This window comes from Seriola aureovittata, chromosome 23 (genome assembly GCF_021018895.1).
Source record: "Seriola aureovittata isolate HTS-2021-v1 ecotype China chromosome 23, ASM2101889v1, whole genome shotgun sequence".
Lineage (NCBI taxonomy): Eukaryota > Metazoa > Chordata > Actinopteri > Carangiformes > Carangidae > Seriola > Seriola aureovittata.
The window spans coordinates 17890035-18153163 of record NC_079386.1 but is presented as its reverse complement, the minus strand read 5'-3'; the positions used below and the strand labels follow the sequence as shown (position 1 = coordinate 18153163).

General features: G+C 39.8%; 25 protein-coding genes and 7 long non-coding RNA genes across 42 annotated transcripts in view; 14 read left to right on the top strand and 18 right to left on the bottom strand.

Moving 5' to 3' along the window:
- Positions 1 to 2090: 2090 nt before the first annotated feature.
- On the top strand, positions 2091 to 5363 carry LOC130164917 (butyrophilin-like protein 10). Its single transcript, XM_056369914.1, has 6 exons — positions 2091 to 2181; positions 2767 to 3099; positions 3653 to 3931; positions 4018 to 4125; positions 4635 to 4894; positions 5355 to 5363. The coding sequence occupies exons 1-6, from the start codon at positions 2091 to 2093 to the stop codon at positions 5361 to 5363; spliced, it is 1080 nt and encodes a 359-aa protein (XP_056225889.1).
- Positions 5364 to 6456: 1093 nt separating this feature from the next.
- LOC130164744 (Fc receptor-like protein 5) lies at positions 6457 to 9091 on the bottom strand. Its single transcript, XM_056369674.1, has 4 exons — positions 8955 to 9091; positions 8352 to 8621; positions 7173 to 7802; positions 6457 to 6846 (listed from the first exon to the last, which is right to left on the bottom strand). Exons 1-3 carry the CDS (start codon positions 9070 to 9072, stop codon positions 7477 to 7479), a joined length of 714 nt encoding a protein of 237 aa, XP_056225649.1. The 5' UTR covers positions 9073 to 9091; the 3' UTR covers positions 6457 to 6846; positions 7173 to 7476.
- Positions 9092 to 9526: 435 nt separating this feature from the next.
- On the bottom strand, positions 9527 to 16210 carry LOC130164675 (Fc receptor-like A). Of its 2 annotated transcripts, XM_056369559.1 has the most exons (5): positions 15363 to 16210; positions 13066 to 13311; positions 12168 to 12413; positions 11825 to 12067; positions 9527 to 11683 (listed from the first exon to the last, which is right to left on the bottom strand). In XM_056369559.1, the coding sequence occupies exons 2-5, from the start codon at positions 13109 to 13111 to the stop codon at positions 11550 to 11552; spliced, it is 669 nt and encodes a 222-aa protein (XP_056225534.1). In that variant the 5' UTR covers positions 13112 to 13311; positions 15363 to 16210; the 3' UTR covers positions 9527 to 11549. The 2 variants fall into 2 exon arrangements, with proteins under 2 accessions (XP_056225534.1, XP_056225533.1); XM_056369558.1 differs by lacking the exon at positions 15363 to 16210 and having other exon boundaries at positions 13066 to 14040.
- A 332-nt stretch (positions 16211 to 16542) lies between these two features.
- LOC130164916 (uncharacterized) lies at positions 16543 to 33906 on the bottom strand. Its single transcript, XM_056369913.1, has 9 exons — positions 33822 to 33906; positions 32719 to 32961; positions 32384 to 32629; positions 31744 to 31871; positions 28488 to 28572; positions 27077 to 27517; positions 19114 to 19254; positions 17671 to 18030; positions 16543 to 17451 (listed from the first exon to the last, which is right to left on the bottom strand). The coding sequence occupies exons 1-9, from the start codon at positions 33904 to 33906 to the stop codon at positions 17225 to 17227; spliced, it is 1956 nt and encodes a 651-aa protein (XP_056225888.1). The 3' UTR covers positions 16543 to 17224.
- Positions 19951 to 26267, top strand: LOC130164674 (protein turtle-like). Its single transcript, XM_056369557.1, has 6 exons — positions 19951 to 20750; positions 21346 to 21381; positions 22427 to 22690; positions 22770 to 23012; positions 23101 to 23295; positions 23475 to 26267. Exons 1-6 carry the CDS (start codon positions 20720 to 20722, stop codon positions 23597 to 23599), a joined length of 894 nt encoding a protein of 297 aa, XP_056225532.1. The 5' UTR covers positions 19951 to 20719; the 3' UTR covers positions 23600 to 26267.
- Positions 33907 to 39158: 5252 nt separating the features above from the next.
- Positions 39159 to 41250, bottom strand: LOC130164915 (uncharacterized). The gene is made up of 4 exons (XM_056369912.1): positions 40949 to 41250; positions 40338 to 40598; positions 39898 to 40143; positions 39159 to 39343 (listed from the first exon to the last, which is right to left on the bottom strand). Exons 2-4 carry the CDS (start codon positions 40558 to 40560, stop codon positions 39159 to 39161), a joined length of 654 nt encoding a protein of 217 aa, XP_056225887.1. The 5' UTR covers positions 40561 to 40598; positions 40949 to 41250.
- A 1576-nt stretch (positions 41251 to 42826) lies between these two features.
- LOC130164572 (butyrophilin subfamily 3 member A2-like) lies at positions 42827 to 47514 on the top strand. Of its 3 annotated transcripts, none has more exons than XM_056369380.1 (6): positions 42827 to 42868; positions 43769 to 43884; positions 44843 to 45178; positions 46508 to 46789; positions 46865 to 46996; positions 47224 to 47514. In XM_056369380.1, the coding sequence occupies exons 2-6, from the start codon at positions 43800 to 43802 to the stop codon at positions 47478 to 47480; spliced, it is 1092 nt and encodes a 363-aa protein (XP_056225355.1). In that variant the 5' UTR covers positions 42827 to 42868; positions 43769 to 43799; the 3' UTR covers positions 47481 to 47514. The 3 variants fall into 3 exon arrangements, with proteins under 3 accessions (XP_056225355.1, XP_056225354.1, XP_056225356.1); XM_056369379.1 differs by lacking the exon at positions 42827 to 42868 and adding an exon at positions 42893 to 43069; XM_056369381.1 differs by lacking the exon at positions 42827 to 42868 and adding an exon at positions 43531 to 43675.
- A 5202-nt stretch (positions 47515 to 52716) lies between these two features.
- Positions 52717 to 54005, bottom strand: LOC130164914 (high affinity immunoglobulin gamma Fc receptor I-like). Its single transcript, XM_056369911.1, has 4 exons — positions 53975 to 54005; positions 53683 to 53742; positions 53114 to 53356; positions 52717 to 53024 (listed from the first exon to the last, which is right to left on the bottom strand). Exons 1-4 carry the CDS (start codon positions 54003 to 54005, stop codon positions 52756 to 52758), a joined length of 603 nt encoding a protein of 200 aa, XP_056225886.1. The 3' UTR covers positions 52717 to 52755.
- Positions 54006 to 62669: 8664 nt separating this feature from the next.
- Positions 62670 to 64436, bottom strand: LOC130164022 (uncharacterized). 2 transcript variants are annotated; one of them, XR_008826543.1, is made up of 5 exons: positions 64398 to 64436; positions 64127 to 64204; positions 63824 to 63898; positions 63670 to 63744; positions 62697 to 62753 (listed from the first exon to the last, which is right to left on the bottom strand). It is a non-coding gene; the product is annotated as an uncharacterized LOC130164022 (long non-coding RNA). The 2 variants fall into 2 exon arrangements; XR_008826542.1 differs by lacking the exon at positions 63670 to 63744 and having other exon boundaries at positions 62670 to 62753.
- Positions 64437 to 70687: 6251 nt separating this feature from the next.
- On the top strand, positions 70688 to 73972 carry LOC130164913 (butyrophilin subfamily 2 member A1-like). Its single transcript, XM_056369910.1, has 5 exons — positions 70688 to 70769; positions 71536 to 71877; positions 73197 to 73484; positions 73605 to 73675; positions 73964 to 73972. The coding sequence occupies exons 1-5, from the start codon at positions 70688 to 70690 to the stop codon at positions 73970 to 73972; spliced, it is 792 nt and encodes a 263-aa protein (XP_056225885.1).
- A 23256-nt stretch (positions 73973 to 97228) lies between these two features.
- LOC130164912 (butyrophilin subfamily 3 member A2-like) lies at positions 97229 to 102030 on the bottom strand. Its single transcript, XM_056369908.1, has 6 exons — positions 101946 to 102030; positions 98945 to 99283; positions 98492 to 98779; positions 98286 to 98399; positions 97584 to 98038; positions 97229 to 97300 (listed from the first exon to the last, which is right to left on the bottom strand). Exons 1-6 carry the CDS (start codon positions 102028 to 102030, stop codon positions 97229 to 97231), a joined length of 1353 nt encoding a protein of 450 aa, XP_056225883.1.
- Positions 102031 to 108087: 6057 nt separating this feature from the next.
- LOC130164690 (uncharacterized) lies at positions 108088 to 109070 on the top strand. Its single transcript, XR_008826647.1, has 3 exons — positions 108088 to 108137; positions 108663 to 108739; positions 108985 to 109070. It is a non-coding gene; the product is annotated as an uncharacterized LOC130164690 (long non-coding RNA).
- A 5720-nt stretch (positions 109071 to 114790) lies between these two features.
- LOC130164689 (uncharacterized) lies at positions 114791 to 116259 on the bottom strand. Its single transcript, XR_008826646.1, has 2 exons — positions 115926 to 116259; positions 114791 to 115839 (listed from the first exon to the last, which is right to left on the bottom strand). It is a non-coding gene; the product is annotated as an uncharacterized LOC130164689 (long non-coding RNA).
- A 34725-nt stretch (positions 116260 to 150984) lies between these two features.
- LOC130164911 (lymphocyte antigen 75-like) lies at positions 150985 to 162405 on the top strand. Its single transcript, XM_056369907.1, has 21 exons — positions 150985 to 151131; positions 151237 to 151331; positions 151512 to 151562; positions 151688 to 151729; positions 151836 to 151942; positions 152098 to 152235; positions 152331 to 152439; positions 152584 to 152643; positions 155955 to 156127; positions 156240 to 156309; positions 156416 to 156451; positions 156938 to 157047; positions 157141 to 157275; positions 157371 to 157482; positions 157758 to 157820; positions 160483 to 160584; positions 160691 to 160726; positions 161227 to 161336; positions 161428 to 161562; positions 161658 to 161766; positions 162056 to 162405. The coding sequence occupies exons 2-21, from the start codon at positions 151271 to 151273 to the stop codon at positions 162121 to 162123; spliced, it is 1827 nt and encodes a 608-aa protein (XP_056225882.1). The 5' UTR covers positions 150985 to 151131; positions 151237 to 151270; the 3' UTR covers positions 162124 to 162405.
- A 1835-nt stretch (positions 162406 to 164240) lies between these two features.
- LOC130164688 (butyrophilin subfamily 1 member A1-like) lies at positions 164241 to 166849 on the bottom strand. Its single transcript, XM_056369578.1, has 5 exons — positions 166622 to 166849; positions 165990 to 166093; positions 165228 to 165581; positions 164835 to 165116; positions 164241 to 164743 (listed from the first exon to the last, which is right to left on the bottom strand). Exons 2-5 carry the CDS (start codon positions 166057 to 166059, stop codon positions 164544 to 164546), a joined length of 906 nt encoding a protein of 301 aa, XP_056225553.1. The 5' UTR covers positions 166060 to 166093; positions 166622 to 166849; the 3' UTR covers positions 164241 to 164543.
- Positions 166850 to 169799: 2950 nt separating this feature from the next.
- On the top strand, positions 169800 to 174573 carry LOC130164006 (butyrophilin subfamily 3 member A2-like). The gene is made up of 5 exons (XM_056368363.1): positions 169800 to 169999; positions 172262 to 172630; positions 173375 to 173588; positions 173762 to 173797; positions 174462 to 174573. The coding sequence occupies exons 1-5, from the start codon at positions 169954 to 169956 to the stop codon at positions 174463 to 174465; spliced, it is 669 nt and encodes a 222-aa protein (XP_056224338.1). The 5' UTR covers positions 169800 to 169953; the 3' UTR covers positions 174466 to 174573.
- Positions 174462 to 181598, top strand: LOC130164005 (Fc receptor-like protein 5). 2 transcript variants are annotated; one of them, XM_056368362.1, is made up of 6 exons: positions 174462 to 174584; positions 175829 to 178274; positions 178707 to 178976; positions 179126 to 179371; positions 180149 to 180277; positions 181007 to 181598. In XM_056368362.1, the coding sequence occupies exons 2-6, from the start codon at positions 178244 to 178246 to the stop codon at positions 181063 to 181065; spliced, it is 735 nt and encodes a 244-aa protein (XP_056224337.1). In that variant the 5' UTR covers positions 174462 to 174584; positions 175829 to 178243; the 3' UTR covers positions 181066 to 181598. The 2 variants fall into 2 exon arrangements, with proteins under 2 accessions (XP_056224337.1, XP_056224336.1); XM_056368361.1 differs by having other exon boundaries at positions 181004 to 181598.
- Positions 181599 to 186413: 4815 nt separating this feature from the next.
- On the bottom strand, positions 186414 to 189608 carry LOC130164910 (uncharacterized). Its single transcript, XM_056369906.1, has 5 exons — positions 189189 to 189608; positions 188327 to 188371; positions 187100 to 187435; positions 186914 to 186967; positions 186414 to 186553 (listed from the first exon to the last, which is right to left on the bottom strand). The coding sequence occupies exons 1-5, from the start codon at positions 189232 to 189234 to the stop codon at positions 186414 to 186416; spliced, it is 621 nt and encodes a 206-aa protein (XP_056225881.1). The 5' UTR covers positions 189235 to 189608.
- A 980-nt stretch (positions 189609 to 190588) lies between these two features.
- Positions 190589 to 194889, top strand: LOC130164093 (uncharacterized). The gene is made up of 6 exons (XM_056368528.1): positions 190589 to 190607; positions 191064 to 191143; positions 192566 to 192829; positions 192918 to 193169; positions 194073 to 194237; positions 194460 to 194889. The coding sequence occupies exons 2-6, from the start codon at positions 191113 to 191115 to the stop codon at positions 194507 to 194509; spliced, it is 762 nt and encodes a 253-aa protein (XP_056224503.1). The 5' UTR covers positions 190589 to 190607; positions 191064 to 191112; the 3' UTR covers positions 194510 to 194889.
- On the bottom strand, positions 192851 to 197143 carry LOC130164095 (uncharacterized). Its single transcript, XR_008826551.1, has 3 exons — positions 196561 to 197143; positions 194420 to 194522; positions 192851 to 192984 (listed from the first exon to the last, which is right to left on the bottom strand). It is a non-coding gene; the product is annotated as an uncharacterized LOC130164095 (long non-coding RNA).
- A 1181-nt stretch (positions 197144 to 198324) lies between these two features.
- LOC130164532 (uncharacterized) lies at positions 198325 to 199952 on the bottom strand. Its single transcript, XM_056369327.1, has 3 exons — positions 199779 to 199952; positions 199320 to 199688; positions 198325 to 198901 (listed from the first exon to the last, which is right to left on the bottom strand). Exons 1-3 carry the CDS (start codon positions 199825 to 199827, stop codon positions 198705 to 198707), a joined length of 615 nt encoding a protein of 204 aa, XP_056225302.1. The 5' UTR covers positions 199828 to 199952; the 3' UTR covers positions 198325 to 198704.
- Positions 199953 to 203339: 3387 nt separating this feature from the next.
- LOC130164531 (uncharacterized) lies at positions 203340 to 207193 on the bottom strand. Its single transcript, XM_056369326.1, has 6 exons — positions 207127 to 207193; positions 205891 to 205931; positions 205447 to 205797; positions 205264 to 205326; positions 204574 to 204753; positions 203340 to 204451 (listed from the first exon to the last, which is right to left on the bottom strand). Exons 1-5 carry the CDS (start codon positions 207159 to 207161, stop codon positions 204590 to 204592), a joined length of 654 nt encoding a protein of 217 aa, XP_056225301.1. The 5' UTR covers positions 207162 to 207193; the 3' UTR covers positions 203340 to 204451; positions 204574 to 204589.
- A 2490-nt stretch (positions 207194 to 209683) lies between these two features.
- On the top strand, positions 209684 to 212655 carry LOC130164530 (uncharacterized). The gene is made up of 7 exons (XM_056369324.1): positions 209684 to 209843; positions 210588 to 210689; positions 210923 to 210972; positions 211261 to 211611; positions 211696 to 211758; positions 211891 to 212016; positions 212110 to 212655. The coding sequence occupies exons 2-7, from the start codon at positions 210682 to 210684 to the stop codon at positions 212193 to 212195; spliced, it is 684 nt and encodes a 227-aa protein (XP_056225299.1). The 5' UTR covers positions 209684 to 209843; positions 210588 to 210681; the 3' UTR covers positions 212196 to 212655.
- Positions 212656 to 212759: 104 nt separating this feature from the next.
- Positions 212760 to 218137, bottom strand: LOC130164529 (low affinity immunoglobulin gamma Fc region receptor III-A-like). 3 transcript variants are annotated; one of them, XM_056369322.1, is made up of 6 exons: positions 218066 to 218137; positions 216714 to 216830; positions 215951 to 216217; positions 215162 to 215422; positions 214304 to 214441; positions 212760 to 213165 (listed from the first exon to the last, which is right to left on the bottom strand). In XM_056369322.1, exons 2-6 carry the CDS (start codon positions 216742 to 216744, stop codon positions 213131 to 213133), a joined length of 732 nt encoding a protein of 243 aa, XP_056225297.1. In that variant the 5' UTR covers positions 216745 to 216830; positions 218066 to 218137; the 3' UTR covers positions 212760 to 213130. The 3 variants fall into 3 exon arrangements, with proteins under 3 accessions (XP_056225297.1, XP_056225298.1, XP_056225296.1); XM_056369323.1 differs by having other exon boundaries at positions 215951 to 216214; positions 218072 to 218105; XM_056369321.1 differs by having other exon boundaries at positions 218072 to 218103.
- Positions 218138 to 221509: 3372 nt separating this feature from the next.
- Positions 221510 to 225942, bottom strand: LOC130164534 (uncharacterized). Its single transcript, XR_008826623.1, has 3 exons — positions 225861 to 225942; positions 225484 to 225533; positions 221510 to 223221 (listed from the first exon to the last, which is right to left on the bottom strand). It is a non-coding gene; the product is annotated as an uncharacterized LOC130164534 (long non-coding RNA).
- On the top strand, positions 223216 to 225360 carry LOC130164528 (uncharacterized). Of its 2 annotated transcripts, none has more exons than XM_056369320.1 (4): positions 223216 to 223628; positions 224060 to 224115; positions 224206 to 224571; positions 224899 to 225360. In XM_056369320.1, exons 1-4 carry the CDS (start codon positions 223603 to 223605, stop codon positions 225273 to 225275), a joined length of 825 nt encoding a protein of 274 aa, XP_056225295.1. In that variant the 5' UTR covers positions 223216 to 223602; the 3' UTR covers positions 225276 to 225360. The 2 variants fall into 2 exon arrangements, with proteins under 2 accessions (XP_056225295.1, XP_056225294.1); XM_056369319.1 differs by having other exon boundaries at positions 224896 to 225360.
- Positions 225943 to 226070: 128 nt separating the features above from the next.
- LOC130164533 (uncharacterized) lies at positions 226071 to 228156 on the top strand. The gene is made up of 2 exons (XR_008826622.1): positions 226071 to 226270; positions 227461 to 228156. It is a non-coding gene; the product is annotated as an uncharacterized LOC130164533 (long non-coding RNA).
- Positions 228157 to 233240: 5084 nt separating this feature from the next.
- On the top strand, positions 233241 to 236589 carry LOC130164683 (butyrophilin-like protein 10). Its single transcript, XM_056369571.1, has 4 exons — positions 233241 to 233431; positions 235791 to 236132; positions 236261 to 236344; positions 236461 to 236589. The coding sequence occupies exons 1-4, from the start codon at positions 233338 to 233340 to the stop codon at positions 236580 to 236582; spliced, it is 642 nt and encodes a 213-aa protein (XP_056225546.1). The 5' UTR covers positions 233241 to 233337; the 3' UTR covers positions 236583 to 236589.
- Positions 236590 to 239674: 3085 nt separating this feature from the next.
- Positions 239675 to 245499, bottom strand: LOC130164155 (transmembrane protein 184C-like). The gene is made up of 12 exons (XM_056368671.1): positions 245175 to 245499; positions 244087 to 244242; positions 243829 to 243959; positions 243061 to 243097; positions 242550 to 242755; positions 242376 to 242450; positions 241492 to 241585; positions 241246 to 241358; positions 241056 to 241155; positions 240623 to 240700; positions 240438 to 240531; positions 239675 to 240331 (listed from the first exon to the last, which is right to left on the bottom strand). The coding sequence occupies exons 2-12, from the start codon at positions 244201 to 244203 to the stop codon at positions 240057 to 240059; spliced, it is 1320 nt and encodes a 439-aa protein (XP_056224646.1). The 5' UTR covers positions 244204 to 244242; positions 245175 to 245499; the 3' UTR covers positions 239675 to 240056.
- A 145-nt stretch (positions 245500 to 245644) lies between these two features.
- LOC130164154 (endothelin receptor type B-like) lies at positions 245645 to 254775 on the bottom strand. 2 transcript variants are annotated; one of them, XM_056368670.1, is made up of 8 exons: positions 253894 to 254775; positions 252371 to 253245; positions 251895 to 252022; positions 251186 to 251384; positions 248992 to 249144; positions 248708 to 248841; positions 248488 to 248596; positions 245645 to 247157 (listed from the first exon to the last, which is right to left on the bottom strand). In XM_056368670.1, exons 2-8 carry the CDS (start codon positions 252998 to 253000, stop codon positions 247110 to 247112), a joined length of 1401 nt encoding a protein of 466 aa, XP_056224645.1. In that variant the 5' UTR covers positions 253001 to 253245; positions 253894 to 254775; the 3' UTR covers positions 245645 to 247109. The 2 variants fall into 2 exon arrangements, with proteins under 2 accessions (XP_056224645.1, XP_056224644.1); XM_056368669.1 differs by having other exon boundaries at positions 245645 to 247201; positions 253894 to 254771.
- A 2840-nt stretch (positions 254776 to 257615) lies between these two features.
- Positions 257616 to 263129, top strand: part of ttc29 (tetratricopeptide repeat domain 29) — a 6811-nt gene continuing 1297 nt past the window's right edge. The window contains exons 1-12 of one of the 2 annotated variants that reach the window (XM_056368667.1): positions 257616 to 258047; positions 258444 to 258500; positions 258842 to 258945; positions 259133 to 259183; positions 259901 to 259960; positions 260177 to 260340; positions 260656 to 260832; positions 260953 to 261165; positions 261535 to 261620; positions 261823 to 261914; positions 262154 to 262277; positions 262557 to 262646. In XM_056368667.1, coding sequence (XP_056224642.1) covers positions 258486 to 258500; positions 258842 to 258945; positions 259133 to 259183; positions 259901 to 259960; positions 260177 to 260340; positions 260656 to 260832; positions 260953 to 261165; positions 261535 to 261620; positions 261823 to 261914; positions 262154 to 262277; positions 262557 to 262646 — 1176 coding nt within the window. In that variant the 5' untranslated portion in view covers positions 257616 to 258047; positions 258444 to 258485. Of the gene's footprint in view, positions 258048 to 258124; positions 258201 to 258443; positions 258501 to 258841; positions 258946 to 259132; positions 259184 to 259900; positions 259961 to 260176; positions 260341 to 260655; positions 260833 to 260952; positions 261166 to 261534; positions 261621 to 261822; positions 261915 to 262153; positions 262278 to 262556; positions 262647 to 263129 lie in introns of those variants that run through there. The other variant, XM_056368666.1, reaches the window with a different exon arrangement.
- Positions 262777 to 263129, bottom strand: part of LOC130164157 (uncharacterized) — a 3235-nt gene continuing 2882 nt past the window's right edge. Inside the window, exon 2 of the long non-coding RNA XR_008826573.1 lies at positions 262777 to 263129. This exon is cut by the window's right edge and continues 268 nt beyond it. This is a non-coding gene — a long non-coding RNA (uncharacterized LOC130164157).

The window sequence follows — 263129 nt, the reverse complement described above, 5'->3', positions numbered from 1 at the left end:
TTTCTTACCGAGCAGAGTTACACAATCATCAGAATAATATGTTTATGAAAGAACAATTGGTCGTCTAACTGCGACTTACCAGCTCTCTGAGAATAACTGAAGTGAAGATGTGCAGCCAGCGGCAACAACACGTTCATCGCTGGAGAGACAAGATATTGGCTCGATGAGTGGATCAGTAGACTGTGCATCAACCACATCAATGCATTTAGTATCATTAACTAAATATTTTTGAGAGACAGACTCAGTACTCACTCAGTCTGAAGCCGAGAGCTGTGACCTCCATGTTGTCTTGCTGCTGACTGACTGAGCATCACACTAAAATAAGACATAATGAGTAAGAACCTCCTCTTCCTGTGTGTCGTCTGGTGACTAAAGCAACTGCAGGTTTGAGGTTTCTGAGAGAGGCTCTGAATTTAGATCATACGAACAGTAAAACATTATATCTACAGTCTCACCAGGTGGCGCCACAGGAGCTTATTTTAGCAAATAAGCTGAAAAACAAGAATGCCAAAGAGGAAACTGTGAAACCAACATCAGGACACCAGGATGCTTTTAGCTCTGTAGTGAACTAACATACAAATAAATAATATTAATAGTAACTTATTGTTACTGTCATAACCAGCAATGTTAGATATTCTTGTTTGAAAAGAGTGCCGCAGGGATGATGTATTGTTGTAGGCTAACCCACATGTTGGTATCACTTGGTTGATGTTTTTCATGTTGTAGAATAAAACATGAAAACGTCTTGAGCTTGTGTTAAACACAGACCTTCTAACCAAAAACACATTAAAAACAACCAGAGACTTCGGGACGTGGGAATTATCATCATCTTTATGGAAAAAGCTTCACTCACTCCTGATCAAGTCCCGCCTCTGATGTCAAACAGCCTCATATCACACCATATACTCATGTTTATTTTAACCAAGTAACCACTCTGACAAAGACATCTATTGTTACTTATCACATTTACTACTGACACAACCTCCTCGTTCCATCCACCCGCCAACCTCTTTACAGCAGATCCAAAGTCCAGTTACTACGGGCAAAACAGGCCGTAAATAAACACACTAACAGAAAATGAAAGGACAAAGACACAAGGACAGACACACCTTTTCTCTGTGTTAGTATACTGCATCAACACACACGTTTTATACATTATTCTATTCAGTCACTTTCATGTGATTAGAAGTTGCCTGGAATGACTTGACGATGCTAATACACATGCATTGTTCATGCAGTCTAAAAATCGAAAAGCAAAAATCCAGTAGGGATTCAAGAAACTATAAAGTAATTAAAGCTGGGGTGAAAGTACATGGTTTTATTGCACAGTTCTTTATTCTGGACTCTGATCCTGCAGCTTACTTTCCTTTGAGGTGAGACGACTCTTTGACACGCAACAGGTATGAAGGATTTTTACATGAAACACTTGTTTTAACAGATCATTTTTGTGACATTCTTATTGTTATTATGTATAGTTCGTTTCTAGATTTAAAGTCAAACTACCATTCTTTCTTTTTTCATACATAGCTTTTGTTGTGCCAATCAGATGTTAGCAACACATTATGAACACAGAACGAATGAGTGTATAATGAATACAATTCCCAATTAAACTGAGCAATAAAACAATTAGATAAAAAGTACGTTAGGGTCAGTGTTCAATGTATTTTTATATTGAAAACGCAGAGAAAAATGAAAATGAAAAATCTATGCAATATTTAATCTTGTTTTTCCACATCTTTGTCCATTTGAAAATCTACTTGGTCTTAGAATACATCCTGTTTTAACTGCAGTGTAAAATTCTGTTTTATTTGTGTTACTAATACAAAATGAAATCATGTTGTTTAAGAGTTTTACAAAAAATGAAAAAAAACGGCTTTAAAGCGGCTATACTGGCTTTATGGTTATATTACCGCTTTGAAGTGGACAGAGATTTATTTTAAAAATAGAAGAGGAAAACCGTGGTTTTAATAAATACCTGCATGCACGTGGACACAGCCTGAACCAAAACCACCGTAAAGTGGTTTAAGAGATATTTTAGATTGAATTGCTCTCACATGTTTCAGAGTTGAGAGTTTGTTCTGTTTTCCAGGATGATTGACGCAGAGGACAGACTCTTCTTGAGAGCTCAGCTCACTGACTTCAGTCTGTTCTTCCTCCTTCTCCTAACACACTCTTGCGGAGGTAAATGGTAAAAGCTGTTGTTATTGTGTGGAGGTAAAAGATCGAATCAGAGTTTATATATGATGCCGTTACAAAATCTGAGTGTAACTGTCGTGTTAGGGCAGATTATTGCACAGTCTGACTTTTTAATTAATTTAACAACCCATGTTTCTGCCAGTTTTGGCTTGAGTTTTTTCAAAGTAGTGTTGCAATTGGTTACATTGGCTAATCCATTCATCATTGATTGAGTAGTGGTGCTAGCTTGTTGCTAGGTATGCAGATATTGGTCCATAATTTTATCACATAAAGCGATCTCACTAGGAGACATGTTTGGCGTCTTTCTAGTGACACTGACTTCAGAGAAAAGTAAAGGTCAGGATGTTCAATGTGCCCTTATCTTACAATTGCTGCCTTCGGCCACAGGGTGTCACTGTTCAGCAAAGAGTTGCGTAGTTGTGAACTGTGGTCTCAGTTTATCATAGTGATATTAATCAGTCAAGGCTGACTTGTGTAGAAGTGTAAAAGTGTACTTACATTGAACCCACAACTTTAGACACAGGTATGTGTGGGAGATAAAAATAACAAAAGTCCTCTTTTTCCTCGTAGGTCAGTCTGGTCCACCTCAGCCAATCGTGGCAATGATTGGTGACGAGATCATTTTACCATGTCACCTGGAACCTACTGCAGACGCTGTTGACCAGACTGTGGAGTGGACAAGACCTGACCTAAACCCTAGATTTGTCCATCTGAGGCGAGACAGAGTGGATCTTCTAGATGAGCAGCATCCATCGTACAGGGGGAGAACATCACTGGCCACCAACAAACTGAAGTGTGGAGACCTTTCACTGAAACTCTCCACAGTAAAACTCTCTGATGCAGGAACGTACAAATGCCTCATTCCCAAATCTGGTAGGGAATCGGTGGTCGAGCTTGTTGTAGGTGAGTTGGTATTTAGGAAAACATTCATCCAGAAAAAGGTTTTAATGCGTAAGAGACACTACGAGAGTCTGGACTACCTGGGATGTGAAAGAAAGGGCATAGGGTTACTTTGCTCCACCCTAACCACAATGTGCACCTGGGTAAGAAACTCAAATAGTGATTCAACAGTGAAATATAGTAAAGTAAGAGGACTTTGGAACATCTGATTACATTACCTGTGTTTGATGGTACCAATAAAATAATGAGGGCTGACCATAGATAGAGGTTGTCATGCTGTTTTATGGCCTTAGATACTGAGCTGGCAGACCTGCTGTATTTATAGTATTTATATTTCCCTACAATCAAAACAGAGTGACTCAGATCTGCACCAGAAGGGTACAAAGGTGGGTATTTCCACCAACCACATGGGCATTTGTGCCAAATCCAAAGAGGATCTTGGGGTGATCAGACGAACACTTGTTTTGACTATTTGAATGATCAAGTTTACAGTGATTTTCATTCATGTGGTAACTTTACATCCAAACTGTTTTTTGATATTTCTTCTCTCTATTAGGTTCTGTCTCCTCGCCCGACATTGACGTTTCCAGAGTCAGCAATGGAGTGGTGTTAGACTGTAAATCTAAAGGCTGGTATCCAGAGCCAGAGGTGTTGTGGCTGGACGGTGAGGGAAAGCTGCTCTCTGCTGGACCTACAGAGACAGTCAGAGGTCCTGATGACCTCTATACTGTCAGCAGCAGAGTGACTGTGGAGAAGAGACACAGCAACAGCTTCACCTGTAGAGTCCAACAGAAGATCATCAACCAGACCAGAGAGACACAGATTCATGTTTCAGGTACAAAAATGGTTCACAACGATGATGCTCCCACTGTCAGTTTCAGACACATGCAAATGTCAATTTTGCTCTTTGTTTTATTCCAGATGATTTCTTCATGACTCAATCTAGTTCTTCAGTTCGCATCACCATCAGCCTGGTTGCTTGCTTCATGTGTTTTCTGACAGTTGCCCTGCTTGTGTGGAAAAACAACAGTAAGTCGCAAATTCATTGTTTCAAGTTACTAACCCTGTTACTTTGATGGTTATTGTGATGAGATATTGTGAACCTTATGCTCACTATTAATAATAACAAATATGTGGAGTTGATTGCCCCTGTCAGGTTGGGGGTTAATTGCTGCCCCGAATTCGAGTATCTCTGGGTGTTGTTCAGTAATGACAATAAGATGGAGCGGGGGATTGACGGGCAGATTGGTGCAGCATCAGCAGCAAATCTGACATTGTAGATTGCAGGTACAAGTGACTGAGATGAGTTTCTTGTGGAGAATGCTTGGAGTAAAGCTGGTGCTCCTTTACGTTGAAATTAGCTAGTTGAGTGGCTGGATGGACAATATATTTCTTTTTGCAGTACCTTAATTGTAACATGATGTGATTTAATGAAATAGTTTGTTTTATTATCTCTTCCCACCAAAAGCCAACACCACATGAGCACAACAGATGTGAGCTTCATCTAAACTCACTTTTATTCTCCTGTGTTCACACAGAAACCAAGATGCAGGAAGAAAGTAAGATGAGCAACAACATAGAACGTCAGCTTCTGATGGAGGAACAAAGAGCCAGAGAGCATCTCATGACAGAACATGAGAAAATGAAGTATTTGGACACGGCAAAGGCAAGAGCTGATGAGGAGCTTCAGAGGAATGAGGAAGAACTGCAACATGTGAAAGGGGTGATTTCAACACTGACAGGACAGAAGACAGATCTGAAGAAGCAGAGAGAGAAAGTCACCTCACTACTGCCGGAGGTGAGGAAATGGATAGAGAAGGAAGAGAAGAAACAGAAATCAGAATTAGTCAAAGACAAAAAAACGAAAAAGCGTCAAAATAAAATAGCGGACCTGCACAGGACAAAAAAGGAATATGAAGAACTGTTAGTGAACACAGACAAACTACTGGAGGCAACAGATGAAATGATTATGAAAATGACAGAAAAGAAGGGAAAACTAGAGATGGACAAAGTACAAATAAATAAACACCTGAAAGAGACAGAGAAAAAGAGAGATGAGGTTCAGAAGAAACTTCAGTCAGAGACAGAAGAGAAAACAAATGATCCACAAATCAATGATCTTTAGTCAAAAATCACAAAATGTGGTTTATTCAGTTCAGATCCCCAGTTTCATCAGTTGATCAATCTCTCTTAAATATTCCCAACTAGCTCTGTGACCTTTGTTTGACCTCAGTGTATAATCACCTAACACCCTCCAGGTCATGTGACTTTAGAAACTCAAACATATGAGGAAAGGAGAATAAGCTGAGTGGGTCGATCCACTAATCCAGTTCTTCAGAGTCTCTTCAGCAACACAAGTGTTCATGTACATTTTTTCAGATTGCTGCCTGTTCTGTGATGTGGTATATGATCTGCTGTAAATTCATGTTTCTTTAAAATGAGTTTAAAATAAATTTTACTCAGATCTTATTCTTTGCCCTGATTTATTGATTCGTCCAGTTTGTGTCAGATCAGAGTAAACGGCGCCACCTGGTGGTGAGATCAGCTCAAAGCTCAACAAGGGAGAAAGCTGCTGATCCGCAGCAAAATCAACAGATCATCAGTTTCCTCCCAACAGAAGTTGAATCAAGTCAAATCATAAACAAAATGGTGCAAATGAGACTTTATGCATCATTTTCAACAAGTCCAAAATTAATGCAAATATAATGCCACATACAAATATATGGCATTATATTCTGGAAAGAGAGAGAGAGAGCGGCTGCTGGCAGAGAGGAGGAAAATGGAGGATTGGGAGGAGGAAAAGACAAAACTTGACCAAGAGTTAAAGAAGTTAGAGGAAGAGCAGAGACTTTTTTGTGTACTGTAATACTGTCACTGTTTAACTTTGAATTTGTGATGAATTTGTGCTGTTTTATCCACCACTCTTTTTCCGGTCATTGTGATTGGTAACTCTAAATCCATAATGCTCCAATACAGCAGAACAAAATGATGCCGGTGGATCCTCTTACTGTACTTTGTCTTTATCTTGATCAGCGAACCAAACAAATCTGATTTCTGTACTTGAACTGCTTCATCCTTGTGTATATCCATGTTTTATAAAAAAAAATTCTGGCATTATGTTATTTTTTTTATTTATATATTTGTATTTCTTAGACATTACTTCATAGCTGTTGCCTACTTAAAATGCATGTCTTTTTTGTGTGTGATGGTCTGATATTTGTCTTTATTTCATGTGTTCAGTGTCACAAAGATTCAGAATCAATGTCCAGAATCAGACCTAAATAAACTAACAAATAAAAGTGTATTTTCAGCAGCCAATTTATTTGATCTCATTATGCACTTTGTCCTGATAAGTTGGGGTTCAGATGTACAAGTTATTTAAGACATCAAAGATTCAGCAGCTTCTCAAAACCAAACTACGTGACTTCAGATACCTGTGAGTGAGAACACACCCACTGCTTCTATTCACAGAGCTGCAGAGACATTGTGGTTATTCTGCTCAGGCTTTATCAGGGTTAAACACTCACATTATAGAAAAGTGGGGTGGTTTAAAAACACTACAAATGTCACTGAGACTTCTGACAAATGTTATTTTATTCGACTGAATTAAAAACACAGAAAGAAAAAAGACAAAAAGAAAACAAAGATGAAGTCAGTTGCACTTGACTGTAAAGATGACATGTTGCATGGTTTACTCATTAATTTGTCTGGTCAGGTTATCACAGCTTCTCTTCTGTCCAGATTCGTCAGCTGTAGAAATGCAAATAAATAAAAAACTTGATGAATAATAATCAATAATACAAATTTGAAAAAGCTTAAAAATTGCATGCATAATTTTCTTAACAGTTTTCTCTTTTTTGCAAAAATACAATTTCATTGATAAAGTAAAGGCTCTCTATGTTGAATTATATTTATTATATATTATAAAACAACAACTAAAAAGGTATTTCTTTCTTTGACCTCACAAATACCATGATTTTAATTATCGTGAAGTTATCTTAAAGAATAAATGAAAGGGTGACTGGAAATTAGACAAATGGTTGGTGATAGTATAGATATAAGTTTTCTTTTTACACCTGTCTCCCACAGTGACGTTTTCTCAGCAGCAGCAGCAGCAGGGCCGTCCATAAAGCGGTGCCGACCATCCTTATGAGGAGGTAGAGCACAACAGGAAGTTGATCGGAGCAAATGTGGATAGTCTCTCTGTGATACTCTGGAATGACAACGCTAATGTCAGAACACACAACTATTTAGTGAATAAAACATACAAATTATTATATTTTTGTTATACCTTACTATTTAAATTGTTCATGTTTTACGGCTGTGGCCAACAGTAGTGGACAAAAGCAGAGTACTGTTGACCACAGCTAATTAGATAAGCTAGCTAGCCACCATTAGCAGCTCAGCAAGCATGTAAATCTTGATATAAATAATGGTAAAGAGTTGTAATACAATCTCGCCTCTGACAGTCAGCCAGCTCTCTGCTGATTCTCCAGCTCCAGAGACGCTGCACTTGTAGAGTCCTTCATCAGACCTGGAGAAACTGGAGATGGTCATGTTGTCATCTGAGACGCGCTTGATGAGGCAGCCATTTTTATAGAAGGAAGACGAGAGGTTGGTTGAATCTGACTTGTGTCTGCAGCGTAGAGTCACAGCATCTCCCTCCATCACAGGAAGGACAGGACTCTCCAGTATCACAGACCCAGCTGAAAAACATATAGTATTATAATTATTGTGAATGACGTGACTCTTATAGATTCGTGACCATATACAACTGAAAATTGGTGGTGACCCACTGCAGAGAAAGTCTGAGGTCACTTGAATGCAAGTTCATGGAAAGTATTGCCAGACTTTACAAACTGAACAATCCCCATATTGGTGGCTTGTCTGCTTTCATGTTATTGGGCGAGTCATTAAAAGTAAGTTCATTGGCCTTTAACATTGGACTTTGGTTGGAGTGAGACGTCCATGTTCGTTTGTTGTTCAGTCAATCTATTATTATAGAGAAGCTCCAAGAGAGATTTAATTAAAAACACAAAAGCAGGAAAACAGTCGCCCACTGAGGAGCCTGCATTTTCTCCCCAATCACTTACACTGGAGGCGCATTACTGGATGTTTTAATGGCAGGTATGAACAGATGAAGCAAACTAAAGTTACCCTTCTGGAGGTCTTACTAGCTCATAATACACTCTTTAAACTATAGTAATAATTAATACAAATGTGCGTGTGAAAGAAAACAGTTTGGGTAAACCTACCTGTAACAGTGATGTTGACAGTGTTGCTTTTCTTCCCGTCTCCTGTCTCACACCAGTACTCTCCACTGTCTTCTTTGTAAACATTTCTGATGATGCAGAGGGATCCGCCCGAACTTCGCCATTTAGTAGTACCACATGTGGCGTTTTTACTTTGGGTCTTACTCATCACTCTCCCCCCGACTTCCCCATCAAACCCCTCACAGTGAAAAGAGATGGGCTGGTATTCAAAGTGCTGAAGGCTGTTCGGAACGACGCGAGGGAAAGATGCATCTGACGCCAACAAGAGGGACGGAAAAAGACGTCAAAAAGAGTTCATCAAATCAAGACAGAATAAGGCTTGAGAAAAGCAGATGGATGGAAAACTTCCTAAACACAGAATTCAAACTGCTTACACTGATATACAAGCAACATATTTAAGCAAAGGAAGCCAAAGCGCTTCAGTGCATATGTCAAAATACCTTTCCTGTCTTCCTGGTATCCTCTCTAGACCTTCAATAACAGGTATTTTGTGTCTAAACAGCATTTAATTCTGGCTCATGTCTTTAATCGAGGTAGTGAATCATGCAAAAGGAGTGAAGGTTAAAGGTCAATCTGGTTATTTACCAGCTTTTGAAGCACAATAATTGTCCTGAACTTGCGTCAGCAGCAGCAACCACATACTTATCGCTGTGTAGAGACAAAGGAAGAGAGTTATATATTTGACATGTATATAAATGCACATCTGCTAGTTAAAAACAAAAACATTTCAGCAGCAGCTAATTACATTCATGCCAAACAAACTGATTATATCATAATATTAATGGATTATATCTGTTGATGTAACACTAACAGTACAATTTTAATCTTAAGTATTTAACAAGTCACTGACCAGCGTAAATGTAAAGGAGTTAAAAGTATAATAAACTAGTACAAGTGTAAAGTAGCATGAATGTTTTGTCAGAAACACATCATCAGATCTTTTCCAGGCTTACATTTTGTAAATGCAAATGTAATGTAACTAATATCTCCTGGAAACTTCGACAGCGACTCGTCACAGTTAATTTACAGGTTAATAATGTTCTGTACTACTGCGGCTGTAGATGCTCCAACCCTCCCAGGACACCATCATGTGAAACAGACTGACTCAATACTCACACAGTTTGATGTGGAGAGCAGTGACCTCCATGACGTCTTGCTGCTGACTGTCTGAGACTAAAATAAAGCTCACATTTAGCGTAGATGAGAAACTTCACTTCCTGTGTGGCGTACTTCTGCAGTGTAGAGGCGTCAGTGCTACTCCTGAGATGGTGACATGTATAGGAACACTGTGCTGATTTCTGATCGGACAGCTCTGGTAAGTCGGTCAAAATCTCCTTCCTCACACTTTTTTATTTCAGTTACATCCTTCCAATTAATCTTGTTTTATCAGGTACTTGGTCAGAGTCAATACATATACAGTACAGCACTCAAAGTGAGCCAGAGTTACCGTAGAAGCCTAACTTAAGAAAAAGGGTAGCCCTACTCTGCCCTCTGCTATAAATCAGCCACTCTCACGCCTTCTTAAAATGAGGTCAAACAACGTGTAAGAAACCATGCCATGAGTGACTGTGGAGAAGAGACACAGCAACAGCTTCACTTGTAGAGTCCAAAAACATCAACCAGACCACAGAGACACAGTTTGAGATTTTAGGCGTTTTTATTTTTTATCTTATTTTCAGTTCACTTTTTTCCTTTAAAGGCTTTAAAACTATGGCATTATGTTCTAGGATTTATCATCCACGCTGAATAGCCAATGGTTTTAAGTTCTGCTGCTCGTATCAGTTTTATTCATTCTTGCAGTCGTCTTTATTGTGACATGAAAAAACCCACAGCCTCTTTTCATAGAGATGTAGAGATATGTGGTTGTTGTGCACAGGGTTACAGAAACATTACCATGGTCAGAGTAACTAGAGGCACTGGGGTTTAAAAGAAAAAACAATGCAGATCATAGAGAGCTTACGTGGTTTAAAAACACCTGAAATAGCTTGTTACTTGTCTTCACCCCTGAGAAAAACTTTTCTCACGATAAGACAGTGGTCACGGCACAACAGCTCTACTTATCAAAGTATTTCACAACTTTAAGTAACTTAGTCAAGAGACCAGAAACACCTGAAGAGTTTTCTTTTTTATGTTTGTTAAAAGAAGAAAAGTAGAAATCTTGACTATTAAACTGTTTCCACAGACAATTGCAGACAGCTGTAACTTTCATTTCACTGAACAATAGAAAACATTCTAGTTTTCTCATTGTCTTTGTACCTGTATTGTTCTCAAACTTTTCACAATCAACATATTACTTATTATATTTATTCATGCCTTTGTATTTTAATGTTTGTTAACATTTCAAACATTTTAACCCTCTTTATATTCCCCTTATGTCCTAATAACCTATAGACATTGTTCCTGTGCTTCACACGATACAGAAAAACATAGCAAAAAGAAAAAAAACATGCGCAATTGATAACAGGAAGATATATCAAACAAGTACAACTTATAGTATCTACAACATGAAAATATTTACATGGACCAGTTTTATCTGTAAGGTGCAACATGCATGTGGTTCATTTACTTGTTTGAAAAGAAATTATTATCATGTTTGGTTTTGTTTACATTGTTGTAATGTAAATAAAGAAATATTGATAATGAGATGTTAGCAAGTCTATCTTGCTAACTTACCTACAGCATAATCAATGCATCGCTTAACTGTGGCTATTTCATCCCTGACCACTAAATACAGAAACTTAGAAATTTGATGAATTATTGTCAAATTATTGTTCAATTACACTGAAGAATGAATGGAGGTGAATGGAAGTGAGGCAAATGCTTATGTATTAACTGCAGGGCTACCAGTAAGAATCACCAGTTGATTAGCCTTAAATTAGCTCAAAAAAGAACCCTGCTGCATCGTGCATACTAATATAACAGGGCTCAATCCTCATACTCCTCTTTTTCCATGTACGTGCTTTTATTTGGCCAAATTAAATGATAAAATCTCCTGTCACATTGTTGCTGATGAGACCAAAACCTTCCCACTGAGCGTTTTTCATTCCCTTATGCTTAGTCTTGGTTTGTTTGTCCCTAAATGATCAACAAACCTAGGAGAACATTTGGCACACACTTCCAAATGTTTTCTTGGTTTAACAATCTATTTACTTCATTTTATTTTATCTATGTACTTATTTTTTACCTCAGTTTGAGTTTCAGACAGTGACGCATCATCAGAGCAATCCATAAAATGGTGACCACAGTCCTTATGAAGAGGTAGAGGAGAACAGGAAGTTGATCATAACAAAGGGACATAACCCCTATTGGACACGCTGAAATGATAATAGAAAACATTTATTGTAATGTAACTGCCCAAAGCTTTGTAAATTTAAATATTACAACATAACACAAAACTACATTTTAATAGCACATTTGGAGATTGTGGGGTTTTTTTAATTTGCACTTCCTCTCACCTCTGACAGCCAGCCTCTTCTGTAGTGATTCTCCAGCTCCAGAGATGTTGCACTTGTAGAGTCCTTCATCAGACTTCAAAGCAGTGTGGATAGTTACGTTCCCAGTGGAGCTTCTCCCAATAAAGAGGCCATCTTTATAGAAATCAGCTGTCACATTGGAAGTTATCTTGTTCATGCAGTGCAGAGTTACAGCTTCTCCCTCCATCACGGGAAGGACAGGGCTCACCAGGACTACAGCAGCAACTGATAAGCATGTAATTAATAAACAGCACAGGCAATATTAAAGAGTAAGCAGGGGGCATGGTGTCAATTATAATCTGTATAAACCTTTATTTTGTCTCACCTCTGACAGTCAGCCTTCTCCCTGTCGACTCTCCAGTTCCAGAGATGCTGCACTTGTAGAGTCCTTCACCAGACTTGGAAACACTGTGGATGGTCATCTCTCCTTTATAGCCAGTCCCAATAAGGAAGCCATCTTTGTAGAAATCAGCTATGTGCTTTGTGGAAGTTTTCGTCTTTCTACAGCGAAGAATCACAGATTCTTCCTCCATCACTGGACAGACAGGGCTCTCCAGGATCACGTCACCAGCTGATCAACATATCAACAACATATTTTCATGATTCAATCAAAAACACCACAGATGTACTGTTAAAATAATCAGCGGTGATCACTGGCATACATTTAAAACTGATCAGCCCATCGAAGAAGTCCCCTCCCCCTCTCATCATGTGCAGACTATCAATAGAAGCTACAATTTACGTGTTCCGCGAACGCTCCACATGGAGGCGATGTTAGATACAGCAAGAGGAAAAAGACTCTCTGTTCTCTGTCTAATTGGGGAAGTAAAGACTCTGGTCTTTAAGTTCAAACTACCACCAATTTCAAACCCTCTGATACTGAAACATGAAACGGCACATGTAGCAGTTCCCACTGCGCTAAGACCAGGCTCCACTTGGGTAAACCGTTATTTCCGGCTTTTAGTGTGAACGCCTGACACGTCTGAATGCACCTTTTCTTGCTTTAGACATGTACAACACACTGTCTTCTATCATTGTACACAACAATCACTTGAGCTTCTATTTGCAGAAAGGAGGCGCAGGTGAGTCATTTCAAATCTCCAGAGTAGCTCCGATAACTGGTTACTGCAAGTGATGACATATGTAATGTATAACACTGCTGGCCAGACATTAACACTTTGTTATTTGAAACTGCACCATGTGACAGAATTGAAGCTCCTCACCTGTGACAGTCAGCTGCCTCTCTGCAGACTCTCCAGCTCCGGACATGTTGCACTTGTATCATCCTTCATGAGACTTGGAAATACTGTGGATGCTCATGTCTCCTGTATCACTGCTCCTGATTAGGACGTCGTCCTTGTAGAAGTCAGCTGAGAGGTCGAATGAAGGCATCTTGTTTCTGCAGCGCAGAGTCACGTCGTCTCCCTCCATCACAGAACGGTCGGGACTCTCCAGGATCACAGAACCAGCTGAACAACACAAAACTAATATCAAACAAAGAGTTCCAACAACATTAGCAGGTACAAGTGGGGTTTTTTTTAAAGCAAACTGACCCCTTTTCCACTGCCACTTGTTTGCCTTTCTGTTCAGACTGACGACACACAATGTAATATCATCCCATGCACTTACAGAGCACACACACAGAAGCAGTGGAGAAACAGTGAGCTGCTAGCCACCGGGCAAACTGGGAAAACAGATCTGTCACGTCTTATCAGGTTTGTGCTCCTGTAAAAATGTCGGAGCCTTCGATCAGTGATTGCACATTTTTCAAACTAATTTCAGGGCTGCAGCTTCACTCTTTTATCTTGGAGCAGTGTAGCCGCTGTGTTGCTGGTGAAACAACACCATGCTGGGCCAGTGTCTACAGTGTCTGTGCTCTCAGTCCTACTGAAGGGCGAAAACGAGCGGGTGCGCCTGGGTGTTGTCTTTACGCCATGTCAATCAGAGCCGAGTGAATCCCGATTAAAACCTTTTCCTTTCCGACAAAAGCCTGATGTTTTTTTGCCCAGTGAATAAGGAGCAGTTTCGCCATATACTGTATCTACCAGAAAACAATGGCGATCATTAATGCAGAGTAACTATCACATGCAAAGCAAAGCCAAATACTCCACGATCGCCTACTTTTAACCCATTATCCCTGTGTTAGCTTCGCAGTTGTTTTAACAAAATATAAATGGCAGTTAAACACGATAATGCAGTTCATTATTGCACCTCTCTAACTTCTACTTACCAGATTTCTGAGTAGAATAACTGCCCTGAACTTGTGCAAGCAGCCACAGCACGTTCATCACTGGAGAGAAAGAGATAAAGCTGTGTATCACATTTTGTTTACTTTTAGATTTTCCTGCTAATTACTGATAATATATGTTTTCTAAACTCCATGTTTCAGACTCACAGAGAGAATCAGGTCTCTGCTACAGGACAAACACTCAACCATGATCAACAGCAAATATATTCCTCTCTTCTCCACGGTCAGTTCTTCATGTAGCTTCCAACGCTTTCACAACTATTTCTAACTCACTTTCTAATCAAGAGAGACCAGGAAATATTTTTGATTCATTTGCATCCAGTTCTCCAGGAATGTACTCATTCCCTCTGCGGCTGGAATTAAACCAAACCCCAGTAATTCAACATGTTATTGAGGAAGTTGTCAAGTTTAAATTACCATCACAGACATGAGGTGACTGGTGTTATTCTGTAGGTGATGCCTGTGTCTATGAATCAATCAGAGGCTCTGAAAACACCGGAGAAGGTTCAGTATAAACTTTTACTAATGCCGATTAATATTAAAGTCAGTAAAAACAATGTTTTCAGGTCAACCGGACAGTAATGTCAGTGATGTCACATCTCCTGTTGAAATTGATAGAAAAATTACATTCTGTCATCATCTCAACAGGTCAATGTGATGGTGCAGAGGAGACGTCTGACTATATTAATGTGAATCCAGATTCAGCCAAAGGTACAAACATTTACATCAGTTATTCACCTTGTTTTATCTTTTTCTCTTCACATCACTATCAGACACTATGTATAATGGAGGATATTGTTAACAGAAGCTTTGATGCAGCTATCTTGAGTTCATATTTTCTGTTTAACATGTAATATTATATAAATATACAGTATATATTTGTAGAAATTTGAAGAACAGCTATTCTACGGGAATGCAAATGAAACAAAGACATAAAATTAAAGTTGATGGATGTTTGCAATTGTTTTATTTTGAATAATTACCGGTTTGTCCACTGCAATGAAATCACAAGCTATATTTACATATAGAGCGTTATGAGTAAAAAGCACAGTACTTCACTCTGTAATTCTTAACGGCAGAAGTGAAGTTCAGAAGTTCTTTAAGTTTATTCTGTTAAATCTGAATACTTAGTAAATGTTTTAACTTTAAAACCCATCGCCAGCATGTAACCTTGCTAATATCTTGCTCTGGAGGAAACTACTTGTCTGCCTGCACACACTTATTCATTCTATTGTTAAAACAGATATCATAGTTTCCACCGTCAGTACTCACACAGTCTGATGCAGAGAGCTGTAACCTCCATGTTGTCTTCCTGCTGACGGTGTGAACTTCAGAGAGAAAGTACAGCTAAAGTGAGAGGTAGGCGAGACCCTCCCCCCAACGCTAACCCTTTCTGTGCTGCTTCTTCCTGGACGGGAGGCAGTAGTGAGCTACACTGTGTCCTGTAGAGGGACCCTCATGTCTTCCAGCTCAGACCCTTCATCTCTGTGAATGTCATGGTGTTGATTCAAATTACGACAGCTGAGGAACTGAGGCTATTCATTCAGTTGAGTTCATGTACTGTAGCTGGCCAGATGTTAACATGTTCCAAAGAAATAAAGTCATTTCTTTAACTCGTATTTCCTGCCTAGCTGACTCATTAACCATGAACTAAAGAAGATTATTTACTGTTAGAAGCTACTTCATGTGTCCAGAGACCAGCATCAACCGTTTGATTGATCGGGAGCAGAAGACAAGTGTTTTAGAGTCTGTCTAACTATGCAAATAAGGGAACTGTAAAACATCAGCTCATCTTTGGTGAGCTGTGTTACCTGTGACTGGAAGCAGCCAGCAGGTGGCAGCAGAGGAGCTTCAACAGCTGATCACATAATGAACTCCCTGCAGGTCGTCAGGTGAAGCCTTCCTAACATGAGTCCACTGTAAATGATTCAGTCTGAGTGAACTTTGACCTGTGGGAGCAGCATAGAAGGAGAACAGGGCGATGATAGAGGGTAAATGCATTTGTCCTTATTTTAGTATTTGATAAGGAGCTGTAAACAGTTAATGTCCCCACCCTGCCCACACGAAGCGAGAAGCAACTTCACATGAGCAAATATGGTCTCACTGCAGAGCATCAACTCTTTATCTCTGTAACACACACAACAAACACTGAATACTGACACGTAAAGGTTCCTCGTCCCCACAGAGACACTCAAAGCTAATGCTAAGCTAAGATTTGAGATGGTTCACTGTCACATCAACAACCAGGAAGCACCTGCACCAAATCTCACCTGAGTCTGGACTCTAGTTATTGATTACCATCAGCTGTTTCATCTGCATGTACATGAGAAGGATGGCTGTGCTATAGGTAACTTTGAGCAGGAGCGTGGGTCACATGACCGACCTGTTGCCTTGGTTACATCTGATCCAGAAGCAGAAGTTTTTAAAAGAAACCGACCATGAATCCAGCAAATTAATAAAAACTGTTTATTTTATTCTTTGACAAAAACGTCCCAATGGAAAAAGCCACAGTAACATGTACATCTGTATTGTTTACCGTGTACAATGATGATAACGTTTATTATAAACAAAAATCATCATTTTACATCTGTGTGTATCTCATTGTGCAGATGTTTAATGAGATGAGTTCATCTAAACTCAGTGCTGTGTTCCTGTTTGTACTTTCAGTCCTCAGCTTCATTTTACTGGTCACTATCTTTTTCCTGCAGCTGCATCAGAGCTGCGTTGTAGCTCTGCTCACTCACTGCAATAATTCCTGCTGCTTCACATTGAAAGTTTCCACCTGTGAAGCGGCAGGAGGCTTTTATTTTGAGCTGCTACAGGAAGTGCAATGTGTTCACCGAGCGTTTGAAAGACTGCAGGGATGATTCGCACAAACAGGAGCAGCCACAGTGAGCTGCACATGATTATTTGAATTGCTCTCTGTCTGGCTCATCACCTGGGACCAGTTTGCCGTGGGAAACCCTACCAGGAGCTGAATGCTCCAGACAACACAGCTCCCAGGATCCTCTGAGCTCACAAACCCCTCCACCACGATAAGGTGGCAACTCATGGAGGGGGATGAAGAATATATAAATATATATATAGGTTAATACATATATATATATTTATATACGTATATAAATAGAGTCATCTTACGTTTCACACCAGCCGTCACCTGCTAGTTCAGCAGGTGGAGCTTGGTGGGCATTTTTCTTCATGTGTCTTTTATGTTTCATGACAATCCAAGAAAAAAAACCAACAAAACCAACAGCCACAAAACTTGAAAAACCGGCAACCAGTCCAAAACGTTCCCTGCTGTTTCCACCCGTTTCTCCTCCATCCTTGTTTCCTCCACCCTCGTCGTGTCCAGCTGTGTGACCTGCAGAGAGAAGCAGGTGAGAGGTATCAGCTGTCAGGTAGGTGAGTGAAGAACAGGACAGAATCCATTTCCTCCTTAAACTCCTGTCAGACATTATCTCCTGCACTTTGATCACATGACTCACATCAGCTGATTTCTACAAAGTCTCATCAACAACATCTGATGTGAGATGGTTCACTGTCACAGCAACAACCAGGAAGTAGCTGCACCAAGACTCACCTGACTGATGAACATCCAGGTAGATGGTGCTGATGCGCTCAGTCTTTAAATTTGCTCTCTTCCTGCGGTTTGTTCTTCTCTGGAAGACTCGACACTCGTATGTTCCTGTGTCATTAATGGTCACATTCTTCAGTTTTATGGACACGTCACCGTCCTTCATCAGTCGGTCCTTCAGGACCACCCGGTTCTGAAAAGATGGATGCTGGTGTTCAGGAACAGAACGCCCGTCCCGGAACATGAAGACATATTCTGTCTCCAGTTCAGGTCTGGACCACTCTACAACTATGATGTTTGTGCTGCTGGGAGCTCGGCATGGCAGAGTGACAGTGTCTCCAGGTTCAGCTGTTTTGTTTACTTGGACTGAAACAGAGAAAAACACAGAGCAGAGGTTAGAGGATCCAATCACTCAAGTGTATGTCATGTGAGAGCCAATAAAACCAACTGACATTGATATATGACTTCAGCTCACAAGTCAAACATTCATTAATACTACTACTACAAATACTAGCCTAAGAAATCACAAATTCATTTTCTATTGATACAGTAACTTCAAACGTGTTTGTAGCCCTTTTTTACATCTCATTCTTCACTATATTACCACTAGAGTCCATTAGTGTTGCAGCTCATTTATTTACAGAAATGGTTTAAATATTAACTCCAGTCTGTCATATAATAGTCATCTGACTGGTAACAATATACTGAGAAAATATGGAAATTATGGCTCTGGCCGAATCACTGTAACCTCTTCTTTTACTTAACAAATGAGTTGCATCTCCAAGTTTATGAACTTTATTAATTCATAAAGTCAGTCTAACATTCGGTCATGTGGTTACTTACAGTTGAATAATGTAAACAAACTAAGACAAGCTCTTACAGTCAATGTGGACAGACTCTCACATTTTTTTTGCTGTATTTCAATATTCCTGTATGTAAAATTTACACCAGAAACCACCAAACAAGCTGTGACGCACTTTAAAATTCGATAGTGTAGAGCTCTTAAGAAGCCGAAAACATTTACTATGTTGCTAAAACTTTTCTCAATGTAAAAAAAATGGCCGACGCAGCGGTCACGCAGTTTAAAATTCGATAGTGTAGAGCTCTTAAGATGCCAAAAACTTTTCTCAATATATAAAAAAAATGGCCGGCGCAGTTGTGACGCAGTTTAAAATTCGATAGTGTGGACATATTAAAAAGCCGAAAACATTTTCTCTGTAGCTTTTAATTTAAGCCTGCTGCATAAAATCGTCTCTCTGTTGTCACCACACTGGTTTACTTTTTTAATCTGAAACAATTTCCAAAAAAGGAACCATTCAGATCGATCATAAGCGAAATGTACTCCGGCGTTTTCAGAGGCCTTAGAAATGTTTGAAGGTCTGTGACGACACAGAAACAATTAACCGTCTCTCAGGTTGAATGTAAAATGTGAACAGGTGCACAGCTCACCGTCAGAGGAAGACACGAGGACCCAGAGGGCCAGAAAAGTCCCGCTGAGTGACACCGGTGTTAAAGCAGACATCTCAATCCTATGTTGTGGAAATCGACGCTGCTGGGAAGTCACTGCCGAGCAGGGCGGCTCCGCAGGGGCTTTATACGGAGGGTGGGGTTAACACGTGCCTGGCTCGGTTGGGGCGGATCTTGATTAAACTTTATGATAACGCCACTGTGAGATCCAAGAAAAGTCCTCCTCTAACCACGAGTTAAAAGCAATTCTCCCGTAAAACACTTTACAGATATTTATCTGTATTAAAACGTGTATTTCTTGTGCGGTAATATATCGACAGAGTGTGTAGTATTGTGCCCAGTGTGGAAATCAAGTGTGCAAGACTCGTCCACCTGGTGGCAGTATAGCCACATAGATTATTCTCAACAGAATCCTTTCTATGATTATTTTCTGGATTGTTTTCCTTCTAATACCCTACCTTTATTTCAGGTTATTTATTTTATTTCTACTTTCATTCTGGTTTTATTCACTTCCAACCATCTCCTCTCTTTTATCATATTATTATTTTATCTTTACTATTTTAGCTTCATTTTTATTTGATTTTCCATGTTCTATCTTTATTCTGTATATTATTTTTGTATGAAAAGTGCTCATAAAAATACATGTCTGATTGATTGATTGATTGATTGATTGATTGATTGATTGAATAAGCTTTATTTATTCATATATAGCACCATTTGAAACAAAGTTATAAAGTGCTTTACAAGACAAGATAAAATTGAAGATGAACAATAAAAATGAATGATGAAAAAACAGATTTAAAAATAGTTTGAGGGTTTTACATTTACAACATAGGGGTGGGGGGGGGGGTGTGGCAATGAGGTACAGTAAAAATGAGATAAAGCAGTCTAAAATGATCCAAAATCATGTAATTTGAAGAATGTTTATTTATTTTACATGCAGACACCTCAGCTTTATATAAATCTGTTTTACTTTTCTCATGTTCAGTTCATGGCCTGGTTGTTTGTCTGCTCTAGATCTGCTGTAACAAACTATCCTGAGGCCAGTTGCTGCCCCGCTGACTAAAAGGTCACAGATACACAAAGTGCGTGTTGCTTCTTGACCACACTCTAGTGGTTAAAGCGCAGAGAAGCTATCAGAAGCGGGCAGGTACAAAAAAACACCTCCATCTCACTTCCTTTGAACTGAACTGCTCTCGTCCACAGGAAGACGCAGCTCTTTTTCTACCAGTGTCTAACTGCATTTATAAAATCACCATTTTAGTATAATTATCAATCAATTCATTAAATAAATTCTGTCAGAATAATTTAACACAAAAGTAAACACCCAGAATCTCACAAACAAAACGCAACACACATCCATCAGGGTGAGTTTGACTGTCAGTGAACTCGTGATGCTCGTATAGTCTTATCTACGCTCTGGTTGCTTTTCATCAAAGTTTCATCTTTTCAATTCCTCTGCTTTCATTTCATGCACCTCAACAATATGCAATACCAACAGCTGCAGTCTCAGAGGAAGGAGGAGGGTGTTACTTGACAACCCTATGAACCGATCACATCGCAGCGCTAACATCACCGAGGTGACAGGATGGAGGGAACATCTCTGCTGTGGCTGCTCTGTGAGTCCACCCTTTGTTGGCGATAACTTTAGACATTTCAGATTACACCACAAGTTGTTGACCACCTGTTGACCAATTAAATGTGGTTTTTACATTACCATTTGTTGTTGTCTTAACCGCATAGAATTTTTTTTTTCTACATATTTCACAACAGTCCTTAAAAAGTCTAAATTGTGTCACACAAAAAAGTGGATAAACAAAACAAATAATCATTTGACTAAATCAACACTGACTAAACATGAATGTTGTGTATTAAATGTTTCTTTATAGGAACCATTATTATAGTACATGTTAGAAAAACACTTCCTGTAGCTGGGATTACTTTCTATGTGTGATGTTGCCATTTTTCAGGGATAACTCTATACTCAAGATGTGATGGAGGCATGGGAAATGGTAGATACAGTAAATAGAGTTTATCTCAAAAGACCAAAAGGTCTGTCGTTTTTCTCAATCAAAGACAGTTTGGTGTAGAACATAAAAGAAAGAACCATTTCCTCCTTCCTGTCCTCACTCTCCTTCAGTAAACCAGACCTACACCACTGTGTTTTTCTTGAATGTGAAACCTAAAACCAACCCAAATGTCATTTCTCTGCAGCTCTGACCTCATTGCTATGCCACACAACAGAAGAAGGTGAGTAAACTTCTTCTGTCGCAAGTATTGTGAACGTTCCTAAATTTCGCAATAGCTAATTCAAAGTTCAGCTCACAAGGGTTAAAATGAACTTGAGGGGTTGAAACTTGGTTTGTACGCTCACATGCGCACCCTGAATGACAGGCACACAGAACTGATAAATCAAATTGTTTGGTGAACCCTGATGCCTTTTCCACAAGATCACCTTGCTGCCCCCCCCCCCCCCCACCACCATATTTTCATTATGTGCCAAAACAGTTGCATATTTAAAAACTCCCCAAAAGAATCTAACTGTCCTGTCTGCTGACCAGAGGGTGCAGCCGATTTGTCATCAGGAATAACTGACACATCACACTGACACTTGAAATTTAGCTCAGGTTTCTCCAATTTCTCTTGATCATCCATCACACACCTGTCCATATAAAGGTCTCACATCTGACAAGTCAGATCAGAGCAAACACTAAGCCACGACAAAGAAGGAACTACCTGCAGAACTCAGAGACAAGATTTTGTCAAGGGATCTGCTCCATTAAAGGTTCCCAAGAGAACAGTGGTCTCCATCATATTTATATGGACTCAGCATTCAGGGAGAAAGACCTTGGTCAGAGAGATGACCGAGAACCTGATGGTCACTCTGGCTGAGTTCCAGATATCCTGTGTGGGGATGGAGAAATTTACAGAAGGACAACTGTCACGGCAGCTCCACTGATCTGGGCTTTATGGCAGAGTGCCCAGACAGAATATTCACTGTGTAGTAAAGGACTATCAGATTGTGAGAAACTATATTCTCTGGTCTGATGTAACTGAGGTTGAACTGTTTGGCCTCAATTCTAAGCAACATGTCATATGTCAGTTTGTCCTCTTAAATAAATTTGCAAAGAATGTCTAAAATTCAGTTTTTGTTGTCATTATGGGTTGTTGAATGTAGATTGATGAGGGGGGAAATTAATTTAAATGATTTTAGCAAAAAGCAGCAACATAACAAAAAGTGAAAAAAGTGAAGGTGTCTGAATACTTTCTGAACGCACTGTATATCCTCCCCCAGCCTCTCTGACTGCGAGTCCCAGCAGCTCTCAGATGTTTGAAGGAGACTCCGTCTCTCTGGGCTGTGAGGAGGACGACGGCTCAGCTGGATGGAGGCCGACGAGGAATACGACCAAGCAGCAGAAGACCAGATGTGGAGATGGGTGGGGAATATCAGAAGGTTCTTCCTGTAACATCAGCTACATCTTCACATGGGAGAGTGGAACTTACTGGTGTGAGTCCGGAGAGGGAGAAACCAGTAACAGCATCAACATCACTGTCACTGGTAAGATCAGACTGTGGAGTCAGTGTTGATGAAGCTGTGTGTAAATGGATGAAATGCTGTAGTTTGTCTGTGTGTTGAGGTGGAGCAGTGATCCTGCAGAGTCCTGTCCTCCCTGTGATGGAGGGACATGATGTCACTCTGCACTGTAAAACAAAGACCCCTCCCTCCAACCTCCCAGCTGCTTTCTATAAAGATGGCTCCCTCATCACAGAGACTACAGGTCACATGACCATCCACCATGTTGACAAGTCTGATGAAGGCCTCTACAGCTGTGACATCAGAGGTCATGGAGAGTCTCCACCCAGCTGGATCACTGTCACAGGTCAGGAGGTCAAAGGTCAAGAGCTTCACTTTGGTTTCACCACTTATTATTCCCAAATTCACCTGACCAGGTGAAATTCTCTCTACAGGAAAACCTACAACTTCATCCGCTCCCACCTCTACATTGGCTCCTCCCACCTCAGCCCCGCCCTCCGCCTCAGCCCCGCCCTCCGCCTCAGTCCCCCTCCAGGTTGTATTCAGACTGCTCTACCACCTGGTGGTGTTCTGTCCATACTTCATCTCCACTGTCATTATGGTGTCTTTATATCGACAGAGACCCACAGGTATCAGTCAATCAGTCAATCAATCAATCAATCAATCAATCAATCAATCAATCAATCAATACAATACCTCTGTTAGTATCATTTACAGTTCTGTAATGTTGATGTTCTTTACAATAGTTTAATTATCATGTGTTGCCTCTTTTAAACTGTATTTAAATCTTATGGTTAACTCCTGACAGGAAATGACCGACCTGTCTCTATCTCCGTGGCAACAGCACCACCCACCCAGGCTGAGCAGAGATTGGCTGAGGACAGCAATGATAGCGATGACGTCGTGGCAGTCACCACAGAGCATCACTTCTGAGCTGAACAATCTCTGGCAGATTTACTTTTATTTGGGAGGAACAAATATTAAATATATTAGAAAACATTGTCCGTGATCCATTTCCATTTATCTGTGGAGCTGTTTCCTGTATCAGCCAGCAGGTGGCAGCACGTCATAACCAGACTATTACAGGAGCTTCAGCTGGTTCAACAGATGACAGTCCATCCAAACTAAACTAAATGAAAAGCCAGAGAAAACTATAACAGGGCATCTGCAAGTCCACCAACTTAAATTTAAGACTTTTAAAGCTGTTTTTTTGTTTTTCACTTTCACTTTAAGACCAGCAGGTAAATCTGAAGGAAATGAAAAGACAAAGTGCTTGGATCTTATAGGATGTTAGTCCAGGTGGTTCACTAACACGAGGAATAAAGTCGAGTTATTGATTCTGAATAATATGTTATTAAAGGTGACAAATGACCTAATTAGAAAATAAATAATCGCTGCTCAGGAAACATGGAGGCTGTCGCTTGTTTTTTTTAATAAAACACTTCCTGCTTTTAATGGTCAGTTTTGAAATACCAGTCCAAACCAGAGTAAACCATCCAGGGAAATCCCCAACTTCTGCGGAAGTGACACACAACACTAGAAACATCATGTGACCTTCTTAAACCAATCACCAACCAGTCATATCATAGAGTCACAGCATGAAGCAGTAGTTTTGTGATGTAACTCCTGAATGGGTTGCATCATTCATTCATCAGTACAATCCAGTCAGAGATAACATGTATGATCTCTGTGTAACACCGCTCTCTAACAATGTCTTGGATTAATTTCCAGTGACCACATTGGAGTCACAGGTTAAAAATGTTCTTTCTTTGTGCAGCAAACTGAATATTTTTCCATCCAGAACAATCTGGAAACATACTTCAGAACAACATTATTTCTAAAATAACAGGATTTACATTCTTTGGATCAGGTGATCCGATGAAATCAGGTGTTAAGTCACAGAGCTGGAGTCCACAGTCACAGTAAGGCACAGCACAGCAGATATGAATCATATTTCCAGTATGTGGATTGCAAGTCCAGTCTGATAAAAAAAAAAAAACAATAACCACCTCCTTATTCAGACTGAACTGATGGGGGAAGTGTAACAGAGAGCAGCTTCAAACCACAAATCCTCCACCCCATAAATGTTCTATATTTTCTTTTGTCCCTTATTACAGGGACAGACCAAGGCTCAATTTATTTTCATTTCTCACATACACAGTTACAGTCCAGGAAGCTCTGAATGGTGACTGAATGGTTACATCTGTTCTATCAGCAGGATGTTGGTGCAAAGTTGATAAAAAACTGACACGCTGCCTGATCTTGTGAACTGTTTTACATCAGATATAGAATGGCATCTGAACTATTATTAAGTCAGCTATGCCAAACAACTTCTGACGTCTGTGGTTCATGTGGGACTGGTTCAGTAGGATTCCAGGTGACATCAGACGAGGGTGTTACCATAATTCCTCCCAGGGAGTGTCGTCAGGGTAAAGCACTTATTCACATCTATGGAAAACGCACCGACCATGTATCCAGCAGATGAAACAAAAACACATTTTATTTTAATTTGTGGCATCATAAATGTTTGAAACTAATCAGAGCTCAGAGACGATCGCCTCCCAGCAGAAAAAGCTACGATAACATGCACGCAACACCAAGAGATTTAACAATGGTTTTCAATGTTTGCATTTCAACATTTTTCTGTTCACTTACATTTGTTTATTATCTCATTCTAGTTTTTCCTTTTTTCTAAGTCACTTCCTCCTTACTACCTCAGTGTTGTAACTGTAACAAAGCAGGCATACAGGCATTAATAAAGCTTTTCTGATTCTTATTTTATATCTGTGTGTATTTCATTCTGGAGATGTTTATTTTGTGAGTTTACATGAGTTCAGAAGTCAAAGCAACAAAGAAGAGTTTCTAACAGAGTATTCTATTTCACATAATTATTTATAAATGAATCAGCAAGTGAGTACATTCATTCATTTGAATGTAACATACACGACATTTCATCAGCTGATAGAACATGAAGCACAGTGATAGATTTAACCAGGAAATGAAACAGCAAAGTAAAGTAGGTGTTGTACATAGTGAGGATGTTTACTGTGAGGAACATTTAGCTGACAATACTCCAGTTAAAGCCTCCAGTTATTTGACAGAGCCTCATCAGTCACAATCACGTATGAGCAGAGTTTGTTTTCACGTTCATCTGCTGAAGGGAAAGTTTTTCTCAAATCCCAGTTTGACACCCGGAAACACCAGCAGGAGTTTTCACATATAAGGAATTACATTTTTTTTTTTTTTTTTTACAAGGAAACATATCAGAGACATGCTCTTATTGGCAGCAAACCATTATACACTCTAGTAGAGAGTGAGTCAGATTTGCGACAGAGTTGAAGTGAAGTAAAAACACCTCTAACTCAAAAGGAGTTATGGCCAGTCACTGCCTTAAAACACCCCATTTCCACTCGCAGAAGACCCAATAACAATGATCGACTGGCAAAGGAAAGGTATATGAAAACCTTCGGGGCATATTTGTCAGCTTCAGATCCGATCAACATAGAACAGATAATGAAAGCTGTAAACACACCTGTCACCAACACACTGCTGTTAAACCAGAAACAACATGGCTACACTGCGCCCTTCAGAAGAAAGAGTGAGCTGCAGCTCTGAAATAAATTTTAAAAACACACAAGCACGGATTCAAGCGACTCAACGACACACAAACAATCTGTTTTACCAGTTTACACGGCGGCTGACAGCTCACTCTTTCTCCACTGCATGCGGTGACATTGTGATTTGTATGTCATCACAAAATGTGGTGACAAAAAGTGTAAAAAAACCCACTTATACCAAAAAGTTTTGGTATTAAAAGTGTATTAGTTACTACACATTTTTGAATTGCTCTTTGTCTGGCTCATCACCTGGGACCAGTTTGCCGTGGGAGACCCTACCAGGAGCTGAATGCTCCAGACAACACAGCTCCCAGGATCCTCTGAGCTCACAAACCCCTCCACCACGATAAGGTGGCAACTCACGGAGGGGGGGAGGCAGGACAAAAACAGACCATGAACTCTGTGTAACAACCAATAAAAGTGTATGTGAAATGTTTCCTTATCAATGTTTCATTTCAGTTTCACACTGTTTCTTCAGCAGGAGGTTGGTATGAACCTCTACGTTTTCTACAGATCGTAAAACCAACAAGCACAACAACAAGCACAACAACAAGCACAACAACAAGCACAACAACAGACACAACAACAGGCACAACAACAGACATAATAAAAAAAGTTTTCTTTCCTCCACCCTCGTCGTGTCCAGCTGTGTGACCTGCAGAGAGAAGCAGGTGAGAGATATCAGCTGTCAGGTAGGTGAGTGAAGAACAGGACAGAATCCATTTCCTCCTTAAACTCCTGTCAGACATTATCTCCTGCACTTTGATCACATGACTCACATCAGCTGATTTCTACAAAGTCTCATCAACAACATCTGAGGTGAGATGGTTCACTGTCACAGCAACAACCAGGAAGTAGCTGCACCAAGACTCACCTGACTGATGAACATCCAGGTAGATGGTGCTGATGCGCTCAGTATTTAAATTTGCTCTCTTCCTGCGGTTTGTTCTTCTCTGGAAGACTCGACACTCGTATGTTCCTGTGTCATTAACGGTCACATTCTTCAGTTTTATGGACACGTCACCGTCCTTCATCAGTCGGTCCTTCAGGACCACCCGGTTCTGAAAAGATGGATGCTGGTGTTCAGGAACAGAACGCCCGTCCCGGAACATGAAGACATATTCTGTCCCCAGTTCAGGTCTGGACCACTCTACAACTATGATTTCTGTTCTGCTGGGAGCTCGGCATGGCAGAGTGACAGTGTCTCCAGGTTCAGCTGTTTTGTTTACTTGGACTGAAACAAAGAAAAACACAGAGCAGAGGTTAGAGGATCCAAGTGCAACTTCCACCGTGGTCAATCAGAGTGAGAGTCCATCAGCCAGTAACCTGGCTGACGCCACCATGAGCTGTATTTTTATCAAAGTGTGAATGAATCAAAACATAGTTTAAACACGTTGTTCTGTCATGGCCGATAGGGTGGAGAAAGTTGCAACAAGCTCAGCTGCCAAATTACAACAGATCGTACGACAGTGTGTTTCAAGGTCAATTTAGTTCAATAATCGCTCATTTTAACGCATAAGAGAAACAAACAAGATGTTTTGGTTATTATTTTGTCAGCTTCTGATAATACATCTGTCTTTTCTGTATGTCAGTAGCAATAACATAAATAAAAACATTTTTTAAATGGTATGGGTAATAAGATATGTACAGCTCACACCACTTAACAATCTCTGTGTGTCTTACAACATTTATTAAAACGTGTGTGTTTGTCTCGTTGTACCAACAGAATATGCCAAGAGTGAGAGTGAGGACATCACAGAAAAGAAAAGAAAAATAATCCAAATAGTTGTCATTAATCGTCAGGCCATATGTCCTAAGTATGAAATTTAATATTTCTTTATTAAGATAAGTTACAAAACATGTTTGCAACTTCATATTACAAAGGACAATATTAATAAAAGTAAGAAAAAAATAAACAACTTAAGTCTATACTGTTCTCTGTCCCACCATTGTGTCTCTGTTCAAAGGCAGATTATATCAAAACTGTTCCACATCTTCACAAAATAACATCTGGTGTTGATTTCTGTTTTTTATAATGACGTTTATCTGCTCCGGCTCTCCCACTATAACTAACCTCAGAATGAATGTCTGAAAATAAGGATTTATATCAATGTCGTCATTCCTGTAACACTTTATTAGGTTTTCAGGCCAGAAAACCGTCCAAATAAAGGCTAATATAACAGGTGAAGAGAAACACAGCTCACCTGCATGAACACAGACCAGCAAACGGACTAAAGGTAGAATCCAGCGAAGAATCATGTCTGTCGCTGATGTCGGGCCAGAGATGGACTGACGAACAGGACCGATCCTGTTCAGCCTTAACACATTCCACACATTCTCATATCCTTCCCGTGGGCGGGGACCAGTTCATTCATCAGAGAGCGACGACTCGACTTGCTGGAGTACGTGACTGTACACTACACCCCCCCCCCCCCCCTTTTTTTTTTTTTTTTCTAATGAACATTTATAAAAATCAGAGCTTGGAATAAAGATAATAATCACCACTGAACATACAAGGCACCACATACAGATCATCATACGTCCCCTTATCAAGAGTAATGCTGCCCTATATGTCAGCTATAAGAGGACTTATTATTCTCACATATGTGTATAGTTAATAAAAAGGAGATTCAGTGCTGTGCACAAATTTCTTGCATCAGTTGTTCGAGTGAAACCTGATCCATGTCACAGTTGCTCCTGTGTTGCCACCTGCTGCCTGTGATGTTACATTATAATTTATTAGCTGAACATGTATGTTGTATTATCGTGCTGCCTGTTGTAGAAAGTAATAGAAGGTGGAAATAGTCAAGTAAAGTGCAGGTGCTCAGTTACTTTCTGATGGTAGAGCTGTTGTCTGTCATTTCCTTCAGTAAAGGCCACTGCATCTCTAAAATCAGATGTTTATCAAAAGGATGCATTATCTATCAAAATTTCATGCAGCATACCAAGGAGGTCAAAGGTCGCCATAATCATTGGAATCTATCCATAAATCTGTACATCAGATTTTCCTTTGTAATTACTGTCAAGATTTCTTGCTCTGGACAAAACTGTGGAACTGACGAACCAGCTGACCCTCACTGCTAATGAGATAACGTGGTTCTAATTGGATGAAATTCAGTCTTTGTTTGGTCCAAATGACGGAGGAGGAGATTTACATGAGTGTGTTTTATCATTTCACCTGATTTATTCACAGTCACACAAAGATCAGCTGTTTGCCTCAACATTTGTGTCGCCAGTTTGGTATATATGTTTTTATTGCAGCTCTTGTGATTAAAGTGATAAAGTTCATCTTTAACATTATCCATCAGTGTTTCTTAAGGTAGTCGTGTAAAGGAAAGACACCTTCAATAAAAGTGTGTGTAAGTTCTCAGCACTCCTTGAATTTCCCTCCTGTTTGCACAGAGACCAAGACAAACCATGCAGGCGGAGTCTCTGTGTGAAGACGAAGGGCTTTACCTTGTGGAGCACCTGAATCTAGTCGTCATGGGAACCCTGAATCGACACGGTTACTCTACATTGTGACTTGAGACTAAAATAAACCCGCTTTTGTTGACAGAGGTAGAGATGCTGTGGCTGTTCTCCACTGACTTTGTCGTGGTTAAATTGAGACACAGAGTCAGAGGGTTTTATATTTATCTAGACACTCGACCAGAAGCTGCTCACATGGTTTAACAGAAATTCAAATGTCTGTACTTGACTTCTGAGAGCTGCTCATTCTTGCTAAAGTGCTAAATAATTTATTATCATTCAGACAGCAAAACGTGCAGCTCTATGCCATTCAAGTACAAAATTGAACACAAAAACAAATATATAAACATTTCAAAATGAAAACAAGCATCATAAAACAGAATAATACAATAATAAAAAACACATTGAGCCCAGACAGAGATCTGTAATCCACACCATGTCCCGGTTAGGACGACGTCATTCACAGATGTGACAAAAGAGGAGCACGGAGAAAGGAAATCCCTGGTGAAGAACCATGAGTCATATGCTTGATTTAAAGTCAAGGGTTTGAACACAGTCATTGCATTTGCAGTTGCAGTAATTCATATAGTCCCAAACATGTCGTATGATTTATACCACTTTGTACGGTGGCCCTGAGAGCTCAATGCACTGCAACTTAAGAAAACACAATCTTTCCCTCTCAATGGTTGTGAAAGTTTGAGTCAAACTGGCCTGAACATCTCCTGATGCAGTAAGATGCAAGCAAATAAAGTATTTACTGAAAAACTGACTGAGACTCCATATATCAATCAATATATAATTTGCCAGTGAGATTGTCTTTCAAACTGCATTAGCTTTTTGTTGCTGCTACAGAACGCCTTCAACCTCTTTGTGTGTGAGAAGCTGAAACTCCCTCTAGCATCTGTCACATCTAAAATAAAAGACTGAACAAGCCTTTTGAAAAGAGCTTCACTTCACTTCCAGCACCTCTGTGGTTTTCTGCTTGTGACAAAGTCATGTCTGATAACGGCAGAATACGTGAACACCCACCTCTCAATATTTCATTTGAAACACCTGAAAAAGCTGCTCCATGTGCTGAAGTCCCTCCATGGCTTCATGCTACACCTGAATATACATAATACACAGTATATTGTAAATTATGATAAATCCCATTAGTTACATGACATTTCAAGATGGCCGCCATTTCCAGCATAGGGAACACATGTTTCACCACATAAATTTACCCAATGAATCACACTATTTTCAACTGATTGCAACTATTTGACATTTCAGTGGTTAATGCTTGAAACACTTTATACCTCAAAGTTAGGTCTTCAATATGAAACTTTACATGAATGTGTGACGTATCAGAGGTAGCTGCTATAAGCTAACTAGCTTGCTAGTAGTTGGACTGTCATCTCAAGCTTCCAGGAAACTTGTTTTACTTTTCGTTTTTTCTCAGAATCAGCCACGTTAAATGAAATGGACCAATCACATAAAATAGGCATGACGTAATAATGTCACATTCACACAGCAAATAGTTGATCATGTTTAGAACTTCCCTCAGACGAACCGTTCTTCATGTTGTCTGCAACATTATCACCAAAAGAAACCTCCTAATATCTTAATATGAACCAAGAAACTATTTTACAATGTTCCCATTTAAAAGAGAAATTTATGCAAAATGAATTAAATTTTTTAGTAAAAAAACTATTTTTAAATGCAGAAATGCAGAAAACACAAAGTAATGACTTTATTTTGAGTTAGCTCACTTTCTACATTGATATCTTGTATGATTTGACACCTATATCACTCAGGGAGAAAATAAAAGACATTTCATTGCCAGTAATGTTGGCCCTGGTGGAAATGGCAGCCATTTTGAATTTCTGAGTGGCTGAGAGAGCAATACCCAAGGAGGATTTGTGCCAAGCTTAGTACTTGTATTCAGATTTCCCTGAAACGTACAGTTATCTGCTGCTCATTCAAGCTGGGTTTGTGTAGGAATGATCCCACCTTCCCAAAGTGAAAGAGTGCTACCACCAACAGCTGCAGAACCAATGACACAGTGATGAACACAGTCCTGAAGGGGAGGAAGATATAAACAGAGTGATCTGTGGATGGACTGGTCTCTCCGTGAAGTGCTGCAAACATAACAGAAAGAATCACTGTAACATAATGAAAGCATTCACAGTATGTGTCTGAAGATTAGCTCCATGTGTTACCATGGGGTTATTTACATACTGCGCTGCTTACAGGGACATTTTGTTTGTCCTGTCTACACATTTTAAGCTTTTCATGTGTCATTTAGTGTTGTTTAGGTGGAGTTAGTCAGTGGAGAAACAACAAAAAAAGAAAAAAAGTTTCATGATAACACCTGAAATGATGTAAAGAAATTAATGTGTTATTGATACACTGTTTATGATACCACGCTGGTCTGCTGTACTGTAACCTTCAGCTTTCCAAACTTCTAAACCAGATCCCGAACCTTAACCAGTGATTTTACATAATTTGCAATGTAATGGATGTGAACCCTGATCCCTAACACCTCCTGGACCGGAGGAACACGGCAACTGAACATAAGTCAAGAAGCAATTATATCACTTCTGAAATGTATTCTGCCAAATGATTCAGTAACACAGTCACTGCGTCTCACCTGTGACCATCAGTCGGCTCTGTGGAGACTCTCCAGCTCCAGAGATGTTACACTTGTAGAGGCCGTCATCAGACATGGAAACATTTTCAATAGCGATGTTTCCTGTAGAGCTGCTCCCAATGAGGAGGCCATCTTTATAGAAACCAGCCGTGAGGTCGGAGACGTTCTTCCTGGTTCTACAGCGCAGAGACACAGATTCTCCCTCCCTCACAGGGAGGACTGGACTCTCCAGGATCACAGAGCCGCCTGAACAACATGACAACATGTTAACAGGCAGAATGAGCAGCTCACAGGAACATTACTGTGCTTTCAGAGCTGAAGTACAATCAACGTACCGGTGACTGTGATGTTGACTGTGTTGCTTCTCTCTCCTCCTGCAGCTTCACACCAGTATTCTCCACTGTCTGACACCAAGGCATAGTTATTGGTGCAGGTCACTGTGGACTTCAAACATGAAGTCCTATTCTTGATGTTCCTGACTCTCCATCCGGCTGAGACATTAGACCCCTGACAGCTGAAAGACACCGACTCGTGGTCAAAGAGCTGCAGTCTGGACGGGACGATACGAACATCTGCACCTGAGACAAAGAAACAGAGTACGACAAGTCACAGCTGAAAATCATTACGCACATTCAAAAGAAAAGCAAAACCAAGGCAAAACAATTACAATCACTGCTACAAGTATTTTCAGCTCGAGGACTGTGGATTTATCGGACATATAACATGAAATGAATTCAGTGACTGTTTGTGAAGTTAAGGAGAAATAAAGGTCATTGCTTTGGGTCAATGGTAGAAAGATTATATTACTCTGAATTTTTTCTCCCAAACGTTATAGCTTCTTTATTCTTTATTCAACTTTATTCTCATGTTTTTATTGTGTGTTTCAACCAAACCATAGTTCAAATGTCACGCTAATCATTTGACATAAGACGTAAAACATATACCCTAAACTGGTGAAGCTACGTGAGTGAACAGTGTCACATTGCTGTAAGTCCAACAACACTGGTCAACAACCAATTCAAATAATAATATATATAGAATATACATGCAGTATGAGTTGGTTTAATATTGAAAACACCACATATACTCTGCTCACTCCCAGGCTTTGCGCTCGCTCACACTGTTTGAGAAACACTAAATTCAAAACTATGATATTGGAAACATAAAAATTAGTACCATATGAACAAATTGGTGGAGGTATATTAATTTGTAATGGACGTTTCTGAAGTCTAATGAAAGTGCAAAACGTGGCACAGTTCACTCATGAGCAGGGTAGTTGCTTTTGCTTGTATGTAAACGTTCCCAGCAGTTATTCGGGTGTTTAGCAAAAGGAAACATGGGGTTCTGCCAGTTTAGGTGGATTTTCGTGTCGGGAATTGATTAATTGTACAAAACAGCAAAAATAAAATGCAAATATCATGAAATATTTCACACTTACCACAACCTGTCTGACTGCGTGCAGCCAGCAGCAGCAGCAGCAGCAGCAGCAGCGCATTCAACACTGAAAGGATAAAGGACGACATCCGTGTATCAGCCAATCAAACTTTTATAGGTGAATTCATGTGAAGTCACTAGTTTTTCTGAACATTATGATCCATTATGCAGCAGCGTAAACGTAATGTATGTTAAAGACATTTGGCAGATGGAGTTAAAATATTCTGGGATGTTGATGGAAGTTGTAGAGCGTCTCAGTTCATGCAATACAAGTTCAACTCTGATGTTAATTAGTATGAATGTAACACAATGATTCAGTTTTTTGAGTTTGATAATTCAGCGAGGGGTTTCTTAAAGATACGTGTAACATTATTTTGCAATCACTCAAAAGTGTTTCTGCATGTAGAAATGCATGAATAAAGGAATTGATTATTTCTGCATTTATTTATTTATCCATTTGTCATGTGTGCTCTTATTTTGTAAAATCAATAATGACGTAAACAGCATCTTAAAACATGCTAGAGACAGTGATGTTGATGGTGTTGCTTCTTGTACCTGCTGCTGTTCTGATGTATCACTTTTAACCATTTCCAAATGTAAAGTATCCTTTAAAGTGTTGCATACACTTTTCTGATGTACGGTATAAGAATATGAAATTGAGTCAGTACTCACACAGGTGGTTACAGAGAGCCGTAACCTCCATGACGCCTTGCTGCTGACTGTCTGAGCATCGATGTGAAGCGCGGCTGTGAAAGCCATCTCTTCCTGTGCGGTTTATCTCTGCAGTTCAGGCGACATTAACTCACTACTACTGACAGCTCATCACGTAGAGAGACCACCCCCCCATCTGCTATTTATATTGGTCAAAAACGTGTTTGTCACATCAGCACAAAACTGACTGACACATGCTGAGAACTGACTGTTCCAGTTAAAGCCACCAAATAAACCCTCTGAGGCCCACAGCAGCGTACAACCTCCCAGATATCACGTCGTCTTTAAGGCGTCATAACTCCGCAACACTTTGAGCGAGAGACATGCCGTGCTGCTCTCTCTCTCTGTATGTTCGTCCATCAATCATCATCCACCATCTTTGCTAGTGATGTGTCACTGTCTGATTCAGAGGCTTGGCTGAAACTAAATGGGACTTTTATTGTATTATCCTGAGCTCAAACTGAGGAGAAGTTGTTCTGAGTTTATTGTAGTGAAAGAAAACTGAAGGATGTGACCAGTGAGATAATTATTGCAGCAGAAGCTTCAGAGCTGATTTTTGAAGTTCTGGTCAAAGGAATGAGCAGAACTCATGAAGAGATGAAGATCGAAACTTCAAATCACCTCCAGAACAATTCAAACAAATATGTGCAACTTCCTGTGTTGAGGTTTTCCTTCGTTATTATGGTTTGCAGTGTTTTAATATGCCTCCACACCAGCGCCATTCAGAGTAGGAGGCTTATTGTTTTCGGGTCGTCCGTCCATCTCATTACAGTGACGCCTTGATGGAACTTCTTCAAATTTAGTAAAAACGTTCATCTAGACTTGCTTATAAACACTCTTTTCTTGTATTTTCTTTACTTCTTTAACACCGGCGTCACTCGGCGGGACTTTTCTGTCCCTCTGTGTCCTCGTGTCTTCCTCTGACGGTGAGCTGTTCACATTTTACATTCAACCTGAGAGACGGTTAATTGTTTCTGTACTGTCACAGAAGTTAATACATTTTGCGAACCTCCGAAAAGTACATTTCTAAACAGTCGTTGTTTGATTGAACTGACAATTATTATACAGTAGATCTGAATGGATCCTTTCTCACCTGGGAAATAAACAAAAAGTTTGAGGATGAAACAGACTGATACAGCGTCTCTCAGTGACGTCACTGCTGAGATACATTTTTGAACCTTGGACTATTTGCTCTGTGTGTGACAGAAACCCCATGAACGAACAACGAACTGACTCATATCCAGCAGATACTGGTAGATTAACGAAAGCTGCAGTGCCCGAAACTCTCTGTCACTGCTCACGAGGATGGAATATATGACATCGATTTTTGTTTTATATGACACCTATTAGAAACTGGAACAATATCAAATACTGGCATATATACAGATACATTTATGTATGTGTGCTCATATTGTAGACATGTTACATAAATATATATATTTATCCCACACAGTATATGTTGATATTATAAACAGTAAAGTCTGAGACTCTTTCCCAGAATGTGAGGATAGACATGTTTAAAATTAATTAGACAATTATGACAATTATAAACAAGCTATAACAGATTTTTCATACACTGATGCAGGTAAGTTAAAGCTTCCTCCTCATTAATCTAATGAGTTACTAACATTTATAACTGGTAAAAAGGAGCCTTAATGTAAAGTGTAAAACCCATCATCATTTATTAATGAATTACAATAAGGCTCCTTTTACCATGCATGAAAACTTGTTATAACTTTTTTACTTATGATTTATAAAGTGTTTTAAATGTTTTAATAAGTGTTTCTTATGGCACAGGTGAAGTTTGTCCTGCTGGTGGTGCTAGATGACAAGTCATAGTGTCACTAGAATCCACAGCTGGTTTGCACAAGAGAATCAATATGCTCATTAAACATCTGCACAATGAGATACACACAGATGTAAAATGACATGATGTTTTTTGTTTATAATAAACGTTATCATCATTGTACACGGTAAACAATACAGATGTACATGTTACTGTGGCTTTTTCCATTGGGACGTTTTTGTCAAAGAATAAAATAAACAGTTTTTATTAATTTGCTGGATTCATGGTCGGTTTCTTTTAAAAACTTCTGCTTCTGGATCAGATGTAACCAAGGCAACAGGTCGGTCATGTGACCCACGCTCCTGCTCAAAGTTACCTATAGCACAGCCATCCTTCTCATGTACATGCAGATGAAACAGCTGATGGTAATCAATAACTAGAGTCCAGACTCAGGTGAGATTTGGTGCAGGTGCTTCCTGGTTGTTGATGTGACAGTGAACCATCTCAAATCTTAGCTTAGCATTAGCTTTGAGTGTCTCTGTGGGGACGAGGAACCTTTACGTGTCAGTATTCAGTGTTTGTTGTGTGTGTTACAGAGATAAAGAGCTGATGCTCTGCAGTGAGACCATATTTGCTCATGTGAAGTTGCTTCTCGCTTCGTGTGGGCAGGGTGGGGACATTAACTGTTTACAGCTCCTTATCAAATACTAAAATAAGGACAAAATGCATTTACCCTCTATCATCGCCCTGTTCTCCTTCTATGCTGCTCCCACAGGTCAAAGTTCACTCAGACTGAATCATTTACAGTGGACTCATGTTAGGAAGGCTTCACCTGACGACCTGCAGGGAGTTCATTATGTGATCAGCTGTTGAAGCTCCTCTGCTGCCACCTGCTGGCTGCTTCCAGTCACAGGTAACACACCCTCTCAAATCTTAGCTTAGCATTAGCTTTGAGTGTCACCCTGTGGGGACGAGGAACCTTTACAAGTCCCACGATGACTGGAAGTGAGTCGTTCAGTTGGTTGTAAAGTTAATCAGAGGCTTGTTTATCAGCTGTGTGTGTGTGTGTGTGTGTGTGTGTGTGTGTGTGTGTGACAAACTCATATCCAGCAGATACTGGTAGATTAACGAAAGCTGCAGTGCCCGAAACTCTCTGTCACTGCTCACGAGGATGGAATATATGACATCGATTTTTGTTTTATATGACACCTATTAGAAACTGGAACAATATCAAATACTGGCATATATACAGATACATTTATGTATGTGTGCTCATATTGTAGACATATGTTACATAAATATATATATTTATCCCACACAGTATATGTTGATATTATAAACAGTAAAGTCTGAGACTCTTTCCCAGAATGTGAGGATAGACATGTTTAAAATTAATTAGACAATTATGACAATTATAAACAAGCTATAACAGATTTTTCATACGCTGATGCAGGTAAGTTAAAGCTTCCTCCTCATTAATCTAATGAGTTACTAACATTTATAACTGGTAAAAAGGAGCCTTAATGTAAAGTGTAAAACCCATCATCATTTATTAATGAATTACAATAAGGCTCCTTTTACCATGCATGAAAACTTTTAACTTTTTTATTTATGATTTATAAAGTGTTTTAAATGTTTTAATAAGTGTTTCTTATGGCACAGGTGAAGTTTGTCCTGCTGGTGGTGCTAGATGACAAGTCATAGTGTCACTTGAATCCACAGCTGGTTTGCACAAGAGAATCAATATGCTCATTAAAATGCGTTTAAATATGAGGAAATAAAACAGTATCAATAGAAATATTTGGGTTGCGCTGAAAATGAAATGAGAAAAAAGAGGCTCTTAGATGATTATTTTGACTTTATGTGCAATAAAAAAACTTTTTTTATTTAAAATGAATGAGTAACAATATGGACGCAGATTGTGAGTATGGAAAACAGACCCAAAGCAGCTCATTTAAGAAAGAGAAGATCGGAAATAAACCTGAAACCTTGTCAGTACAGAGAGTGAGAGTTAGCATTAGCACAACTGCTAACACTGCATAAGCCACTGCCAGTTACAAGCTAACACACAGCATAAACAAATAACAGATGCTAACTATGCTAACCTTTCTGATCCGTCGGCTAGTCCCTGGTTCTTGTCTCAACAAGTCTGAATCTTGATACTCTGCTCTTTCACCTGTCCACCTGGAGGAAGCAGGTGGTGGGCGGGGCACAAGGCCTGATCCAGGTTCATCAATCAGGAAGTAAGAAGAGGCGAGCGTCAGGCCCAGTTTCTATGTGTGAAACAATGTTCAACTAAATATGAATCACAGCAGAGGATTTTTACACAGTTCAAAACATGACTGGAGAAACTTTAACTCAAACATGTATCATACAACAGTATTGATCATATGAACGATCAGGTGGAGAAAACATGATCATCACAGTCCAACACACGAAGAACGACACAGCTTGAACAGAACATGTTTTTCAGACTTATTGCCACAGACTAAAGAAAGTAAAAAAAGGAAACGTTTGTTCTGTTTCTCTATAAAACTGTAAGAGCATGTTGTCACGAGCCCCTTGACGTCGTCCTGTCTGTTGTTTCCCATGTGATTAAATGTGTGAGAGACTTAAATTATAAACTGCGTCTGTAGCATCTAAATAAAACCCTGAAGAAGACTTAGCGTCAGAGCTCATGCACGTCTTTTGAAATAGGTCTCACGTCTCTCGGCTCCCTCGGTGGTTTTTCAGCAGCGTGACGACAACCAGCACAAAAACCTCAAGCCTTGAATGACGCTGTGCTGCGCTCAAACACACACATTTAGATGAAATTTCAAAAATCCTTCAAGTCTTTCATGAGTTTTAGTCGTGATATTTTATCTCGTCTCGTGACTGGAGTTTTTTCTGTGAACCTCCGAGTTTCCCACAGTGCAGTAGCGCCACCAGCAGCAGCAGCAGAGCCACCATCACCACGGTGACCACCGTCCGTACGAGGAGAAGGATATGGAGGAAGTGTTCTGAGAAGATCCAGGCGTCTCTGTGGAGCGCTGCAAAGACGACAGAAACAATCTGCTGTGACAGGACGACTGTCGAGTTGTGATGTTATTTCGTCTTTTGAAAATGACCAAACACAAAACAGAAGCCGCGACAGAGAATGTTAAAGCAACGCACCGCATGAAAATCTAAGACCTTTATTCAATCTTATTAGAATTTACTAGAATCACCGCCTCGCAGCCAAGTTGCAGGAAATATGGTCACAGTCTCCCCTTCCTGTGAAGTTGACCTTTGACCTTTTGGATATAAAATGTCATCAGTTCATTTTATCCTTTTATAGACTTTTGACATTTACTGAGATGTCGTGTTCACGAGAACGGGACGGACGGAGAGACAACGTGAAAACATAACGCCGCCGCCGGCTTATTTTATTCCATAATAAAATAAATGTTTCAAACGTCTTTCCTGTGTCATAAACATTTCACAAACTCAGTGAATAATTCGGCTGCAACTGAGTTACAGTCAGGTAACTTTACTTGTTATGAATTGACTTTATGCCAAATTACCAAACTCAGGGCTTTTATTTTGAAAAATGCTTGTGTCTCACCTCTGACAGTCAGCCAGCTTCCTGCTGACTCTCCAGCTCCAGGGATGCTGCACCTGTAGAGTCCTTCGTGAGACCTGTAGACGTAGTCGATGCTCATGTTTCCGGTGGCGCTGGTCCCGATGAAGAGGCCGTCTTTGGAGAAGACGGCCGGGACGTCGGCGGACGACGATTTGTTTCTACAGCTCAGAGTCACAGCATCGCCCTCGGTCACAGGAAGAGCGGGAATCTCCAGGATCACAGAGCCACCTGAACATGTGCGTCATGACGTTCTTGTTTAATATACATAAAAGTTTTAAAGAGACGAAGATGATTCAGTGGCTTGTAGAGAAATGATTGTGACAGGATGTTGTTAAAGAGTAAGTGGTTGACTTTACCTGCAAATGTGACCCGACATAACTGTTCATTAATCTATAGAAAGTATTAGAAAAGAAGCTGAATACCTTCAAAATCGTTCTGCATCACCGTCAGCCAGCTCTGTGGTGACTCTCCAGCTCCATCCATGCTGCACCTGTAGAGTCCTTCATCAGAGCCGGAGACGCTGTGGATGCTCATGGTTCCTTCAGATCCATTCTGAATGTGGCGGCCATCTTTAGAGAACTCAGCTGGGAGGTTGGCGGCATTCATCTTGAGTCTGCAGCGCAGAGTCACGTTGTCTCCCTCCATCACAGGAAGAGCAGGACTCTCCAGGATCACAGAGCCAGCTGAAACATATATTTTTTATTTACTTATTTACTTATGTTTTCATATGTATATATATATTTATATATATATGATAGAAGATGCTAAAAGATGCTAATTCACATCCATGTAGTCCCAAGGCAGGTAACATAAAAAAAATACACTACTAGAAATATAAAGTATGCAAATCAAAGATTATTCCAGTTTCTAATAGATTTTATATATAATTTTTACATATATGTACACATATGTTTTACTTCATATGTATATATATATTTCACATATATGATTTTTTTTTTTAATTTGTTTTAATAGAATTCTGACTTAAATCTTTGAATTCTGGCTTTTTGTGAGTCATTTTGTATAAACACACTCGTGACGGAGATGTTGACACTGCTGCTCCTCTCTCCTCCTCCGGCCTCGCACCAGTATTCTCCACTGTCTCGCTCAAAGACATTGTTGATGGTGCAGTTCACCGCCGGCGGCACCGTGCCGTTGGTGCACGTTTGGATGATTTCCACCTTGTTCCTCAGCCATCGCCATGGAGACGAGCCACCGGACTGCTCGCAGGTGAAGGAGACGGACTCGTACTCAAAGAACTGCAGTCTGGACGGAAAGATGTTTGGAAAAGCTGCATCTGAGATTAACGGAGAACATCAGATCACAAATATTAGAAAAAAACAAGAGGCATTCATCGAAGAATTTGGTGTCTAAGACTTTAGGACCAAATGTTTTCATCTGGAAGGAGCATGAAACAAACATGGAACTGATTGTGTGAATATCTGTCAGATTGAGGAGATTTAAATTAAATTAAACATTTGTTGGTAGAATGCTTTATTTTATTAGTTTGCAATTTCTTATTAATTTCCCAATATTTCCCAGTATGTTCTCTGTAAAGCACTCTGCAGTATATTATATATTACAGACACATCAGTATTTTCCAATAACAAACTTTCCATTTACACCCAAGTCAATATTAATGGGTTTTTTGGAAACTATATTTTCCATATATATTTTGAACTACTTGCCCTGAATAAAAGACTCTAGGTCTCGCTGTTAGAACCAACTTATGTCGTTCATTAGACGCAGTTCTGCTCTGTTCTTTAAGTTCACATGGATCAAACAGCTGATCTTGTTTGAGGGAGATGCACAGAAGACGGACGGTGAAAAGTAATCTATTACTCAAGACAAGTTAAACAACATGCATATTATATTTAAGTCTGCAGGTAAATCATTAAGTGTCTGCGACTCACCTGCTCTCAGAGCATGACTGCGGTTTCCATACGCAGCCTGCAGCACCAGCACATTCAACACTGGACACATCAGACACTCTGCAGATCATTCAATATGCAAATGTAAGTTCAATAGAAAACTATATCATACATTTATTGTCACGTAATGACAGATATAAAGATATTGAGATGTTGTTAGATGTTAGAAAATTCTGAAATATAGAAAGAGCAACCTGAAGCAGCGGCGGACTCAGAACTCACTCAGGGTGAAGCAGAGAGCTGTGGCCTCCATGTCGTCTTGCTGCTGTCTGACTGTCTGAGCATCACACAGCAGCAGATGAATATAATGTAGGTTAGACCCTCTTCCTGTACGAGTTATTTTGGTGTTGATGCATCAACAGCGCTGTGTATGAGGTTTAAACTCAGTTGGAGGGTTCATTACCGTGACTTTTACACTGTCTTTTGGATTTTTATGGTCAATAAACCTTGTTTACGTGAAAATAAACCTTGTTTTTAAGAAGAAGAACAAAGTTTCATTTATTTTGACTGTCGTTCCAATAAGAGGAACCTGTGACGGTGGATTATCACATACGTCAAAGAATAAGGATTTTATTTATGAAACCATTTCAATAGTGTGACCCATTGTGGTGGCCGGCTGAAATCTGGCCACAGGTGCTATACATTTCAACAAAACACACAATTTTATAAAGAAGTTGCAAAAGGTGTAGTGAGGACGCATCCGTGTTGGTTTCAGACCATCACGTGAAAGAAAAACCAGATTTCTGATATAAAGACATTTGAAAAGAACCGTTAATCTTAACATGACTGATAGGTTTTTAACACATGGCTTTTTCACAGCAGATATTTCAACATGTCACTTTTGCTGTTGCTGTGTGAATCCCAGGGCTGAGCAGTCTGAAAGAAGTGACCACCCACTCATTCATCCCATCCAATCAGGAGGCAGCAATGGGGAGGGGCCTGGGTAATGGGGAGGAGTCAGAGGATAGTGAGACTGATGCTAACGGCTGATGCTTGTCATCCAGACCTCAGAGAAAGAAAAGGTGAGTGTAGAGGCAAGAAACGATTTTTATATTTGATATCTGAACTTTTAAAATGTTTTTTGAATGGCTAACAGACTCTGACTATTTTCAGAAGTTAATTGGAATTAATCAATTCATGGGAAAGGACTTTAATGGTGGTTTAAAGTTCACCGATGAACACAACAGCGCTTCTTGTTTGATCGAGATACAACAGTCAGAGAGGTGTGTAGGAGGGTGATGAGTAATCTATGCAAAACAAATGCAAATATTTTTAGGATGTAGGCAAATGAATGAACTGTTTCCTACTTGTCTGACACCAGGCTGAGCAGCAGAGTCAACAAAGAGCCGTGGATCTGACATTAAAGTGTCTCAGCTTCAGTTTGAAGCCGTTGGGAAACACAATTCTAATTTTTATCTTTTACATGACAAGTTTCTCTGAGGGCAGATAAGAATCTATCAGCTGTGGATATCAGATGAGTCAGGGATCCTGCAGCGAGGCTCGTCCTGCCGCCGCTCACACAGAGCAGGAGATGATGATCTATGTTTTATTATGTGTGAACAAGGAAAACTGCTGAGAACTACTATAATCAGATAAACATTATGCAGGTTTGAAGAAGCTGATTCAATTCAAGACTCGCTTATCTTTCCATCAGAGCGATTCACACACACACAAAAGACATCCTGCTGCATCCTGCTGATGAACAGGACAAACCTGCTGCAAAGCTAAGCTAACCCAACACCATTGTTTTTACTGTTCCCTAAAGCAAATGCAAATGTTTGAACCAGTCCATGAAAGGCTCAGAGTAAGAGAAGCTGTGAGAGAAAGGGGTATTTGGCTTTATGTTGTTATATTTCTTGTCTTTTTTTCTTGCTCAGTGATGATTTTATGTTATGAGATTTTACTGATGTTTCGTTTTTCAGTTTCCAGACTTGAAGATGTTTCACCTGAAGCATGGAGTTTAAACCGAGGCTCGTTGCCTTCATTGCTTTGGTTCTTCAGACTGTTCCCATCGTCCTGATCCTTCACTTCTCTGCAGGTACATTTATAAAGTTATAGCTCGATCACAGTTTACATCAAAATACTATTACTAATACTCTCAATAATACTTTAAACGCAGTCTATAAAGTGCTTGGAGAATTGAAGAAAAACTACATATTTAATATATTTTGTTTTCAGTCATCTATTTTCAGCTTTTCATCAACTGTTAATTTCCCTCAGATCAGAGGGTCAGTGAAGTAACAGGGACTTTCCATGACTGTTGCTACACAACAGTCAGTGAGATAATAACCCTGGTAACCAAGACGACCCTTGTTTAAACAGACGGATCATTTGGCTGCAGTAAATATAAGCGGATAAAAGCCTCCAGGGATGATATAGATATAATTTATCTAACCTGTATGGTTCCACGTAATGTGATGCATTAGAGAAGACAAAAGCAAGCTGGCAGGAAAGCAGAAGTTTTGTTTTCAGTTCTCACGGGAAAACAGATAATTCAGAGATAGAACAGAGATAATTCTTGGCAGTTACAACACTCAACACTTCCCTTGATGATAACGAACCATCGGAGCCAAGGTGTATTTACTTCTCTGTCATGTGGTATGTCAGGTTCCCAACCTTTTCCAACTCAACCCTTTTAAAAATCTCAAAATGCTGGTGGCCCACAACCAACCCCATAACAATATGGAAGCCAAATAATCCTTTCACTTTTTATTTTTATTTAAATAATAATGATCGAACCTTCAGGATTGAATCAGACCGAGATAGGAAACAAGTATATGTGTGGTCTGGCCGGTAGCAACATTTTTCAACATTTTTAATATTCTAAAGAGAATTTATTTTCAAAACATCCAAAACCATTATTTATATTTTGATTTTTTATTATATTCTTTTACATTTTTTATTTGGTATGCAACTGAGAAAATTCAATTTTCTCTACTCATGCAAATACAATTTTATGCATCATGTTCATTTTTGTCATGTATTTCACCTTGTAGGACATTCAGATCTGATTTGCTCACACCAACCAATAGTAGCCTTGACTGGTGATGATGTCATCCTACCTTGCTGCCTTGAACCTGCCATCAGTGCGGGGACTGTGGAGTGGATTAAACCTGGTTTGCACCCAAAGTACATCCATGTCCACCAAGATGGACGACTGGAGTATCAGACTCAAAATCCTTCTTATAATTTCCGAACACGACTGTTTGTGGATGAACTGGAACAAGGAAACGTCTCCATGAAAATCTTCAGTGTGAAACTGTCTGATGAAGGAAAATACAGATGTTACATTCCTGCAGTGCACAAAGACGCTTTTGTCCAACTTGTTGTTGGTGAGTCAGTCTGTCAGTAATCTGAGGATGTTAGTGACCTAACTTTTTAAATGCAACACCATTTTCAAACTAGACTCACCTTCTAGTGGTTGTCTGGCTTCGCAACTCAGACTAGTTTCAGATTAATTTCTTTTTTATCTAGAGTCATAAAATATAAAGCATGTAGCATCTACCATCTACCTCCATGTACTTAAGATACAAATCTCACAGATCAATATCTCTACACCTGGAGAATTAAAAGCCAAACTACCTGCATGACTAGATACCACAAGAGAAAAGAGCAAACAAACTGTTTATCATTTCTGTGAAGTGACCGTTAATGACTCCCTCTCTGCCATAGTTTTGTTTCTTCTTCAGAAGTTTGCATTCCCTTTGCTGAGTTCATATTTCCAGCTCTTCCTGTAACAGACGTTATGCATGAGTGATAGAAACGTTGTGGTAATAGCCGCCCAGGGCTGTGGGCTGTATGACAGTAATAAATGAATCATTGGTGCCAGATGCAGAGACTGTGAACACAAGCATGTAGCGTATCCACACTGCTGTAAAACACAATGAAGAAAAAGAGGAAGAGAGTAGACACGACAGTAGAAGCTAATTCAAAGTTCCTGCTGAAATAACATGTTATTAACATACTGTATCATAGTGTCAACATGCTGGGAAACATAATGCTAAGATGCTGTAATCTTTATTGTTAATTCATAAAATAAAGACTGCTGCTGATTACAGTTTCATCTTTTAAAAATAAAGTGAAAACAAATATACTGATCTGATAGCCTGAACAGAGCTACTGTATATTGAAGAAGAAATGGCCGCCCACTTTACTGCAGTGATTTTTTTCACTTTGACAGACAACTCTACCAGATATAATGGAGGTGCCACAACTCTGTCACTTTCTCACTCTGGTGGTCAATTTGCAGAGTTTGAGGTCACTCTGACCTTTGACCTTTGATCACCAAAGACTAATTCGTCCTTGAGTCCAAGTGAAAGTTTGTACCAAATTTGAAGAGATTCCCTTGAAGAGTTCTGGAGATATTGCATTCACAAGGCGAAATCAACGTATTGTCAGGTCACCATGACAATGAACTTTGACCCCCAAAATTGAATCAGTTCATCCTTGAGTTGTTGTGAATGTTTGGGCCAAACTTGAAGAAGTTCTGTCAAGGTGTTTCTGAGATATCGTGTCCATGAGACAACCCAAAAACCATATGGCTCTGAGTGTCGCAGAGGAATAAAAATGCATCTACAACACATCTGCACAGGTTTACTGGTAATTATTTGTGAGGATTTAATCTGAACCAACTGTACATTTCTCCCGTTTCCCACCAACAGGTTCTGTCTCCTCACCCGTCGTCAAGGCAACCAACTCCACCTTCAGTGGAGTGGTGTTGCAGTGTGAGTCTAAAGGCTGGTATCCAGAGCCTGAGCTGTTGTGGCTGGACGGTGAGGGGAAGCTGCTCTCTGCTGGACCTACAGAGACAGTCAGAGGTCCTGATGACCTCTATACTGTCAGCAGCAGAGTGACTGTGGAGAAGAGACACAGCAACAACTTCACCTGTAGAGTCCAACAGAAGATCATCAACCAGACCAGAGAGACACAGATTCATGTTCCAGGTAAACGTGGTTTCTACATTTAGAAAATGCTTTTATGTAAAAATTTATATTTTGTTTTGTCTCTTATCATTTCAGATGATTTCTTTATGACGCAGTCCACCTCCAGTTCACCTGCTTCTATCATTGGTTCGGTTGCTGGCATCATCATCATCATTTCTATTATCGCAGTTGCCATCGTTTTTCGGAAAAGGAGAAAAAATAAAATCAGTATGCATAATTACACTTTTCTGATATACAGCCATTTAACCCATCTGTTTTGTGATGTTAACATGATGTTAACCCTCTGAGGTTTTCAAGATGTTTTTATTGATATCTTTGTATCAATACAGTACAGAAATGTGATTTAAATTTAAAATTTGGAGACTCTTGAATCTCCATAATCTTGCAAGATCACATGTGACTCACAGATATTTTACTGTTTCTGTTGCACACAGAAACCAGTGGAAACCGAGGATCCAATGATGAAACAGGACAAAATAAGCAGCAGTCTGGTTCTGACGGTGCTGAAGTCCAGCCTCTGGCTGAAGCAGGAGTGACGGAGAAACTCAGGACAGAAAACACTGAATCTGAACATGGGGGAGGTGGAAGTGAAAATTACAGCCGTGCAGGGGACACTGTTTCCTGTCGAGGAGGAAAGAAAGGTAGAGCAGCTAATGGCAGAGGGAAAGGTAACCTCCAGAGGTGTTGTTAGGATCTTGGGACATTTGGGGCCTGGGCCAGGTGGTGCTGGGGGGGTGGGGGGTGGGGGGTGGGGGGGTGGGGGTAGGGTGGTGGGCGAGGCGGTCACAGGAATATTTCCTCCTTTTGGTTTTATTGTTATTGTTTTGAATGTGATGTAACCACTGTTCCCTGGTGGCACGTTTATGTAGATCAGTCGACCATGATCACATGATCAGATGTTTGACTAGCTTTATGAAGTTTTGCTGATACCATGGATGTAGCAGGTCGTAGTTAGCGTAGCATTAAGCAGCAGGTAAATGAAGACATGTAAGTTTCTGTTTTTCATTGATTTAATTTATCGACTCGTGTCGCGTAAATGAAGCCACATTGGAAACATCCATACAGAGGAGAAGCTAAGCTAACAGGCTAGGCTTTGAAAACATAGCAACGCTAGCTTTCATTTCCAAGTGTAACAGACAGACTGTGTCATGTTTCTGAATAAAGCATCACAGATAAAGAAAGTGTCAGAGAGTGAATGATGAATGAAAGGATTTAATTCACTGGGCAGCTCAGAGGCGACCGGCAGCTACAGCCATCGTTAAATGTTGAATGTATTCTGTTTGTGTGTTTTTTAATGAACGATTAATGTTTGGAAATCAATCAATACACCTCACATTTCATTTGTTTTCATTAGATCTTCAGTTGTCAATAGATTTGAACTAGATTGTGTGAAGCGTGGATATTTTATTTCATCACTTGGAGAATAAAAGTGGCGGGGCATTGTTCTGGTGAGACTGAAGAAGGAATGCACCCTGACTGAAATTTAATTGTTTTAATGTTTTTGTATATAAAGTTATTTGCATTTAATAAATGGTAAAAATGGATGACTTTTGTATTTTTCTTTTGATTCTATAAATTAAATTTTTCCTGTGTGCAATGCTGGATTTGTGCTCTGCTCTTTTTTATACAACATCCCTGTGTCAAACGTCCACCATGTTCAATAGTCAATAACGCCCCCTGCTGGTGGAGAGCTTCTTATCTGTGTTCATTACATGTGTTTGAGGAGATTTCTAGTTTATCTAGTAAAACTATAATGAACTGACATGTCTCCGTAATAAACACTGATGCTGTGAGTCTAAACAGTTGGACGTTACTTGTTTAACCAGTTATTTCTAAATGGACAAAAACAGATCAAAGATACCATCATCTGCACAGTTTTCAAAATGTAAATGTTTACATGAAAATGTGCCAAAGCAAACATACTTTTATTTTGACATAAACAGGACGTCAACAGACCAAGTAAAAACATTTGAAGTGACAGTTTTTTTTTTTGTGTCTTTACATTGTTTTCACTACATTCATCCAAAAAACTCAAATTCAGCAAATCTCTGTTTCTTTCGCTGTTTGTTTTTGAAACGACTGCAACAGAAAAGTCAACAAGTCAAATTCAAACAGATATTTTACCTGCCTGGATGTGTCATCTATGGAAGAACTGAGAGGTAAGATTTGTCTGTTTTGTGAGGTTTTAGTTTGTATGTTGTTCTGACGTTTTTCCTCTCAGGGCTTCTGTAGATATTGGATGATGCTGTAAAACATAAGTGTACGACTGACTGTTGAGCAGTGGATTCAATATTCAGTCAAACTCCTGTTAAAATTACGGACATAAAATACCATTGTAAATACTAAAATGTAAAAACAAATGTAGTAAAGAAAAGTTCAACAGTTTTCCATCTTCTTCATTCAGGCGTCTCTGTTCTCAGTGATCTGTAAGACACAGAAAATACTGCCTCACCGAAATGTTTTTACAGAATAACTACATTGAGGCTAAAAATAACACGCTTCCGTCTTAATATCATTTTAAGTTCAAGTTTTGGTCCACATTTTAACTTCTCTTCCTTCCCTGTTCTCTTTCGTTCTTGATGTTGAGATGATTAATCAGATTTCGACCAACTGATTTGGTTGTCGTACCTATTGGATGGAAGAATACATGGCCTCCTCATCTGTTGGAGGTGGATCTGTAGGAGCAGCAGGAACTTCAGTCACAGCTTCTGTTTTGGAAACAAACACAATTGTTTAATGTCTGTTGATAGAAATGTTCATGATGGAAACCAAAAATATGAAAATGATCACAGGCAGCTCAGATGCAAGGTAAATCAGACTCTCGGATCTGACCAAGTTTAGGCAAAACAACAACAGAGAGAGAGAGAGAGAGAGAGAGAGAGAGGAGAGAGAGAGAGAGAGAGAGAGAGAGAGAGAGGTTTGTGAATGCCTTCACCTCGTCTCTAAAAGGTTTGTGGAGGTAGAATAAGATATTCTACTGTTGGAAAGAATAAATACACGTCATTTTAGGTATTTGTTCTGTCAACATTGTGCAAAGCATTGTTAACATGCTCATGTAATCCAGTAATGTTCGGTATAGACACAACCTTGAGAAATTTAACGCATTAAGATAACAGTTACCATCTTGAAGAGCCGGTGGACTCTCATCGACAGTGAAAGTGGAGGGAAAAGGCATGAGTTCAACTTCATCTGAAAAAGAGACACAAAGAACGGTCACATCGATATTCACCTCAAAATGCAGCACGATATTAATACAAGTTGGTTTTCATCGAACGTGAGAATGAAGCAGGTCGAGGGGCCTCTTACCTTTTTCTGTCTGTGGTTTTGTGCTGTGGTCTGTCTCCAGACAGACGCTCGAACCATCAGCAGCGTCTGCAGAGTCTAAAATAAAACAGCAGCTGATGAGACTCTTCTTACACCGTGGTTCTCAGACCTGGAGTGTGACCTGCGTCTGCCGCTGGTCAACTTGCAAATAAAAGCCTTGAGTAGCAAAGTGAATTATGGGTCCTCTCCTTGTCCTCTTACCTTTTTTACACATCTTTTTCTTCTCTTTATGGACGGCAGCGTATATGTCCTTGTTTGGGTCACTCAGCTGGACCTCCAGTAAAACTGAAAGGACAAAGAAAATGTTTCTTATCATCCGTATTTCAGCAGAAGGACTGTATAGAATAATTTTAACTTGATTTAAGGGCGATAAGAAGGAACACATACAGTACGTACACAGATCAAATATTTAGGCGAAGTTTTGGGACTTTTTCTTCAAAATACATGGTAAATCTGACCATTTCAATTATAATTACTTTTATAATAAAGGTGAAATATATCAAGTTTAACTTCAAAGTGGCAGTAAGTGAAGTTTTCTCTGTCATGTGATACATAATGATCAACATTTATACCAGCGCTGATGGTTTCATGTTACTGAGCACGTGACATTTTACACTCTGCAAGTAGAAACACAAGTAAATGAATTAAGTAAATAATGAATATATGTTTCTAATTTGATATGATAAACATAAAAATGAAGTTAGCTTTAACAGTGATGGCAACCGTGACTGAATAGACAAACAAACTCAGTCTTAACTAGATTTAAAGTCAAAATAAAATTACCACAATTTAAATTCTTCTCGGAATGATACAAACTCATTTCAGTACATTTTAATCTTCACTTAATCCACTGTTATTACCCCGTTTTGCTGGTATTAGGAATAATTTTAGTACCTAGTTGTTTCTTCCTGTAAAGCAGTGCAATCACCAGCAGCTGCAGAACCAACACGACCGTGACAAGGATCCACAGCAGGACGTAGTGATGCTGACGAAGAAGACCAGATGCTGGAAAGACAAGAGGAAGAGTCAATGAGTAGTTGATAAATGTTATTCCAGTCTAATGTTGTTTGTTTCAACTCTTCATTGAAACTATATGTTGTTCGTACACCTATTCTTACTTCTGTTATTTGTAGATTCAGTATGTTTGACACTAGTTCGTACTGGACCTTCAACAATTAATACATTCATTGATTTTTCGTTTAAATCCGCAAATATTTTGCTATATTAAGTCTTTCTTAAAGTCAAAATGCCAACCATTGTTTTCTTCCACGGATTTGCTGCTTTTCTTTCATTTATATAAACACCTGCGGCTTCCTGCGGAAAATCGGATCGACGACGAAACCCAATGTTGGCGACTTGATATTGTCACGTTTAACAAACATTGGGTTTTCAGTATTTCACATCATGGCGGAGCTGCCATGAGACACTTGGGAGACATTGGATTCTAGTTACTTTACAACACATTTAAAACCAATCAAACCTGGGCAAAATGAGAAAATGCTGGTAATACTTTTGGGTGAACTGGCCCTTTAAGAAACAACTGTTAATGAAAAAGGGGCTTTGGCTTCCACTAGTAGTAGAAACAAGTGCATCGCAATCTCAAAAGGCCTCACGGGGCAAAATGAACCAAACGAAATGAGGAAATGCAGCAAAATTCAAAGAAACTCTTCCAGTGATTTTTGCTATAAACACAACCTTGAAAACTTGGACTGTCTTCAACAGAGAAAGTGGGGGGGAAAGTTTGAGGCATGAGTTCATCTTCATCTGAAAAAGACACACAAAGAACTTAAAACCAACAAAATGTCGACCTCAGCTTTCGTCACTATTCTACTTCATATTGACTTCGGCATTGGACGTAGCGCTGACGTCGAATTTTGGTCACCTGATGTTGCAACCTACATTCAACAAATATCAACGTCTAACAACGCTGCATGGCTGCAGGAGTTTAATCATGTTAGATTTTCTCCTTGTGTTTTGTCTGTTGTTATGATCAGTGACTATAAACTTACCTGTGCTGTCTGTGTCTGGTGTGTTTGACTCCTCACCTTGTTTTACTGAGTCATTATTCCCTGGGTTCCTCTCTAGAATTTAAAATAAAGTTCTTTAAGTTCACTGATTTAATGCATCACGTGAGTTTGTACTGACTGACTCACTTACCTGTACAGAGTATCATGTGGAGGAGGTCACAATAGTTAACACAACCATCTATACATGCAGCTGCAAAGAGCTGCTGTGGCGGCACAATTAAAAACATATCAAATATCATGTGGTACTTTCCCTTCTTACACTGTAGTTAGTTACTATGTGTAGAAATTAAGTTGGAACATCATCTCCTGTACAGAAAATGTCTGAGTGCCAGTTCACATATGGAACTTGTTAAAAATATAATAAAAATAGAATTACAGTTAAAAGCCTCGACCAACTAGTCGAGTTACAGTTCAATAGGAGGTGAATTCTTGAGTTTTGGCCAACAGCGTGTTTTTTGCAGTCACAGTGACCTTGACCTTTGACCTTTCCAATCAGTTAATTTCTGAATCCAAATGAACATTTGTGCTTAATTTGAACAAAGTCCTTAAAGGTGTTCCTGAGATATCGTGTCCACGAGGATGGGGGGGTGCACACAACCGGAGGCATGAAAATCATTAACACGAGTCTTTACATTTACCTGTGACCATCAGTCGGCTCTGTGGAGACTCTCCAGCTCCAGAGATGTTACACTTGTAGAGGCCGTCATCAGACCTGGAAACACTTTCAATAGTGATGTTTCCTGTAGAGCTGCTCCCAATGAGGAGGCCATCTTTATAGAAATCAGCCGTGAGGTCGGAGACGTTCTTCCTGGTTCTACAGCGCAGAGACACAGATTCTCCCTCCATCACAGGGAGGACTGGACTCTCCAGGATCACAGAGCCGCCTGAACAACATGACAACATGTTAACAGGCAGAATGAGCAGCTCACAGGAACATTACTGTGCTTTCAGAGCTGAAGTACAATCAACGTACCAGTGACTGTGATGTTGACTGTGTTGCTTCTCTCTCCTCCTGCAGCTTCACACCAGTATTCTCCACTGTCTGACACCCAGGCATAGTTATTGGTGCAGGTCACTGTGGACTTCAAACATGAAGTCCTATTCTTGATGTTCCTGACTCTCCATCCGGCTGAGACATTAAACCCCTGACAGCTGAAAGAGACCGACTCGTGGTCAAAGAGCTGCAGTCTGGACGGGACGATACGAAAATCTGCACCTGAGACAAAAAAAACAAAACAAAAACTCAGTTCCCAAACGAAATAGACAACGACAAACCAATCAGATGATCTACTGCTACTAGAAAATCCTGTTGTCCATCTGCATTATCTTTTAATATTAGTAATATGAAAAGAAATACTTCAAAATTCAAGGCTGCAAAGCCAAGGTACAAAGAAAGACAGGTTGACCTTCGACAGTAAAATTCCTGTTATTCCGGTGTTCAGCAATAAAACTATGATCCGGGTTTTGCAGGATTAGCTCGACCTGCCTGTACTGTTTGGCAGTTTTAGGATTAGGTGTTGGGGTTAAATCTCTTGTGCTTACCAGACGTCTGAGGATAACTTCGCTGCACATGTGCGACCAGCAGCATCGACGCAGTCGACACTGGAGAGGAAAGAGTTTATATTTAATCACTAAACATTTATTATCATTGTAGAGACGTCTTTTCTCATTTTATGACCCACATTAATTTAATTGAATGTCTTCAACCTGACACAATTTGGTATATATTCTTGGTATATAAACATTTGCATGTTCAACTTTTTAAAAATGAATAAATTGTATGTTCACATCATTTTTCTTTTTATTGCCAAATTAAGACAAATGTACAACTCACACAGTCTGATGCAGAGAGCTCTGACCTCCATGTCACCTTCCTCCAGACTGAGCACTCGACTGAGTTCAGGCTAAATATACTGAGCTTACAACTTCCTCTTCCTGTGCACATCATCGCTGGTGTCGAAGTTTTCTCGTGTTTTACAAAAACCTCTGTGAGGCAGATGTGCAGTGGAACAATAAGTAAAATTTACTCAGACTGCGCTGTAGTTCTCTGAGCAGCATTTTGGCACCTAAGTATAAAATGTAACGGAGGGCGCAGATTGATCAAAATGGCGTCTTTACACTCATTTCCAGATTCAGACTTTGGTGTCTCCCAGTGGTAAAACCAACTCTGCTCCTAGTCGCAATAAATGCAACACAAACTGCAACAATCTTCTGTCTCGTGTTCCTGCAAACAATGAATTATGTGATCAGATTAAGTTTCAAAGTTGTTATAATCACATTAAAACTCTGCACACAGCGGCTTTGAACACAAGATACAAACAGTAGGTTGTTGTTCCAAGGCGCAGTATTCTGGTGTAGTAATAATGATAACACATTTTATTTTCTAAACTCTATTCCATTGTCAGCTTTGTTACTTGATTTGTCCCTTTCCTTATGTCACTGTGAAAACCCTCGAATACAACAGAAGAAGAAGATCTGTTGATGGTTTCTCTTGTGAAGTCTTCACCTTAGACCAACATTAAAACATCATCTGGAGTGGTAAAAAAAAGAGTCTCTTCCCATTTATCTGAGACAGACAGTGTGAACATGAAGTCGTCCTACTCTGCCCCCTGCTGGAGACCAGCAGACCAGTCATCTAACTCTATTAAAAACAATACAGGAGCTGATGCTCCTGTTTCATTGCAGCTGTAGTATTTTATAATGGTGGTTATGAGCTGCCTGGCAACAGGATCAAAGTGCAGCCTTTTATTTCTGTGTCACACATTAACAAAAACACTGACGTTAAGTTTGGAGTCAGTCGACAGACTTCAATCTAATAGGGTGAGCGGTGGGACTGCAGTAGATAACACTGATCACTGTACTTGTTTGATTTAAGGACTTTGAGCGTTTGCAGCTTGCTGAGTGAGAAATCACTCAAGAGGTAGGAAATGCTTTTAATAAAAAAAGTAATTTGATGTTTAATTTAGAGGAAATTGTAAATTTCTTTGGAATAAAAGCAGGTTTCCTAATGCGTTTAATCTCCTTTCGAATAAGACCGTTGACATATTGCATGTAAGCTGGAAGTTGTATCCTAATTCAATAGTTTTAAGGCAGTGCAGTACAGATCTTATTTATTTACTTATGTATAACATTTTATTATCATCAATAAGTTTAAATCTTTTTTATCTTAATGTGAATTTCTTCTGTGATTACTTTGATTTTCAGACGCTTCACCAGATGGACGGACTGTCCCATAAATCTCGACTTGCTGCATTCAGCACTTTGATTTTCCATCATTCTGTTGTCTTTCTTCTTCTGAGACGCTTTGATGGAGGTAATGTGTCCACAAATGATACAATATCAAAGACCTTTTTTTAAACATAGACTTTAAACCTAACACTACAGACTGCATCTCCTCAGATATGGAAATGTTGCAGACAAAATGACAGAGCTATTGTACTGGACAGCATTAGATTGTATAAGTTTACCCATTGATGTGATCACTCTGGATATAAACTGATGCCTACAAATGCCATTAAATCATAGATGACTGCATCACTACAAATACTTTAAACAATACTGTTAGCTGAGCTTTCATTTTGTTTCCAATGCAACGCACATCGTGTGAAAGCACGAGTAAGACTACAAGTTGGCCATATTAAAGTCTGAGCTGCTGTGAATGAAGGTGCAGTACAGTGACAGTGGGGAGCGCCAAAGACTCACAGTGCAGATCAGCTCACTGGTGAGAATGAAAGTGAAAGTGTGAACTTGTGTTTATTGGGCTGATCCGGTTTGTTTAACAAGCCGTTGTAACATCAGTTAGGGTATCTTACAGATATAGATAACAGCTGATTATATTGTGTGTGTTGAGGAGGGGGGGGGGGGGTTGTTTACACAAGCCGATAATTAACTTCTTCCTGTGTTCAGGCCGAACTTGTTGAAATAATAATGGGAACTGATGGCTCTCTTTTCAACTGTGGTTGTAGACCAGTGTTGAATATTTACATTCAATATTTTCCAATTTAATTTGGTGCAGACATTCATGGTCCTCAGAGGATGAATCTTAATGATTTTTATTCCCTGACATTACATTTGGTGCCACAAACAGATCGAAAATTGTTACTGATCCAATGATATAGCTTGAAAACTATTGGATGGATTGCCACTACATTTTGTGCAGACATTTGTAGTCTCCAGAGGATGAATCCTAGTAACTTTAGTCATCACTTGCCTTCATTTCTAGCACCACAAATTTTTATTTCTCCTGTGAAATATCCTAAAGACTATTGGATTGGTTGCCACTAAATTTTGTACAGATATTCTTGGTCTCCCGAGGATGAATCTTACTAACCTTGGTGATCCCTTTGTTTAACCACTAGTATCAAAAAGTTTTCTTTATCCTGAGATATATGTCAACATTGGTATGAAACACTGAGAAACGTTTAGAGACATTCGTCATCCCCAGAAGATGTGTGCTAGGACAAAGAATAACTAATCCTGAGACTTTTACTTTTACCTTTGCACAAATGCTTACACAGATGTTCTGTCCTCAGGTGAGTCACAGGTGGTCACTCAATCTCAGCCGATTGTGGCGATGCTCGGTGATGACATCATTCTGCCATGCCGCGTGACACCTGATGAAGGTCTCATTACTAAGGTGCTGGAATGGACGAGACAAGACCTTAACCCCAAATTTGTCCACATGAGACGGTTCGGTGAAGACAGCCTGGACGATCAGAACCCGTCCTACAAGGGAAGAACGTCAGTGTCCATCGACAACGTGAAGCAAGGAGACATGTCGCTCAAACTCTCCAAGGTGAAACTGACCGATGAGGGAATATACAGCTGCTTCCTTCCAGAACTGAAAGCAGAATCTTCACTTCAGCTTAATGTTGGTAAGTGGACAACTCTGAGTCATCTAGATGAAAGTTTTGTGTCAGTTCTGCAAATATATAATAAACCTGTTTTACCTGTATGTTCTGTGACTTTTCTCAGGTGCGGTCATCACCATGACTACAGTCAGCAGTGGAGTGCTAGAATGTAAATCTAAAGGCTGGTATCCAGAGCCTGAGCTGTTGTGGCTGGACGGTGAGGGGAAGCTGCTCTCTGCTGGACCTACAGAGACAGTCAGAGGTCCTGATGACCTCTATACTGTCAGCAGCAGAGTGACTGTGGAGAAGAGACACAGCAACAACTTCACCTGTAGAGTCCAACAGAAGATCATCAACCAGACCAGAGAGACACAGATTCATGTTTCAGGTTAATATGAGTTATTTAGTTACAGCATCACTGGTTTAGCTCCAAATTGCTGCTGTCTTAATTAAAATAAATCTTTTTTTTGTCATTTTAGATGATTTCTTCCCGTCCAGGTCATCGGCTCCAGTCATCATCGGTGTGTTTGCTCTCGTCATCATTCTTGCAGTTGTCTTTGGTGTGTGGAAATGGCGACAAAACAAACAAAGTAAGTCTGTAACCTGTTACCACAGCCACTGGATAATGATTAAAAAGTAACCTCATCATTTGTTTTTGTCCCAATACAATTCATTGAGCATTGATTATTTGCACAAAGTAAGCCTTTGTAAAAAGTAAGGCTTCATTATTTACTGTATATACTTGACTTCCCTTTATGATCACATGACTGAAGTCAAACAAAATCAGAAAACAGCTTCTTCAACTTGACAACACATGATGCAGATACAACACAATGGAAGTGTTTCCTGGGGACACACTTGTTCAATGTTCAATGACTTTTAAAGTTAAACAGCGATTCCCAGCCGGGTTCATCACTCTTTAGTGTCCCCTGGAAACACTTTCATTGTGTTGTCAAACTGATGAAGAGATGGTCTGATTTTGTTTGTGTTTTGTCTGTTTGAATGTGTTTTCTAAAGTTGCAGTGCGTTGGGCTGAGACAACACCACACCTTTTATATTTTGTTTTAACATCTCAGTCAAAGATGGAGTCAGTCAGATTCAATAATCTGCCAATAGTCAATAGGCATTTTATCAATTCATCAGTCTGTATATTGAAGTTATCTCTTTATATATTTGCAGTTTTTACAGAACATTTTTTATTTAATATCTGCCTCTGGTTTTAGTTGCTATTGTTTTACAGCTTCTCTAGATGGAGCCAGAGAGATTTGTTTTTATAGCTAACACAGGGAGTTTACAGCCGCCCTGTTTCTCTCCTCTTTAACAGGGAAGTTTCCATCATATAATTTTTACAGAACATTTTATATCTGTATATATTGTGTGAAAATCTAAATATTATGGTTTGTTTTATGATGTAATATCTTCCTGCAGCCGTACCAGTTGTTTTCAGACATTTTAAATACATCTTATTGTTTTTTGAAGCTAACGTCTTATAGCTGTTACAGTTTTATGGTAGTATACTGTATATTTTGTGTAAATACTATTGACTTTTTCTGTACACAGAGAACAAGATGAACCAAGAGGATGAAGAAACACAGGAAGTTACAAAGAAGGGAGATGGTAGAAATGACAGTTCAGAAAAAAATCCTCTGATTAATAATAAAACAGACAGAGATGAAGAAACAGAAGACAAAGAAGAAAAGAATATGAAATCTCCATGTCGGCAAGTGGAGGAAACACACAAAGAGCAGTCGCAGCCAAATGTGGACAGAGGAAATGGAGAGGAGAAACCAAAGTCTACAAATACTGACACAGTCTCAACAGAAGAAAAAGCAAAGACTGATGACGATGAGGAAAAGGGTAAAGGAGGGAAATCTACAAATACTGAAACAGCAAATCAGGGTCCAACAGAGGGAGAAAGCCATAAAGATGAGAATCAGAAAAGAGACAAAGAACCTGAGGAAAAGACCGAGTCAAAATCTACAGCACAACAAACAGAAAAACAAGAGCTGCAAACTGAAGAGAATCTGGAGAAGATTCAGAGTCATCAGGGTCCAGAGGATGACGGATCAGCAGGAGGAACCAAAAAGACTGGTGATGATGAGGGAGAAGGTAAAGAAGGGAAACCTACAAATACTGAAACAGCAGGTGAGGGCATAAAAGAAGGAGAAAACCATAAAGATGAGACTCAGGCAAGAGACAAAAAACCTGAGGAAGAGACCAACGAGTCAAAACCTACAGCACAACAAACAGAAACACAAAAGCTGCAAACTGAAGAGAATCTGGAGAAGATTCAGAGTCATCAGGGTCCAGAGGATGGAGGATCAGCAGGAGGAACCAAAAAGACCGGTGATGATGAGGGAGAAGGTAAAGAAGGGAAACCTACAAATACTGAAACAGCAAATCAGGGTCCAACAGAGGGAGAAAGCCATAAAGATGAGACTCAGAAAAGAGACAAAGAACCTGAGGAAGAGACCGAGTCAAAATCTACAACACAACAAACAGAAACACAACAAAAGCTGGAGAAGAATGAGAGTCTAGGAGAAACAGGAGATCAGGGTCGAGAGGATGGAGGACCAGCAAGAGAAAACGCAAAGAGGGTTGGCGGTGAGGAAGAAGGTAAGGACAAAAAACCTAAGGAAGAGACCAACAAGTCAAAATCTACAACACAACAAACAGAAACACAACAAAAGCTGGAGAAGAATGAGAGTCTAAAAGAAACAGGAGATCAGGGTCGAGAGCATGGAGGACCAGCAGTAGGAGCCAAAAAGACTGATGACGATGAGGAAAAAGGTAAAGGAGGGAAATCTTCAAACACTGAAACAGCAGGTGAGGGCCTAAAAGAAGGAGAAAACCATAAAGATGAGACTCAGGCAAGAGACAAAAAACCTGAGGAAGAGACCAACGAGTCAAAACCTACAGCACAACAAACAGAAACACAAAAGCTGCAAACTGAAGAGAATCTGGAGAAGATTCAGAGTCATCAGGGTCCAGAGGATGACGGATCAGCAGGAGGAACCAAAAAGACTGGTGATGATGAGGGAGAAGGTAAAGAAGGGAAACCTACAAATACTGAAACAGCAGATCAGAGTCAAACGGAGGGAGAAAGCCATAAAGATGGAGGAGACGCAAAACCTGTGGAAGACACCAACACAAAAAACCCTCCATCACAAAGTACAAAAAAACTGGGGAAGAGTGAAAGTCTGTCAGAAGAAAGAGGAGATCAGGCTCCAGAGGGTGGAGGAAGATCAACAGGAGACGAAAAGAGTGATACAAAGAGGAAAGAAGAAAATAAACTACAAAGTGGAGACGGACACATGACAGGAGGAGCGAGAGAGAATGATCCGAAGGGGGAAGATAAAAAGGAAGAAAGAGATGATACAAATAATAAAACAAATTCTCCAGATGTGCCGGAAGGAGGAAGCGGCGTAGACCAGGATGAACCCGAAGATGATGTGAAGAACGGAGGTGATGACACTAATTCTTTAAGTGGCTCAAATCAGGATGAAGGATCTTCAGTTTAGTGTTGATAGTGGAGAGAAAAAAAAACATGACCAGCAATTTAAAACAGATAATAAATAATTTGGACAAGGACATGACAAACATTAGAAACAGAAAAAGGCAGCAGAGAGAAAATACAGGTAAAAATGAAAAACAATTAAAAAGGTGGAAATGATGATGATGATGGTCGATTTCTTTTTTGTATTTTCAATTGATAAGAATTCTTCGTTCATGCGTCTCGTAGTGAATCGAATGTCTTTTTATTTGCTGTTTATACTGTAAATATCTGTGAACAAACAGAATATTATTGAATTATTGCAATGAAGTGTACATCCTCTGTTTAGGTTGAGTTGCCAAGGAAACACAGTCATGTTCCATCTTTACAAACCAGATGTCAACAGTTGATGAAACTGAAAATTATGACTGAAAACTGAGGTTAAGTTGTTCTGCAACTGAAGTGTGAAGGTTTTTATTTCATTTATTTTAATTGTGGAGGTTATAAAATGTGACTTCACAGCACATGAAGACATTTGTGTGTTTTATTGTATTTTTTTAGCTTTTCAGCATCATTTAAAAATTTCACCACTGGTTTTTCTTCATTACCAGTTTGTAATATTTTGCATTGCTGTGGCCTTCCCCCCTTCAGTGGATGCTAATCTGTACTGTTCATTTATGAAATAAAGCCAAAGATTCCTGCAGTCTTGTCTTCATATATATAAACCAGCAAAATTTCCAGAATCCTATAAATGTTCACACTAATGTCGACCACATTATTAGACAGCAGATACAACAAGGTGGTTTAACTGTTCCACTAATAAGAGGCTGATGCTGTGAGTTAAATCTGAGTAAAACTGAACTGACTGATCAGATCATCAAGTGAAATCCAAGGATATATGGAGAGAAGATAAAAGTTACAAGTAATAAACTCACACAATGACACTGCCTTTCAATAGATTTCCAATTTAATCTACAACATACCACAGTTTAAAGTGCATGTGACTGCGGCTGTTTTATCTTAGTGTAAATTCAGTTTATAAATGTGTTTCGTTACAGAAAATGTGAATACTTTGATGTGGATGTACAGCAGGACCATACTGGATTACATGTTTTTCCTATAGTGGTGACAGTTTGTTATTTGCAATAAATGTAATTCTAAATTCAGTTCTTACATATTATGCTTGAAAAACACTTGTATAAATACAATTTCATAGAAAATGTACAAATTCAACTGTATTATTTGTCACTTGTTCTTCAACACATCAGTCTCTCCTTCCTTGTCAGGTGTCTCTACTCTTTTTGTGACCTCTAAAAGAAAATATATTAGATTAGATTAATTTTATTAATCCCACAACTGGGAAATTAATTTACCACAGCAGAAAAATAAACATCTATAGAATAAACATCTATGGAAATATACATAAAAATACACCAAATATACACTTATAAATACAATATACACAATATGTACATGAAAAAGTGCAAGTTTGCACATGGTGAGGAAGAGCAGGAGTTGTGGAGTCTGACAGCTGCTGGAATGAAGGAACCTCTCCTTCTTACAGCGAGGATGTAAAAGTCTGCTGCTGAAGAAGCTGCTCAGAGACCCTACAGTGTCATGCAGAGGGAGAGTTATTGTTCATGATGGATGTCAGCTTAGCTAACATCCTCCTGTCACCTACTTCCTCAATGGAGTGTAGGGGGCAGCCCAGGACAGAGCTCGCTTTCCGGATCAGTTTGTTGAGCCTCTGCCTATCCCTGTCAGTGCTGCCCCCTCTCCAGCAGACCGCAGGAAGTAGACGGCTGAGGCCACCACATATAAAGATAATATCACAGGTGCACAGGTTATAACATTACCTAAATACAAAACAAGCATAAGCACAAGACAAAGGTCCTGTAATGGCACCATTCACTCATGAAGGCCCTGTGAAATGTTTGAAAGCTCAGGGAAAGGCTACATAAGTGAACCCTTATTTTAGAACATTTTTTTCATGAGTGAACTGATTATTTTCAGGTTTTATACTGTTAATAAAACAGAATAAATGGATGAAAATTTCCAGATTTTTTTCATTTGTAAGACATTGATTGTGTCAGTTCGTAACATTTAGTAGTGACGGGTACTTTGATTTCCTTAAAAAAAAAAACAAATTAGTCAAATGAAGAAGCAGTTGACCACCTGTCTCACCTGGACACATGAATAGAAATCTTCCTCCTCTGGGTCTTTGGCTGCTGTGTGGTTCAGGGACACTGTGGCTCTGGATAATCCTGATTCTGCTTCGGAAACAAGTTAAATTGTTGCGCTCATTCATCTTAAAATGCAAGAAAACTCATAATCTGAAAGGGAAACGTCGAGAACATTTCATGAACAAAGTCATTATTGCCAAGATAACTTTGATTTTTATCACCTTTCATCCAAAGTCAAACTTTTCATTTTTAGTCACAGCACTGGTTCACGTCAAAGAATCCTAAACTCTTTAGCTTCCTCCTTTTTGCTCTGAGGTGAAATGACATGTTGAGCCTCTCTGTGATACTAGCAGGGTGTAAGACTGTCGCTGACTTTAGTCCTGTTGCTCTAACCTTTGTTCACATGCTCAACTGCTACATGTCATGTCAGCATCTGTTTCTCTGTACCGATAAATTATTGTAAATTACCTTAAATGTGACAAATCATTAATTACAGTGTGAAACGACAGCTCCTCTGGACACCAGGAAGACAGATGTAACCATAGTAACAAGCATTTCATATGGTAATATGCGACATATATGACGGGACATGGAGTTTCAAAATACACCAGATGTTTTGGCTTCAAAAAAGGTGAAAAGCGAAAGTTCAGTATTTTAATGGGAAAAGTCCAAGAAATCATCAATAGTATAAAAACATTAAATCACAACCATTAACTTATAAACACCTCTGCTTCTTGTGTGTGGTGATGTGGTGCTGGTTATTATATAATATTTGGAAATGAAAAGACGTGGAAAGAAGAAAAAAGGTAAATCTTGAAAAACATGACCTGACGTTCAGTTAATGTTCCATAAATCTTCATTTATCAGTCATAAGTCCATAATGTTTGAATCATCCATGCCTTTTTTTTTTTAAATTAATTTAAATGCACTTGATAAATAGTGATATAAGTGAAAGTAGAAGTCACTTGCTTCTGGTCTGATGTAATGGAAACATCATACGAACCAGGTTGAAGAGCTGAAGAAGTCTGACGTATGGTGACAGTGGAATAAACAGGTTGATGTGAGAACTCTTCCTCATCTGAACAGGACAGACATAAAGACAGATGAAGTTATTAATATTCATGCTGACAGACTAAAGGGTTAAACTGGCCTCTCACCATTTCCAGTCTGTGGTTCTCTGCTGTGGTTCGTCTCGGTGCAGAGACTCAGATTATCACCAGCGTCTGCAGCGTCTAAAACAACACAACAGTGAGAGGGAGCAGAAATAATGTCAACCACTTCAACTGCCACTGTCACGTCTTCTTCTTATTTCAGTGTCATCAGTGGTCGACCTTCATGTAGAACATGTGACTGTGTCTGTTAAAATAAGCCTCATGAGAATATACACGTGCAGAAAGTCTTGTTGTGTTTCTCACATCATGTTAATGAAAAGAAAAAATACAACAGTCAAAACTAAAAACCTTTGTCCCTTCTGGGTTTTGTGACGACGACTGCATACGTCAGACCATCTGGATCATCTGCATCGTCCTTTCCACAGACTGAAACACAAAAGAAAACGTTTGAATTTATTAAACACACAAGCAGAAGGCTGGTAGGTAGACAGGTCTAGTTATACATACACATTATATCTTTGAAAATTCACTCTTAATTCTTTAGTCCCCACAGTAAAAAAGTAATGATATGTTCTTTTTTACAACGTTGATTTGAGGCACATTAGTTTAAAAACTTCACCTGTGTGTGATCCTGTTGTTGGCGACTTTGAGGAAACTGATGGAAAGAAAAGCAAAAATACTGACACCAAGAGAAAAGCAGTTTAAATTGTGCTATTTTAATCATTCACACAAGTTTTACTGAAGAGAACAAAATTGTTAAATGTTCATCTTTAATTTTAAAATTGAACATATGGGCATGAAAAACAGATCTTGGAAAAAAACATGAAAATAATAGAAGAATAGAATATAATTAAAGCCCAACATTTAAGTAACTTGTGGCTCTTTCAAGGGAAAATTCAGCTTCTCTGGCAGTCGTTCACATACAGTATATTGCAGGGAAAAGTACCTGTGTGTTTCCTAACATGAAGAAATCCCAGCAGCACCAGGACCAGCAGCACCAGCGCTACGATCCTAACAACGATCCACAGCGAGGTGAGGAGTGTAGTGGAGTCATCAGAGACAGGCTCTTTATGAGGTGGTGGAGAGGTGATGGTAACTTTAAGAATAACACCTGGTAAAGAGCTTTCTATATCTTAACATAATCAAGATGCCAAACATATATCCGTATTGAAACTTTGCCCAAACATCTGGAAACTTTCACTTTTAGCCCAGATCCCATACAGAAATGTAATATGTGATGTTTCCATATATGTCACCTATAAGGGGATATATTTTCATCACACATACACATCCTCTGGATATATCATGTATATGAAATCTTGTGGATTGGTAATGACTTTTATTGTCAGCAGAAGCAGGTAAATAAGCACAGTTCAGTTCAAAAGGGGAATGGCAGTCTTTGAGGGGCTTGGGGAAAATCTGAGGGCCCGGAATGAAGCTGTTGATGAGGCAGCCGTACCAGGCAGAGGACCGAAGAACCAGCAGGTAAGTTCACACAAGAAACACTCACGATGGTCGAAATGAAGACACTGTCCCAGCGATGATCACTGGGGGAACGAGGAAAAATCACACGCTGCAGCAGTGGAGGCGAAGGACTCAGAGCAACCCCGAGAACAGGCAGACGAAGACCAGGAAGTGGCAAGGCAGATTCGTGGTCAAAAACAGAAGGGCTGAAGTATTTACCAGGGCAGAGACAAGGCGGGTAGGTCGGGAGCAGGCAGGGTCGGAACCGGGAGATCAGACGAAGGGTAATCGCTGGAAAGTTTTGCATGGAAACAAAGAACAATCTGGCAGTGAGTGTGGAGGAGAGTGGAGCTTTTAAGAATGGAGTGACTGACGAGGTGAGTGTGGCAGGCAGATGGGGTGAGCAAGGGAGTAGTGACTGAAGAACTACTGAAGGCAGGTATGTAAGGAGGACAAACCATGACAATTAAGGTCAAGAGACTGACTAGGCCACTCCACGATCTTAATGTGCCTCTTCTTGAGCCACTCCTTTGTTGCCTTGGCCGTATGTTTTGGGTCATTGTAATGCTGGAAGACCCACCCACGACCCATATTCAGTGTTCTGGCCCGAGGCCAGGAGGTTCTCATCCAAGAGTCCACGGTACATGGCCCCGTTCATCGGCCCTTCAATGTGGTGAAGTCTTCCTGTACCCTTAGCAAACATGGCGAGTCGAGTTGATGCCAAAGAGCTCAATTTTGGTCACATCTAACCACATCACATTCTCCAAGCCTTCTCTGAATCATTCAGGTGTTCATTTGCAAACTTCAGACAGGCCTGTACATGTGTCTTCTTGAGCAGGGGGACCTTGCGGGCACTGCAGGACCTCAATCCATTACGGCAAAGTGTACAAATGGTTTTCTTTGTGACTGTGGTCCCAGCTCCCTTGAGATCATTAACAAGCTCCTCCCATGTAATTCTGGGCTGATCCCTCACCTTTCTCAGAATCATCTTTACCCCACGAGGTGAGATCTTGCATGGAGCTCCAGAGTGAGGGCGATTTGACTTGTATTTTTTCCATTTACGAATTATTGCGCCAACAGTGGTCTCTTTCTCATCATGCTTCTTGCTGATGCTCTTGTAGCCCATTCCAGCCTTGTGCAGGTCTAAAATCCTGTCCCTGACGTCCTTTGACAGCTCTTTGGTCTTGCTCATGGTGGTGGAGAGGTTTGAATGGAAGAGATTGATTCTGTGACATGTGTCTTTTATACACATAACAAGTTGAGATTAGGAGAACTTTCCTAAAGGGACAGGACTAATTTGACTGACTCATGGGCACATAACCGATATGTGGGGGTCAGAATTCTTGCTGGCTGGTAGGGGATCAAATACTTATTTCACTCAATCAAATACAAATTAATTTATTACCTTTATTTAATGCTTTTTCTTCTGGATTTTTTGTTGATATTCTGTCTCTCTCTGTTATAATAATCCTACCATAAATATTATGTACTCTTCACATCTTTGTAAGGGGGTAAACTTACAAAATCAGCAAGGGATCAAATAATTATTTCCTCCACTGTATATATATATATATATGCCAATATATGAAATTGTTCTAGGATTCATAATATTAATGATTTTTGTAAAGGTGTTTATATGTTTTTTTAGTCTCACCTCTCACGGTCAGCCAGCTTCCTGGTGATTCTCCAACACCCTCGATCATGCACTTGTAGAGTCCTTCATTAGACTTGGAAACATTATTAATTCTCATCTCCTTTGCAGTATGGTTGCCAATTAATTTGCCGTCTTGGTAGAAAATAGCTTTCAGGTTGGTGGGAGTCGTCTTGTTTCTGCAGCGCAGAGTCACATCTTCTCCTTCCACTACAGGAAGAGCGGGACTCTCCAGAATCACAGAGCCACCTGAAGAACATATTGAAAAGGTCAAAAGTCAAACACAGGTTTTATGTAGAAACCTGGAGTTACTCACAACAGAAAATTTGAGAGAATTCAGACGAGAGAAGAATAAAGGCTACACACAATAATATTCTAGTTGGCAACATCTACGGATGCTGCAAAACTATACACTGACGAAAACTTGTGGATTCAGAATATAAACATTCTCAATGAATTGAGTTGAATTTCATTCTGGACAAATTGTAGGAGAAACCCCTGATTATTACAAGTTCTAAATGTGGCTTCATATAAAATAATTACATACCAGTTATGCTGATGTTGACACTGTTGCTTCTCTCTCCTTTAGACTCACACCAGTATTCTCCACTGTCTGTTAAATAGGCTCCGTCCAAGGTGTAGAACGAACTTGATGATGTTTCTGTCATATTACACAGATTAAGTACCTTGGTGTTCCGGCTGCTTCTCAGTTGAGTGGAACCATGAGTTCCCTCACAATGAAAACAGACAGACTCATATACAAAGTACTGCAGACGGTCTGGAGTGATACGAAGGGAAACTGCATCTGAAAGTTTCCCAAATAAAACATCCAAAACGAGGAAATAAATCAAAATGAATCAACATACATCAACCTTGTGACAGGTAGACAAGGCTTTTTGCAAGATACATTCTGGTATTCACTAGAAATATTAACATTAACTTGGTTAACTTCAAGTCAAATTTGTCATCAGGTTCATTTGTGAAAAATCTAAATCCCAGGTTTAAGTTTAAGTCAGGTTTAAGTCAACCTTCTATCATGAGTCTTTAGAGCGAGAGAATGATGCATAAAACAATCTAAATGTTAAAAAGGAGCATTTCTATAATTTTCTCTCTTACTCACCAGTTTCTTGAGTACAGGTCCCCAGCAGAATAAATTCAAGCATCACTGGACAAACAAAGAAGCAACAGATGATTTGATGAGCAGGAATATAGAAAACTGAGGGCGTAAAGAAAAGAAACGAGACAGTTGTACTCACACAGTCTGAAGCAGAGAGATGTGACCTCCATGTTGTCTTGCTGCTGACTGAGCGTCGGACCGAAATACAACTGAAGTATAACGTAGGTGAGAACTTCCTCTTCCTGTACAGTTTATTTCTGGTGTTGGTGCAAAAGCTAGAGCCAGAGTCTCAGTGGCTAAGACAGAGGTTCACAGTTTTTCAATTCTGTCTCACAGCACATCCACGTATGTTCACTGAGGATGTTTTTGCTCAACGATATCACCAACAATGACGTTGTGGCTGGAGATACTTAATGTAGCAGGAACCACCACAGAGGTGGTTTTGAGCACTTTGCAGATTTTCTCACCAGGATAGCATCATAACCTGCAAGATAGAGTCATGAAACTTTACAAGTGTGTAGTTGAGATCAAAATAAAGGCTGATTTTGAAGACGGATGTGTTGCGATCCATGACCCATGACTACTGAGTACTCATGTAATAATGCAGTACTACTGAGTTCTCATGGTTTAGGAGTGCCAACATGCTGACAGACGTCATGGCTGGTGAGATGCCAACACAAGATGGTTTCCAGTTTTCCTTCTGATCATTCATCCTTTCACAATGCAATTCCAGTGTAACATAGAGGGACAAACTCTGTGGTGGGGGTGCCTTTGTTTTCTACCTTTGCCAGAGACAAAACAGCCAGTAAACTGGTGCCAGTGTTCTCCAACAACCTGTTTACCCACCAGACAATACCAGCTCCTAAAACCTATCATTGTCTGATATAAAGAGACTGGAGTATCTGGCAGACTGATGTGTGGTTCAACTCAGTGGTTCCCAACCTTTTCCAAATCAGGGCACACTTGACAAAATCAAAAATGTTGGTGGCCCACCTCTGACCCTGTAACAACAGGAAGCCAAATAAAGCTTTCTAAGAGCACATTTTGATTCCTTTGTCCTTTTCCTCAAGTGTAAAATGTGGTCTGATGACAAGGTGGTCCATCCAGAAACAACATAAAAGTTCCTATCATTGTATTTTAGAGTGATAGGCCATAATATTGAAAACAAGAATGACAGGAGTTTTTATACATTTATAAAGATAATTTTGTTTTAAAACATTAATTATATTTATTATATATTTTTTATGTATATCTTTACACCAAAATTGCACTGTTTGGACATGATCTGGCATCTCACATGCAATACATTCATGGCCCCGGCCCACAGGTTGGGAACCACTGGTCTAAACTAACAGCCCTGTGTCCTTACATACTGCAACCATATTTGACAGTTGTGCACCTCATGACTTACATCCAGTGCCAAAAATCTGCAATTTACATTTGTCTTTTAACCATAATCTTTTCCTAACCTGAACCATGCTGCATCTACCATGTGCAGATTCATTTTATCATTATAGAAAACTATTTAAAAACCTCTTGTTCTGCCCCCTAAAGTAAGATAGCAGATAAAAACAACAGTGTTGTGTACTCCACTTTAGCTAAGTTGATAAGACAACAAAAAATGGTATTGTTCTAATAGTTTTGATTACAGATGTATTATTTTATAACTGCTCAGTTACCTGGCAACAGGCTCAAAGGTCACTTCATAAATGCACTCAAATTGAAACTGAATTATAGATATCACGTTTAAAGCTGAACTGATTAATTGATACGTTACCAGCTTCTTACTTTGATTAGAAAGAACTTTTACGTTGTTTGTAAATTAGAAATTGTAGTTGCTCCACACAAAAACAAACAAACAAACAAAATAAACAATAAATACATTTTAAAAAACCCAGTTTATGAGAAAACACTGCTTGGGTTAACTTGAGAGTTTGGAAGGTCTACATGAGATGAGATGTGCAATAAATCCAGAGCATGCTTTCTGCAGTTGGTAAACTGAAGCAAGTTAAGGTTATCAGATAATAAATGATTTACAGACTTTACACCTGCAGTCAGTTGAAATGAGCAACGCATCAAGCCACAGGTACGTGGTCTTCTGAATAATTATAAAAATAAAACTAAGGGTTAAAGTTATCCAGTCATTTCAAAGTTAATCAGCTTTTTCTATGTATGTATATAGTTTATTGAACAGGTCAGTTTGAAACCGAATTGTCAGAGTCTTTATCCTCTCAAATGAATTATTACAGACGTGGACAGACTATCATAGAAAGGGTTCTAGCGTAGGTTAAACCATGAAAGAAGCCAAACAGCATCAAGGCACTTTTTAAATTCACTAAGGAACAATATTTTCTCCACAATAAAGTTTTATAATTTTAACTTTAAACGAACTCCCTATTGGTCTGTATGTGCTGGCAAAAGTGAAAGTATTACAAATCTTAATTGCACATTGTGCAGTAGATATCTACACGTCTCTGTCTGTGCTGGCAAAAGTCAGAGAAAGGACGTGTTTCATTGTTTTTGTGATAACGTGTTCTAGGTTTTTCTTGGTTTATTTTTGACTGGACTTTTTTTTTTTAATTTAAACACCAGTTCATCAGTTTATTTTCTATACAGTGATGGTTTTCACATGTTCATGGTTTCTATCCATTTTCAGAACTGCATAATGTTTCACCAGATGGCTGGACTGTCCATTCAGTCTCCGTTCACAACCACCAGTGTCCTGGTCTTCCATCTCGTCCTCATACCCTTTAGTAAAGGTAACTTCACACAAATACAGTGAGATTAAAATCCTAATTTGGATAAAATAAAATTACCAAATCATGCAGATAAGAGTTGAACTGAAAGATAATTCAACCAATTTGCTAGAAAACTCTGTCTTTACACTAAACAAGTAAACTGTAAAAGCAAATTCTGTCACCTCTGTAAAAAGTGTAATTTTGACAAGATTACATTTACTGTCGACATAAAGAGGAAATGTTGTTGATCCCAATATTTGAGTGGAAGAACCAACAATAGGTAGAGAAACTAACCTTTTACCACATTTAAAACTTCAAAAAGTTCAGATTTTATCCTCGTAACAGAATCATACTGAGTCTGTGTCACAACTGAATGGTCTTCATATGATTGTCTTTATTTATGCATTCCCTTTTTTGTTACCTTGCAATACTTTTGCATTATCTTGCAATACTTTGCACAACTTCTCAATGTTTTGCTTCCCCACTGATGCACATGGAGAACGACTGAGCTGATTTATGTGCTGGCTGTGCATTGTATTGAAGCCTTTGTGGTGCATTAACATCTGTCATAACTAGTGTCCTGGGATCACAGAATTATAAATTGTATATAAAAAGGAGGGAAAGCAAAAGACGGATACCCTATAGTTATTATGAGGTAACACAAAAGTATTGTGAAATAATGAAAGTGTAGCTTAGAATAAAATGTCCTACCTTAACTGTTTGGGGCTCTGTCTAGCTTGGTCTTAGGCCTACAGCCGAAATTAATTAACCCGTCTTTTTTTTTCAGGTCAGTCTCAGTTAATTGGTTCATCTCAGCCAATAGTGGCAAAAATTGGCAGTGACATCATTTTGCCATGTCATCTGGAACCTGCCCAGGATGTTGCTGCCAAGACGTTGGATTGGACGAGGTCTGACCTGGACCCCAGATTTGTCTATGTGTGGCGTGCTCATCAGGAGCTCTTACACGAAAAAAATCCATCCTACTCAGGACGGACGTCACTTTTCACTGATGAACTGAAGCACGGAAACATTTCACTGAAACTCTCCAGAGTGAAACCTGCTGATCAGGGGAGATACAAATGCTTCATTCCAAAAGAGAAAGGAGAATCTTTCGTTGAGCTTGTTGTTGGTAAGTAGTTAAACACTGTGTGAGCAGATTGATGTATCCAGTGAAGGGTTTTGGTGGGATCAGCACAGCTACGGGTAGGCGATCAGACGATCTTATATTGTGGATGATCTTACTTTGTCATTTTATCTACTTCTCAGATAAATCATACAGATCGCAACATTAAAAGCTGATATATTTTGATATTTAGATTTAACAGTTCAATCGCTGCTAACCAGCCTATTGTTAACTGTTGAAAACTATCAGCATGCCAGCTAACAGACGCTGGCAGTGTCAGTCCTTATTGTGCTCTGCAGCCTCGGCAAGAGACTTCCTGTACATTAGCTGGGGGCTAGCTGCTTTGCAGCAACGTATATTTCAAATCAAAGCACTTACAGTACATATAACACCTCCTAAATAAATACCAGCGTGGTTCGAACGGACACTCCACATGAACTAAGAAAAAAGTGAGATTGGTTGTGACATACATAGACAACACAGTGGGTGGAGAATTTGGCCTAGTTGACAAACGTCTTAAAAAGGCATCAAAGTAGCGGAGATACACAAATAACTTCCGGTCAGGATTTTCACAGTAAAATCAGAGCAGAAAGAAAGGGCAGATCGAGGATTCTAAAATATCATTCATATGATCTTTTTGCCAGATCGCCCACCCCTAAGCACAGCCATTGATACTAGGTTGTACATTTGTGGCAAGAAATATTTCTGTTCTTCAATCAGCCCAAAACGACAGATGTCACTCCTCTACTCATTGAACTAAACTGTCTACTCATGGCCGCCTAAATCGAATTCAAGTCACTAATGTTGCCTTCAGAGTAACTTCTGCATATAGTATCATATGCCTCTCCTCGGACACTGTGCACTGAGCATTGCCATCGCTGCACACAAGACGATCTCAGTCCAGACTGTTCTGCTCTGTGGTTCCCTGATAGTGGAACATGCTGTCAGAGCAGGAGTGTCCCTCTTCATCTTCAAGAGTCTCTTGAAGACTCATCTCTTCCTATAGCACCTCCTGTCCTAACACCTATAGCCCGTACTATGAACTTTTGTTGAACTTCTTAACTTCATCTCCTTCACTTATAAATGTACTTAGTTCTTACACCAAGGTCTCCTACTGCACTGGAGCTTTAGTGATGTCCCTCATCAAGATTTAAACCTGAACAGAGTATTTTAAAGGCAATGCTAATGCAGGGCAAATACACTTAAACATATCTAATGATTATCTTACTAGTTATACATTTTCATTTGTGCATATTTCTTAATTATTCATTTGATCATTGATTTACTGACCATTGCTTTGAAATTGTCCTTTTGCTCAGCTTCAGATGCTGCCGCCTCACCAGTCGTGAGTTTAGCAGGGACTGACAGAGACAAGGGGGGAGTGGTGTTAGACTGTAAATCTAAAGGCTGGCATCCAGAGCCTGAGCTGTTGTGGCTGGACGGTGAGGGAAAGCTGCTCTCTGCTGGACCTACAGAGACGGTCAGAGGTCCTGATGACCTCTATACTGTCAGCAGCAGAGTGACTGTGGAGAAGAGACACAGCAACAGCTTCACCTGTAGAGTCCAACAGAAGATCATCAACCAGAGCAGAGAGACACACTTCTATATTCCAGGTAAAACATTATATGATTTGGGGGGGAAAGTATAATTTATATGGATAAACTGTTTAAGTTTCAAATAGCTGGAATGTAGTTTTGTATAAACATAATTTTTTCTGTGTTGTATAATTTCAGATGATTTCTTTAAGGGCCACTCCAGTTCTTCTGTCATAATTGCCGTGGCTGTTACTCTGGCTGTTTTCATCGTGATTACTCTTTCACTTTTCTTTTTTATATGGAAGAGACAAAACATCATCAGTAAGTCATAAATGAATTGCAGTGCTTTGTCAATGTCAAGTTGTCTTCACTGGTTTTAATGTGAATGGTTTAAATGGAAGCAGTGAGTTAGTGATGGGAACAGAGGATTTCACAGTGAGACATGCAACTGTGTGAATTACATTTCATTTGATCAGACTGTCAGGTGTTTCACTTTTATAACTCCTTCAAAGCAAGGTCAACTTCTCTTATTCTGTACCTCTGTTTTACTTTTACAGAGACACTGAGAAGACAGAGGGATGAAACTGATGGAAGAGAAAGAGTGACAGAAAAGCTCATGACAAATGAGAAAGTGAGAATGGAAGATTTGAACAAGAGAAAAGTGGAAAAGAGGGGAAAAAATGTAAGAAAAGAAACAAATTATTTTCAGTCAAGGGAGAAAAAAAGAGAAAATAAAAGTCTGATGTGAGAAAGAAGCATTTAAAATCTTTACATCTAGAAACAACAAAAGAGATGAAGAAAACGAGCAGCTGTACCATAGAGAAAGTAAGAATTAAAGGTAATTTGGTCAAAGACTAAATGTCTGAGAAACTTTATGTTGGGAAAAAAAAGAAATATTGAAAAAATTGACATTCTGAAAACTTTGGTGAGCTGAGGAAAGATAGAGGGAGGAAACAATCCTGTGTTTGAAGTGGGGGGTTTGATTTACTGGAACCAGTATGAACCACTGCAGATGTTGTATTTTTCAAACCTAAACTCCCAAATTCAACTTCTGAATATTTATGTTAAAGGTTCTAGATCTCACACCAAAACAAAAGCCTTTGACTTAGTAATCTCCACGACCAGTCTGCCTGTGCTCTGGTCTTATGTCTGTCTTATTGTCTTTGTTCATCTCTCCCATGATTCACAATTAATGACAGAGAGCTGAGAAGACAGTGAAGCGCATGAAAGAGGAGCTGGAGACCAAGAAGAAAGAGGTTTGTCTTGACTTTAATAATATAATGCACTTATTTGAGTTTTGAAGTCAGGTTCCTTATATCATCCGAACAGCAGTTTGTTCAGGTCAGTTACAAAATTCAGATGCTGAAGTTTTAAATATGAAGAAATGAACATGTCTGTCACCTGGTCTTAATCTTCTCTCTCCTCTCAGGTTGAAGACAAACAAACTGAGCTGCAGTCGCTCCGTGAAGAGAACCAGAGGACGGAGAAGGAGCTGGAGGACCTGAAGGAAAAGCTGGAGAACAAGAACAAACAGGTTTATTTCTTCATGTTGATCTTTAAGTATTTATTCAGATGTCTCATCAAACTGGATCAAGTTTATTTTATTAAACTGACATCCACTCAGTAACATGTCACATAAAATCCACTTGACTGTAAATTAAGTTACTGGGTTTTTATTAAAGTCATCATGTCTGTTTGTCTCTCCTTCCTCCCTCACAGCTGGAGAAAATCAGAGCCACACCAGCCTGGGGTTTAAAGCAACTTCTTGTAAGTGTTCACGTTCTAAACACAATAACACACTCTGAGGTTCCTCATATAAAAAACAGAGTCACCTGAGGAAACACAGAAGTCCATTATATTCATTAGTCACCTCATCACCTTTCATCATCTCAGACTGAATGACAGCAACACTGAGACAGACAGACTGTGTCTCTGCTGCTTGTTGGTTCATTTTCTTCATTAACTTCATGAACAGAAAATCTGAACGTGTTCAGTCTCCACTGAGGAGAAACATCGTTACCAACCACAAGTCTCAGAAAACTTCAGCAATAATCTGACGCTTGACTTGTTTCTATGAGTTATTGTAGGTGGGCAAAAGAAAACTGCAGAAGAAGAAAGAGGAAGCTGAGCAGGAAGTAGAAACACTGAACACAGAGCTGGAGACCAAGGAGACCGAGTTCCAGACCCAGAACAACGAGGTTCACATTTCTGTTTTTTACATGAAAGATTTCTTTCCTGCAGCTCAAGTTTTTTGTTCAGCTTTCCTTTAAAACTCCCTTTAGTTGTGTAACACTGAATGAAGTGGTATTTATCATATCTTAGACTCACTCCTGATTCTCTGTGTCAAGACACTGCACTCTGAATTTTCTAGATCTCTTGCATGTTGTTCGGTTTAATTAACAGAAATATCAATCCTCCGAGAATCAGAACGAAGAAGCATCAGACATTATGAGACTAATAGCCCCTTTTTCCTATCACTCAAATGCCTCAATAATGAAAATATGTTCACCTGTTCTTTCCTCATTCTCTTTCCTCTCAGATGGAAACCAAACGAGATGAACTCCTCAAGCTCCAGCAAGAGAAGGCGAGACTAGAAGAAGAGCTGGCAAACGAGCTGGAGACCAAGAACAAAGAGGTTCATCTTTTAAAAATCAGATCTATTTTTTTTTATCTACAATCTACATAAATCTAAAACTAACAGAAGACAGCTGAATGTTTCCAGTGAGTCATGTGTCCCATTCAAACCCAAAGCTGGTCTGACACCGAGTCTGTCTCCATGTCTCTGTTCAATCCCAGCTGGAGAGAAAACAAGCTGAGACCAACAGACAGATGAAGCAGGAGACACAGGGAGGGACGACTGATGACAGAGAAGTGGAGACACTGAAGAACCAGGTTCATCTGATCATTATTAACTGTGTCTCTACTCTCTCTCTCTCTCTCTCTCTCTCTCTCTCTCTGCATCTTCTCCACATGACACTGATTTCTTTCTCCTCAGTTCGTCCTTAAACGTCTCACAGCTGATCTTTATTCTCCCCACATTTACTGATTCATTGAATGTTGAGATTAGCACATGAAAAATGTTGAATATCAAACAAGTGGGGAGACAAAGTTAAAAAAGGTAATGTGTTTAACTGTGGACAGGATGTGTGATGACTGAATTGAAACGTAACTATTGAAATGAATGTAGATGCTGCATCTTACAGTCAGTGAAGAAGTCAGGAATCACTGAGTCTCTGTCAGACTGTCACTGTCTGCTGAAAGATCAATCATTATCTGTGTGTGTGTGTGTGTGTGTGTGTGTGTGTGTCCTGTTTCACTCTGTTTGAACGTCAGGGGCAGAATTACACCAGTCCTCCCAGTCCAAGCTCGTCCACTGGACACAACAGTGGGTTATAGCTCATGTCCTCCCAGGTAATATTGTTGTGATAAACACTGTGAGAACTACATGAGCATGTACTTCACATCTGGTTTTCTATCTAGACATTAACAGCAACAGTGTCTGCAGCTGCTCTGCATTCAGATTTTAAACCTTTGTCATGTTTGGTTTCTGTAGGTTGAAGATTCTGACAAAAAAAATAAAGACCTGAACTTTTCCAACAGGTTTACGGAGGAGGATCCATGAGAGGCTCTGGATCTGCCAACAGTGCACGGTATTCAGGGAGCGGATCCTATCGATGGCCAAACTAATGGAAATGACCATGAAGACAGTTATTGTTCATGATGCCAAAGATTCATCCTAATCCAGCAAACCTGGTTATAAATATTATACTGTACATATGGGAGAACACACAACAAAAGAAAAATAATGATTTGTCAACATCCTGATCCTCTTCAGTGATTTTACTGATTGATTGGCTGGTTTGTGTGTTCCTGTTTTCTATTGAGCCATTCATAATATCTATATACATGTATACTGTATATGTCCAAAATATTGTGAAAATGCAGCTCTGTATTGTCTTGTTTGTGTTTTATTTGTGACACAATATTTTTTGTTGAGACATGAAGTCAGATTAAGAATGTGGGCTCATGCTGTTGTGTGTATTTTTTAACCAGACTACATATTAAACACAATTAATGAACAGAAATGGCTCCATTGGTCACGTTGCCTTGGAGATGAATTCCCACTTCATACATTTTCAGTGTGGGAGAGAGATTTTTAAATAACTTCCCTTCAATCCTAAAACTACCTTTCCTAGTAATGATTAAGAAAATAATATGAGTATGTCATTTGTTTATTGATGTTTTTGTATTTGTGTGTCCGAGAGATGAAAAGCCAGACGATGTCTATTTCATTAGCACTATAAATTGTTACGAGTACATAAAGACATATTAGTAATTTTTTTACAATTTGTTGTGTTTAAAGATTTTTACTGAATACACTATTTTAGTTTTCTTCTACAATAAAGAAATAAAAGCTTTGGCTCTGCCTTCAACCTGCGTCCAAAACATAATTAAAGACACAATGATGTTCTGTTCCCAGGAAAAACCTCAGATTAAAAGTATCAGACAGAAAACTGTAATATAAATGCATTTCATACCATGCAGTCCTAATGTGGTATTTATAGTCCACTTAATATAAGGTGATTCTGCTATTTGTACATGGGTTATGTTCAGTGTAGGACAGGAAATGGATCTCATTCATTAAATTACTACAGAGCAGTTCATAGTTATGACTTTAGTTAAGACTAACAGACAGGCTTTGTGTTAGGTTTGAGTTTCTGAGCAAACAAGCTGTTTCGGTTTTGCAGTAGCACACTTTAACTTGTGCTAATGTTAAGATACTAAATGTATGTCCTTAAATTTCTTTCTACATGTAAGAATCAAAAGCTGGTATGGAACAAAAATGTAGAGGCTCATATTACATCATGGAGACAGAAAAATAAGTGTGTCTTCAGAATGAACAACTACTGACCATTGATCTGATCCTGATCATTCAGCAGGATGAATAAAAACACCACTGGGCAGAAAACCCAAGGAAACTGTATCAGATTATTTTAAATCCAGAAATCTATGAAACTTTAGTAGAAGAAGACAATAACGTTGCTACTCAGTACTCACTCAGTCTGAAGCCAAGAGCTGTGACCTCCATGTTGTCTTGCTGCCGACTGAGCATCACCCTGAAATCCAGCTTCAGTGTAGACTACATGAGCACTTCCTCTTCCTGTGCAGTTCTTCCTGCTTCACTCACAACACACAGTATTCTGGCTGACGAGCATTCGGTCACTGCTCCTGCCCTTTGTCTCTGAAATCTGAAGAAAATCTTGACTTTTCAACCAGGTTTGCACTAAAATTTAAAGATATATAAATATATTAATACAAAGTAACATGGAACCACACCCATGTGGGCTCACCTCCAGTTGCCCGTCTACTGGCAGGTCAAAGTGTTGGCCTTGGCAGGCTGGATCTTGGCTGTGAAAGCCAGCTATAAGGACGCCAAATATCATTATCAAGAGTTGGTGCAATAGGTGGAGGAATACTGATTGGACATGGATCATCTCATCTCTCTGCACAAGTTCAGGAGCCTGAACGTAACTCCTGGAGAGAGGCTGGGCTCTCAGAGGTTTTCCAGAATTAGAGGAAGTAGGCAGGAGTGTCGGTACCGGACATTTGTCTCTCCAGATCATTTCTTTAAATCTGCAGTGTCTCTCAGTTTGTGAACTGTTCAGACTACAGAGACACATTGCCGTCTCTCATGATGGTTTTGATTGCGGCTGTAGTATTTTATACGGGTGATCAACTGGCAACAAGCTCAAAGTTCAGTTAGTTATAGTGTAACTTTGTCTGTTAAAGCAGAAACAATCACTGCACTGTGTTTTAAATATAACTAATGCTTTGAAAGGTAGTTTCACAGTTTGGGATTTTAATTAGTAAGTTCTGTTATTAAATAAATATTTATTGATTAAATAATTATTATGACGAAATTTTGGACGTTGAATCATGGACGGTGTTCTGACATAGGCTGAAATATAAAACCTGAGAGTTTGAAAACACTTTTAATACAAAGGAGTCTCTTTAGTTGTTTGCAATAAAAGTGAATGTACAACTCTATCTTAACTGCACAACCCACAACAGATAGAACGACATATGCTCTTATAAGACATGAACCACACGCTTTCAAAACAACAGACAAAAAATATGCACCTCAGGAGGATCTGAAGCAACAACACAGATTACATAATGTTTGATAGAAAAACTTAAAGGCCAATATGTTGTGACTAATTCATAATCATCTTAGACAAGGCAAAGGTTATTTAAATGACACATTTAATTCACCATAAGACAAAAATATCTAAAACAGAGATATTAACCTCTCATTCAGAGTTCAATATTTTGTTTGTGTCCTTTTTCTTCAATTTACCCATAAAAGAAGTGTCGCTGGATTACTGAAGAAAAAAAAACATGATAATTCTAAACCAAGATCAGAACCATCTATTCTATTGGTTAATTGGTGGAATTATGGATGTTTATTTGCACTGCTTATGACAGAATGATATCCTCAGACAGTGCAAGTCACACATGTCTATGTAGTTTACTCTCAATCTCTGAGCGATCTTGACCCTCTGCTCTACGAGTCTCCACCTGCATGTCAGTTTACTTCTGATGTTTTTTAATTCTGTCTTTTATAATGCCTCCAGCCTCCTCTTGTGTCTTCACTAGCAGCTTCCTCATATCCATGATGAGTCTTTCATGTCTGTTCTGTTGGTTCACCAGATCATGCTTGACCCTTGTTATGATATCTTTCAGCTTTAAGTAACCGTCTGCTTTGTTCTCAGTCTTAGATCCCGCCTTCGCTGTCACTTCGTCATCCACTGAATTCAGCTTCTTCTCTAGCTCGTCGCTCAGTCTTTTGTCCTCTTCCAGCTGCCGTTGTACTTCTTCTACCCAGTGACTTATTTCTTTTTTACTCAGTTTTACCATTTCCTCTCTTGCCCTGAGAGGCTCTCCTTGTTCTTCTTCAACTTCATTGTGCTTCTTGGTGTCTTTGGGCAAAAAGAGTGAAACTTTAAAAACAAAAAATGACACAATCCTAAAATGAGGTGACAAAATATTTTGTAAATTAAAAACCATACATATATGACAAATAATATTACTACAGCCCACACAGCACAGACCCCGAGGGTTATTCATAGTCTGTATTACCTGCAGTAGATTCAGATCTGCAAAGTGCCAGTTAAGGGAGGCAGCAGGGAGCACCGGTACACTGTTGCTGTGAGCCGGGCCAGCAGAAAAAAACATGTTTTACACACTTTGAAAAGATGCCCACTGAAGCCATCCAATTTCTGTTTAAATGTATGCTTCATATAGAATATTTTCAGCAATTTATCTTCTGATGAAAACAGCACTTTCCTTTTGTAATATGCCACTTTTTGATAGGTTGATGGTAGGTGTGCTTGGTCATAGGAATACGGTAGTTCAGTAGTTGAAAAAAAATTTAGTGCCAATGGAGAGTGCCATTTTCATGGAAAGATAAGCCGCTAAAAATATTCTACATGAAGCATATATTTAAATGGATATTGGACTTTTTTTATTGGGCATTTGTGTTTAAAACACTTTTTTTCTGCTCGCCCCGCCCACAACAACACATAGCTCTGCTAGTGTGCAAGTGCTCCTCTCTTAACTGGCAGTGCGTTGATCTGAGTCTGCTGCCGGTATATACACCGACTATGACTGACTACCTCATACCCCACATCATCACATATCACAAACCCCACATCAAATAACCCAAACTGCTCCTTTAAGTTTTTTTTTTTTAACATTTCTTGTTTGAGTGTAAATTAAATTACTATAAAAGGAAATGAAAATAAACTACAAAAGTGGTGCACAATTACTACATCCACTGCTGGATAAATACAAAAAAAGTCACATAAGCTAGTAAAATAATCTGTGATAAAGTCACTCTTACAGTTATGTCTCCATTTCCAGATAACAAAGACAGCTGCAGTAATGATCATGAAACCAACAACCAAACCAATTATGATGTGAGCAGAAGAAGAGCAGACACTGAAGAAATCATCTGAAATCATAAAACACAGATCAACACTGAATTAAACGAATGGTACAAGCTAGAACAGTGAATATATACATTTATAAATCATCTTTACCCGCAATTTGTATCTGTATCTCTCTGGTCTGGTTGATGATCTTCTGTTGGACTCTACAGGTGAAGTTGTTGCTGTGTCTCTTCTCCACAGTCACTCTGCTGCTGACAGTATAGAGGTCATCAGGACCTCTGACTGTCTCTGTAGGTCCAGCAGAGAGCAGCTTTCCCTCACCGTCCAGCCACAACAGCTCAGGCTCTGGATACCAGCCTTTAGATTTACAGTCTAACACCACTCCCCCTTTGTCTCGGTCATTCCCTGCTAAACTGATGACAGGTGAGGAGACTGAACCTAGTGATGGACAGAAAAGAAATTTCACTGTAACTAAAATCAAAATGGTATGCCAACTGGGTGTAAGAATACTCGATTTGTGTTACCACCAAAGGCTTTAGTTGAACACGAGATGTTTCTGTTGGATTTCTTATACATATAAATGGCATCTCAAAAATATAGCTACAGTCAGAGACCTTGTGTCTAACCAAGACTTAAAGAAATTCATACATGCTTTTATATCCTTCAGAGTTGATTATTGCTATCACTGGCTCACCTAATAAGACCATTAGATAGTTGCAGCTTATCCAGCTGTAATCAGCCCCCACTGTACCTAGCTTTAAAAAGAAGCTAAAAACTGTCTTCATCTCTATTTTAATCTTGCACTTTTATGAGATATCTATTTTTGTTTTTGTTTCTGTTTTTATAGTTTTCTTTTTGTTATTTTTACTTCTATTTTTATGATTCCTTTATGTCTGTTAAGCACATTGAATGACCTCTGTGTATGATAATGTGCTATGCAAATAAATTTGCCTCGCCTATATGTTGTTTTTCAATTCATGAGCAGCTCCATTGTCTTGCAGTGAAAGGCGAAAACTTAGAGACAGATTTTACAAAACCTGGACAAATAAAAATAAAACCTGATGCATGGCTGCATCCAACTATACTGATCTATACTGACCAAGTGCTCACTTCTCTGCATGCGTTGTCTTAAGTGACAGTGTGTTGAGTTCTTTTATACAGTACCACTCTGTAGAAGCCTTCCTTGGATGAGTAAAGGTAAAAAAAAATATGCAAAACCAACAGAGTTTCACTCACCAACAAAAAGGTCAATAGTTGATGCGCTCTTGCCAGGCATGAAGCATTTGTATGTTCCGTTATCTGAGAGTTTTACTGGAGAAAGTTTCAGTGAAAGGTCTCCATACCGCAGTTTGTCAGTGAACAATGATGTTCTTCCTTTATAGGATGGATGTTGGTTAGTCACAAGTTCCTCATTGTCATGCCTCACATGGACAAATTTGGGCTTCAGGTCAGGTCTTGACCACTCAAATGTCTCCTTCATAGCATCCATGGCAGGTTCCAGGTGACACGGCAAAATGATGTCATCACCAAGTTTCGCCACTATAGGTCCTGTTGGACCAACAACCTGAGACTGACCTGAAATAAAAATAAATCTTAGTTCATATGAACTAATAACACATATGAAAGTCTATTGACAGGGAACAAATAGGCCTACAATCTCCACAAGCAGAGTAGGGTATGGCAAACTTTTTTAATGTTAATTTTAGTTTGGTGACCAGCAGCAGAAACACACACTCAGTGTGGTATCTTCCAATGTGAATACATGGAAAGATTTATACAGATTTGATAGAGCTGAAACCAAATCCAAATCACTGCAAATATATTTCATCATCAAAAAACCAACATGAAAGGTGTTCCTTATTTTGGAGACCAAAGGTAAAGCTTCCATTATCATGATAAGTAAAGTTCTGTGCAGGTGAAAGCACAAAACAGCTGTTGTCACACTACCTCACCCATTTTAATGAAAGTGGGTTTGTATGGAGCCAGGAAAATACAAAATGAGTGAAACAAATAAAAGCACAATATGAGAGTGCATTTTCATGACTGCTATCTGTGACAAAATCAGTCCTGTGTGTCTATTGTCGAATGATGATCCCAAATTTGTATTTGTGGGAAAGATAGTGAATATCTGCTTGAAGTTCCCTTTTTTGATATAGAATTCACACAAGTGACGTGACTTGAATTTGACCTCGGTAAGTTAAGCCATCGACCCAAGATAAAAAAAATTAAAAATCCATTAATGAAAGATAATAGATACAATACAATACCAAATTATCTATTTTGACTTTAAATTACATTTAAAACGATGGAAGAAAAAAAAGTTTGATAGTTGACTCAAACCATTGGATTGTTTGGATGGGAAATCTCACATAGATAACTGAGTCTCTGTCTGCAGGAAATTTAATTTAATGAGATATCAATCTTTTAAGAAATTCAGTTAGGATTTAATATGTAAAAACTTGTATTTTGTGGTTAGCTGAAAGCTATTACTATGTTTCTAACAAGAAATACAGCAATTAGATAAGGACTGTATATTACACTTCAAAAGTCAAAAAATAGAAAATAAAAAAATGGATAGCATGTATGTATTGGTTACAATGTAGTGTTGCTAAAGTGTTCGTAAAGTTTATTACCTGCACAAGAACATATTAGGAGGAGAGAAACAATGTGATGGAAAGCTGAAGCACCGAGTCGAGGTTTAGGCCAAAACATCATAAAGATCTGAAAAGAAATATGTTATTTCCCTACAACAAAATAACACATGAATAACAAGAATAATACTTAAAGCAAGAAAATGTTTCATCAACCAGAGCCATAAAGTTGCTGTATTTCCTCATTTATACTGTGCAGAGGTTTGAGGTCAAACATAAAATAAGCCCAAGTCATTTGTTTCCTAAAAAAACTGAATCACACAGAAATGTGAAACTAACTACTGTGTTTCAGTAGTATATATTTTCCTCAACATACAGTATATCCTAAGTTTATAAATGGTAAAGGGCATACTATAAAAAGAACTTTAGCCACTTCCTTTTTTTTTTTTTTTTGAACATACAGAACACACGATGTGGAATTAAATTAAACTTAAGTGTTCCGATATCCAGCTTCAAAAATTACACTTTTACAAACTCTGTATTAGAATTGAATGTACAAGCAGTTACAGAAAATGCAAATATTTCAAAACTTCCATACCGGTTTCCTGCAACAAAGCTCCAGCAAAAAGTTGAGATAAGCTGCATGGTCAAAGTCCTCACATAAAATCATACATTGTACTGGTGACCTGTAACAGGAAGAGGTGTGTCTCACTTCGTCTTCCTGTCCATCTGCAGTAACCTAAAGTTTGCAATTCAAATCTCTGCCATTTTAGCTCGACAGTTTGAATTTCAAATATCACTATCACACTCACTTGGTCTGAAGGAGGAAGAGATGTATTGAAAAACATTAGCATTGTAACTTTATTTTAGGAGATGCATGTAACAAATGGTTTAATATATATTCTATTTTAACCATTTTCTCTCAACAATTTGAATTCAAGACATTTAGCGAAAACATTGCTTGACAGCTGTTATCAGGAGCACATCCAGCCCTCATTCTCAGAAAGCATATTAAAGATCCTACCTAATAACTAAAGCCTAATAACTTTAAACATTAATACACTAGACGTCAGAAAACGCATCACTGGTAAATAGAATTCAACATCAGCGTCTAAGAATAGAAGAACAATCAAATAAATAAACAATACAATAAATATATTAAGCAATAACAAGCATATAAATGATCAGATTGCTACACAGGTTAACAACTAAATACTATCGTTATCTGTTTGGAGAAAATACAATTGTGGGGTGAATGGTGGAGCTGATGGTAAAAAAAATTTCAATTTGTGAAATTACTGTAATTATAGAGACCTCAACTTTGTATTTATTCACTTTCAATTCACAGAGAGAAATTAAATGTTTTAAATGTTCATTTTTCAAAACTTCCTAATAGGAAATGATAAAATAACCAATAAACACTGCTGGGAACACGTCAATCATTAATCAATTCAGAAAAAACTGATGGCCACCCATCACCTCGAGTGGCTTTATTACAAACATTTGATGATTTAACATTAGACACTAACTCAACATCCATTGACGAAAGGAACAGAATTAACTAAAAACATTAAATCACACTTTACAAGCAACAAAATCTGTGTAGCAAGCAAGAACAGTAGATGTAGAGTGTTCACTAACATTAATTCATAATTAGTTCATGTTTACAGCAGCTTTTAAAGCAAAGTTGTGGTGTTTCATTAGGTAAGTTAATTATCTATTATTCTAAATTTAAAGATGAAAGAATAATTGTCAAACAAAAAGGCAATTAAAGCAATTAAACGTATAACATAAAAAAAAGTATTCATGCATTTTTTAATCCTCAGACTTTGAAAATAAAAAGAAGTGGGTATAGTGACAAGCCTCCAGCCAAGAGCAAGTTTGTTAAATCCTGATATGAAACTTGGTGCTTCCTATTGACGTGATTTTCTCTGTTTGTTTTTTCCCTTTTTGAATTGAAATCTAAAAAATTTGCGTTTTCTCTTTTTTCTCTCCGCCTCCTCCATCTGAGTTTGAACATCTTTCATGTCACTGCCTACCTCTGTCTTTCTTTTTTCCACTCTCAAGGTTGCATCGTTAAAATTCTTTGAGCATGTCTGAGTTTGATTATTCAGATTCTCAAGTTCTGCCTTTATTTTTGTCAGTTTACACTTAATCTCAAATAGATTGTTATCTGAGATTATCATCCCTTTCCTAATCTGTGATATTTCACTTTCCATTGACTTTATACCTCCATCTAACTCCTTCACTTGACCTTTGAGTTGGCTTGTCATTTTGTCCACTTCTTTCCTCACTTCTTCCAGGATTTGAAGCATCTTCTCATTATGTTCCTGTTCTTTCTCTTTTTGCTCCAACTCTTCTTTAAGCTCTTCCACTTTCTTCTTTCTGAAGTGTCTTCTGCCTTATGTAGGAACAATGGTGTTAATCAAATATTTTACATTTTGAACAGTGAACACTACCTTGTGATTAATGTTTTATTGTCGTGGAAACATCCACAAAACGTACTTGTCTTACACTGCTGTTGTCCCTCTGGCACATTCTCCTCCTTAACGTTTTCCTCGCCTTATGTAAATATAACACACATCACATCAAAAAGACAGAACAGAAATGCCACATTAATAGAACAGGGGGAAAAAAAGAAACTGACTGAAAATAATAACAGAAGATGAAACAGACATCAAAAAGAAAATGGTGCTAATCAAGATTCACTCTACATACATCGTATCACCATAATGTTTTATGTTTTGAACAGTGAACACCAACACTATGGAGTCATGGGAGTGCAATAAAAAGAATAAATCTGTAAAAGAATAACAAAATAAATGTGGAAATATAAACAGGAATGAATAAAAGAGTTGATAAATTAAAAATGTGGAAATATAAAGATAAATGAATATAACTAAAAAAATGCTTTTACCCATTGCAAATGTATTTTTTTCAAACTTATTCAGCAGTTCAACACAGCTAGTTAGCATGGGTGCCGTGCTTAAACCCCTTTCACACTGGACCCGAGGGGCACAATGGTGTGACGTAACATGTAGTGGACTTAATCTATTGTAGCCTGCTGATCTGCAGGCAGACCCCTCTCCTCCAACAGCAATAGGTTGAAAGCAAAAGCAATACAGTAAAAGCATTTTTTATTATCTTATTTATTTCCTTTATATTTCCATATTTTATTTTTATTCATTACTATTCTTATACAGGGGCTGCACGGTGGTGCAGTGGTTAGCACTGTCGCCTCACTGCAGGTGTGTTCTGTGTGGAGTTTCTTTTTGTTTGTGGCTAATTGGATACTGTACATTGACCATAGGTGTGGCTGTGAGTGTGAATGGTTGTCTGTCTCTCTGTGTTTGGCCTGCGATGGACTGGCGACCTGTCCAGGGCGTAACCCCGCCTCTCCCCCGGAAAGATGCTGGGATAGGCTCCAGCCCCCCTGCCACCCTACTAGAGGATAAGCGGAAGAAGATGGATGGACACTTCTCATACAGATGTATTATTTTTTATAGCACTCCTATGACTCCATATAACTGAAGTTGATGTTTTATGGTTGTAGGAACAACCAGAAGATTTACCTTTCTTTAACAGTTGCATTTCCAGGTTCTGTTGATCTAGGAGGTTCTCCTTTTCCCTGTTTGGTTCTGTCAATTGGCCATATAACAAATTCAGATAACAATATGGCACTCATAGAACACAGTTTAAAAACTTTGTAAAAACTATCCTTTTTTTGGACAAATTCATGTCCTCCATGAAATTGGATAGACTAATGTCTTAGTTATCTGAATGTTTATAAAGCACAGGCAACAGTGCACAGACATTTTGTCTTAGCTCAAAGTAAAGTTCAACACAGACTAGACACTAGATATTTTTATAAAATGTTTTCATCCCAAAATATAATTACTTTTGCATTTTAACAATGACCTGTGGCACAATTTGTATATTTTTTAAATCAAATACCAGCCATTAACCAACCTTACACTCTTACCATTGGAACTGTGATATAAGCCCATGATGAAGCAAGAAGTATAAACCAAATCAACTGAAATTATAAAACAGAGAAATATCACGGTAAAATCAGTAAGAAAAATGCCAATACTGTATTTACAAAGCTTGTTTCAAACAACATGATAAAACAAGATCAATGGTGAGCCCTCAGTGCACTGGTACAACCCAGAGGAAAAAATGACAGTTTTCATAAAACAACACTAATCTTCTTCTCTGCATATAATTTTTGAGGGAGGACCAGCTTTAAACAAACAGAAAATAATTGTTTTCTACAATGAAGAAATTCATTAAGTAATTAGATGTATAGTTTTTAAAGCTCACATACCTGTTGTGCAAGTCAAAACTCCAGTTCAGCCTCGGGGAAATGCAGCTGCATGACCAAAGTCCTCCGATAAAAAAAGTACTCCAATCGTGAACAACGGTAATCAGTTAAGGTGTGTTCACCTTGTTTTACATGCTGCAGCCTGGATCAATGTACATGTGCATTCGATTTAAACCTCATGAACAACACTCTATGCATGCTTATGTTTAAAATATAGTCACAATTAGAGTATCAGCACCGACAGTGTTTTCAGATGGGCAGGACTGCGTCTCTCTATGTATGCATCTATATATTTCTTTGCAATCTTCAAATCCTAGTGCTATAATTCTTTATTGTATAATTTAAAAATGGATGACCGACTGCAGAGGGCAGAATTGGGCTTCTTTCATAAAACTGTGTTGTGAAGTCACACTTTGTTGTTATTGAGATTCCTATGAGACAGAGGTTAATTCAAGTTTCTTTTCCTCACTACAACCTCTGTTGTAAATACACAGTATATGTACTATATGTTCACCTTCTCTTCAGAGACCAGGAAGTGTTTTAACAAAACGCACTCCTGAGTTGTGTGAAACCTTGCACATTCATTACAATGTGAAAACAAAAGGGGTTTTTAGTTTGACACAAAATTGACTTTGAATATACAAAACTTGATGGAATGGCATCATCATGGCTTTACTTGTTAAATGAATAGAGATAATAAAAGGCAGAGCAGGTGCTAGATCAACTCAAACTGAAAGTGAAAGTGTTTAAGACACACAAGAATTAGGGGGATAATTGATCTTCCTTATGTTTAATACATGAATGATTACATAATAGACACCATCACACACACACTCAGTTCCTCTCTCAATTAACACTTCCTTACACAGCAAATTTTAGTGAACTTAGTTTAGCTTTTCCAAATGATTCAGCTCCTTGAAATTAGTCCAGTTGGGTCAGAACACGTCACTTTACAAGCTTTGCCGTAAAGTTGTTAACAGAAAATCTGCACATCTTCTGCTTACAACCATTTAGCACACACGGCAAAATCAGCTAGATTATTTCTTCAACCAGAGCAGCTCTACTTCACATATTTTTAGAACCAAAACTCTCACATGCTGTTGCTTCTATAAGAGGCCAAACAGGAAGAAGGTCACACTTGCATTTATTTCTGTTTCAGTCTGATGGTGACAGCAGCAAGACAACATGGAGGTTACAGCTCTCTGCATCACACTATGTGAGTAGCCATTTTGTTTGTCACTTTCTTTAGAAAGCTTTCGGCAAAAACCTTTTTTTCTTTTTTACAAAAGGTCAGACATTACAACACTTTGTTGGGAGATGGGAGATGTAAACCTACGATTTTCCTTTTACCTAGGAGGCATATACAGATTACATGATTGTTCTTGATGGTTCATGATATTCTAGCATGAACACAGACGTGTATAGGTCAGTATTTCTGAAACAACTCTTTTTTCTCTCTCTCTAGTGATTAATGCATTTCTTGTAGCAAAAGTTCACAACAGTAATGGTCAGAAATATGGTAAGTTGCAGTTACTGTTTTTAATACTTTATATTAGAGGGGGTTATATTAGATTTGGTTTATTTGATGTGGCGTTGTGTGAGACAGTCATGCATAGTCAGTGTATTACCTGCAGTAGATTCAGATCAGCGCACTGCCAGTTAAGGGAGGCAGCAGGGAGCACTGGTACACTAGCAGAATGATGTGTTGCTGTGGGCAGGCCAGAAGAAAAACGTGTTTTAGACACTTTTAAAAGATGCCCGTTTAGCACGTTGTCTACTGCACACTCACAACGCATGACTGCCTTATACAACCTCACATCAAATAACCTAAACTATTCCTTTAAGATTTAAGACTTAACAGAAATATCCCCACTGACTAACAATAGTGTTTTTGGTGTTGCCTCAATCATTGAGGTTTCCCTCATTTGCAATGATGTCGAGATATACACACATACAGTGATAGACTTCAAAAGAGGACAATACTCAGTGAAATCATTTGCCCACTGAGGTGAGCTGGCTTGAGATCACTTTCTTGAATTGTCCACGGGTGACGAGGAGTGTGTCGATCTTGAGAGTATGTTGTAGATGATTCCATGTGTGTTTGGTGCACAAAAACTTACAATTGCACTGCACGTGTAAAATCCATGGCAGTTATACAAAACATCTAGTGTCACTAAATATTTGAGAGATCAAAATTAATATAAGTAATAATCCAGAGCATTAACCAGGAAGTACGTCCATATTGGCCATTATTAATTTTACCATTTGTGCCTCTATATAGGAAGTAGTCTAACCTTTATTTGGCAACATGGATTGTACCAGTGTGGTAATCAGGGTGGTGGATGGTCATGTAGAATGTTATTGACTCTAACCACATCTTTTCTTAACCTTAAGGGTTTTAGTTGTATAACCCTATACACCATGGTTTAACCATAAGGAAACTTTTTTAAAAGATAAGAAATGTAAAATAACACGTGCCTAAAATATGTTGTAGGAGCGATGATGTTGAGGTTGTAAAAATCACATGGAAATTCTTTAACTTAAACATTTTTGTCTCTGGCTCAGATGCAAGTTTTCCCCACATTTTTCCAAACAGACTTCAGTTCTTTTTATACGAGTCAATCTCTGTAAATTGTGTGGAGTTTGGTGGGCCACATGAATGGAGAGTGATGAGGAAACGGAAGGAATTTACTCCGACAAATGCCTCTTCCTGGAAGACATCAACAAGATGCCGCACCATTAAAAGTGCCTATCCAGCAGACAGTGGAGCGTACTGGTGTGAAGACGAAGAGGGGGAGAGAAGTAATGCAGTTAACATCACAGTTACTGGTATGTTTGGCAAAGTATACATCAAGATTTATATTACTTATTTTTCTTAACCCTTAGATGCATAAGTGGGTCAAAAATGACCCGGTGAGGTTGCTTTCTTGAAATATCTTCGTAATGAAAAATTGTTATTATTTCATATTCCAGGTATTCCTCAAAAAACATGTTTTTGATATAATGCCATTTACATTTTTAACTTACCTTTTATACATTTTAAGAAATTTTAGTTTTTGTATTACTACCCCAAGCTTCCATAAGTGGGTCAAAAATGACCCGCATGCATTTTCTATGGAATCCAATGGGAACCTTTGATTCTTATCAACTGTGGCTGTCAGGAATAAATTAACTTTGGATCACACAGACTATATCAGAAGTGTCACCCCTCAGGAAGATTATTTTACAAAGCAAGAGCTGATACGTGTAAGTATTATCTTCATATAATATTGTGTGTGTGTCTTTCATGACTGTTGTTATTATTATTTATCAACAAATTAGCCTACATTATAACTAGCTAAGACTAATGATATAATACAAGAGGTGATGAAGTGCACAAACTTGGAAGGACGGAGAGTAGCAACAGCTAGAGGAAAAGAATGGAAAAATGTCCTCAAAGATGAATTCATGGCCTTCATTGGATTGACCCTGCTTGCAGGAAGTGAGAAGAACTGGGATGTATCAGTCCGTGAGCTGTTTGGGAGTCCTCTACATAATCCCATGTACAAGGCCACTATGGCTGTTAGAATATTTGAAGACATTAGCCGTACCTGGCGCTTCGACGATAAGAGGACCAGAGCCTTCCGACTGGAAACAGACCATATGGCAGCCTTCCGCTATGTATGGGACCTGTTCCTGGTCAACTGCAGACAGCAATTCATCCCCAGTGATTGTGTCACTGTGGACGAACAGCTTGTGCCATTCAGGGGTAGGTGCAAGTTTCTACAGTACATGCCAAGCAAGCCTGCCAAGTACGGCCTAAAGATCTTCTGGGTTTGTGATGCACGCATCCCCTATGCAATGGATGGTATAGTTTACACGGGGAGACAACCAGGAGAAGAGGTTCAGAAGAATCTGGGGGAAAACATTGTCCAGCAGTTGTGTAGTAGATTTAGAAACACAGGTCGAAACATCACCATGGATAACTTTTTCACCAGTGTGCCTCTTGCACAGCATATCTTGGAGAAGGATCTCACTATTGTGGGGACTCTACGTAAGAACAAGCCAGACATCGCTCCTCTGATGAAGCCTTCCAAGTCCAGGGAGGTTCACAGCACAGAGTTTGGATTCAACGACAGCCTTACCATGGTCAGCTATGTCAGAAAGAAAGGAAAAGCTGTTGTGCTCCTGAGCACGATGCACCACGACAAAGTAGTGGATGAAAATAGCAGAAAGAAAAAAACAGAAGTGATCACATTTTACAACAAGACGAAAGGAGGTGTAGACACCACTGACCAGATGGTTGGCACCTACACCTGCAAGCGCCAAACACAGAGGTGGTCCATGGTGTTGTGGTACAACCTAATTGACATCGCCACCCTGAATGCCTCTTACCTTTTTCAAAAATGTTAAAAAGTGAAAAATAAAGATATTTCAAACATGAAATCATTCTTGTGTGGTCCTAAATATAATACTAAATATTATACAAGGGATTATTCTTAACCAAAATGACAAAAATGGCATAAAAACACATTGATTCTAATACGGGTCATTTTTGACCCACTTATGGAAGAGTGTAGGGTCCAGTCACTCATGCATCTAAGGGTTAAAGTGAAAATAAACATGATTCATCATTTGCTCTTCATCTCGAAGAAACAGTAAGGTTAAATCACTGAAATAAAGTGAATGCTGTAGTTTTTGCAGTTTTTAGTTTTGGGGACTGTTTAACAAAAGCAATTTGGGGAAAAAAATACTGCAAATTGCAAAAAGACTACATTTGTAAACTCTACATTCCCACTGATTGTGTCTGAAGCATGGTATATCTTAATTTTTTGAATGTGTCATAACGCAAGAGAAAATGATGTCATGTTGCTGTTTGTATGTTTAAAATATGGTGCAACAAGCCCCAGAAGCTATCGCTATTTTTATGTATTCTTTAGATGGTGACGTGATCCTGGACATTCCTGTTCTGCCTGTGACTAAGGGAGATGATGTGACTCTGCGCTGTAGAATGGAAAATAATTCACACCTCATTGCTGAGTTCTACAAGGATGGCACCCGTGTTGGAACGGGTTACAAAGGAGAGATGAACATCCCCAGTGTTTCCAAGTTTAATGAGGGACTGTACAAGTGCAGCATCTCTGGAGCTGGAGAATCACCAGAGAGCTGGTTAGCTGTAAGAGGTGAGAACTCACAAGGTGTTTGCATTGAAAACACAAAATATCAAATGGTAGAGTAGCTGAGTTGTGCTTCCTGTTCTAGCTGTAATCATACATTCATATAAAATTTGTCACGCCATTATGCTAAAGGAAAGCATATTTTTTCCAATGTCAACACTAGTGATAGACAGTAGACATTGTTAATTTTTTTTGTCTTTTAAGGTCCTCATTCTTTCCATATTCACTCCCCACATCTCTCCGCTCTGCTGTGGATTCTGATCAGTATTTCGGTGGCAACTCCGCTGCTGTTGGTGGTGGGACTTCTTTACTGTGAAAAACGCAAAGGTACACAGATGGGGGGTGGGGTGTTCTCCAAAGTCATTTCTTATAATTCATCCTGAGTGAATCATAAATGTCCGTACCAAACTCAAATGATCCATCAAATAGATATAAATTTTTCACACATAACCACAAACAAAAGCTCATGGTGGCATTAGAGGAAAAATCATTGGGTCACCAAAGTCAGTAGCATTGATCATGAATGTCTGTATGAAATTTCATGGCAAAGAATCAAATTGATATTTTAGTCGACAGAAAGTACAACAAAAAAGCATTGCTAAGAATAAAATCTGTATACCATATCTAGTCCACAAGGTGTAGACCTTTTTCCCCATTTGAGTAAGACTGGAACTCTGAACTAAACTCTTTTTGTACAACAGTAACACGTTAGACTGGTTGACTGCGCGTGAATAAAAAGCTAAAATATTAAAAAGCGCAATAACTTAATCTGAAACATTTAAAGTCTGTCCATCAAAAACTGTCTCTCCATTTGAGCCTCTCAGTTTTAAACTACACAGTAAACCCAGAGACAGAAAAGAAGGGCACCTCACAACAAGTATTTGTCCCTCCCCATTATCACTGGTTTATGGGCATCACACTTGAAATCACGTTTCAGAAAATGAAACGTACCTCATCAAGAAAATGCAATATATTTCATAAAAGGAGTCAAGTCTTCCAAATCACCTGTCTCGAGTCTAAGTCAAGTCTCAGGTCATGAATGTCAAGTCTTTTAACGGTGCGAGTCTCAAGTCCTCTAATTTGTGACTTAACTCTGACTTGATGTGAATCAACTCCCCCACCTCTATTGCAAAACCTTATTCCATAAAGTGATTGTCATTTTGTCACAGTTCTAACCTAAAAGCGGGTTATTTTCTTTCCAAAAATCTATGACAGGCACAAGATGTTTACCAGAAGAGAGTGTCGTCTATTCTTCTGTCTACTATTGGTAAGACTAAGTATGATGTTCTCTGTTCATTTCAGGTCATTAGTGTTTATTTATTCACTCAGTACAAAATAAATAAAATTCAGTGATGAATTGATAACGTCAAATTATTAGACATCTTCTCACAAAGTGATGACTGCAAGGTTTGCAAAGCACTAAGGTCACAGAAAAGAGTGTAGTAGTAAACCTTGTCTAAAAAAAAACTAAAAAAACCCACAATATTAAGATCAAAATGTCTTGGCACAAACATCTTTTTACTGTGCATGCTTTTTTTTTCCTAAATTGTGTATCTCCTGTGTGTTTCACAGGTCAGTAAGAGCTGAGACATCGGATTGAAAGAAGAGTAGGACCGTTTGTTTAACGCTCAGATGGTACCTGTATATGTAATACTGTGCATGAAAGCTAATTTAGTAAGGAAGGAAGTTATACCTTATACTTAGTGGTTGTGCAAAACAAGTTCCTTTTTTAAATGTCTATCAATATTGTGTTTAAACTAAATGTAATTTTTCTGCATGTTAAATTCATTGAACATGTTTGGTTGTTTTTCTATTAGCAATTCTGTAGTACCAATAATAAAATGATATTTGATGTGATTTTAAAGAAAAATCATAATTAAATTGTAATTGTGATGTAATATGTGTCTGAGACCATGTCATAGTTATTCCTCTTGCCTTATGGATGCAATATCTCAGTAACGCCTAGATGGAATTTCTTCAAATTTGGCACAAACTTTCATTTGGATTCAAGGATGAACTGATTAGATTTTGGTGGTCAGAAAACACATTTTAGCCATAACTCAACACACAGCAGTTGTGAAAAAATGTCACGACTGGTTAATATTCTATATGACTGCAGATGAACAGGAATACAACCTGAAACTAGTCTGAGTGGCGGAGGGATACAACCACGAACTCTAGATTAGACATGCGTTTCTTAGATTACAGGACACCATATCACATACTCACAGAATGTTCAGTCCTCCTTACTTTTATGGTTTAGGGTGATTTTCTCATTAAAATCTCTCTAAATATTGTCCTCTTACTGTCCAACCACCATAGTCCAGATGAGAGAAATGTTGATATTTTCATCTGCGACACTTTGAGTTATTATCAAAGAAGTAGACTTAAAGAACAGCAGAGTGGTGCAGCAAATGCTCTCCAGATTCGGGTTTCGAGTCCCAGACTACATGTAAGCGGCCCTGAGTTGTTGGTGAAAGTTGTTAGGGCTACATGTACTTTAAAAGAAATACCTGCAGACGCTACCCATGGCTGAAAATGAACTTCATTTGCTGCATGTTAATTGGATTAAATTAGATTTTTATTTTCACTTAATTGTTAATATTCTCCTATAGACTATAAACACTACACAACACACAGATCAGAGATAAGACAGTGAAGGACAGTTCCTTGTTCCTTGTATGTATATTTAGGAAAACTAAACATTCTGTGGCAGTTGACCTGAAATGATGATGAATTGTCACACAGTTGAACATTACAACATTTGAGCAGTTATTTATGGTGAAACAGTTAAACCACAATGTTCTGTCTGTTCACACGTATGTAGACAGTGTTCACAGGAACAGAGCAGCTGTAGCCTTTAAATACTCTTCCTGTGGTCAATGACTTATCATGCTGTCACATCAGTCTGACCTCAACTTCAGCTCAACGTCAACGTTGAGCTAGATCTATCGACCCGCTAAAAGATTATAAAACCTCGAAAAAGATACAATAAAATTACAGATCAAATTAAATGTGTGCCAGATACTGTGGGGATTTTCTTTGACAATTTTCATGTTAAAGTAGTAAGTAATAATGTATGTTTGCACAGCATGTTTTCCGCCTGCCAGAATGATAGAGGCTGAAGTTAACTGCAGGACCTGAACCTATACAAGGACTTCTTACGTGTCTGAAGTTGCAGCAGGGATTTCCCACAACCAAACTACTTTGGGGAAAACCAACCGCTTTGGTTTTGTTGTGCAGCTGTTTAAAAAGTTCAAAAGGATGCACACAGAGTGACATGTTTGAAATGTCAACAACATGGGCCATAATGATTATGTTCATTATATACATTTCATTTTGAATGACAAGCTGCTCAATAACAGATTTTCAGGCTCGAGGATAGAAATGATGACTGATTTAACCATCTATTTACATTTCACAGACAAACCCTTGCCAAGCAGATGAGGCAAAGACGTAGTGAAAATATCAGATATATTCAAGTGAAGATGCTCTTACCATGCCAACATTAGTATTAGTAAGTATCTTACATTCCTATTTAACTTTTCAGGAAAAATATCAGTATTAATGTAAGGAAGTAAGAAAAAAGGAAGGACTAATTTAATTGTTGTTTTAAGATAGATTTAGTACTATTGAGGGAAGAAAACTAAATTCAAGAAAATGAGTAAATATTTACACTGTATTTACAATATAGTTGATTGGCTTTAATTGTTCAATTCAGCAGATTACACTGAACTTTTTCTTCAACTTTTCCTCCTTATTTACATATTTTTGGTCATCTCTTTTCAAATGTTGTTCATCAGGAGGAGGTCTGACACACAAACACTGTGATGGGCTGAAATCTTATCTCTAAATATTCTTCAAACACAACCTGGACGATGTGAGGAGATTAAAAAACTGACGTACTCAGTGTGATGTGGAGTGTTGAAAGCCTTCACAATTTTTTTAGTCATTACATGTACACAAAGAGAGCACGAATTTATCTCGTTCTGTAGGATTTGTTTTGTCTTTTCCTATTTCTTATCTTTTCTTTGAAGTTTCCTCTGAATCTCCTCTTTCTGTTCCTCTGTGTCCTCTAGCTGTTTTTTAATTTTCTCCACGTGACCCTCTATTTTTTTCTCCTTTTCTCTAATTTTTTGGATTTCTTCAAATACCTTCTTGACTATTTTGTCTACATTCATTTGCAGTTGCTGGTATTCTTGCTTTCTCTCCTGCTGGTTGTTGTTACTCTCCAGTATGATTTCTTTCAGTTTTAAATATCCCTTTGCTTTGTTAGCTATCTTATCTCCCTCCTCTTCCGTTACTTCTATCTCCACTGATGTAACCTTATTATCAGTCTCCTCTACCTCTCTCTCTGCTTTCTGCATCTGGACAGTCAGTTGCTCTTTCTGCGTCTCAAGTTCCTTAGTCAGTTCCATCAGACAGTCAATTATCTGAACCACATCCTTCTGTTCCTCCTCTTTCTCCTTTAAATGTTCATCAAGTTTTGCCCTTTTTTTGTCCATTTTGTTGATTTCTTTCCTTGCCATCAAAGGCTGATGTTCTGTGCTGGTATTAGTAGCTGTGGTTTTCTCTTCTTGGTCTTCATTCATGTCTCGACATGGCATTTCTGTGATTAAAAAAAAAATTGTTAAACTATGCAGTTGCAGACAGATGCACAATAACAGCAAATGAGTTCTGCTGTAAAAATGTCTTCCAGTATATGACACATTTCTTAATCCATTTAAAACAACTTTCTAATTGTACAGGTACTATCTATATACTGTTAAAAAAAGTAAAGTAAAAAAGTAAGTAATAATCTAAGGGCTTTGATAGGAAAAGCGTTTTTAAATAAATCAAATACATTTTTGACTCACTTATTCTGTTTTGTCTCCAGACAGAAAAGGAAACTGCAACCACAAACATTAAGCAGAAAACCACACTAAAGCTGATGGAAGCAGCGCAGTTAGATGTGGCCATGAAGAAATCATCTGAAATAAAAGAACAACACTGTATTTATAGAAAACCAGAGCCAAATGAAGCTCAACTGTGACTGTTTTATAATTGTAGAAATAATTTCTACCTGGAATATAAAAGTGTGTCTCTCTGGTCTGGTTGATGATCTTCTGTTGGACTCTACAGGTGAAGTTGTTGCTGTGTCTCTTCTCCACAGTCACTCTGCTGCTGACAGTATAGAGGTCATCAGGACCTCTGACTGTCTCTGTAGGTCCAGCAGAGAGCAGCTTTCCCTCACCGTCCAGCCACAACAGCTCAGGCTCTGGATGCCAGCCTTTAGACTCACACTGTAACACCACTCTACCACTGTCTTTATGAAGCCTCGCTAAACTGACACCAGGTGAGGAGATGGCAGCTGTTGATGAGGAGACAATTCAAACAACGTTTACTTACACAATCCTCAAGTCACATTTTTTACAAAAGAACAAGGAAATAACTGAGATTAGGTGTTCTGTGTACCCGAAAAACAAATGGCAATAAAATCAAAACATGTTCAAGTCTCTTAGAGTAAGACACTCACCAACATGAAGCTCTACTAAATATCGTTTATTCTGTTTTGGAATGTAACATCTGTACGTTCCATGATCAGAGACTTTCACTTTGGAGAGTTTCAGTGAAATGTCTCCATGCTTCAGTTTGTCGATGGACAACGATGTTCTTCCCTTGTAGGCCGTGTTTTGGTCATCCAGAAGCGCCTTACCGTCGTGCCACACGTATATAAACCTGGGGTCCAAGTCAAGTCTCCCCCATTCCATTGTCATTTTAAAAGCATCCATGGCAGGTTCCAGCTGACAAGGCAAAACGGTGTCATCGCCAACCATTACCACGACCGGCTGGGGTGGGTAAACCTGCGTCTGACCTGGAAATAAATAAGTCCATTTCAAATTCTGTCTTCAGAATAAACACATTCACCTCTGTCAGGCTGAACATGAATCATCTCGGCTTCTGTTGTGCCTCTAGATTTTCAGAATTTTCTAGTAGGCAATCATTTACCTGTATTTACATGCAGGTGCTGGTTTTAGTGTTTCACTACACCATTATTTAGCAGTTGTGACGTAACAGAATGGAGCCTTACGTTGTTCAAATGGTTTCATATTTTTCACATATTAAATTTAGTGTTTACACAATAAGGCGACATCACAGAACTAGCAGGGAAAAGACTGGCCATGGTGGCCGAGCTTTTAAGGTGTCGACAATGAGCTTATGCCAACCCAAGGCCCTGTTAACTCTCTCCTGCCAGCTAACAAATCCATTCAAATCAATGAATGGCCTTCAAAAGAATAAATAAGTAAAAGTCAAAGAGAAAAACATTCCCAGATATTCAGAGGTAACCCTCAAAAACTAATCTTCATCGGACTGTGTGGGTGTGGTTTAGTCCGATCTGACTGACAGTGGCCACATAAGCAAACAACCAATCAACAGTCACCAGAGTCTGATTTAAAAGTTGCTAAATCCTAAAAGTTCTAAGGGCAATGTGATATCACCTTTATCAAACTGAGTCTTGCCAACTTCAAACCAGCGAAAGAATCAGAGAAAAAGAAATGTTTTCTGTGAAATACGCTGTTCTGTTTTTGTAGGATCCCATCTCTCACAGACACATCTAACACCAAGTGTGTCAGAGCCCTTAAACACATACCACAATGTGTAAGTTACCTCCACAAAAGTGTGTTAGGAGTAAGAAGACAATGTGCCGGAAAACTGGAATACTGGTGGCTCTGAGCGGAGACTTAAAAGACTGTCCATCCTTTACGTGATTCATCCTGGAGAGTCAAACATTTAAAATACACAAGTATTCATTAAACAGACCATTTCATTTTAAAACTGACTGTTTTAGCGTGGAACATTAACATTCACTAAGATTGTGAAATACTATTCACAAGATTATGGATTCAACATCAAATCTGTGTAGAAAACTTTAAATGTAAAGTAACAACAAGCAAATGTGATACCAATGGTAGCAATGGTAGCCTAATTCCACATTTGCTCGTCATAACTTTACAATCTATCACATTCGTTCTGCTGTGATGTACCTGCTTCATATACGGCACATATATACACACACACACACACATATATATATAAAGCTTTACAACTTACATTACAAATTAAATGTTGAAAATCCCACATACCTGTTGCGTGCAGTAAAGCGATGCCTCGCCTCTCACTGTGCTGCATGGGTTTGTACTTTGACCATGGTCATGTATAATAAAATAAGGTGTGTTCACTTTTTCCATTTACATGCAATGGTGCATGAAATTATTCCTGGCTATGCTTTGAACTATTCCTCTGCAACACTCAGAATTTCAAAGTAGCTAAAGCTTAGCCAGAGTTGTAGTAAATTAGAGTTCAACCTAATGCAGAATATAAAATACAATGCAAAGATGATCAGATTTGGTCTAAGGATTAACTGGCTCTTGGTTGTTTTATTATACCCAGGAGAACAGTGAGTGGTTAATATTTAATCATAGGTCAGTTATACTCCCATAAAAACAGGAATGGACATCTGTTTCGTTATTGCACACAACACGTTATTTGAAATACTTTTTCACTGAGGAGGTTTCACATAAAAAAAAAAAAGTTAAACACCTATTCCAACTTTCAAGCCTTAGTCTGTAGCCAGTGGTGGAGGACGAAACCAAGTGAAGAGAGCACAGACCACAAAGCAGGCAAGAGTAGACATCCATTGTAAAAAGGAATTTTAATGTAGAAAATATTACCAAAGTCCCGATGATCTCTTTATGTTCTGACATCTTATTGACTGTACATGTTTGCATATTTGAATGTTGTTAAAAACAAGTAACAAGTTCCCACCAACACAACTACTTAACCGAGTGAAAGTTTAAGCTGCAGCCGGTTATAATAAATATTTCTCATCCAGCTTCATCTCGAATCTTTGCCCTATGTTCTTAAGGTCAAAACCTGCACTACTTCTCCCCATGTGGTTTCAAACTGGCTTGGTTTGTCGTTTTGTTTAAAGTGTTTCCCATTTTCAAATACTAATAAATGTTCACATGTAATAGTGTAATGGTTTCCAATGTGGATTCCAATTAGGATCTTTGAATACGGTGCACAATACACCTATGTCATAACAGATATATTTAAATTTCACATCAGTCCCAGAGAGTATGAATCAGGCAGTTCCCAGCTGTGCTACTGTATGATGATATGAAACTTCTTTTAGACTGTTTCAGTGAATTTCAGTGACAGATTCATTTTGCCGCCTTTTTTTCTTCCCCTGACAAGTCACTTCTGCACATCTTCCTTCATTCTGTGTATTCTAGTAACCAGAATCTCGATTGGCTCCATCAGTATCTCAGAGTTCAGTAGTTCCCTTTTAGTGTCTTTCTTTGCCTCGTCCAGTTTCCACTGGGCTCGTAACAAGTTTTCTTTCTCTCTTAATAATTCCTCTGGTTTGTCAAAAGTAATCTCCCTCTCTGTTATTTCCTGCTCCACTGACTGAAGCTGCTGCTTGTTTTCTTCTCTCTCCGCCTCCACCTCCTCCAACAGCACTTCGAGTTGACCCTTCTGGTTCTCCAGCTCAGCCTTCACCTCCATCAGCGTTTTCACCACATCTTCCTTCTCTTTGTCTTTCTGTGCATTTTTCATCACTAATTCCACTTTGTCATCTTTAAGGGAGAAACAATGTGAAAAATGTCAGTAAAGTTTCAACTAAAAACCACCAGTAATTGAGTTTACATTTGTTTTTCATAAGAAAAATTAGACAAAAATTAAAAAAGTTTGACTGGTGGATGAAATACTTTTTATTAATGTCGAAGGTCTTTGATGTTTCATGTTAATCATCTGTAAATGAATCAAATTGCATATCATTGAAATAAAAAATACTATCTTACATTTCCATTTATACATGGTATAAACAGCCACAATACCACTTAGAGCGAATTCAATAAGGCCATGTGCCGAAAACATGTGATGATACACCGTGGAAATGGAAGCAACCACATCAGCTGGAATGAAAGCAGAGCAACATAGATTTTAAATAGAGCACTTTTCCAATAAAAGTTATGGTAGTTAGAGAAATCACTTACAGAAAAATCTCTCTTTAAAATTTAAGTAATGACCACAAACTAAGATTCATGCTTTGGTTCTGCAGAAAATTAAAGCTTGTTGCAGCAAGTGCACCTTGATCATGCATATGTAAACATACATTACATATGAAAAAATCATGTTATCTGTATTTATTTATATGAATTTACATGTAGAAATCATATCACACTAAAGTGATCCAAGTTTATTGACTGAAGTCAGACATTTCGATTATGGAACCACTAAATTTTGCAATAAAAATACAACCAAGCTGAGCATGACACAGGTGTATTATGTTACCTCCACAGGTGTGTATAAGAACAAGAAAGAAAACAGTGTCATGGGAAAGTGATCCACTGAAGGCAGTCAACTGCGGTTTGAAGAACAGTTCCTCCTTGGAGTTCACCTTCGTGAATTTCTGAAAATTAAATAAGCCAGCTGTAATTCCCAGAGAGAAAGGGTCATACGGTAGTAAAAGAAATGTTTTGCTATAACACAATATTCAAAATCTACATGATTAAATATGTTCTTCACAAATATAATAATGAACTTGTGAAATCAGTAGTGTACTCTGAACCCCTAGTCTACTAAGGCCCCCCTACTTTGTATTCAAAATAAACGTCTTACATAATTTACTTATTTTCTGTCATAATCTACGCGCACATCACATTATGTCCATCTATAAGTCACTTTCTTATGCATATTAATTGAATGCTTCATTAAATGTCACTGGCTGCAACAATGTTTTGATTGTAGCACAGGCAATGACTGTATAACTGAACCATATGAAAAATTTAGTGGGAAACTAGCGAGCAAACCAGCAAGCACATTGTAAATCGACTAGACAGTTGAAAAAAAACCTACTTTTTCATGTTGCAGCTTATTATCATCTGTCATGTCCTCCAGATATTTCTTCTGTTCAATCAATGGAGCTTCCTGTTCTTTCATTTCAGTCTGTTTTTCAAACAGTGAATCTATCTTCTCATGATCCATTTTCTCCCATGATGCGTCTAAAATTGAACCAGACACAAAAGCACAAAATGATTGTGATGTTAAACCTAAAAACACTGTGTACATGGGCAACAGTAAAAACATTGAAGCCAATAAGACGTTCACTTAGTGAAATACAACTGCCCATTCGTAAAGTGATCACAAGTATTTCAATATTTTAAACAATGAACATTTGTTTTTTTTATGAAAATCCTCATATCACCATAACCACAAAGAGGTGGGACTTACACTTCCATGTGCAGAAAGCGAACAAAAGTGAAACAGCAGACAGGAATTTATGCGTGACCATGATGATACAAGAAGTAGTACTGGGGAGACAAAATCAGCTGGAATGATTAAACACAAAACAACATGGCACTCGAGAAAACTGTCACTGCTGAAAATCCAGGTGTGACAATAGGTTAAGAGTAACATTTCAGATTTGTATTCCTAAAACCTACAGCACTCGCTGCTGCAGACAGCTTGCATGCTGTTGAAATGCTGACAAAAACCAAAAGATTCTTAGTGACAGGTATCTAGCAGACAATAGAAACCCCTCAAAACAACTTCAAACCACCAAGTGAAAACAGTGTATACAGGAGTATTCAGATTTATTTTTTTATAAATTGGAGCAACAAAGCAAGCATACATTAGTAGAAATTAGCTCAACTCCTACATGAACAGTTGAGCTAATTTCAATACAGAGATTGAACATTTATTCCATAGTCAATTCCACAGAATCAAAGATTTCTTTTCATGGCACATATTCTCCTTCCTTGTAAATTCCTGTCGACTCCTTCCTCGTCATATCGACTGCGAGCAGGTCAGTCCTAGGTTTGTGTGTGTTATGCTCTTAGGTCACATTAGCCGATGGCTAATATAACCTGGTGCCTTTACCAAAATGTAGAGATTAGCAGCATGTTACAGAGGTCTGTAAAGCTCACTTTCTTCTAACTACACATCCAAGATTTATTTATTTTATTTTTTACTTTTTAAACTTGACTGATACTTACTCTAGTGATTTCAGTCGAGTATATTTTAGGCATCACACAGCTTCCTCTGGGGACACTAAAGGCTTTCTAAAATTTAATATAATTAAAAACATGAATGTAAAATGAGATGAAATAATAAAGGGTGCTGTCGTTCCAGAAATTGAAATTTTTGTGTGATATAATTTGTTAGCTGCCTTGAGTTGAACCTGAGTTAAGTACGCTGCATGAGTTGCATGTAAAGCCACGCTGTTATAAATACTCCCTTGAGCGAGCAGCCACGAAGCCTCAGTGAGCGAGCATGTGTAACGGATGTCGGCGCTTTAATATGTTCATGGAAACTTATTGAGGTCAAATTGATATATCGGCTGACCACAGCAAATGTTTTTTTTTTTTTTGAAATAGCATGTTCAGATGTGTGAACAGACAGCGCAGATGGAACAAAGTGGTTTAACTGTTGCGCCTGAATAAAACTGCTCACTCTTAAAATAGACACTGACGTGACTAAACCAAGGGCGTCATACAGACTGATCATGACCACACAGCAATTCTCAAATAATATAAACAACAATGTTAAATTGCTCCCTTAATTTCATGATTTTGTCTTTGGTTTCCTACAGTGTCTTAACAGTCCTCTGTGGGTTTACAAGTTACTCTGGCTACCTCATTCTTTGACTGTGAGGAACTGACACTAAAACCCAACTTTGAACGTTCAGTTTTAAAGAACAAACATTCTCTGATATCAGTCTAGTGTGTATTCTATTGTTCCCTGGTCTTTGGTATCAAACTAAGTTTTCATTTATGCATTTATTTTTTAAGTTATATAGAGCCATGGAAAACATTGAACTATTTTGCCACAAATCTATTCAAAAATCAGTTTTATTTCAATGCATATGTTCAGTGTACATATTTGGAAATTTTCAAAATACAAATATTGAGATTAAAGAGTTGCATACTCCAAAAGAGTAATCTATTCCAAGGATTTTATTTTCAAGTGTTTACATACCTGCTTTATGCATTAAAGTCACTTCGTCTCAGTAACATGTGCTGCACTCTTAGTCCTCAGATAAAATAACCTGTACTTTGGTCACCAGTAATCAAGCAAGGTGTGTTTACTTTGTTTTTCCCGCCTGGTAAACTTTTTTTTTGGTACACTTGACTTTAGGATCAAATCAATGAGTTTATTACTTCCTACATAGCAGTTCTGCCTCATATATTTCTAGCCTGCAGCTGCATCAATAACAGAAATAATTCAAACAGGAAGAGGAGGTTATGACCTTCATTGTGTCTTAGTTGTATTTCAGCCTGATGCTCACACAGTCGGCAGGAAGACATCATGGCAGTTACAGCGCTCTGCATCACACTGTGTGAGTACACCAAGGCTTTCAAACTTTTTCGCAAAAGACATGATTTATATTATTATTATGTCAAATGTGCAGCTCTTTTCATTTGTCTCTCCAGTGATCAACGTGTTGGTCGTGGTGGTTGCACAAGTCAACCGCAGTTACTTTGTTCAAACAATTGGTAAGTTGGGCTTTTTGTAATTGGAAAATATTTAAATTGGATAACCTCAATGTAATTGCTCTATTTCTCTGCATCAGTCTCAGATGCAGCTATGCCTCGTATTGTTCCCGACAGACTTCAATTTTTTGAATATGAGAACTTCTCTGTACATTGCCAAGAGGTTGATGGCCTCAATGAACAGAGTGTGATGTGGAAACCCAACAAAATAGGTCTGACAAATTCTTCAAACTGTGACACATCTGCACCATCCTGCACCATTTATCCTGCCTTTAAAAGACACAGCGGAGAGTACTGGTGTGAAAATAAAGTTGGAGAGAGAAGCAGTGCTGTAAACGTCGCTGTCACTGGTATGTTGAGCACATAAATCAAGAATTTCCTTATTATGTAGAGACACACTAAGCTCAGCTTTTCCAGAAAAGGTCTGTAGTTCAACAATTTCAATGTTACTTAAGACATGGGTTGTGATATAGGGTGTGACAAAACCTGTCACTATTATACATTTTTAAAATGAGGATTCTTTAGGAGGGAAATGTGCATTATATTTGTTTTTTCCATCTTTGCTGCAAATTTTGTTTGACAGGCAAATCAAGACTTTTAGACAGACCATGGAAAGTACTTCTCCCATAATTCTGTGGAAACTGGACTGTGGAATAGCTTAAACTGCAAGTAAGACCAAAATTTCGGACATGCCAGAAATCCACCCAATAGTTGCTAATCAGGTGTCATGAACCCTTTATTATCTCGAACTGCACATCAAATGCCAAACAATCTCCAATCTAAAATTAGTCTGGGGAAACGAATTCATGGCTAAAATCAGGCTTAACACATGCAATGTCAGTCCCACTTAGTAGAGTCAGTTTGGGTTGAACTTTCAGTCGTACTCCACATACTCTCTCTAAATCATGTTCGATGGTGATGGTAAAAAAATTTAAGACAATTTTTAAATTTATTTGCCTTTGCATTTATTGTTTTATTCTTTTCCCTGTAAGGAATTTTGTGTTTGAAACTGCTGTAAAAATTAAGTACTAGTAATTACTGTTACAAGCATCAATGTGTTGTGTTATTGATGTTGGGATGTAATACAGGCAGTCACTTCTCTTGGCAAAGAGCTTCACAGCCATTCACTTAATAGGCATGGTACATGACTGATGTTTTCTAATAAACATTTTTCAGATGGTTTTGTAATCCTGGAAATTCTTCCTCATCCTGCGATAGAAGGATATGAAGTGATTCTTCACTGCAGAAACAAGAAAACTAAGACACGAAACATAGCTGAATTCTACAAAGATGGTTCCCTCTTATGGACTGCGTATGCCAGTAATAGGACCATGACCATCCATAATGTTTCCAAGTCTGACGAAGGACTTTACAAGTGCACAATCTCTGAAGCTGGAGAGTCACCAGAGAGCTGGCTAGCTGTTTTAAAACTAAGTGAAGGTGTTTGGTTTTTTTTGTTTTTTTTTGTGATATGTACATTTTATTTCTCCTTCAGGTTCAAGATAGATGATGTAAATGCGTTTTCTATATTCTTTCCAGATCCTTATGAAGACACTCGCCCCCCCCACAGTGAGTCCCCTAATCTCATCATGCTATGGCCTGTTGTTGCCGTTTTATATGCGGCTCTGCTGCTGTTACTGGTACTACTGTGTACGAAACACAAAGGTACAGCAACTCTCACTAATTTCATTTCTTAATCATGTTGTGGTGGCAAACTGGATTATAAATAATTACATTTGTGTACAGATGCAAGGAGGATAGGTATACAAAAGCACATACAGTAATTTTGACAGCGGTGAGCGCGATCTTAAAGTCTCATCTGCAGTTACGTTTAGGTAGCAAAAGCAATTTGGTCAAGGTTGGTATACGATTGTGGTTTTGGTGAAATATTAATTAGTAAGGTGTGCCTGATGTGCTGTTGACTTTGAGGGTATGATGATTTCATAATAATCAAGAAGGGGGAAGGTACATGACTTATACCGTTTTTATTTTTTAATGTACATACATGTAAAATGCCATATTTAAATCTATATGTGCAGCCATGAAACATGAAACAGCCTAACAATAAAAATACTAACAGCACGTCAGGATTGACTGCTTTTTTAATTTTTTATGTTTCAGTGTCAGGTGATGTGACATACACCATCATATACCAAAGGAAGAACAAAGGTAGTTTGTTACTTCTTTTCACTTTTAACTGAAATTTACGTACTAAATTTATAGATACCTACAATAATTAAATAATTTCTTAAATCTGTCTGCAGAGCACAGGGTTTCCTTTCAGGTACTACTAGTTGCAGGTGATAATTTCAGTTATGAACCACATTAGAAAAGCACAGGCTATAACAACAGGTCCCTCTGCAGTTTTTTTTCAGCCGTCTACACTACAAGAGGCTGTGCAGTTTGATAGTCACACTGAACACTTTAATATGGTCTTCATCTGTATGACATGTAGGCCAGCAGCTTTATTTACACTAAGTAGCACATTTCAAATACAGGGGCAGAATTCAGTCTTTTATATAGCCACAAAAGCATTGAAATGATATTCAAAATAATTAAACACCAGAATAAAAAAATAAATAAATAAAAAATGTCTAATCTAGATGCTTTTACAGGGAAATCAGAAAACTTTGGAAATTTAAATTTTGGATCTCATGTGGTGTAAAGAGATAAGTTCATTTGTTTCTCAAACAGAGTCGGAAGTGTCCAGAGAAGATACCAAGTCATCTTCACCAGACGAAAATATCCTCTATTCTCTAGTCATCTTTCAGGTAAGACTGCAGCAACTGAATAATACCGCAGCTTCATGTAGAATATTTTCAGCTCTTCATATTCCTGTTAAAAACAGCCCTTTTCTCTGGCACTACATTTCTTCAACAGCTAAACTACCGTATTCATACGCACAAGTGCAGTTCCTCAGAGAAATCACATCAACGTTGTCAGTTTAGCTTCCCCCATTTCTCATCCTCTAATGAAAGTAAAAAACCTTACGTGCAATTGTTTTCCTCTTTTACAGGCTGCTCACACCCGACTGAAGGACTGAGGAGATGGTCAGTTCAAAGCTATGCTTATAAAAGGGAGGAAGTCATACTGTTCAGTCACACTCAGCAATGCTAGAGTAGCTCAGTTACTTTTTAATTTTTTAAAGTTTTATAAAAATGTGTGAAATATGCTATTTTGCTACATTTGACTGCAAAACATGTTTGGCATTGTGCTAATTTTTACACATTTTTAAGCTCTTCATGGTCTTTAAAAACAAAACCACCATAAGTAGTGCATGCACTGAAATAAAACTGATTTTATAATAGATTTGTGGCAAAATAGTTCAATGTTTTCCATGGCTCTATATAACTTAAAAAATAAATGCATAAATGAAAACTTAGAATAACTCAGTTAACTATTACCAGCTATAGGAGTTTGATACGAAAGACCAGGGAACAATAGAATACCAACTAGACTGATATCAGAAAATGTTTGTTCTTTAAAACTGAATGTTCAAAGTTGGGTTTTAGTGTCAGTTCCTCACAGTCAAAGAATGAGGTAGCCAGAGTAACTTGTAAACCCACAGAGGACTGTTAAGACACTGTAGGAAACCAAAGACAAAATCATGAAATTAAGGGAGCAATTTAACATTGTTGTTTATATTATTTGAGAATTGCTGTGTGGTCATGATCAGTCTGTATGACGCCCTTGGTTTAGTCACGTCAGTGTCTATTTTAAGAGTGAGCAGTTTTATTCAGGCGCAACAGTTAAACCACTTTGTTCCATCTGCGCTGTCTGTTCACACATCTGAACATGCTATTTCAAAAAACATTTGCTGTGGTCAGCCGATATATCAATTTGACCTCAATAAGTTTCCATGAACATATTAAAGCGCTGATATCCGTTACACATGCTCGCTCACTGAGGCTTCGTGGCTGCTCGCTCAAGGGAGTATTTATAACAGCGTGGCTTTACATGCAACTCATGCAGCGTATTTAACTCAGGTTCAACTCAAGGCAGCTAACAAATTATATCACACAAAAATTTCAATTTCTGGTACGACAGCACCCTTTATTATTTCATCTCATTTTACATTCATGTTTTTAATTATTTTAAATTTTAGAAAGCCTTTAGTGTCCCCAGAGGAAGCTGTGTGATGCCTAAAATATACTCGACTGAAATCACTAGAGTAAGTATCAGTCAAGTTTAAAAAGTAAAAAATAAAATAAATAAATCTTGGATGTGTAGTTAGAAGAAAGTGAGCTTTACAGACCTCTGTAACATGCTGCTAATCTCTACATTTTGGTAAAGGCACCAGGTTATATTAGCCATCGGCTAATGTGACCTAAGAGCATAACACACACAAACCTAGGACTGACCTGCTGGCAGTCGATATGACGAGGAAGGAGTCGACAGGAATTTACAAGGAAGGAGAATATGTGCCATGAAAAGAAATCTTTGATTCTGTGGAATTGACTATGGAATAAATGTTCAATCTCTGTATTGAAATTAGCTCAACTGTTCATGTAGGAGTTGAGCTAATTTCTACTAATGTATGCTTGCTTTGTTGCTCCAATTTATAAAAAAATTAATCTGAATACTCCTGTATACACTGTTTTCCCTTGGTGGTTTGAAGTTGTTTTGAGGGGTTTCTATTGTCTGCCAGATACCTGGTACTAAGAATCTTTTTTTTTTTTATCATAAATTTTAGTACTTGACTATGGACACTGCCATCTCTAAATCCACTGAATGCACATCTAGGCCATAAATTCAATGATGCAAATGATGTGCAATTTTCAGTTTTATTATGTAAAAATCGTGTTAACTCAATATATTTGCCAGTAATGTTATGAAGGTTAATGTGTAGTGCAGAAAAGGAGTCTTATTTTACAGCCTTTAATTTTGTTTTGAATTCTGCACAATAATTTATCTATTGTGACTTTTGATTAAATTGTAATTGATTTAATTGCAAGTACATGTACATTATTTTTTACAGGATTATCTGTAGCTGTAAAATTGTTCTACCACTTCCAATTCTCAAGGAGAGGCCCGTTCATGGTCAGTGCTGCCCCCTAATGTTCACTGTACTCGTTCACTGCATTCATACATTACATGTCTAAGAGCCATGTTAACCATCTGAATTAAAACATAAGATCCTGAACTCCTTACCTCACCAGTGGAGCTGCTCAGTGGCTACCACATCAGATTGTGGGTGGTATGAATAAGTAGGAATGTGAGTGACTGATTCTAAGAGTGCCCAGTGTCAATAGGCAATTCCTCTGACTGAAGCTTCCCGGTGTAAACCAATGCTCTAGTGGCCAGCTCAATTAACTGGCATGCCAAAGTAAATAAATACCTTTGATCATCCTCTTCCACAGTTTTGTTGTTTATGTTCTAAATATATTTCAGAGTAGTGTTCCTGAGTGCTGAGTCACTGTATCAAAAATGCCCTCAGAAGACCGGTATGGTAACAAGCAAATCTCTCCTGCTGGTGGTCTGAGGCAGAGATATTACAAGATATACAAGTCAGTGACAATAGGCTATGCCTGAGAGAGTTTTAGCACTCTTTATGTGCGCACTCAAAAATACACCACTTTCTTTTTTCTCTTTTAGGCACATGGCTTTCTCAAAGCATTGTTGCAGATAAGCTCAGAACATCAAGATTTACTTTTGAGAGTGGGTGTTACTTTTGTTTTTTTTTAAATGGTGTAACTGTTAAACCACCTTGGTCTATTTGCTCAGTTTGTTCACATATACCTTTACTTGCCAAGTGTGTTAAAAATCATGTAAAATAATCAAACTGATTGACAATGCAGTGAACTGTGTACTGCTGTTATGCTTAACATAAAACTAGATTAATCACCTCGTGGTTGCCTGCCTCCTCCACTCAGACTAGCTTCATATTAACATCTCTGTATATCCAGACCCATAACCATTTGTGTGAAGGTTTGTCATAATGTCTGTCTTGAGTAATGCTTAAAAAAATAAATAAATACAAAAAAATATGATTTTTTTTAAGTTACTGTGACCAAAGTGTAATCGGTTGGTCATCGAGTCCAGGTGAACATTTTTACTAAATTGAAAGAAATTCCCTCAACGTGCTACAGAGATATGGAGTTCACAAGGCAATAACTTTTGTGAGGTCAACACGCCTGTGACCTTTGACCCCCAAAATATCAGTTCATCCTTCAGTCCTTGTGAATGTTTGTGCTAAATCTGAAGTTCCATCAAGGCATTTCTGAGATGTCCACGAGCATAGCATAGTCTGGACAGACAGACAACCCGAAAACAATATGGCTCTGGCTGTCACTGGCACAGATGTAAGAAAATGACATGTCAAAAGAATTTACTAATGTAAATTTGTCAGCAAGCTAAACTTCTTTAGATACTATAAATACACTGCTAGGCTGTGGTTACTTACTGGTTCCTTTATGCATTTTTTTTTTCCCCCACTCGTCTAGACAGAACGTTAAACTGAATGAGACGACGGGAGCATGGGAATGAAATTTTCAATGTTTGCTTCCTTCTTGTCTAGCAAAGCGGTTCTCAAAATTCTGCAACAATATAGAGGCCAAAAAAACAAGCCTTCTCAGAGCACTTAAAAATTATGAAATACTTAAGTTAATTTATTTTAATGACAGATGAATATTTATGACCCTCTTTCCTTTATATTCTTCCTGTTGCTAAAAAGCTAACCATAGCAAGCAAGTGGTCTGACCGTTAACCCACAATTTCCATTAATTGGCTTATCACCAACAGACATACCTATCAGAAAAAGAAAGGAGTATTCAAACATTTTCAATGTTCATTTTAAAACAGAAATACTGTTTTTATATTTATAGCTTAAAATTTTATAATTACATATTTTCACCAAAATTGTAGTACCGCTGGTCTAGAGTGTTGAGGTTTCATCATGTTAATTTATTAACCTAGTCCATTTAGCAAGTTTCACTATGAATGTTGATAATGTTTCAACACTGCCTGTCAAACCTATGAAGAAAGTAAACTGGTCCAGTGCTATCCCAAGGTGCTGAAGTGACTGTGGTCCACTGAGGAAGCTCCTGGGACTATGAACTGTAGAAACATAATGGCCCTCATTTATCAATCTTGCGTGAAAACAGGCGCAGATCTGAGCGCAGAATTGGTCGTACAATAGGGTACACTTGTGATTCATGAAACATTCGTATCTGAGCAATCCCAGCGTACGCTGAATTCGATCGTCATTAACATGTTACGCCTTTACATATTCCTGGTTTGGAGGCCTCGCCCACTAAGGTCAAACATGGAGAGAAGAGTTACTGGCAAAAAACAAAACTTTTCAGAGATGGAGATCGACATCCTGACATCCGAGGTGGCGCAAAATAAGGATGTGCTTTTTGGCAGTCTGAAGAGTGGGGTCACAGGAGCTCATAAAACCGCTGTGTGGAAGAGGGTAACGGAGATGACTTTGGTTCTGCAGCGCCGCCTCCTGCAGCCGCGCGCCAACAGAGCTGTTTTGAAAAATAAAAGAATCGTGTGTGTCCCCGGCCACCAAGTTTAAAAGTGATAGCTTGGCATCACAAATCACCTGTACATTTATAGAGTGGTAGTTTTTGCGATTGATGAATGCGTAATCATTCATGGATGGTTCCTTCAGACGCACATGAGTGCAATCAATTGCTCCAACCAAATTTGGAAACCCAGCAATCTGGAGATCCCTGCGGTCGCACGTATTGTTCCTCCAAAACGAGTAAATCTGCCATCGTTATGATTTGATAACTGTCAAAGCATCTGTTTAAATAAGGGAGTGAGTAAACATCTGACCAACCACAGTGCAACAATGATTATCTCACTAGATGCTTTTAATTGTTGTTCCAGTTGTGTCACACCCATCGGAAAAAACAAAAAACAATTACACAATTTTGCCATGAGTTAATTTGCAAACACACATTTCTGCTTGTATTTATTATTATTTCAAATTTTAACATTAAATAATTAGATGTCATGTTAGGCTATTTAGCCTATCATATTGTTTTATTGTACAAAAAAGTGGTATCAGTAAAAAACGTGGGCTTTTTTAAAATTCAAATTTTTTATCTTGTTTTATTCGTTTTAAGAATCCGTTTTGATCTGTTCTAAATATGTGACATGCTAATGACAGCTGAGGTTTGTTTAATAATTATTTTGAGACTGCTGCACCGCAAATCCAGATTTGCGTACACGAGCTCAGACCTGACGTGAGATCTGATCGTAGCTTCCGCTCACGCCCAAATTGATAAATGCCAAAGCTTGCGTGGAAACGGTCGTACGCACGGTTTTTGTGCCATACCTTCGTTTGATAAATGAGGGCCACTGTCACTAGTTTTCCTTCTCAGTGGTGGCTTTCAATATTGCTTTAAGAAAATACTAAATCTGAAACTCATTTATGTGACTTTGGCTACCGCTCATGTAGCAAATGTAAACGATACATGAAGAAATTGTTATTTAAGAATATACACTGATCTCTAAAACGTACAGGCTTACTTGTACTTGTTGTAATAGCTGTTTAGCTTAATTCCTCACTAATTAGTGTTTTGTAATCAAACTGTGCAATGCATACAGAAATGTGCATATACAAATATGTTCATTTAAAATACCATAAATATATTGCTGAAACTGAGATTTCAAGGTCATCTTTCAAAGAGACTGATGTCCTTTATTCCAGAGGACTATATTTCAACATGTAACAGGCGCTACATTTACGGCATTTTGATATAATACACAAGTGTAGCACACCAAGGCCACCATTTATAATTAAAAATCCTCAATTTGATAAGTCTAACATCAGAAGCCGTGATGTTTATTTACTACACAACAAGGACTGTTTTTAAATAAATACATTTATTAACCACGGGGTAAATGATATGCAGAACAAAGACGATAAAGAAATAAAGAGCATATCGACAGATTGGCACGGAGGCCAAAATAATGTGTAAAATTATATAAAAATATAAATGTGGATTTCATAGTACTTCCTTCAAAACCTTAAATAAATAATACAATAAGTTAATTGATCAAACAATATAATGCAAACAAAACAAAGGTAAGTGTGGGTCATACTGCAGTCCTTTGTCTACAATAGTAATAAAGACATTCTGGATGTCAAATGTCTGTTACCTTCTGTGAAGGATACCGACAGATTTCAGATCAATTTATTACATTAAAACATAAGGTTACATAATTGGATATTCAACTTTATATTTTTCCTCAGATCTGTGTCTGAAAAGATTAAACTGCTGGTTACTAGTCAGGATTGGAATGTGGCTTGTAATTTGTGATTACATTATCTAAAGTGGGAAAGAGGAAGCGCAGGAGCAACTAAAGTTATAACACATCCAAATTGACTCATGTCTTATTTGCGCTTTTGAAATGGTTGTCCTGGTTAAGTTTAGTAATACCCTGTATGGGAATTCAATTTCAGACAGCAGCACAGTGAACATCAAAAAATGAAAATGAAATACCTATACATCACAAAAAAAAAATGTATAAACATAAAATGATTAAGAATATAAATAAAATGTGTGTATATAAACATGCAATGTTCATGTGTTGTGTTGACATTATCTGTGGTGCTAACAGTTTAACCGAGGGGTGTATGGTTGTGAGTCTAGTCTTACAAACCTTGTCTTTTAGAACATACATCTTTCTCTAAGAATTGCAGCATTTATCTATTGTCAGTTTGTGTTAAACAGCAGTTAAACTTTAAGCTCCGCTTTTCGACCGAACTGAGGTCAGGGGCAACCCAAACCCCCTCCTGTAGTTAAGGGAGGCCAGGCTTGTGGCGTATAGCAGGAATCCATTGGCGAGGTCAGAATGTGGGCAGGGCTCGGTGTACTCAGGTCAGGCCGCAGCATCCAGCCTCTCTTAGGGTCTGACAGAAGAAAAACAATCAGTTAGCATAAGTATAAAGCAAGCAAAAACTACAGAAGAGTTGAAAATACTAGCAAATGAATTTACCTGAAGACATTAAGGACGTGACAATGAGGAGTCGTCAGCATCATCATCATCATCATCATCATGAAGGGCTTGGTACAGCTTGTCCTCAACAGTCATCCAGGACACAATATCTCAGGGTCACAGCTTCCAGGGTTGGTTCATCTCATGGCGCAGGAAACGGCTGAACTGACTGCAACCTGCCCCTTTTAATTTGAGAGAGAAAATTATGAATATTTTGGATTCTGCAAAAGAGGGCAGTGTCGGTGATTTAACATACATCTCTGTTCTTGACAAATACTGGAGGCGAATTGTTTTGATATTCTTGTTATGCTAGCAAACAGTACCCCCAGCCGCTGTGTGGTGTAATGCACATGAAGGTTGTCACAAGCCAGAAATTTCTCAGCCTGAATTATTCCCTCAATTCATTTGGCTTGCTACATTCAGAGGTGGGATCTAAGATGCAACAACTTAGAGCAATAGATGAACACGCCTGCAAAATTGTTGAAGGAACACGACAGAAGACTTAGGACATGCCTACAGCAAAGAACCACTAAGGTGTAAACACTGTCAGCAATACCAATGTAGCCAGCGCTTCCCTGCCTACAGTGGGAAATCACCACCTGGAGAATCAACTGAGGGTGACCACTCCACACTCACCGGCACCCAGTTCTACCCAACTCACGGCAGCATTAGGAAGCAGTACCACTACCTCGTCTAACGCAACTGTGACTGGCACATTCCCACCAACCTCAGCAGCTTGAAACGGCATCTTACCCCATTGCAGATGGCAGTGTTGGGCTAAACAAACACCAGAAGGTCTCCAGTGGAGTGTAATGGAGCTGTCGTGCTATGATGGGGAAGAACCATCAGAGAACTTCATGATAGCCACCTCTGTCATCTCTCTGATCTTATGTTCAGCCACAGCCCGCTTGGCAAAGGAAAGGCATTGGGTGTGGAGGCATGAGGCGTGCATCACTGGTATCGGTGTTTTACCAGACTGGTGTACATACAGTTCTCATCCCTGGGTGCAAAGATTTCAGCAAACAGCTTCTGTAGCTCTTGCAGCTGGTGCCTCTGCTCTGCCTTCAGACCCTCACAACTTCACTGATACAGGTCTTCATCACCTTGCTTGGTCTTAGCAGACAGCGGTGAGGAGGATAGAGGTGACATAAAAACCTAATCAAAGGCCAGCTGGTTAATGCATTGTCGACAGAAGAGACAGCAGTTCAGGTTGCCCTCACTTTGCATCAAAAGAGCAATACAGCGCCGCTTTGGCTGCTGTGCTCATGCCGATGATGCCCGAGACCAGGTTGTCAGTCACAGGAGGAGAGATTCTGGCTGCTTATGTTGCAGATCTCCACCTTCATACACAGCATGGGTACCCTACCTTGGACACTTCAAGACAGTAAGCGCTTGCTCTTCAAGCCAAAAGCACATCCACCTGTATGGACCAAGGATTATGATGGCAGCCCTGACCGAAGCAGAGCTGGTAAACACTGAAGACCTAACCACCAGCACGAGGTACCAAGTACCCTGGGTAGACTATGAGGAGAATGATGGAGGTGACCTAGTCACCGCCGCACCCTCACAACCACCACAGTTTGGAGCCAGGTGAACACCATGGCAGCCTGACGGCTGCATTATGGGGCCCAACCTGCTGACTGAGTGGGAAGGCACAGTGCACGTATCCAGAGCTAGGCTTTGCCTACTTGTGACCATCACTGCCACCAGCTAGAGTTGACCATATCATCACCACTTGCCTTAGATGAGGTGTTCATGTCACCTCCATCCTCCACTGCTGTCTGCTGAGACTAGGCAAACTGTTGAATACCTGTACCAGAGAAGTTGTGATGGTCTGGAAGAGAGCACAGACACCAGCTTTGAGAGCAACTGGAGTTGTTCACCAAAATCTTTGCAACCAGGGATGAGGACTGTACAAACACCAGTTTAAGACACAACATTGACACGTCACCTTTCCTTCATCAATTGGGCTGCAGCTGGACAAAAGATCAAAGATGACAGAGGCGGGCATCATCAAGCCCTCTGATGGTTCTTTCCTAATACAGCACGGCAACGCAATTACAGCCCAACAGGAACCTTCTGGTGGTGCTGTTGAGCCCCACAGTACCCCCACACAAGCTGTCAACGTCAATGGAAATGTGCCAGCTGCAGCTGCATGAGAAGAGGTAGTAGTGCTGCTTTTTAATGCTGCTGTGAGCGGAGGTGAACTACGCACCAGTGAGCATGGAGTGGTTACCCTCGGCCGATTCTCCAGGCGGTGAACTCCCACTGTAGGCCTGGAAGCGCTTGCTCCATTGGGAAGGCTGACAGCATTTTCTTCGAAGTGGCACCATGCTAAAAGCGTGTCTCAACTCTTCCATCATGCCCCTGCGATGGTTTCTCAGGCATGGAACGAGTTCATCCATCTCTCAGCATAGCTGCAATCTTAGCTCCCACTTCTGAGTGTAGTAAGTCATTTGTTGTGGAAATGATTCAGGCTGAGAAATAATTTCCCATTTGTGACAACCCCAATGACCCTCACACCACAGTCACTGGGGGTGCGGTTTACTAGCATAACAAGATCAAAACACTGCATCAACACTTCATTCCATAGATGGTGTAATATGCTTTTTCCATAAAAAAGGACTCTAAGTTACCAGAATCAATGCAGTATTTGTCAAGAACAGTATTAAGTGCAATATTAAAGTGTTACACACTTGAGAGGAGCTTACCTTTTTTGCATCTTCAAGATCTTGCAGGGATGTCAGCAGTCAGTTTACTTACCGTAAACAGAACTATTCTACCTATGCAACAATACTGAACACAACTGAAAGAGGGAGATAGTCATGGCACGGCAGCCATGTTGGACAGAGAGAGAAAGATCCAGATAGAGACGAGGATTGATAGAGAAAGAGGTAAGTGTAAGCCTCATTGTAGAACTGAAACAGTAAAAATCAATGACTACTGCATCTTCAAACCATTTACACAAAAGCCCATGTACAAATAAAAAAACCTGATCCTCCACAGAGCCCTAAAAGAGTCCAGTTTACTCCACACCACATCAGTCCAGCCCTGACTGACAGAGAGAACTACAACAGGATGAAAAACGATGGATGGACAAATGAATGGACGGGCAGCCATGTTGGACGAAGGGACGTTCTTTTTGATCAGACAAATGCAAAAATAGCAATATGGTTATGGCACGGCGGCTAAGCAAAACCGAGCAGATAAATGGTACAGGATCCACATTTGACGAACCTACACGCAGAGTGACGGGGAGCAACGCTTGATTGGTGGGCGCAGAAATAGAAAAACAGTCATGGTGGACTTAATAGAGTGTTGGGGAAGGGTGATGGAGAGATGAGAGGCACGGCGGCCAAGCCAAACAGTTCAATTTTATTCACAGTATAATATGCAGCATAACAAATTTCCCATTGAAATCATCATGGCACCAATATTGATCAAAAGTTGAAAGACAAATAATCATGGCAGCCAGGTTGTACAGGCAGAGCTGCATCTCCAAACCATTTACACAAAACCCTTCCTGTCACAACTAGGCCAGAGACGCATCTGCCCTCTGAACAAAAAACCTGATCCTCCACAGCTTTAAGAGACCAGCTTACGCTGCACCACACTAGTCAAGGGGGCACAGAGGCCAGACAAATTACAGCAGCAAAGCAAAAAAAAAATAAATAAATAAATAAATAAATAAAAAAAATAAAAAAAAGATTGAAATTGATCACAGCCTAAAAGACGGACAGACTAACGGATGGACGGAGAAAAATAGACAGTTGAGGCACAGCCAACAAAAGGCACTTACTGTTTAGATCCAATAGGAGGAAAATTGTTAAAACGGACGGATACGCAGCCACGTTCAACGAAAAGGCGGTCATGTTGGGCTGACAAATGCTGAAAGAGAAGTATGGTTATAGCACAGCGGCCAAGCAAAACTCCCATAAAACTAAATGGTACTTACTCATTGTACACCAACAGGATAAAACAGGTTGGTGGACGGACGAGCGAGCGAGCGAGCGGACGGATGGTCATGTTGGTCCGAAAAAAATGCTGAAAGAAATATGGTTAATGGCACGGCGGCCAAGCATAAACCCCACAGAAAACAAACAAAATGGTACTCACTTTTTGTAGATCAACAGTATAAAATAGGTTGATGGACAGACCGACTAAAAGACTCAGGGACAGGCAGTCATGTTGGACGAACTGACGCGCAAAGTGACTGACAGCAATGCATAATTTACGGACGTAGAAATAGAAAAAGACAGTCATGGTGGTCTTGATAAAGTAAAGAGCAATCGAGACGGTTGAAAAATCAGAAAAACCTAAAAAATTTTGTGGGGAAGTAGGATGACAACACCCCTATCCACAAGGTCACTGAATGGTTTGATGAGTGCGAATCATGTAAATGGAAACACTTCACTAAGGCTTTATGTTGGCTTTTCCATTAATTTGTCAACCGTCCACATGAGAGGCATAATGGCCAAGCAAAAAACAACACTTGTTTTAATGATTTTTATTCACAGCATAATAAAACAACTATTTGAAATCATCTTCAACAATAGTCATGGCACGGCGGCCATTTGCATAATAAAAGAAATGGGGCTTACCATTCGCAGATCTATCTGGGGGGAAAAAAGTTATTGCACCAATATTGAACCAAACTCAAAATAGAAAATAAAAAAATAGGCATGATGGCCATGGGGGGGGTCCTCAAAACAAGGCACCTTCAATACACAACAGGTTGATTTAGAAAGCTTGAGACTTAACTAAACTTTTATTCACACCATTTTACTATAACTTTCCGTTCCCATCATCCTCAATATCAACTGGAGAACTGACAATAAAAATAAAAATCAGACAATTATACAAAACCCTTCTTTCTCTCTCTCACACACACACACACACAGCCAGTTAAGAAAAACATGTCTGATCCTCCATATAAACCAGAAAGATTACTCCACAACACATCAGTCTGCCCCTGACGCAACATCAGATTCTTCCTCGTCTTCCAGATCACTACCTTAGCATTTCAAAACATGACTAGAACCAGAAAGAGTCTTTGTCTTACTGAAAATTTAGGCCAAAAAACAATGACAAGAACAGAGGATTTCTCCCCCAAAGATTCCAACCATTTCAGGCAGCACTCTAGTCCAATAGCCAACCATTAAATGCTCCAATGTTTCCCTTTGTGCATAGAAAGGACCCCCCCTGCCCAGTGCTTGGGTCCAGATTAGGTTTGTGGATAATGATACATGTACATCCATTGCAAATCATTCATTTCATAACAAAAAGGGAGAGATTGATCCATTCACCAGAAAAAAAGGGTGATGAAGACGATGAGAGATGGACAAACGGACGGATGGCCATGTTCGACGGACGGACGGCCATGTTCAACGGACGCACGGATGGCCATGTTCTACGGACGGACGGCCATGTTCGACGGACGGACGAACCCTGAGCTAGGACGTGTGGTGATGTTACCCAAGAGAGTCATGGCACGGCAACCATGTTTAAATGCATTGGCACAGTGGCCGAGAAATGGCCGAGAGAAGGCAAAGTGGCCGCGAAAAAGGTACAGTGGCCGAGAAAAGGCACAGTGGCCGCGAAAAGGCACAGTGGCCGCGAAAAGGCACAGTGGCCGCGAAAAAGGTACAGTGGCCGTGAAAAGGCACAGTGGCCGCGAAAAAGGTACAGTGGCCGAGAAATGGCCGAGAAAAGGCACAGTGGCCGCGAAAAAGGTACAGTGGCCGAGAAATGGCCGCGAAAAGGTACAGTGGCCGAGAAATGGCCGAGAAAAGGCACAGTGGCCGCGAAAAGGCACAGTGGCCGCGAAAAGGCACAGTGGCCGAGAAAAAGCAGTCGGGACATGGCGAAGTAAAAACATTGCGTAATGAAAAACTAAAAATGTGACTCACCATTTGCAGATTTATCTGAAAAAGAAAAGTTATTGCACACATTTTGCATACAAGCTGGCAGACAGCAATAGCCATGGCACAGCAGCAATGTTGGACAGAGATAAAGAAAAAAAAATATATATATATGCTTTTGGCACGGCGGCCATGTTGGATAGAGACATAAGCTTAAACTCCAAAAAAAAAAAAAAAAAAAAAAAAACCACAACAGGATTTTCACCACAAAGCTTCCATTTCCTTGAGCACACACACACACACACACACACACACACACACGAGCACACACAAACACACACACACACACACACACGAACACACTAAATGCTGCCTGCCCAGTGCTTGGGTCCAGGTCAATTCTGTTTGGATGTTGATCCATGTAAAACACAACTGCATATCAACCATCCATTACATAAAGAGAGGGAGAGTACACCATTCACCAGAAAAAAAAGGGTGATCCAAGATTAGAGGGACAGACGCGCAGCTGTTGCAATAGAGTGGTGATGTTGCCCAAGAGACAGTCAATGCACGGCGGGTTATGTTTAAATACTTGGACATGACGGCCCAGACAAAGCACACTCATGGCACGGCGGCCATGTTTAAATGCATAAGCACGGCGGCCCAGACAAAGCACACTCATGGCACGGCGGCCATGTTAAAATGCATAGGCACGGCGGCCCAGACAAAGCACACTCATGGCACGGCGGCCATGTTTAAATGCATAGGCACGGCGGCCCAGACAAAGCACAATCATGGCACGGCGGCCATGTTTAAATGCATAGGCACGGCGGCCCAGACAAAGCACAATCATGGCACGGCGGCCATGTTTAAATGCATAGGCACGGCAGCCCAGACAAATAACAGTTGTGGCACAGCGGCCATTTTAAAAGATAAAAATGGGACTTACAGTTCGCAGATCTACCTGAAGAAAAAAGAAAAGAGAAAAAAGAAAAAAAAATTAGTCTCAGTTAAGTCTCAAGTCTAATGTTTTTGTTACAACAGTTCTCTAACCCTGAAATATACTTTGTATCTGTGTGGTATTTCAAGTATTGTAGACTTTAAGCTTGTTGAATTCTCTGCATCACTGACCTGAGTGAGTGAGTTTTGAAGTTCCTCCTGAAAAATCTTTAATGCGCGAGGAGGCAGTTTCTGTTAATAAAAAACAAAAAAGAAATTTATTATTATGAGTGAAGTCTCAAGACTTTAAAGACAATGTGTTATAATTATGTTAAAGATCATAAGAATAAGTAAAGCTCTAAAACAAAATGTAGGAGTTAAAAGCCTGTGTATATTCTCATTTGTCCAGGTCATAGTATCCTAAAGGAGGTTTTAAATCGAAAACAACTGGACTAGGTTATTTGTCTGTGAAGACGTTTCACCTCTCATCCAAGAGGCTTCATCAGTTCGTGTACGCATCTGACCAGGCTAGGACTGGTCCTACTTTCTGGTGAGATGCATACACGAACTGATGAAGCCTCTTGGATGAGAGGTGAAACGTCTTCACAGACAAATAACCTAGTCCAGTTGTTTTCGATTTAAAAACTCCTTTAGGGTAGGAGTTAAAAGTTAATATTTATTAAGTAGCAACATGGAAATATCGAAGTACAAGTACCTGAAAACTGCTCCACCATTTTTTGAGATGTCCTCAAGCGTCACTGTGATCAGCACATTTGCTTCAGAGCTGTAAAAACAATGATGGGAAGGACTTAATAACCACACACTGAAGTATATATTCATCTTTAGCAGTAGTTTTGTAACTGTCCACAGTGGCACTATTACAACCATTTTTAACTGTGTAAAAGCATGTTACCAGATTCCACATCTGTACCCACAAAAGATATTTTGAGTGATCCAATTAAATTTATATCTAACTACCTGTGAGAGATATAAAACCTGGTCTTGACATGCTTTGAATTTTAAAAGAAAACCCCATTGCTGTAGCCATCAGTACCTGGAATATCTGGATAGTTTAGCCTTGTTTTACTAGCATTGAAGCACAGAGTGTCACAAAGAGGCTAAGCTACTCAATTAGCTAATAGGAAAAGCAGTTGGGAAAAACACTTTTACCTCATGGACACACTTCGGTTGTTTTGTCTGAATCTTATATTACGTGTGTTTTATTAACATGACACAAAAGACAATCATTAATAATCCCGCCTATAATGATTCGAAAGGTAAATTCAATTGAAACCAAACTGACGCGCGTAACCGCGGGTCGGCGTCCCGGTCACGTGGACGCCGACACAACAGCACCGCTGCTAGAAACGAGAAGTTCTAGAGGAAATACTGTTTTAAAACATTTAATTTCTTACCAAACGTCCTCCGGAGAATGCTGCAGCCTGAATTGGGACACAGCTTGTGTTTTTTAGCAGCAAAAATGGCGCGTCAAACAAGCTAACGTTTCGACGGCGGCGGAGGGATAAAAGCTTTCAGGCTGCTCAAACTTTCCCTTCGTTGAATTCTGTGAACTTTCATTTGAACACGAAAACTTAATGAAACAAAAAGCTGCTAAAGTCTGCGTTCCCAGAGAGCAGTGGAGTTTAACGTACCACCCCGAACAACTAGTTTCTACGGAGCCTGGCGAAACGTCAGCACACCAGAGAGCGATCGCTTTAATGACAACTTGAAGATGACTCTGATTGGTCCCCGCCGTGCGAGCCCTCACGCGGCATTGGGGGTCTGACGTCACACGCTAACTGACAGATACACGCTGTGATGCGTTAAAGGATTACGGAGGGTTGTAAAAACCAAAACTTTCGTCCTCCAGACATATTTTAATCTCAGAAAAGAAAATAAACTTTTTTTTATACTTTCACATTTGGCCCACCTTTCTTTCTAACTGAATTCTAAAAAATCAAATCAAATCACATGTGGCCCTAATTCTCTTCTGTACAATCTTAACATGACTTATTCATATATATATTTATATTTAGTTATAGGTATAAAGGTATTAGGTGTATTTGTTTTTATAGTTTTAAAATATTATTTTAATGTTCATTTTTGTCTTAATGCATTCCCATGCCCCTGTAAAGAACTTTGAATTCCCTGTGTCTGAATGTTGTACTCTAAATACATATATGTATGTTGTTATAATAAACTTGCATTAAAAAGTATATGTTACGCATGTTTAAACATAATTTTTACATGGAACACACATGTTGCATGCATATGTATTCTATGTAAAAACTCATCATATAGATATTTGTAATATATAAATAGGAGTGGGTGTTTGTCCTTTCACAGGAACTTGATGACATCACACCAGCAATGATGATCAGTGGGTTGAGTGTTTGTTCCCAACTAATAGTGTAAAAGTAACAATGACCCAATTTGATGAACTGAAGGTCAAGGTTGTCAGCATGAACGCTTTGACACAAAAGTCACAAATAAAACAGAAGGTAAAGTAGGTCATTTATTATCATTATTATTATTATTATTATTATTATTATTATAATGCATTACAAAAAACAAACTTCAATGCCTGAACAAATCCATTGAAAAGTCTTAGGTAAAAGTATAATTATTTAATTGGCATCAGACTGTGATAATCATGACTAATCTTGCTTTGAAACAAAGCTGCACTTCATGTCCAGATTAAACTTTGGACCTATTGTGACTTTACGATTTCATTATCTGATAAACCATAAACTGGGACAACAGAACGTTTCGGTTTTACATTGCTAAGATAAACATTTGATTTTATGGCTGGATCCAGTGAATGCTGAAGTGAGGATGTTTTGTAAATTTTCCTTTCTGCTCAAGACAGAAAGTGTTTAGAGATCATTTTGAGATCATTGTAAACTTTTAAAAAATAACATTCAAATTAGTTAAAAATTAGGTCAGAATGCTGTGTTCTACTCTTGCAATCATTTTTCAATATTTACATTGTACTCACAATTGTAGTAGGTTTCATTCCAAAAGAAAACTAATTTGAATATTGTTTTTCTAAAAATGACGTAAAATAGATAAATAAAAATAAACATTTCAACACCCTTTCAAATCTCAGTTTGTAACCAGTTGTCTCAAGTCATTTTTCAAGAAAAGGACAGACCACAAAGGCAATATGAGACATCCAATAATTTAATTATTATTATAATAATTTAATGTAGAAAATGTTACCAAAGTCCTGTTTAGGACATATGACAAAAAGACACTCAACTCTTAATGTTCTGACATTTTATTGACTGTACATATTTGCATATTTGAGCATTGTTTAAAACACACATTTTCTTACAGTTAATGGAAAACAAGTAACAAGTTACCACCAACCAAGTGAAAGTTTAAGCTGCACCCAGTTATAATAAATATGTCTTATCCAGTTTTATCTTAAATCTGTGCCCTCATGTTGTCGTGGTTGAAACCTGCACTATTTCTCTCCATGTCGTTTCTAACTGGCTTGTTATGTTGTCGTTTTTCGGCCTCCACTTCGGCAACAGTCAGAGCTGCAGACAGTGTTTTCTCGTTGTCCATCTGTACATCCCAAGTCAAGGTCACGGTGACCTCAGAAAACACTTTTTAGTCATTACTCAAGACTCAGACACAGAAATTATGACAAAATTTCACACAAATGGTTCATATTATATATGACTCTGGATAAACAGGGATGTAACCTGGAACTAGTCTGAGTGGCGGAGGGATACAACCAGGTGGTGGTAATTCTATTTTTTTTAACTGTTGAAGTGTTTCTCATGTTCACTTGTAATGGTGCAGTGTGTGTAGATTCCAATTAAGATCCTTGAATACAGTTTATGAGGAACCCTTAAGTTCCTCGTGTATCTTGTCAAGTATTTAAAAAATATTTACCAATATCTCTGGTGACAAAAGTCTTAGGTCATATCCATTTCAATTTCACATCAGTCCCAGAGAGTGTGAATCAGGCAGCTCCAGAGTGTGATATTGTATGGTAATAATATGAAACCTCTTAGTAGTTGAGTCGACTCTAAGTTAATTCTGTACGTCTTTTTCCTTCATTCTGTGTATTTTAGTGACCAGAGTCTCTATTGGCTCCATCAGTTTCTTACAGTTCAGTAACTGTCTCTGAGTTTGTTTCTTTGCCTCGTCCAGTTTCCATTTTCCTTGTAACAAGTTTTCTTTCTCTCTTAATAATTCCTCTCGTTTGTCAAAAGTAATCTCCCTCTCTGTTATTTCCTGCTCCACTGACTGAAGCTGCTGCTTGTTTTCTTCTCTCTCCGCCTCCACCTCCTCCAACAGGACTTTGAGTTGACCCTTCTGGTTCTCCAGCTCAGCCTTCACCTCCATCAGTGCTGTCACCACATCCTCCTGTTCTCTCTCCTTTTGCAGTGACTGTTCTTGAAGCAGTGCATTTTTCTTCACCAATTCTTCCTTCTCTCCTATTGTGGAGAGACAATGTGTTTATTCAACAATAAGAATAGAAATGTGAGTCAACTTTAAGAGAAGTTCACATTTATTTTTCTGATAACTAAATGTCTGCTAAGTGACATTAGATGTGACGAAACTTTAAAAAAATAAGTAACAATAATAAAAGTCTTACGTTTCCATTTGTATGTGGTATAAACAACCAAAATACCACTGAGAGCAAATTCAATAAGGCCATGTGCTGAGAACATGTGATGATACACTGTTGAAATTGATGCAACCACATCAGCTGGAATGAAAGAAGAGCAAAATCAAATTAACAAGGACAAAATGATTGTGATGGTAAACCTGAAAACACTTTAGAGTAAAAACACTGAAGCCAATAAGACGTTCACTTTGACTCCAAAAAGAAGTGTAAGCAGTGAAATACAACTGCTCATCCTTAAGGTGATCAAAAGTATTTAAATATTTTCAACAATGAACATTTAATTGTTGTTTTTTAATTAAAATCTTGATATCACCATGACCACAAAGAGGTGTGACTTACTTTTCCATGTGCACAAAGCCAAGACAACGGGAACAGCAAGCAGGAATTTAGACGCGATCATGATGATACAAGAAGTAAAACTCGGGGAGACGAAGTCAGCTGGAATGATGAGACACAAAACAGCGTGGATACAACATCTACAGGACTGCTGTGGAGGGAAACTGGACATTTTTCAAATACAAACATTTAGATTAGAGATGAAGAGTTTGAACATAATTTAAGAATTTGTAGAATGAGAGTTGGATAGTCCAATAAATATAACATCATGTGACAGTATCTTTTTGACAATGGGGATTTTTTTTATTTGCAATAATTTCAATAGAATTAACAATTTAGAGAAACTTACTGTTGAAAAGCTTACATACCTGCTTTGTGCATCAAAGTCACCTCATGGAGAGTGTGTGTTGCTCCGTCAGAGTCCACAGATAAAATAACCTGTACTTTAATCCTGGTCACCTGAGATCGAGGCGTGTCCACCTTGTGTTAGTTCCCGCCGGTCTATTCCAGCTTTTACATAAACATAGTTCACATATCTGAAACTTTTCCTCATTGGAGTGAGAGTTTTCATGAAAACAAATCACACATTGTTCCATTATATTGTAGCTTCTCTTTACTGATTCTGTGTCACTTTTAGGACTGATTTTAATTTTGCTCTTGACACAAAAGGAAGAACATGGTCAGGCTCCCTTGTACTTTAACCCTGTGGTGTTTATTTAAAGAAACAGATTTATTTTTTCAACTCACACATTTACAGTTTCAACATCTCACCAATATATTTACCCTCTATTTCTCTATTTATCTATTCAGTAGACCACACCCACCAGGAACTGACAGACTCACCATGTGCAATAAGTAACATACACCATCTGTGCAATATACCTGCTAATATGCTGCTATTTTGTACATTTTTTTTTACATATTTCTTATATATATATATATATATATATATATATATATAGGTTTAAGCTTTTATATTCACTGGACAGTTGGAATATCATCATCATTAAAGCAGAAAAGACATTCACACATTATTTAGGTGTCATTATTGATCCCAAACAGCAGCCAATCAGAAATTCAAAACTATCCTGATAAGTCATGTCCGACTGAAAAGGCTGCACCATCCAGATGGGAACATTTGGGTCCTAGTCGTCTTTGAAGCGATTCTCCATATTGGCCTTTAAAAAACCTAATATGAAATCCTATGTGATAAAATTATTGTGTTTTCTGACCACATCATGGGCCCAACCCACTGGGAAGTAGTTATAACTCGAAAATTCCTGGAGAAGTTTTCGAATGTGCCTGCTGCTTAGTGCATGTACTTCACTCCTCACGTTTCAATCTGTACAAAGGACGTTATTTTCAGTTTCATTCATGTTGTAGAGACTCATCCTGACACTGACCTCAGTCACCGCAGGTGTCCCTCAAAAAGCCTTTTGAAGCTGCCACGACTGGCAAAAATAAACTCACACTGATGGTTTCAAACCCAAATTTGTCCCCACAACCACAGCAAGACATGTATACTCACATGTACATGCCCCAACAGAAGTTGATCTGAAATAAAGCTATATCCCTGAATAAACGACAACTTCTAAAATCAAACTTTTATTACCTACCTTATCTCTTACCTTTTTGAGACTCTTATTTTGAAAATGTCTGTGCTCCTGTGTTTGACAGTATAAATTGCATAAGGGTTTGAACAACAGAGCCAATAATTTCCTCTTACCATGTTAGGACTTTTATTTTATGAGGTTAATAAAAATCGTGGAGATGGTGTTTGCGTTTTTCTCTCAATATAAATGTGTGTGTGTGTGATTAAGCCTATGTGGTACGATCTCTACCAGGTTAGCCACTGGGGCTCCGCTTTTGAGATGAAACTTGTCTTCAAAAATGGGATATCGGAGCGAAAACTACAAGTCCTATTGAAAAGATCACCTCACCACGATGCTAAAATGGTTGAAAAAGCAGCAAATATTATTTGAAGTAAATTACTTTGAAAAATTTGATGCCAAAATGATGATTTATCCAAAGTGGCTGCCAAAGGTGGAGATGGCTTGTGTGTCTGTCAGTATATGTGTGCTAGTAGTTTGTGTGTGTGTGTGTGTGTGTGTGTATGTGTGTGTGTGTGTGTGTGTGTGTGTGTGTGTGTGTGTGTGTGTGTGTGTGTTTGTGTGTGTGTGGCTGTGTTTGTAAACAGTGCGATTTTGGCTCGGCAAGCTTCTCAAACAACCGTTGTTTCTGAAAAAATGGTAACTCCCAAAGAACCATGAGCGGAAGTGTTGCTAGGTTGTAAACACAGTTTAAAAATGTCAAAAAAGTTTAATATGGAAGAAAATTCAGGCTGTTCAAAAACTGAATGTTCACAGAACTGTTGTTTATTATGAAACCTCCAGAAGTAAGAATCAACACAATCGTGTGTGAAAAAAGTGTGAGAAATGAAAAATACAATAATACGAAACTAAAAACAGGTTCTTCCTTTTTTTTTTTTAAAGAAAACAAAAAGATTTCAATTGGTTCCAACTGAATGCCTTGGTTTTATCTTTGATTCATTTTGCATTTAAACTTCAAACTCTTTCAGTCCCACATTGTTTTCCCTCCATGTTCTCTACTTCCTTCTTTTCCATTGCTCTAACTAAACTCTCTGTTGTCTGTAATAGTTTCTCTGCGTTCAGTACCAGTTTCTCAAGTTCTTTCTGTCCGTCAGTCAGGCCCCATCTGTATTTAGATGTTATTTCTTCTAGCTTTAGGTATCCAGTTGTATTATTGCATTTTGTATCGTCTGTTTCTTTCTCCAGTGACTGTAACTGTGTTTCATTTGCATCCAGCAGTTCCTCCATCTTCTTCTTTCGCTGTGTGAGTTTATCTTTCTGATTTGTGAATTCCTCCTTCTGTTTCATCAGTATACCAACCATGTCTTCCTTATTCCTCTGTAATTCTGCAGCAATTTCCGCCATTTTCATCTCTGTATCCTTTATTTTCTCACTCTCTGCCATGAGCTGATGATTCTCTCTTGGCAGAATCATATTAGTTTCAGTTTCTGCAAATGGAATCAGAAAACTCTTGAGTTTTAAGTGCACATCTTGTTTGATGCTGTTTTGCAAGAAGGTGTTGATACTGAACAGGATACACACTCACAGCTGAAACATGACACTGAAACTAAAACACTAACACTTGTTATCTTGTTTGATGCTGTTTTGCAAGCAGGTGTTGATACTGAACAGGATACACACTCACAGCTGAAACATGACACTGAAACTAAAACACTAACAAAAGCACAGGTTAAAGATTCCATTCCAAACAAGTTTATACATGCATTTTGACTTTTACTTGTAAAACCCTTAAATGTTACAAAGATGAATAGAACATAAAATGTATTAATATGTCACTTACTATTTTTGTTACGCCTCCATTTCCAGACTGAAAAGACAACTGCAAGAACAGTCACGAAGCAAGCAACCAAGCTGATGGTGATATGAGCAGCAGAACTACACGGCGCCACAAAGAAATCATCTGAAATAATAAAACAATAATAGTTACTCTAAAACACAGTATGTAGGCTTATCGGGTACTGCAATAGACTGGTTTACATATCCTATCTCACTGACAGAAGTTTCACTGTCTCTTGTGGAGACTTAATATCTGACGCCTCTTCACTGACTTGTCAGGGTTCAGTCCTGGCACCTCTTTTATTCTCTTTGTATTTGCTGCCCTCAGGTGAGATTATTAGCAGATACAATATCCCATACCATCTATTTGCAGATCACATCCGGGACTGAACAGCATAAAACCCCTTACAGCTCAACGCTGAAAAGTCAGAGGTTTTGATTCGAGGATTGATCATTCCCATGATCATGCAACGTATAGGGCTCTTTTCCTCAGCTTCCCACTCCAGACTGCGGAATTTAGGGGTTGTATTATATATATATATGTAACTCTCTCGCTCTGTAAAGTACTTTATGACTCATGTCTGAAAACTGAAGTGTTGTATAAATAAACTTTACTTACTTACTTAAAGTATACCTCAGCCAACTGAAGCTAAAAAGATGCTTAATGAATTAAGAAAAATAAAGATTTCTACCTGGAACATGAATCTGTGTCTCTCTGGTCTGGTTGATGATCTTCTGTTGGACTCTACAGGTGAAGTTGTTGCTGTGTCTCTTCTCCACAGTCACTCTGCTGCTGACAGTATAGAGGTCATCAGGACCTCTGACTGTCTCTGTAGGTCCAGCAGAGAGCAGCTTTCCCTCACCGTCCAGCCACAACAGCTCAGGCTCTGGATGCCAGCCTTTAGACTCACAGTGCAACACCGCTCCGCTCTTGGATCTGTCAATCCCTGCTAAACTCATGACCAGTGAGGAAGTCGTCCCTGATGAACAAAGTCAGACATTTCAACAGATGCTTTTTTGATTGATGGCAATCAGTTTCACATTATTTCCACTGGTCCCTGTTGTTAAGTGTAACACAGTCTATATTCCAGAACTGTAGCAACACAAGTGACTTTAACTGCGCGTTTATTCTAGATAACACCAGTACATGATTGATACTAAAAGTAATTTTGGGAAGTGTATTTTTTAAATTTCTTTAAATTGCTTTTTTCTTTCTCTACACTGCTGACTGAAATCAAATCATGCATTCAACATCCAACCATCAGTTGAGGACTGATTTCTGTAAACAGCAGTGAATATGAAGCAGTAGCTCAACAACAACAACAACAACAAACACTACAATAATAAAAGACCATGCACATCACACCATCCGCAACGCCCGTTAACTCGTTCATGTTTTGACCCTTGAAGACTCAGCGGTCATTACTTCATAATTACCAGTGAAGACAGCAAGGCTGGTATTTTTTTCATGTTGTTTTCACGTTGTGATCAGAAGCTGGTCTTTAGTGTTTACCTTTCTACCCTAATGTCTTAGTGTGGACAGGAATGACTGATACTTGGATACAGTGGTCCATGACTTTAGTAAAGTTGGGGGACATTTTCCCCTTTCCCAATTCCAACACCCCTTCCTCCAGTGCCACTGCTCAGATGACACCCATCTTTAAAATCACCCTTTATTTTGATCTCAACTACACACCTGTAAAGTTTTGTCACTGTACCTTTTAGGGTTTCTGCGCAATCGTGAACACGAAATCTGTTCACAGACATAGAGACTCTGCTGAAGTCATCAAAACTGCAACACTGTGGTAGCGCCCACCACAGTAACTCTCTCCAGGACCACATTTCGACGTGGTGACACAAACACAGCCTGGCAACGTGAAAACAATACCAGCCCCACTGTTGTAGCTGGTATTAATAATAATAAATGCATGCTTACCAACAACAAGTTGTACAGTAGAGTCTTTACCCAAATGTGGGAAGAAGCATCTGTATATTCCATTATCAGACATTTTGACTTCGGAGAGTTTTAATGAAATGTCACCGTGCTTCACTTTGTTGACGTCCACTGATGTTCGGCCTTTGTAGGATTGATGCTGGTTAATATGAAGCTCTTGATTTTTGTGCCACACGTGGACAAATCTGGGTTTCAAGTCAGGTCTCGCCCACTCAAACGTCATACCAGCAGCATCCCCAGCCGGTTTCAGATGGCATGGCAAAATAACATCATCACCAATCATTGCAATTACTGGCTGAGATGGTCCAACTACCTGAGATACACCTAGAAAGACAAGAAGGAATCATCCTGCCCTCAGGCTCAGACCTCTCTTTTCATGTCTGGAACACTGAATATTCAACACCACAAATATGGCATGTTGCCCATGTCTGATGAACATGTACAGTACATTCACTTTATCACAATATTAAAATATGATATAATGCAAACTATGTTGTATCTGTTTGATTGTTTCTGTGTTTGTGTTTGAGTTACCTCCACAGCAGTCTGTTAGGAGAAGTAGGACAACAGCATGACGAAAAACTAAAACACTGAAATCAGTGTGTGTGAGCGTAGACAGCCTCTTCTTCAAGTGCAGCATCATGGAGTTCTGTAAATTTAAAATAAACCAGCTGTGACATATTAATTCTTGAAGAGAATTGGGACTTTAAGCAGCGACAGTTGAAGGGACGGCTTCGACTCTATATCGAAACTTCCTACTGTTGCAGCCAAACTGTCTACAACAGGAGAAAGACTAGTTTATCCTGTGATATGTTAAAGAGTAATTCTACATTTCTCACTGTCATTTAGTTTGTATTCATTTATACCGTTAGTAGTTTTATGGATTATGTATAGTATATAGTATATTTGATAAAGATACCTGATAATTTGACAGATTCTTTCAGTTTATTCATAGACCTGTAGCACAAACTGTTGTTAACCTCCATCCTCTGTGTGTATTGATGAAACCATGACGCTGTCCATGGTGCTGAAGTCACAGATGGATTTATACTCTTCATTTGATATTAATTTGTCCTATCAAGTATAAATCATGAGCTCTCTGACCATTTAAAGAGACAAATTGTAACAATGTTCAGAGCAACTTCTGTTTCCTGAACTAGTGAAGTTAAATGTTGTTTATGATCTTTGATTTCCATTACTATGGCAATGTATTACGGCACTTCAACTGTCGGTCCCTAATACTTCTAGACGGACTGGGACAGCAGGTAAATCTGGATCAGCTCTAACTTGCTACAGATTGTGGCAACAAGGTATGGACTGTGTTTTACCATTAGAAGTTATAAATATCTTTAAGTATGAAGAAATGTAAATGCAAAAATATGGCTCAGCAGTGCATCTGATGATATGTCATATAAAATGAGGGCACAATCATTAGTGTACAGCTAAACAGGTCACTACCATACATCAGGCGTCCATCTTGTCTGATGTACTGCAAATATTTGTGTAGGTGTTTGTCCCACAACATGGCTGCCTGTAACCATTAGTAACTACTGGCAAAAGAGAAACCTTCACTGTGCAGCAGTAAAACTGGTTAACCATTAACCTGCATAATGTTCAACTGTAACCTTCTTCAGATAGCGAATAATAAAATACCAATTTATGACTCTAGTTTGAATAACGCTCATACTGAACATGAAAATAGAGCAACCATTTATTTATACATAGAAATTGTAGGTTTTCCAATTACTGAGGAAATATTGCAATAATGATATGAATTGTTCACATTGTTGTTACATTTGTCCAAAGAGTTAAAAGGGAAGTGCTGCACTTTGATGCATTGCTCATAGAGTTTCCAAATAACATTGCAGTCAAGAGCACTGATAACATGTCTACTCATAACAGTTGTAATATTTTAAAGATACAATAATTATCATCACTTTGTGTACACGTTTAACTCTTTACATATTAAACATGAAATACAGATGATCAGTTATGACAGACCTACCATTATGATGAGCAATTATCGGAACGATTTTAAAAAATCCTCAAATTTAAAATTAGTGACAGCATGGTGATATATAATGATATGATAATGTTAGGAATCAAAAGAAGAATTGAATTTTAAACCATCGTACCTGTTTTGTGCCTCAATGATCGACTCACTGCAGTAAAGTGAGCTGCACGGTCAAAGTCCTGAATTGAAATACTTTGACCGTGGCCGTCTGTATTGAGATGGGCGTGAACCACATGATTCCTTATCTGTCTAACGTCTAACAGCCAGAACAGCCTGAACTCCAAACTGCTGCTGCTGAGGAGCTCTGCCCTGGTTTTGGTGAATTGAATTGACTTTGTTTTCTAAGGTGGCCCTGAGAGCTCATAAACACAAGATGATATATAATATGTGTGTGTGTGTGTGTGTGTGTGTGTGTGTGTGTGTGTGTGTGTGTGTGTGTGTGTGTGTGTGTGTGTAGCCATGAACTATCTTAATTTACAGCTAACAGCTAAAACATTAGCACTGACAACTAGCATGAAAAATATCTACACAGACACAATAAACATTCAGGTTTGAAGAAATTTAAGTTAACTTAATGTCATGGTAATGACATATGGCATCACACACATTGAATTTCGATATCACTTAATATTTTAATGCTGAAAATATCAGGAGTTGAAATATAAGGTAACCAGATTTCTGAAATCAAAACTGGGGACATTTCCAGTTTGATGGCCAATATATCATTAAAATATCTAATGTTTTACCAGTGAAAAGAAAAGAGGGCAGTCTTGGTATTTTGACCATGGTAACTGTTTAATCCCTACCTTTGAAGCAGTCATGAAGTCCTACTGTCTGTCTATTCCTCTATTATCTATATTCCTGTAGTTCGTAGGGGTCCATAGATAAAAAGAATCTAAAATTCTGGCAGGAGGGTTTGGGTATGTTTGTTTTTGTTTTCATTTACTGCCCAGTTATAAACTCCTAACCAATGTGTGACCCACCTTCTTTCTCTGCCTAGAGACAACAAAGAAAATTGTAAAATTCTTGCTTAATTCCTGAAGCTGCTATAGCTAGTAGTCAGCCCCCTCTGTTGCCTGAAACAAGCGCAATGCTAGACATTGGTTTTTAATTCACAGTTAAAAGCAGGGACATTTCCGGGGACAGTCCCCGTTTTTGGTGCCCTGGGACATCTGGTCATCCTATTGTTGGGTCTGAGCTCTACCTCATGAGCTGGACACCAAATATGTTGGATTTTCAGTTGTGTATCAATTTATTGGCTATCATAAATTAAGAAAAATATGAATATTAAAAAAAATGAATATTAAATAATAACTTTAAAATTATTTAAAGTTCTCGCGGCACCAGCCTAAACTAATAAGCAAAATAGCCAATATGGTTTTAGTCTCAATTTATTACCATTAATCTGGAACTCTGATTAATAATTAGTTTACTAACTATAACCAAATTAACAAATCAACAGTAAGTTAAATTTGAAGGATTTGAATTCTACCGAGTAGAGGTTGGCAATATTCATGCTTGTGCAACATTAAACACACCAGTAGTTACTCAAAGACATTTATTTACAATGGAACGGAGTAAAAATACAATGTCTAATCTAGTATATACAGGTGTGTGTATGTGTGTGTGTGTGTGTGTGTATGTGTGTGTGTCTGTGGGGACACAGGCAAAGGCAAGATGACCACATGACCTGAACAAGGAAGGGTACACAAGATGGCGGTTGTTACGGTCTCCAAATCTAATGCTCAAAATGGGTAGGAGGCTGCAACATATGTAAAAAGCACACCAGACAAGAATAACATTTCACCCAAGCTTTGTTGAAATATCCCCAAAAACATTCAAAGTTTATCAATCTAAACCAAAGGAAATAAAAAGGACTGGAGACCCCGGTCAAAATAAACAAAAGACAGGAAAATGCTGGGCCAACCACGCAGTGGGCCGTCGCTCCCAGCGCTTCTTCCTAGACTACCTAAACCCAAACTTAACCTAACTACCGGTAATCTCCAGCCCAAAATAACATAAACTAAAATAACAAAACCCCTCCGCACCTAACTGTGCGTGGAGGAACATACCCTGCTTGGAGAAGGAAGAGAGGACAAAGAACCCTAACCGCAGGTACAGCTTTCTGTGTGGGTGTCTCCTTCCCTCTGTCTCTGCACTCTCCGCCGCTCTTATTCTCTCTCTCTGTCCCAGAGTGCTGATTCCACCCAGGTGTGCACCAGGCAGAGGGAACTGGGAGACAAGAGTAGCAGCAAGAGAGGACGGGACACCACACAAACAGGGTGCACGTAACAGCATACAAAGAAACTACTCAAAATGGCTGCTGAGACCACCTGGTGTGTGTGGGAGGGAAGGTGTGAGTTAGCCTGGTTCATGTAATCTAAAGGTACCAGGTTAGAGGGGGGAAGTTAGCTTCATGCAAGTTCTAGAACTGAAACGTACTACTATGTGTGTGAATGAATGACTGACCACAACCTAAGCAAACATTACAACAACAAGACATTAATCAACAAGTACATTAACAAAGTTGACTTCTGCTGCTTAGCTATGCTGTGCTATGCTGTGTTTGGAAAAGTTAGGCCCAGTCAGTTAACGTTACCCAGTCCTTGGAACAAACAAAGAGGTCCTTTCCAGTGTTGTTGTAAAGTCCAGTGAGTTGGGAGGCTTCCTGGTGGATTAAAGTCCTGCCTGGCCTGTGTTGCTTTGCTGTTATCTCCTTTGTTCTCCTCAAAGAGTTAGCTGTTCCACGCTAACTCTGCTACGACTCCTGTTGCTTTGAAAATCAGCTGGCCTTGTGTTGTAGCTGCTGATTCTGAAGAGGATTTGGTTCACTCACAGTTAATCCGAAGCAGGTCGCTGCTGTTGAGGAGAAGAGTGTTTGCAGGCTGCTGGTAGCAGGCCGGCGAGAGAGCTGGTTTCTCAGGTAGCAGAGCTGACCTGGGCTGGGGCCTTGTTGCCCTTTGAAGAAGGAGAGCAAGCCAAGAAGGGAAGAGAGTTAGAGGAGGGCCAGAGGATCTGGTTTTGTTTGGTGACACCCTTGGGGGTCACATGTCACATGCTGACCCACACTGGCTGGCCAGTGAGGTCTGTGGGGTCAAGGGTCGTCCCCAGGTGTGAACAGTGAGGAACTGTGGGTTGTGAGTTCCTTTGTCCAGTGGTGCAAAGAGACATCTGGTCACTTGAATGACGAGTCCCAACACTATTCAAATAAAAAACTTGATTAGCTTAAGCAAATTTTGCAATAATAACCTTTTGCTCAAGTTCAGGGAATGATCGTGGTCATGGTAATAAGAGACCAACACTGAATGTTGGTAGGAAAGAGGAATGTATAGTAATAGTGATCTCCTGTGTCCAAGCGCCTCACTACTTGCTTCTTTGGTCCTGACAAATAACAGTCGTCAACCTACTGTAGCTTCATGTCAGCTACTTGCTGGGTCTTACTTCCTCCCTTACATTCAGTTTTAAACTCTGCACTGAAAGACTGTGGGGTTTTTTATTTTGGTTTCACATTTATATTTCTGCCTCCGTGACACAAATATTTAAAGACAGACCAAACCTGTCAATGCATGAGCGTCAAAAAATAAGCTCAACAGGAAGAGGAGGTCCTCGCCTCCATTTCACTTTGTCTGTTTTTCAGTCTTATATCAAGACAGTCAGCAGCGAGACGTCATGGAGGTCACAGCTCTCTGCATGAGGACGAGTGAGTACTGGGTGTCTCCTCCTTCCTGTACAAGGTTTAAATACAGAGAAATTCATAATGTTATGTTAAATTTATTTCTATTAGCAGCAGAGACAGAAGAAAGATAATTTATCTGCTTTATTATTCTACTTCTACCTATTTTATTTTACGGTACAGTAATACAACGTTCTCATTAGTGAACCATAAAATTAAGTGCAATCAAAATGTCATTATCCATTTATATCACTTGCACATTTCTTCAAAATACACAAAATACACAAAATACACAAAATACAGGTGACTTTGCATGTGAGCTGATCTGCAGTGTGTCTGATGCAGCTCTCTCCCTTTGTCTATCCAGTGATGAACGTGTTGATGGTGCTGGTTGCACATGTGCAGCTCAGTTATTGTGCTCAACAAGTTGGTAAGCTACAGTCATTGCAATGAAAGACTCTGTTCTTAAATCAAATCTGTATTAATGAGACAAAAGCATGAGAATATATGAGAGGAAACAAGGTCACACTCTGAACCACAGACCAAGACTCTGGGCGCTGCTGCTCGGCTTTTGTCTCTCACCAGATATTATAACTGTTTAAAACAAAACATGTTGCCATAATTTACGTTGTGCATGTAGAATTTCATTGACTGTTATAATATCATTAAAAATGTCATTATTGCCATGGTAATACTCACTACAAACCTTCCTCTTAAAAAAAGTGTTTTTAGTTTTGATTCAGAACCAAGAAGCTGTAAGACATTCACTCATTTCTTCTTCTATGTCTCTGTCTCAGATGCAGCTTTTCCTTGTATTCTTCCAAACAGACTGCAGTTCTTTGAGTATGAGTCCATCTCTATAAATTGCACATCTGATGGCTCAGCTGAATGGACAGTGATGAGGACACTGAAGGAAATAATTCCTACAAATACTTCAAACTGGGTGACATCAGCAGGATCTAGCAGCATTGATCCTGCATTTGCTTCAGACAGTGGAGAATACTGGTGTGAGGACGGAGACAGACGGAAAAGCAACGCTCTCAACGTCACCGTGACTAGTGAGTTTTAGTTAGTAACTGTCTCTAGTAACTGTCTTTCTGTCCTCAACATCGCAGTATTGAAGTATTTTTAATTAGACATCACACATAATATTGTAAATAAACATCATAACATGTTTGACATAAAATCTCTCCTGAATATTCCTGAGGTGGTTCTGTGATCTTGGAGAGTCCTGTCGAGCCAGTGACGGAGGGGGACAACGTGACTCTTCACTGCAAAAAGAAGGACAGTTCCCATGATCTCGCAGCTGAGTTCTATAAAGACGACAAATTAATCGAGCATGGGTACACAGGGAACATGACCATTCAAAATGTTTCCAAATCAGATGAAGGTCTTTACAGATGTAAGATCTCTGGAGCTGGAGAATCACCGCAGAGTTTGCTGGCTGTCAGAGGTGAGACATAAACTAAATATTGGTTATTGATTGGTTGTTTTGCATATGGTCCAGATGGTACAGAAGAAGTGTAATGAGAGCTGCATCATGAAGTTGGTTTTTTTCTGTAGTGCCTTCAGTCTCTTCAGAACATCATGAGGAGACTCCTCCTGCCCTCAGTGATCCCCCTCCTGCCCTCAGTGATCCCCCTCCTGCCCTCCGGCCGTGGATGGTTGTCACTGTTCTATTGATGGTGGTGGTGGTGGGGGTGGTGGGGGTGGTGGGGGTACTACACTGTACAAAACACAAATGTACAGGAGACAAAAATGAAGGAATCACCACTACAGGTAACTGCTGAACGCTGCTTTTACTGCAGCTTTAGTTCCTGGAGTTGTGTATTCATTTTATCACTTTATTAACTGTATGAATTTATGTGAGATGTTTTATAGATGTGTTTAACATTTTCAATTACATTGTTGTATGAAGTTGTATTACTTACTTTAATTATGTAAATGTTGCACATCAGCTTGAATCCCATCGCGGGGCTGTAATTTATTTCTGGCCAGAAAGTTTCATACTAATGTCTGAATGATATTGACACAGATATGCATTTTACATTAATTAGTGATATTTAGCTTTATTTCAACAAGGTCTTCAACATCGCGTTACACTTCACATACTGGAGCATCAACAGATAACATGACCACCAGTTAAATTGGAACAAAAATACTGTGTTTTTTTAATCTTTATATTGTCTTAAAGGCGACCAGACTCCTGATAAAAAGATTTCACAGGAATGGAAATATACTGTACTGTTTCAGGTTGCATCATGTAATAATCTGTGTAAGAATTTTTGCCTGGTGTTATTTCTTTTAATTACAAATGTCTTTTATTTTCTTTTGTCATGTGTGTTTCTTTCAGCCAATGAAACTTCAGCTGATCCACATGCAACATATGCTCTTCTCAACAAACCAAGAAGGGAAACAGGTACATGACATTTATTTTATTTTACTTTTACTGGTATTTAAACAAAGGTTTATACATGTAATAATATACATTATTAATCTACATAATATATATAAAAACACAGAAAATATTTGGTGCAACACATTTGGTCTTAGTTATACACCTTTAAGTACTAAAATGCTTCATAAGCACATGCAAAACAGCTAAAAATGAATACGAAAAAAATGCTGCATGGATATAAGATGACTTTTTGTTTGTTTGTTTGTTTGTTTGTTTGTTTGTTTGTTTGTTTGTTTGTTTGTTTGTTTGTTTGTTTGTTTGTTTGTTTTTAGCCACAAGCGTTGATGCTGTGGCTGATCCATACAATCCAACATATGCTACTGTCAGAAAACCAAGGAAGGGAAAAGGTACATGATGTTTCATGGATTTACATTCTTGCAGCACAAAACCACAGGGAATTTGTGTTCCTAAAAGTTTGTCTTAGTTATTAGAGGAATTTTGTTTTAAAATCTATTTTAATACCATGATTTGTTCAGTATGCGAAACAGTAACATGAAAAACAAATACAGTCACAATATCTTCAGCCACAGGTGGTGACGGTGTGGCTGATACACATCACGTGACATACCAGCTTGTCCAAAGACCAAGATGTTTTATTTCACTTTTACTGAACTGATATTATTAAATAATATTCTTATATCCACTATAACACAGACAAACTCTAATGAAACATTTTCCTCTTTAAGAACTTTTATTTTAAGCTACATTTTAAGTACTATAAGATATATATATATATATATATATATATATATATATATGTGTGTGTGTGTATTTATATATATACTTAATGCAAAAGAGCTAAAAATTAATATGAAACTAGATTCATCTCCTTGTGGTTGTATCTCTCCTTCACTCAGACTAGTGTGTGAAACTTTGTCATAATTGCTTTGTGAAGTCTTTCTGAAGAGTAATGGCTAAGAAAGTGTGTTGTGATGTCACTGTGACCTTTGACCTTTGACAACCAAAATGTAATCAGTTCACCCTTGAGTCCAGGTGAATGTTTGTACCAAATTTGAAGAAGTTCCTTCAAGGCGTTACTGAGATATTGTGTCCACGAGAATGGACAACCTGGAAACAAAATGGCTGTCGGCGGCGCAGAAGCACAAAAATGAAGCATGGATAGAAAATGACGTGTTATTGTTTGTTATATAATCATTATTCTTTGTCACAGGTGGTGATCATGTGGCTGATCAACACAACGTGACGTATGCTACAGTCAGAAAACCAAGCAAGGAGAAAGGTATATCACATGTTCTTTAAATGATAGCAGCGTGGTTCTACAGAGCAATGCCGCTCTATTGGTCAGTTGTTCTACCTCTTCGGTCCAGACTGAAATATCTCAGTCACATTAATGGTTCCCAGAGGATGAATAATAATCATTTTGTTGAACCCTCTGGATTGGAACAACATTTTGTAGATATTCCTGATCAGTGGCACTTCCATTAGAGAACACGTTCAGTCAAATATCTGAACATGGCGACTGTTTTAAACTTTCTCATGTCAACAGACAGGATGAGTAGATGTCAGTCCGTCTGTTGAAGACTGAAAACTGTTTCCTTTCAAGTACGTCTAAGATGTTGATGCAGGTGATAATTTGATCCTTTCAGTTATAAACCACATGAGAAAAACCACAGGCTGAAACAGATGTTCATTTAACCGTCTACATAGAAGAAGTTGTGCAGTTTGACACCGTCACTACGAGATGGAAGGTTTTAAGAAATTAATTCAACAAACAAAAATATATTTGTTGCAGTGGGAACCCTAAATTAATAATACACAAAGATACAACAAAGTTAATCTTTCTATCATTATCAATACTGAAGAACCTGTTTGATTAAACCCACATGTAACTTACAGAAGGAAGGCGGGAAACAACAGTCTGGCCAGTTAATAGTGTTAATGTTCATTTAATGTGTTTCCAAACAGAACCAAAAGAGTCCGGAGCAAGTACCAAGCCATGGCAACCAGAAGAGCCTGATGTCTATTCTTCAATCAGTGATCATGTAGGTAAGACTGAGGCTGGTGCAGTAATTACTGTTTTAATGGTGGCAACTTCTACATCCCATGTTACATCATAACATTTGCTCTACCTCTGTCACAGGTTGAACACATCATCACAGCAGAGTTCAGTACGTGACCGTCATGTTCTTTCACAGTGTTTGTATTTCATGCGAGGACGTGTTCACACGGCGCTATTAACGAGAAAAGAGCTGCTGCAGATTTAGAAATACACTCGCTGTGGTCAGCCTTCAACACGATGTAGATTTGCTTCACACATTTATGACGTTGCATGAACTTATTAAACCACTAACACCCACATCAGGTCAGGGTTGGCTGTAGCAACAAAACTGTGGGTCTAATAATATATATATATATATATATATATATATATATATATATATACTCTATACAGTGACAATAGAGCTTCACACTGTTTTCTGTGAGCTGTTTCTCACGCTCTGACCTTCCTGTTGAACTTTATTAAAACCCTGTGTCTCTATAATGCGCCAATTATTCTGACCACATCCCTGTGAAAGTGTGTGAACGCAGACACAGACACAGACACAGACACAGGACAAACTACACACTTCCTCCTGCTGTCTTCAAGCACAACACGATGTAGTGAAGGTGTACAACGTCTCCCTGCTCCCAAAGGTGGACATGAACGCTTTGTATTTCAGTGTTATTTTTAGTTTACACACACACACACACACACACACACACACACACACACACACACACACACACACACACACACACACACACACACACACACACACACACACACACACACACACACACACACACAGCACCCTTGCACTGGCTGCCCATTTATTTCAGGCCTTTAGATCAACCTGCCAGAGGACACCAGACTCACAGAGTCAGTTCTCCATTTTTATTCAAAAAAATGTAATTGTGTGATGTTTATTTTAATTGTTACTTTGATTTGTTTGTTTCATATTAAATGTTGTGAAGTGCTATACAAATAAAGTTTTATTATTAGTAGTATTAATGGCATTAATGTAAATGTGTATTGTCTCATGAGAAGACAGTAAATACAGGTAAACTCTACATATAAACACGTTTAGGGGGAAAAAGCATCAAACAGTTTGGAGGGAATCAGATCTGGGTCAGTGGGTCGTGTCTTTGGCTCCATCTAGTGGTGAAAAAGTAACAATGCCCCAATCTGATGGACTGAAGGTCAAGGTTGTCAGCATGAACGCTTTGACACATAAGTAGAAAATAAAATCAAAGTTAAAGTAGGTAATTAATTATAAATATTATTATTATTATTATTATTATGAGTCATATGATTTCTTCCACCTGTTCTTCAACATGTTTTCACAGTTTAACTCTCAACATTGCTTCTGAAAATGTCCTAAAAATTTAAATAAAAAATGAATATCAAAGCACTGCTCCTGACTGTGTCTTTATTGAGGAATCATCATCTTTTTTTTCATTATTTTTAGTAAGTAATAACATCACAGTTTATCTCTTTTATTGAGAAATCTGTGACTCACCTTTCGCCTGGTCTTTGTGTACGAGCACCAGCAAGATGGTGGACAGCAGGTAGGGAGTTCCCGCCACGAGATGACGGATCAGTCTGGAGACAGACGGGAGGGGGCAGCGTCTGCAGGAGCGTCACTTTATAAAACCTGGGTAAATGCAGCCTCTGTGGACGTCAACTAAACATGACGTACCATACTGTGCACCCTAATGATAAATACATTATATTGTGTCCTGCGGATGGATGGAGGAACCTGTGCTGCAGATCATCATTAGAATAAATGCACATTCCCTGAACTCACCTTGTGTCACGTCTCCAGTAAAACCATCAGACGGTCGACGTTCTGCTTCCCTCTTTGTAGAACGTTCTGTGTATGAAAACAATGAGTTCCACCTTGTTGTAAGATCGATCTAAAGCTGTCAAGGACTCAACTTCTATTCACCCAAGCTGTTATTGCCTTTATTTACTGTGATGTGATGAGACATCCCATATTTCAGACTTTCTCTAACCTCTGACATTGAGCCAGCTCTCTGTTGATATTTAAAGGTGCAGCATACTAAAAGCTACTTACTAAAGCTTTCAGTCAATTGTTGCAGGTATATTTTTACTGATGCTTGTATAAAATCTTTGGTTTGTCAGATCAGTCAAATGCCAGAGTTTGGCTGTTAAGTTAAACACGGTACGACTGGGCTCTCACAGGTAATAATAGCATGTGCAAAAATATTTCACCTGGTTAATGACAGATGCGACAAGTGTTTAATTCATTTCAATTCTCTTTTACTATAGAGATTATTATGAATTAAAAGTTTGTGAATGTTTTGTTGGTGTTTTGAAAAGGAATTATCATGGTTTAATAGTAGTAGGTGTTTTAGATTTTTTTGGATTCATTTTATTGATGTTTTCTCTTTCTAAAATCTGAACCAACTTTTTGCCGAGATATAATTTCTTCTCTTCATAGTCATTTCCATTTTCCATCAAATCCCAGTGCACACACAGAAAATCAGGATAATATCTATTTATCTACAGCTAACACTGTGTGCACTTTAAATGCCTGAACCTCTTCAAGTCACTGTAGGAATATTTGAGCATTATGGTAAATACTCTCACTTTATTAGGAACACCATACTGCTGTAATACTAGGTAGTTCCTCCCTTCGCTCTTCCACAGCCTCAGTTCTTTGTCGCATCGGTTCCACAGGATGAGATTCCTTCTTCAACAGGATGTTTCCGTCTGCAGAACCACAGCTCACTTTATGTTCTTTGGCACCATTCAGAAATGTGAAACCAACTTCCCTCCTCAGACACTATAAAAGGAAGCAGAGGTTACTGTTTTTATCACTGTGACAGATTGGCACTACTTAATTTTCACAACAAGGAGGATTTTCTTTCTTAATTTTACAGCTGACTGATTTAACCAGACATAATGAAAGCAGCAGTGGGATTCATCATTTTGCTTCTTACTCATGTTTCCTCAACAGGTACGTTCGTTTACTACACTTCTACCTGACATTTCCAAGTTACTGTTAAGTGACTAATTACACTTAAATTTAGTTTGTTTTAGCTTCATTTACAAAGACAGAGGGAAAGTGAGAAATTACATGGAAAAATCTGGATTTTGAGTGATTTTAATTAATCATAATGATGGATGACGGATTGGCTGTAGCACATTTTTAAATTAATTTATTTTATCAGCTAAAAAAAACTTCTTTATTCCACATTCATCCAACATTTTTCTGAACTGTTCGACAGTGCCAGATAGAGACAACACTCCAGAGCTGACCGAGGATCTAAGTAAGTAAATATGTTTTGTTTCTTTCTGTAGAATTAACAGAAACTTAACTGACACATATCATGACACTTCTTGGTACAATTGCTGTGTTCTTCTAAATGCAGAACCTTTACCTGTAATGGAATTTATTGGCACGTCGTACTTAAGTAAAACTTCCCACCACTGCTTAAATATTCCCTCCATTCTTTTAGGTCCCCAGTTTGCCATCGGCCTTGATGCTGGTATTATCATTATCATTGGCATCGTCATCGTCATTGTCATCGTCATTGCCTTGGTAGGGATGGTGGACTCTGAAGACAACACACCAGAAGAGAGTAAGTCAGAAATTCCTCTTTTCCACATTTCTTCCCCTTATAAATTTCCATTTGAAATTTTGGATAATTGAACAGACGACAGGAAGTAGAACCCAAATGCAGAAACAGGCGAGGCAGCATCATCTGTGACTCCTTCATGTTCCATTCAAAGGATTATAAACTATTGCACAGATCTCACATTGAGCTTCAACTATGTTTTGTTGTCTAGGTAACAGAGACAAATATTTGGGCATGTGCTGCGACTGTCTTGGAGAGACGTGTGTCCAATTAAGTGTAGGTTTGTTTGAAGCAGGTCTACAGTCTGAGGCAGTCTGAGAGGCCGGTAAGTAATTATCCCCACTTTATTTCTCATCTCATGTCTCTACTTATTATATTTTATTATTATTATCATTATTATTATTATTATTATTATTCTTATGTAGACAGATGTGTGTCTTTCTATACTACATCCAATCAATTCAATTTGCCACAGGTGGACTTCAATCAAGCTCTGGACACATCTCACGCGTAATTAAAGCAAACAGGAAGCAGCTGACCACAGCAAAGGGTGTGGACACGTTTGTGAATGAGAGATTTCCGCTTTTGGTTTTTACTAAATTTCTAGACATGTAGTAACTTTGTCATTGTTGTTTGTTGAGCGTAGATTTTGGCCGACCAAAAAAGCAGTTTCCCCCATTTGAATGTAAATCTACGACAGAGTAACAAGAAGTGGCCTAATTACTTCCTGAAGCCTCTGTACTTCCTCTAAAACAGTTCAAATTGTTTCCTCTGTGGATAAAAGGCTGTTGTTTGTTTTCTTCCTTGTTGTATATTCGAATTAACCTGGTGTGAAAAACTTTTAAAACCTGGGGAGACGATGGATAACTTTTTTTATAATCTGTTGAATTTTCCTACATACAATTTTTAAGGAATTTATATTTTGGTTTTATTTTTGCTTCATTTAGGTATGAAAATATGGAACCTATTAGCTCCACTTTCTTCTTTGTTTGTTGAACATGTTAACACCCTTTGAGATGAAACGAGGTAAGAAGTAGTGGTTCCTTACCTTCATCCTGTTTTCCCTTTGAGTGGTTTGGGCTCCCAAATGTTGAATGTGAAATAAATGAATACATGAATAAATAAATTGACTGTGATGATTTAAAAAAATATATATATTTTTTTTCTGTCATATTAATTTATTTCACATTTATTTATTCATTTCCACATTTTTTGTAACATTTGTACATTTATTTCTTTCACATTAATCCATTCCAACATGTATAATATACTGTATTTATTTTCACATTTATTATAATCTCTTAACAAATTTCCAGGGGCGTGGCCTGGACATGTCAACATTACTACACTGAGGCATTGAAAATGACTGCAAGCGTGAAAGTAAACACATTAAGTTCCAAACTTTTAAGAGGAATTGTTTTTGAAAACAATTTATATGAAATGAAAGTGACTGGACTTCAATGATACACACATTGTGTCTTGATGACTAACACTGAATATTAACACAGACTTTGATTCTTATCAAGAAAACTCCACAGTTGACCATTGATGATAATGATGCTAATTTCTGTTTCTGCTGCCCCCAAGTGGAAAATGACAGTTACTGCAAGTTTAATGAAATACTCTGATTTGCTGCTACATTTGTTATTTCAGGTAAAACAAAGTAAGAGGAGGCTGGAGTTGTTGACATCCATCTTCAAACTTTTGTAATATAGAGTTTGTCATTAGAGCAGGAACCTGTGGCCTCTGTCACATAAGGTCACAGGTCAGTCAGTCAGTCAGTCAGTCAGTCAGTCAGTCAGTCAGTCAGTCACAGTGGCATAATAATTTTACAGTTATTTATATGAAGACTGAAAGAAGGTTAGAAGTAGAAGGTGATCATCGCCCATCGGCACATCCCTATCCTCAATCCACACACTTCCTGCAACGTGAACACCAGACTGAAAATGTGGAAGCACGATTCAAGGTTCCCTTTCATTTTCCTACAGTAGAAGTGAAGCTGCACTCTGACTCTCTGACTCTCTGACTCTCTGACTCTATGACTCTCTGACTCTCTGACTCTCTGACTCTCTGACTCTCTGACTCTATGACTCTATGACTCTCTGACTCTGACTCTCTGACTCTAGGACTCTCTGACTCTCTGACTCTCTGACTCTAGGACTCTCTGACTCTCTGACTTTATGACTCTCTGACTCTCTGACTCTCTGAATCTATGACTCTCTGACTCTATGACTCTCTGACTCTATGACTCTCTGACTCTCTGACTCTATGACTCTCTGACTCTCTGATTCTCTGACTCTATGACTCTCTGACTCTCTGAATCTATGACTCTCTGACTCTCTGACTCTCTGACTCTAGGACTCTCTGACTCTCTGACTTTATGACTCTCTGACTCTCTGACTCTAGGACTCTCTGACTCTCTGAATCTATGACTCTCTGACTCTATGACTCTCTGACTCTCTGACTCTCTGACTCTATGACTCTCTGACTCTGACTCTCTGACTCTCTGACTCCATGACTCTCTGACTCTCTGACTCTCTGACTCTCTGACTCTATGACTCTCTGACTCTCTGACTCTATGACTCTATGACTCTCTGACTCTATGACTCTCTGACTCTCTGACTTTCTGACTCTCTGACTCTATGACTCTCTGACTCTATGACTCTCTGACTCTGACTTTCTGACTCTCTGACTCTATGACTCTCTGACTCTCTGACTTTCTGACTCTCTGACTCTATGACTCTCTGACTCTATGACTCTCTGACTCTATGACTCTCTGACTCTCTGACTCTCTGACTCTCTGACTTTGTGATGCTGCGTACGTGTGGTCGTCTCCTCCACAAACCCAAGTGAATATTTGTGGAAGAGGTAATGAAAGGCTACCTGTCTTAATTAGGACGTTTTGTTTTTGGTTATATGAAGCCAGCCGTGTACACCTGAGTTGAGTTCATCTGTGGTGAACTTTACACATTTCTGCAGCTCCATCCACTGATATTTAACCTCCTCTGCTGTAGTAGAAACGGTGGTGGAAAGTAACTCAGTACATTTACTCAAGTACTGTACTTATGTACATTTTTATATACTTGTTCTTTACTTGAGAATTTCCATTTTATAATACTTTGTGCTCCCACTCCCCTACAGTTCGTTAGAGAGAGAAAGTACTTTCTACTCCACTGCATTACAGCTGTAGTTACTAGTTACTTTTAAGGTGAAGATTTTACTCACTGTTAAACATTAAACCACTGGTTTCCAACTTTTTTGGCCTCTGACTTCTTACAAAAATCAGCTGTGTAATCTAAATTTCTGAAAGGGTGTCATTTCAATGAATGTTCAAATGATTGAACATCTCACCAAAAATCAAACATATATGAATAAAGCATTAAAACTAAAAAAAGACCTCACCCTGAACCTTGATCTAAAAAAAACAAATGCAAACACAGACAGAACCTCAGCATTTAAGCTGCTAATGTAACCAACACTAAATAACATTGCCTTGTCCCTGTCAATGTTAATGTGTTGCTGAATTGTCTCTCCCAATATTTTTACCCATCATGCCATTTTAACTCTCCTCTATGTTACCCGTAACATCTATGCAGAGTTGCCAGGTTTGTGCGTTTTCTGCAAAATGTTGATTACTATGATAAAGACCGAAAGACGGGGATATTCTCAACTCGACTTCAAACCAGCTGCTCTACAGAAAGAGTTTGCCATCAGTTCATATATCAAATATCTGTCAGAGCAAGTGTCCACCTGACAAAAAAACAGCAGATAAAACTAAACCAACACCCTTAATACAAGCGATCAATTTCACAGTACACAAAGTGAATTGGTCCATAAAATCTTGATGAGTGAAGCTTCATTAAACTAGGTGTGGCGTTACTAGTTGAGCAGCACCTAAAGGTGTTGGCTGGTTTGGTGTTCTGCCTCACACTGCTACAGAAATGTCAAAATCCCTTATTCACTTTTAAAGCAGTGAGCAAACGTTTTCCTTTAGAGGACATCACAGTTTACTTTGACTGCTTGCCTGCTGACTTATAGGGCAGTATGTGAAACTTGATAAGGGCGTTGTCATGCCAACATCATCCTTAGATAAATATGAGTGAAATAAAGCAATGAGTCATTTCTGCCAACATTTACAACTTCACGGATCTGCCTTTTAATATTTGGATCAAAGTCATGTTTGACTTTCTGTCCCTGTGTCGTCCCTGTGGGTGGCGTCTGTTCCTGGTTTTTTCTACCTGTTTGTCTGAGTATTTATTGTAAGAGCTGGTCCTTATTCAGCAGTTTCACACTGGGAGACTGAAGTCAACTGAAGTTCATCCTGCAGGAGGTTTGCTAAAAACTCATCTTCTTTCCTTCATTTCAACCACTGATGGTCAGTAGAAGTTTCCTGCTCCCTGCAGAGTTATGAGTAACATGTCTGTCTTTATGAAAGGACGTCATCGTTTTGAACATCTGCACCATCCACCATGAAGATGCTGACTTTGTCTTTGTTCGTGTGTGCCATGATGGTTCTGACCAGAGCTGTTGGTGAGTGTTCACTGAGAACATTTTTTTAAGTATGTATTTTATGTATTTTACATATTTCCAATTTTTTTCCAACTCTCTATTTGTAGTTTGCATATTGGTAAATGGAGACACTTTCTGAAAATATACCGTGTGGTCAATTTCTCCACCACTGTTCACTGGTGTCAAACTATTTCCATCCAGCTCTTCCACCAGGTCCAGATGTACAGATGCCACTGGAAACCTTTCCACCAAGTCAGTGTTCAGTGCATGTCTTCTGATTTCTAATGATGATGTCCATTTGAGACATGAATATATCAGTAATGATAACAAAGAATAAATAAATAAAAGAGCATATGTTCTATGTACATCTCATCCAGCTCATCCATTTGACAATGAAGATAATTGGGGAATGCCATCAGGTTGGTGGATATTATAAAAATTGGTTTGTTTTTGTTTATACAAAATGGTCTCCTGCATATACACTGAAATGCTGCACCTCCATGTTCTTGACACTCCCTTCACTAGAGCACGATTTCGGCGGCTGGGTTCCATCTTGCCCCGAGGGTTGGACTATGTTCAGCACTCAGTGTCTCCTCTACATTTCAAAAGAGATGACTTGGGGCGAGGCTGAGGTAATTAGCTCAATTCCTTATTCAAAATATAATTTTTTTAAATAAAACTTAATGATGTATTTACTTGCACACCTGGCTAACAGGCGTCTCCTCACAGTTTTCCATTTTGAAGGCTGTTTCTACTGCCCACTCCACTCTGTTCATCTCCACTGTAGGGAAACTGCCGGTCTTTTGGAGAGGGAAACCTTGCATCAGTGTACAACGCAGAGCAGGCCAATGATATTCATGAGATGATGAAGCGTGCCGGACATGAGCGTGGACAAGTATGGGTCGGGGGCCATAATACAGCAGAGGTATGTGATTCATCATTACACAATGTCGGACACTTTTGTAAATAGTATTCTATTAATTAATATGGATTCAAACAGTAGTCGATTTTCCGGTGCAGGATCCTTCTTGGTCCTGGAGCGATCATTTGTCCTTTGATATATTTCATCAATGGTGTCGTGTGGAGCCTGCAAAGCACGAGCACCACTGCTTACAAGTAAACTTTGGAGGTAAATCAACTCACCTTGAGAAACATGTAAAGTATGAAAATGATTAAGGAATCAAAGTTTCATGTGAAAGCGGTTTCTGCCTTTAACTGTTAGTGGCGATGTCTCTGCAGCACTGGCTGACTCCTGTGTTTTTGATACTTGCAGAAAATATTTCGGGATGCTTGGATGACAAGGACTGTGAAGCTCAACTCCCATCTGTCTGTGGTAAAATCATCATGTGATTGCAGAGCAGACATGATCAGTCTCATCAATAACCTGAATTTCCTATCTTTATTTCCTTTCTGTCATTGTAACGCCTCCTTTAAGGAACGAAGCGACAAGTGAAATAAACTGGAGCTGGATTTTCTGTTAATGGAAAAGAAGGATTTTAGCACAACTTCACTCTGCAGACTGAACTCTTCTTTCTTGTCTGATGCAAATAAAAAGTTTCAGCACTGAAAGAAGCTGATGGTCTTTGACTGAGTAATATCTTCTGATTATACGGGTATCATTTTCCTCAATCTAAGCTTTAATGTAACATGATGATTTGTCTTTTTAGCTTCATTTATCTATTTTTAATTGGATAAAAATTACATGAGAATACAAATAAACTGCACTCAGTGTTTCATCTCGATTTAAAACTTTGTCAGTTGATATATGTAATTTTTTTTAGATAATTTAAAAAATGCAGCCATCTCTATGCTGCAATATTATGGAAGAAACTGGCATCATTTAATTTGAATTCACTTGACAATGACACACCAAGGACTGATAACACTCAAAAGGTTATATACATTTGTTTGGAGTAAAACTACATTAAAAACTGGAATCACTTCCTCGTGGTTGTATACCACTCAGACTAGTTTCAGGTTACCTCCCTGTTTAGCCAGAGTCATATAAAATATGAGCCATTTGTGTGAAATTCTGTCATAATTACTGAGATATCGTGTCCACGAGAATGGGACGGATATATCTTAATTTACTCTGATATATATATATGTGATAATAATATATGTATGGCAACATTACTCTTGATATAGGGACATATATGTCATTTCTGTCTGGGCTAACATGCTAAAACATTAATTTTTTTTATCAATTTTGTCATGTTGCACTTTTCTACTTTTACAATCTCATGATATTAAAGTAAAAAGGGAACGTGGGTAAAAAGGGAAGTGTAATTTGCTGCATTTTCCTCAGGGGCTCATGCCTCGGGCAATAGGCACATGTTGGGTAACGAGGAGCGCTCTGGCAGTCGCCATGACAGTCCGTTGCTACGGTGACTTGCGCAGACTTGACCTTTCCTCACAGTAGCGTTCAGTGTGACATACCAAATATGTACTAGGATATGTGAGCTGCATTTCACACTACAAAATAAAAATCATTACCTTTGTCCAAATATGTATAAAAATATGAAACCTGCATTTCACCATTAAAATTAAGAATCATCAACGTTGTCCGAAAATGTAAATGGTTATGAACACCAAACCTCGCATCGGTGCACAACATACAGGGGGTGAAATTCAGTGGCTGATACTGAGCGCCACTCATGAGTACAAAGAAACATGGATTGGAGGCTCTGACGCACAAGAGGTATTTTATTCATCATTACACAACATTTATCTTATGGTATTTCATTAAAAAAAACTTTTAAAACTGATCATTTATTTGACTCTGTTATTTAGAAAGTTTGACTGTTGAGTGATGGCAGTCCTTTCTAGTATACAAACTGGTGTCATGGAGAGCTTAACTTGTAAATATTATTATGTTCCTGAATCTCAATAACCTCAATAGTGACGGAAGGTACAAGACTTGTGTTTTTTAAACTTTACAGGTCAATGTGTATTGTATTGGGAAAAGATAGTGTGATACATTTAACAGATTTCTAATTGATCTTCCTGATTTCAGCAAGTTTTGTTTTGTTCAACTGTAGAAATTTCACAAAATTCGCTGAGGAAAGAAGAGATACTGTAAATACTGCAAAGTTAGATATGTTTCTTGAGAATGAGACATGGTTAGTATTTCAAAAAGTAAATAAATAAATAAAAAAGCATGGTTACCACAGCTCTGGAAACAAATCCTCCTAATTGTAAAGAGGAGCTGCTGTGAGGAGGTCTTCCTTATTTTAAAAATATGTGCACTTGCAGTACAGCCATGTCACCACCTGGTGGCACCACAAGCATTTTTACAACAGAGGATGATGCAGCATTAGATGTATTACTGAGATTACAGGGCAGCTGTACTTTGCAAGGACTTTTTCGACCACTTGGGGGCAGCAGAAACACATCCAGTTGTTTCTTCAGTGTTATACAAAGGTTCTGAAGCAAAGGAAACACTTACTGCAATGATTCATGAGTCATGTTTGCATTCACCTGATGAAATATTCACCCTCTTCTTATCTAAAACTGAACATTAAAACCTTCCAAAAGGTAGCACTTATCTCAGGACTGTTAAATTACACTGTATTCATGTTAGCTGGGTGTATCCAATGAACTGTCACTTTCTCAACTGAACATCAGCTGATATAATATTTACATTTCAGTTGTAAAGTGCTGGCAGGGTTGTCCGTCCATCTGTCCGTCTGTCTGTCCTATTCTCGTGGACATGATATCTAAGTAACACCTTGACAAAACTTCTTCAAATTTGGCACAAACATTCACTTGGACTCAAGGATGAACCGATCATGTTCAGGTGGTCAAAGGTCAAAGGCCAAGTTCAGTGTGACCTCACAAAACACTATTTAGCCATTACTCAAGACCTCACACAGCAATCACGACAAATTGTTCAAACAAATGGTTAATATTTGATATGACTCTGGACAAACAGGGATGTAACCTGACACTAGTGTGAGTGGTGGAGGCAGAAAACCACGAGGAAGTGATTCTAATTTTGAAAATCTATCACATCAATATTAAAAATAAATGTGATGTATCTGTTTAAAATCAGAGAAAGAATCATGACACAAGAAAAACTTTCAGACAAGTTATATCAGCAAACATATGTTCAACTTAAATAAGCTCTGTGCAGAGTCAGACTCTTTATATGTGAATGTGTGTGGACACGTTTGCACATGAATGAGAAAAAAAAGACAGTGATCATCTGACAAAAAACATCCCTACAACTAATAAAACCAAACCTACGCTTTTGCTACAAGTGATCCATTTCACATACACAAAGTGATCTGATCGATGAAATCTTGATGAGTGAAGCTTCATTGAACCAAGGGTGTGAAACTGGCATCTCTGGACTTCTCAGGAACCAAAGCACCATCCTCAAAGTCAATATTTTTTCTCTTTTCATCAGATGAAGGTCATGGCTGGTTTAATGTTTTGTCACACGCTTCTACAGACTTGTGAATATATTAATCCCTTATTTGCTTTTAAAGCAGTGAACATATGTTTTTCCTTTAGAGGACATTAAAGTTTACTTTGACAACAGGGCGTTGTTGGACCATCAGCATGTCTAGATAAATATCAGTGAGATGAAGCCATTCCGGATCTGCTTTTTAATATTTGGCATTCTGTTGTTAGTTGTTTGACTTTCTGTCTCTGTGTCGTCCCTGTACGTGGTCAGTTCCTGCTTTTGTACCTGTTGGTCAGAGTATTTAAGAGCTGGTCTTTCTTTCCTCAGTGTTGTTCTCCACACAGGAAGACTGAAGCCACCACAGGCCGACGCTGAGAAGAAAGAAGAGAAGATCATTCTGCAGCAGGTTCACTACAAACACACCTCATCGTCTTCCTTCATTTAATATGATGGTTGCTGTGACTTGACCTAGTGTTGTGTGAGGTAATTATCTGTCGTCTGTGTATCACCTGCTGTAGATTCACACCACAAAGATGCTGACTGTGTGTCTGCTTGTTTGTGCCATGATGGCACTGACCAGAGCTGCAGGTAAGTAGTTTTCATTATCGCGTTAAAAAAAGACAAAGATCCACTTTTATGTATTTGTATGTATACAGATGAACCAAGTAAATAACTGCTGTTTCAAAATGTCCAGCTCTTCCAGGAGAAATACCTGAGAAAAATCAAACAGGTCAGTGAGTATTCTTTTAGATTTTGACTAAAATGTGACGTTTCTGATCAGACACATCACAGAGCCACATTTTACTGTATCAGCGAAAACGTGAATTGGTGTTAATAGAGTGGTTATTTTGTTTTTTACATATATATCTGAATATCCAGTGAAACCTAGTATTATTTTGTCAGAAGAGGTTGTTAAGGAATCTTAATGATTGAATTAAGCCAACAGAGTATGTACTGTATTGATTTCCTACAAAACTCTACAGAAAGTCTTGTTTCTAACTAGTTTTCTTCTTTATCTCTCTTTTATAACTTCTCCAAAACCTCCACATTAACCTACGGGGTTCCTCAAAAATCAATTTTTGGGCCACTTCTCCTTCATCGATATATGTTATCCCTCAATGATATGTGTTTTTTTTTTCTACCATTAGAAAAAGAAAAAATGTCTAAATAGAAATATTACCTTGAAAATTACCAACTATTATTTATTTGCCCTCAGCTGAGAGTCGCCTGGTCAAGAGGTCCACGTCTTGTTCAGCTGGCTGGTCTACGATCAATGGTCGCTGTTTCCGCTATGTTCCAAACCCCATGACTTGGGCTAAAGCTGAGGTAATCACTGAGGTTATTCTGTTTGTGTTGACTTGCACATTAGGTGAACTAGTGTCCAGCTTCACTCTCTCTCTCTGTCTTTCTTCACTGTAGAGAAACTGTCAGTCCATGGGTGCAAATCTGGCATCGGTGCACAGCACACAGGACTACCATCAAATTCAGTGGCTGATACTGAGCGCCACTCATCAGCACAAAGACACATGGATTGGAGGCTCTGACGCAGAAGAGGTATTTTATTCATCAATACGCAACATTTATCTTATGGCATTTCATAAAAAATAACTTTGTTTAAAACTCATAATCTCTTTGACTCTGTTATCTAGGAGAATATTTGGTTTTGGAGTGATGGCAGTCCTTTCCACTATACAAACTGGTGTCATGGAGAACCGAGTAACAGTCATGGCGGCGAGGGCTGTTTGCAAATGAATTTTGGAGGTAAGTTAATACACATTATTTCTGTTCAATTTCGTATGAGTGGTTTAAATGACAAATAATTTTTTTTAAAAAGGTAGAAAGTAATCAAATTTTATCAAATTCAAATGGTTTTAATGTTGATTTTTAACTTATTAGATTTACCACAGTTTACAGTTTGTTGTGTTGACAGCCATCTGTCTCTCCACAGTGACAATGATGTGATAAAGTACAAACCCATTGTTTCAGGTTTTGGTTTGTGTTGCACTGACTGACTCGTGTGTCTTTGTTGTTCACAGGTCAGAAGTGCTGGAATGATGAAAGGTGTTACATACATTTCCCATCTATCTGTGTCAAGAGAGGCTGATGATTCCTGTCAGAATCCACTATACACATTCATACGTGTTGGTGTTTATCTTTGCAAACTCATCTGTTTCAGTCTCATATATAACCTGAAGGCTCTATATCCCATTTCACTTCTATATTTCCTCTCTATCGCTGTAACGCTACTTAAGGAATGAAGCAACAAGTGACATAAACTGGAGCTGGATCGTCTTTTATGCAAATTGAGTGTGTTATGAAAAGAATGATTTTAGCACAACTTTATTCTGCAGAGTGAACTCTTCTTTCTTGTCTAATATAAGATTAAAAGTCTGAAGCATTTAAACAAACTGGTCTGTGAGTGTTTTTATGGGGAGTCTATTGTAAAGCGGTACCCAAAGATCTTTGTATAGCTTTCCTCTTTTCATCTAAATTGGACAAAACAAAAGGGTTGAGGAAATGACTGGGAAATGAAATGTCAGTGTTATAGGTTTATTAATACTAATGATTTTTCTGCAAGTCATGTTGGTACAGCTACCTTTCTGCTTACTTTATTTGATAAACGTAAGGTTGATTGTACGATTAAATTCAAAAGTCTGCTTTTGAATAAAAAACAAATTAAACATATTGGTGTCATTTGTCTATTTTTGTCAGGGGGTTTGTGTTTGTGTGTCCAACCATTTGTGTAGCCAACATTTCACTCTCTGGAGTGTGGCCGTTCAGATCAGGTGTTAACACACCTGTCTGCAGCCATGGTCGGACGACATGGACTCACATGCTTGGGTTATAGTATAATACTAATTATTTAGTGTACATAAGAGACAAAGTCAGCCTTCAAAAATGACTTTGCATCAAAGGAAACCTTCTGTCAATGCTTATTCTGATGCAACGTTTTCACAATTCTTGCTTGAATGTCAGAATGCTGTTTCTGAGAAATGTCTCACTTATGGGTTTATTATTGATGATATTATCTGCAAGTCATGTCGAGGCAAAAAAAAGCTTTCCTGTTTTCTTATGGTCAATGCTATGTACTACTGTGTTTTACAACATACTACCATGTAGCTGCACATGTTATTTTTTAATCACTTATACATGATGTACCTTCAAACTGCTAATCAGTTTGAGTTTATATGGATTAAGATTTGTCTCAAAGACTTTCAGGCTCTAAATTTAAATTCCTCACTCATTTACAAATACACCGTGGTGATTACCCAAAAAGATCTTGGGCTTCTGCAGCTAAAATGCAAACACTTTGCCCTTTTAAAGAAGAATATTTAATGTCCTTTATCCTGCTGTGTATATTTTCTTTTTTTTATTTCTTCACAAAGATTTGCAGGGTATTGTACACACCACTTCTGCGAAGCATTTGATAGTTGTACAACTTCCCGTCTAAAGAGGATTAAGATAACATCTATTGCAAAGCAGAAACACGTCGTGCGAATAGAACATTTCCATTTAAGGAAGGGTTCACTGTTTCTCAAGACTGTCGTAAGATAACACTCACACCCCCTCATGTGAAAGAGCTTGTGCTTTAGATAGATAAAAGAGAGTGTAAAATCTGTTCACAAAAATAAGACTCAAAAATCAGGATACTGTACTCGGATACCTACTTGTCTAATGTGGTTTATATGTATCCAGTACGTCTCTCAGGTCGTCTGGTAGTTTGTCTCTTGGTTGTTCCTCGGGTCCAGCCTAAGAGTCTAAGTCTAAGAGTGTGGATACCTCTTATACAGAAATATAATATATGACATATATGTCCCTATTTCAACAGTGATGTTGCCACATACAGTATGTTTCCTATAAGGGGATATATTATTATAACATATAATAATATACATACACATATATGAAGATATAAGTTTATGACTTGTTTTGACATATGTAAGACAATATAAGATAGAGAGATATTTATGTAACATATGTGTACTATATAGGATTACGTACATATTTGTTCAGGCTAGATATGTAAGTCAATATATGTAATTGATGCAATTTCTAATGGGTTTCATTGATGATTTTGATTTTTATGTTTTAATTTTGTATTTATAAGGACATTAAGTATATGTACACATATTACATTTGCCTTTACCTATTTAGCCTGGCTTTTAGTGCTGTCTATTTTGACTTGCACATTTACTGTTATTTTTAGCACTTAAAGTTGTATTTTTTTTCGATTATATGGATAATTTATCTTTTCATGTAACTTCATTTCATTACCCTGTGTTTTATGATCTGTTTGTTTTTTCATTTGTTTGTAATTTCTGGTTTTTAATTCCCCTTTTTCTTTCTCTTATTATAACTTTGTTTAAAAAGAAAAGTGCTATATAAATGAGGTTTATTCATATATTATCATATATAAAGATGGATTGATTGATTGATTGATTGATTGATTGATTGATTGATTGATTGATTGATTGATTGATTGATTGATAAACAAAACATGTCATAATGATAAAGATGTTGAAATTACTATGTGAAATTTCAAGGTACATGACGACTTTGAAACTGCAAAAAGCATATGTTTAAAATTACACACACATATATATATACACAGTATGTATATACTGTATAATGTGCACTTATATTACTGATGGGAACAAGCCTTTAAGTTTGTCAAAGGCTTCTCTTTGCGGTTGTGACTGTACTTTATCTCATGCCTCCTGTGTCCTCTGTTCCTCATTTTGTGAGAGATGATGAAATAAGTAATGATATTTATGAGCTGCTCTTTCTCTCGTCCTCCAACTACAAAGATGCTGACTGTGTGTCTGCTTGTCTGTGCCATGATGGCACTGACCAGAGCTGCAGGTAAGTAGTTTTGAGTGTGGCATTAAAAAAAAGACAAAGATTATTTTTGGTATTTTGTCTGTGTAAAGATCAACCAATGAAATAACTGATATTTCAAACTGTCCAGCTCTTCCAGGAGACATGCCTGAGAAAACTCAAACAGGTCAGTGAGTATTCTTTTAGATTTTGACTAAAATGTGATGTTTCTGATCACACAGATCACTCAGATCAGAAAGCAAAATTTTACTGTATAAGCAAAAACATGTTAAATGGTGTTAATGGAGTGGTTTCTTTTTACAAATATAACAATCCAGGAAAACCTAGGATCATTCTGTCTGAGTAGGTAACATTATAATTAAACAATAAGGAATCTTAATGATTAAGAAAGACCATCAGAGTGTGTGTATTGATTTCTGCAGAAAGGCTTGTTTCCAAATAGTTTTACTATCTTTCTCTTATAACATCTCCAAAACCTCCAAAATAACCTTCAGGGTTCCTCAGGGATTGATTTTAGGGCCAATTCTTTTTCATTTACATACAGTATGTTACTCAGTGATATTTGTTTTATTTGTTGTTGTTTTTTACCATTTGAAAAAGAAAATCTAAATGCAGAAATGTTAACTTGAAACTCAAAATTACCAACTACTATTTATTTGCCCTCAGCTGAGAGTCACCTGGTCAAGAGGTCCACGTCTTGTTCAGCTGGCTGGTCTGAGATCAATGGTCGCTGTTTCCGCTATGTTCCAAAACCCATGACGTGGGCTAAAGCTGAGGTAATCACTGAGGTTATTCTGTTTGTGTTGACTTGCACATTAGGTGAACTAGTGTCCAGCTTCACTCTCTCTCTGTCTTTCTTCACTGTAGAGAAACTGTCAGTTCATGGGTGCAAATCTGGCATCGGTGCACAGCACACAGGACTACCATCAAATTCAGTGGCTGATACTGACCATCACTCATGAGTACAAACAAACATGGATTGGAGGCTCTGACGCACAAGAGGTATTTTATTCATCATTATGCAACATTTATCTTATGGCATTTCATAAAAAATAACTTTGTTTAAAACTCATAATCTCTTTGACTCTGTTATCTAGGAGAATATTTGGTTTTGGAGTGATGGCAGTCCTTTCCACTATACAAACTGGTGTCAAGGAGAACCTAACAATCTCGGAAGCCAGCACTGTTTGCAAATGAATGACAGAAGTAAGTTAATACACATTATTTCTGTTCACTTTTGTATGAGTGAGTTAAAATAACAAAGGCTAAAAAAAAGGAAGTAATCCAATTTCAATTAGATATTCTTTGGTTTTATCAAATTCAAGTGGCTTTAATGTTGATTTTTAACTTATTAGATTTACCACAGTTTACAGTTTGTTGTGTTGACAGCCATCTGTCTCTCACCAGTGACAATGATGTGATAAAGTACAAACCCATTGTTTCATGTTTTGGTTTGTGTTGCACTGACTGACTCCTTTGTCTTTGATGTTCACAGCTGAGAAGTGCTGGGATGATATGGGGTGTGGCAACCATCGCCCGTCTATCTGTGTCAAAAGAGGCTGATGATTCCTGTCAGAATCCACCATACACATTCATATGTGTTGGTGTTTATCTTTGCAAACTCATCTGTATCAGCCTCATATATAACCTGAAGGCTCTATATCCCATTTCACTTCTATATTTCCTCTCTATCGCTGTAACGCTACTTAAGGAATGAAGCGACAAGTTAAACTGGAGCTGGATCGTCTTTTAGGAGGCAAACTGTGTTATGAAAAGAATGATTTTAGCACAACTTTATTCTGCAGTGAACTCTTCTTTCTTGTCTAATATAAGATTAAAAGTCTGAAGCATTGAAACAAACTGGTCTGTGAGTGTTTTTATGGGGAGTCTATTGTAAAGTGGTACCCAAAGATCTTTGTGTAGCTTTCCTCTTTTCATCTAAATTGGACAAAAAGGGTTTGAGGAAATGAAATGTCAGTGTTATAGGTTTATTAATACTAATGATTTTTCTGCAAGTCATGTTGGTACAGCTACCTTTCTGCTTAGTTTATTTGATAAACGTAAGGTTGATTATACGATTAAATTCAAAAGTCTGCTTTTGATTAAAAACCATATTCGTGTGAAGCAGTGAAGTAAGCTGGTCTGTGAATGTTTTTATGGGTATGATGTTTCCTGCATCTCAAAAACCTCAATAATGACGAAAGGTACAAGACTTGTGTTTTCAAACTTTACAGGTCAATGTGTATTGTATTGGGAAAAGATAGTGTGATACATTTAACAAATTCCTAATTGATCTTCCTGGTTTCAGCAAGTTTTGTTTTGTTCAACTGTAGAAATTTCACAAAATCTTCAAAGATCACAAGTCTCAGGCAGACTATTTTTCACTTTTTAGATACTAGGTAAGATGGTTCAGTTTGTTTGTGGTCGTCAAACTTTAGTCTGAAGAGTTCCTGAGAAGACATAACTCTGGAAACAAATCCTCCTAATTTTAAAGAGCAGCTGATGTGAGTCTTACTTTCAAAAAAATGTGCTCCTGCAGTACAGCCATGTCACCACCTGGTTGCACCATAGGCATTTTTACAATAGAAGTTGATAAAGCATTAAATGTATTACAGTGCTTAGAGGGCAGCTGTACTTTGCAAGGACTTTTTTGACCACTTGGGGGCAGCAGAAACACATCCAGCAGTTAAAGGAAACAATCACTGCAATGATTCATGTGGAGTCATGTTTGCATTCACCGGATGGAAGTCCAATATTTTTTCCGATATATTTTCCTTTTATCTCCGTTTTTTGTCACCACGAAACCAGGCATGACGGCGGTATGAAAGTGGTAAAAGGAGAAGTGTTGGCCAAGAGCATAAAGAGGGGGATTCTCACACATAAATGCATTTATTTCGGTATTTTGACACAGACTTATGAAAAATGTTTGGCCATACTTTTGATGTTTTAGCACCAATTTCAGTATGAATAAGTTACACGCCATCAGTAAATCATTGTTCAGTGACTGAATGAACTTCATTCTACACAACAAACCAAAACCAAAGAAGAGAGCTCAATTATATCCTCATATATCGACAAGTGTAGCCAAGGCCTCAGTTTCTATGCAGGTGTAAGGAAACGAAAAGATGTTGTTTCATTGACTTCATGAAAGCTTCTGCTTTGTAAAATGTGAAGCACAAGAATGTGGGAAAGTTCTGTATGTAGTTTTTACTTAGATTTCATAGTGAAAGTTGTGTCAAAGTAAAAAAACTTACAACTGGTTGGTTTATAGTATCTTACTATAAGAATGAACAGTAGACAGTGAAGCTGATTTGGAAGTATTGTAAAGCAAAAAAATACATATACTTGCCTCTGAGGACTTTGGCTGGTGACATATTTTTTTACAGCCCCCTGTGACCAAAATGTGTATTACAAGAAAAACATTTTAAAAAAGTTTTGTGCATTTCTTTTTGAAGAGTCTTACTTATTTCAATAAAAAAAATAAAATATTTTTTTCCATCATTTAACATAATTTAGCTTTAACTGGTTGTACAAAATACCTTCTGTTACCTCTTGTCTGCAGTCAAATCTGATGTATGTGAGACTGTAAAGACTCACCCAAATTATAAAGCAGTGTTGGACTGAGTCTAATTTTTTTTCCCCAAAAAGGTTTTGTTGATATATTCGCTATGACACAAATAAAAGTTTTTATTAAGTTTATTTCAAATTCAGTTTCACTGCAGGTTGAAACTTATAATAACATACTATTAGTTTGGACATAGATGTTAACCATGAATTGCTCTTGCTACTCATGAATGTCTATATACAACTGTTACTGAAGATGCAACAGGTCATATAATGCTGTTTGTACATTAAATTTATTTATTTACACAAATATGTTATAAAGTAACTACAGAAAACACACAATCTCCTGTTTGAGGTATAAGGAGATAAAAGGATCAGCGTATTGTTGATGTACAGTACAAACTGTGCCTCTTCATATCTTAATATATGGTCAAATCCCCTGTAGTGAGTTCAGACGATTGTGTTGTTGTTGATTTTATTTCTTCATCAGATGTAGATATTTTGGAGCTACGTAGACGGCACAGCAAACATACAACCAGCAAAAGAATAAAAGGGATCCCAAGCATGAGAATCCCAATAATCACAGGATAATCTTCAGATGGGTCCTTGATGAAACCACCTGAAACGATAAAAGAGAGCAGCATGGTGTTTATATAGAAATCTATTTCAGTAAGATGAATCAGTATAAAGGTTTTTATAAAGATTTCTACCTGGAACATGAATCTGTGTCTCTCTGGTCTGGTTGATGATCTTCTGTTGGACTCTACAGGTGAAGTTGTTGCTGTGTCTCTTCTCCACAGTCACTCTGCCTCTGACAGTATAGAGGTCATCAGGACCTCTGATTGTCTTTGTTCGTCCAGCAGAGAGCAGCTTTCCCTCACCGTCCAGCCACAACAGCTCAGGTTCTGGATGCCAGCCTTTAGACTCACACTGTAACACCAGTGTTCTACTTGTATTTGCAGTAACCTTTATGACAGGTGACGAGACTGAACCTGGAGATAAGAGAGGAGGTCTTGGTCACTTTGAGGTCACTTTGTAACTTTAAGTATCAAATTGTGTTTGTGTTAGTTCAGTTCAGTCGATCAACACAGAGTCTGACTCACCAACACTGAGATGGATGAAAGCTTCTTCCTGCACTGAGTGAATGTAACATCTGTATTTTCCTTTATCAGACAGTTTCACACTGAAGATTTTCATGGAGACGTTTCCTTGTTCCAGTTCATCCACAAACACTCGTGTTCGGAAATTATAAGACGGATTTTGAGTCCAATACTCCAGTCGTCCATCTTGGTGGATGTGGATATTCTTTGGGTCCAAACCAGGTTTGGTCCACTCCACTCTCCAGTCAGCGGCACTGATGGCAGGTTCAAGGCGACATGGTAGAATGACATCATTGCCAGCCAAAGCTACGATTGGTTGATGAGAACAAATCAACTCTGACTGAGCTGCAAGGAAAACTAAACAACAGAAAAGAAACAATAACATAGTTACAATTCATGTCGTCACAGTGAATCTTTTAAACTGAAAAATAGTCAAATTGATAAAACTACAGAGCAACAATGAAAAAATACCAAGCGATGTAAGAGTCATAGTCGTCTGTATCTGACTCGTATATCTAAACTTCATATGCCAGCATGAACATAGAGCTCCACAATCTCTCCAACAAAGACTTGCTGGTTTACAATGTACTGCCAGAGAATATAAAAAACAAAGGTTTCTTGTAAAGTCCCTGGTCTTGTGACACCAGACTTGTTTGACTCATTCGAAGTCTGACTTCACTAACAGTCTTGAAAGTGTTGCAGTTACAGGTTTGTATATGATGATTGTTCAGAAGCTGTTTACTGAGTGTTCTGCAGGTAGATTACCTCCAAATGACTGTAGAAGAAGAACATAGACAACAATGAGATGGAAAACGATGTCAAGGGACTCCATCATTGATCGGCATCACAAAATTCAGATTGCTACATTTCTGAAAACAGAAACAAAAAGTTGTAAAATGGAAGCAAATGTTTATTCAAGTTGTAGTTATAAAAAAAAATAACACACAGATCAGTGGTATGCCTTCATGTGCGGAGGTTTTGACTGACTCTGGTTGGACTTCAGAGTAGACATGTTTACTTCTTTCAGTTCATCAATTTAATGTAATAACCCCTGGGCAGTTTTCAATATGGGAAGTTGAGGTTGATAGTGAAACAATAAACACAACTGTCTGCTGTATGGATGTCTTTTGATAGTCAGGAATCCTGAGAGAAATCACATCAACCTACACCTCTCTGAGTCTTTGAGTTGGTATTAGTTTTTACCCTTTTTACCAAAGAGCTTCTTAAAGACCCAATCTGAAAAAGATTCATGTGTGTACTATCACTAAAGTTTACTTAAAACTGAAAATAAGAATAATGTACAATAGACTGAACTACAGCTTTGTGAAGGATTCATAAAATACATACATAAGTACAACAAAATTAAAATAGTGTCCAAAAATGAGTTTGATACGAACCTGCTCGGAGAGAGTGGAAACTCCATCATCAGCACTGACACAATGAAACCCGACCAAGCTGAAGACTCTGACTCGTATAATGAAGATTTGGGGAAGTTATCATGTGATGAAGTTATTTTAAACACTACATTGTTTCAGAATCAGAATCAGGCTTTCAACATACAAGGAGGCTGATTTGTTGTTTTGGTGCATATACAATAAACATAGTAAGAAGAAAAGACATACAAACAAAGATTAAACAAGCAAGTACTGTAGGTCAGAAAGCTTAAATATAAATAAAAAAAATTTAACAACAAATAACAGTGGATATTTTACCAGCTATAATTGATATTTTATAATAATGATGCATCAAAAACAATTGAACAATATTGTTAGTCGACCTCTGATGAATGAAAACGTTGTCATTGTAAACAGTGTCTTCATAAAGTGATCAGACCCCTTCACTCTCTGCTCATATTATCATGTTGTATATTCTTGAACATAATGACAAAAAAAACATTTTGAAAATGTATTAAAAATCAAAAACTGAAATATTAGTATTCACACCCTTAAATCTGGACTTTGTTGAAGCTCCACTGTCAGCAGCTACAGCTTTAAACTGACAACGAAGTGAAATATGGATTAAAGAAAAGGGTACAGAAATTCAATCCTGGTAATGACATCGTCTCTGACCGAAGATAGGAAGTGAAAAATGTATCAGATGCTTGACTGTGTGACAGACACCATGTGACTAACCCTCATCACTTCTGCTGGGGGGTCCTGAAGCATCAGACTGTGATTGTAAGATTCATGTTTTAAAACCTTTACAAATAAAGTCGACAATACGAAGGAAATCACTTTCTTACTTCATCAGTCCTGACGATCCGACACACAGTCTCATGTCTCCAGGTGCCTCTACACTTGATGTGCATCAGGTGTAATGTTTAGCAACTGACACCAGGTGGCGACTTGTGCAGGAAAATCCAAAAAGCAATTCATAAATAACCCAGATATAGTGGATAAAGTAACAGGAAGTTGGTAATTGTCACACAAACTACAACTGAATAAATCAAACATCATTTATCAGCTTGGATTTTAGTTTCAGGATGAATAAAAACACTTCCTGTTACTGGATATCATCCTGTGTATCATGCAGACCTGAGGTATTGATTATAGAATTTTTATATTTTCAAAGAGAAGTTGCTGCTGTGAGAGTTGTGTTATTGTTGACTGGATGAGGTTGTGATAAAGAAAGCATAACATGAAGGGGCTTGTGCCCTCAACTGGATGGACTGGTTCTTACTGGGAGGGTGCGACAGCGTACGGTTACCTGGGCTCTGTCACGTGAGGGACGTGAGACAGAACAGAAAACAACAAAGCCACCGTGGAAAATGTGAGAAGCAATGAGTCACCGGTCACAAGTGAGGCCTCCGTGAAACTGTGCAGCCCGTACAGTCTTACATCTGGGCAGATTCCAGCTGTTATCCTCCGGGGTTTTAAGTTTAAGTTATTTTCTGTTTGTGCCCCTGGATTGGCCCAGATGTGGAAGGAGCATGTGACAGTCATGCTGTATATGGGCCAGACTCGTGCCGTGGTACCGGGGAATACACTGGGCCAGAGGAAACACAAGCATGTGGCCCACGTATGGGATTTTGCTATTTGTTTGTGCAATGCATGTTTGAAAGTGGGTGGGACATGCCACTTTATAATTACTCAGGATGCACAGAGGGAATGGGGGTGGTGGGGGGGGACATCTAAGTATCTTTCAGCTGGAGTCAATTCAAACTATAGCAGGAAGTGTTTTGTTTGGGGACTGATTACAGATGTGTGGCCAGATTTTACCACACAGGAACCCAACAGCAGCAGCCTGTCATAGATTAGAGTTTGACTCATACTTAATTCTCGATGGTTTCCGCTGCTCTTTCTACAGCAGCTCTGTGAAGCACACGACCCGGAAATCATTTTGCACAGCTTTCTGTCACAATCCACATGTTACGTTCAAGGCTGGTTCAGAAATTACAAATCGAAAACTTGAGGGAAAAGAAAATCCCAGACTTTGGTGGAAGTTAGAGGCCACAGCATCACAAACTGACAACAGAAGGACGTTTACAACGAATGTTGGTAATTATATGGCCGCAGCTTGACTTGTAGGTTGCTTTAATTTATCAAATTCAAATAAATTGACAAGGGTTGTAATGTTAAACGAAAAATATTATAATGTAAACAAGCATTATACGTCTAAATAACCTCATACCGCCCGCTGTCCCAAGCACGGTGCCATTATAAGGTTCTACAGGGTTCTGAGGGAGTGAACGCTCCAACCTTTGTCAGTATAGACAGGCTGTACATCCTCAGATCGGTTAGAGTCTCTTTAATTCAAATGTTCAGTTCGTTTTGCGCTAAACATAAGCTCATAACTATGATTTATTAATATCTGCGAGCATTTGTTACCGGCAGAAGCAGCACTACGGTGGAGATCCCTACCTTTGAGAAGGTCTAGAAGTCGGACTTTCTCTCCATTCCTCCATTATTTATATCCCTTTGGTCCGTGAAGGTCCACGATCACAAAAATCTAAAGGTTTTTTTCATCAAAGTATTCAGAGTTGTGAATAGCAGACTACGTAGCTATTGTTTACCCGCGTTGGCGCGTTCTCTCTTTCCTGTTGCATTTGCGCAGGCGTCAGCGGGTGCGTTTGTTTTCGTTAGCTTTCCGGCAACAAAATGGCGGCCTCCTCTTAAAGATCCGATCGGATTTCACTCCTAGGGTCGGAGGAAGACAGCGAGCGTAACCGAGCGTAAGACGTAATGACGCGATCTTTTCCATTGGAAAGGGGTTCTTTTTAATTTTTTGTATCTTTTAAAAAAAATAAAACATTTTATTGAAGTGCCACCGGGTAAAAATACCCCGCCAGTACAAGAGCACAGCGTTACAGTAAAAGTACTGTCTGTAATTAGTCTCCTTGTAGTTCTAGAAATGGTAGATCAACTATATTTTTCAGTTTATATGATCAAAGCAGGGAATCATGGTTTGTTATTTTAAAACGCACTCCTACTGATGAGAAATTTTGCATTAAAAAAATGAAAGATTTATGGGTCATGGAAGATTTTTCCCAGTGTCATTGAACGTATCCTACCGGTGTGACGTCAGGGTAGGGTAATACCGTTGTGACTGGGGAACGTGCGGTCAGTGGCGCGCTGAGAGCCGGCAGACAGACCCGCCCCAGTCTGCACAGCCGCGCTTTCAGGAAACTCTTACTTTTCTACTTTTTATAACTTTTATTTCTTTTTCTTTTATTTTCTTTTGGGTTTTTTTTTTTACGGCTACGAAAATCGGACTTTTTTGTGTGTTGGGGATGTGTGATCGTCTTCTCCTGTTTTCTGCCCTGCTGTGTTGCACAGGTATGTGACAGTTTTTTATTTATTTATTTTAAATACATCTCTACAACCGGTCAGACATGATGCACGTGAATGCATCAGTAATAAAAAGGTGTAAGCATCGATTTAAATGACGTTTCTCCGTTTGAAAATAAGATCAGCCGTGGAGTGTGAGTTTTAAGTGTGTTATTATTCACAAGACAAATGATTTTGTTTTGAAGGACGTTGTCAAATGGCTTCAGTGTAGAAGTGAAGTTGCGTCACACTTTCATATCTAAGGAGTTTGTTACTGTAATCAGAGAAAGAAAAAAGCTGCACGTGCGTAAGAGACATGCCTGAGTTTAATTGTGTGTGTGTGTGTGTGTGTGTGAGTGTGTGTGTGTTTGTGACAGCATGGGAAGCGGTTGACTCACTGAGAGTCTCATGACTTTTAACTCTTCTCTCTGCAGGTTCATAGACAGCAGAAAGTTGGGCTGAAACATATGCAAAAAAAAAAATCGTATTGCAATTATTTCTTCGCATTTAAGGTGGAATTGGAGAAATAATAATAATAATAATGATGATGTGATTTTTGTTGCTTCTTGTACCAAACAAACATGATTTTAGGCCACAGCGTCTCTGCGGCACCACTGTTGTGAATATTGTATTTTAATTGTCCTTTATATGATTGACATGATTCAAACTTGATAAGAGCTGAGGATAGAACTTTACTATTTATTATTTCTATTATATTATATATTATTTATCCATGAGCTGAATCAGGTGTTTACAAGGTGCATGGATGTAGATTTTGGTTTGTTTGGGTTATGTGTTAGTTTATATTTGTGTTTACGTGAAGCTGTATGTACGTATCTATTTAAATGCCACGTTACACGTGGGCTGTTCAGATCTGTGTGAGTGCCATGGTCGATCAGTTATTGGTGTGTTGTTGATTAATAAGACAGATTGTGTGAATGACTTGATATTAACATGAATTATTTCATTAATTCACTGATTCTTCTCTCGACTTGGTTCTTGAGTCAGACCTAAAACTTGGAGCCGGTCACGAATGTTAAAAAAAAACACTAATACAACTTATAAAGGAAAATATTCACTGTCAGACACCTGTAACACTTGGTATAAACCTGTCCCACGACAATCACTACTGTAGGAATGCGAGGATAGCGGTCCCACCCTACTGTCGACGACAAAGGAAGATATTTGGCACCAAGACAAAGATTTGCCTGTTCATACCAAGTCAAGTCAAGTTCGTTCATAGAGGGGCAAATTATAACAGATGTTATCTCAGGTTAAATGCTTGGCAACTGTGGCAGGGAAAACCTGGAGCTGTAGGTGGTTTACAGTCGCAGATCCAGACTCTGCAGCTCCGGAGGCAGAAATACCTGCAGAGAGCGACAGGATGAGACAGGAGAGAGAAACAGGGGTATTAATATGTATTAATGGGGTATGAATGTGTACAGATGGAGAGGCAGAGGAGGAGAGAGGAGCCAGGTGCATCATGGGACGACCCGCAGCATACCAGAGTGTGTTTGTTGTCATTCCCAGTGAAAATCTGATGTTTCTCAACGACTGTGACATTGTGAAATCGTTACACTCACGTGGCCTAATATCCCCTGTGCATCATAACACCACTGGTAGAGCAGTACTCCATCAGAGCAACCGTAATACTGTTAATATGGGCAATATAATCTGAACAAAGTAATTTTCTATGGGTTCTGTATTTGCCTTCTTGTCCTGTAAAGCTCGAGAAACTTCGGGCTGTCTTTGCTTTATGGTTCCAGTTGGCTGAGATTTATTTTCCTACTTCACTGGAAGAACGGTTTTTAGCCGGCAGCTACTGCAGTATCGCCGTCATTATTTGGGGCCTCCCCCGCTAATGATTGGTATTTAGACTAATGCACTGAGTCACTTGAGGTGTCTCCTTTAGTATTATTCGCAGTGCGGAGACAGTTAACAGTTAGCCACATTGTGTAAGTATACAACTCTACCCTTGGATCCTGCCACTTTGATAGATACATAGATAGAAACGTCCCAATAAGGCAGCGAAGTTCACTCTGTAATAATGTGAAACGATGCGTAAATGCGCGGAGAAAAGGCCGAGCGCACCAGTCAATGCATGAATTGCATGTTGTGTGTTTCAGGTCTGAAAAGGGCTTAAATCAAATGTTTCCCGTTTCTCAAGCAGCATTTCAGAACCTTTTTGACCCGTGACAATGTCATATGAGGAAGTGTCGACTGCACATGATGCACAGTCTGGTTTTATTTAAGATTTTGTCTTTTTCAAAGGTGAATCCTCAGTGTTTGATCCGGCAGAGAGAGTGCTTGGTCCGGAGAAGGTCCTGGCCTTTGCTGGCAGAGATGTCACCCTTACCTGTACTTTCAACATCACCGACAGAGGCGACCTTCCGACAGTGGAGTGGTCTAAGGATGACCTGGAGCCGAACGTCATCTTCCTGTACCGGGACGGCTGCGAGACTCACGAGATGAAGAATCCGGACTTCGAGTACAGGACCAGCTTCGTCATGAAAAACCTGAAACACGGAGACATCTCGTTAAGGATTTCCAACGTGCGGCTGTCTGACGCCGGGAGATACCAGTGTATGAGGCTCTGGAAGAATGCCCCTAAAGACATTACAAAAGTGGAGCTTAATGTGGGTACGTCCAGTCAAGTGTATTTATATATTTATAAAGGTTTTGCAGCTGCTTTATAGTCACCTACAACTTCCCTGTTTCTGTCTGAGTCAGATCCAGACCAATCCATTCAAGCCTGAGCCTGACCTAGTGATTCATTCAGGCAATAGCCAAAACATGTTTTCCTTGCTGTTTACCTCGACCACGCTCACAGACACAACAACACGTACATGCTGGTTCTGTCCGGACAGAAAGTGTGATCCTTCATCTGGCTGCGTAGGATTCGTCCCAGTGTTTCAACAGGTTCAGTTGATCAGATTATCGATGCTGAGTAAAGGCTTTATAAGGCCGGACCACGTGATCGCCAAGAGTAGAAGCAGAAGATTATAATTGACTATGATTTTAGATCATTTTGCAAATACTTTTGATTTTTTTTTTTTTTTTTAAAAACTAAAATCTTCTTTGGTTCCAGTTTCTCAAATGTAAGGATGTACAGCTCTTATTTTTAAAATCAGTGTATCACTGTATGTTTTATCTGGTATCACTCTCAGGTGTGTTTCTTTGTTTTGATCTTTGATTAAATGACATGAAGCTAAATCCGCAACAACGCCGGGCTCCACCCGAAGGAGTGTGACTATGACTATGGTTGGGTGTGATACATAACCGGTTAATTATTTACTTTTGCTGATGCCGTTCCTGATTTCCACCTGCACGGTATGAATGGAAAACACTCAGAGGTAACACCCCGTGTAATTCTTGTTTTCACAGTTTCGATGTCTGAGCCAAAACTCTCAGTGGTTCCTCACAAGACCGGAGGCGTGACGCTGCAGTGTGAGGCGAGGAGCTGGCTGCCAGAGCCCAAGATCATGTTTCTGGACGATCGGGGAAACGACCTTCCCGCTAAAGAGCCAGAAACACATCAAGATGAGAGTGGATGTCACTCCGTGAGACGACAAGTGACTCTCCAAACCGCCACTAGCAGGTTCAGACATAGTTTATCACTCTGGCACTGCACTCTGGGAAAACCTTCCAACAGTAAAATGATATAAAAGTGCAGTTCACCAAATGCAAGACAATCTCTTCCACAAGAAAACAATAACAGTATGATTCATGAACTAACTGCACTAAAGCTTTATCTGTCTTTTTCCATCACAGGGTCATCTGCAGGGCTCACCAGTTGGAGTTCAACAGGTCTGCGGATGTGGAAATCCTCATACTAGGTAAACTGGAGCTTTAGCAACACACCTAAATTCACATTTATACTGTAAAGGTCCCAAATTTTCTTCTTCTTCTGTGTTTTATTTGACGTATTGATCCATGAGAAGATATATTTGTGGTTTTTAAAGCTCCAAAAAACATCTTGGTGTAGTTTTTCATCTCCTCTAAGAGATCTAATAAAATATACCAGATTTCAGGTAAAAACACTCAGAGAAACCAAATCCTGTAAAGGTTTGGATGGTGGGTCCAGGTGGGCGGGGCTTGGTGACTGCTTTGTTGTGACATCACAAAGTTCCAGAAGTCCTGACGGCTGGTTTTAAGGCTCAGTTTCTGAATACAGGCTGTGTGCATTTCTCTGTGGACTGAGGCTTTGATACTTTCACAGTATTAATATAGAAGCTAGAGCTGATCTATAATCACACTACACATGGACACACACCTTTACACTGGATGAAACCGTAACCATGCAGAGCCCCCTGTGCCATCCACAGGTCGTTTCGCTGTCGGGCCACATTTAACCTGCCTGCAGCAGCTGATTGAGCAGATTAGTCATGTTTTCTCCTTGTGGTGTATATAGTATTTATGAAATATCAGAATGCGTGTTTTTATATCAACAAAATGTTTATTCTCATTTCAGGTGACTGCACGGGGCCCTGCTCTTGTACCACAGAGATCGCTGCCACAGGGGCCACTGTATTTGCAATCACTGCATTAGCCTGTGGATTAGCTTTCTTATTATGGAGGAGATGTGACAAAACTGGTAAGTCACTGACTGAGACTTGCCTCTGCCCTGGGAAGCTCAACAAAGCAGTTCAACATCGCTCAGGAAGGGAACCGTTAGTCATGAGTCATTGAAACAAGTGAACAAACCACCGTGGAAGCCAGAGACCACAAATCACTTCCAGGTGGTTTGGAAACTGACACCTGATGTTAGCGTCACCCTGGTTCCCTCGACAAAAAGCCAAAGGCATTTTAACATCGGGGTTTAGGCCATAAACAAACTGCACCACAGTTACATCTCTTCAACATCACCAGTACTAAACACGTAGTTTGATTTTGTAGCTCTCACCTCCTCTGCAAAAGCCACACAACAAGACTGTGAAGGTGTTCGGCATGAGGACGTTTAACGTCCCACACAACCTCTGTCTTCTCACTTAGACACTTGTAAGCAACCCGCTTATTTTTAAGAGACGTAAAAGCTTAAAGAAATCACAGTTAGGGTATTAACTGATTTATTTTATGTTGTAGAATAAAACATGAAAATGTCTTGAGCTTTTTTTAACCACAGACCATATTTCAGCCATCTAAACAGAAACACATAGACTTCTGGACGAGGGAACCGGAGGTTGTGACTCATTCCTGCGGCGCTATATTATAAACCACTGTGGAGTGTTTTGGTTTTGGATAAACCTTCAGACTCACTGATTTGTTACCAGTCTTCCTGCATTGTATTTACTCCCTGAATCCCCTTTTTTTTATTTTGATGCAGTGCTGGTTTTATTCTGAAAGGCTGGAAAAACAGAAAGAGATACTAATCCCTTTTTGCACAAAAAAAACTGCTGACAATTACATTAAATACAGCAGGTCAAAGCTGAAGCAGAGGGTGGGTCTGAACACTGTGATGGTCGTTAAGACCGGACAGTTATCTTTAGCATTCAACATTTGGCTAACCAGAATTAGCTTCATTAAAGGAGCTATTTGTAAGTAAAGGATTGAAGTTTGATGCTGAACTCACAGCCTTTTCTTCTAAACTGGTAAATAAACAGCTGTTAATGCTGATGTTGGCGATGTAGCAGTAGAAAAACTTATAAATAGCTCCTTTAAAACTGGTCCAACTACCTGACTGCTCCTACGTCTAGTCCTGTCTGACGACTTCTTTCTGACTTTGTCACATTGCCAAGTTTCAGCAATTAATTTGGTGTGTGGGAACAAGAACTTCCAAACAAACAGGATCCAATAAACATCAGCATTACTAACAGCTGGTTTGTCTTTATCTTCATACAGCAGACACAGAGAAACTCCCAGTGACCAGACAGGAGTCAGGGGAAAGCTCAGTCAGCGGTGCATCTGAAAATCAGTTGCTCCTGGTGCAGAGAGAGAAAGCTGACTCCATTCAGCATCTCAGGTCAGAGCTGTGTGAGAAAAACAAGACCATCATCCAACTACAGAACGACTTAAAATCTCTGGTTGTTTGCCAGCACAGCCAGCCAACATTAGTTCCCTCCAGATCCTCACAGATGGTCCAAGAACCACTTGTCAGCTCCAGTCTGGAGACCAGCATCTCACCCAGTGACCACAACCCACCACCAAGTTACTCAAGCATCAGTAACCGTCCTGGATCTGCCATCGAACCCCAGAACAAGCATCAAAAACCTCGCCTCCAAAGGCAAAACAGTGTCCCAGCATCTGCCCGACCGATTCAGAAAACCGTTCCTTTTAACAGCAGCCCGGCTTTTTCCTCTTTTGATGCTGAAGCGCCATCCAGTTCTTCTTCAGTAGTAAACCCAGGTCGTATCGGTCGTTCTATGAGCGACTGTAGCGCTCAGCCTGCTCCAAAGCACCTCAGGTCTCGGCAAAGACACTCCATAGCTTTTCCTTTATCACCATCGTTTAATAGCCACTACTCTCCTCTGACAGATGTGAATGAAGAGTAAGAACATGCAGCAGTGAAGGTTTCAGTTCTGGATTAACCCCAGACACCTTGGAAAATACAAACAAACATAATCCATCTAGAAACGTCTAGTCAAGTTAAGAGAATAAGCTTTTTCTATCCTTCATGCCTTTATATACAAGAGCTCAGGTGTGTGCACATGTAAACTGCAGGTGATGATGGTTCAGTTTGCCTCAGGCACAAGCACAAATTCTAATTGACTCACTGTCATTTTGCACTTTCAACTTTAGGTCTTTCATCTGAGAAAATCTGCAAACTTTTAATTTGGCCACTGAGCTTCATCTGTGAATGAAATGATTTTCCTTCTGCACCTTATTTCACTATTGCATTCTACTGTATATATTATGTATATTTATAGGAAAATGACTCAGCAGGTTTTCAGATCTTAAAGGACACACGCAGAGGAAGTTAATATGGAGCTGTCAGTGCATGTTACCTGCTGAAGTATAAACCTGACCACTTGTTACACATTTCTACAAAAACTAATTAAATATATGTATTTATTTTCTCATGCATATTATAATGTGATATTTGATATTTGAGGTTGTTCATTTCTTTAAAATAGCTACTTACTGATTGGAGGTAAATTTTTATATAAATTTTAGTTTAAAAATTGACATTTTTGTTTATTTTTTAAGCTTCCCTTTTGTATGTCCATGACATTTGGTTATGAAATCAAATAAAGCTCTTTGTTTAATTGTAGTCTCACTGCACTTCCTTCATAGAATCCTAGACATAGACCTGGAAATAGATCCAGAGCACCCCCTGGTGGATAAGTGATGACGCTGCACTGTTTTGCAGCATGTCCAAACCCTACTGGTGTTTTCAGAGGTGAAAAGTGAGATTATGATCAATCAGATTAGACAGCAACATAGACATCTGATACAATGCAATAAGTTCACACTCATTTCAAGTTACTGAAAGACAATCTGAGGTCTGTAGGAGGGAGCTGGATACATGAACAAATAAAGACAAAAATCGCCACATGCACTCGCTGGGTTTTTCACTTTAAATCTCCCTCCAGTGTAAAGGTGTGTGTCCATGTGTAGTGTGATTATAGATTATAGATCAGCTCTAGCTTCTATATTAATACTGTGAAAGTATCAAAGCCTCAGTCCACAGAGAAATGCACACAGCCTGTATTCAGAAACTGAGCCTTAAAACCAGCCGTCAGGACTTCTGGAACTTTGTGATGTCACAACAAAGCAGTCACCAAGCCCCGCCCACCTGGACCCACCATCCAAACCTTGCAGGATTTGGTCTCTCTGATAAGAAGAAGCTCTGATAAACCCCCTATACATTACCTGCTCAGACACACACAGTCAGAAAGCAGCTGCTGAACATAGTGGAGAATTTAGCAGCTAAAGAGATTTCCCTCAGGAGCAGGTGGAGACCAAAAACAGAGCTAAAAGAGAGAGAAAACTGTGCTTAGATTCATCAGGTGGCCACAAACACATGAATAACCACGTCTGCTGAAAGTGCAAATACATCTGTTTGTTTTTCTAGTCAACCACTGCAGCTTCTTAGAAAATTGCTTCATACACCAAAAAGATTTTTTTTCTTTTGTGCATATTTAGTTTTTTTCTTCAGAGGAAATCTGAAGGAAGTCTTGAGGCGTTTCACACAAGCGGCTGCCATGACAACAAACGCAGCGACAGTGTAAGTGCTGTATGTGAGGGTGGGGTTTGTCAGAGAGGAAGTGCAGAGATCAGATTGTCTGTCTGTCCATCAGTTGTCGCTGAGACAGGATGCAGTTCACACCGTTCTGCCTGATGCTGTGTGAGTACAAATTCTGACATTTATTCACTTTCTTGAAAATAATCTCTTTTTTTTAAACTGCTTGACATGTTGACAGATATTTTACTGTCACTGATCAGTGTTTCACTTGTTGATTTTCTCATTTGGCTTTACTGTTTGCATTTTTCTCTTCATTTCATCTTGCGTCTTGATCTATTTTTCTTTCTTTTTACTCATCTTTTCCTGCCTCCCTCACAATTTCTTTCTTTTTGTGCTTTTTCCTTGATATTTTTTAATCTCTAAGATATTTTTCCCTCTTTCTTCCCCTTTGGTTGTTATTTTTTTCCTGCTTTCACACTTCTTTTCCTACTTCTACTATTTGCTGTCTGCTCCTTCCCTTTTGTTGTTTTCCTGATTTCTTCCCTGCACTCCTTCCTTCCTCGTCTTCCTCTCTTCTCTGCTTCCCCCTCCCAGCGGCCTGTATTCGGGTCAGCCCTGACAGGTCTCAGTTCTTCAGGTACGACACCATCACCATGAGCTGCGAGGATGTGCTGAACTCCACCGGGTGGAAGGTGAAGAGGAAAACACTGGAGGGCGGGGTCAGACCCTGCTCCTTAGGTTGGGGCTCCACCTCCTCGGGGTCGACTTGCATCATTGGAAACATCTACCCATCGGACGGCGGGGTGTACTGGTGTGAGTCTGTGGACGGGAAGCAGAGCAACGGTGTCAACATCACCATCACTGGTACGGCACACAACACTGAAAACAAGTGGGGTGTTTGATATTATCCTGCCTGGAGTTGAGCTGAAAGCTGCATTTAATCCACATCAAAATCCACATATAGGTTTAGGATTATGTTCGAAATTAAGAAGAGTTTCTTTCTTTTTGTAAAGATCGTACTGTGATCCTGGAAAGTCCCGCCCTCCCTGTGTCGGAGGGAGCCGCTGTGACTCTGTACTGCAAAGCTGAGACGCGCTCCCCCGACCACGTGTTTAATTTCTATAAAGATGGCCGCCCCATCGGCAGCAGCTCCACGGGTCAGATGACCATTCACAGTGTTTCCAAATCTGATGAAGGCCTCTACATGTGCAGCGTTTCTGGAGGTGAAGAATCAAGAGCCAGCTGGCTGGCTGTTGAAGGTGAGACGACCAGTCTACAGTTGCTATATAACTGAGAAAATGGCTGACAAATATACTATATGAACTTGTTGGGAAACAAAAACCTTTAAACTACCTTAATCACATATCCAGTACACCTCCGCAACACCTGGAAACTGACTTTAAAGTGTGAGATCTTTGACCTCCGATGGCCAAACGTCTCATTTGACTGCAGTGAGGTAGTAGCGTACTCGAGGGGGCGTGTCAGTACAAAGTGACATCACCACTGGATGTGGTGACGGGGGCAACAGACATGAAGCTTTCAACCAGGGGTCACTGCTTTTCAACCTGTTATCAAAGATATCCATGGAGGTTTTTGAGAGCAGCCCCCATTTTCAAAATATTTTCATCCCCAACAGAGAGTCGCTTCCCTAAAGGGTTAAGAACCAACGTTATCCTAAACGGATCTTTATGCACATCGTATATGTTTATTCACTGTCCCTGTTTCTTCATTTTCTTCACTTTGTTTTTATTTTTTTAACGTAAGCTCTGTAAACATGGTTTGCTAGTACTTTGTAATATCTATTTGCAAAACTGTTGTACACATCTTTCATTGTATTCTTTTGTTTTGGTCCACTGTCTGATTGAAAATTGATTTCTCATGAAAAGATGAATCAAGAGACCAAACAATCCCACAAAAAGTTTATACCTATATTGCAAAGTTGAAATACATGTGAAGGAAACTATAAAATTATGAAATGTGAAGTTTCTTTCTTCCTTTTATTGGGACAGTTTTTAAAAATCGTTTTATCTTTACAGCTTCATCCTCATCTCGGACTGCTTCATGTTCAGTTTCTGTCTTGAAAATCATGTTTCACCTGCTGGTGGGAACTCCTTACCTGCTGTCCACCATCTTACTGGGACTCATTTACAGAGACAGGAGGAGAGGTGGGTAAACTCCTGTGAGACAATCTTTCTTCTACTAGCTAATTCTAGCTAATCATATCAGGCTAAAGCAACAAACCACCTCAGTTAGCAAGCTGCGCTATCGGCTAGCTAAGTTCTTTTATGTTTACCTCTTGTTTAACTTCTGCAACATCTTCCCAACCTTCAACAGTGAGTGTTTGATAATCAACTGTCGCCTGTAGAAAGAAAGTGATATAAAAACACTCAGGTGTCGTCAAAAAATGTTCACTGGAATCATCCATTACGCGGATGATTCCAGTGAATATTTTTTGTCACACAATGTGGAAAATAATTAGATTTAAGGCTTTTCTCTTGAATAATATGTGAACCACGTGACTGTATATAAACTTTTACACACATAAACCTACACGTTCAACCTGATTGACTCAACTGGCATCGAACCTGCTCGTCTGAGACACAAAGAAACCCTAAAGTTAAATTGTCACTCTCAAGATTTCATCAGCTTTTGAAACTAATAGGTCGAGATGCCAAAGACATTCTTGACATCTTTCTCTGGCATCTCTGTACCTTTTCTCTGCTGAACTACTACAAATCTGTAAAGTGGAACCATCCTACAATCATGACAAACAGATTGTCCAGGTGTTTTTTCAGCTATTAATCAGACTGTGTTTAAACAGAGTAACTGCTTGCTCTTAAAAGATAGAAGATAGAAATTTAACCACTGATGATGTTTCTTTCTTTGCGCAGCAGCTCAGACGGTTGCAAAGAGAAGAGGCAGCAACGATGTCATCATGGATATAGTCGTGTAGCTCGACGAACCAGTAACAAGCGGCCAAGAAATTCTGCATCGCTTCCGACCCTTCACCACAGGAGATTCATTCATTCATTCAAGGTCAGCAGAGATTGTTGTGAAGAGTTTACAAAGACCTCGTAGACGTAATGACCAACAAGGTCCTACCATGTTCATCGTCCTCTTTTCACATGCCTTCCAAAATATATATATATATACATATAACCATTACAAAAATGACTGAGTGTCCTGATCTGACGCCTCTACGGTCAAAGTTTAGGCAACTAAAACCCCATGGTTAAGGTTGGGGAATAAACACTGTAAAAAGTAACCAGATGTAAACATACATCCACAAGGAGTGGGATTATATAACAATGATGTCATCTAACAAATGATAAATTATGATTAAATTGGTTCTCATGCTTAACAGATTAACGTTAGTTTACACGAAAGGCTACATAAATTGTTAATCAGTAATCAATAACCTCCCTGATACTTTACTATTTCCACTATTTCCAATGTCAACAATGAACCATTAAACTCAAAAAATAATGCTTTAGTCCTGTCTTTATTACTAACAGTATTCTTGTTTATCTAGGGCAACAAACTGTCTGGGTACTTCTTGGGAAGCTCGAGCACAGTAGTAACTGACGGTAATAACTCTGTTCAGACCTTTTCCCATCAGGCTGTTGGGGGTGGGACGGACAGAGGTCAAGGTTACGTGGTATTTTAGTAGATGAATCAAACTGAAACTTGGCTGCAGACGAAAACAGATCTTTGAAAAGTGAACGTGATTGTCCCTCCAATCCACTGTGGACATTACAGTAGTGGTTTCCAACGTGGACGGAAGATTTCCTTTTTGTTCGTAGGTTTTTTTAATGCCACATTCTTTAAATGTGTTGACGAGACACAAGATGCAAACACAGAGAGAACTAGCTTAGCTTAGCTTAGCTTAGCTGTGTAATTGTTGTGTGAACTGCTGTTGAGTGTGAAAAGGAAGTGGAGGGTCGTTTGTGTGAGGTGTGAAGTTTTTACCTCAAACGTCTTTTGTTTTGTCTTTTTTTTTTGTTTTGTTTTTTCCATTTGACATTTAATCTCTGTCCAGAATTTACTCAAAACTTTACGCAACATCAGAGACACGTCTTTCGCTGGACAATGACTCACTTGTGACACCAATAACTTCTGTAAATGGCAATTTAGCTTTAGTCTTTTCTCATATTCTTATAGTATAATATAAATGTTACTTTAAATTACAAACAGGAAAAGCTTATTCGTATTTATTTTCACTGATCTACTGAAATGGCCTGATTTTCTGCCTGTGTGGGTCGGTTGTGGTGAGATGGAAAGTATTGAAACTAGATGAGTGTTATTTCTCAGAAGTGAATATATGTAGAGGATGTTGTGCCATTTTAAAGCCCACAAACAGGCCAACAGAAAAAAACCATTATAATAATATATATGCCCAGTTTAAACTGAAAAATCTGTGAAATGACTTCAAATTAAAAGAACAAATATAACTCTACTGGACAAAGGTAGAAGCTTGTGCTTTGGCACATTTCATTTGATTAAATAACCTGTATTATGCGGTTTGCAATGCGATTGGAAACTGCTGAGGTTTGGCTGCTGAGTGAAGCTTCTCTCTGTTGTTTTCTGTGGTTAAAACACAATAAATCTGAAGTCTGAGAGTGAACAGCGTCTCGAGCGTCCCTGATACAAACTGTTGTATTGCTAGAATACAGAGCTGTGTAAATGGGTCACGACGGTGCAGTGACCACTTCTTGGAACAAGTTAAGAAACAAACCTGAAATTAATTTGAAGCTAAATGGATCTGTCATAATGAAGGAAGAGATGATGTTTTCAATGGTCACAACAGGAAAGTCACATTAGAAAAATCTTATATAAATCAAACAACAATAATATAAAATACGAAAAATATCATGAGATAACAAGTAATATTTGATTGAATACATCATGTTGATGTTTCGATAAGATAAAAACGTACTACACCAAGGGAAAACAAAGGTAACACATAAATGTAAAAACCTTAAAGGAATGGTTCAAGATTTTCTTTCTACCTGACAGTTAGATGAGAAGATCGATGCCACTCTGACATTTGAAACTGCTTGATTGTAAAAACATAAGTTCCCCTGCTGCCTTAAAGAATGAGTTAAATGAACTTAGGTTGAATATTTGATTCAAAATCGTTTTGAATATTGAAAATGTAATATCAGTGTTAAAGGTTAAAGGTTTAAAGGACAATAAAGCAAAGTGGATCAGAATGAATGAATCACCTGTATTTAAAGGTCGGCATTTATTTTCACATGTACAAGGAAAAACAGGTAATGATACATTATGCTCAACCTAGGGGGAACCTGAACGTAGCATTAAGTGACTCACCTCAGGGTAAAGGAGGTGTTGGGGAGCGTACAGCCAAAACAACAAACACAACAATAGATATTTACATTATGTACAACAGAGGTCCAGCTAACGAGACTAAAACAGCGGTCCCTTCGCACAGCACAGCGTGGCACAGCGTGGTTGGGAGCCAGGAAAGAGGCATCGACAGGCACCAGTTTTAAGGAGGCACCATCAGTCTCCAGTTCAGTCACCAGCAGCTCAACATACTGGGAGAAAGCACACTCACATAACAGGTGAACAGCGCCACCCTCAGACAGGGAGGGAGAACAGCACCAGAAATACAAAATCACACTCAAATACAAATACAAGTTTAGAATATAGACTGTAAATAAAGATGGCCGTAGCCTCCGCGACGTTACCCACAGGTTTCTGAAGAGCGGCTTTGAAGCTCAGAGTGAGCTGCTCCACCATCGTCATCTTGGCAGCGTCTGACTCCGCCCCCTAACTCCCGGCTAATCCAAAAATGGACAAAGAGGAGGGGCGTGTGTGGAGCTGAGACTTCGGTGCATTCGGTTTGCTTGTGGTAAACATATGGTCACGCACTCAAAAAAGGCCACGCTCTCAATTCTCCATAACTTAAGTCCTTAATAAAAATGTAAACAGGTGAGTTACATAAACAGGTGTCATGAAGGAGGAATTAGCTCTAGAGACCAAAACAGTTTCTGTACCAGGCTGTAAACATGTTTATTTCTGCTGTAAAGTTGGACATTTAACATGGGAGTCTATGGGGACTGACTCACTGTTGGAGCCAGACTCTAGTGGTCGTTAGAGGAACTGCAGTTCTTAGCACTCAGGAATTGATGCTTAGTTTAGAATCAGAGTCACAGTGAATAGAGTGTCTCAAACCTCCCTGGTAAATGCTGTTGGACGCTAGAGATTGAGTCACATTCTTCCTGGGAATGTTACAAAGTTGTAGTAAATATACGTATATATTTACAACATATATATAGTATAATATTTTATCTAGTGATCTGTGGCAGCAGGACGATTTGGACTGGATCCAGACTCCTGCCTCTCCAGCATGATCAGAATATGGTCCAAACACAGTTTTCAACCATTAAAGTACATTTACTTAAAAACAAAATTTTTATACTCATCATATGTCATATTTGTCTGAGGTGCTGTAAAGAGGCTATTTACAATGTTTTCTGTTGTCTTTAGCACATCATGGTGTGAATATACCGGGTGCATTAGGGGGTTTAGCAAGAAAATCACATCAGTGAAAAGCACCATTTCATAGAAAATAGACCTGTGCCAAAAAATCTGTCGGTCAAAAAAAGACAAAAAAAAGAAATCTGCTATATTAAAGGTAGTATTACAAAATCATCATTCATATATCAAAGGTTTCAGCCCTCAACAGAATAAATGGCATATTGTTTTTACATCACATTGTTTGAAAAAATGGATGAAACAGTAAAATGATTAGTAATTATTTCAAAATAATGGATGGAATTAAAGCCTCCAAACATGGTGGCTGGGTTAAGAGGACCAACAGATATGCTCAAGTACTAGTGTTTTCCTCCTTGCTGCTGCTGCTGGGAGGACAGCAGCGGCTGCTGCTCCTCCTCCTCCTCCTCCTCCTCCTCCTCCTCCTCCTGCTCCTGCTGCTGCTGCTCCTGCTGCTCCTGCTGCTCCTCCTGCTCCTCCTGCTCCTCCTGCTGCTGCTCCTGCTGCTCCTGCTGCTGCTGCTCCTGCTCCTGCTGCTGCTGCTCCTGCTGCTGCTCCTCCTGCTCCTGCTGCTGCTGCTCCTGCTGCTCCTGCTGCTCCTCCTCCTCCTGCTGCTGCAGCTGCTCCTGCTGCTGCAGCTGCTCCTCCTCCTCCTCCTCCTCCTCCTCCTCCTCCTCCTGCTCCTGCTCCTCCTCCTCCTGCTGCTCCTGCTGCTCCTCCTGCTCCTCCTGCTGCTGCTCCTGCTCCTCCTGCAGCTGCAGCTGCTCCTGCTGCTGCAGCTGCTCCTGCTGCTCCTGCTGCTCCCGCTCCTCCTCCTCCTCCTGCTCCTGCAGCTGCAGCTGCTCCTGCTGCTCCCGCTCCTCCTCCTGCTCCTGCAGCTGCTGCAGCCGCTGCGGCGGCGGCGGCGGCGGCTGCTGTCTGGTGTCAAAAACCAAGGGAATTCATTAGAACCATCCAAAGTGGCTCATGAGCATCTTCTGTTCTTTGACCACTCTGATCAACATGTGGTCAGTTAGATTTAGGGCCCCATGAAAACATATCGCAGTGGCCCCCACCACCAGAGGCCACACCAACTCAGAGAGTATAACAGTGTGCAAACAGTAGAATTCACTATTTAATGCAAGACTGATACCTTCTATAAGAAAAGTGCTAAAGTCATCTTTTTTAGTTTAGCATCATTTTAATAATGAATAATGAAAGATAAATATAACTTAAATGTACATGAACCTCCTCAATTAAACATCATATATAGAATTATATAAGTGCGATGCAGCGTTTTTGGTTTGTCCGTCTGTCCCATTCTCGTGGACACGATATCTCAGTAACACCTTGACCATTCACTTTTCAAGGATGAACTGATTAGATTTGGGTGGTCAAAGGTCAAAGGTCAAGGTCAGTGTGACCTCATGAAACACTTTTTAGCCATCACTCAAGACTTCACAGCAATTATGACAAAATTTCACACAAATTGTTAATATTTATGTGACTCTGGATAAACAGGGATGAAACCTGAAACATGTCTGAGTGGCGGATACGAAGGACACGACCACGAGGAGGTGATTCTAGTTGAAGTAAATATAGCCCACACACCAACTAGAAAACAATCTGACAGGTCATTCAACACAATGCTGCTCACCTGCTCCTGCAGATGCAGTTCATTATTGGCAGCAGGATTGTTGTATCTGTGAAGATATTAAGTAGCTGATATTAGACAAGCAAAAGTAGCCTACATATTGGCACACGGCCATTTAACACAGACTTAAAAATTAGAAACCCATTCTTTTAAACAGGGAAAATGAAGAGAGGAGAAATTAGTGACTTACTGCGCTTTTTGTACACGACAACGGCAACGACAACGGCAACGACAACGGCAACGACAACGGCAACGACAACGGCAACGACAACGACAGAGATCAGAATCCCTGAAAAACAGAGAAAAGAATTGTTCTTTACTTTGGGCTTCTAAAATTTCCTGCTCAGGTGTCAAACTCAAGTCCACACTGATGAAGGTAAAACTGTCCTAAACAAACTCAACAAGCAGATGGAGCTTTCACACTGTCCACTTAGAGATTTAACAGTTTGTTGTAGAAACGAGGGACGAATGACACAAGTTATATCTGCAGCTCCAGTAAAGACACAACTTTCTGTACTTACAGTAAAGATCATTCGATGTCTCTGTGTTTGGGAAAAAAGATTAACATTTGAAAAAGTAATGAAAAACAAGAAAAGTGTTGTGCTGATAGTTAATGGGGATTCAAGTAAATCAAACTGAGGATATTTACCGCCTGATTTTTTGCCACTCTGCTGTGAGTCGTTGTTTCCTGTGTTTCCCCTGTCTGTAGAAAAAGTGTGTTAAACGGTAATTATGTGTATTCTGTTGAAGGGGATAAGAATTCCCTTAACATATTATAAAAATAACATGTTTTCTCTCATCGTGTCTTAATATGTATTAGGTTAGATGTACTCACTAACAGTGAGGCAAACGTAGGCCATGATCACACCACTTTTGTGTCCTGGCACATGGCAGGTGTAAATTCCTGAATCGCTTTCTGTTACATTTTTCAGTTTTAGGGAAAGGTTTCCGTTCTTTATTTCATGGAAGAAAGACGTTCTGTCTTTGAAGCGCTCATCTTGATAACTTCCATGGTCTCCACGACTTCGATAGACCTGCACCATGCTTCCATTAAATTGCCACTCCACTCTTAGAGACGTTTTGTTGTAAGTGGGATCCAGGGAGCACGGAAGAATGACATCATCATGTACTGCTGCTGTAATTGGTCCTGAGCAAATCACGTTTGATTGTTCTGAGGAAATAAACATTGCATTTAGTATTAATGCTGCAAAACCATTCTTAATCAGTATTGTTCAAAACTACGAGGACTTGTCCTAATGGAGGAATTACTGTATTTTATTCGGACACAATATACAGACTTAGCTGTGTAAATCTACAGCCAAGTTTCAAATCAAATGAACCAAAAATGTACAGAAAATCAGTGAAGACATCCATCCATCCACTAGGCCTGAGATCATGGATGAAGGGATATTATAAGACTACACTGGACTCAAAGATGGCAGCCACTCGAGATGGCAGCCAGATTAACGCTCCTGCAGTGTAAAGGTCTGTGTCCATGTGTAGTGTGATTATAGATTATAGATCAGCTCTAGCTTCTATATTAATACTGTGAAAGTATCAAAGCCTCAGTCCACAGAGAAATGCACACAGCCTGTATTCAGAAACTGAGCCTTAAAACCAGCCGTCAGGACTTCTGGAACTTTGTGATGTCACAACAAAGCAGTCACCAAGCCCCGCCCACCTGGACCCACCATCCAAACCTTGCAGGATTTGGTTTCTCTGAGTGTTTTTACCTGAAATCTGCTTTATTTTTAATGGATCACTAAGAAAACAGTCAGCCAATCAGAAGAGAGGCTCAGAGCCTCCTTTCTTCTGATTGGCTCAGCGACCCAGTCCTGAACAAACTCAACAACCCCTTTAACACAGAGATTCAACAGTCCTATCTGCATGTTGACTACATTATAGCTGCAGTAGAGACAGCACGTTCTGTACTTCCTCTTTCTGTTTTCCGTCTGTGCACATATCAAAATATGTGATAATATCATGACAAACGAAAAGTGTCTGTTGTGCTGGTGACAGTTAAAGGAGATACAAATAAATGAAGCTCCAGTTATTTACTTACTGTGATCATCAACCTCCTTTTCTTCGTCACACTCCCCCACTGGAACTGTTGGAAAAGTGTGTGTAATGGTAATTGTGTATATTGTGTTAATATAATATAAGTGCTAAAATACCCTTAAAACATTACAAATATAACGCGCAGGATCCAATCTGCTTCATCACACTGTGTGCACATACACCTCCATGTAAATGTGCGCACTACAGTCAGCATTGACATTTCTGTTTTTTAAAGACACGACCACAACCGTTCTGTAACTTTTACAATGAAGGTCAAAGTCATTTTAACCTAATGTATAAAGCCACTTTCTACTTTTACTATACTACATTTACTTTTTATTCCACTTCATTTCACAAAGAATTCATGATTACAGAAACCTGATTTACTGACAAACTCTACTCAACTGTTTGTCAAGTAGCCATATTACCACAGAGACACTACACGGAAGCTGCTGCTGCCCCAAAACGCCCAAAAGTATGGCTCCTGATAACGTGTGCTGTAGTTATCTACCGAATGCTTTCACGGTAGACATTAAGGGGACATCTGTGAATTGTACTGCCCCCCCCCCCCCCCCCCCCCCCCGGCAAAAAAATAATGATAAATAATCAAACTGTAAATCACATCTCTGATGTTCAAACCCAAACAAGGGGAAAATTGTGGTTGAGCCAGATAAACAGCAGCTTATCAAACCAGCTGAGCGGGTAGACGATAACATTTGCATGATTTGTGAGTAGCCTTTAAAAACAACTGCCAGTTCAAGGCAAATATTTACGTCAGCTGATACTGAACTGATCAATACATCATCTCTAATTAACGTTTTATTTTAATTTTGTTTAGTGTTTCAACAAACGAGGAAATAGCTTACCTGCGATGGTGATTAAGGACAGCAGAACGAACAGGTATAACTTCATTGTGCTCGCTGGGTAAAGATCCACTGCGACTAAGAGAAAAGCTACCGGGGAACCTGAAAACACTTTCTCTTTCTCTTACGTTTCCATTTTAAACACCCCTCACATGCCTCTTCACGCCCCTTATTATTGCAGTAGATCTAAAAGTCTATTCCCCGGACCTCAGCTTCCAGCTTTAAACCAAGAGCTATGACCACATTACTCCTGATTCTGCTTCTTTACTCTTGCTCCCAGTGTGTTTCTGAATTAATATAAAGTTCTTTCAGATTACTTTGACGGCTCGTCACAACCTTTCCCCCACTTACATATACAACCTTTTATGGTGAGTCAGTATCCTATTGTATCCAACCCTTTATCTGTCCCACAAATCTGGTTGACAGCTACAGGGTGTGTACAGTCAGGCCTGAGTCTGTCTAACTAACAGCAGGTGTGTGAGGAGCGTTTTCACCTCCAACGGCCTCAGTAATAGATAGTAGACTAAGCAGCCAGCCGCCACTCTGCGACAGCTACCTAACGTCACCAGCCTTATATTATTTGATTTTTAATACCAATGCATCACTGGATTAGCAGCATTTTACTGATGTAGCTGGTGAAGGTGGAGCTGGTTTTAAATGTGAAATAACAGGGGAAAGGTGAACTGCAACACCGGTAGAACTACTGAATATAAACATGTTGATGTTGGATGAAAAACTCTAATTTCCTCTTTGATCTGTTACTGTGAATGGTTTTTATGTAAATATGAATATGTAAAGAGTTGTTGTGTCCCCTTCTATGTTGAGACCAAACCTACGCCCTTGATTATTTGTGTTGTTCTATCATTAACAGGATTTTGATTTCGCAGGGTGTGAGTATCACGTTTAGCCACTGGGGGGCGCTAGAGGAACTGCAAACTTTCAGTGCGGCACACATAAAGAAGCAGCCACCTCAGACTAATTCAAGCCAACTGCACTGTTAAGTACTAATGGATATTGTAACACATTTTATTCTTGGCTTTATGAGCTGTGGAACTAATGTGAAGGCAGTTCACTGCACGGTGTTCACTGGAAATAATGAGGATCGATGGATCAGATATACCCTAAAGCAGTGGGCCACGAGGGTATTGTAAATCATTTTTAAAACAGAACAATTTTGGTGGAAAGATTTAATTATACAAGAAAAACTGTCTATCACAGCAAAAGATGACATCCATGGGAATAACTGGAGAATCAAAATGAACAGCAACAAGAAGAAGAGACGGATGGTGAATCGAGAAGTGACGTTATTTGACCTTTTGTATTGTTTGGGGTCGGATGTGGACGACCAACAGAATTTGAGAATTTGACTTGGAAAAGGTTGGGAACCGCTGCCTTAAAGAAAGCTTCTCACTGGACACTCACGTGAGTCTTTTATACACTGTCTCTGTTGAGGTTGTTTATGGCTGCTTCATTTCCTGTTTCTCTGAAATGTAACCATCACCTCTCCTGCGGCTGATTCCTTTTGGTTTATGACAAGCTTTGATTCTCGTGTTACTTCGATTCAGCCAGTAATCGACAAACTGGGAAACATGTCATCCAGAGACTTTAGGTGGCATTTACTGTCTGTAGAGCCGCGACAGTCAATCAATTAACTAATTGGTTGATCATCAAAAAAATAATCAGCAGCTATTTTGATAATAAATTAATAATTCTTTCAGCAAAGATACCAAAATAACACCTCCCAGGATTTAAGATGTTTCTGCTTTTGACTGTTGGTTGGCCGAAACAAGACATTTAAGGATCTACGAATTGCAGACTAGAGACTTTTTTTCACACAGTTTGATTAGTTCAACAACATGATTTCCTGTGGTTGGTCAGGAAGTGGTAGATGACTGGGTGAAGATGATTTAGAGGAAGTCGACACAGAATGGAGATTGCATCTGTCTGTCTACTGCTCTGTGAGTAATTCTATTTTTGTTTTATATTTTGCTGTTTCTTTTTTCTCCATCTTTTCTTGATATCATAATTTGATAATAATCATCCTGGGGTATCCTGTTGTTTTCTACTTAAGTCTGACACTTAAGGTTTAATTTCTCCTTAGCTGAGGGAGTTAATTAAGGGTGTTGCATATAATCTTTTAACAGGTTTCCTGACCGGAAAGATCATGTGGCATAAACCTGAAGAGCAACATTGGCGTAAAGATAAAGTCAAAAGTGCCTTTAGTTTTTTCCTTACTATGGTTGTTAAGGTGTTTTGTGCAAAGGTTTAACTGACTTTAAGTGATTCCTTAAGCATAAGAGCAAGATAAGGAGAAAAGCTGAAATAATTAAGAGAACAACCTTAAGGAGAAGACTTTGCATATTTTGTCAAGGAAACCTTATTTCTGACTTTCCTTAAGTTGTTCACTTAAGGAAAGTCAGTTAAACTGTTGCACAAAACACCTTAGCGATGAAAGTAAGACAAACCAAAGCCACAGTATCTTTCCACTCAGCTGCAGCTGTGGTGTTTCATGTCCACAGATCAACAGTGTGCTTTGTCAGTCACCGAGTTTCAAATGCTCTTATTGAAACTGCTGTGAATTTCCTGTCAAAACAAGATGACAGTGAGACAACAGTAAACTTCCTTAAAGTTAATGGCTTCCCAAAAGTCTGTCACAATGCCACCAAACAAACAGGAGAGAATTATACAGCTGTAAAGTCTCTTTCATTGGTGTAAATGCTTTAAGTCACTCACGTAACGAGATGTTATACCACAAGTAAAAACCTAAGGTGTTTTGTGCAACTGACCCATGGTTGTGAAAAACCTTTAGCACCTAAGGGGGTGTGTGCAGCCACAGTTGTGTTTTATTTTATAAAGGTGACATCGTCTGACAAAATGAACATGAATTCAGGTTAATGACAACAGCTATGTTAACCATTTACAACAATCACAGTGAATAAAGGTTGTCTTATTATCTATAGCCTCCTGGCAGGTCGCCACGCTCTGACGAGTGTTTTTATTAGAGCATCGATACTAAACACATTTAGACTTTGGTTAATGCGGAGTAAAAACAAAATGATGACCTAAAAAAGGCTAACAGGAGTGTAGAGCTGCACAGTTGGTGGGTTCTTCACTACAAGCGACTCCTTTCATATGACTCTCAGTCACTTAAATAGATCTATTATCATTATTATTATTATTTTTATCATTATTACTTTAAAAGCAGCTGTAATAAGAGAAAAAAGCCAATGTTGCTAAGAAGTTATAACAACTAAAAAGGTCATGACATGACAAAAGTCATTGCAGGTTTAACCATAGCAACTGCAGCATAAAACATGTATGAAGCAGCTATGGACACAGAAAAAAATGAACTCCATTGATAATTATCTCCCCCTGTGCAGCAACACTGAGCATCACTCCCGACAGATCTCAATTCTTTTGGTATGAAGAAATCTATTTGAGCTGCGCGACGCCGGCCAACTCCAGCGGCTGGACCGTGAGGAGAAACACCACCCTCAAGAAGTCCCAGCCATGCCAGTACGGCTGGGCGATCCCAGGCGACTCCTCCTGCACCATCGAGGATCCCGACAAATCAGATACCGGAGTGTACTGGTGTGAGTCTCAACGGGGAGAGTGCAGCAACACCGTCAACATCACAGTGAACGGTAATACCGAATGTGCTTGGAGCTTATTTGTGTTATATATTATGCTGTTAAAACCATTTGTACAATTAGAATTATTTCTATATTTCAGATGGTGTGATCCTGGAGAGCCCCGGACTTCCTGTGGTGGAGGGAGAGAAGGTGACACTTCGCTGTTCCTACAAGAAAGACAGGTATCGTGAATCCACATCGGATTTCACCGCTCACTTCTACAAAAACGGCGTGTTCATCGGCACCGAGAGAGAGATGATCCTTCGAGCAGTGTCTAAGTCTGATGAGGGTTTCTACAAGTGTGAACACCCCTCAAAGACACAGTCACTGCAGAGCTGGCTGGCAGTGACAGGTGACGACCTTGCTCTGCTTTGTATATTGTATATTTTTGTTATTTTTTTAGCTGTATATCCTCGTATAGTATTTGGTCTTCATAGATTTAAATTTGACTAATTTTAGGACAGATAAAGTTTTCAGTATTACACTTAAAGATCCATATTTTCTTCTTCAGTGTTTTATTGGAAGTGTTGATCCATAAGAAGATATAAAAACCATCTCAGTGTAGTTTTACATCTCCTCTCTCAGGCTTCTCTCTGCAGCTCTAGTAACAACAGGTCAGTGAGCCAATCAGAAGAGAGGAGGCTCTGAGCCTCTCTTCTGATTGGCTCACTGTTTTCTGAGTGATCCAATAAAAATAAAGCAGATTTCAGGTAAAAACACTCAGAGAAACCAAATCCTGTAAAGGGTTGGATGGTGGGTCCAGGTGGGCGGGGCTTGGTGACTGCTTTGTTGTGACATCACAAAGTTCCAGAAGTCCTGACGGCTGGTTTTAAGGCTCAGTTTCTGAATACAGGCTGTGTGCATTTCTCTGTGGACTGAGGCTTTGATACTTTCACAGTATTAATATAGAAGCTAGAGCTGATCTATAATCACACTACACATGGACACAGACCTTTACACTGGAGGAGCTTTAAGTTTTATTCCTAGCAGTGTGGATAAGGCTTTGAAACATTTTTGAAAATACAAACAGAAGTAATGAAATAATGTTTAATCCTACCATTATAGAACTTACAGATCTGTCCATCACAAGCACAATGGAATAAAGAATAAATCAGGGGGCAGAGAAGATAAATCTATTTATTCAAATAACTTTATTACGTCGTCCTGTTGCAATATGGAATTAATGGATAAAGGGACATTTTCGTGTTATATATAAACTAAAACTGTCTGTATATGGTTGTTTTCTTCCTCACAGAGAAACCTTTGCCAACAAGCATCCTGACCACTCCTCCTCCTCCACTGCCCACGCTGGTGTCAACCCACTTTCGCACTGGGTTTGTGGTGTGTGCCACCCTGCTGTTAATTCTCTACACTATCGCAACGATAGTGAGTATTTACGTACACCGAAAGGTGGCTCGAGGTAAGAACATCTCTGAAAATCTTAATATCTGTACAAGTTATTGATCTCGATACTGATTCTCTTTTCTGTGGAGAAGGGTCGAACTGTGGGCCTTAAGTCTGGGGACGCCAGCTTTTCATTTCCTACTGAAATTGTTGCTTATTATGAATTAAATTCAAATTAAAAAATAAAAAAAGGGTTACCATCTTGAATGATGCAGCTCCTTGTGCTGGTTTTCCACAGTTCGAGTTGAGGCTAAAAGGAGAGCCGCTGGTCGTCTCGAAGCAGAATGAGGAGTCGCATTTCCTGCTCAGAGGAAGAAGAAGAAATTACACAGAAAAAGTGACCAATTATATGCTGACCAATATTATTGCTTAATTTTATTGTTTTACAATCTCATAGTTACTATAACATGATGCTTAAATCAAGGTGACGTCTACATTGTTTATTTAACAATAAACTGAACTGAACCATGTTGAAAATGAGTTTTATGTTTAAAAAGAGTCAAACTGACATTAAGCTCGATGCTGTACACGTTATATTATTTACCAAAGTTTATTTGTACTGTCTTTGCGAAGCTCCAAACAAGGAAATAATAAATAGAAACTAAATAAACAGACGTCTGTTGTCTGTATTAGTTTTAAACGACTTTCCTGTCTCTCTCACTGTAGCTATCTGAATAAAGGAAAAGCTTCTTTAAAAATCAGTGATTCACTTCAAAAGCTGGATGATGGAGAAAAACAAAGAGATATGAGGCTTAACAGTTCAGATAAATGTGAGCTCGTTATTACAGGTCGCTGTTGCCCTTTTTATCTAATGTGTTATAACAGCTTATAAAAGGTTCAAAAAGTGTTAACAAGCTAATTAATAAATGAGTTATGAACCATTCATGAATCCTTCATAAAGGGAGTCTGATTGTACAGTGGTACCTAAAAGTGAATGAAAGGAAAATGAAGTGTTTTCCTAAATCATTTTCTTGATCCCACAAAGCAAATTGACATGTTGTATTTCACATTCTGACCAGTAGATGTCGCACTGATCCATATAATAAAAGCCTCCATGAGACGACTGAAGCCCAACCCCCACGTGTCACCTCAAATACTGGTCTCGTTGAGTAATTGAAACAGAATTGTCTATTTGATGAAAAGCAAATTCTGACAAACATTCAGAGGATGAATGTTACAGATTTCTCCTGATGTTTCCTTTAGTGCCCCCATGAGATTTATTTTACTTTAAGGTTTCAACTCATGGATGGATAGCTGTGAAATTTCTTATCCTCAGAGGATGAACTTTTTATCATCAGGTCAAAGTGTAAAAGCGTCCAGTATTTTTGGTGTGAGACCAAATACCTGCTGAACTACAGACATCCCATCAGCCTCAGCCGATCTTTGTTCAGCCTCACAGAGCTGCTAACGTGACTGTACTGACACACAGATGGAGACAAAGAAAAACCAACGTAAAGCTCGTCTCATCACATCACTTCTGGACTCAGGACTTTCACATGTGGCTTCATCTTTGTAACGAGGGTTTATGCTTCTCTATGTCTGACCTCAGTCTGACCACATCCTGCATTGACATCTTCAGTCTCCTGGCAGAGAGCTGCTCCTCTGTTTTTACTCTTTAACTGTTAAATTTCAATGGTATTTGGACACACACAGAAGCAGATAAGGTGCAGTGAAGGTAATCTCAACAGACCGAAAACCGGTATTTGTGCTTGAAAAAAAGACTCTAGTTTATTATTTTCTGTCAATTAATTGTTTCAGCTTCATTTCCAGCCCAAAATTAGAGACTGTAATTTTTGAAGAATCATTTTGACAAAAACCTTTTGAGTGACACCAACAAAAGAGGAAGAAGAGGTCAGGAACTGCTTAAACAACAAGTGGATAAACAGCATGACAATGTTGATGTATATTGTGTGATCACATATCAATAATATATAACCCTGCTGTGAGCATCAAAGACTGGTTGTATTAATTGGTCTTGATGCTTTTGTCAATAATTCACATGGTAAATGTAAATAACTGTTATTTCCATTATGATTAAACCGACTACACAAGGCTAGAGAGAATATTAAAGACCCTTCAACATTAAAGTCAAGACTCGTTGAAGACTTCAGGCGCGAAAATTAACGAGCTAACAGTAGCCTAGCAAACAAGCTAGCTGTTGACGTTAATTAGGTTTAACGGCTTCAACAGTTTTAGATTCAGTACACTAATATCTCTCGTGTCTATAGCAAATAAACGTCCAACAACCCGCTTATAAACACAGAAAAAAGAGAATCATCACGTTTCAAAGTTTTCTTCTGTATTAAAGTAGTTTATACGGTGTTAACGTGTCTGTTTACCTGCAACAGGTGAGCAGGAGAGGAAAGCCAAGAGGAGGATGAAAGTCCAGAGAGAAGTTTAATCCAGGTTCCTCTGTGACCGGACGATAAGAGACTCAGAGACTGAAGGTGAGGAGACTGACGGCACTCTCTGCACGTTCTACGTGATGACGTCGCCCTGCGTGAGTCACGTCCGTGGACGTATCCCATGCTAACAGGGTAAACTAATGTGTTAGCATTTAGCTTTAACCACCACTCATCCACAGTGCAGCCTCACAGAGCTGTTAGCATGGCTGTCACAAGATGGCGCCAGAGCTAAACTCTGAGAGAGAGATTAAAGTTATTGATATTAAAGCTAAAAGCGGAAGTCTGTTCCAGAAACACTTGACCACTCCTCTGTCATCATGTGTTGTTCATCATTAAATGACGAAACATCTTCTTGTGAACATGAGCTTGCGCTCGAACTTTATTATATTACCTGCGTGTCTCTTCAACATCCTACCTCCTCTAGTTACTTCTTTATCGTGTGTTCCTGTTTACTAAACGCACCACACGCTCTAATACATAGCTCCCTCTGCTGGTCACTTATGTTATTACACCTGACTCACTTACTATCAGCACAATCAGACTGGATCACTGCAACACTCAGCAGGTAAAATCCCTTCTGATAAACGGTCAGCAGGGGGAGCTGTTGGGCTGGGCCTCAGTCATTAACTCACCTGTGTTGATGTTACCTGGGTCTTTTCTTCCTCTGCTGAGGGTGAACATGTAGATGAGTGTCTCTCACAGACACTAGAAAGTGACTCTTTCATCAGTAACTTATAGAGAAGGTGAAGTTTACAGGTTTCCTGAATGTTACTTTCACACTGTCAGTTATAATAATAACATAGTCCCTGTTTGTCAGACGGCTGCAGGACGTGTCTCCAGTCCAGCTGTGTTTAACACAAGCTGGTGGTGAAGCATCATGTTGAGTTGATCTTTGCTTCATCAGAGGAACTCAGCTTTGGATTCAGAGGAGAGTCATAAAAAAGAATAAATCTGGAAAAGAATAAGAAACTAAAAGGTGGAAATATGAACAGGAAGGAATAAAACCTTTAAAAAATGCTTTTACCTGTTGCTTTTTCATTTACCATATTGTTGTTGCTTTTAGCTGTTTACAAGGACGACATATCAGAGAGTTTAAAATTCATTTAAGTATCAGTCATCTACTTAAACCTCATCTTTGTGAATAAAACTGAAGACGTTTCATTGTTGTGACCTTGGTTTTTCAGCTGGCTAATGATGCTGCTAAAGCAGGAGACTGGAGGAAAGAGGATCAAATTAAATAACATATAATAAGTACAGGAATATCAGTATTATCAGTATTAGAGCTTTAACTGAGTAAAATATCAAGGACTTCAGCAGCTTCACTTTTATTTTGATTCAGCTCCTTCCACAGAAGTGCAATATCAAATCTGGCCACTAGATGTCACTTAACCAGCATCACATCACTTTATTTCTCCACTGTCACTATGTGCTCACAGCAGTGTTGTGGTGTTGTGTGTGTCTGCATATATAGTTTATATATGTATATACAGTTTATATATGTATATAATACAGTTTTAAGTCTTGGTAACTTCTGGGTCTCTGACACATAGAAGAGTCAGAACAATCACAAACACATTATGAACAGAACATGATGAAAGTTTATTTTGCATTGTAACAGTTTTCATCAGTAGTGAGATAAGATATAAAATATATATATATAAAAAAATAATAATAATAATAATGATAATAAAGTGCAGCTCTCTTCTCTTTGACACTGACATTTGTTATTAATACTGTAATGATTCATTTAAACACAAACTCACAATAACGTGAATATAATCTGGAACATAGAAATATTCCCTTCATGACAGTTAAATCTTCTGACACTTAAACTAGAAGATGTTGGAGGGAGAGTCTCTCATGTTTGATGACTCAGGTCTTGAACCAGAGCTCTGACTCTCTCACAGTAAAGAGGGTCTGACCCAGTGTTGGTCCCCTCTCTCTGTTTCCATGGAGACAGTGAGAGAGGTGAAAGGTCAGAGGTCAGACTGGGTGTGCAGAGAAAAGCAGCCTCATGGACCAACAGGGTGACAGGAAGCAGAGACAGAGAGACGTCTGCTCTCTGAGGAACGTCACTCTTACACCTCTGAATAAAGGTTTACTGTCTCATCAGGAGATTTAGTGAAACAAGGACTTGAGGAACAGCAGAGTTTGACCAGTAGAGCTGCTGCTGCTGCTGCTGTCAGTCCCAGTCCAGCGTAGAGGCCGATCCTTCCCCGACTCTCTGGTTCTGGTCTCTCAGTTGGTCTCTGAGTTTCAGGCTGATCAACAGCTGCTGAAGAGAAGAATGAACATGTTGATTTATCTGAAGTGGAAACATTTCAGTGAAACTGAAAAGAAAAATTCCCACAGCTGACTGACAGGGAGAATTAAGAGAGAGAAACTAAACATAATCCTACCGTATTTCTATTTTATTAACGCTTCTCCTAGTAACCATGGCAACCCTGTTTTTAACATTGAAACACTATGAACTGTGGGTAATTCCCTCAGGTAGTTCAAACTGGCCCCTGGATTGAATCAGCTAGTAAGATACCAGTATTGTAAGACAGTGAGGAATTTAGTGAGACAAAGGAAGAGCGCACTGCATGAAGACAGACAGGAGACAACTCCCAACTACCCAAATGTTTATTTTCTTCCTCAGCACCACACAGAGCTATTTTACTTTCTCTACTGAGCTCCAGTAATTCACTCACCAGAGACGCTGAGTCGACATTTGCCAAAGTCTGCTGCACCATAATCTGCGTTGACTTCACACAGGTACAGTCCTGAGTCCTCAGTCCTCAGTCTGGACACATGAAGTCTGATTCGTCCTTCTCTGAGGACGTCTTTGTCACACTGGACTCGTCCTGAAAACTGTTTATTCTGAGACTCTGGGACCTCAACACCCTCATGTAGATGAAACAGGACTTTTGAGGCTTTGAGATCATCAGTAAACATCTCACATAGAATATAAAGGAAGTCAGGTGGAGTGTGAGGTTTGGTTGTGAAGCTCCACTCCAGTGTGATGTTGTGGTTCTCCTCTGCCTGATAGGAGCTCTGTGTCACATTCACTACAAATGTTCCTGTTGAGGAGACAGAGAGGGAAAGTGAGGAGCAGACTAACTGAGGACTTGTATCAGTTTCTAGATAATAAAGTGAAGGAGTAAACTAACCACAGACACAGGAGGTCAGTGTGAGGAGCAGCAGGATGCAGCAGATCATCTTCTCCCTGTGAGAGGAGACAGAGCTGAAGAGTCACAAAGAAGGAAAATCTACAGTCTGACTTCATTCAGTCAGTACGATGCTGCTTCCTCTTTATGATCCTGCTCATTACAAACAGCTGATCAGAGGACAGGACACCGAGCCTCCATGATGATGTCAGAGACAATGGCCCTCATTTATCAAACGAACGTACGGCAGAAAACCTACGAAAAAGCTACGATCAGATCTCACGTCAGGTCTGAGCTTGTGCACCGCAAATCTGAGTCTGGATTTGCGGTGCAGCAGCAAAATCTGGCTGAAAATAATTATTAAACAAACCTCAGCTGCCATGAGCATAAACAGTCACATATTTAGAACAGATCAAAACGGATTCTTAAAACGAATAAAACGATTAAAAAAAAATGAATTTTAAAAAAAGCCCACGTTTTTTACTGATTTGGAAACCCAGTAATCTGGAGATCTGCGGTCTCTGAAAACACGCGCACGTCTGACACGCGTGTATTGTTCCTCCAAAACGAGTAAATCTGCCATCGTTATGATTTGATAACTGTCAAAGCATCTGTTTAAATAAGGGAGTGAGTAAACATCTGACCAACCACAGTGCAGCAATGATTATCTCACCAGATGTTTTTAATTGTTGTTCCAGTTGTGTCACACCCATCGGGAAAAACAAAAAACAATTACACAATTTTGCCATGAGTTCATTTGCAAACACACATTTCTGCTTGTATTTATTATTATTTCAAATTTTAACATGAAATAATTAGATGTCATTTTAGGCAATTTAGCCTCTCATATTGTTTTATTGTACCGTTACATCCTGTTTTATTTTGGTGTTTACTGTTGATCCTTTTAGGTTGATCACCTGTTTGGCAGACACCTGTGCTGATTAGTGGGCTGAGTCTATATAGGCAGGTCTTCTTTGTTCAGCTCTCTCCTGCTGCACCTTTTTGGTGCTAGGTATCTGGTCTCCATTTATTCCTGCATTGTCCTTAAGCTACTGTAATAAATTCATATGCAGTACCTTCACACTGGTGTTGTGTCCATTATTATTTTCGGTGTACAGCCGTAACAGTACAAAAAAGTGGTATCAGTAAAAAACGTGGGCTTTTTTAAAATTCAAATTTTTTATCTTGTTTTATTCGTGTTCAATATGTGACTGTTTATGCTCATGGCAGCTGAGGTTTGTTTAATAATTATTTTCAGCCAGATTTTGCTGCTGCACCGCAAATCCAGACTCAGATTTGCGTGCACGAGCTCAGACCTGACGTGAGATCTGATCGTAGCGTTCGCTCACGTCCAAATTGATAAATGCCGAAGTTTGCGTGGAAACGGTCGTACGCTCGGTTTTCTGCCGATTAGTTTGATAAATGAGACACAAAGAGTCTGAAGATTTCCCTCCTGGAAAATCAAAGAAACAAGTTTCCTCACAGACGTTCATATAAACCTTCACAGAATCAACCAAGTTGTAATTATTGATCTCCACAGAGAGAAACAAACAATTATTAACACACTGTATCTCAGAAAGTGTAAAACCTTTACACCAGGATCAATGTAACAACGATCACAACTTACTGCTCTGGACGAAAATGTCAGTCCCGTCTTTTCTCACGGTGAGAGGAGAATTTGTTTAATGGCGCTTTTACACTTCTAAATAGTGTATGAATCAGAGATATGAAATGCTGATCTGATCCTCTCGTTGTTCTTTAAGACTTTGCCTGCAGACCTCACAAACTGGTTTGACAAAGTGAAGTTAAAGTTTTACCACAACAACCACCTTCCCTCAGGTCACATTCTGTCAGATAGTTAAAGATAAACAGCAGATACTTATTGTAATGACTGTGTCCTCATATTTTCACAGCCTCCAGTCATCTCTTGAAATATATCTGACATAATTTCCTCTGATTCTACATCAGTGTTGTCTGAACTGTTCACTTCATCAGCTTGTTGCTGCTTCACAGATAAATTAGACTGAAGCTCCACAGTTTACAAACCTGTCCTCATCCCACATCATCAGCTGCTGTAAATCACAGAAGAGACGAGGCAGAAGTGACACAACACACAGAAACATGAAGGAACTCAAACTGACTCAGGTTCAGACACAACACACACACACACAACACACACACACACACACACACACACACACACACACACACACACACACACACACACACACACACACACACACACACACACACACACAATATCAGGATCAAGATCATATATAGATCAGAAATACTCAATACTTCAGGTAACAAGATTCAGTTCAGCTCAGTGGTCGACACTACTGACTTTAACACAGGAGATCGGGGGTTTGATTCCCGGTCAGGGATCCAGTGTGGACCCTTGTGGATATATGAACCCTTAAGCAAGGCACCTGGTGCTACTGACCTTCCTCAGGACGAGTGAGACCACAAAGAGCTCGGATGTTGCAGGTTAATAAGCCCTGAGAAATGAGCCACTGGAACAAAACATAGCCCAGAGAGAAGCTACATGATGTGGGATATATGGATGATCTGAAAGCCAACATCCAGGCTGACAGAGAAACAGCTCCTAGACCAGTGTTCCCAGAGAGGAGAGGAGATGTCACTACACTAGTGTTCAACAGAGTCACACAATTGGATGGAATTTAGTGACAAGTCAGTCACAGTTACTGTCACTGTGGTTTCATCATCTCCTGCAAAATGTATGAGACTGGTAAAGTGGAGGGTGGAGCACATCCCTGTTTGTCATCTTCACTTTGCATTTTGTGTGCAACGTTTGGACTCTGTGCGTAGAAAATGTGTAAAAGTTGAACCTGACAATCCTTTTTCAAAATGGCATTTCTTCAACAGAACCATGAACTCTTTGAAAGCAGCTGAAGCGAACAGCAAACACTGCTTTCCTTACAACAAGGATGTTTTTAACGATGTCACACAGAGTTCACACGACAGGAGAAAATATCAGGAAATCAGCCCCTCCCCCTCCACCCACCCACCTCTACCACTTCCTCTTCTTCTCTCTCACTGCTTCCGTGTTTGCAAAGTTCACACAGAAACTCACGGAGGTCTGACTGTAACACCAGGACTCTCTGCTGTTCAGTGGCTCTTTTAAATGTGTGTGTGTGTGTGTTTGGTGGGGAAGTGTTGACTGTAAGTGTCTTATGTAAGAAGAAGTGTGTGTTGTTTTTGCAAGTGTGTGTGTGTGTGTGTGTGTGTGTGTGTTGTAGAACTGTGTTTGTACCTGTAAACTCCAGGATCCACACATCAACACCAAGAGTCAGCAGGTTCTTCACTTCACGTGACGACGCGACACAAAGCCTTTTGTTTTCATGCAGCACACACCTTACTGGTTGGACAGGTGACGCTCAGGAGCAGCAGGAGGCCGACCGCACGGGTCACTTCAGCTTCTGTCAGTTTGTAAATAGTTTCTAAAATCCCCATATGCAAATGTATATATATAGCCTACATATATTGAATATCCATATATGAAATGTAAATTTTTATTTTATATCTACATATAAGAATTATATATGAAACCTGTTAGAAATTGGAACAATTTAATTTATTGACATATATATATATCTAGCTTATACAAATGTATACATTCATTTATGTATGATTTAATTATTGACATGTGTATAAATATATATCCATCCCACAGCTTGTCTGTATATTTGATGTTATAAACAGTAGAGTCCAAAAGTCTGAGACACTTTCCCAGAGTGTGAAGTCGGACATGAGTTTTTTATGTTGTTTTAACAAACTTAAACTCTAATAAACTAAATAAATGAAATATATAATGTTAACACACAGAAAACACATCACACACATTCATGTACACATATTAAAAATGTTAAAGTCACATGCTACACTTGTGTTTGTGATCGTGTCATTTCCACTTTAAGCTGCTGCTCTTCAGCTTTGCTCCGTGTCTCAGACTCACTGAGGAAATCCAGTCAGTGTTTTATTACATGTCATTAAAACACTGTTGTAAACTGGAGTAGACACCAACACACTTTACAACCACACAGTGGCCTGACGCCTCGGGAACCTCTGGACTAAAGCACCTTAAAGAGACGTAGTTCAAACGAGCTTCAGCTGGAACAGATGCAGCAGTGAAAAGCTGCTTTACTAATGTTGGAAGTGAAGCTTCTTCCACCTGCTTTCATACTGTCTATAAAGGAAGAAGCGTGACAGCGTACCTGTGTAATATTGCTCTACGTGAAATCAGTGGAAGGTAGAAAATGTATATAATAAATATAACAAACACACAACCTGAGAGTTAAACATCTGGACCAGATGAATGCGTCTGCCAGCCGGTCCACTTACAGTTAATTAGCAGGTGAATTCCTGAGTTATGGCCAAAAACCGTGACCTTTGACCTTTGACCACCAAAACCTAACTAGTTCATCCTTGAGCCCGGGGGAATGTTTGCACCAGATGTGAAGATATTCTGTCCAGATGTTCCGGTTATCTTTGGCCTTCTCTGTGAAGTGAAACCCTCACACATGGACCACAACACGCCGGTGCGTCTGGGCTTTGATCGGTCTAAGAAGTCACATGATCTCCTTGCACCTGAGGTGAAATGAAGCAGCTTCCCTCCTTCGTCTGACCTTCGATGACACAAGACATCGCTCCACCTGAAATGTTCAGAAAAACTCAACTTGGGTAAAAATCAATGAGCATTCAGCTTTAATTTACCTGATTTCATGGTAAATGAACTGTTCATTTCCACCGCCAAGCAAAGTAACAATAAACATACCTTCATGTTGTAGACGTCAACCAACCAGTGCTGCGAGACACGGCGTCGCTTCAGCCACCAGATACACGGCGTAGGCGACTAGCACTATAAGAGCTACAGCTGCCAGGTACGGTCCAACTCTGCTTGGTGTCTTGCATCTGTCTCGTCCCTGCTCTGGGGCTCCTGCTGGTTGCTTAGCACCTGCATGACGATGGTACATCAGTGTCGTCAAGTGCCTTCGTGTGTGATGTTTTTTCTGGTGATTGCCACAGTATCCGAGTTTATCCGAGCTCACAGCGACATACAAGGCGAATACAAATACTGGACGTGGCGCAGCCCAGTCCACATCTTGATTATTCATCTTGAGTTAATTAACTTAAAACTAGTTTTAGTTTAAAAACGTAACTTTTCAGTCCCCACGCAAATTGTCAAACCGCAACTTTTCTGCAATTTTGCCCCGTCATCATAGTTTCCCTCGAGTTGAACCAATCACACGGCTCCCTGCGCAAAACCTGGATGTACGTCACCAAACTCACGTCCGTGTTGAAGCACGTTGTGAAGCCGCAGACGTGTGACATGAAGAGAGATTACAGCCCTGGTTCACACCTTCAGGCTTCAGTACTGCAAGATCAAATCTGGCACTTGACACTTAATGTCTAGGTCATTTTTAAAAGCAAACCTCAACGTTTCTTCAAACATCTTCTGACCTACCTGGAGTAGTTGTCCGGCCAGGTGTGTTGACGTTCTTTTGGTTTACACTCAAGACAAACTCCTCTGTGGGTGAAATAGTGAAAGTATCAGCACAGTAACATCATGTTCCCACAGAAGTGCAGTGGTGCACGTTTCATTTTCCCTTTTAACCAAATAACTGGAGAGTCCACAGAGTCCACTCACCAGAGGCCTCCAGCTCCCACCGCCTCGTGGTTTTGTCGTAAGCAGCAGCCAGATCACACCTGTAGTTTCCAGAGTCTTCGGCTGTGACTGCGGACACGTGGAGTCTGACTCGTGCGTCTCTGAGAGCGTCTCCGTCGCACTGAACCCGTCCTGCAAACTGCTGATGCTGAGACTCCGGAGCCTCGACGCCCTTTATCATCTGATAGAAAAGCTTCAGAGGCTCCGACTGGAGAAAACAAACCATGTTGCTGCGAGTCATGTCGGCTGTGGTCTGAAAGTCCCATCCGATGGTGATGTCACCGTTCTCCTCTGCGTCATAGAGGGGCGGAGACATCTTCACCAGGTACATCCCTGCAGAGAGAGAGAGGCGGGAAAGAAAGGCTCACTAAGTGTGTTTAAATGAAGGATGAGCAGCAGTTTATAAAAGGAAGTAAAACCACTCACACATAGAGATGAGCACGATCAGAATCCACGCCATGTTTTCCCTGTGAGGACAGACAGGAGAGTAATGAGGAACAGGACCGGGAACATTGTGGGAAATAATCTGATCATGTCTGTGATGTAAATATTAGGCTACAAGCAGCAACTGGTTAGCTTAGCTTAAAAACACAGGCAACAGGTGGAAACAGTTCTGTTCTAATTAGTAGACGAAGAAGAGAAGACGATTAAAGTCCTGGGTTGGATATTAGTTTTATCTTTACTGATGTTGCTGCAAAGTCACCAATAGAAGTAGAGAGATGTTGAGCCGGTGGTTTTATTTCAGCTCCCACACTCTTCCCAGAAGTGTAAGAAAAGGTTTACACCTTCAGGGCTTTTACTGTGGCAAATGGCAGTGGTCTGAAACTGGTGGCCCACGGGGACAAAACAGGCCCCCGGCAATAACATCTGGCCCCTCAGATTATTTCCATTATATGATTTTTTTTAATCTAAAAAAAATAGATCTCCTTCTGAGCAGCAACAGTTACCCACAGATTCGCTTCCTCTTTAGCAATTTTGACGAGAAAATAAAACCACAACTGTGCGCTTTTATTGTGAAACGTTCTGAACTGAGTCCTAAAGGTTCTCTTGTCTGACAGAGCAGAGGCGCGAATATGAAAAAGGACTGAAACCGGATGAGAAAGAGTGAGACTCTATGATCGTAACCACATTACTCTCACTAAGGCTGTTTCTGTTTCGCATGCTGGAATAAACCATGAGTGTTGAACCTTGGGTAAACTGCTGAGCTGTGGGTGAGCAGGAAGTCAAGGGATCCATGACACATCCGGGTTCTACGGGTATATTGTTGTTTGGGAGTTTATCTACATCCTGCAGAGGTTTAGTGACGCACCTACTTTCAGGAGCAGGTGAGCAATAAAAGTGAAACACGGAAGGAAAGGTCTGGAGGGGAACAGCTGATCGTTCCAACACCCGGAACAACATACAACATACAACATACAACATACAACATACAACATACAACATACACTGAATGGGTTCAACATATATTCACATGACACATTAGCGTGCGGGTGTAAATCATAACTGTTCCTCGTGCTGGTTGAAAGTTCATCCTATAGACACAGAGCGATGAACACATCTGCTCGGACAGATGTTGCAGTGCGTATTAAACCCTCACACCCTGACAGCGGAAGTGACGATCTACACAATAAAGCCAAAAGGAAAGTTTTCATCAATTCTCACCTGCGTGACACTTTACATCCCCCGCGAACATTCATCCACTGCTGTGAGAAGAGAGCGGCTGTGAAGCGGGAAGTACCACTTCAACCACGTGGTAACGGTGAGCTGTGAGCGCGAGGTTGAACTGATTCAAATGCCAGCGCGTGCGCGGGGGGGGGGGGGGGGGCACGGTTGGTGAAAAAACAGGCATCAGTGCAGCAGTAATATATTTTGACTTTTCTCTTCATATATAATAAAGGGATGTATGTTGTTTGTTGCACTTTGTCTCTCTTGTTTCCGTTGTTTTGTTTTATTTTGTGAACTCAGCATCTGCGCCACTGATCTTTGTGTTTTCATCAACGTCTTTAGTTTGAGTTTAAACCACCGCAGCAAAAGTGTTTCAACTGAAGCAAATGCTTCGTGTTGACGGTGCGACATCTACTGAGAATGTAAGAGAATGTTTTCTTTATTCTAAGCTTTCCTTTACAGCCATTATCATAAAGGCAATCAACATATTTTCTATCATGTGTATTAATATCTGCATGAGCTATTTATTTGTTGTTTTATTAACAATTAGTATCGTTTGATTATTCTAGATGTTTGCTTTATTTAGATTTTTGATAGTATTTTATTTTGTTAGTCGTTTGTTTAGTTTATTTATTTCCTTGATTCTCCTTCCTCTGGCTGCGACACTGGAGAAAGTCACATATTACTACAGACGGTGGTGACGTACAATAATAATGTTTTCAAATCATATTTTTCATGTGGAATATTGATCATTCAGTACGTGTCTGACTTATTTAAAATCATAATCTGCAGAGAAAGTTGTAACTAATTAGAACAAAAGAATATCGTGGAGCGAAACTACATTTGTGACGTAACAGCGATGACGTCATTCGAAGATGAAACGGTCAAAAAGATCAAAGGCCAAATGATCCCGCGCAGATAGAAGTTAGTATCCCGGAGCAGTTGAGAAGCAGCAGGTTTGGTAAGATGGCGGACACTGACGCACGAGGCTCTGCTGCCTCCGCTGAGCACCACGTTATTGTGGCCGACGACTTCCTTCACTTTCTGGCCGTGAAGATGTCGACACTGAGCCACGAGGAAATCATCCAGTCGGCTCTCCGCACTTTTGACCCCGAGTGGATCCGGTCCTCGACTAAAGTGTTGTTTGACCTGTGTCCCCCAACACAGCAGAGAGTCTCCCATGAAGGACCGCGGAGACACGGTAACAACATAAAGGACTGTCTCACGCTGATGACCGAGTGTGGGGACGACTCTCCCAGATTTGTCTCTAGCCACTCTCATGAACTGTCACCGGTCGCGCGTGCACAGAGTGTCCCGGTCCCGACGCAGCAGCTTTACACCTGCGGCTGCGCGGCCCGCTCCAACGTGAAGGCACCGGCGGGAGCGTCCGACCTGGGCGCGGGAGCGACCACCACGGATCGCCCCAGTGGATTAACCTCGCCACGCTGTATAATAAGGATCCACGTGAAGGAAAAGACCCAAACTCAGGTTCCAGAGAGCGAAGCTGTGACGCCAGACTGTGTCAACATGGAGCCAACAACATTTACAACATTTACAGCGGTTTGAAGAATTATCCACATAGGGAGAAAATAAATAAACTCATGGATAGATAGGCTAATGGAAATCTGTATTATCAATTTATCAACTTGACAACTTCCTTTCTAGAAATCAACAACACACTGACACAAACACTGATGTGACTGAATGTGTTATGGTTCTCAATCTGTGGGCTGGGGCCCTCTGGTGGACCGCAAAGGTACCGACAGTGGGCTGACAAACCTTTTGGAAAACATAACAATTTTGGGGAAAGATTTAATTATATAAAAATAAAAAAGTATATAAATAATGTTTTAAAATAAAATGATCTATAAAAAATGTTGAAAACATCAGAGAGAGGCTCGGAGCCTCCTCTCTTCTGATTGGCTCACCGACCTGTTGTTACTAGAGCTCCAGAGAGAAGATTCATGTGATGGTACAAACAAACAGCAACTCTTCATTTAGATTATGTTTTGGTTTTTTCACAGTTTACTTCCTGTGTAATCCTTTATAACTCCAAGTGACAAACTGAGATCAGAGCTGAACTCCAGGTTTAAAATCTGCTCCAGAGAAAAACACTTGGTGACGTCATCACCTTCAAACATCTCCACACAGAGTCCGTGATTCATGGGGTTCAGCTGTCCGCTGGTTAAATCCCACCTGATGCAGTCTGGACAGAGGATACAGGTTATTCCAGGTGCTGCAAGACAATCTGCAAGGAGGCGAAAAAATGACTAAATAAAACTTTGTGTAAATTAGAGACTTTATGAGAGTATTTATCAGCTACAAGGACAAAAGATATTCAGAAGCTTAACCAGCTGATTTGATCTTTATCTGATCCGGAGCCTTATTATATCTGCTCAGTGTGCAGCCTCATCTCTCCATGGCAACATCAAATAAAGACTCCTTACTCCGGACCTTTCCTGAGTCATCACGTTTCTAAGTTTCTAACCCCACCCCCACCCCCCTGCATTTTACCCCATGTACCAGGAAATCAACACAACAGGATTTACTTTCGCTTTGGTTTGTTGACAACAACAATCTGTCACGCGCTGATCAGACTTTTACTAACCACAGAAACTTTAAAAAGTTTGTCTGTAGAGAAGAAGTTCTTCGTCCAGTTTCTCATCTAATAATTAATGTGCCATCAAGTGGAACAACCGCTGATCTACAAACAAGTAAGTAACTAAAACATAAAGTCTGATTTAAAGTTTGTCTTCAGTCGTTACTTAAGCGACCGATGACGCAGCTGTTAAACCACCGTCCCAAAACAGTTTGTTGCACTTTAATAACTTTCACGTGAGATTTTAAAATTATTAAATTAAACGATAAAAAAGGAGGCATTTTTAGTTTCAGCTGGATCTTAAATAGTTCTACATGATAAAGTAGTTGAAATGCAGAGGACGCTGCGTGATGAGCCTTTAAATAATAAAATCCTTTTGGACACAATTTTCAAACAGGATAAAGAAAATAAAGAAAAGACTTAAGGTTAAGAGATTGATGGGGTTGAGGTGTTTCATCTGAAAAATATGATGCAACAATTTACCCCCGTATCGTGAGCACTTACCACGTGACAGGGCAACTAGTCATGAGCACATTCCGTGCTCGGCCATTTATAACTCTATATTAAAGTGAGGAGTAAAAATCTAAAGATTGTGCATGAGAATTTATTGTTTAATTTAATATAATGAGTCAAAATCATTGAACACACGTAGGTATTCAAGTTTAGATTGTTTTTACTTTACAGCTGCAGTGATGCAGGTCACATGGTACATAAGTTACCCCGGTGTCCCCTCTTACTTCAACTGTAGCTCCACAAAACACAAATTCATAAATTATCACTTGATGACAGATTTATTTAAATAGAAAAATACTTTGTTATTATTGTTATTTCTAATTAGAATGATTTGTTTTATTTCCAGCTCAGTGTCTGACTGCGATGAACCCAGTCAGTTGTTCAGCAGGAAAACTTGTGGAGGTTTCCCTGGATCCTGGGAACAGCTGACCGACACCAACATGAACAGGTAGGAGACGCTTATTTTAAAACTTAAACCGGAACATGGGGTTTGTTTTCTGAATGTGAACAGATAAAAAAAATATATATATATCTTGTAGTGTTTTCACTCTGAATTTTGCATGTGTTTTCTTAAGCAGGGCCTCTGCGACATTTCATTAAACTCTCACCTGTACTGATTCACTTAAATCAATCCAGAATACAAGTGATTGATGATTAGATGTAAATCTTCTTGTCTCACAGGGAGAAGATGATCCTGATGCTTCTGCTCGGCCTGACCTCCTGTGTGTGCGGTGAGCAGGGCTGACGCTAATTACTGTTCTTATTAGCAAATAAATAATAATGATTATTGTATCCATTAATAGTTTAGTCAATAAAATGTAAGAAAAAAAAAAGTTGTGAAAATTCTGGAGGCTGACTGATTGATTGATCGACTAATTGTTTGTGATGTGTTTAAGGCACATTAACTGCAAATAATTTGAGCCCTTGTAAACATGATAAGAACAAAGTGTAAAATCTAAATCAGTTCAGCAACATCTTCATGTCAGTGTCTCTCTCTCTCTCTCTCTCTCTCTCTGCAGGGATGTACCTGGTGAAGATGTCTCCGCCCCTCTATGACGCAGAGGAGAACGGTGACATCACCATCGGATGGGACTTTCAGACCACAGCCGACATGACTCGCAGCAACATGGTTTGTTTTCTCCAGTCGGAGCCTCTGAAGCTTTTCTATCAGATGATAAAGGGCGTCGAGGCCCCGGAGTCTCAGCATCAGCAGTTTGCAGGACGGGTTCAGTGCGACGGAGACGCTCTCAGAGACGCACGAGTCAGACTCCACGTGTCCGCAGTCACAGCCGAAGACTCTGGGAACTACAGGTGTGATCTGGCTGCTGCTTACGACAAAACCACAGGGCGGTGGGAGCTGGAGGCCTCTGGTGAGTGGACTCTGTGGTACCAATGCAGGATGGGACTGTAACCATGGTTACGACTGTAAATCTAATTCTGATTTCCACCCTCAGAAAAGTTTGTTCTGAATGTGAGTCGGAGGTCTGAAGGAGGCGCCGCTGACGAACCATTTACAGGTGAGTCAGACGTCCTCCGAGGACCTGCTTGGTTTAGAGCCGTTGCCATGGTAACTGGTGTAGTAACCTCGTTTGAACTCGGTTAAAGATGTGGATTAACACATGCTGTGTGTATCTGCTGTCTCCATGCAGGTCAGAAACAGCCAAAGGGAAGTCCACATGAGGAATACCTTTTCCTGGCTTTGTTCATAGCAGCTCAACTCGTGACAGTTGCAGCAGCTCTTGGAAAAATCTTCTGCAAACGCCCAGAACAGGAAGGTATATCTGATCACTGCGTCTCAACCTAATGAGTCTGAATGTCTTTTCATTGTATTTGTCTGAATTTACCTTTGTCTCATATCGATCCTGCAGATTCAGACCGAAGTGGACGCTCTGGCGCCGAGTCCTGGACTGATGAAGTTCACGTCCACGTTCCTGAAAACTCCGGTCCTGGATGAACAGAAACTACTGTATGTTCCTCTGCAGCTCCGCTTCCTACAGTCTGTGCCTGCACTGTTAAAAAAAACACTGTATAATTAATATAAGACACTTTATGACACATTACTGTCCGTTCCCCTCCTCTGTCCCGGTAATGGTTAATTAAATGCTCCAGACCGTCACAGCATTAGTCCTGCAAGAAAGAGGGAAAAACCATTATTATTATTATTATTAAGCATTGTATTTTTCCAAATGACTGATTTGATGTACAAACTTAAACCAAGTTACCTTTTTGTGCTGATTCAAGTTTATGATCTACCTGTAGCCAAGTAAACCACCAATCACTGTTCTGCTTAGTGTTGTTTATATTTATTTATTGTCTGTTTTATACGTGTAATTTTATTTAAACTATTTCTTTATTCATTTCATTTTAAACGTCTTGTAAACTGCTCTTCCTTGTAATAAATAACAGTAAAAACAGACACGCACATTCATTTCCTCTTGGTGCACTGACCTGGAAGTATTGAAATGGTGACACCTAGTGGCCAGCTCTCTGAACTTCAGGGGCAAAAACTCACACAGACTACAGAAGTCCATCTATTTATTCATTAGATGGTTACTTAGCAACGACAGTGCAGGTAAATATTAGTACAAATAACATAATGATTACAGCATCAAGCTTATTGATTATTAAAAACTCATCAGATGCAGGAACAAGAATATTTTCCACATGGTTCAATTCGTGCAGATTATTAAATAAACCATGTAAACGTGACCTTGATTTAAGCATCATGTTATAGTAGCTGTGAGTTAGTAGAAAAATCATATAAAATGTAAGAAAAAAATAAAAATGTGTATTACTTTATTCACAATAATATTAGGCAGCATATAATTGGTCGGTTGTTCAGTGTAATTTCTTCCTCTTCTTCTTCCTCCGAGCAGGAAACAGGACTCATCATTCAGCTATGAGACCAGCAGCAGCAGCTCCAGCTGCAGGAAGAGCAGAGAAAGACTGTTTTTAATGGAGCGTAAATACACTGAGAGGCGGAGGTGTCTTTATCCACCTGTTTCCTTCCTGTCTAATTCTCTCCAGGAGCAACTATCGATGGATTTATGGTCCCGCCACATAAATCTTCCCACTCCCTGTTTCCTGTGTTTCTTTTACATAAAAAGTAAATTAACAACTGGGAGGTAGTTATAGTTATAGTTTATGTTGCTGTAACTCACCATTTTAGCTCTATGAACACTTCCTGCTGTCACTATAACTGAATTCACTTCATTTATGGTTCTAACATTGTTTGTAATTTACGACTCTGCTTGTATCAGGATCCGAAACAGCCAATAAATCAAATTAAATATACGACCAGGGAGGTGGAGATCAGTAAAGGCAGCGGCGTGCATGAGGAGAGGATGTGGCAGCAAAACACAGAATAAAAACAAACCGAACCCCGGATATGGCGCTTGTGGAGAAAATCAGAGAGAGAGAGGTGGTTCGGCAGCTGCAGAGATGTACTGTATGTGGCCGAGGGTTAGATAACATCAGTGCCACAGGTGCCAGGTGCTTCCTGATCCCACGATCACACCGCACACAGACACACAGCTCGGTGCTGCATTCAGGTGCTCCTCGCATGTTAATGTGGAAATAACATGGACGCTACAAAGATGATGTGTATTTTATTGCTAGTGGAGTTGAAACATGTTGAAAGCTGTTCTCAGTATTTGTGCTTCTCATCAGGGTTAAAGCTGATATAAATAACATTTCTGACAGATCTAGGTCACTCTTCCTGGACAGCAACTAACGGTTATTCTGCCACCGGGGTTTGGGGGTGGGAATATTGTTGTGTGTTTGTTATTTATGTTATGTTATGTTGTTATTTAGACAACACATGAATGCATGGCAAACCCCAGAGAGAATCCCAGGGTCATCACACCACGTGACTTGCCTTCAAGCAACAGTTCACAACACTGTTGAAAAGTCTACAAGGGGAAAAAAAAGGAAAGAATCTGGAGAATTTTAACTAAAAATGCTAAAAAATGTTTGTAAAGTTTAACGTCTCCAGAGCACATGACACAGCAAAGATAATATATTCAGGGATCGATATATTGTTTTATTACCAGGGTTTCTTACCTCGAGCCAGCCTTCGGTACAGGTATATACACATGATCATTATGGCAGTGTAGATGACAAACAGCAGGACGGTGCACAGCAGCCTGGGCAGAGACATGAGGGGAGGAGCGGTGGGCTCGACCGTGGGCTGATCTCTGACTGTGACGAAGAGACGACAGAACAACAGTTCATGTTTTATCCAAATATGACACAGTAAATATGGCAGCAGGTTCTTTAAGTCCTGTGAGTTGCAAGGTTGGTCGGTAGGTACTCCCCAACCCACAAGCCCCTTTGTTTCAGAGCTGCGTCCACCCAGTCTGGCCCCTCGTCTTCACACCTGCCCACCGCTCCCACGTCCAACCTTTGGACACGAATTCAGAATGTGCCCAATAAAAGAAAAGACGATATCCCTTTTTAAAACCTGTTGATCACGGGGTCTGACGGTGTCACAGCAGCGTGAGCGCCATATTAAAGGCTGACAGGGTCACAAGAACCCAAACCAGTCCGTCTTTGTGCTTTGGATCTCACTTCCCCTCAGTGTTCACTCTTAACCGTTTGTGTGGAGGTATCAAGTTTCATTTCTCTGTTAAAGAACACACACAATGAAAAAGTCAAGTCTAAAAAGCAGAAACAAGTCAAACAGTTTCAAGCTGCCTTCAAGAGGTTTGTCCCCACAAATGATTCGATACGGAGTCTGACTGTGACCGGGCAGCTTCACTGAGTTTGATCAACGAGGTGAGATTCCTGCCTGTAGAGCAGCTTTGTCTCAGAGACTCGTCTGTACCACCCGACAAATCCCACACACACTGAACGTAGAGAGGAGAATATCATCATCATCATCATCATCATCATCATAATCATCATCATCATCGCCGTCACCTCTCACAGCCAGCAAACTCTGTGGAGACTCTCCTTTCGTCGGGTGCCGACACTTGTAGAAACCTTCGTCAGACTTGGACGCCGCTGGAAGGATCATCGTCCCATCAGAGTGAATCCCGATGAAAACATCGTTTTTGTAGAACGCAGCGTCGAAATCTGACTTGGACTTCTCCTCATATCTTTCCTTGATGGAACAGCGAAGTGTCACTTTATCTCCCTCCGTCACAGGAAGTGCCGGGCTCTCCAGGAGCACAGTACCACCTGAAATACAGAACGACAAACCATGAGATCTTGGATTGTCCTCGTTTTTTAATCCTACGTTTTCCAGCTCAGTCTGTTTAGTTGTAGAAAACAAACTAAACATGTTCAGCAAAGGTGAAGAAATATACTTAAGAAGCAACAAAAATCAGAATTCAACCAGAATTTTGCAAAGCAATGACAAAGCATGGATGCACAACTAATATAAATAGGCTGGATGATGAAAATATAAGTTACAGTAGGTCTGTTCTCGAGTGAGGATGCAGTGGGAGATTGAGAGGCAGGTTGGTGCAGCGTCAGCAGAAAAGCAGGTGTAGTACTAGACTGTTGGAAAACGTTGCTGGGGAGAGGGATGTCTGAGCTCGCTTGCTTGGCCTGCTGCTACTATGAACCAACCCTGGATTAAGCGATTGAAGATAGATGGATGGACGGATGGATGGATCAGTTTTACAAATGAAACTTATTCTATCACATCATAAACACTTGTCTTTTTTGACTTGACTCTAAGAATATTTGGAATTGCAGGCTTACTGTTCACTGAGATGTGGAGGACGTTGCTGCGCTCCCCTTCCTTGGATTCGCACCAGTACACTCCGGTGTCTGACGAGTACACGCCCAAAATGGAGCAGGAGGAGCCACTCAGGCGACCCCAGCCCACCTCACATGAAAGGAACGACCCGGAGGAGGTGTTTCTCTTCAGTGTCCAGCTGCTTGAGTTCGCTGGCACTGCACAGCTCAGAGTGAAGGTCTCATAACGGAAGAACTGAGACCTGTTAGGATGGATACTGAGCGTGGCTGCTGTGGGTTCAGACAGGAAATGACAGACATTAAAGCAAAACCATAAGGGGGAGATCATCACCTGCTCCTTCTGTGAACATTCAAAAACAGAAACATTAAAAACACCTGTGCTTTTTCTTTTAACAAGCCATGTTGTGACTTCACTTTAGAGACCCATATTATTTTATTTTGAGAGAATGAAACTAGGATTTGAAAGTCATCCTGTCACCAACACGAGTGAGCGGGGCTGTCAAGGTAACGTTGACGCAAATTACAAAAATATGTTCTCACATGCCACATTGCCTTGTAGATAAGCTTTTATTTTGAGAAAACAAACTGAATTTTCTATATGCAACATGAACATGACTAAATAACTTAGTGTTATAGTATAACTACAAATTATTCAGCTTCACTGTATTGGACTGGAGAATGACTATCTGATCATATAAAAATAAAAACAATCTGCATGGTAACACCAAATATAAAAAACATTTTTTTAAAAAGCAACATTTCTTACACATTAAGAGGCAGAGCGACGAGATGTCCATTCTGTTTCGACGTTCTCTTTGTTCCTCACTTTCAGACAGACATCAGCCCACATCCTGAGTTCAGCGGAAATCTGAAAGGTTAGAAGCTAAACAGAAACACACATACACACAATAACTGAGTAAGGACAGACTTGTATCTAGCTGAAAAAAAATCATTTTTGTTTTTTGTTATTCAAAACACAAATCAATGGATCTGGACTGTCATTGCAGTCCATCTCCAGTTTGGTGCCATTTTGGTCTACTACCAAAAAAGAAGGCAATTGTTACTATCCTACAGTATTTTTGCTTGTTTATCATGTCTGTAGTGTATAAATTATGGTTTTCGCTAATCTTTCATTTTTGGTGAGATATTGGATCATTTGAACTTTTACTGATGTAAATTTGCCACTTCAGTTTATTCATTTTAATAATAAATAATCTAATCAACTGTCATCAGTCTTGTCCATTCCCTAATTTGTCATGGCCTAGAACCCAGGTTATGACAACCCTGTGAAAAATCACTATTTGTTGGAGCTGTTAACATATAATTCTGAAGTGTGACCCCAATTAATCACTGCTTTTTGTAAGACGTCAGAAGCCAAAAAGGTTGGAAACCAGTGGTTTAATCTTTAACAATCTGTTGTATTTTAAAAGCTTGTTACATTATCCATTATGTAAAAATATTTATCTTTACAGGAACTTGTAACTAAGGCTGTCAGATAAATGTAGTGGAAAAGAAAGTACCACATCTCTCTTGCAAATGTATTGAGTTGTAGTATTAAGTAGCATAAAATGGAAGTACTCAAGTAGGTAAATGTACTTAATTACTTTCCACCACTGCTAATACAATTACTGAGCCTTCAGCAAACTAATATTGTTCAAATAACCAACCAGGTGACACGTTTGTATTCATAGGGGGTGTCAATTATAGAAGCTAATAAGATTAGCTCTAAACAAACACTATCAAAATGAAATAATAAACTATACATTGATGTCAAAACGTATCTCTACAACAACTAATCCTCCTTTGTGTCACTGCTCATGACTGAGCACCAGTGTTTGCTAACATTAGATCATACATGACATGTTTTATTGGTATTAAAATGACAAGACAACACTTGGAAATGAAAGGGCGCGGTATCAGCTAGCTAAACTTAATAAGCTAGTGACAGATAGCACAACGTTAGCTTCAGCTACTTAACAAAAATATAGCAAAAAGGCAAAGCTAGCTAACATTAGCATTCATCCATAGATACTTAAGTATACACGGTGTAATTCAGAAACTGAAGGTAATATAGTAAAGTGTATAAAACAAGCTGAATAGTTAGCTACTGCTACTTACATTTACCTGAACGATCCGGTAGTAGTAGCTGATACTTGCGCATGCGCGCCGCCGAGAGACTGAGGTGGGTAGGCGTGACGTTCAATTAACGTCTACATTATGATGACGTGTGAAGACTTGGTACGGTCCACTTTAGGGGTGTCCGAAATCGTATTACAAGATTCTTCCAGGCATGAATGTGTGAATTAAGTTTTAATATTTATAGTTATAAGTGAGAACTGTTGTTTTTAACTTTGCTGACGATGTTGAGTGGTGAATGAGAAGCTAAACATATTAGTGAAGGGGGGGGGGGGGGCGGTACCTGTTCTATCCATTAGGTACAAGACGTTTGCTTCGGTTCTCATCGTTGAATATAATCTACACACACGTTAAAGTTTTGTGTAACTGAGGGTCAGTTTACCGACATGTAACCAAATAAAAAATCATACAGCTAGCGAGGCCACGCATCCTCATACTGCCAAAAACAACAACCTTGCTGCACCTGCTACCTGTCTACACCCACTTTTTACAGGTGGCTCACCTTTAGTTGTCGGGGTCACCAATGCATTGTGCGGTGCAACTCAAGACATTGGTAGGAAAACTGAATAAATAACACAAAGATGAGCCTTCTTCTTCACACATCAAGGTATTTTTATTTTGTGATTTTACATTGCATTTATTGCTCAGTTGTTATCCTTTGTTCTCACATGAATTGTTTATTTAACACTAACTCTAAGTGCGGTCAAATCGTAACTCCGGCTTCGGCCTTGATGCCAGCATCCACTGGGTCAGCGGCGGTGGCCTGAGATGGTACGACCTGCTCCCCTTCTCCCACAGGTCTCTGAGGGGAAGAACCATCCTTGATGTGTTTATTATGTCTGTAAATGCCTGTCGTTATTTTATGCATTTTAAACCCCCGCCCTGAACATGTTTTAGCTCCTGTTTTGACAGAACACAGTGCAGTCTCCCCTATGTATTGACTGTAAACACACTTCGGCCATGAGGGAGTGATGCTGTTGAATGTGCATCACAAACTTTCAATTTCACTGCATGAAAAGATTTTTACAGACTTTGTTTTACAGCTTCTACATGAACAAAAATCACATATTCTCTCCTCGTATTATATCTGGTGTAGAGTTCAGACGATTATTTTCCTGTACTAACCAGTAGTATGCCCTTGTGTTTTTATACCTCATGTTTTATCTCAATCTTATCAAATTATATCTAATTTTTCTCAAAGTTTGCTCTGCCCCGTGCTTTCTATGCAGAGTTTCAAGAAGTATGGCCCTTATCAGACCTGCATGGAGAAATAACAGTGACCTGAAGGAAAAACACACCTCTCTTGATATCACTCTTTATACATAAACATAAACACCATCTCTCCCACGGGAGAAAAGACACGACCTTCACGGTGTAAAGGTGTTGTTGGTTGTTTGAGATGCAGTGTGCTGATACTGCTGTGCTTCTCTCGGTGGAGACTAATATTTGGAACTTGGTTTGTTCTGTCTGACGTCTACGAAGGTTTCCATCAACGCTGGTAAGGAAACTTGTTTATTGTATTTCATGAACTCGTCAGACTGTTTGTGTTTCAGTGAATGAAGCTAAAGAATCATCACATCCAACTTGATTCATGATGATTAATTAATATTCATACTGAGCTTTATTTGATCAACTTTGACATGTAACTTTCTGAAATATGAGGCTTTAAATCACAGAATCACAATAAACAACAGGGTCCTATTGTGAGTCTTCAGTCAAGGCGACCAATCAGAGGGCGTCTACTACTACTTCGCCTCTTCTGTTTCTATTATTGACTCTGGTCGAGAGAGTCGAGGTCACAGGAAGCAAAAGTTGATGCAGCTCTTGTAATGCTCAGATTATGTTAACACTGTTTTAAACAAGCTTTTCTATTTTGGGATCTTTTGTTATTTATGAAAACAGAAAACAGCTGTTTTCCTCTGAGCTGCAGTTCTGCTGACAGACTGTGGGGGGCGATGTGGAGTCGTCTTGTAGCTTGAATCTAGCTCTCTGTCTCAGTTTGTCTGTGAAACAACATCAGACCACATTGAACCTGAATCAGACAATAAGTTTTCAACAGATGTGATCAATGCAGTGAGAGACAGATCATCATAAAACTCTAACACTGCAGTGAGTCCTGTTCAGAGAGCTGAGAGCTGAAAGTGTCAGGAGCAGAGGAGAGTTTAACTCTGGCACCATCTTGTGGCAGAAACACGTGACTGCGGCTCATGAAGTTTCTCTCTCTAAATGTGAGACGTCAAAACAAACGTGACATCACAGTGACTGTAGCTCACATTGTCTCTGACATCATCATGGAGGCTCGGCGTCCCGTCCTCTGATCAGCTGTTTGTAATGAGCAGGATGATAAAGAGGAAGCAGCATCGTACTGACTGAATGAAGTCAGACTGTAGATTTTCCTTCTTTGTGACTCTTCAGCTCTGTCTCCTCTCACAGGGAGAAGATGATCTGCTGCATCCTGCTGCTCCTCACACTGACCTCCTGTGTCTGTGGTTAGTTTACTCCTTCACTTTATTATCTAGAAACTGATACAAGTCCTCAGTTAGTCTGCTCCTCACTTTCCCTCTCTGTCTCCTCAACAGGAACATTTGTAGTGAATGTGACACAGAGCTCCTATCAGGCAGAGGAGAACCACAACATCACACTGGAGTGGAGCTTCACAACCAAACCTCACACTCCATCTGACTTCCTTTCTATTCTATGTGAGAAGTTTACTGATGATCTCAAAGCCTCAAAAGTCCTGTTTCATCTACATGAGGGTGTTGAGGTCCCAGAGTCTCAGGATGAACAGTTTTCAGGACGAGTCCAGTGTGACAAAGACGTCCTCAGAGAAGGACGAATCAGACTTCATGTGTCCAGACTGAGGACTGAGGACTCAGGACTGTACCTGTGTGAAGTCAACACAGATTATGGTGCAAACTTTGGCAAATGTCGACTCAGCGTCTCTGGTGAGTGAATTAGCAGTAAAACAAGACTCTGCTGCCATGCTAGCAGCTCTGTGAGGCTGTGCTGTGGGGAAGTGATGCTTAAAGCTAAATGCTAACACATCAGTTTAGCGTGTTAGCATGCTAAACACAGCAAATACAAAATTTAATCTGGATCCATCCAGTAGCTGCTGAGATATTTCAGTCTGGACCAAAGTCATGGACAGACTGATCCACAGAGACATTAGACTGGCACCATCACTGTCCACCATGATTACCCAGAGTTCCACAGTCTTTCTCCCAGAATCCTCAGACACAAAAATATTCCATTTACAGTGATGTTCAACAGAGAAAATCTTTACATTTGAGAAGCTGGAACCAGAAAAGAATTTTCTCGACATTGTTGTTGTTTTAGCATCAGTTTAAAGATTGAATTCAGTCTCTCAGCAGGAGAAATGTTTCCACTTCAGATAAATCAACATGTTCATTCTTCTCTGCAGCAGCTGTTGATCAGCCTGAAACTCAGAGACCAACTGAGAGACCAGAACCAGAGATTTATAAAAGGATCGGCCTCTACGCTGGACTGGGACTGACAGCAGCAGCAGCTCTACTGGTCAAACTCTGCTGTTCCTCAAGTCCTTGTTTCACTAAATCTCCTGATGAGACAGTAAACCTTTATTCAGAGGTGTAAGAGTGACGTTCCTCAGAGAGCAGACTTCTCTCTGTCTCTGCTTCCTGTCACCCTGTTGGTCCATGAGGCTGCTTTTCTCTGCACACCCAGTCTGACCTCTGACCTTTCACCTCTCACAAGACTAGCTGTCATCACAGTTGGTCACCTGAGTCTTAAAAAGTGAGAAAGACTGTGACTGTGACTAGTGTCACAAATGTGAATTGTGATATAAGTTATTGTTGGATATTATTATTATTTGTCCGTCCTGCAGCTTCGTCTCATGTGGACTGTTGTTGCATCATATCAACACCTGCTACAGAACCTGTGAGACAATAAACAGGTGTGTTAGATGTTGTCAGGTGTTTTCCTGTTTGTACTTTGTTACAGGTGTTGACTCTGAAGATGAGCTTTCATTTAACAATCCTCCAGATCACACTGTGACGTGTTGTTGCTCATATCAATGATTATCTTGTTTGAGCTCGACCTTGATCTAATATCCCGACACCTGTTTAGATACATGATGTTTTATGAATCATTTCAAAGATGAAACAGCATTTCTTCTAATAATCACTTCCTGTTACGATCCACCGCTTAAAAAATGCTGTTGATGAATTCTTGGTTTATCTAATCTGGTCTAGAGCTGGAGACTGTTTCTTGACTTGATCCAGAAAGTCATGTGGTGATGGAATTCAGGAAATCCATCTAAAGAAATAACTTATTCTCGTAAAGAGCACTGGCGTACAGCCAATGGCTTTTTCACCACACACCCTAAGCCATAAACAGACATCGGTTTGACTGTAAGCCACACACAGAGCGTAAAAAGTGGTTGTTTTCATTTGTCTTTTGTTGGTGTGTCTGTTCTAAAGAATATAAAGAGCGTGAAAATATGGCTCCACTCTCAGATTCTTCTTCTCATGCTCTTTATATCCTTCTCTTCTCCTACTTTAACACTTTTAATCTGCACTTTGAACTGCAGCAACACACAACTCTGTAACACAAGATGAGACATGATGAGACACGTTGTCCACTGTGATGGACGAGTCAGGAACTTCTACATAATCTTGAAGACTGTGAAGATCAAAACCTGGAAGGAATTTTGCAGATTTTGATAAAAGTCATTAAATAAAAGGAGAAGGAAGTTGGTTTATAAACACACACGAATGCACACGCACGCACGCACACATATCTGAGAGCCCAGGTTCATATTAATGATAATAAACTCTTGTAGTGTTCCAGTGTTTGACTTTATCAAGTTGTGAACACACACAGATGGGAACATGTCCTCCAGTTTGACACTGTAACATTACATTTATATTCATACACTTTACGTTCAATGATGTATTAAGTTTCTTCAAATGAAAAAATACACTCCTCAGGATTTGTTGGTGTCTTTATGGACTGACCTCTGACTGATCCTGAGTCAGTTTGAGTTCCTTCATGTTTCTTTGTGTTGTGTCACTTCTGCCTCGTCTCTTCTGTGATTTACAGCAGCTGATGATGTGGGATGAGGAGAGGTTTGTAAACTGTGGAGCTTCAGTCTAATTTATCTGTGAAGCAGCAACAAGCTGATGAAGTGAACAGTTCAAACAACACTGATGTAGAATCTGAGGAAATTATGTCAGATATATTTCAAGAGATGACTGGAGGCTATGAAAATATGAGGACACAGTCATTACAATAAGTATCTGCTGTTCTATCTGACAGAATGTGACCTGACGTAAGTTGGTCGTTATGTTGCCAGGAAAACATTTGAACTTAAACCAGTTTGTCTAGTCTTCAGGCCAATTCATAAAGAACAAGGAAACATGCACTTCACAACATCAGTACAAACACCAACCAGTCACAGGTAAGAACACACCCCTGTGTGTGTTCTGTAACTCAGAGTGTAAAAGCAGCTGCAGCTGCCGCCTCCTCTCACGCGAGAGAAGATGGGACGTCATGTTCCTCCAGAGCAGTAAGTTGTGATCGTTGTTACATTGATCCTGGTGTAAAGGTTTTACACTTTCTGAGATACAGTGTGTTAATAATTGTTTGTTTCTCTCTGTGGAGATCAATAATTACAACTTGGTTGATTCTGTGAAGGTTTATATGAACGTCTGTGAGGAAACTTGTTTCTTTGATTTTCCAGGAGTGAAATCTTCAGACTCTTTGTGTTTTAGTGAATGAAGCTAAATGTTGAACCAAATGATTTTTGTGGCTTCATGATTCTTCATGATTTAAATAATTAATATTCACATATTCACAGGGAGGCTCGGCGTCCCGTCCTCTGATCAGCTGTTTGTAATGAGCAGGATCATAAAGAGGAAGCAGCATCGTACTGACTGAATGAAGTCAGACTGTAGATTTTCCTTCTTTGTGACTCTTCAGCTCTGTCTCCTCTCACAGGGAGAAGATGATCTGCTGCATCCTGCTGCTCCTCACACTGACCTCCTGTGTCTGTGGTTAGTTTACTCCTTCACTTTATTATCTAGAAACTGATACAAGTCCTCAGTTAGTCTGCTCCTCACTTTCCCTCTCTGTCTCCTCAACAGGAACATTTGTAGTGAATGTGACACAGAGCTCCTATCAGGCAGAGGAGAACCACAACATCACACTGGAGTGGAGCTTCACAACCAAACCTCACACTCCACCTGACTTCCTTTATATTCTATGTGAGAAGTTTACTGATGATCTCAAAGCCTCAAAAGTCCTGTTTCATCTACATGAGGGTGTTGAGGTCCCAGAGTCTCAGAATAAACAGTTTTCAGGACGAGTCCAGTGTGAAAAAGACGTCCTCAGAGAAGGACGAATCAGACTTCATGTGTCCAGACTGAGGACTGAGGACTCAGGACTGTACCTGTGTGAAGTCAACGCAGATTATTTAGCAAACTTTGGCAAATGTCGACTCAGCGTCTCTGGTGAGTGAATTAGCAGTAAAACAAGACTCTGCTGCCATGCTAGCATCTCTGTGAGGCTGTACTCAAGCTTAAAGCTAAATGCTAACACATAAGTTTAGCATGTTAGCATGCTAAACACAGGAAATACAAATGTTTCTGCAGAATTTCATCTGGATCCATCCAGTAGCTGCTAAGATGTTTTAGTTGGACCGAAGTCATGGACAGACTGATCCACATATATATTTTTTCCCAATTACTTCTCTCCATAAAAGCATTTTAGTAGGCTACTTTTCACTGACACATATTTCCTTTTCAGATAAATCAAAATGTTTATGTTCTTTACAGCAGCTGTTGATCAGCCTGAAACTCAGAGACAAACTGAGAGACCAGAACCAGAGAGTCGGGGAAGGATCGGTCTCTACGCTGGACTGGGACTGACAGCAGCAGCAGTGGTAGTAGTATTAGCAGCAGCAGCAGCAACAACTCTACTGGTCAAACTCTGCTCTACCTCAAGCCATTGTGCCACTAAAACTACCGATAACACAGTAAACCCTTATTCCAGGACAGAAAAGCTCCGTTTGTCGGAAAGCAAAGTTGCTCTGTCTCTACTTCCTTTGACCCCGTCGGTCCTCAAGGCTCGTTTTCCCTGCACATCCAGTCGGACCTGTGACCTTTCATGTCCCTCACTGTCTTCATGCAAACGGAGGGAGGTGACCATCTCCTGACTGAGGACCAGTGTCTTCTCATAAATTACATTTGTGCTTGTAAAGTTTATAAAGTGAATATAATGTAAATAAATCTCTATTTACATGAGAGAAGTTTGTTTCTTCTCTGTGTGAGAGTCTTAATGTCAGAGACCCAGAAATTTCCAAGTATTAAGTTGAAATAAACATCAGAGATGCTTTGCAACAAGAAACTGCAGGAGCTACAAACCATGGTACAACGACCAGTTCTTCCTCTTGATGGTTGGTTGGTGGCAGGTTCTGACAGGGAAATACATGAAGACACAAATAAATAAAATAAACTCATAAACACATGAGCTGAGAAGAGAGAAGCTCATTAGAAGCTGGAAGTTATAAATTATTATAACTGACAGTGTGAAAGTAACATTCAGGAAACCTGTAAACTTCACCTTCTCTATAAGTTACTGATGAAAGAGTCCCTTTCTAGTGTCTGTGAGAGACACTCATCTACATGTTCACCCTCAGCAGAGGAAGAAAAGACCCAGGTAACATCAACACAGGTGAGTTAATGACTGAGGCTCAGACCAACAGCTCCCCCTGCTGACCGTTTATCAGAAGGGATTTTACCTGCTGAGTGTTACAGTGATCCAGTCTGATGACAGAGGAATGGTCAAGTGTTTCTGGAACAGACTTCAGCTTTTAGCTTTAATATCAATAACTTTAATCTCTCTCTCAGAGTTTAGCTCTGGCGCCATCTTGTGACAGCCATGCTAACAGCTCTGTGAGGCTGCGCTGTGGATGAGTGGTGGTTAAAGCTAAATGCTAACACTTTAGTTTACCCTGTTAGCATGGGATACGACCATGGACGTGACCCACGCAGGGCGACGTCATCACGTAGAACGTGCAGAGAGTGCCGTCAGTCTCCTCACCTTCAGTCTCTGAGTCTCTTATCGTCCGGTCACAGAGGAACCTGGATTAAACTTCTCTCTGGACTTTCATCCTCCTCTTGGCTTTCCTCTCCTGCTCACCTGTTGCAGGTAAACAGACACGTTAACACGTATAAATACTTTAATACAGAAGGAAACTTTGAAACGTGATGAATCTCTTTTTTCTGTGTTTATAAGCGGGTTGTTGGACGTTTATTTGCTATAGACACGAGAGATATTAGTGTACTGAATCTAAAACTGTTGAAGCCGTTAAACCTAATTAACGTCAACAGCTAGCTTGTTTGCTAGGCTACTGTTAGCTCGTTAATTTTCGCGCCTGAAGTCTTCAACGAGTCTTGACTTTAATGTTGAAGGGTCTTTAATATTCTCTCTAGCCTTGTGTAGTCAGTTTAATCATAATGGAAATAACAGTTATTTACATTTACCATGTGAATTATTAACAAAAGCATCAAGACCAATTAATACAACCAGTCTTTGATGCTCACAGCAGGGTTATATATTATTGATATGTGATCACACAATATACATCAACATTGTCATGCTGTTTATCCACTTGTTGTTTAAGCAGTTCCTGACCTCTTCTTCCTCTTTTGTTGGTGTCACTCAAAAGGTTTTTGTCAAAATGATTATTCAAAAATTACAGTCTCTAATTTTGGGGCTGGAAATGAAGCTGAAACAATTAATTGAACTTAACTTTTCTTTTTTGTCATGTGATAATGGACTGAATGTCTCTGAGCCTGGGACAGTTTGTTTTACCATACAAACAGTTTAAAGACATTTATCTCGGCTTTATCAGCAATTTATTTTACCATTTTTTTTAGACCAAACGATCAATCAAGAAAATATCATCAGATTAATCTGGGATGAAAATAACAGCAAATGCTTCAGAAACATTTCAAAATCAAAGGGAGGCAGACATTACCTGATGTCCAACAATAATCATTTAAAAGATGTATAAATTACATTCATTACATAAATGATGAGCTGAGAAGAGAGAAGCTCTTAAGAAGCTGTGAAGTCACAAAATAACCAGAGTCAGTTTGTAGAGGTCAGTCAGAGACAACAGAGAGAATCAGACACATTCACTGATTCATGCTTAAAAAGCTCATGTTAGACTTTCCCCAACTCCCCAAAGAATAAGCGGCTGTACAGAAGAACTGAATCATGTCTGAAAGGTGCTCAGCTCTGAACTGGCATGAACAACTACTTTTGAGAGGATGTTGGGGATGATGATGATGATGATGATGATGATGATGTCCCCTCTCTGACCTTTGTTCCAGTTGCTCATTTCTAAACCGGTTCCCCAACACCTGACTCAGAGCTTATGAACCTGGGCAACGCCACTCGTCCCGAGAAAGGTCAGTAGCACCAAGTTCCTTGCCAGAAGTTTTCCCTAAGACGACTCCAACAGTTTGTCACCAACAACAGAAACAATGATGATAAACTTCATCAACACTAGTGTTTTTACGCAGCACAATAATGAAGTATTCAGAATATATGAGAAGACAGAAGATCAAACATGGACTTTGACCTAAAAGAGTGAATGTGACACATCAGAGCACATTACACCTGAATCACACAGGAAGCAGCACCACAAAAATAATTCAGTTTGTAGTAAAGAGACAATTAAACAAAGAGTTTTCACCAGACCAGTGACAGATCATCACCACACCTGACACATACAAAGCACAGCTCAGTGAGACGCCAACCAGCAGCAGCGACAGGTGCAGATCTAGAAGTGCGAGTATGAAGGAACTTCTTCACACCAGTCACTGTGCTGAGTCTCTGCTGCTGCCGTCTGCAAACCACAGAGGGGGAATCACTCTGACAGGCTGATGACAGCAGGTCTGTTTGAAACTGTTGAAGCACGTGACTGTTGCCATCTCATTTCCTGAAAAGTCGGCTTTCGAGGAAACATATATATCACAAGTGTCGCAGACGATGTGAACGCTGAGTGTGTCTGTGTGTTGTGTCCACTGTGGATATTCAAACGACAGAAATCTCTAAAAATGTTAGTGTTTAATCAAATAAAGCACACCCAGCTGGTATATCCGGATTTACCCTCTAAGAATGTCATCTTCCCCCGCCTCTCACGGTCCCGCCTCAACTTCTCCCGAGAATTCGAGACGTGAGTCACGTAGGAAAGCGTGACTCACGCAGTGAAACGTCACTCAACGTAAAGGGATTTTGAAGCTGAAAGCGGCTCAGTTTGTCCAGCGACTGTTGATCTGTCCACGTCTCAAATCCTCATGATGGAGATGAACTTCGAAGAATTCATGTACGCTTCTTCTCTCTGGACTTTCTTCCTCCTCTCGGCTTCCGTCTCCTGCTCACCTGTTAAAGAGAAGAATGAACATGTTGATTTATCTGAAGTGAAAACATTTACCCACAGCTGACTGAGAGGGAGAACACCTCTGTCCTGTTGTGCATCACTGGTTTCCACGGAAACACAAAGATCCTTTAAAAGTACTACGATGCTTCTATTGAGAGACTGAATTAAATCTTTAAACTGGTGCTACAACAATAGTAAATATTCTCTATTTTCTCTGTTTAACATCACTGTAAAAGGAATATTTTTGTGTCTGAGGATGCTGGGAGAAAGACTGTGGAACTCTGGGTAATCATGGTGGACAGTGATGGTGCCAGTCTAATGTCTCTGTGGATCAGTCTGTCCATGACTTCGGTCCAGACTGAAACATCTCAGCAGCTACTGGATGGATCCAGATTAAATTTTGTATTTGCTGTGTTTAGCATGCTAACACGCTAAACTGATGTGTTAGCATTTAGCTTTAAGCTTGAGTACAGCCTCACAGAGCTGCTAGCATGGCAGCAGAGTCTTGTTTTACTGCTAATTCACTCACCAGAGACGCTGAGTCGACATTTGCCAAAGTTTGCACCATAATCTGTGTTGACTTCACACTCGTACAGTCCTGAGTCCTCAGTCCTCAGTCTGGACACATGAAGTCGGATTCGTCCTTCTCTGAGGACGTCTTTGTCGCACTGGACTCGTCCTGAAAACTGTTCATCCTGAGACTCTGGGACCTCAACACCCTCATGTAGATGATACAGGACTGATTCTCTGAGATCAGTGATCAGCTGACAGAAGATATTAAGGGAGTCAGATGGAGTGTGAGGTTTGGTTGTGAAGCTCCACTCCAGTGTGATGTTGTGGTTCTCCTCTGCCTGATAGGAGCTCTGTGTCACATTCACTACAAATGTTCCTGTTGAGGAGACAGAGAGGGAAAGTGAGGAGCAGACTAACTGAGGACTTGTATCAGTTTCTAGATAATAAAGTGAAGGAGTAAACTAACCACAGACACAGGAGGTCAGTGTGAGGAGCAGCAGGATGCAGCAGATCATCTTCTTCATCTTCATCATGCTTATAACAGGGGTTCATTTTCCCTCCATTTTCCAAGCCAGTCCGAGCCAGTCGCCGATGAACCGGGGATGACATCTACCTGCAAAGCCACCTGTATCCAGAGGTGTATGCTGCAGTGGTCTTTAGCTCCGCCACAAGCCGGAGAGCTCAGAGCGTGTAGTGCATATTTACAGACACACAGATGATCCCAGAATTGACCTCAGACATGGTATGATGTCACTTCAGATCCTGAACGTGACGCCCGCCAATGGAGGCATCTACCAGACTCACCTGTGAATCTTGTGTTGGTGAGTTAATCTGTTGTGCGAATTCATTGTTCCAGTGTTTTTTTTTTTTCAAGCAAATATTTTGATAAAAAAGTCCAATACGTTTTTGGATTAAACAATTAACCAAAAAAATAAATGAACAGCAGATTAATTTAGAATAAAATTGACAGTTAATTGCTGGCATTGCTGTGATATGTGAGTAAAAACAGGAGCAGCTCTCTGTTAGGAGACTGAAGATGTCATTGCAGGAGTGGTCAGACCGAGGTGAGACTGAAGTCAGACTCCAGTCTGTGTGTCAGTACAGTCACGTTAGCAGCTCTGAAATGAAAACACGGCGGGAATAGAAGCAACACTCCAGTGACGCCATGACAGTTGATGCTCATGAGGGGAATGCAGTTTAACTATTGGCTGTTATTTCCTCCAGTTTCATCTTGTGACTGAACCAGTTCACATGAAGCATGAAGACAAAATGAACCAGAGGCTTTTTCTAATGAAGAGAAAGTTTCTTATTCATTTCATCGTCTAGTTTGAAAGTGGCAGCTGACGAGTTGATTTACAAGAGAAGAAAAAGAAACGGTTGAACTTCTTTTATAACGAAAGACGATATTTCATTATTAAAGATCATATTTCATCTTAAATACAAGCTGATGTTTATTCACTGAATGTTGTTGGTATAATAGTTTTATTTAACCTAGATGTACAGTGTAAAATGATTTAACCTCATATTAACTTTATACGTTTTATATGTTTTATAATCAATAATTAAACCATCAATACTCAGAGTGTCACACAGGAAATGAACGGTGACTTGACATGAGGAATGTGGCGTTTCCTGTTCCAGCAGCTGTAACTAAAACACTTTCCATCACGGATCCTGCTGCTATAAATAGGATTGATAAATAATTAATTTGTGCATCATGGGAAAGTAATTTGCACCTTACAGTGTTTATAAAGAGTCATCATTGGATCAATGGACAAACCCTCCCTTGAGTTTCATTCACATGCCCGTTTTACATTGTTTTGGTTTGATGTCAGAGACTGTTGATCTCGATCATCTCCACAATGCTGAGCAGAGTTCTGTCTGCACCCGTCATGGTTCTGCTGTTGTTGTATTTCAGGCTCGTCCCCTCAGCCCACGTCCCGTGAGTCAGACCAGGACGCCAAGAATTAAGAGCTGGCTCTGCGGCGACCCTCATCTCTGTAAACTGTTTGGTCTTTATTGGTTCAGACAGACGGTTACAGACGAGCTGGTGAACAGTCAGAAGAAACAGTTCAGACTAAAGCTGAGAGCAGAGAGAATGTTGGACTTTTATTTTACTTTAATATCAGTGTCAGTGTTTCAGCTCAAGAAAGCTAATTTAATCTTCACTATTCAGGCTTTGGTTCAGTGCAGCATTCAGTTTACCTTCAGGCAACATTAAACACATCTGCTGGAGAAATGAGGAAGTTCAAACAAATATATCTTTACTGAAACTCAAAACACCAAACAGCTTTCAGTATCGTGTTTGTTTTAATTTTATTTTTGTTCCTGTCGGGTCGGTCTCATGAAAAGTCTGTAAATCTCTATGAAGTGAAAGAAGTTGTTGGAGGGGAAAACACTGAACTCTCTGTGTGACTGTAGTTAAGCAATAAACAAGAAGATGTTATTCCCTTGTTCATAACGTAGATCAGATGTGGGACAATTTTCAGCCTGAAGATAAAAAACTGTAATCATTTAGAGACAAGAGACACAAAACTACAAAGACACAAAACTACAGAGACACATGAAAGACTGTAAAAGCACATTGATCGTTTCTTCAGTTTGATCCGTCACATCGTGATTCACACACTTTAACTTTGGCGCTGTTGTTTCCTGTCGTCAGGTGGATCCTGGTTTGACCGTCGAGTAGAAGGTCGGAGCAGCGTCCACATCTGTGGAGGACGGACACAGACCGTTAACACACGAGCTACAGGACTACAGTACGTCTCCACCGTGTCTTTGGCTCTCAGCCTCAGGTCCATTGCTTCCTACTGAAAACACACATTTTGATGTTCCCCTAATATTTAGCCCCCTTGGTTGTGGAACGAGGTATGTAAGTTTGAATTGATATTATCAATCATGCGGTTGTTTAATTTTGAGTGATGTTTTTGAGCGATGGTGCTGCGTTATTTGTGCGAATTTTTAATTATCACCTTTTGTCTAATGAATGTATTTTTTTTTCTTATTAATTTTAGTTAATTGCACTTTTTATAGTATTGTTGAAAATACTATAATACATTTATAATACAGTTGAAAATAAGGAAAAAAACTAGTAAGTGGACCTTGAGTTAAGACTTCTTGTTCAAGAATTGACTCTCAATCTCAACACGTTCAACGTGCGACCCTGACAGAAGTGACACTGAAACAGCTGGTTGCAAAATGTCGCTTTGTTTACATGAAAACACTCTGACCTTTGTGGCGTCTCCAGAGGAAGTGCAGCATCACCGACGCCAGCAGAAGACAGAAACCCACCACAGGAAGTAGAACATTTGGCTTAGGACCCTGATGACATGTAACACAATGTTGTTGAGGTTGTTTTTATCCATTACAAATCCTGTAGAATTTAATCCAAAATTTTATTCATATAATGACTCCAAATATGTGATTCAGTCTCAATCAAGAGGTTAATTAAAAGTGTGTGGTGTCTGATGCAGCACCAGAACAATCAGGGTAATAACTTGCAGTATTTTAGGTGCTTACTGTCTTTCAGGTGATTAGCTCAGCCGATACTGGAAGAAGAAATCTCCCCAAATTTCTGGTGGTGATGGTGCTTTCAGTGTAACAGATGTAGAAATAATCAGGTTTTAATGTTTGAAAAAGTTGAGTGTAGAGTTATATTTGTTTTATATACGAGATCTTGCCCTTTCATCTTGGTTTAGTCAACTTGCTGAGTCATAAATCAGATGATGGTGAGTCATGTAATGCTCATAACTTGACCATGTGATCACGTGTGATTATGTAAAAAGCTCCATAGCCAATTAAAAGCAGGAGACTGGTGTGTATTTAGTGCAGATTTGATTAGCATTATAATTACTACTAAAGAGAAATTCAATCAGTTTTAACCCATTCTTAAGGCCCTGCTGTGTAGAGGGAATTTTATAATAATTTATTTTAGTTAATGTTATACTTGATGCTTTCCTAAAAATGTTAGTGTTTAATCAAATAAAGCTTACCCAGCTGGTAAATCCGGATCTGAAGTGAAACTCACAGCACATTACATTATTGTTTTTTGTCTGTTTGTTTTAGGAAAATAAAATCATATTATCTTCTCTGTGTCGTCATTGCTGCGTGACGTCACAGGGATTACTCTAGGTCAATGCCCGGACCGCCCACTCTCCTCTTCCCCCGCCTCAACTTCTCCCGAGAGTTGCTGTAATAAACGAGACGTGACTCACGCAGTGAAACGTCACGCATAAACGTACATAAAGGTTTTGAACCTGAAAGCGGCTCAGTTTGTCCAGCGACCGTTGATCTGTCTCCGTCTACAATTCTCATGTTGTTGGTGAACTTCGAAGAGTTCATGTACGCTTCTTCTCTCTGGACTTTCTTCCTCCTCTCGGCTTCCGTCTCCTGCTCACCTGTTAAAGGTAAGACACGTTACTACCGTGTGCTACTGTTAGCTCGTGAAAACAAGTTTACTGTCTGTGTTCGTCATTCATTCATTTCACTGTCTGTTTTTTTGTTGTCGTACCAGTGTAGTTCTCATTACAGCTGAAAACTACCGTTAAAGTTTAAGTTTTAAGCCCAAATCTCTTTTTTAAGTCTATATTTTATAGGTGTCTGTTGCCATGGCGCCGCATGAGTGGCAGCTCTGTACTCTTTTACTCTTTTTTACTCTTTAATGTGATTTTTTTTTTTCTTTTACTACTTAGTGTGATTTGTTCTCGTACTACAGCGACAATTTAAGCAAGTGCAGCTATGGGTGTTTATACTTTTACAGTCGTGTTTTTGCCTCTTGCTATTTTATTATCTTTTTGATGCAACGTCGGGAGACTCACTCTACCACGGACCCATTGTTTACACTCGGGACCAGCTGTTAGCTATATCCCACACACCCCTCCACTGTGCTGGGCGGCCGGAGAAGGAGGAGAGGCTGTAGAGCTGGAGTGAAGCGCAGACAGCGGGAAAAAAAAACGGTATAAACCATGTTTACCGTCTGTCGTCATGGGGAACGTAAGATCACTCGCAAACAAGATGGAAGAGCTTACTGCGCTAACCCGGCTTCAGGGAGAGTTTTCACATGTCATTGCGGTGACTGTACATCCCCCCCCTCGGCCGTCGCTGCTGCAGCCACAGACCAGATCCATCCCTCCTCCTCATCTCTGGGGACTTCAACCACACGTCCCTGTCCTCTGCTCTTCCTACCTTCACCCAGCATGTGGATTGTCACACCAGGGACAATAAAACTTTGGACTTGCTGTATGAAATGCATACACCTCACCCCCCCCCCCCCCCCCCCCCGCTGCGACGCTCAGATCACAACGTCCTTCACTCCAGCAGCTGTCAGACTCCACAACTCCTGCTCTTCCTGACCATGTGCAAATTCGCACTTTTTCATGTACATATCGTGTGTATTGTGTATATTGTAATTATAAGTGTATATTTGGTGTATTTCTGATGTATATTTCCATAGTTGTTTATTCTATAGATGTTTATATTTCTGCTGTGGTAAATTAATTTCCCAGTTGTGGGATTAATAAAGTTAATCTAATCTAATTTGTTTACGTTACGGAAAATGAATGAAGCCGAATTAGCCGTTAACAATCCCTGTTCGCTGTTTGCTGTTAGAAATGTTGATAACTGTCAATACACGACTTTAATACTGAAGAACACTTAAAAAACGCGATGATTCTCGAGCTCTTAAGTAAATACTAAGAGTATTTAATAGCCTCATAATTTAATTTTAACCTGTAGTTAACTGTGGAAAACAGCCAAGGAATTAAAATAAAACATCTCTTCTTTTTACATAAATTAACTGACATGGTTTCAGTTGAGTTTCTGTAATTACATTCACTAAAGATGTTAAAGTCCGTGTTCACTTTGTGTATTTCACCCACTGCATTAATGTTTAGAGTTAATTTCTTCCTCGAAGCTCTTATATCAGCCCCGTCAGCCCGTGGCGCCACCTGCTGGTCACAGACAGGAAGTGATGTTGTGGAGTTTTTGTTTCTTCCAACTTCCTGATCAGTGGTCAACCATTAATCCTGTCAGACAGTGAGACAGAGCATTATTGTCCTGCTTACACTCATCAGCTTCAAGTGTTTTCTTTAAGATTTATTTAATGTAAATAGTTGCATTTAATATTTGTGATAAATTTAGTTAGTTTATAAGGTGTCTGCAGGTGTTAAAGGTTTACAAAGCCTTGATATGTGAATTATTTACAAAAGCATCACATCCAATGAATAACCAAAGCAGGTGAATGACAACCAGTCATTGATGCTGATTGTCATTGAATTGTCATAGCAACACATGATGACTAGTTTTTCTCATAAACACCAGAGCTGTTGATTGACATGGAGATAGACCAATCTGTGTGTGAGCCTCACTAACAGTGGACGGGTTAGTTAATACCATCACAAACCAACCACTTCAAACCACCTGCATCTCAGAGGTAAACACATGTTGTTTAAGCAGCTCCTGAACTCTTCTTCCTCTTTTGTTCGTGTCACTCCAAAAGCACAAATAACAAACATTTACCTCCAGCTTCCCAGTTGGAAAGTTTTCCTGCTTTTCTTTGTGTCATGTGATCATGGACTGAATGTCTCTGAGCCTCGGACAGTTTGTTTTACAATACAAACAATTTAAAGACATTTATCTCAGCTTTATCAGCAATTTATTTTCAGTTTTTTAGACCAAACGATCAATCAAGAAAATATAATCAGATTAATCTGAATAGAAATTAACAGCAAATCAGATTCCAGTTTCAATTTTCCCATGATTTTGCAGGTGAGCATCAGGTGATTGGTTCACCTCAGCCAGTCGTGGCTGCTTCAGGTGATGATGTCATCCTGCCATGCCACCTGGATCCTCCAATTGATGACAAGAGGCTTATCGTGGAGTGGTCAAAGCTTGATCACAAGGCGGGTTTCGTGCACCTGTACAGGTACGGACAAGAAGTCCTGGATATGAAGCTCCCGTCGTACGTCAACAGGACGAAACTTTTCACAGTCGAGCTGAAACATGGAAACGTATCCCTCAAGATCCTGGACGTGACGTCTGCAGATGAAGGAAGATACAGATGTTTCCTGCCAAAGTTAGCAAAGTATTCAATTGTTCACCTTAATGTTGGTGAGTAAATTTATTCAAATGAGATTAATATCTGTCATTGTGTTTTTTATGTTAGAAACAGACATGACTTCGGCTGTTTCTAACTGTATTGATTACTGATTAATATTCAAATCTTGTGTTTTTCCTAGATCCAAACCTTAAAAACCAGACGACAGAGACGACGCCCAGAAACCTCCCAACTCCAGATCCAGGAGACGGGACGGACGGTAGAGGTGAGGAAACGCTGCGACTCTGTGAAGACGACACAAAAAGACTTTTTGGTGCTTTGTTGGTGTTTGTGAACTTTCAGTGATGCAGCTGTCGTCTCTGTTTCACTCTTTCACATCAGCTGATCAGACCGGTCCCATCGTTTGGATCCTGCCTGTGGTTCTCCTCGTCCTGCTGATCCTGGCTGCTGGACTCAGATACTTGATTAGACAACGGTGTAAAAAACTAGATGTAAGTAAATAAACACACATTGTTACTTCCTGTTGTATCAAACCTTCCTGGGATTTATCTGACCAGCTGTTGAACATCTGTTCCTCCAGGGTGTGACGTACGAAGCAACCCCTGTGACCCCAGGTGCCTTGCTCAGGGGAAACTTACTTAGTTGTTGTTGATGGAGATGAGAGCATGATACATTTCCCTCTCCTCAAACCAGCAACACCTGCAGCCACAGCTGGACACAGTGGGTCAGAACAAGTGTGAACTTTGACCTTTGGAGCTGCACCTGGAATAACCTGTATCCTCTGTCCAGACTGCATCAGGTGGGATTTAACCAGCGGACAGCTGAACCCCATGAATCACGGACTCTGTGTGGAGACGTTTGAAGGTGATGACGTCACCAAGTGTTTTTCTCTGGAGCAGATTTTAAACCTGGAGTTCAGCTCTGATCTCAGTTTGTCTCTTGGAGTTATAAAGGATTATACAGGAAGTAAACTGTGAAAAAACCAAAACATAATCTAAATGAAGAGTTGCTGTTTGTTTGTACCATCACATGAATCTTCTCTCTGGAGCTCTAGTAACAACAGGTCGGTGAGCCAATCAGAAGAGAGGAGGCTCTGAGCCTCTCTCTGATGTTCAGTCAGCAACACCTCCAGCTTCATTGTAGTTTACAGTAGAAATAAACAGTTTCACCAGTTCATCATCAAGTAAAATCATTTTAAAAAACGTTTTTCAACATTTTTTATAGATCATTTTATTTTAAAACATTATTTATATACTTTTTTATTTTTATATAAATAATCTTTTCACCAAAATTGTTATGTTTTCCAAAAGGTTTGTCAGCCCACTGTCGGTACCTTTGCGGTCCACCAGAGGGCCCCAGCCCCCAGATTGAGAACCATAACACATTCAGTCACATCAGTGTTTGTGTCGACTACGTCAGTGTGTTGTTGATTTCTAGAAAGGAAGTTGTGAAGTTGATAAATTGATAATAAAGATTTCCATTAGCCTATCTATCCATGAGTTTATTTATTCTCTCCTTATGTGGATAATTCTTCAAGCCGCTGTAAATGTTGTAAATGTTGTAAATGTTGTTGGCTCCATGTTGACACAGTCTGGCGTCACAGCTTCGCTCTCTGCAACCTGAGTTTGGGTCTTTTCCTTCACGTGGATCCTTATTATACAGCGTGGAGAAGTTAATCCACTGGGGCGATCCGTGGTGGTCGCTCCCGCGCCCAGGTCGGACGCTCCCGCCGGTGCCTTCACGTCGGAGCGGGCCGCGCAGCCGCAGGTGTAAAGCTGCTGCGTCCGGACCGGGACACTGTGCACGCGCGACCGGTGACAGTTCATGAGAGTGACTAGAGACAAATCTGGGAGAGTCGTCCCCACACTCGGTCATCAGCGTGAGACAGTCCTTTATGTTGTTGTCGTGTCTCCGCGGTCCTTCATGGGAGACTCTCTGCTGTGTTGGGGGACACAGGTCAAACAGCACTTTAGTCGAGGACCGGATCCACTCGGGGTCAAAAGTGCGGAGAGCCGACTGGATGATTTCCTCGTGGCTCAGTGTCGACATCTTCACGGCCAGAAAGTGAAGGAAGTCGTCGGCCACGATAACGTGGCGCTCAGCGGCGTCGTGGCTCTCTGTGGAGGCAGCAGAGTACGCTGGTTGCTGCTCTATCATCGTCCTCTTGTGTTTCTGTGTGACTTTCAGTCGTGGCCAAAGTGTTCAGATTTTTAACCAGAGTAAAAAAGTACCAGTTGTAACACGAGACATTTACCAGTTATCACTTCTGATAAACGGTCAGCAGGGGGAGCTCTTCGTCTGCTTCTCAGTCTTCAACTCACTTCAGGTTGTTCTTCCTCTGCTGAGGCTGAACATGTGGATGAGCGTCTAAGAAATATCAGTTTGATGTAACAGTTAATTGTTAATTGTAATTAATTACAATTGTCAATAATTAATTGCAGTTAATTATTATGTTGGTCAAATGTCTGAGTTATAAATTGTTTGGAATATACAATGGGGTTTTTGTGTAATCCTGTGACAGACTTCATGTGTCCAGACTGAGGACTCAGGACTGTACCTGTGTCAGGTCCTCACCTCTGATGGGAGGAACTTTGACAAATGTCGACTCAGCATCTCTGGTGAGTGAATTAGCAGTAAAACAAGACTGTGCTGCCATGCTAGCAGCTCTGTGAGGCTGTGCTGTGGGGAAGTGATGCTTGTTCTGAAGGATCGGCCTCTACGCTGGACTGGGACTGGCAGCAGCAGCAGCAGCAGCTCTACTGGTCAAACTCTGCTGTTCCTCAAGTCCTTGTTTCACTAAATCTCCTGATGAGACAGTAAACCTTTATTCAGATGTGTAAGAGTGACGTTCCTCAGAGAGCAGACGTCTCTCTGTCTCTGCTTCCTGTCACCCTGTTGGTCCATGAGGCTGCTTTTCTCTGCACACCCAGTCTGACCTCTGACCTTTCACCTCTGTCACTGTCTCCATGCACCGAGAGAGACAAACTGACAGACTGGATCAGACCGGCAGCACTAACAGGACTTTTTTACTGTCAGCTTTTCATTGACTCATATTTAATATCCAACTGTATCAGTTCTGATGTTTCTGGGAACCATGTTTGTTGAGGTTTCAGGCAAAGACATGTAAATAGTCAGTGTGGTCGTCAGTTCTTGTGATGCGTCTCGTCCGGTTGCTTCATGAAAAGCTTCACCTGTCTGAGACCTCTCCTCCATGAACACTAAAGATACGTGATGCTAGGAGTAAGATGTGCTGTTACTCCCATTAAAGCTTATTTCACTACAGTTTACAGTCTTCGTCCCTTTCTCATTTTTCCGTCTCTTCCTTCAACTTCACCTGCTTCTTCTTACAAATTCAAGTCGGCAACGTCGTTTAGCTTCGGCTGTGATTTACGAGCTACGATGAACTGGTGAAACTGTGTGTTGGGGACTACTTTCAGCAGCGGATTAATCCACATTTAGTGCTGTACGGACGTTGTACGTGGGACTGAGTCCAAATAAACTACAGGGACTTCCCAAAGCAAATCAAGGATGTAAAGATAGAGGTATCGGAGCCGTGGGACCGCACTGATGACAGCAACGACACAGTCTCTGGCGATTGGATATGACATGTTGATTTATTGTGAATCAGAACAAATAGTCAAAGCTCAGTGACACTTCAGCACCGTAGGAGTGTAAAACCAACCATCAAACTACTATTAAATACCCCTTCCTCTCCACAGCCGCAGGTACATTTATCAAAGTGACATCATCTGACATCAAAATACAGATTTCAAACATTTAAAACTGGGTAATTATTTTAAAGTTTCTCAACAAACATGGCTTCGACATCACAGAGTGCAGACTCTCTACTTTCCTTTGCCTAGTCTTGATAAATCAGTTTGTTTTTCATACATTTGAAAACGAGACTTTGTACGAGAGTTCATTTTATACTTTTATTTTGGTTTTTATACAGAATCCAGTCCCACCCCTGGATGTGGTTAATGGACTCCACCCGCCTGCGGAGGCGAGTTGTCGCTGTCGTCCTCCCAGGACGAGGAGGTGAACCCTGCAGGAGCGGAGATGGAGTGAGGCGCCGGGGTGTGGCCGAGGCCTTGGTACCGTCCGCTCGAGGAAGGGGAGGAGGGCATCGATGTGGCCGCCGCTGCGATGGGGTCCTGGGAGGACGCTGTGAGGAGGCCGGTGTGTTCGGTGTGTTCGGGTCGAGCTGATGCGCCGAAATACATCTTGTTGGGACGACCCAGGAACGTACGACCTGACGGGGGGACGAGAGGGGATGTTCACCACGGCTAGTCTCCTCACAGGTAACACAGGTCACCAACCACAACCAGACATCACGTCCAAACTCAATCATCACTCACCAACATGGCGGACCTGCTCTGTGACATCAGCTCGAATGTCTGAGAAATCCCACATGGCCAGAAAGCTGTCGAAACATGACCCCTCCTCTGCTTCCTGGATGGAGGGATGGACGGAGAGAAAGAGTTCGGGAGAGGACGGATCAACGGGACTACATGATGGATGGATGGATGGATGGATAGTTTACCTGTACGTAGGGCTTGTAGGTGAAGGTGTAGTGGTGAGCAATGGCAGCCAGGAACATCTCTATGCAGATGATGAAGTCCTATATCGATTAATGATAACGATTAGTGATAAAACCTCATTGATCCTGGAAGCTGAATATATCAACATTAGCTCCACCTTTTCCCACTGTAACATTAAAATAATGTACACACTGATGAATCAATAACTGTAATAATATCGATTATTCTTATTACACTTTTACTTTTACAATAAAATATCTGAGTAATTCCACCACTGAAAGTTTACATCATGAAACCAGAGAACAGGAAGTTCCTCTTTCTGTTCTCCGCTGTCAAGTTGAGAAACTTTAACTTTAACTTCTCCTTTGGCACCAACACTGCAGCGAATAAATCAATCATTGTTCAGGTGACGGTGTGTGATAAATGTGTGTGTACCTGCAGTCCGGTGGCCACTGCCTCCACGCTGTCCCAGTCCCAGGTGTGTTTGTCGGAGATCACGCCGACCTTCACCAGGAACGCTATGAAAACAGCCTGCCTGAAAAGAGAGAGAGAGAGAGAAAGAGAGAGAGGTGAGTGAGTACATCAGTTTACCTCCCTCCCTCCCCCCTCCCCCCTCCATCCTCACCAGAAGGAGACGAAGACGACCAGTTTGACGCAGAGGAACTTGCCCACAGGCCTGATGGGAGTCAGCTCCTCTCTGAGAGCTCGGTACAGCAGCACCAGACAGTACATGGCAAACTGTCAGAGACACAGGGTGAGGTTTAAGGTATCTCGTGTGTGTGTGTGTGTGTGTGTGTGTGTGTGTGTGTGTGTATGTGTGTGTGTGTGTGTGTGTGTGTGCGTGTGCGTGTGTGTGTGTGTGTGTGTGTACCAGCTGAGATATGTTGTTGATTATGACCAGGTAGGACCAGGCGTTTCTGAAGCTGAAGTTTGCTTCATCATAAACCCCACAGAGCTGACAGATCCTGCGGAGGGAAACACCGACCGTCACGTCACACGCTTCAACCTTCACATTTTACACCGTTCGTTTGTTTGTTTCTAAAACAGATTTGTGTCGACTACACCGTCAATAATGGCAACAAATTCTCATTTTACGTCCACATAATTTTTTTTACACTGTAAGGCCCTGAGCCTGACCTTTGACCTTCAAAACACAGAAAGATAAAAATAAGGAAACGTGAAGTGGCATCACCATGGTTACAGTACAAAGTCTCAAAGGTGTCGCCGTGGTTAAGTGAAAAACTTACAGTCCTGTCACCGTAGTTATGAAAAGAAAATTACAGTGGTGTCACCACGGTTACTGTAAGATATCTACAGCGGTATCACCGTGGTTACAGTAAGATATCTATAGCGGTATCACCATGGTTACAGTAAGATATCTACAGCGGTATCACCATGGTTACAGTAAGATATCTATAGTGGTATCACCATGGTTACAGTAAGATATCTACAGCGGTATCACCGTGGTTACAGTAAGATATCTATAGTGGTATCACCATGGTTACAGTAAGATATCTACAGTGGTATCACCGTGGTTACAGTAAGATATCTACAGTGGTATCACCGTGGTTACAGTAGGAAACTTTCAATAGAGTCACAAGGTTACAGTGAGAACATCGTAGTTCTGTCACCATGGTTACAGCGAGAAGATTATAGTTTTGTCACCATGATAATGGCAAGAAACCTTCAGCAGGTACCACCATGGTTACAGAAGGATATTCTCAATGGTGTCCCCATGGTTACAGTGAATCTTACAGCGCTATCACCGTGGTTACGGGCCTGACCACAGTGTACTGCAGGACTCCCAGCTTACACCTGAACAGCAGCACCCTGTCAGAGAAAGAGAGAGGAACAATTCAACATGCGTCCACCGGTATGTACGGTATCTGTCTGTTCATCAGTTACTATGACAACGTGGATCCATCTTACTCTCCCATGGGCCACGGCGGGCAGCAGCAGAGCGGGGGCAGGTGCGGCTGCTGCTGCTGCACCTCCAGCATGAGCACCAGGCTGGGGTACTGGTTACTGAGGAAGTTGAGCAGGAACACCAGGAAGTTGTAGATGACGTAGGCCTCGTAGCACTCCCTGCACGTGTCCACGTAGATGGCCAGGTTGGGATAGCGCAGAGCCAGCCACTGACGGGGAGGGGGAGGAGACGGGGGGGAGGATTATCTTTAATGTGTAGACATGATGAAATATCAAGAGAAGCTGTAGTGATGCTGAGACTGTGCAGGAGAGGATGTTACCAAGGGGAATATTTCATTAGCTGTAATGGATGTTAAGTGTTATCAGACACAGACGGGTGTGTGTGGACTGTAACTTGACATCTGGTCTTGTGACACAGTGTCCCATCGTCTCCCATTAGGCCCTGTTGCCGTGGCAACGCGGGGGAATAAAAGGGACGGATCGCTGTGTGTGTTTGTGCGTGATTATGACTCACACTGTCCAAACTGTAGATGGGCACCATCCATAGTATTCTAGTGGAGAAAGAGACGGAGACGGAGAGGTTCATAAAACAAACACACCCTCAGAAAAAAAACAAAAAAACATTGTTGTTAAAGCAACAATTTACCCCAAAATAAAGGTGCAAATGACGCCATTACTAAACTGTATCTTCAGCTCTATAGAAGCTTCAGTAGGAAGCTTCAAAGTTACAGCGTCTTACTACAGAACTCCCTCTTTGTGTAAATGTTCCTCCAGCGCAGGGAGACGCACTGAGGGAACGGTGTAGTAAGAAGTGAAGGGTGAAGTTATTTGCACTCCCAGCCAGCAGGGGGCAACAGCACGGCTACAGCTGGTTGGTGTTTTTGAATGGCAGGAGACACAGCAGCTCAGTAATGAACCCGACTGCAGGATGAAGACCGCTGCAGCCCGTCACCACAGACACTCACCTGCTTCAGGTTAGTTTGTCCTGGTAAAGACACTCATCACCTGTTTTCACCTGTGTGTGTTTGTTTGTTTGTGTGTTTGTTTGTCAGTGGGATTACACAAAAAGTACTGAACCAATTTGCACTGAACTTGGTGGAGGGACGAATCATGTGTCAGGGGAGGACTCACTAAATTTAGGGGCAGATCTGGATCATGTTATTTGACACTGGCCGTGGCGGAGGTCTGTTCTCTCTGAGGGAACCAGGTAATGTGCTCAGTAGAGTCCATCCATCTGTGTGTGTGTCTGTGTGTGTGTGTGTGTGCGTGTGTGTGTGTTTACCTGATGATTGGTTTCTGCAGCTCAGGCTGGGTGTAGTGCACCATATGCTGCAGAATCCCCCACAGTGAAATCGGGATGGTCAGAAAAACAAAGATGCCGGCGATGAACCAAGCTTTACTGTGAGTCCCGACCTGGAGAGAGAGAGAGAGAGAGCGAGAGAGACCTTGGTAATAAACATGTTGTGTCCACTATGACCACACCAGGTTTAGTTGGGGGGGGCAGCAGGTCTGGGTGGACGTGATGAAGAAGGAAGTGTACTTTGTCTTTCTGCAGCTCCCAGATGCAGAGCGGCAGCACGGCCACCAGCAGGAGGGCGTAGAGGACCAGGACCAGCGGGCGGATCCACCGCCTCCACTCTGCACACGTGCACGGCATCACGGCGGCTTCACCCTCAGCGTCGACTGCAGGCACGTCCTAAACCACAGGCCGCACAGAGGGGAGAATGGATGGATGAAGACGTCTGGATACGTTTTACAGTTAAACTACCGTTAAACAAATATCATATTTAAGGTGTCATAACTTTTAGTAGCTAAGAACCTTTTATTTATTCTGTCAAAGTTAAAGCAGGTAAATCTACAGCTTGATTTTGACCTGTAAATAACTTCCATCAGTAACAAGCAGGTGGATCAGTCAGTTCAAACCCACAAAATAATAAGAAATAAAGATTTAAATTCTACAGCAGATACAATATTTCCATTTCTCTCAGAGTAAACATCATGTACAGTAGATGTGATGAAGAGCTGAGTCTGTCAGTAGCTTTAACCACCTTAAAGCTACTGACAGGGAAATAAAACAGGAAACTATTTAAAGCTGCTTCGCAGTTGTTCAACTGTTAAAGTGGAAAGTGGTCTCAGATATTTGGATCCCACCAGTTTACTGCTCAAAACACTTCCAGTCATGAGACGACGAGAAGCAACATGACAAAACACATCAAATGCACTGAATTCTGGGGGAAATATCACTGTCCATATAATGTGAACTGAACTACATGTTTCAGCATCGTGAGAAATAAAGTAGATTATTTCTATTAAACCAAGACAGTGAAAAAAATGAGCACTGAGAAGCAGCTTAGACAAAGCCTCGCTGTATGGACACGTGGGCTGTGTGTGTGTGTGTGTGTGTGTGTGTGTGTGTGTGTGTGTGTGTGTTAGATGTTAAAGTGACATAAAATCACACCATTAGCATAAAGATCAGTGAGGTCAAACCGCAGCACCTAGCATCACAGTGTGCTCTTCGTTAGCAGCTGGCTAAACAAATTAATTAGAATAAACTCATTAATGTTGTTGACGGAGAAAAACACGTTGTTGATAAATAAATAAAGTGAAAGACGAAGAAGAGATTTTCACCGTTGACGCTGCAGATCTTCATTCACACTGACGGTTGGCCTGTTTTCCTCCTCGGTCCTGTTTCTGTTACCAGGCAACGCATCTCTCTCCTCCGCCCGACTGACTGACCGACCGCGCGCGCACGCACGCACGCACACACACCGCAAAACTAAACTCAGCTGTTCGCTACACCTGATCACCACCGCCGGCCCTGATCGGTCACATCGATCCGGTAAAAAAAATAAATAAATATCCGGTCACAACAACCGACAGAGAGGAGGCGGCTGTCCGCGTCTGGTCCCCCCTTGTTTCCCGTGTTTACGCGCCCACGTCACCGGGAGGGATGTGGACCATCTCTCTCTCCGTCCGTCACGTGCTCGGCAGAACAGACGCACAAACAGGCCTCACCCTGCAAATTGAATTATCTTCATTTAAGTAGATTTGAATCCACATTCTGTCCACAGTGATGTCTCAGAAACACTTTTTAAATTATTATTATTATTATTATTATTATTATTATAACATTTATTTACTCAACAGTCACAGTTATATTATCTGTATCTGTTATATCCATCTGTTTTACAGAGTCAGGAGAAAGGAATAGGAAACCATAGCAACCAGAGCTGTATAGTAAAACAAATCAAGGGTTGGAGGGTAATAGATCCAATCGATCAGTCTTCATCTCAAAGACTGGGATATTGGAACATATCACAACTAACAGCTGACTTTAAACTTCACAACTAAGAGAAAAGTTTCATTTATAGATGGAAAATCAACATTTTGTTTCTCAGCTGATCAGAAACTGAAACCGTCAGACAGTCTTACTGCTGCTTTCATATTCTACAGATGTTATAGTTATTAGTCACTGTCACGTGTATGCAGATGCTGACACACCTGCATTATTACTGTAAAGAGACTCTTTAACATAACTGGACCATAGAGACTTTCCCTGGTGCACATTAAACACCTGGATCCAAGAGCCTTTCTTTATCTTTTCATCATTCATCTGCTGCTTTTATAACCAAAGAGCTGCAGAGCTAATGAGACTCCCATCGGCCTCAGCTGTAAGCTAACAGTGTCCCTGCTAAACATCAGCATGCTAACATGCTAACATTAGCATGTAGCTCAAAGTGTGCTGGTGTGGAGTGGGCGGAGCTTCAGCTGGGAGCCATATGACTCTTCATGTGTTTACAGCAGCTCTGTGGGCAGTGTCGTGGAAAATTAGTCAAAGCAGGCATGTAGTACACACACACACACACACACACACACACACACAGGGACTTTAAGCTTTGAGAATATAGATTTATTGATAAATAGTAATGTATATTTTAATAAAAATAAAAACAGAAGATGAATCCAGTTGTTGGCAGCTGTCTGACGCTTCCTTTAGCATAGACATATTTTATATTTTTTAGTCCTTCTCGTGGCTCCAACAGTAAAATCATCAACACATCAGTTTATTTGTTCAGTCAGCTGCTTCATGTTGTGGGTGTAATGCAACAGTTCGGCCTCTGGGGGCCGCTAGTGTGTTTTTAAACCTCAGACATCATCCTTTACAGGCAGAGTTGCAGTGGAATATTCTACATATAAAACATAATGATAAATACACCACATGGCCAGAAGTAAGTGGACGTGAACGTCACACACAGATGTGATTCTGCTGGTTTCAGTCTTCTCAGTATTTCTGAACCAGGCTGCAGAGATTTGTGATAGAGGTGTCCACACACTTTTGGCCATATAGTGTATAATATATCACCTTAGATTAATCAGCCTGTAATGAAATATAATATTTAGAACAGAATAAATACATTATAAAAAGGTCAAAACTACAGATTAGAGGACTGGTCTATAGACGGAGTCACAGTGTGCAGGTGTCGTTGAGGTGATGATGCGACGCTGCAGACGATGCTGGAGACATCCTCTCTCTCTCTCTCTCTCCTCTCTCTCTCTCAGTGGTCAGTGTGTTTGTACTGCAGACTCGTCCCATGATGGAGCGGCAGCATACTGTTAGAGAAAGAGCCAGAATAACACCAGCAACACAGACAGGACTGTAGAGAGAGAGAGAGAGAGAGAGAGAGACAGTGGGTGAGTCTGATTAAAGGGGTACTCCAGCGATTTAGTGTTTCACTTCAATAAATCTGAGAAACTCAAAAGAGACAGATTAAAAAAAAGGAATGATTAAAACTGAATCAGCAAAGGTGACGATATCTGTAATTTTGATCCTTTTATATAAAGCTACATAAATCCTGGGTCCTACATCTCCCACAAGGGAGGCGACTGTCCGGGGCCCCAGACAGTTACGGGGCCCCTCCGATGGCTGACAAACTGAACTCCACAGCAATGACCATTTGCAATGACATCTCAGTAGGAAACCTCCCTAAAGGGGCCCCGTGTCATTTCCTTGATGATTTGCAGAGACGTCTATAAAGAAGTGTTGCCAACTATTTTCACTAAAATGCACATATTTACTTCTTTTTTTTTTTTCTAATCTAAAGAAAATTAGATTTAAATAAACTGACAGTTTTTATTTAGGTTTGTCATGTTCTTTATATTTAGATGAACTAACATGAACATTTGGAATAAAAAATGTTTAGATTTCATACATTTTTTATCAGTGGCTGCCATTTTCTTTTACTAGATTCGCCACTTCCCATAATGCATCTTTCCATTAGCAACTCTTTAAAATGCATTCCCCTCCACATCTTTCAAAACTCCATTCTCCCAGTTTATAACACAGGCTTTGTAAATGTGTCGCCTCCGAGCCCGAGCTGAGACGACACCTGATGACATCACTACGTCGTCATCAGGTGCCGACACGTGCAGGTCGGACTCATATCAATTCTTAAAATCCTGAACTCGATCTTTATATCTACGCTGAATGTAATTCAGTCAGAGCTGCGTGACTGGTGTGAAACACTGAGTCATTGCAAGATGCACAAAAAGCTTATTTTAAGTAGGAGAGCGACGTAGCCGATGGCTGGATGTTTGAGACACACCTGTGAACTGTGACGTAAAGCTTTGTGACTTGAAACGAGATCCCGCCCACCTGATGTTTGTGCGTGGAGTCGGTGGAGTGCCCCTTTAAACCAACATGTCACTGCTCACTTCCCACAAGTCTTTTATCACATCCTCCAGATATTTACAATCCCAGAACACACCACAGCGTCTTTCAGTCTGGACCTCTCTCTCTCACTCTGTTATCTTGTGTTATCTTTGTCTCACGCCCTCTGACCCCATGACCTCGCTGTGATGTCACACTGACTCGCAGTTGCTTGGACGTCACGTTCACTGTCGTCAACTCGACCTCAAAGCACAACTGTGTTTTTGTTTTTACCTTGAAGCAGTTCTTGAACTTCTTGGAGACGAAGAAGAGGATTATGGGATTGATGCAGGAATTGATGGTCGCCATGTTGATACTGAAGTAGTCAAGCACCAACAGGAAACTACAACCACAGAAGAAGAACGCGTAACATTAGAGAGGAGGAGGATACAGTGTGGCTGCAACAGGAGAGAAATACAGTAAATACTCCAACCGGACACGTTTCTACACCTACTTTAATAAGCCGCACCGCCGTGCATCATGGGATTTGTAGATGGTCCTCTTCAGCAGGCGACTCAGATGCAGCGGAAACCAGCACAGAGCAAAGATCAGCACCAGGCAGAACACGGCTTTCGCTACTTCTCTACGCTGCAGAGAGAAGGTCACCTCAGAAATCTGGTTGTGTATTTCATATATATTATTTTGTCCACTACACGTTCCTAATAAACTGTCCACTGATTGTGAGAGTGTGTGTGTGTGTGTGTGTGTGTGTGTGTGTGTGTGTGTGTGTGTGCGCACCTGTTTCAGGTGTTCACTCAGCGAGATCCTCAGACTTCCTTTCTGGTGTCGGAGCATCTCGCAGGTCATCAGGCCGTAGAAAACAGCGGAGCAGGCCAGAGGGACGCAGAAGTAGAAGCTGAACAGCCACCAGTCCTTCGCGTCCCGGTAGAACTGGATCACACAGAATCACACACACGGTCAGAACATCAGAACTCGAGACCTGTTCTAGACGGACGGTTCTTTTTAACTTCTGTAGAACGTCTTCGCATCACTGGACGACATATTCACAAAGGATCGAATCTCACCACCAGGGTTCCTCCTAGATCACCGGTTCCCAACCTGTGGTCCGGGGGCCCACTGGTGGGACGCGAAGGTATTGCAAGTGGGCCGACAAATCATTTACAAAACTGTACAATTTTGGTGAAAAGACAGATGTTTGCTATCTCAGCGCACCAAATGATTACACGGCAAAAACTAGGGAATCAAAATGGATAGCTGTTAGCAACAGGAGGAGTTTAAAGGACGGTCGTTAATGAGAGAAGGCATAGTTGCAGGGTCGGATGTGGACCATGAGGTGGATAAAGGTTGGGAACCACTGTTCTAGATGGTATGTAAAATTTCCAGCGAAATACTGTTTCATAAAGAAACAAAGAGAAGTCGTGAGCCAAGAAAAGGGGCGGGGCTTCACCCCATTGCTAAGGATGACATCATGTTTCATGAATGAAGTGTCGGTAAATGTGAAATAGAACAATCATGAGCAGATTAAATTAGTTCTGGTGGATAGATAATAATAATGTGCACTTCATGACTCGTCAAACGAAGCGGGGTCTGAAGAGCATTTTTGGTTTGATGAATAATTCTGTCAGACGGTCGAGAGAGTGAGTCAGAGTGAGATCATCAACGCTGCAAACTGTAACTGTAATTTACCAGTGTGCAAATTCAAGATTCACTTTGTGAATGAACAAAAACATACAGTCCTATGGTTAGAACCAACAGGCCCTTATTTTGAAGGGTTTCTCCTAACCCTACCCACGAGGAGCTTTAGCTGTTTATCGATTACAGATCCAGATCATTATCATTATCTATAAACTGTCTGAACTCATGAATCTTTATAGAACCTCAGGAGCATCTAATATTTCTAGAACCTCTTCAAACATCTCTATAGAACCCACCTACAAGCCTCAAAACCTCCTTTCAACCCGTATGTAGAACCATCACTCTCTATCCAGAACCTCTCTGAAAGTATTAAGACTCTTTAGGAACTTTTTAGAACATGGACTTTATGGTTTAGAACCTGAATTTGGAGGAACCTTGCGGTACCTTTTCACAAATCAAGAAGTATTTGTGACATTTTCAAATCTTCAGACGTAATGAGGCATCTTAACCAAGGGTTAACAAACCCTTACCGAAACCCTTAAGAACTTTCCGGAAGTTTGGATAACACCTTGTACAGTTTTAGAAGATCATAAAGTCCTTTAGAACCTTTAGAACTTCCCTGAGGGCATTGGACATCACAAAATCTTTGAGGACGTTGTAGAAATACTTCAGAACACTGTGATATTTGCTGACGGCAGTTTAAATGTTATGAAAAGGCCACGTCTAGAGACTGAAAGCAGGTCAGCTGACCCACGTTTTAGTTTTGAGCGCTCGGGCTGAGTTTGTTGACTTCAGTCACGACCCAGAGACATAAACAGGAAATTATGTTGTAAACTGTCAGAGTTGAAGAGACCTCGCCCTCTAACACAACAACAAAGATATCATGGAAATGGACTGAAGAATCCACTTATCCCCTCCCCGCACACACCCCCGACCATTCATTATCCAGATAGATCAGAATCAACCTTTACACATTTCCCGAAAAAATTTTATGCAAGTGAAAGTTTTTATCTCAAAAATCAGAGGGAAGTTGTTGATCTTGTTTTTCTAAATATCAATATCAATCAAAGGTTCTGAAGCGAGACCAGAACAGGTTCTGGAGTGTTTTAAGAATCTCTAGTTCAGAATTAAACTTGTTTTTAAGAGTGTAGGGAAGGTTTACAGGAGCTGGTGCCACCTAACACTGGTGTCACGTCACGTCCATGTAGAACGACTAAATGCTTATCAACACACTGACATAAACACACACACACAAGACTACACACACATACTGCACACACTCTCACCTGAAAACAAACATGGAGTCTCTCACTGAAAACACTTATGACACACTCACAGTCATGAAAGCCGTGTTGGGCTGCAACATGCAGGTCTTCATGGTCATGTTCTTGTATTCGAAGGTGACCATGTTGAAGCCGATGGCCTCCGGCACAGCCAGCACCATGGACAGCAGCCAGATCACCACGATTTCCACCGCCGTTACCGTGGGAACGCCTGTGCCCTGTATCCGAGACCAGGACGCCACTGCGCGATACCTGCGTACAAGGTGTTACAGTTTCAAAAAAAATGTACGTATTCTCTCTGGATAGACACAAGAATGTGTTTACTATGGTAACGTTTCCGTTTATTTAACTGGCTGCTTGAATTATTGATTAATTATTGCTTCAATCATATACTTTCAGCAGCAGTAGCTTCATCTGTGTCTTTATGTAAACTACCCTGCAGGGGTTGTAGAGTCGGCTCTGTCGGTTGTAATACTTCATGTAATTAAGCATTAACATTATTATAATAATTATTATTATTATGTGTGTTCTTGTCCTTGTAGCTTTGTGGGGACCTTTGTGAGTTTCAGACATTATGAGGACTTCTTTGGAAAGTGACAACTTTTAGTTTGGTCCTCACTTCCACATTTGGTTTTAGGGTTAAGGATAGAATTTATTTTAGGTTGAGGTTGAGGTAATGGTTCAGGTTAGACGTGTAGTTGTGATGGTGGAGTGTTTTACATCAATGACAGGTCTGACTATGAAAGCATGAGTGTGTGTTACCTGTCGACACTTAGCGCACACAGATTGAGGACGGTGATGCCGACTGACGCTTTCTGCAGGAAGGGGAACAGCTTGCAGAGGAACAGACCAAATGCACTGTCGGCAAACGGCCACCGCATCGCCAGGAGCTACACACACACACACCAGCAGAGCATCAACAGATTAACATAATATCACCGTGTCAGTGTGTGTGTGGTGTGTTATCTCAGTTTGTGGGATATTTTAGTGCCGTTATCAGTGTGACACTCCACCTCCTGACTGAGACACACAACACACACAGATACCACACATTTCTGCTCCCGTTAACTGAGAGCTGAACTGATTACAAGCTCATTATTTATATTTTTAGTCAAATCTTTTAAGCATAAAAAGATGTTTGTGGATTAAATATCACAAAAAAGAAAGCATGTTATTAGAAACTGATATTTGAATACGTATATACAGTAAGAAGGCGAGACCGTACTAAAGTGCTGTACCTTGTAGACGTTGATTGGTATGTCAATGGCGATGTATATCAGGTCTCCCAGGGCCAAGCTGGCTATGAGAGCATTCGGTCCATTCCTCATGCTTTTATTTTGGTAGATAATCCTCAGCAGGGTGGCGTTTCCAATGATCCCCACAGCAAAGATCACGCAGGACATGACCGTGTTGATGTACTTGAAGGCGGTTTTTATCGATGTCTCGTGAACGCAGCTAGGGGGCGGCGCCAGGCGCTTGTGAACTGCCAGAGATGAGTTGGAGGAAGACGAGGGAGGATTTCTTTCATGTTTGTGTTTCAACTTGCTGGAGTGTTTCAGCTTCCCCAGTCCGTGCTCCAGAGGCGACAGCGGCTTGTTCACAGTCTGTTGCGCCGGATGTGGCTCTCGGTCTGAGGTGCGGATACGATAGTCCACTCCAGGTGGAACGGTGCTGAGGAGGTCGGGCAGGTCCGACATCATCTGATCTGACGAGAAGTTACCGCGGCAACCGACCGGAGAGGCAAACACCAAACACCAGACGACCGGCAGCACGGTAAACATCCCTGGCATGGATGTAGAACCGGAACCCAATCTGGATCCCAGTCTAGAACCCTTTTCTGAATCTGCTGCTTTGACCCCAGAAACCATCCTGCAGCCTGCTGCGACTCCTGAAGCAGATCCTGAACCCACCACGTCAAGAACCCTCTGTGATCCTAGAACCCTCTGTGATCCTAGAACCCTCTGTGATCCCAGAACCCTCTGTGATTCAAGAACCCTCTGTGATTCCCTTTCTGAAACCCCACTGCTGTAGCTCCAGAATCAGTGTTGGAGCGAGTTCTAGCGGCTCCAGAGGTTCTAGAGGTTCTAGAGAAGCTGTTGGTGGTTCTCAGATGCTGGAGAACAAAACGAAAAACCAAACAAGTGATCAATTAAAGAGCACAACTTTGCAAAATGATAAAAAAAATAAACAAGATAAGCAGATCTGTTCTCCAGCTGGATGTTGTCTGGTGCTGGGCCGGTCGTGTGCAGTGGGTTTTTAAGAGTGAACCAGAACAGTAAAGTTCTGAGACGTTAAACCGAAACAATTCACTGAAAGATTGAAGAGTTGAGGAGAGTTGCTGAGTCAAGTCTGTGGGTTCATCACTATGAGCAACTCTGTGTTTCAGCTCATAAACGGCCTTTAACAGACCGTGAACTGTCTGTGCTGCAGCGCGTTAAGTGTTTTTATTTTTACCGTCTATTTATTTTGAAAGATTTGTTTAATTTCTCAGGGCTGGTTGAGCAGTAACGTCCCAGTTACAGCCCCGACAGATAAAAGCAAATAACTGGGTTTAAAATAATTATTTCCTGAATATAGACTTTGAGTTTTTGAAAGGAAAATATAAAAAAAATGTAAAGAGACATTACACCACATGACTTTATGCTCATTGTAAAACTACAATAAATTATGAATTGTAGTAGAATGAATTTCCTTCTAAAATTTGGAAATAAACTTTTTACAAATGAACATGAACATAGAAGTGAAATTTAAAAAATCTCACCTGTTTGTGTTTTCGTCTCCTTCTGTGATTTAAATTAAATCCTTCCAAACTTCACTTCAGTGTAAACAAGAGAAGAAGAAGAGTGCACTCCGCTTAGTCAGGACAACGCTAATGAAGTGCAACTGACGGAGCTGAGGTTTTACTCTCTCTCTCTCTCTCTCTCTCTCTCTCTGATAGCTGTAAATGCTCGCACGCCCCCACTCTCACCCCCTCCCCACTTTTCTTTCCTATTCATTTCCCCTTCATCCTCTTCTCCCCTCCTTCCTCCAGTAACCTCTTTATCTTTCACCAGCTAACGCGTCACACTTTCTCTCCTCTTTCATCCCCCTTTTTAATAATAATAATAATAACAATAAGTGCATTCGATGTTACATTTTCTAAAAGCTTATCTATAACAATAAATCTGTAGTAAAGATTAAAAAGTCACTGTTAGTAGTTTAGACATGAAGAGACTCTGAACTTTTATGATCTCACACACACACACACACACACACACACACTGTAATTGAAACCAAGCCAGTCTTAACCCAGTTTTCCCACTTAAGAGGTTGTTGATAAAACAATGTTGTGGAAATTGAGGCAGTAAAATTTATTACTGCGTTTGAACGACAAATTTTACTTTATTGGAGCGTTTGAACACGAGTGATGCCAGACTCAGTTTATTACACAAAGAGTTTACTGTTCGTTTATTTTATTCCTTCTGATTTAAACATATTCCAACAAGGAGTTCCTTCATTTGCAAGCAGTTTTAAACTGTTCCACAACCTCAGCCATCAAAGAGACATTTTTAATACATCTATGTAATGTTTCCACAGTGTTTTCATTATTTTTGAACATGTGTCTTACGTATTTGTATGTGACAGAAAACAATATCTGAACATAAACACATTCCATTAACTGTTATTGACAGGAATGTTGTTTAAAACTGGTAATAACTTCATTTTTTTATGTCTTTTGGGGAAAAGTAAATAAGGAATAATATTCTTACTGTTACAAATGAGAAGTTTTACTCATTCACAATAAAACACACTCTGTTCATTTCAGTACACACAGGGGTTTTACTGCTCCAGCCTCACTTGCCCAGTAGCTTTTGGCGGCTAATGTAAGCTAACGTTAGCTGGATTTTTCAATAAAACTGAGCCACTTCACTGACTCAATGAGTCTTCTTTACCAGTGCTATTGTTACAGTAGGTCTTAGCATTTAGCATCATCCCATAATTATCACGTGTGGAGGCTGTTCAGCTAAAGTCAGGTTCACTTTAAGTCAAACTTGTTAGCAAACACTTGTTTACACATCCAGCAGATATGGAGCGACGTTATCGTTCATTTGGAGTCATGTTTGTGTGAAGCTAAGTCCAATATTCACTCTCTTTTAGCTCTGTGTTTGGTCTCTACCGACTCCATAGGGTAATATCCGTCTCTTTAGCTGCTACATGCTAAATGCTCATGCGGCTGGATGCTACTGTTTAGCGCTGAGCAGGTAATGTACAGCGGGGTTTTAGCTGGATTTACAGCTGCTAGGTGAAGCAAACACGACGCTGTGAGAGCAGTGAATGAACCAAAACAGTAAAGTTTTAGCCTTTAAACCAAAACAAGGAGCTGAAAGATGCTAAAACACTGGGTTCGATATATAAACATAGACTATAGCAGCTTCAAAGAATGCTTGAATTTGAACATTGCACAAGATTTGCTTGTTTTTCTCCAAGATCTCTTTCCAAAAAAAAAAAAAAAAATTGATATAATTTACTATTGTTTACTAACAAGAAAAACATGGACATGCTGAAAGTCTCCTCCAGGAAACCAAATTGTTTTGTTTTCTGAGATGATCCTGGAGCTTTCCCACCGCCATCAGTGATCTGCTGTGACGCTACAGAGGTTTAAACATCTGTCAGTGACACGCAGCCTGTGTTGTTCCTGAAGGGAATAAATAAATATCGTGTTTATACGTCTGTGTCACGTGTATATTAGTCTGAACCAAACCTGTGGATGTTATCTATCTATCTATCTATCTATCTATCTATCTATCTATCTATCTATCTATCTATCTATCTATCTATCTATCTATCTATCTATCTATCTACCTATATATCTATCTATTTATCTATCTCTCTATCTATCTATCTATCTATCTCTCTATCTCTCTATCTGACCTTTAACCACAGACAGCTACATTTGGTTTTACAAAGAAGTCTGTGTTGTCCTTGTGGACATACAGTATGTGGGCCATAAGTGTGTGTGCATGCGTGCATGTGTGTGTGTGCGTGTGTGTGTGTCTGTGTGTGTGTGTGTGTGTGTGTGTGTGTGTGTGTGCGCACGCTGTTTGTTACCGTAAACACAGAAATAAACAAATGAAGGATCTACGTGACTTGAACCATGCAGACACATAATGGGATCTCTCTGACACACACACACACACACACACACACACACACACACACACACACACACACATGAACAATAATACAACATCCCAGGCTTGGAGCCCTTGAGCAAGGCATTAGTGGATAGTACATTTGAATGTAACACCCTGAGACAGTTGCAAAGCCTTTGTTTACATCAGTTTATCTTCTTCTCCTCCTTTGTTATCAGTACATCACTAAACACTTACTGTCACATTATATCTGGTGCAGATTCAGAAAGTTTTATTTTGGTAATTAAATTAGATTTATTTGACTATTTCCTGACTTTATTGCAGAGATAAAACTAAATATATATTGTAACTGTAAAGACTAATTTGATAAATGTTTTTATTTGCAGTAGAAACAGACCCACAGTAGTTGGGTTAGTTACTGTGCAACAGTTGATGTTCATGTAAAAACCATGATTTTAATTCCCACTTTTCTCTTCAAAAGCGACGTTGGTTAATGAACAAATTACACTTGGAGCCAATTAGAATGAGAAGAACAAACCAAATCAGACCCAGAGACTGGGTGAAAACAGGCAACAAAGAAAGACAGGAAACGGGCTCTCTGTCTCAGCTGCTGCTGATTTCCACCCTGAGCATGAAACTTTATTAGAAACTCTGCGGCTCTTTGAAGAGGAGGAACACGTCCACCACCACAGAGCGAGCATGACACAGTTTCCATCCCAGCTGCGGTGAGATGGAAAAGTTTTACTCCGAACATGTCAAACATCTGAAAAAAAAAGTGTGTGTTTTGTATTAACCCAACAGGAAATCTTCTTTTATTTCTCATGCAGATGCCGTTAACATAAAGCTAGCCCTTTATATTGTTGTATTTTGTTATCCTTTTACCATTATCTTTCATTTAAGTGTCACTTTTCTATATTTAATTGTTTGATTTGTTTGATTTTTTTGCAACTTCTTCTTGTTCTATATACACAGGGTGCCCATGCAAAAGATAGTGAGTGTCTCATTGGACCACCCTGTCTCATTTAAGGTTGAATGGCTGAACAGTAAAAAATATGACTGATGGAGTGTAAAGAGCGAGCAAACTTTGTTTAATAACAATATATATGACAGAGGTTTCCACAGACTTTACAGGAGAAAGAAAAGGGGGATTTGGGAGGTAGAAAATACAGGGAAGAAAATATGTGAATATAAATAAATAAATAACCCACAAAGCAAATGTTTTAAAATCAAGCAAGATGCTTTTTAGATGTGCACTGATTTCATTTATCTGACATGCTGTGGGAGGCCGTCCTGGAGTTGAGGAGCGAGCAGCCATCTTGAAAATTAAAGATTCAAGAGAACTTAATAGAGAAATGAACAAATAACAAAATAAATGTATAATTTACATTAATAAATTTAACAAGAGAAACAGCTGTTCAACAAAAATAAGAAATGCCATTTGGTATACCAAGATGTAAATGATGTAGCAGGTTATAAAGCGTGTTGTCTAGTTAAGTAATATACGTGGACATATGGGATAATGTAAATTTATGCACGTACCTGTAGTACTAGGCATTCTGGGAAGTGTAGTCTGACCAAACAAACAGCACAGTACAAAATGAAGGAGGTCCTGAGGGTTTAATGTCTCTGTTAAAGGGGGGAAATAAGGTTAAGTTATCTCTGAATGGAACCCGCCCCGCAGCTCGGGGGTTTAGTTGTTACAAGTGTTGGGACGCGGCCTTTCCGGTGTTGTCATGGTGACGGTGAAAGGCTGTAAACTGCTAAAGTTTTGTTTTCAGCTTCGGTATGTTCACATTTCTGTCATTGTTTGTGTATGTTTTCGATTCTTTTTAAAGCTTGTTACTGAACGTAGTGTCATTAGAAAAATAAAAACGCGTTTAAATACATGTTTTACATCAAGAATAATGTTTTTAAACTTTGTAACGTCTGTTTTTTGGTGAGTTGTAACGGTAAACTGCTAGCTTAACTTTAGCCAAGCTAACTTAGTTTTAGGTTAGCTTGTCTTCAACACACAGAAGGATGTTGTCAATAACTTATTAATTTCACAGGGTGGTAAAACTCAAGCTATATTTACTAGCTTTTAGCTCTGTAGCTGCTTTGACATGTACGTTATGACTCCATGTTGGGTTAAAAGTTAAGTATTATATTTCATTCTCAACCTTCAATTTTTATTTTCCAGTTTCCAGAGATTTTAACCATATCTGTCAGTCTTCATCAGCAGATGGATATTCCCCAGGTAAGAGCTCAGATCATTTCACAGCCGCCTCAGACTGTAAGAAGAGAGTAGTTTTAGTACCAATTGCTGACCTGTAACTAGTAACTCATTCAGTTATTTTTACTTTGTTTTTATTTAACTGGAGCAGCAAATAGGACACAGCAAAAAATAAAAAAATTAATTAATTACAGAAAACAACAAAGCATGTAAATAACACAACCTGCAAATTTAACAACAAATCAGAGGTTGCAAAGTTGTGCTGCCATCTGCTGCCTGGAAACGACTATTAAACATAAAAACAAAGCAAATCCAGCAGGACTCAGATATAGTAAGTGTTTGTGTGCCCCATGTTTGACTGACAGGAGAAGATGGACACCGCTGAGACACGGAAGCGCACCGCGTCATTTCTACCAGACATTACCACCAACAGCAACAAATGGAAGAGAAGTTCCCAGTATCAGATCAAGTGTGTTCAAAAAGAAGTGGACAAGCATTGACTCAGTGTTGATACTCACACTGTATTTTTATTATTCTTGGTAAAAACATGTTTCTTATTCAAAATGGTCATGGGCAGTATTTGAGTAAATGTACGTTTTGTGTGTGTGTGTGTGTGTGTGTGTGTGTGTGTTTGTGTGTTTGTGTCTCCAAACTAGATCAGTCTCAGATAAACCAGCTCACATCCTCTCCAAGGAAGAAGTTGCACAGTGAGTTCAGTCTCCATGGTAACCAGGTGGATTTCTACTAGTTAGTAGCTGTGAATATGACCGGACGACTTCTCATCACTGCTCTCTCTGGATAGTGATGATGAAAACAGTGACCTTTACATTAACCTGTCCATTGCTGTATTCATCATTTTTGATTGCTGGCTGGAAGCCATTAAAGCCCTGCTCTACTCTGCTTTATTCTCACCTGATATGAAAAGTTACATAAACGCCCTCAGAAATAATCCAGATACAATGCACGACAGAGCTGAAACCTTAAAGCGATGCTGTCGCTGTAACTTCAAAGCAGCATGGCATCTATCAATCTAATAAAACTTGAAGATTTTATCTCCAAATTTATTGCAAGAGACTGACAATTGAAACTTGCCTGTTTATTTTAATCTAGACAGATCCGAGTCAAAAAGGAGATGGATGATTGAGGGTTAAAGCTTTATTTTATCCGATTTTCAGTAACAAGAATCAGAATTTTATGAAACTGAACACTGGGTACCTGGGTATCTACACTACAATCTGACTTACTGCAGCTGTAAACTGACTGGTAGTCATAGAGTAGAAAGGTTAGAGCGCCCTCTGCTGCCAATCAAGCAGAATAACTCACTGAGAACAGAAATCAAGACTCTCAGCAGACGTTTCAGTGAAAATTTTAGTGTCGCTCTTTCGATATTTCACCAGGATTTTGTGACATTTTGTTTTCTCCAGGTCCAGAAACAGTCTGAAACAGAACATCTGTGTGAAGATGCTTCAAGAAGGTTACCACAGGTATCTCTGTCCCCGTCTGTTTTCATTGTATCTGTGATCATGGTGGCAGTGGTGTTGGATTTTTGAGGAGGTTTGAACTATATGAAGCAGCTTTCAGTTGTAGATTAATGTGCAGATACATTCATGTAGTGTTGTGTTGCTACATTGATTTCTCATTTATTCATTGTGAAGTTGTATGTTGTTATAATGTTATTAAGTCTTTCCTCTCTCTCTCAGGTCGTTCTCCGAGGTTTTCTCTTTGCTGAAGTCTGAGCAGGAGTGGAGGGAGGCGGCTGAACCTGGTTCAGCTCTCAGGCTTCAGACTCCACTGGAGGAACAGAGCGATAAACTGGAGACCATGAGGCGGCACCTGAACCGGGCCGAGGAGGCTGAAAGGATCGGTACACACACACACACACACACACACACTTAACTGATCAAATGTGTTGAATTTCCACTTAAATACATGCTTCCTCCTTCTGGCATCCGCCAAGATTCAGTGTGACTTCTTATGGTGAGATTTAAATTAGGAGTCAGATTAATATGTTGACATGTGAATAAGAGAGTCAACTGTGAATTTAAGTATTTTCTATATGGAGTTTTGTTATTCACCTTGCAAGATATAATGATGTACGGGGCTAGCAGATTTTTCCATACAGTGTGTGTGTGTGTGTGTGTGTGTGTGTGTGTGTGTGTGTGTGTGTGTGTGTGTGTAGGCTCCTGGACCAGGGTGTGTGAGCAGCGCCTGTTGTTGGCTCGGTGCTTCACGGCTCCTGAGGATCTGTGGCTGAGTTTGCACTTCTACCACAGCTGTGCAGACAGAAAGCAAGGGGGGCGCTCGAGACCAGCCACCGACGCCCGGGCCTCCATGGCTGAGCTCTACCTGCAGCAAGGTGGACACCACACACACACACACACACACACACACACACACACACACACGTGATTATGGACGTTTAAGATGAAACAACATGGAATAAAGCTGATTCAGCAGAGTCCTGTCCGTCTTGCAGGAGAGCTGCAGCAGGCGATGCATCAGGCGGAGCTGTGCGTCAAGCAGGCTGAAGAAGGCGGCTGGCTGGACTCCACCGGTCGGCCCCTGAAGCTCCAGGCTTGCCAGACACTGTGGGGCATCTACAACCAGCTCGCCGATGCTCCGCTGGACGCCGCAAACTACGAAGAGGCCCTGAAGCTGCTCCACAAGGGCTACAACATAGCCACTGAGTGTAGGTGGAAGCAGTCGGCGTGTGCGAGCGGTCGACTTCGTCCTATCAGGTGTCAGTTTATTAGGAACACCCCTGTAATAATAATCATTTAGTAGTAATGTGGGAGGATGTAGCTTGTGCTGTTGTTAAATCATGTTGCATTATACAGAGCGGTGTAGAAATGTGTTGGACATGATAATAGAAACAGTGTGATGCAGCATGAGCTAAACTGAACATTATAATCTTTATGAATTAGGTTTAACTGCTGGACTGTCGTATTAGACATTGGGATGGCTGTAAATATAAAATAAGCAAAGTTAGAGTGACGATAAATGATGATTATCACAACTATAGGACAGAAGAGCTGTGACGTTACTCTGTCTGTTTCAGCTGAAGACAAACAGATCCAAGGGGAGGCCACCTATCGACTGGGAGCGGCCTATCAGCGCACAGGAGACCATGACACGGCCAAAAAGGTACCTGAGTGCGTGTGTGCGTGCGTGTGTGCACTGATGTGTTTTTCAGTTATTATTATCTACGGCTCAGAGGAATAAGACACAGCAGGCTGTGATACACTATACACTTCATTTTTGTATGTGATTGTGACGTTTACTGACAATAAGGAAAACACAGTATCACCAGAATTAATTTTATTCAGCAATAAAACTGTGTTTCCAGTTCTTCAGCACTTGCATGCAGATTTACGGCACACTGCAGGACGCAGACGGACTGGTGAAGGCCTACAAGGCTATGGCCAAGTCTATGGAGAGGTACACACACACACACACACACACACACACACACACACACACACACACACACACACACACACAAACACACACACACACACACCTGCTACCACCTAGCTGAAGACTCACCTGAACCTGTGGTCAGCAGCTTTGAGAAACAAGAAGTGTACATTCAACAGTATCCCAGATTCTTGTGTCTGTGTGTGTGTGTGTGTGTGTGTGTGTGTGTGTGTGTGTGTGTGTGTGTGTGTGTGTGACAGTGGGGGACAAATAGATGACACTGTCCAGTGTCTGGAGAAGTTAGTCGACATCACTCAAAGCAATGGACTGCAACGCAACCTGGCGGACGCCTACTTGTGTCTGGGCAACATCTACTTCAAAATGGTATCACACACACACACACACACACACACACACACAGTGATACAAGTGATTATTAACCAATAAAACTGAATATTTTAGCAGTGATTATGATGATTTCTCTCAAATACAACAACTTTCTTTGGTCTCTCTCTCCCTTTCTCTCCCTCTCTCTCTCCCTCCCTCTCTCTCTCTCCCTCCCTCTCTCTCTCTCTCTCCCTCTTTCTCTCCCTCTCTCTCTCTCTCTCCCTCTCTCTCTCTCTCTCCCTCCCTCCCTCCCCCTCTCCCTCCCTCTCTCTCCAGGGTCAGTTCGAGAGAGCTTGTGAGTTCTTCCTTCAGGGTTATGAAGTGGCCTGTAACATAGAAGACGTGGCTCTGCTGCAGAAAGCACAGGTTCATGTTTTGAAATGTCTCTTCACACTGTGTCACAGCTGCTGGTTCATACAGAAACATTACTACTGTCACATTTCATACCATTACTCTTGTCATTGGATTTCCCACAACAAAGTATCTACAACGTCCATTTAGTGGCTGATCCGGAGGTTATTTTTCATTTATTTGTTTACCTGTTTATTTAACAGACATCATACAGACACATGTGCTGAACTACAGATAAACATTGCAGTAGATGTGATGTGTATTGGATGTCTCAACAGAATAAAGATAAAAACAACAGGACAGATAAAACTGAGTGTATCTAAAGACGTACATGTGTCTGTGTTCCTGACTGTAAACACTGACATGCAGCTGTGAATCAATAGAGGAAATGTTACGTGTCGTCATTTCTTCTGAGCACTTGAAGGACGTCTCGTTCATGGTTGTGTGAAAGCTGAGTCTCAAAGTTCATTCTCGATCTTGGAAATGGCAGATGAGGAC

What these genes read in the sequence shown, in the direction of transcription:
- LOC130164093 (XM_056368528.1), top strand. Translation starts at nt 191,113, where the DNA reads ATGGAGATTGCATCTGTCTGTCTACTGCTCT. An exon ending in GAGCTGGCTGGCAGTGACAG is followed by an intron (nt 193,170 to 194,072) that starts GTGACGACCTTG and finishes TCTTCCTCACAG; the next exon opens with AGAAACCTTTGCCAACAAGC. An exon ending in ACACCGAAAGGTGGCTCGAG is followed by an intron (nt 194,238 to 194,459) that starts GTAAGAACATCT and finishes GGTTTTCCACAG; the next exon opens with TTCGAGTTGAGGCTAAAAGG.
- LOC130164155 (XM_056368671.1), bottom strand. Translation starts at nt 244,203, where the DNA reads ATGCCGTGCACGTGTGCAGAGTGGAGGCGGTGGATCCGCCCGCTGGTC. An exon ending in CCGCCGTGGCCCATGGGAGA is followed by an intron (nt 242,451 to 242,549) that starts GTAAGATGGATC and finishes TTTCTCTGACAG; the next exon opens with GGTGCTGCTGTTCAGGTGTA. An exon ending in CCTACAAGCCCTACGTACAG is followed by an intron (nt 240,532 to 240,622) that starts GTAAACTATCCA and finishes CCCTCCATCCAG; the next exon opens with GAAGCAGAGGAGGGGTCATG.
- LOC130164917 (XM_056369914.1), top strand. Translation starts at nt 2,091, where the DNA reads ATGATTGACGCAGAGGACAGACTCTTCTTGAGAGCTCAGCTCACTGAC. An exon ending in CCTAACACACTCTTGCGGAG is followed by an intron (nt 2,182 to 2,766) that starts GTAAATGGTAAA and finishes TTTTCCTCGTAG; the next exon opens with GTCAGTCTGGTCCACCTCAG. An exon ending in GCTTGTGTGGAAAAACAACA is followed by an intron (nt 4,126 to 4,634) that starts GTAAGTCGCAAA and finishes GTGTTCACACAG; the next exon opens with AAACCAAGATGCAGGAAGAA.
- LOC130164154 (XM_056368669.1), bottom strand. Translation starts at nt 253,000, where the DNA reads ATGGTTTCTGGGGTCAAAGCAGCAGATTCAGAAAAGGGTTCTAGACTG. An exon ending in TACCAATCAACGTCTACAAG is followed by an intron (nt 252,023 to 252,370) that starts GTACAGCACTTT and finishes GTGTGTGTGTAG; the next exon opens with CTCCTGGCGATGCGGTGGCC. An exon ending in AGTTCAAGAACTGCTTCAAG is followed by an intron (nt 247,202 to 248,487) that starts GTAAAAACAAAA and finishes CTCTCTCTACAG; the next exon opens with TCCTGTCTGTGTTGCTGGTG.
- LOC130164913 (XM_056369910.1), top strand. Translation starts at nt 70,688, where the DNA reads ATGGCTGGACTGTCCATTCAGTCTCCGTTCACAACCACCAGTGTCCTG. An exon ending in TTTCGTTGAGCTTGTTGTTG is followed by an intron (nt 71,878 to 73,196) that starts GTAAGTAGTTAA and finishes GCTCAGCTTCAG; the next exon opens with ATGCTGCCGCCTCACCAGTC. An exon ending in GACACACTTCTATATTCCAG is followed by an intron (nt 73,485 to 73,604) that starts GTAAAACATTAT and finishes GTATAATTTCAG; the next exon opens with ATGATTTCTTTAAGGGCCAC.
- LOC130164915 (XM_056369912.1), bottom strand. Translation starts at nt 40,560, where the DNA reads ATGGAGGGAGACAACGTGACTCTGCGCTGCAGACTCAAGATGAATGCC. An exon ending in GATGCAGAACGATTTTGAAG is followed by an intron (nt 40,144 to 40,337) that starts GTATTCAGCTTC and finishes GCACATGTTCAG; the next exon opens with GTGGCTCTGTGATCCTGGAG. An exon ending in AAGCTGGCTGACTGTCAGAG is followed by an intron (nt 39,344 to 39,897) that starts GTGAGACACAAG and finishes TCGTCTTTGCAG; the next exon opens with CGCTCCACAGAGACGCCTGG.
- LOC130164528 (XM_056369319.1), top strand. Translation starts at nt 223,603, where the DNA reads ATGGGACGTCATGTTCCTCCAGAGCA. An exon ending in CGTCATGTTCCTCCAGAGCA is followed by an intron (nt 223,629 to 224,059) that starts GTAAGTTGTGAT and finishes CTCCTCTCACAG; the next exon opens with GGAGAAGATGATCTGCTGCA. An exon ending in ACTGACCTCCTGTGTCTGTG is followed by an intron (nt 224,116 to 224,205) that starts GTTAGTTTACTC and finishes TCTCCTCAACAG; the next exon opens with GAACATTTGTAGTGAATGTG.
- LOC130164914 (XM_056369911.1), bottom strand. Translation starts at nt 54,005, where the DNA reads ATGGAGGTCAGAGCTCTCTGCATCAGACTGT. An exon ending in AGCTCTCTGCATCAGACTGT is followed by an intron (nt 53,743 to 53,974) that starts GTGAGTTGTACA and finishes TTTCCTCTCCAG; the next exon opens with TGTCGACTGCGTCGATGCTG. An exon ending in AAGTTATCCTCAGACGTCTG is followed by an intron (nt 53,357 to 53,682) that starts GTAAGCACAAGA and finishes TTTTTGTCTCAG; the next exon opens with GTGCAGATTTTCGTATCGTC.
- LOC130164911 (XM_056369907.1), top strand. Translation starts at nt 151,271, where the DNA reads ATGAAGATGCTGACTTTGTCTTTGTTCGTGTGTGCCATGATGGTTCTG. An exon ending in TAATTGGGGAATGCCATCAG is followed by an intron (nt 151,730 to 151,835) that starts GTTGGTGGATAT and finishes TCCCTTCACTAG; the next exon opens with AGCACGATTTCGGCGGCTGG. An exon ending in TGACTTGGGGCGAGGCTGAG is followed by an intron (nt 151,943 to 152,097) that starts GTAATTAGCTCA and finishes TCTCCACTGTAG; the next exon opens with GGAAACTGCCGGTCTTTTGG.
- LOC130164674 (XM_056369557.1), top strand. Translation starts at nt 20,720, where the DNA reads ATGGAGGGAACATCTCTGCTGTGGCTGCTCT. An exon ending in ATGCCACACAACAGAAGAAG is followed by an intron (nt 21,382 to 22,426) that starts GTGAGTAAACTT and finishes ATCCTCCCCCAG; the next exon opens with CCTCTCTGACTGCGAGTCCC. An exon ending in ATATCGACAGAGACCCACAG is followed by an intron (nt 23,296 to 23,474) that starts GTATCAGTCAAT and finishes AACTCCTGACAG; the next exon opens with GAAATGACCGACCTGTCTCT.
- LOC130164910 (XM_056369906.1), bottom strand. Translation starts at nt 189,234, where the DNA reads ATGAAGTTATACCTGTTCGTTCTGCTGTCCTTAATCACCATCGCAG. An exon ending in AAAGGAGGTTGATGATCACA is followed by an intron (nt 187,436 to 188,326) that starts GTAAGTAAATAA and finishes TTATTTCCTCAG; the next exon opens with AACAATCAAACGTGATTTGC. An exon ending in GAGTGGCAAAAAATCAGGCG is followed by an intron (nt 186,554 to 186,913) that starts GTAAATATCCTC and finishes TCTGTTTTTCAG; the next exon opens with GGATTCTGATCTCTGTCGTT.
- LOC130164005 (XM_056368361.1), top strand. Translation starts at nt 178,244, where the DNA reads ATGCAGTTCACACCGTTCTGCCTGATGCTGT. An exon ending in CAGCTGGCTGGCTGTTGAAG is followed by an intron (nt 179,372 to 180,148) that starts GTGAGACGACCA and finishes TTATCTTTACAG; the next exon opens with CTTCATCCTCATCTCGGACT. An exon ending in TTACAGAGACAGGAGGAGAG is followed by an intron (nt 180,278 to 181,003) that starts GTGGGTAAACTC and finishes TTCTTTGCGCAG; the next exon opens with CAGCTCAGACGGTTGCAAAG.
- LOC130164529 (XM_056369322.1), bottom strand. Translation starts at nt 216,744, where the DNA reads ATGGACATCTCGTCGCTCTGCCTCTTAATGT. An exon ending in GTCGCTCTGCCTCTTAATGT is followed by an intron (nt 216,218 to 216,713) that starts GTAAGAAATGTT and finishes CTGAACCCACAG; the next exon opens with CAGCCACGCTCAGTATCCAT. An exon ending in CCTCCACATCTCAGTGAACA is followed by an intron (nt 215,423 to 215,950) that starts GTAAGCCTGCAA and finishes TCTGTATTTCAG; the next exon opens with GTGGTACTGTGCTCCTGGAG.
- LOC130164688 (XM_056369578.1), bottom strand. Translation starts at nt 166,059, where the DNA reads ATGATGGAGTCCCTTGACATCGTTTTCCATCTCATTGTTGTCTATGTT. An exon ending in TTTCATCCATCTCAGTGTTG is followed by an intron (nt 165,117 to 165,227) that starts GTGAGTCAGACT and finishes TCTTATCTCCAG; the next exon opens with GTTCAGTCTCGTCACCTGTC. An exon ending in GACACAGATTCATGTTCCAG is followed by an intron (nt 164,744 to 164,834) that starts GTAGAAATCTTT and finishes TTATCGTTTCAG; the next exon opens with GTGGTTTCATCAAGGACCCA.
- LOC130164530 (XM_056369324.1), top strand. An exon ending in CCTGACCTCCTGTGTGTGCG is followed by an intron (nt 210,973 to 211,260) that starts GTGAGCAGGGCT and finishes CTCTCTCTGCAG; the next exon opens with GGATGTACCTGGTGAAGATG. An exon ending in GTGGGAGCTGGAGGCCTCTG is followed by an intron (nt 211,612 to 211,695) that starts GTGAGTGGACTC and finishes TTCCACCCTCAG; the next exon opens with AAAAGTTTGTTCTGAATGTG.
- LOC130164916 (XM_056369913.1), bottom strand. Translation starts at nt 33,906, where the DNA reads ATGTCGTCCTTTATCCTTTCAGTGTTGAATGCGCTGCTGCTGCTGCTG. An exon ending in GAGCCGACTGATGGTCACAG is followed by an intron (nt 31,872 to 32,383) that starts GTGAGACGCAGT and finishes TTATGTTTGCAG; the next exon opens with CACTTCACGGAGAGACCAGT. An exon ending in CACTCTTTCACTTTGGGAAG is followed by an intron (nt 28,573 to 31,743) that starts GTGGGATCATTC and finishes CCTGTTCGTCAG; the next exon opens with TCCATCTCTGGCCCGACATC.
- LOC130164531 (XM_056369326.1), bottom strand. Translation starts at nt 207,161, where the DNA reads ATGAATGTTCGCGGGGGATGTAAAGTGTCACGCAG. An exon ending in GGATGTAAAGTGTCACGCAG is followed by an intron (nt 205,932 to 207,126) that starts GTGAGAATTGAT and finishes CTGTCCTCACAG; the next exon opens with GGAAAACATGGCGTGGATTC. An exon ending in TGGCCGGACAACTACTCCAG is followed by an intron (nt 204,754 to 205,263) that starts GTAGGTCAGAAG and finishes ATCGTCATGCAG; the next exon opens with GTGCTAAGCAACCAGCAGGA.
- LOC130164675 (XM_056369559.1), bottom strand. Translation starts at nt 13,111, where the DNA reads ATGTCCGGAGCTGGAGAGTCTGCAGAGAGGCAGCTGACTGTCACAG. An exon ending in GAGGCAGCTGACTGTCACAG is followed by an intron (nt 12,414 to 13,065) that starts GTGAGGAGCTTC and finishes TATGTTGATCAG; the next exon opens with CTGGTGACGTGATCCTGGAG. An exon ending in GAAGAGGCTGGCTGTCAGAG is followed by an intron (nt 11,684 to 11,824) that starts GTGAGAGGAAGT and finishes TTATCATTTCAG; the next exon opens with CGTGTCCAATAGGGGTTATG.
- LOC130164532 (XM_056369327.1), bottom strand. Translation starts at nt 199,827, where the DNA reads ATGATCTGCTGCATCCTGCTGCTCCTCACACTGACCTCCTGTGTCTGT. An exon ending in ACTGACCTCCTGTGTCTGTG is followed by an intron (nt 199,689 to 199,778) that starts GTTAGTTTACTC and finishes TCTCCTCAACAG; the next exon opens with GAACATTTGTAGTGAATGTG. An exon ending in ATGTCGACTCAGCGTCTCTG is followed by an intron (nt 198,902 to 199,319) that starts GTGAGTGAATTA and finishes TCTTCTCTTCAG; the next exon opens with CAGCTGTTGATCAGCCTGAA.
- LOC130164912 (XM_056369908.1), bottom strand. Translation starts at nt 102,030, where the DNA reads ATGAAAAATGCACAGAAAGACAAAGAGAAGGAAGATGTGGTGAAAACG. An exon ending in TGAGCTGGAGAACCAGAAGG is followed by an intron (nt 99,284 to 101,945) that starts GTCAACTCGAAG and finishes ATTTATTTCCAG; the next exon opens with GTCAGACGCAGGTTTACCCA. An exon ending in GACACACTTTTATATTCCAG is followed by an intron (nt 98,400 to 98,491) that starts GTAGAAATTATT and finishes CTTTTATTTCAG; the next exon opens with ATGATTTCTTCATGGCCACA.
- LOC130164683 (XM_056369571.1), top strand. Translation starts at nt 233,338, where the DNA reads ATGTTGTTGGTGAACTTCGAAGAGTTCATGTACGCTTCTTCTCTCTGG. An exon ending in CTCCTGCTCACCTGTTAAAG is followed by an intron (nt 233,432 to 235,790) that starts GTAAGACACGTT and finishes ATGATTTTGCAG; the next exon opens with GTGAGCATCAGGTGATTGGT. An exon ending in AATTGTTCACCTTAATGTTG is followed by an intron (nt 236,133 to 236,260) that starts GTGAGTAAATTT and finishes TGTTTTTCCTAG; the next exon opens with ATCCAAACCTTAAAAACCAG.
- LOC130164006 (XM_056368363.1), top strand. Translation starts at nt 169,954, where the DNA reads ATGTGTGATCGTCTTCTCCTGTTTTCTGCCCTGCTGTGTTGCACAG. An exon ending in TGCCCTGCTGTGTTGCACAG is followed by an intron (nt 170,000 to 172,261) that starts GTATGTGACAGT and finishes TCTTTTTCAAAG; the next exon opens with GTGAATCCTCAGTGTTTGAT. An exon ending in AAAAGTGGAGCTTAATGTGG is followed by an intron (nt 172,631 to 173,374) that starts GTACGTCCAGTC and finishes TTGTTTTCACAG; the next exon opens with TTTCGATGTCTGAGCCAAAA.
- LOC130164744 (XM_056369674.1), bottom strand. Translation starts at nt 9,072, where the DNA reads ATGTGCATTTATATACATGTCAAATATATAACTCTCTTCCTTTGTCTC. An exon ending in TTATTGTGCTTCAAAAGCTG is followed by an intron (nt 8,622 to 8,954) that starts GTAAATAACCAG and finishes TGTTGGCGTCAG; the next exon opens with ATGCATCTTTCCCTCGCGTC. An exon ending in TGTCAACATCACTGTTACAG is followed by an intron (nt 7,803 to 8,351) that starts GTAGGTTTACCC and finishes TATGTTTTTCAG; the next exon opens with CTGGGTCTGTGATACTGGAG.
- LOC130164572 (XM_056369380.1), top strand. Translation starts at nt 43,800, where the DNA reads ATGGAGTTTAAACCGAGGCTCGTTGCCTTCATTGCTTTGGTTCTTCAG. An exon ending in TTTTGTCCAACTTGTTGTTG is followed by an intron (nt 45,179 to 46,507) that starts GTGAGTCAGTCT and finishes TCCCACCAACAG; the next exon opens with GTTCTGTCTCCTCACCCGTC. An exon ending in AAGGAGAAAAAATAAAATCA is followed by an intron (nt 46,997 to 47,223) that starts GTATGCATAATT and finishes TGTTGCACACAG; the next exon opens with AAACCAGTGGAAACCGAGGA.